At 37.4% G+C, this 288,358-nt stretch overlaps 6 protein-coding genes and 3 long non-coding RNA genes across 19 annotated transcripts in view; 4 read left to right on the top strand and 5 right to left on the bottom strand.

Annotated features, from left to right (window-relative positions):
• LOC140257139 (uncharacterized) overlaps positions 1–66,405 on the bottom strand; it is a 109,167-nt gene extending 42,762 nt beyond the window's left edge. Inside the window, exon 1 of the long non-coding RNA XR_011904974.1 lies at positions 66,324–66,405. This is a non-coding gene — a long non-coding RNA (uncharacterized lncRNA). The remainder of the gene's footprint in view (positions 1–66,323) is intronic.
• A 78,430-nt stretch (positions 66,406–144,835) lies between these two features.
• On the top strand, positions 144,836–164,056 carry ZNF507 (zinc finger protein 507). 2 transcript variants are annotated; one of them, XM_072346176.1, is made up of 7 exons: positions 144,836–144,894; positions 148,219–150,314; positions 151,517–151,622; positions 155,260–155,374; positions 157,673–157,777; positions 160,119–160,253; positions 160,376–164,056. In XM_072346176.1, the coding sequence occupies exons 2-7, from the start codon at positions 148,224–148,226 to the stop codon at positions 160,737–160,739; spliced, it is 2,916 nt and encodes a 971-aa protein (XP_072202277.1). In that variant the 5' UTR covers positions 144,836–144,894; positions 148,219–148,223; the 3' UTR covers positions 160,740–164,056. The 2 variants fall into 2 exon arrangements, with proteins under 2 accessions (XP_072202277.1, XP_072202276.1); XM_072346175.1 differs by lacking the exon at positions 144,836–144,894 and adding an exon at positions 145,733–145,866.
• Positions 145,863–167,764, bottom strand: LOC140257138 (uncharacterized). 3 transcript variants are annotated; one of them, XR_011904973.1, is made up of 4 exons: positions 166,703–167,764; positions 155,029–155,107; positions 151,777–151,867; positions 145,863–146,875 (listed from the first exon to the last, which is right to left on the bottom strand). It is a non-coding gene; the product is annotated as an uncharacterized lncRNA (long non-coding RNA). The 3 variants fall into 3 exon arrangements; XR_011904971.1 differs by having other exon boundaries at positions 166,708–167,764; XR_011904972.1 differs by having other exon boundaries at positions 166,644–166,710.
• DPY19L3 (dpy-19 like C-mannosyltransferase 3) lies at positions 166,197–195,299 on the top strand. 5 transcript variants are annotated; one of them, XM_072346181.1, is made up of 19 exons: positions 166,198–166,411; positions 167,771–167,908; positions 169,329–169,462; positions 173,243–173,333; positions 174,138–174,259; positions 174,498–174,643; positions 175,147–175,270; positions 175,641–175,775; positions 177,398–177,529; positions 178,451–178,552; positions 179,387–179,460; positions 179,605–179,763; positions 180,122–180,238; positions 180,596–180,707; positions 181,241–181,297; positions 184,756–184,838; positions 190,282–190,414; positions 191,115–191,273; positions 191,896–195,299. In XM_072346181.1, exons 2-19 carry the CDS (start codon positions 167,806–167,808, stop codon positions 192,055–192,057), a joined length of 2,145 nt encoding a protein of 714 aa, XP_072202282.1. In that variant the 5' UTR covers positions 166,198–166,411; positions 167,771–167,805; the 3' UTR covers positions 192,058–195,299. The 5 variants fall into 5 exon arrangements, with proteins under 5 accessions (XP_072202281.1, XP_072202282.1, XP_072202278.1 ...); XM_072346177.1 differs by having other exon boundaries at positions 166,278–166,411; positions 174,549–174,643; XM_072346180.1 differs by lacking the exon at positions 174,138–174,259 and having other exon boundaries at positions 166,197–166,411; positions 173,243–173,497.
• LOC140257140 (uncharacterized) lies at positions 177,560–186,000 on the bottom strand. The gene is made up of 3 exons (XR_011904975.1): positions 185,450–186,000; positions 178,951–179,018; positions 177,560–177,860 (listed from the first exon to the last, which is right to left on the bottom strand). It is a non-coding gene; the product is annotated as an uncharacterized lncRNA (long non-coding RNA).
• A 1,782-nt stretch (positions 195,300–197,081) lies between the features above and the next one.
• On the bottom strand, positions 197,082–240,294 carry LOC140257248 (neural-cadherin-like). Its single transcript, XM_072346422.1, has 33 exons — positions 239,259–240,294; positions 231,407–231,604; positions 230,734–230,959; positions 228,152–228,353; positions 227,091–227,202; positions 226,020–226,269; positions 223,921–224,063; positions 223,211–223,383; positions 222,104–222,272; positions 221,244–221,414; positions 220,364–220,536; positions 219,783–219,950; positions 218,955–219,204; positions 218,722–218,849; positions 217,718–217,904; positions 216,920–217,063; positions 216,081–216,364; positions 213,958–215,572; positions 213,263–213,356; positions 212,058–212,242; positions 211,641–211,870; positions 208,682–208,959; positions 207,711–207,925; positions 207,011–207,138; positions 206,351–206,478; positions 205,753–205,876; positions 205,178–205,358; positions 204,415–204,581; positions 203,439–203,703; positions 202,656–202,836; positions 201,629–201,873; positions 199,297–199,451; positions 197,082–198,233 (listed from the first exon to the last, which is right to left on the bottom strand). The coding sequence occupies exons 1-33, from the start codon at positions 240,292–240,294 to the stop codon at positions 197,823–197,825; spliced, it is 8,616 nt and encodes a 2,871-aa protein (XP_072202523.1). The 3' UTR covers positions 197,082–197,822.
• Positions 240,295–241,238: 944 nt separating this feature from the next.
• On the top strand, positions 241,239–244,675 carry PDCD5 (programmed cell death 5). The gene is made up of 6 exons (XM_072346189.1): positions 241,239–241,359; positions 241,776–241,816; positions 242,475–242,536; positions 242,951–243,042; positions 243,270–243,341; positions 243,704–244,675. The coding sequence occupies exons 1-6, from the start codon at positions 241,258–241,260 to the stop codon at positions 243,749–243,751; spliced, it is 417 nt and encodes a 138-aa protein (XP_072202290.1). The 5' UTR covers positions 241,239–241,257; the 3' UTR covers positions 243,752–244,675.
• A 569-nt stretch (positions 244,676–245,244) lies between these two features.
• Positions 245,245–282,430, bottom strand: ANKRD27 (ankyrin repeat domain 27). 4 transcript variants are annotated; one of them, XM_072346185.1, is made up of 30 exons: positions 282,115–282,211; positions 280,723–280,911; positions 272,865–272,995; positions 271,325–271,435; positions 270,134–270,290; positions 268,485–268,639; positions 268,113–268,172; positions 267,966–268,019; positions 267,816–267,881; positions 267,665–267,741; positions 267,207–267,328; positions 266,594–266,672; positions 265,690–265,822; positions 261,640–261,732; positions 260,758–260,885; positions 260,218–260,300; positions 259,369–259,484; positions 258,492–258,584; positions 257,927–258,124; positions 257,557–257,616; positions 257,324–257,443; positions 255,338–255,382; positions 253,571–253,693; positions 252,844–253,041; positions 252,381–252,500; positions 251,634–251,795; positions 250,683–250,791; positions 249,257–249,338; positions 248,451–248,523; positions 245,245–246,974 (listed from the first exon to the last, which is right to left on the bottom strand). In XM_072346185.1, exons 3-30 carry the CDS (start codon positions 272,964–272,966, stop codon positions 246,699–246,701), a joined length of 3,195 nt encoding a protein of 1,064 aa, XP_072202286.1. In that variant the 5' UTR covers positions 272,967–272,995; positions 280,723–280,911; positions 282,115–282,211; the 3' UTR covers positions 245,245–246,698. The 4 variants fall into 4 exon arrangements, with proteins under 4 accessions (XP_072202286.1, XP_072202284.1, XP_072202287.1 ...); XM_072346183.1 differs by lacking the exon at positions 280,723–280,911 and having other exon boundaries at positions 282,115–282,430; XM_072346186.1 differs by lacking the exons at positions 280,723–280,911; positions 282,115–282,211 and adding an exon at positions 281,672–281,773.
• Positions 282,431–282,539: 109 nt separating this feature from the next.
• RGS9BP (regulator of G protein signaling 9 binding protein) lies at positions 282,540–286,547 on the top strand. Its single transcript, XM_072346188.1, has one exon. The coding sequence runs from the start codon at positions 282,680–282,682 to the stop codon at positions 283,391–283,393; it is 714 nt and encodes a 237-aa protein (XP_072202289.1). The 5' UTR covers positions 282,540–282,679; the 3' UTR covers positions 283,394–286,547.
• The last annotated feature ends 1,811 nt before the right edge of the window (positions 286,548–288,358 follow it).

The following is a 288,358-nucleotide window of genomic DNA, read 5'->3' as shown; positions in this document are numbered from 1 at the left end:
ATCTGAAGATGGTATTATAAAAACAAGAAACAGAGACAAGAATTACATTGCTTGAATATTGGCAATTTTAAAAATCCAATCATTTTGATCAGTAGCTTGAGAAAGCAAATAGTGTTGGTAAGTAGGAGTTTCACTCCAAAACGCAAAACTGAGATGTAGATTTTGAACCCGTATATCCTATCATCCCAGCTACACAGAAGTTACCAGATGTACAGTAAATTAGAACGCTGACATTTTACTTATTTTGTGAATAAAAAAAAAATAAAATAAAAAAAAAATCAAGATCTAATAAGTCCAGTTTACCTTTTAAAAGTAATTTAGGAACTTATATATTATTGCAGCTCGAGTTTAGAATTCTACTTTTTAAAAACGTGTTCAGCCATAAAGATGCCACCATTTCAACCACGAAGAAAAGGTCACATTGGCATTCAGGATTCAGCTTAGCTATTCTTTTGCATGCTTTGACTCTGAATCTTTGCATCTGCACTTACTTGAAGGTAACTGCTAGAATCATAATTGTATATTTAAATTGGACACTAGCAGCAAATTAGAATGCTTTGGAGGAAAATTGGAGCAGAATGTTTCAAGAACTTCTTTTATTTCTTATGTAATATATATATGTAAGATAAACATCTTTCATATATTATTGCTTACATCAATAAAGAATAAACCCTCAGGAAGCTGTCCAGGGTTAGAAATACTTATAAATTCCAGAGGCACGCAGCCGGAAGGCAAATATGGGATGAGTGACCAATTGCACAGACCAGTTACAATATTTTGAATACCAGAGAGCTCCCAACTAACCCACACATTAAAGCACTCATTATGGAACCCAAAAGTGCCAAATGAGTGCAAACAGCATATAAGTTCATTAGCTGCTTGCAAAAAATCCAAAAAGAAAAAGATTGCTCTTAAATATCCCTATATATGTATCTATATCTCTTTCTTGTATGAATGACAGCATACTTTATCATTCTTCAAAGAACTAAAACATTTTTAAAGCAAGGAAATATATGGTAAACAATATAATAAATTGGCCTTAAATCTATACCTCTGCTGCACAGGGACTGAGAGAGAAGTCTTAGCCCACTTTTGTCTTCCCCAGCTCCTGAAGTCACTAACACCTGGATTCTCCGATTTACAGACTGCATGCAATAGCCATTTATAAGTCACCCACCAGCAGTACAATACCACATGTTCACAATGCTGCCTGCACCCACAATCCAATCTACACTAAGACCTGGCAGCAGCAACTTTTTCTGCCCTTGACTAATCCAGAACAGAGCAAGGATCACACAGCAGATGAATGTAATAAGATCCTTTGTAAAAAATAAAAAGTGAAATGCATATGATGCAGTTATATTCTTTTTTTTTTTCCTTACTTCTGGTACCTTTAATGTTTGAAAATCTAAGTGCTATATTTGAAAAGCTAACCATGAATATTGATTTATTTACTTATTTTAAGGGTTACATTTAATCCCCAAAACTAGAAATTATGACACTTATCTATAGACCACAAGAAGTTATGTAACTATCACGTTGTCTTAGAATACTGAAATTATATAAGAACTTATAACTAAAAAAAATCTATATGTTTTGTAGTATATTTCCTTTCAGTGAGTGCTCTAAAGGCAAATACAACTGAAAAAATCAAGTTTAGGGTTTCTTTTATGTTTGAATTTGGATGTTTACATGTACATATTTTTTACGAGGAAAAAATAATCAGCACCTATGTGGATAGTATGTTATTTATTGTGCCTGCTTTTGAAACCTACTTAGATAGGTTCTGATTCCTTGAATGCTGAATTTCTTCTTTCTGAACACAGGAAAAGATTTTATGAATCACCTGAACACGTGAAACGTCTAAAGAAAACAAGGTCTTCAATGCAAAAATGTATGTAATTTTCCCTACATTCACTTTTACTGTTTCTTCACCACATGATCTAAAAATGACTGGAACCTCAATGAATACACTCAATCTTACATCTACAGCATCACTACCCACACCTCATTGATGAACAGCTAGCCTATCTGTACCTCAAAAAATCATGTGATTGTTTTTTATTTATTTATACTCCAGTGCAAACCTAGCCATTTTACACATCTAATTAATTTTCTCAAACTAATTTACTCCACTTAAATTAGTATTCTATATGAGAACACTGGTTATAACTTAAACTGTAGGGGCTATCTTTTCTTCTTACTACTTTTATCCTTAAGTCAGCAGCATGTAGGACAGCACTTCTGGTTAGATCTCATTTGTAAAATACAACATTGTTATGAAAGCCTTTTATCCTCAATCATTCAACCAATCCAAATGTGGAGAACCATCTTCAAGAAACAAGCACTAATAAATCTCTTTCGTTTCCTTTTAATTCTGGGCAGATAAATGTTACACGTCCCGAGCTGAAGGCTCTCTGGACATGAAATCACTTAGTAATGACTCAAATAAAATTTAACCCTGTGATAGCTAACTCATAGACTTTCTTTTGTGTGCATAAGATGACTTTAAAAGCTCATGACCTAAAAAGTAATATACAATACATAATTAATGATGAGAGGAGCTTGTAAAACATAGAATACATTTCATCTTCTTCTACAATACTCTGGAACAGTCTTAATGCCAACAAGATCATCTTCCCAGTCATAATCTGAAAAATAAGTGATGAGCTACACAGAGAGATACTTCCTTATTTTGGGAAGAATCTTGGTCAAGAAGAGACTGTCTTCTGGAAAATAAGATTGTTTTATAGCCTCAGCTATAATATCCTTAAGCAATTTAATCTCTGGCAACGAAAACTTCAAAAGACTCTCAAAACTGCATGCACACGTGGAATGCAAAATGCAAAGATACATGGTGTGCCCTATCCCAGAAGGTAGGAGCCATGCTGCAGCAATCTGTCAGTGATCCCAGAGGGGTAAAATTCCCTATTTCCTTTTTATTTTACCTTGGTGTGCTGATGGACAGTCGGCTGAATATGAGCCAGCAGTGTGCCCAGGTGGCCAAGAAGGCCAATGGCATCCTGGCTTGTATCAGGAATGGTGTGGTGAGCAGGACTAAGGAAGTCATCCTGCCCCTGTACTCAGCATTGGTGAGGCCTCACCTCGAGTACTGTGTCCAGTTTTGGGCACCTCAGCACAAGAAGGACATGGAGGTACTGGAGCAGGTCCAGAGAAGGGCAACGAGGCTTGTTAAGGGCTTGGAGAATCAGCCCTATGAGGAGAGACTAAGGAAGCTGGGGCTGTTTAGTCTGAGGAAGAGGAGGCTGAGGGGAGACCTTATTGCTGTCTTCCAGTACCTGAAAGGTTCTTACAGTGAGAGTGGGGCAGGTCTATTCTCACTACTGACTTGTGACAGGACGAGGAGAAATGGCCTCAAGTTGCGCCAGGGCAAGTTTAGGTTGGATATTAGAAAGAACTTCTTTACAGAAAGGGTGGTTAGGTACTGGAATGGGCTCCCCAAGGAGGTGGTTGAATCGCCATCCCTGGATGTGTTTAAGAGCCGCTTGGATGTGGTACTCAGGGATATGATTTAGCAGAGGTTTGTTGTTGTGGTATTGTTTTGTGGTTGTTTTTTAAGAGATAGGCTACTGGTTAGGCTGCGGTTGGACTTGATGATCTTCAAGGTCTTTTCCAACCTGAGTAATTCTATGATTCTATGATTCTTTCACTTTTAAAAGGAAAAAAATAGAGACTATACTAAGAAAACTAATTAGGGATCCAAAGAAACTACTCAATTTTTATAATTACGTTGCATTTCCTCCCTAGAAGACATCTAACAAGTTAAATGATAGAGAAGTGGGGTATAGAATTTTTTTCTGTTTCTGTTATTCTTTTATTCAATTTACTTTTTTCTAATGTTGAATGGCTGAGGGATACAATTGAAACTGCCATTCTCTCACTTTTCAAACTTAAATATTCCACCATTTTATGTAGATAACAGAAACACCTTTTATTTTTTTTCCTCTGCTGAAGGTGACAAGCTATTGGTGCAGCACTTGATGGTGTCTGTGATAGTAGACTAATCTTTGCCATCGGTTGAAGTGATTGTCATTAAAATCTTTATAAGCAATTAGCATTACTATGTGAGTTCCCATATTCCTTCTACTTACTGCAGAAAGTAGGGAAAGCCAACAGTCTAACGAACGGTACTGGCTTTAAATGGAATATCAATTACAGAAAAAGAGTAAACATTGTAAAGGCAAAACACTGTACATAAGAGCATCCTAATGAATAGGAAACCTGATCTGTAACAAAGAAAAAATTGCCTTTTGTGTCTGAAGGTGGGGTAGATTTTCTTCTTCAGCACTTTTATTCTTTGTACTTCTACTATAGATAGTTTCTCTGCTCTCATTTTTTTTTATATCTTGAAAGTCTGTGTTCAACTCTTAAAGACGTGGGCATCAAATGTATAGAAAATAAAGCTAATCTTAATACAGATGCTGCCTTGGTCTCACAATTTCAAAATCTTGCATACTATAACTGCAATTTTCAAATGCATCTGCAAAGCACTAGATGTTTCTTGTTCTCAGTATGGAAAAGTTAGATCAAATGTGGCTGGTTGGTCCTCCATTATTATAGATCAAAAAACTCCACTCATATCATTGAAAGGTATCATTTAATTATTTTTAAATATTTAAATATTATATTTATTTATAAGCATGTTAATTAAAGCTATCTTTGGTCAATTTTACGTAATTCTCCTTTGTCAAAAATATAAATTTCTTATGAGTTTGCCTTCCTCAAAAGAGTTTCATCTTCCCCATTTTATCCTCTCCAGAAGTCATGAACTAACTCCAAGGATGCACCTTGTTGTTATTACTAATTTTAGATAGAATTCCATATAGGATTATAGCATGGAATATTATAATGAGAGAAATGAAGCATACAATTCTCCATTGATTTTACACAGAGAACCAAGCTACAAAACATGTTTGAGCAATAGAAAATAGGGCTCCAAGGATCTATTGCTTTATTCATATACGCACGCTAAATTCAAGTGCAAATTGAGAACTCCTAAATGCATTGGAGGCCTGGACTCTGTGAGTTTTATGTATGCTAAAGTTCAGGTGACTTAACTGTAAAACTACATTTTAAAAGGGAAATCCATATATCACTTTCTGAAAAATGTTTGGATTTACAAAGGATTGCTGTTTATGTTAAAAAAAGCATTTCACTTATTGCTTAAAGCCACAGTCCATATCAATTCTGAAACAATATATAATTCCACATCGCTGTCCCCCAAATTTCATTCACATTTATGTAGATCTTAACACAGTTATACAATCATCGGGTTAACATCACCCTCTGGATAGTAATGAGGTCCTCTCTCTAACCCTTTAGCTGCAATAAAGTATGCAGAAGTTAAATGCACAGATGAAAAAAATTTGTCTCAATTTTAGACTTCTGCAAAATGGTAATTTTGTACTTAAAATGTACAAGATGGATGTTCAGAAATATAGGCTGAAAGCCTAAATTATATTTGGTCATAATTTATGTAGTACAGTCCCAAAGAGATACAAAAAAGGCAGAGCATAATTTATCTGTTGAAATCAGCAATAGCTTTACTAAAACTCCCATTTATTCTATCCCCTATAGTTTTAAGCAGCCTTTGTCCTTAGGGCGCATTCTATTTAAGCTTTCCATATTGCTGTTTGATCACATATTGCAGCTTATAATTTCTCTATCATATAAAACTAATTCAGTGCACAAAAATAATGATCACCATGATAGCAAACACTTCATTTCTCAGATACAAAATAATAATGAAATTAGCCAGAGTTTCCACCAAACCTGAATTTATGTTCAACTCAAAGTAAAACAGAAGTTTAAAAACAAAAATCGTAATATAAGTTTGATTTGACATTTCCAGTTAAAGTCTGCCATTATTTCACTTAATGACAGCCTTTCCTAAATAAATTTCTGAGTAGCAAATGAACTCAAGACGTATGTCATGAACTGACACACCAGCAGAACAGGTGGAGAACTTAACTTTGTTGAACCTCATATGGTTCCTCACTCCTAAAACTTTGTTTTTCCTATTGCTGTTGGCTTGGGGAACATCAAAAAAACACATGCAGCTTAATTTCAACTGAAATTATGAAATCACTTCCATTTGCTCTAGGTAAACAAAAGAATGAAAGCAAACTAAACTATCTTAAATTTGCAGTTAAACAATATTGCAAAACACCCAGAGAAAATTATTTTACTGTGGAGGTCTTTCAGCCAAGAATTTGAAGTCAATTGTGCTGTATGCATCAGTATCTGGTACTATCCTTGACCAAAGCTGAGAATAACCTCAATCTTCCTGTCACCCTCAATTTGCTGGGAGTTTCCAGCCATCTTGACACAAGATGAATTGGCTTAAGTTCTTCAAAGTCTCCCATGTTTCCAAGCTGAAAACAGAAATGTGCTGCATGCAACATGAACTCTTCAGTGACTACAGAACACCAGCTACTGCAAAAAACTGCAGAAGATATGTGCAAAGAAGTTATAAACAGAATGCTAAATAGGTTGTTTCTTGTCATCAGATCATCCAGTTTTCAAAGAAGGCACAATTAATTATTTTAGCCCAGAATGTTGGAGCAGAGGCCACCTGAGGTCCCTTCCAGCCTGAAATTTGCTATGCTCCCAATATATCAGTAATAGGACCACTGTCCCACATACACTTGGATATGTACCTTGATACCAAAGCATGCCTATCACAAGTTGGCTGCACCTCACAGGGAAGCACTGGGATGTTTTTTCCTAGAAAACACTTCTACTTTTGACATCCTCCTCTTCCCCATTTAAATGAGGCACATTATCATTGTACATCCAGATTAAACTTCTTCACCCAAACTTCTGTCTAAATCAAAAATGTCTTGCTTTCCTGCCACTGGCAGCTAACATCAAGTAGCACTGAAAGAACCCATGATACCACAGAAGGTAAAAATGAAAAACACCCAAAACCTGTAAAACAAGTTCAAATAAAAATATCTGACCATGCAACTTTAGTTTTGACTTCATGCAGATATTAAGAAAGAAATACAAAGGGCATGTACAAAATTCTCCTCTGTCTGGCTTCCCTACCCAGACTCCAGACTGGCAGGGCAAATTTGCCTTCATAGGAATATCAAGAATTACTAAGTCTTACTTCCCCACTCCCACTTTAACATTATTTAGATCAACTCAAAGCTGCCATTCATATAGGAGAACCTCACACTACCTGGCAATAGATTAAGATAGCCATGTTTCCTACATTGTAACTGTTACAACGAAAATTTATGGGAAAGACATTCTCTCAAAGAGTGCTTACCTGCACAACATTGTGTTCCCTTTACGAAATAGGGCTAAGAAACGTAATAGGAAAGTCTCCAGATTACATCATCTAAAACCTAATTTCATTGACTTAAATGCCTTTTTATTTTCAGATTTAAAGCCTATTTTCTAAGCATCCCATGGAATTAGCTTATCTTGCCTCAAGAAACAATACAAATAAATCAACAAGTAAGCTATGTCCACCCTTAAGACCTTCTCCTGCTTATTCACTTTAATCAAATTTCCCATATTCTTTGACTTTCTTTCCTTCATTGCCTTGAGCTATGCATTGCATCTACTGATGACATACAAATGTTAATTTTGTTCAAATTCAAACACAACATGGAAGAGCTCATTTTGAAGACTACTTTGCAAATATCACACTTAAAATGAAAGAACTGAATTAAACAGACAAAAGAAAGTGAAAAAAAAATTAAAACATTCAAGTGGATCCCATCTCAGCTCTTTCAACTAATCTTCAGTCTCTTTAAGGCTAAAATACTGCCTTCTGTCCTTGAAACTAATAGACACATAAGCTATTAAAACATATATACAAAAAATAAAAATAAAAAAACTTCTTAAAAAAAAAAAAACAGCTGTGAAGCATCCAAAGAACCAATGATAGTCAACATCATTGAGGGCAATCCCTGCAATAGCAGACAGACAGACAGCATCTGTGTAGCAGTTAACGATGGGTTTTGTTCTTTTGTCATTTTAAATATTTTATTCAATTGCTGTTCTAAGTTTTTTTAAAAGAAAATTGCTAAGTGTGAAAATAGCCATTCTTTTGTAGGAAAAAAAGTAGCATAGTTATATCCTGCCTTAGTCATAAAAGAAACAGCATTCCACATTGACTTCACAATAAAAGGCTTTTTTTCTTTTTTTTTTTTTTCCTTAAACTTTCATTTGGATGCATGAATGCCAATAGTTCCCAGTTACCAGTCCAAACATAATATCATTTTGTTCATCATTTAACCAGAGACCTCCTGCTGGGTCTTGTTGCTTTTGTCAGATTTGCAGCTACATATCGACTCATCATATGGAAATCATATGGCACATTAACACATTGGTAAATACAACAAGGCTTGGCTTTTAAACAAGATGGCCCTCACCAGCTCACTGCTCAGAATCATATTGACAGACAAAACAAGTTCTAACATGAGCATTACCACCCTGGACAAAATCAAGTTCCTCCAGAGCTCATCTTACAATACGCTGTAGTTTAACTTAATGAAATAAGGTCCTGCATTTAATACCCTCAATTAAATCTGCTGAGGATAGGACACCTCTGCAGATCAACTCTAACACTTTCCATAAATTACTGTGTTATTTGAAGAAGCCTTTTTTCACCTCATCTCCTCTATACTGCCAAATAATTACATCTGTTTGCTTGAAGACAATTTACTGAACTTTCTTACACACTCTTCTTTGACTTTTTCTTAAGATGTTATCTAACAATATGATTCACAGAGAACATATCTATCCTTTCAAAACACATGTGCAGGTACCCCCCAAGTGAGCTTCTAACTACATTAAAAGCGTATTGTCAGAGCAATGAATTCTGCCAAAGTGTGTATTACTTTCATATTTGTGCATTCTTGGTGCCTCAAGGCACAAATTCTTTCGCTTTTTCCTTCAAAACAGCAATGCTATTCCACCAGTGACCACAAAAGTGAATCTATTGTGGCTTACTGTCAATCCACTTTTACAAATAGGTAAAAAAAAAAAAGATTTAAAAAAAAAACAAAACAAACAAACAAACAAAAAAAAAAACCCTCTCTGTTAATTCACTTCATATTCACTTCATACCCACTCTGTAATACTGTCACCGGGAAGCAAGGTATTATCAAGATGAAAAAGCTTTCTTGCAAGTCACAGAGGTACTTGTCATAACTGGAAGTGTGATCATTATAAATTAAGTATCAGTAATCATAGTTTTCTTTTTAATGAGTTTTGACTAACACCAGTTTCAAAAGCAATCTTCGTGTGCACCCAATGTTTGACTGTATTGTTGGGTATGTGAGAAGAAAAATCGGAAGTGTGATTGCAAGGGTGGAGAAAATTCCAAGAATATTTAGAACTGATCCTGAAATAACAACCTTGTTACATACAGCTTATCATATCCTATCTTTTAACCCTGAACATATTAAGTATCAGTTCCTTCCTCCAGAGACTTGAAGATCTAGGGTTAACAGCCTTCTGTTTTAAAAATTCATTGAGGTGCAAACAAATTGTATTGCTTCCAATGCATATGCATCGCAACAAGCCAAGGGAAAAAAAAAACCTTACCCCCTACAGGATACTTGGCAATTAACTCCAGCTATGTCAGCAATTTTTTGAAAAATTTCCTAAACATGAGGAAATCTCATCTTCACCGTATGAAAGACAAAGCTACTGCAGTGACTCTTCCATGCATTACAATGTGTGTGTCTTACTTCTTAACCAAGCCGCTAATCACGCAAATTATTGCAACTAATTACATCTGAAGGTCTAATTAATTCTTTCAGTACCACATCATTTAGTACGCATTCACAACACAGCACCTGTTTTGAAAATCCTTGCAGTTAATTTGTTTATAAACAAACACTATTTGCATAAAATGTTTAATGAATGGTTTAACACTTAGTACAATACTCCAGCTTTGTCTTAGTAGATTCGAGGTCATCAAAGGCCACAATAAATTAATTTTAAACTATACAAATTAATTTAAATAGTATGTGTGAATTTCTCATTAATAAAGAAAACATATCTAACATGTTAATTAATATCTCTATTGCAGGCCAATTACTGTCTGTACAAGTGCATCTTACAGTCAAACCCAAAAGATTTTACAAGGTTCTGGTTTAGTGGAGCAAAATACTCCAAATCAGGACACATGACCAAGTCACAGTGGCAATCAAAGATTACTTTCAGAAGCCAGAAAACTTTTGCTTTCCTAAACATGGCAAGACATTAGCATACTTGATCAATAATTTTTATCAGGTATTTTAAAATCCATAGAATAGAAAGTTCATAGCTAGTATATCACTTCCATATTGAACAAAGCAGTAAAATCAACTGATTTAACTGTACTTTCTCTTTACTGCATATTCCTTTACACTGGGTACTGCTTCTTTCTTACCTTACAAATACGTAATGACGTAAAATATTACTTGTTTCCTAATAATCAGCGTTTTGATTAGGGGATGACAGGTTTTGTTGCATAGGAATCTGACCCAAATGTTAACATTCTCCACATAGAATAATGTCTTCATCTGTTTCTTACAGAAGCAAAGAACATTAATTCTTACTACCAAACATTCTTTGTATGAACTATCACTGAAATACATTTATAGTCCCAAAGTTTGTTTCTGATTTGCAAGCATTTTCACATTTGATAAGCACCTGCTGTAAATTTACATTCATTCATGAACTACTCTTATAGATAGGAAGCTAAGAATTGTAAAATATATTTATATCCTTACCCTTGTGTTGTGTTGCCCCTTAATGCACATTTTGATGAATTCACATCATGGTACTACACAGCACTACGTACTACAGTATCCGTTTCAATAGTGCAAATATGGAACAGGGGAATTAAAACCACTGCTCATTTTCTTTTGAATGTGAAATTTACTGCAGCTGTAACCTCACACACACCTCAACAAAATCACTCAGAGAGACCAATAACCTGCATTTGATTCCAAAAACAGCAAAAAGTATAAATAACCTAAAGTTTTTACAACAGAATATGCTGTTTCTGAAATAGTCATTTGCCAACAAGTTTCAAAATCAAAACTGGAGAAGTGACTGAGGACATCAAAGTGTGAGGAACCTCCATAGGTACATCACAATCAGAAAACACAAAGTTATAGCGTGCATTCCTAGCCTAACATTTGCCATGTTGGAATAATTCTAATTTGTTTGGGTTTTTTTTGTTTGTTTGTTTGTTTTTTTGTTTTTTATTTATTTATTTATTTATTTTTTGTAAAACCGATTTTTTTCACATTTCTCGCTTTTAAAAGTTTTCCTAACCGGCAGTTTTTAAAAGCGAGGTTTTAAAGATGTGACTAAGAGCCAGGATTTCTTCCTGCTTCTAAAGAAATACAAAATATTCTGAATGCTGACACCAACCATTAGTCACCTCCCAAGCCATCTCACTCAGATCAGAACTTAAAGTGACGTAAACTAGTGGTGTCAAAGGAACAAGTTATACCAAAGAGAATCTGGCCTATCTGATCAACGTTCTGCTGAAGAGCTTCTCAGTCCTTCATTCTCACCTCATATCTCAGACAGTGCAATAGCTTCATTCAATACAGCGTGAGTTTCTTTTAAGAACAACATACCAAATATGCCAAGCATAAGATCAGCTTTGATATGAACTCTAAGATAAACAATCTGAAGCTTTTACTTTCATATTATACACTTACCTCCCCGTACAGTACATTGATTATGATTCATAGTAGCATTTTACGTGTCTTTCTGTGAAAACAGATCACGTGAATTTCCCTTAAACATTATCAGAACTTGCTAATATTCCTGCTTCCTCTTTTAACTGCATGCAGACAGGCTTTTTTTGTGTTTCAAACTGCCACCCCATAAAAATAACGACCCATTTTGGTAACACCCGCATAGCAATTAATTACATCTAAAATCGTAATATTCTGTATAACTTTATATTTCACATAACTACATGTGCACGAGCCTGAGATAAGGAAAGAGCCTGCAAACTATATGCAACTGTTGGCAAAATACCGAAGGGAGATAAACTTCTCGTTTTAAATGTAGAGCTGATGGTTTGGTTTTGTTTTTTTTTTGTTTGCTAATTAAGAAATACATTTTTGTTTACACAGCTTGGTTACATTCTGATCCATTCTTGTAAGAGTTAAAGAACCTTGAGGATTTTACATAAACAAGACAGAGCTTTACAGTCAAAGATAAGTTGTTCAGGCAGCTGCTGAAGAAAACAAGGCCGCAGCTAAACTACAAACAGTGTTAGTGCTGTGTCTAACTTAATAAGTTATTTGAAACATCCCATGCACTGATGTCCAAACTATTCCAAACAAGTCCTCCTTTTCTCTCCTCCCTCACCAGTGGTGCCTCTGAGCCCCAGAGACAGCTCTCCTAACATTAAGAATCACCAGCATTTCCCAAATAAAGGAGATCACCATGTGAAAAATTATCTTTTAAAATGGAGTTTAATTTGCATATAAGGAAGAGGAGATTTATGATGAGCAACACAGCGCAGCACTGCATCTGCCTAGTATCAGTCGTAATTTAGATTGTTTGTGACCGATCTTAAATTCTAAAGCATGGAGAAGATGAAGTGCTCTGTTGCCGTGTTATTGTCAGGAGTCTAAGACTTACCAGAGATTTATTAGTAATCTTATCACAAACATGTCTCAAGTTTTTGCTTTTAATATGTGCCAAGCTCCTCTGAGGAATTTTCCTCACTGCAATTATATTTCTCAATGCATGCATTCTGAAGCTTAGTTGATTTCCTTCCCAAAATAAAGCGACCTATCATTACACTACAGTAGCTCCGCTACATTTTTCCTCTGCTACTTAATAATCAATGTATTCATCATTAAAATCTGAGCCCTGAAGCAATGGTTTTTAGCATATTCTAATGACTAGCGACTTGCAAATTACATTGACCTTTCATGTACATTCTGTAAGCACCTTGTTCTAATGTGTACTGTATTTATAGTTTGCCAATACAAACTAGCCAAAGATTGGATAATTACTGTAATCTATTAGCTCGATTGCTTTCCCTGCTCATTTGTAGCATGTGCCATATAGACCATTTTCAAAAGCTGGCCTATCTTTCATCTCTTGCAAGCCCAGGAAGTAAGAAACACTTCATCTTCACAACATATACACTTACTTATATATGAAGAACACCCCATCTCAGCTCAAGGATATTTCAGGAATAAAGAATCTTCTTTACTATTAGTGTCATAACGCTATTTGTGACTGACAAAAAACACGGCTCACAGAGTGTAAACTTTACTTGAAGAATGTCAGGCCAAGTTCCATTTTCTAACCGTTACCCTGACTTCCAAACAGCATTTAATAGGAATTGCTTGCTTCTTTTCTTAGAAAGAAAGATAAAAAGACACCTCTCTTAAAGCATGGAACTTTTTTTTTTTTTTAAAGCTTGCAAGTGACTGTTTCAAGGAAAGCTTTAAACACTTCGTACAAAAGCATAGTGTTGTGACTTTAGAAAGATAAGGAATACTACGTGGAAGTATTAGCTCAAGTCTCTTTCTGTTCTTCCCGTTGACAGTCTATTTCAAGACAGTTATGGATAGATAACATTACAGACACTGGTAATTAAAACAACACTAATTTTGTCTCAGTGGCTGCGCTTTGTTGTTTGAAATCATCTATCATGGCCTTCATGCTTCACACAATGAGAAGACATTTGTCTAGTCACATTCTGCTTGGTCAACACTTTTGCTAATATCCCAGAATACCTGGATGCTACTGCATAGTTAAAGAGGTAGCACCTTTTGTTTAAGAAAACAAACAAAAACAAATTTTTTTCCAGAAAAATCCATTATTTGTCACTCTTTTGAAAAAGTTACATGCATGTCTTTTCTTAAAGTGCTTAAAGGAGAAACTTCTATCAGAAACAAAGGAAAAAAATAAAGATAAATTGATACATCAGCAAACATTCCAAAAGAAATGCTTGATATGTCTGGCCACACGTACTACCTAATATTTTGTGTGCATTAGTTAAATTGATTTATGGACACTAAACTTTTCTTCAAAGTACTTTTTAGTATTATTAAACAACTTACACTTTAGTATTAAGAATTACAGCTAACAGATGTATCAATTCTGACAATTAAAAAAAAAAAAGAAAGAAAGAAAACAGAAAAAGCTCGTATTTCATCAGGGAGGATGAAAGAATCAGAAGTTACTTGCAGATGAATTGGAAAGATGTAACAAAGTAAACAGAAGATTTGAGTGAGATTTCAAAGAGATACAACTGCATGGCACAAACAAGACAACAGGCAAGATCTTTTAAAAACAAAACTGAATTCAGCAAGGCCACAAAAAGAAGGAACTGCTATCTTACCAAACAGAACTGGTATTAGAGGATTACCAAATGCACAAGTGAGCCCAAGCCTGCAAAGGAATCAGCACACAGGCTGAGTAATTCCTCCTCAGCAATTAGCGCAGCCTGGTGTAAAGCTGCCACCATTGCCTAATTGCATAGAATGACCTCAAAACTTTCTTCATAAATGAAAAATAGATAGAAAAACACCGAGTTTACATAGAAGTAATTTCAAAGTGTATAGATGTAGTTTTAAACATGAGGTGAAAACACACCAGCCCTATTATTCCTTTTCTTCTCTCTCTCCAGGATGGTGACATAAGTAGAAACAAACAGATGGAACTTCAACTTTACACAGATAGGAAACCTCCTCCAACCATTTCTTGGAAATTGATAAAAATCATCATTTCAGTGTATTGATATATATATATACATATATATGTATATGTATTAATGTTTTAAAACTGAAATTAAATCATTTATTTGCGGTTCATATACTTTGCAAATAAGTCTAAAATGGAAGAAAAAAAATGAAAAACTCGCATATTTTTACATCAACTCTAAACAAGGAAAATTACTGCAGCCTAAGACACAGAATCAAAGAATCATTTGGGTTCAAAGGGTCCCTTAAATGCCATCTAGTCCAACTCCCCTTGACACTTACAGCTCAATCAGATGTTCATAGCCAGGCCTGGTCTTGGGTGCCACCAAAGATGAGGCACCCACCACCAATCTGGGTAATCTGCCAGTGCCTCACCATCCCTATTGCAAATGATAAAGAAATTGTTTACAGTCTGAAAATTCTGGTCAGAAAGTTACATGAGCACTGAGTGCACTAACGTTAAGAGAAAAAAAAAAAAAAAAAAAAATCACAAACACTTGAAAGTGAAAAGCAATACACCAGAGAACACCTGCAAAATACGGACTTATTCTCATGAGCTAATAATGAGTATCCCCCAAACTCAGAAGAACTCAAACTATCAGCACCCACAGGGAAAGATCAGAAACCTCTCTGGATTCATATTTCTATAACTTCATTATGAAAAGCTGTTGCTGGCAACAAGTGGGTTCCTAACCCAGGCAAAGACCTGTCAGCTTGTGAGCAAACAGTAAAAACTGGGAGATTCTTTATTATCTGACTGAGGACAGGCAAAACCCTCTTCTTTCAGCTTCACAAGGTCCAGTGATTTTGCTGGCTCTAACTTTGTTTTTCTTTAGTACATTGGGAATTCTTCAAAAGGATCAGTATTATACTTTTATTGAATGTTACTGGATTTTAATATCGGTGTTCGATAGGAAGGCCCTAGCAAGTCAATGGCATAAAAAGTACTATAAAACTAGACGTGTACCACTAACTCAGTAATATGAAGTTCATCATTTATTCTAATTTTTAGATGCTTGCAAAGCAATGTGAATTAGTTGTATCAACAATATTTTAAGGACAAGTTAAATGCAGCAAATAATTTAAATCAACCTACATAAGCCACGTCATCCTCTTCAGATCCTTTAATAATACATTTTGAGAATAGTATAGAAATTATCAGTGGAAGAATTGCTCAACATACAGTAAGTACACAAAGTCCACATGAGGAAAATGCCTATTATATCCCAATAACATTTTCTGCAATGAGTGAAGAAGCAGAAATCTTTTTGCTTTCCATAACTCATTTGCATGAATTTACTTTCTTGCCTTAAGAGGTTGCTGTAATGTCTGTTAAAACACACAGTACAATTTTAACTCCATACTATCACAAAAGAAATATTGTGTTAGTATAAAGTGCAAAAATATAAACGCTGTTAAATTCTTAGAACAGAAACAACAGCACAGCACTGCTCAAAAGCACCACCCAAAGGTAGAAGAGATGTAAAGACATTTGGAGAACTGCCTTGTTAATTTTAGCAAAACCTGAACGTAAAAAATGACAGCGCTGTGCAACGTGACAGAGGCTTTTGATAGAAGTGACTGATTTCCACAGCTGCACCTTTAGGATATTGATGATAATGCTGTCTAAACCATTCATTATGATTTGGAACTTTACTCCGATGAACACTAGATTTATAAATTTGCTAGATACATGTTGGAGAAAACATGACAAACTACTGTTTTCAATCGAAAATTCCTTTGACCTAAATGTATAAAAATCACGTAAAACCAGGGGAAATAAATTTCTAAAGCCTTCTAAAATAGCTCAGGTTGGTTTTTTGGAACAGCATGCAGGTAAGTGAAATATATTTATTGGCCATATTCAGTCTTCAATTGTATTCATAACTTAGCTTTATTAGAATTATAAAGGCAAAGACTTTCTCATATTACAAACAATATGTTCCTTCTTAGACAAAGAATATTTATCTTCCTGTTTATCACACTCACAGCTTTTCTGAGTCTGAAATAAGCAACTATTTAGCATAATAAAAATGAAAAACATAAGTATATACTTTGAGTATAAGCCACGAACTGCTAACTGGAAACATGTATGGATAGAATAATCATTTTTAACATATTAGCCAAATACTTTAAATGAGAGGAATTTGATACGTTAGTGTTCAAAACACTGCATTACAATAACATAAAGCAAATTAATATATTATTCCTTTAACTTTTGCAAAAGGACTTCAGATCTGAGAAACTATAGTGTTGCCATATATCTTCTGGATTTAAGTAGGTTAATTTGCTGGGGGATGGTTTTGCCCTTTTTACTGACATTCACTGCTCACAAAGAAAAGTTGAGAAATTGTGGAGAAGCACTGAAACACCAATTCACTGCAAGCACAGATCGAGCACCAGAAATATTATGAAAAGATAGCACTTCGTACAGAATAGAGAACTCTCACCTGTGGTCAGTTACAAAAATGCCTTCAACAAGAACATTTTCCTTACTAGAGGCTCCAGTGTCTGCGTAAGTCACTGAAACCAAAACCTTGCAGAACAGATGTTTATTAATGCAGAAGAGACGCAGTATGATTTGCTCTGCATGCTTCTGCTTTAGGAGTGCAAAAAATAAGCTAATCTACAGAAAGATTCTTCCCTCAAAGAAGCAAGACTTGTAGTGATTCTATTCTTATAAGTATGCCTACTCTGTGATTTTACCAACAACTGGTTAATTTCTTTTCATCTCTTATTCCTCTTTGTTGAGGAAACCAGGGAAATACCTATTTACAAGGGTACACCTAATGCTGAATACCAGAACTGAGTTTTCAGAAACTTACTATAGCATAAAATTCACATTTCAGCCAGGAGAATGTATTGAATCGTATTAAATCCACAAGCAACTCTCTGGCATAGCTTTCTTGTGTTGTTTTCGAGTTTTTTTTGGTTGTTGTTTTTTGTATTGATTTTTTTTTTAAGCCTGAATACATTTCTACAAAGCAAACTTACAGTGGGTTTTTAAAGAATATTTACAGTACAGTGAAATAGAACCCCAGTACTTCCAGATTTCACAAGTGCTAGAAAATACGAAGACTTGTTTTTGTTCAAGGAGCTTATCAGTGAAAAGCATCCTGTTAGGCAAGGCATCACCTGCAGGCTAAGAGGAATGCAAGGCTGCAGCACAGCCTCTATTCCAGCACTACACACACACTGGCAGACAAGCAGCTAGTGTGGCTTACTGCACCCACACCAAAGGTCCCTCCTTCTTTCCACTAGAAAAAAAACAAACAAACAAACAAAAAAAAAACAATCACACCACAACACAGAGAAGGTTGCAGAGAGGAATGCTTACCTCCCTACATCCTCACAAGAATTAAATGCTAAGGAAGAGATGTACACAGTCTGAATTATAACCATTTCTAACTCCTAATAAAGTACTGAAACAAGGTTTGAAACAACTGTGTATGCATACGTACCAATAGATCCCAATATTATCCCAGCACAGGATCCCATTGATTTTACATGTCAAATGCTGTTAACAAAAACTGCCACCCAGGCATCTCTTGTTGATGACACACCAACAACACAACCTCCCAGGGAGAGTGAGAAGAGCTGAAAATATTCTGTTCCTGGCATTTTCCTTCTTAAAAATATACACACTTCCTGTATTGTCTCTAGTAATTCTCACCAAGCACCTTAACCAGTTCACATGTAGCTGTAAGTAGTATGGATGTTCCTGCCTTCAGTATCCTCATTTCCTCAAACTTAAGAACAAAAGATGGACTTAAAGGAGACAGAGCAATAATCACTGATCCCCAAGAACACAGTAAGACCTGAACTGGTGTCAAGTGTCAACAACAATGTATTTGAAAAAGCAAAGACTTAGATGCCATATCAGACACTTCTGTACTGAGACACCAGATACCTGTACATTCTCCCTGCTGTCTAAGGTCCATCACAAAGGAAATCATGAGGGAGCACAGATAATCTTTCCAACTCATCTGCTCATACATTCTAGTATTATGATCTCCTGTCTCAATTATTTCTGCCAGACATGCATGAGTGTTTCTTTCAGAGATAAAGACAAGGGTGTTACATTCAGCTCCTGCTCTTGTGTTGGTGTAGATAATGAACTCCCAGTTGCTGAATCTTTGAGTTTGTTCGAAGTTGTTAGTCAAATCCTATAGGAGTACTGAAAGCATTCCTCATGGAAGTCTGGAATCAAAGTAGGTTTTAATCATCATCATCAAGTTGGATGCATGGTTCCTGTTTTCTAATGAAAAGCTTATGAATTACACTCAGGCAGGCAGGAAGTTAAAGTAAAAAGAACATGTCTCAGAAACATGGAAAAAATAAGAAGCAAAAAAAAAAAAATTAAAGCTCATTTTTTATCACATTTAATGCAGTGGAACTCACATTATTTAGTCTGATATTGAACAATTCTGTTAATAATAGCAAAGATTTTTCCAAATGATACACTGCAGATGAACAAAGTGAACTGAAGGAAATGTCTCCTTGAAGCTCTGTGAGATTTCACTTTTTGGGTAATTCTAACAGGGAATTTGAGTTTGCGTACGTGACTCTTACTGCACTTCTTAGCACGCTTGAGGTTTGGCTGAAACCTGTGTATGAACAGTTTCTTTATGTAACTGCATATTGTGCTTGTAGCGGTGAGAAAGCTGAAAATCACAGGTTACTTCATTACTGACTTTGTAGTTGGTTTAACTCACAGTTGAAATTGGTACATATTATATAGGATGTTTGTAGTCCTGGGAATTTCCTTAATGATACAAGAATATTCTCATAGAGCACAAAGTTTGTAACAATTCAGGAAAAGAACACATTCTATGTAACAAGGCAGTCTGTCCAATGTTAGTGAGCAAATACACAAACCTCCAACAAACCGCCAAGATAAAGCAGATTAATATGGTGTGCAGATTCATTCCATGCAGACCTTGTGAGAGTCTGTCCACAAGATACAGCCATACTAGTTACAGGTACACACAAACAGTCCAGGAGATGCTTTGCGAGAATTGCTGAATACAGGAAATGAGTATATTTTTAAGAAAGAAAATGCTAAGAAAAGAGCATTTTCAGCAAATAATGCAAGCTTCTAGCTCCAGTGTCTGGCAAGGACATCACATTGTTGTTGTTATTGTGTCACTGTTAAACAAGATGAGTGGGCAGCAGCATGATCAGATTCTTGTAATCAACATTCAACACGTAAAACCAATGGGACACTGTTGAGAGAAATTTAGATCACAAGCCTTCCACTGGTGAGGAAAGTAGGAACTGAGATGAAGATATAGTTGTGTCATAATTCATGTCTTCAACATTATCGGCAAGGACACAGATGGAAAAAGGAGATTTCCAAAATATCTATTAAAGAAATAAAATAAAAATCACAAAATTCCAAAGGGAGGTGTCTCACAAGATGCACTGAACACTGTTCTGTCTTCCAGGGTGATGTTACTCATAGAAGATACTACTGGCTACATTTCTATGAGGACTGAATAAGACAAAATATTACCTAACACCTTCTATGTTGATTTCTGGTGGAATAAGTGTATGGGGTGAGAATTTCATAATATGGATTAGGTGTCTTTTTTTTTCCATTTTATAACTTCAAATCCCAACTTGATAAACATATTATGCTGTTACTACTGAGTAATTTGGTTCTGATGGGCACGAAGCCCATTCTCTACACACGTGCACATAGACATGTCAGAGCTTCCCTGACAAACTAAGCAGGCTAAGCTTGAACTTTAGTCACAGTTAGAACATGTAAAAATGCACATATTTCAGAGGCTATGTAAGCAAATAGATAACATCACAGTAGTTTTTTTCATCTTATGTACTTTATGCTACCAAAGTTTAACATACTCACAATACTTTTCCCCACTTATTAATATTAGATTACTTTAAAAGGGTTCTTATTGGGACATTTTAGGGGCCATGAAGAGGATTACTGCTACCATGTATACATTAGGAGACAATCATATACAGTCTCCAGTCATTTAAGATGACCCACAGTTAATGTCTTCACTCAAATTACTAGCAATAAGTACCCTGAAGTTAAAAGGGGGGGGGGGGGGGCGAGGGGGGGGGAAGGGGAAAGCAAGATATATTTCTATAGCATGGATTAAAGAATCAAGATTTTTATTTTTCTTTAAATCTATAATGTATAATCCATTGGATCTCCTTGAACTAAAAGCTACAGATCTGCCCTTTTCTCCTCTATACTTTCAACATAATAGGTATTATTACCCATAACTTTTTATTTAAAAGAATTGTGCAGCCAGGAAAATGAATGAATTTAATTATCAATGCAGTGTGAAAAAAATCATTAGAGCAAGAGCCTGGAACACTACGTATTAAAAACAAACAAAGGCTATTAAAAACAGTTTTTAAAGTGTCATTCTTTCTTCTACTCTTAAAATGTAAATAATACAACAGAGAAACAAAAGGAAGCACATGTAAACATCTGTAGTTATTGGCAAAAAAAAATGACCCTAGGAAAATGCTAAATGACTGACTGGATCATTTAACTTTAAATCTATACTTTATGTGGCAATATGGAGAGGTCATTTGATTGCTATGCATAAAAAATTTAGAATTCTAATATGATCTAAAAGTTTCACCTTCATGAGACCAAATTTTCATTATAAACTTCTATTTAATGGTATCCATACATATCTGCCACCTCCATTTTGTAATATTATATTTCTATAGGCTGTGGAATACACACTATAGAAATGCCTGTTTTACAATGGCACATAACTTTTTCCTTTAACTTTACAAATTGTCTAGTTTCCTCCAGGTTTGTGTTAGAAGGATTGTGTAGCCTCGAATACAGACTACAAGCTGTTGCCCAAAAGAATTTCATATGCTAGAAATTAGCATTTTGCTGCTATATTCCTCCAGGCAAAAGGGTAAACTCAATGCATGCTTTGGGCCCCACTCTCTGCATATGGACATTTAAACTATGTTATGATTCAGACTTTTAGAAGCCTTAGAAAAGAGATTTTTCAACTTTCACCTCATGATTTCACAAATTAATGAATAATGAGGGTCATTGCTCTTCTTCCCAGCAGCAAGAAAAGCCTCCTAAATACTCAAAAAAACCCAACCAACCAATTCAGAACAAGAGTTGTGGCTACTGAGTATTCACCTTAGCAAAACAAAGTACATTTAGTATGCACTGTTGTGAAATAGCAGGTCAAAATCGTAACTTCAGATGGAAGGGAAGATTTTTGACTGATATTTACCAATGTGCTTCCTGAATGAATTTCACCGAGCTGATTAAGTTTTATTTTACTAAAGTCCTGACTGAAAACAGTCTTTCAAAGTACAGTTATTTACTTCACTGTTTGGTATAAAATAAAAAGATAGAACAAATCTGTCATTTGTCTTATATCGAAAATAAATACTATTAGATAGCACAGCTACACACCCACCAGAACAGTTGGTGTTAATTGGGTTGGGAAAGAACTGTCCTAAATGTAGCTGAATGAAGCATTATCAATAGGTAGGGGGAAAACAGCCATAGAATACAATATGTAAAGGTAGAAAACATAGGAATGTATCTAAGGTCAAGCACAAGTAATCTTGAAGCAAGCATCATTACAGAATAGGGATATCTCTGCTGATGCCTCAAGAAAACATATAGATACCATGTAAAACGAACAATAAGAATATCACAATTTATGAAATGAATTGCGGTACTACGTTCATTAGTGGTTATTTTCTATGAGGTTTCTCTTTTGTGATGATGCCCTTCGTAATGAAGTCATGCACCATTCTGTGATTTTTACCAGACTCAGACTTTATTCTTCAAGACATTTCAGGCTGCTTAACTTCACTGTTGGGAATATTCCCTATTGATTTCAAAGGGATTACTTGTAGATGGTAACTACAAGCAGAAGTATTTACAGTAGTGGAGTCTTAGGTATCTTTTCCCACCTATTTTAACCCTGGAGAAATCAGGAGGGAATCCACAGTTTGAGAGAAATTATTCTATAAAGCAGAGTTACAAAGAATAAAAAAAATTAAGTGAATCATACTGTAATGCCACAAGGTTTTCCAAAGAATAGGACTAGAAATTAATCACAGATCTTTGGGGGAGAATAACGACACTGTAAACACGTTGGAAAGATACATATTAATAGAACTACAAATGCAAAACATTCACCTAGATTGTTCAGCAATGAAACTACTGAAGGGTTTAAATTGACACTATTAATGATATTCATGCCAGTCAAAACTTAGAATTCTAATTTAGTAGACTGCACATTCTTCCTCCACAATCAAAGGAGAAATTCTGGTTCCTCCAAAGGGCAATTATAAGGCATATCAGTGCTGAGGACTTGGTGGTGGGGTTACTCCAGAGAGATGCCAATGGAGTCTCCCCACTCAGCCTCCTAGAGGAACCCAGGAGATGGCAATGTTCCAGCCTAGAGAAGAAAGAAGTTTCCCACAGGGAAACTTCTGCTAATTTCCTGCTATTTTGTAGATGCTAAACTCATATACAGAGCCTCTTTGGAACCCAGAGCTGTTATTATGACACTCCATACTCAATTTCTGCATAGATTAAACCGTTGAGGTTGACAGGAGAAAGCTTTTTCCATTTGTCCATTGGAGTTAACCATGCCTTCCACAGCGATAGAAAAATTAAACATGGGAATACAATGGAGATCTGATCAAAGCACACTGACCTCCTCATCTATTCACTGAAGCCATTACCTACAGACCTTCATTATTTTCACACTGAATCATTCATTCAGAGTGGAAACAAAGTATTTTATTCTCATTCAGTTTCAGACATTGAAGACTTATTCCAAATGCTAGTAAGAAAGAAAAACAATCAGATAGCAGAAGTTAGAGGGCAAGGAGAATGGGAGCCAGATTACATAGGTTCTATTTACATTCTCAGCACAGGGCAACTTTCCAGGAGATGAATTCTGCCCACACTCCTCCCAGTTAACAATACGTAGCAACAACATAGCAACAATGCTACAGAACCATCTTACATGTATTTGAGATCCTCAGATGAAGGGTATTTTCCAAAGGGTTTTTTTTTCTTGATAGTAACTGTGAAAAAATTAGTAGAATAAACACAGTCCCTTTTCTTGCTCACAATAGTGAATGATTAAAAAAAAAAAAATGCACTTTATGGCACAGTTTTAATCAATAATGGAACAGTGACAAAGGACTAATATCTAAGAAAATATTTATAGGAACATTATTTTTCATGATTTTATACATAATGCCACAGAATCATAGTTCAATCTTCATATTTGCAAGTGAATAACCTCTATCTGAAAGTACAATTCACATGTGAGCTGAAAATGTCTTTTAGTATTCCCACTATCAGACAAGCAGATGGCTCAATCCAAATGACCACGTGAAAGAAAGAAAAAAGACCAACACAGATCAATATCCTCACCATGATTCCTGCACTCCAGTAAATACCAAACTATCAGGAGTAACAGCAGAGAAAAAAAAAGAGCATCAAAACAGCATTTTAGGAAAAAAAAACAGTGAATAGCTAAAACCTGTCTGAAAACAAGCAGCTAACAATATTTAATAAAAAGAATGTAAACAAAAGCCAAAACAGCTTTAGTCTTACAAGATAACCACAGATGCTGATGTAAGTAGCAAAAAGAACCACCATACACTTCAGTGTATGACACCCATATGCCATAGTGAGAAACACATAAAAAATAGCATTTCCACATAAACGTCACTCTGCACTACTTTTCTGGTTTAAAAAGAAATAAATGTCTGTTTTTTCATTGGTCAAAATGGACATACTCTTTTAGGAACAAAATGGTGATGTCAAATACAAAAGAAATGACAGACACCAACAAGATCAGTGCAAGCTCAACACTGGGGAGAACACAACAGACCATTAGGTTGCAGAAATTAAACAGCAAGCTTCCTGATCTCACTGCTGGCTGCAGCAGCTCCAAACCCACTGCCCCATGCTACACAGCTTCCTCAGCACGTAGAGTCAAGGAACAGACCCACTGATATGAAAAGATTCACTATGCTTTGGCACAACCATCTCCTATGTGTGTGTGTCTTCAAGAATAAATAGACTAATCACAAAACTATTGGTTCTGTCATAGCCTAAACTCAAGCAAAAGAAGGAACCAACTTCCCAAAGACAAGGCTGTAGGTGAGCTTGTACCCATAAGCAATACCAGCAGAATGCAGATTACTCCAGCAGCAGTGCTCTTCACGTACAGCAGCTGATCCAGGTTCACTCACTCTCCCTCTATTCATTCCACTTTGTCAAAAAAAAAAAAAAGTGTGAGCACAAACCAGGGAAGGTATCCATCTCCAATAAATAGCAGAAACATTAGAAATCCAGAAGTATATTTATCCCCGCACCATAAATACGTCTACCATTAACTTGGAGAATTCAGAGTACTTAAAAGTTTCTTTGTGCAAATGCAATCCTGTCTCACAGTAAAAACCAAAATCCCCTATCTTCCTCAGCCTTTGCTCCTGTAAACTAAAGCCATGAGGTTCAACAACCAAGTTCCTACTAGAGCTACTAATGAGAACCAGAAACCCAGGGTATGGATGTATCTGCAACAGGCATCTGCTGTACTGTCTGAACACAGTATAAGATCTCATCCTAAAGAACAGATTAAGCACATAAGTCACCCCGTCATGGAATTCTTAACGGATAAACTTCACCTGACACTGCCAAGGAGAGATAATGTCTGACTCCTTTAAAGGTTCTGAAGACATCTCCTTAACACTGTTGAAGGTCTTATTCAAGAGAGTAAACATCTGGGTAATCAAAACCAACAATTAGGAAGTGTCTTAGCTATCAACTGTGCAAATTCTCAAGTTTCTTGAGCAAGACGTTGGCTGCATATGTGTGGAAAACAAAGGGCATAAACTCCATGCATAGCTGATAGAGCTTTGTTCTGCTTTGTCCATAATCTGAATCTACAGTTTGAGACACATCACTAGACCACTGCAAGGGCCACTCTAATGCTTTAAATCAATGGACTTTGAAATATATCCTTTGTGGACATTTTTTATTTACCAGTGTAAAGTCAGAAAGTTCATATAATATTTTGAAGAAACAAGTTACTTAGCATGGTCTACCTGAACCACCAATTTATATATTCTAGTCTGATCTAAGAATGGCCAGTAATAGTGAGATGCCATTTTTAGCTTTGAGTTGCCTGTGGATGAACGGGTGAGCTGACTGATAATATTTGATTTTTCAATTTGCAAAAATTGAAGGACACTTAGAGTGTGAATTATATTGTATTATGAAGAAATAATAATAATTTAAAAGGCAGGTCAAGTGTTCACTAGTCTTAATTTCAGTCATTTAAACAAAGTTATCCTCTGAACAATATTTATTTTCCTATTAAAAAGTAGACTTTTCTGCATGTATTTCCATATCTCACGCATACTATACTATTCTTAAAAGAAAACAACAAAATCCTCTATTAACAAAGCTAAGAAATAGAATTCCATCATGAATCCCAAACGCAGGAATATATACTCATCACCCCAATGAACGTTTCAATCACAGCTGAACACTTTACTGCTTTCTAGGAGGGCACTTTTCACAGTTACAAACTTGGTATCATATCTAGTTCTTCAGAACAAGGACAGTTTCTAAGACATGGAAGAAACACAGCAGAAAGTATCACTAAACAAATACTTTGAAAAGCTCTTAGCATAAAACATCCTGCAAATCCCACACATTCCCATACAAACAACTGAAAATAGCCTTGGCTCGAGGCCCTTTAAGTCTTTTCTAACCCATCGTTTTATAAGCCTGTAAATTCTGCCTTTTATTTTAGGGCATCAGATAAATACACCTGGTATTTTCATAAAAAACTGGTCCAAAAAGCAAAATGTAACTCATTAATACATCAAAGGTAAATCTGAGCACTACCCAAAAGCAACTGATAATCTTCAATTTACCGAAGTGTAAATGGGATGTGGTGCAAATTAAGGGGGATTAACCTATTTTTAAATTCAGACATCGCAAAGCTTTGGAGTTAATCAAAGCTTACACAGAACATTTCGTGACTGCCTTTAACCTGAAATGCAAAGACATTAAGGACCTCAAAAGCTGACCTAAGTAAACTGTCTTTATAGTCTGAGAAGAATTAAAGGTGAACTATATTTGCAAGAAAAAAAAAATCTCATGTTCCTAACTTTGTGCCAGCAGTTCATACAGTATGCATAATATTTAAACATGCTCTAATTCTTACGTGTCAAAACAATCATGTTCATTAATATTTCCATTGCGCCTGGACTATTTTCAATGTATAATTTTATAAGAGCCATTCCCTTGGTACATCACAGAAACCAAAAGAAATGAGAATCAAAAATTACAAGCACTATATGCAAATTACATATTGATACAAGCAGTGCTTAACTAAACCTGTTCAGAGACATGAAGTAGAAAAAAAAAAAAAAACAAACCCAAAAACTAAGAGCCTTGTGAAATACTGCTTATCTTGGAAATCATTTTCTACCACATACAGAACCCATTTGCCTTCAGGGAGTTAAGCCTTTTTTCCCCTCAGAAATAAAATCCCCACCCCACCACACGAGGATGAAACGCAGTTTCTAATATTTCAATGGAGAAAGAAAAAAAATTGGCAGCTTTTTGGTCACTAAGTAAATCTCTCTCCATTCCCTCTGGTTTGATAAAATGAGATGTTCAAATAGGAAAGCCGGCAGAACATCTGAGAAACGAAAAAAAGGCAAAGCATTTTGAGGAATATTAGACAGCTATTTACTACAGAACTTCTCAGGCTTGCTTATAGTTTTCAAAAACTCACCAACAATGCTTCAAACTGGCTGCGTTAATCTGAGAAATCTTAAGTGCCATTCATCTTTCTATCCATTGGCAGTAAATATTAACATTAGGAAATGATGCTAAATTGAAGAAAAATCTGCATCATTTAAGCTAGACCTGTAAGCTGCCATCAGAACAAACCCATCAGCACAGGATACAAAGGAAAGGAGTTAAAGTCAAAGGACCGAGGATGCTCTAGATAGCTGGGCTGTATTTCTTGCACACCCTGTGAAAAAGAACTTAAGACAATATACAAAGTCCCTTGGCACTCCTAGTGCAAAATCCCAGGAGCTCTGTTATGTATTATTGCAGAAAGCTGCTTTTCAGTGAAGAAGCGTGCGATTCCTCAGTTCTGGATAACAGTGCATGAACAGCAAAGTGCAATAGATTGCAAGCTGGAGAGCCACAGAGCAGCAGATTTGGGGACTTTTAGGGGGAACTTCTTAAATAATTGTAAACCCCTACAGCAGACACCCTCACAGACTGGAAAAACTCCACCAAAATAATGGATTATTTGGGACTTTATTTTCCCCTCCTTTATCCCTGAGCTTCTAGATGTTGGCCATCGAGATCTGTGGCATAAAGCACAAAGTATTTTCTGTCTTCTGCCTTTCACGTTCAAATAGCTGAGCCAAAAACCTTTAAAGTAGAGATAGACAAGACTGTGGATAAATGGTTTATTGCTGCAAACCATAACACACACTTCTCAGTCCAAGTCCAACTGCCAGCTGCCCAAAAGAACTGAGGCAGGGTGGCACACACTGAACTGATTCTTTGCGCCTCTGCTGTGTTCTCTGGTCAGAAGCACTGGCTGCCTGCACATAGGGCTGAGACAGCTTAAGATGCTTTCTGTTTCTAGGAACTTTTATATTTGCTCCTTCTCTCTGGGGGTTTTCAATTGTTCTTTGTTTAATCTACAATGAAAATCGTCTAAATTGAGAGCTTTTTTTTTTTTTCCCAGATAAAAAGAAAACACAACAGAGGCATGACCTTCACTTGCGGGGTTTGCTGCACACATTCCAGGCAGCTCTGATCATATTTCACAACCCTGGAAGTGATTGTGATGTCCAGAACACTGAATTATGTCATTAATTAAGGAATCGGGCAGGAGGTAGCTGATTATAAGAGAGAGAGAATCTGTACTTACACAAAACTATTTTCATAATCAGTGATGATAGAGAGGGAAATAAAGAAAAATTACCTCGTGCTTAATACAAGTGTTCTGGTATATTGTTTTTAGATATTGCTATGTATATAGAAGATGCTATTTAGCTTCAGCGGTCAGCCAAAAGCAAAGCACAGGTTTTAATAATCTTGTTTTCCATGGGAAAAAATAAAAAGGGGGGGGGGAAGGGGTGGCATGAAAATATTTTCGTTTGAACAGCAAACTTTCATAGCTTTGATTTCTCTCAAAGTACACGAGGAAAAAGTAGGATAAGAGCCATCATCCAGTTAAATGTTCTTTTTTAATGTTGATTTTACCTGAAATTCGATGTGCAGCATATGCAAGAGCAAGAATACCGTTTACTGGAGTATCCAAGATTAGTTCATTAATGGGTTCAAGCAACTGGCCATGCATCAGCATAACATTAGAGGCTAACTGATTTCCCTCTGTAAGCCACTTATACAACTGAGCATTTGCAAATCATCTCAAGATGCATGTCAGAGAGAGAGATGACAGTGTTAAAGAAATACATTTTTCATTTATTCTATTAGTAATACACACTACTGAATATGTTATAGTGCAGACAATAAAAGAGATACATTTTTAAAGCAGTTTGGCAAGCCAGGACACACATTACTTACATGTGTTGTTTTTTTTTTTCATCCCCCTCCCCCCCTTTTTGTCCCTCCCCATAAGACACTACTCAAATATCACATAGAACAACAACGTAAGATTTGGAGACACTTGGTTTTGCCAAATTCTCTGCAGAATTCTACAGGGATTCTCAAAGAGACATCTGACTTTTTTCTTAGCCATATAAAAAAATACTCTCGTGGATATTAAGAAAAACAGTCAAAGGTAGACACGTACTTAAATACCTGACTGAATCAGAGCTGCACAACAAGGAAATTACAGAGGTTATACAAACCAGACACTGCTGTGCCTTCTTAACCCAAAGGGCAGAAAGGGTCACTGTGTAATATGCACTGATGCCAGGTAGGATTTGTAAGTGGTCACTGGGTAAACCTCACAAGCCCACAAAACATTCATGACTTTAAAAGCAGAAGTGGTTTGGCTACAGACAGTTTCCTGTCTCAGTCAGTACTTTTGCTTAAATTAAAGGCAAGAGAAATACATAAGATTGCTGCAGCAATCCTTCATTCCCAAACGAATGAAAATATTGCATGCCAGCCCATCCTTCAGGAGACTGTCTTGCAAAGTGATCTGAAAACAATACTGAGCAGCATTTTATCACAGAAGAAGCCTGTGAGAGAAGCCTTCAGAAAGTAAAAGAAAGCAACTTCAAAACCCATCAGGAAACAAGAGTCTAAACATTTCAGATACTTGATTATTCCAGTAGCAAGAACCAAGCCAACAAAACTGGTACATTAACTGAGACAATAACCTGAGACTACACCAAGTCCTGTAATAAGAACATGGAAAAGCTCTGAATGTTAAATTTTAAATCAGTTCCAGCTGTTCTTACACCAAAAATACAATAATTAACTGATATACTTGCTAGTTATAACCAATAGCACTGTCTTCAAGGACTATATTCAGATGTACACGTTGCTACAAAGGGTGCCCAAATAACCCATGAAAAAGGATTGATGGGAAGTCAAAATATATACTTCCAAGGAAACTTCTGCCAGGCAAAGGCTAGTAATTTGCATTTTAAAAATGAAAGTCCAAATTATCTTTTACAGGCATTTCAAATTCTAAGCCCTATTCTGAGAAGAAAAAAGAAACATTGCATTGCTAGATTATTAATATTAAACTATTTCTTCCACTGCATTTCAACATGTATCTTTTGGGGTCTTTTGCTTTAGTCCACCTGAGAAACTTTCACTGTTTTTTTGCTTGAAAGATGTGGAGCTCCGGAGAGGGAGTCTGAAGCAAAGGTCTTTGATATCTTTGTGCTATCACCTGCAGTGTGCAGCAGCAGGGAGTGAGCGCACACAGCAGCGCCAAGCCAGCTTCTAGCACTGAAAATCCTCTGCCAAAACTCCACAGCAAGAGAGAGGCAGTGATTTGGCTGGCAGAGTAGTTCAAGTACTACTGCGACAAAGCAGACCTGAGGTGGAAAAGCTCCCAGCTGACAGGCTCCCCATACAAGAGAGTCTCATTCACTCTGTATACTGACTTCCTTCTGTCTGTATTTACATTTACATTTTTAAAGTTACTCTCTAACCATATTGCTTTAAGTGAGACAAAACTGCACTGAACCATAAAGCATCTTCCCAGCTTTGTTTTCATTCAAGCTTGTTTTCTCTTTTCATTCCAAGACCATTTTGCCTGAGGAAATATTCTTCTTCTATCTACATTCTCAAGCAACTAAGCCTATTTTTGTAAGGCTAAAAAAGTAACATTCATCCATTTTTAAATACTAACTTATTGAGTATGGATTTTGGCTATTTTCATTCCTTCTATCACCCCACTACCACAAATACAACCTGAGCAGCTGCAGATGAATTAAAAAATAATTAAATTGGTTTACAGAGAAAGAATAATGTAGGATAGTAAAGTGAACTTTGTATTTCTCCCTTCAGCATCACTAGTTATCAATATACAGCTGCTCTCTCATGTAAAAAAAAAAAAAGTTAAAACATAATTGATGAGAGTTAAAAGTACACCCTGAAGAAATCTAGTACTGAACACATTTAAAGCATTTTTCCATATATATCCATAATAAGGCATTTGATCATATTTACTAATTTAGGAATAAATATGCACATTAGCCAGAAACAACTAATTGCAAGATTACTAAATTCTACATAGTAGTATACATAAGCATTCTTTCACCAGACAAACATGCAGTTCCTCTTCACATTATAGCAAGCTATTCAAGGACTTCACTGGAATCACAATACACTTCTGGCATTTATTTCTTAATGAGATTGCACTAATCATGCTTAAATTAACACTCATCCTGCATATACGTGCAGAATTAGCGTGCATATACACGTATGCAGGCTGGTGAAAATAACACAGATCCCAGGAACAACGTGTGTGTGGAATGCTTCTACCATTAAGAAAAGTGGTATCAAGAATTCTGCAAACATGCCAGCAGATAAAAGTCACCATATTACTGCGGTCTGTTTCAGGGACAAATAAAGTATGCTATTATCTCATATATTACGGAATGCACAGAACTACAAACAGAAGTGTTTCAATTCGATACAATATGAAATAATTCAAAATAAAATGAAAAGTGTCTGAAAACAAACCAACAAAATTACACAGAGGAGTTGTTAATTATGATTATTTATGATCATTCAGAACTGGCATCATTTGATTAGTTTCCTTTCCAAATTTCTCTAAGATACATCCCTCCACAGCAACTCAAGGATCTACAGGAATGACTTCACAGCAGTTCATGACTGCTAGAGGTGTCTAACGTAAATCTGATGCTACCGTTGCTATGACCAAGAGTGCAATGCTTAATTTATTAAAAAATTTAAAGTAGGCAGTTGATGATAGACGTCTCTCAAGGAGCATCACAAAATATTTGCCACCACTGACCAGCTCAACTCTGCAAGCAATCAGCTCTCTGCCATTCTTAAAAAGCAACAATTGCCAAACAAACTCATGAGTGCAATCCATTCAGTCCATTGCTACCTGCTACACTGAATATTTCATCAGAAATGACAAGACTTTTTTTCTTCCTCCCTCCCTCAGAACCCTGCTTTTTATATTTGCTCACTTGACAAGTTGTCACTGCCACATCACTGCCACGCTGGCTGTCCTTGAAACCTGACCTCTGCAGCTTTTTGCGCCCAGTGGTCATGCCGTCCCTGTCTCACTCCAACCATTTCTGACAGGAGACATGCTGATCTCAACAGTGAGTCCTGGCACCTGAGACACACTGGGATTACACAGGTAAATCAGGGTATTCCATGTTGTCTCCTAGCTAACAACAGAGGGAAAAACATGACATCTTGAACAACAGATCTTACATTCGCATATTCAAAAGATTCATCATGCTTTTACAAGCAGATGGGCAAGATTGTCTCTCCTTGCTCTGAGAGGGCACATCATACAAATAAAACTAAAAAAACAAAAATAAAGGAAAAAGAGAATACTTTATTTTAGTTTTAATTTCAGCAGAATCAAAGGGTCAGTTGTTGACAAAGATGTTAGATAAAACGATTGGTTAAAAATAAGGTAAAAAGAACTTGTAACTGAAATTGCTTTAGATTTGTAAACATCTCTTATTAGATGATCTAGGTTTATTTATCTCTCACGTGAATCATGTGTGCCTAATAACAGGTACAATTTGATTGCACGATGCAGTACAAGCTACTTGAAAGTAGGTATATTTCTAAAGAAAGGAAAGGTTTCCCTGTAAAATGGCATGTTTTTAACTTCTTTTGAAATGTCTGTGTAGAGAAGAACGTGAAGTATTTTGACTGAAATAAATGCTTTCATGGAAAACAGTGAACCCTGGAGATTATGCCGATTCTTGAAGAACTTCATACTGTTTTAAGCAGGTGACAGTAATGTCATCGCCTGAGCTTTTTGCCTTCCACACTTGCACAACAAAAAAAAAGAAGTTTTACATTGGATAGAAAAGCTCAGAGCTATCCATGCAGACAGCACCTTAGCAGAGGCTACAATTAATGTACATCAAAGATCAGGTCCACTACCGTTACCTTAAGGCCAATACTGCCTTTTGCTGTGAAAAAGCCACAGTCAAGGCCATATCTAAGATAAACAGTTTGCATTTAATATATGTCCCTTGCAAGTATTTTAAACATCTACACCACTATCAATATCACAGCCAAACTGGACCAGGCAGTTTGGATATTCCCTACACATTGGCACTGTTATGTATTCCAGAAGATATCATAAAGACCCTGTGAAACAATAAGAGTACATTTTAAGAGAAAGAAGATGCACATGACAGCATTTAAGTACATTTTTTTTCCTCTGAATTTACTGTATACCATTTCTCAGTTATCTCCTATCATTTCTAAACACTTATGGAAGGACCCTGGATTCCTTTGAATCGTTTATTCCTAAAATAATTCATGCTGTAAGAATACAACATTGTCTGGTGATGCTCAAGGGCTAGTAGTGCTTGCTGCTGACATCTGAGATTCAAGATTATTTTTTAAATGTTCAACTCCAGAACAAACATACTAATAAATGTACAGTTTGTCACAGATCTTTTATATTAATTATGACAGATCAAAATCACAGCCTCATGCTTGAACAAGAACATTAGTGCACATGGGCTAGATACCATTACTTCTCTATGTCCCACAATAACCTCACTACATATTGATAAATATAACAGCCATTCAAATTAAAATATCCAACATTACCTCCTCTGGGAGCTGTGCACATTCAAGAGGGAATACCCCCTTTTAGGCACTGTTCACACAAGAGAATTATGAAAAAAAAAAAAAAAAAAAAAGGAAAAAAAAACCACATTATTTCATCCTTTCCCTTTTAATCTGTAAGTGCTTCAGATAACTGAAAGTAAAATACATGCATTTTCACTTGTCACAGATCTGCTACCCGGACATAGACACTTGTTTTAGGTAGGCAGTTCTCTATCATCATCATCATCAAACCAACTTTAAAAAACAGACAAATCCTTCCTCATCAGATGTAGAAAATTGTTTTCCTTTTTTCCCAGAAATTTAATACAGCCCTGAGCAGGAAAATTCATCACAGCAATCACAAGTCCACAAGCTCAGGTCTGAAAAAACATCCAGATATTTCAAGCCATAAATCAGATTATGAAAGTATGCAACAGCTCCACAATCCCAAATCTACATTCAGAGATACCATAGCCAACAGAAGTCTCAAGTAAGTTTGTCCATGCAGAGACTCTAAGTTTCAGCCTCTCATCTTTCATGAAAAAAAAACTTTCATTTTATGACAATTCATGCTTCCTGCCCTGCTTAGCTGCAGAGGACAACAGTTTTTGAGGTGGTTTAGAAACTCAAGAGAAATTCAACTGTTAGCATTTCAGATTATGAAACCAGAGAAGACAGTAGAACTGGTGCTCATTTGTTTTTAACTTGTAATAAAACCCTAATAAAAGAGGGGCTTCCTTTGTTTGCATCCCCTCCCTTACACAGAGTTAACACAAATCGGTAGGCACAGTTCTATTTGCATATCTTATGTTGCTCTCACAGAGTGCACACAATTAACTTCCTGAGCTAGAAAGGGTTCGTAGCAGGTGATGACATACTAGAAGGTCCTAGCCATGCTTTTGTTCAGAGATGCTTTTTGCAATCTGCTCCAATGATGAACTAGAAGAAAAACATGAAAACTTGTATTCTTCCTAAGTGTAATTATGTGTCCAGTAATGAACACAGCTTTAACAATCTTGCTATAGCTATATATACTGTCAGTGAATCAACAGTGATTTCAGAGTTAACAGAGAATTCCCAGAGAATTTAACCCTTTCTGTGAGCACCTCAAGATAAAACGGGATAATCAGTATAGTACAACTGGCAACGCTTAACACAGTTGTGCCTAACAGCATATGTAAGCAAGCAGCAGAAGTGATGGTGCTTGTCTTTCAAAGTAATTTATGACATTTGTCACTTCTGTTCTGAAAGCCCATCTGTCTATCAGTGTGCTCGCTGAGCAAATGCAATTGAATGCTGTCTGCAGCATGCCTGGGGAAGCACTGCTGTCCCAGGCACAAAGGTTGCCACCAGTGCAGTATTCATATTGCACTAATGCTGAAGCTTTCGAGTGGGCTCCTTTGCAGCCCACACTTCTCCAAAATCACATCCTTTCTCTACAGATTTAAGAAAATGTGTTTTTAAAGTCCTTGTGCTTACAGGTCCTCAAAGTAGAATCTGCAGCCACTCGGGTCATATGCCAATTCTGTTATGTGGATGAAGACATTAATTCTAAGCTTCTCTGTCCAGCACAGAGAGCATACTTGTTACCCCTTAATTCAGTACATTACAGGAGGAAAACATGCAAAAATACACAAGTAAGTAAATAAATCACCAGCAACCTGTCATGTTAATCTATCTACTTTTAACTGATTTAGCAATCACAAAGCCAGCTATACTACTAACCCAGGTCGTTAGCCAAGAACGTAGCATCAATCATTACAGCTAAGATCTAAAAGAAGCATCATTAGGCTTCATAGTTTCAGATCCTTTTACACCTCAGGAATATGAAACATCAAATTTAAAGGAAAGGGGGATCTGGCTATTTCCAAGCAGAAATTTCAAAATATAGGAAGAATATTCAGAGAACTCTTAGCAAATGTGTTTCAGAAGTCGATAAGATTCTCAAAGAAAAAATCCTGAATATTTCAGGGACTTGGCTTGCAGCACACTCTGCTCTGTGTTTCTCTTTGTTTCCATAATAAACTTACACTTCTTAAGCTTTAATTAATGTTTGACATATTGAGCACTGATCCCAGATCATAACCTTTCCATACCTTTACAAATGTTCATGTCTTTTGCAGCAGATCATAAAGTTCAAGGGCATAAGTAGATGTACTGTGATTCAGCCATATGATTCATATGAATTCTGCTTTGCTTAACACAGTCAGGAAGCCCTCCCTTCCCCAAGAGAAAAAGAGTTCAATTCATAAAATACTAATAGCTTCATTATGCATGCTCAGAGGCTGAGCTATGCTGGGGAGTGGAGAATGGCAGAGCGGGATCTGAAGAACAACAGTCACATGTTTATAAGTCCAGCTTCAAGAATACTGCAACGGCAGAGTAACAGCCTCAGTTCAGAAAATGTGTGCAACTTGTTAGGCTTTCACATTTCAACTGCAGACACAACATAGGTGCACCACAACACACTCACTAACCTTCATGCTTGAAGCCTTAAAAAACAAAACAAAAAAAAAGAGATTGATAGCTTTGAAGTGATTCATTCATCTCAACTTCAAAACCCACTGCTCTGGAGGTCCCAACAACAGCAGACTGAGTAAGCTAATCTTAATAGCCTCATTCAAGCTGAACTATCTGCAGAAAGAGAACCCATCTGAGCTCATGACCTTTATTTGGAGGTGCTGTGTTGGCTTAGCTATAGAAAGCCCAGCTACAAAACCTACATCACGCTTTGCAGTGAAGAAAAAAGTTAAATCATTTAGGTCGTTCTGACTGTCCTGCCATTTTCTACCTCACTCTCCGGTTTCTATTTCCTCACTATTCTAGCAACAAGTTTCTGGCAGGTGTCACATATTAGTTTATAGAGTCCCACATCTCAAATTATCCACATACAATAATTTTGCATTTCTCTATAATAAATAAATAAATAAAAGTAGTTAATGAAGAGCTAATTAGTTTACCAAGATGAAGACAGTTGCTGTAGGTCGAACTGAATCACATTATAGCCCAGGAACGCCTACTTGCAAAATGGGGGGAAAATGCTTCCAACAAAGGAAAATTGATGGACCTCCAACTTCTTTCAGCATTCTCAAGCATATTAATGAGAGAAAGTAGAAAGAAACTGCTTGCCACCACAAAGTAAGGGTGTCGTTCAGCCTCACACTTAAGGTCACATCTCATCAGTGTTATCAATGTGTACTTCAACTGATTTACACCCTCATAGCCCAAGTTTATTCCACATGTTTAGAAAGCAAGGTATCAGCCCAGAAGGAAGAAAATTCATTTTAGATCATTGTTATCTCTATAAAATTTTTACAATGCACTAAATGCAAAGAATCTAACAAAAATGCATGCAGCAATTTATTCTCTATTTTTATCCACAAATGAATTATTATTTTTAATAGAAAAAACCACCATGACAGGATGTTAATAATACTAAATTTCATTTGTCTATTTTAACTTATTGCCACCTTTTATTAGAACCTATTAAAAAAAAAATCCATGCCAATCCACATTAACAGCTGCACTAAAAGCGTATATCCATAATGCAACTCTGAATATTCAAATTCTAAACTAAAAAAATGTGTAGCTATGTCTTTGTGCTTATTCTCACCATTCCACACCAAACTTAAAATTATCCAGAGAATGCATCCGCACTGACTTTAATCTATTTCATTTTATGCTGATCAGTAGCTAAGAATACTCCACTATAGAGATTTATCACATTAATTAGCTCTGAAATTACTCATAGTAATTAAGTATATTGTTCTCAAACTCTTTAGAGATTATTGGAATACTTTTGCTGCTTCTTAAAGGAAACAAATATTATGGGAAAGCCCTCTTCAGAAGAAAACCTTGTTTACTAATGATCTTTTATTTCTTCTAAGCTTTCCTACCCTTCCCTTTGTCCTGACTTGGACAGACTTGATGCTGTCTTCCAGAACCGTAATGCAAATAAAAGAATTTCTAAAACCTTCGTGCATTTTTGAACTGTGACTTACAGCATGTCATGTTACCACAGTGATCTTTGAACGATTCTTGTTTACGCGTGTAGCAATCCCAAACGTCATACAATGTACTTCTGTACCTCCCACTGCCGTGTCACAAGTGCTGCAAGTACATAGGATTTCTACAAAGCTTTGCCAAATATTGTGGAGGAACTCAAAAGCGTGTGGTCCCACAGGATAAAACATACAAAAGAAGATAGATATTTGCATGGTTTATCATCAAATACAAGAGGGGGGCCTGACTGAACCAAGAAAACCTTTTAGAAAGTATAAAATCCAGCAGTGCTGGATATCGCTATGGTGTGTGCTCCTCCACCTCTCCCTGCTGCCTCATTTTTTTTTCTCCTTTTGTGAACAGCACTGGCTTGACATCCCATTGGGCTGGTGCGTCATGTCCCTTTTTGTCAGGCTGTCACGTCACACAGTGTAATGTGGCATTTCTGTGTAACGGACTGAGACACGTCATGCCAATGACATGTCAAGCTTGTGAATTTCAAAAAGACACAGTTCAATGAAAAACATGGTTTTCTAACTGCCCTGGAGGTTTTAAACCTTAAGCAAAATAAAAAAAGACTTTCTTCTCCAGTGATTTTGTCACTGAAAAGCACATGTTTTTTGGTGTTACCCATGTGTAGATGCAGGTAGCAGCTATCTGAATATTTGGACATCTTTATTAACTGAATCTTAAATTGCTGATTCAGTTGGATAATTAGGAATGGTCCAGAGGACACATGTATTCACTAAGCTGTTTATTTCCGGTAAAATACATACACAGTGATAAAACTTTTGCCATTTAATGCTAAGTCTAAACATGCCACTGCAGTGTTCTCAGTGACTACAATGGCATGCTATAGCTCTTCTTGGAGACTATACAATATAAGGGCACTGAGAGCATTAGCCCTGCCTAACCTCTATGCAAAACAAAGCCAGAATATGTGCAACATTAAACACTTTTTTTTTTTTTCCCCAAAACATGCACTTTCCCAGAGGAAAACAACAACTACTGTTGTAACTTTTTAGAAAGGACTGTCAAGTAGTTGCTTATGATAGCCAATTAGTTACAGACTAACACCAGCTCTCACGCAAAACCAGTTTTATTTCAGAATACACAACTGTTCTTAGCAAAAATTACCTAGAAACTGGATTTCTTACACAACTTCCTCTGCAAGTCTTTCAGAGTTTAGCATAGAAAACCTAAGTGAAAGACATGACACTAAGATGCCTGACTTTGGAGCAGCTATCTTTACTAAGGACTTTATTTTTAATAATTAACAAGGTTAGTTGAAAATGCAGTAAAACACAAAAGCACAGTGCTTTTCAATATAAAGCAGCTTAACATGATAAAGTGCTCCTCTGTTAATAACAAAAACCTTTTTGAGGATCGTTATTTTATTTGTATCACAACATCTATCTAAAATTAGCACACTACAGGGCTAGTAACAGTGACCTAGGAACACACAATCCATGCTCAGTGACATTTGCTTAATACTCATTAGAACAAAACAGTCACAGTTGATTGGCACCAGGCCTGGGCTTCACTCCCCATGTGGAGCTGCCCCTTTTCAGAGAACTCTTAGCAGAACAGAGGTCTTCCCTCCTCTCACCTGTCTACCTACAAGCAGCAGGAGTCATGGGAGTTTCCTTGCTGGCACTCCCATTTCTCTTCCATCAGAAAGAATGGAAGTAACTAAAAAGTTACTAGTCTCAGATAGCACCAAGTTTATTCTCCTTCCTTCCAACAGGCTACTATATTTGCTATTATATTCTCAATTTCACAAATGCAATTTAAGACCTACTAGAAATCTAATCATCCTTTAAAAGCTTTCTTTACAATACATAACACTGCTGCAGTTGCAGCTCCTTTATGGCACACCTACTTTAACTTTCTTCCCTTGCACAGGGAAAGAGAAGACCTCTCTCCTTCCCCAAGACCCATTTCCTAAACGATTACAGTCACAAAATGCAAAACCTCTGCTCAAGCATCATGGAATTTCCCAAGACATGTACTTGCTTTTACAAGCCTCAGCCCAATTCAATTCATGTACCATGGTTAATGAAACCTGCAGCCTTTCTTTGGTCCTAAGACTACTTGATAGCGGCCTTTTATCCTTCTGTATTGAGATGGATGAAGTTATTTTAGTATGGAAGACATGCAAATACAAATCTAAAACAGAAAATCCTCAATCTTGTAACTACCACTGATAAACCATTAACCTTTCCTCCTCTTCTCCCCAAAATGCCAATCTGTATATAAAAACAACCTCCAGGACTTAGACCTTGGGTGGCAGTTTTAAGTCTAAAATCAATTTTTGAGTTATAAACCCTCTGAAAATAGGGGGTTTATAATGGAACCACTGACAGACCCTTAGCTATAGTGGCGCTAGCGGGCACCACTATAATATACGAATAAAACTAAATTACATCACTTGTCATCATTAAGAAAAATTTTCATCTCAGTTCTTCATTTGAAAAGCACTATAGTTAATGAATGATTACTGAGCCATGACATCTAAATGACTAAAATATAGGAATTATACTGAGGTCAACTCAAGTATTTTTTAAACCATGAAATTAAGAGATCTATTCGCTTTGGTATAGGATACCAGTCCTGGCTATTATGCTCCCTTGCAACACTGACTTTGAGCATAAGGGAATGGTATGTATTTCTATATTGGAGATTAAGGTCCCATGCAAATTTAAGAGGTGAACACAAGATTGCCCAAGAGTGATGAAGCATGGAATTCTTTCTTATGTTCACAGATGCTTCCTTCAAGCACCTCTGTTTTCTTTGTACTCTTCTACATGAAAACAAATAATATTTTATGGTAATAGATTGCAGAAGTCTTGTTTTTCAAAGAACAAGATATCAGTCAACAGAAGATCCAATAACTTAAGTACAGTAACCCACATTTAAGTATATCAGATCCCTTTAGCTAAGTCACTCAAAAAGACTTCGAGGAGAGCAGCAAGTCCTGTACTGTTCTGCAGTGCTCTGACAATGCCCTAACTATACCCTTTATATTTTGTATGATCTTGAATTAAGAATGGAAAAAGGTTTGTTTTCTACATTTGTAGACTTCCCAAATGAAAATACAAAGAGCAAACTGTAAAATTAAAAAAAAAAAAAAAAAAAAAAATTGCTTGCATGTGCATTGTTTTCTTAATTTGAAGCCATTTTGTATTTTCTTTTAACTATGAAACTGAGATACCCTCATGAGAGGCAGAGTGATTTCAATTGTTCAGACAACACAAAGAAGTTTAAAAATGCATGGTAAAGATATGTAACAATAAGAAAGAAGGCAAATTTTGTCACTAACATGCAAGGATTCCAACTCTGTAATCCTTCCCCAGTGCTCCAACTCTGCTCATGTTCTCACAGCACCAAGTCTGAGCGCTAGTGATCATGAGATTTGTCTAACACTTGAAAACATGCCAAAACTAGGAAGAAGGTATGCAGGATCTATGATTAGAACAAGCATCTGAGAGTTGAGCCTCATGGATATATAAAGTAGTATCATTCTACTTACTTAGTTGCTCCCATATTTACCTTCTTGCATTTTACTGAGATTACATCAGGTTAGTAAAGATGACTAAGTAACATTAGGATCTCAAAAGATCACTGCACAAACATTATTAATGATTTTAACCTCAAATGTCAAATACACACATTTTCCAGTACATAATTTCCAAATGCTACTTTAAGACTATGTTCTTCCCAATGTGCAAAACTGTTACTATGTTTTGGAGACAAAAGCAATCATAAAAGTGAAGGTCACCAAATTGAAAACTAAACCTGTAGACTTCACATTGTCATCTACCTACTTTGCTTGTATTGGTCACATAGCTCGTGACAGCCATAGATGCTGATAGAGTCTGACCCATTCTAAATAGATGGCATTCTGGATGGAAAAAAAGGCATAAAAGCTCTCTCTGCAGTCTGTGGAGAAAGAAAAGGAGAGAGAGGGACTTCTGACAGCACAAGCAGAGGAGGAAAATTAGAAAGGAAAGCCAGTATCACTACCATATGTGCTCATAGCTCGTCAGGACAGCTGGCAAGAAACATTGCTCTTCTCTTCTTTAGTTCCAGGGCTATGATACATTTCTTTGTATGGCTATCAATAATAGTGAATGATTAATGCTAATGATTTATGTTAATTTCATTATAAGCTTTATTTGTTGCCCAGTGTTGAATTAAGCCTGTCAAATCATCCTTTTCTACGTTGCTAATAATTCTTAAAATGCAAAGCTAAACATAACATCTGATCATTAATATGTTAATGCACCTGTTTCATATATAAATGAGGTAAACAAGAAAGTGACTATTTGAAGATGATTCTGAGAGCAGCAGTTCAGGGATCTCATACTTACTTCCTTTCAGTTACTTAAACACTGCCAGGAAATTGAGGAAAGAGATTGTCTTCTGATACTATATTGCTTAACATCATTCCTTAAACAGTAAATAATATCTATGCATTCTTTGGTAAGTGACCAAGCTCCCTGTTGATGCACCCACTTTTCATCATCCTGTATTAAGCTAGCTCTGAATGCTCAAAACAGGTGGGAAGTTGACGAGATGCACTGGATAACATGTAAGTATATTAACCAGAAATACCTCCTCCAGCTCAGACTCTTTTTTGTTCCTTCCCATTTGTATGGGGGAGAACTGTCAGTCCCTAACTCCTTACTGTTAGATCAGGTTCCTTGTTATCACCAATCTTGGGTTAAAAGAAAAAAAATAAAGTTGTTAGGTTTCAGGAATTCTAACTCTATTCCCTGACAACCTTAAAACCCATTTCTGTTAAACACAGCTCATATTAACCTAGCCAAAAATCCAGCCGCAGATGCCATACTGAGTACCCACCAGATGATAAGTTAGAAAAGGACCATTTCCCACCCTATCATGTCCTTATATTGGCCAACTTGTAGTTGCAAACCCCAAAGGAGACAGCAATAGTCTCCTAACAGGAGGGCCCATCACACCTAGCAAGGAGCAGAGAAGCAAGGTTTATACACCCTTCACCACACATTCAACACACAGTGACATAGCTGAACCCCTAGGAGACCTGAATCTTTACACATACACTATCCTTTTCTTCAACACATGAAGTCAGATAAGTTACAAAACAGGGAGAGAAATGTTATTTTCCTGTTTTCTTATAAGGATCTGGAATCTATTTTGAAGTTTGTCAGGTGCCATTTTTCACTGCACTGTTCCTGTCATTTCTATTACAGTTACTACCCTTCACCTGTATGTAGAAGCCTCAAACAAGGACTGCAAATCACTCCTGAGATTATGAATTTTAGTCTCTTAACCGAGCAGTGAGAAACTGACTAGTCTTCTTACTTCAATTTGCTTATAAATTTACTAATAATTCACTACTTATGATTTCTAGGAGGCAAAATACCTATTCATTTTTTAACATGCAAACAAAGTTAACTTCAGAACAGTTTGCAAAAGGCATGTGAGAGAAAACCAAGTGCACATTTTTTGGAAGTTTTGCAGAATTTTGACCTGAGCGTTACAAACTGAATTCTGAGCTTATGTAAATTTCTAGATGCTTGCCCAAGGTGTCATTAATTTTGAGTCTACTTGGGTTATTCTTATCACCGCACATCTTTCATTAAGCTTTCCTGTTGTTTTGGTTTTTGGTAGATGATGAGCTGTTGTGGAAGACAGAAGTGACTTCCCTCAGGCTTCTGTTTGATTCTGCATAGGAAGACTAAGATAAAAGAATATAACTAGGATTACAACTTTATGGGACCTGAATCCTGTAAACAACAAAGCCATAAAATACAAATAATATATACTGTATTAATAGCACATAATTACAAACTTAAGAAAAAATATATATGAACCATAAATTAAAAACATGAAGTTCCTGTTTTTCTCTCTTGCTATCTATTATATGCAGCCTTAGAACTACAGTATACAGGTTTTGTGAAAAAGAAAAAAAAAAAAAAAAAGGAAATAGAATATTTGCTGCTCCTGCTTTTTATGATAGAACTACAGTTCTACCAGTTGGTCTGGGCTATACAGCTAACAAATGTCAAAACATATGGACCAAACCATTTATCAAATAATCTACTCTCTGAATAGATAGGCACTATCAGCAATCTGGTATTGATCTTTACAGGCTACTGCTATTGTTCATCTGAGCATCCAGAATGCCAGCAAGAATTAATGAAAGAAACAAAACAATGCATACCAAGCACACAGCGCACACATTTTCCCCCCTTATTTATTTTTAAAGTTGGTTAAAATTTATGTAGTTATCAGAAATCTGTTGCTAGAAACAAAGCACTCAGACAGGATAGGAGACATGATGAAAAAATCACTTCCCAAACATTAACTTCTGCACAGTTCCAGTATATTTACTTCTAGATCTCAACTGCAAGTAAGTTACGCTAATCCTGCATGATAAATTCCTTGCAGTGTGTAATGCTGGCATTCGCAATAGCTGAGACTGAGATGGCACTTTCATTAAAAGCTCCATTTCAGGGCATGTTTAATGTCTTGGACATTTCAAATTGCATCTGGCTGAATCTTGGCATACAGCTTGTCAGTCCAGATGCGCAGTGTTTGTGTTTTTTTGTTGTTTTGGTTTTTGTTTGTTTTTTGAAGAAGAAAATTGTATAAATTGCTCGCGACGTTCATGAGTTCCACTGTGACAAGAAATATTAAATGTTAGTATTTGGAGAAGTTTTTTTTGTTGTTATTTTTTTGTTTTGTTTTTTAAGTAAAATACACACATTTAGTTGTTGCTTTTTCAAATCTGTCTGCATGCATCTCCTTCCAAAAGCTCCAAAAAGGTCCACAAATCCACCACACTGTTCTCCTTCAAATTACTCTTTGAGATGCTCTCTGGAAGATGCACAATTTGATGTGCAGTATTTTGACTTGAATGACTATGATTTGAGAACATCAACCCACAATTCAAAATCTTAAATATATACATTACCATCATTTTCTCTGCACTTGCTCTGTGCAAGCTATACTGCGAAGGACATACAATGGGAAAGTCACTATGAATCCAGTCATAGCTAACAATTTTATCTAACAGACCACCTTCTTAGGTAGTACAACAAAACACAACCACTCAAAGCACCTACAGCATACAAGAAAATCTAGTCTTTCTTTTAGGATTCAGAAATTAAAGTCTATCACCCAAACCTCAGCCCAATTCATCTTTCATCTCTAAAACCAGCAATTCCAACACTCCTCACTGCCCCATCTCTCTCATTCCAGAACTATTTCCTTGATATCTCTTACAGTAACTTTACCACCAAGAAATATGATAGAAATGCATAAAGGAGACACAGTGAAGCAGACAGAGCAAACAATCCTGTATTCAAAAATCATTGCTGCAGCCACTGTCAATACTACTTCTAGACTGGCCGATGCTCTTTTCTATTTCCTACAATCTCGCTCAAGTAACCATGAACATAAAAGCACTTTTACTATAAAAAAAATTCACCACGCTGTTATTGTGTACAAACATTCCAAGAATCCATCACATCCTTATTGTATACAAGCATTCCTCACCATCAGCTTTTCTAAGTTCAACAACCTCAATTCCACTATACATACATAAGTTCAGGAAACAGCTAGATGTATAGAGGTACTCTCCTATGTATAGAGAATAATATCGAGTATAAAGGAATAAAACAAAATCTGATATTGCTATTGATGTGGACACTAACATAGTGTTCTGAATATTGCATGTTTCTGAGATGTTTCCTATTAATTAACTACATGAAGACACTCATAAGTTGCAGATTTTGCCCAACTTTTGTTTTAAGATCTTACTAATTTTCAGTGATTAGCATTAAATTTAAGTATGTCAGCATTTCCATTATAAGACATATTCACAAGGGTTTATTAAATTATTGGAAAAAAAATTATTCTGAGGTAAAACTCAATACTTAGGGGTAAATTTTCAAAGTGCAGCATGCAGTTTTAGCTCCTGATCTCTGAGCAAAGTCAATAAGGAGCTGCAGAGCAGTACCCCTAGTCAATGCTTTGAAATTTTACTTCAAAGTCTCACCCCAGGAACAAATTCTGTCACACACACACACACAATCAATTTGACCTCTTTACATCTGAAGAATACATGCACTGTAGCTACTTTCCATAAAGATTCTCACTGTTTCCTAAATCTGCCTGGCCAATCATAAGCGACAGCTTTTGGGAGAGGGAGGAAGGATTAGGGAGTATATATTCTATTTGTAAAGGTAAAAGATTTATTGTTGATTTAAGCAAAAGCAAAAGTAGCATGCAGCCATGTTTCTGGCCTGTTCTACATACAAAAAAAAAAAAAATTGAGTTTGTTCAAGTGCCAACATGACTGTAGTAAATCATACTTATTAAATGCAACATCAATAATCAATAAAGATGACCCTTTCCATTATCAAGAATCAGGTAAATGATTCAAAACCAGTAAAATGGTAGACATTTTATACTGAACAATTTGCATGGGAATACACTGAACATAAAGATAACAAGTGTTGTGGCATTGAAGGAAAAACAATTTTTCATTGATATAAAGCAGCGGAGCTGGAAAGAACACAAATACAACAGCAGATCCATTAACTGCATGACAAGAAGCAGCGTTCACATCCACTTGCTAAACTGTTTTTGATTCCTTAGCACCAACACACAGAACAATCCCTACATTATGTTGCCACACAAAACCTAAAATGCATTTTTTCTATAATGTAGCTTTCTTCCATTATCATAATAGAGCCATCACAGTTTCTGCATGGCCTCAAACACCTGAGTACAACCATTATATTGGAATTTTTTTTTCTTTTCTTTCAAAAACAGGAGGACATTTTAAGTCTCCCAAGAGATTTGTGTTGCCTGGCAAACTCCCAGAAGGAGCCATCTATTACTGCAAAGCCTTGCTTACATATGAGGGAGGAGGAAATGATCTCAGCTAACAAAGAGGACATATTTGGAACCATGACCAGAGAATGGCTTCTACAAGGCCATAAAAGTTAACACTGTATACTGACATAGCACTGAGTGGAATTTAGGAACTGATGAAGCTTAGAGAATTTGTGTTCATTCATTGCAAGTATTTTTCCCCCCCCTCTCTTCTATGACATCAAATTACAGCTTAAACTGTTTGAACATCTTCCCACTTGCTTCCAACTCCTGAACTTAATGCAGAGTCCCAGTTTGCTTCTCAGAAGGGAAATACAAGATGGTAGGGCAAACAAGACTCAAAAGCTTTGTGAAATATTCCCTTCTTTAAATAGTAAGAGTGGAATTGACAGACATTTTTAATTACTGCCTGACTTATCAAACACATCAACAAGTCAAAGACAGACAGGTACTTTCTTATTTGCTTTAAAAAGTGAAAAATCAAGAACAAAATCTTTGCAATCAATATTGTAACAGTCATGCTAAATAGGCATTTTCTTTATATTGTTTCATTAATACCACCAATACACTGGCTATTTCACTGAAACACCACATGGTGCAATCCTGTCATTTACTTGTTTTGAAAAACCACAGAATGACTAAGCAAGAGTTAAAATATCAATTTAATTTAAAGTATACTTAATATCATGAGGATTTATTGATATATGTAATCAAACTAAGAAGCAGACACACCTTTAGTTTCACTTGTCTCTTCATATCAAAAGAGCTTTTAGAGAATCAAAAATATTGCGGTGGATTAAAATATGGCATTTGAATTGATCAATGTTCCAACTTCTCAGCGAGTGCTGATGTTTTCCTCTTGGCTACAGTTTAGGATACATAAAACTTGATAATCAATTCTCATCTGAACGAGCAATAAGTCTTACTCCTAATTTCTTATCAACAGTATTTGTACTGAACTTGCATAACCAATATTACAATATTTCTTAGTATTTTTTTGCATGAATAATTAAATGAGAATGTCATGCCTTGGCAAATTACATTATCATATGCAGATCACAAATAACTATATTAACGTTAACTGGTCAACAGTCCAACATTTTGACGTTTGCAAGGGGAAGTGGTAAATTAGTTACCAGCAACATTAATTATGGCTGAAAAAGCAGGATTATCTGTGGATGAGAAACAGGCTTTATTTTGGTAAGTCTTGAATATTACTTTAGAATTTCTTTGAAGTTGTTTTTCTTACTGTCAACATCTCAGTCCCAAGGGATGGTGGTTTGATATACACATTATAGATTCTTTTGCAACCTTGTAACCTGATCAAATAAAAAGACCTTTTCATTTGTGACTGCATAGGTTTTATGTCACCTCCTACCAGTTGCTTCCTCATAACTCAGAGGTATGCTCTGGATCAGCACCCTCCCTCTTCATCGGTGCAATTCTAACAGGAAGACAGACACCCTCACAGGCCTTGGAGCTACACAGCCCCATACCTTTTAAGACAACAGTGTCTTGTTGGCTATTAATATAAATATGCCCAAAAGCAGTGCATAAAGTTATACACACATTCCCTCAGCGTCCATACACAGTACCTATCTAGGAAAACACTAATATAATTACTCCAAAAATAGTACCAGTGTCATAAGGTATATATTTAGAACTGTGTGTATATATTTTTAGATTGATGTGACTGGCTATGGCAACATCTGAAGCACAACTCTCATTTGTAAAACTACCTAGTCCCATTTTAAATATATATACATTTATGATATTAATCTGACAACTTGGGGTAAGGGACAAAGATGGCAGAGTGTGGCTAAGTGTCTACTACAGTAGACTTGGCAGTTTACTGAAAGAAAAAATAAATACTGCTCTGATATTATACATTCAATCTTAGGAATGTAATTCAAACATCAAACCTAAACTACAGCTGAAGGAGAGAGCAGCTGCTCACAACAGCCCTTTTCCAGCAGTAACGGGATGGGTTCAACTGTGTTAGCGATTACAAAAAGAGTACAGGGTGCAGTGAAAAGAAGTTGGACAGATTTTGTGGACATGATATAATAATAGACAAAGAAGAAACAAGAAACTCTTAGAGAAGCACTGTAACACTCACATTGCATGAAGCATCTGCACAAGTTTCTCATCCTCAGAGAGCACAAACAGAAATTTCCAATTGTTTTCCAAGCTCCTGTTTATGAGAGCTGCTGCACATTTCACATATTTTGTCATTCTTGTGAACACTTTGATTATTATTCCTCATAATTCTCTCCAAGCCATGGTAAACCTTACTGTAGCAATACATGACCATTCTATTAGGTTTTCTAATCTGAAGACAGAGCCATTACTTTAGTGCTTTTCTGGAACAGCTAGAATGCCAATCAGTAGTTCCTTAATAAAGGAATACTTTGGTGGCACGATAACCTAAACATTTGTTCTAAAAAACAAATTCACAAAGGTAACAGACACATAGCTCACTCTGAATTTAAGGACTTCTATACTCTCTTCCATGTCAGCTGCCAAATTGTCAGACTGCCCCTCTGCTGCCATCTGTCACACAGCATCAACACATAATGAAATACTGGTGACAAGGATCAACCTCTACTGCCATACCACCAACATCTACCTCTGACGTCATGAATCAACATAATAAAATAGGTGGTATTGCTTTCAGAGCAGCCCCCGTACATGAAGCAGAAATAATTCTTTACTGGTGTTTTCAGATAGTTTACCTGCAGACTCACACAGAACACGGAAAGAAAAATGTCACCTCAAAACAAATTTCTGCTCATTGACAACAATTCTGTCTTGCAGAAAGATTAATAGAAATGGAGGAGACAACAACATATGGGTTTGTGGGGATAAAAAACACAGACATTGACTCTGAAGAAAACATCAGCACACATCCTGTTGTAGGTAAGAAAGGTTCAGGGGTGTTTTCCAAACTGATAAATAGGTCTGTATCTTCACGATCTATCTTCTTAGAATAAGTGCAAGAAGCATGGATCTTACATTCAATCTTCTTTGACTATAAATAAGAATAGATCAAAGAGGTGATCTAAATTTCAGACAAACTGAAAAAAAGGTAGCACAAATCTCCCTAGCTGGGATTCTATTAACCACAACCTGGCTTCAAACGTATGGAAGAACCTAATATCTGAAAATTTATGAGGCCTGTATCGGCTCCACTAGCAAACACACTTTTAAGCAAACTCTTATTATAGGCAGTATAAACATTTTATAAACCTAAACACTATTTAGAAAATTCTTATTCATTCCTTTCTATTTTCAGTTATCACTCATCATTATATGCCTGCCACCCCATCCAACCAAAAATCAACTTGATTATGGATTATTTCATTATCACCTTGCCAACATTTCCAGTCATGATTGTAATCACGTTCAACAGTCTGTTAATGAACCAGTTCTAAACTTGAAGTAAGCTGACACAAAGCAATATGGGAAATATTCTTTAACACATAGTAAGGCTCTGTTTTGGAACAATGGGAAGAACTTATCAAATAAAACCCTTATTAACTTTTCATAAGAAAAGAGAAGAAATCACTATCACAATGTAAGGACACTCTTCTTAGTTCTTTAACAATAAGGATGAAGGACAGAGTACCAAAATGAATGAGGTGTTTCACTTGCACATTCCTAGGCTGACACGTGTCAGGAGAGAACAGTGCATTCTGAGTTATGAAACACTATTACTCATCTCTATATGCTCCATTTCCACATGGATCTTCCACAAAGCCAACTGCGATGATGTAAATACAAACCAAATCTTTTACATATGTTGAAGTGACGTGGAGATATGTTCAGAGGTTCACATGGGGATAATGAATATACTTCTGGGGACTATGCACACACTACATCATTTCCTCCTCTTTGCGTTCTTCATGTCACCAGTCACCTCTTTTTTGTCATTTAATGAAGTCTTGCACATTCCATTTCAACAAAACAGGGCCTTGATTCTGATATCCACATCATACTGTTAACAGCTCTTAATTGTGTCTGAGTGATCAAAACTCATCCCACTGATTAGAAGTCACCTGTACTACATCAGCTCATTCTCCATTTTTTGCAAGCAGCCCTCACTGTAACAGCTCCTCTTTCACTGTTTCAATTCCCAGTGCTCGATTCTCCCTCATGAGCCTCTTAAAGGTTCTCCTCCTTCTAATCAACCCCCTGGAGGCACTTTAGCAGCTAACCTGGGTGATTACAGCCACTGCTGTTGTAATTTTCTAAATTATAAATGCTTTTCTTAGTCATCAGTTTCAATTGTGCAAAGTTGCCCAACTGTAATGGAAGTTGCATGCAGAAATATTGTTGAAAATTTAATTTGCATGCAAATCTACCTACTTGCCATCCTTTATTGTGAAGTGTTAATGTAGTCACACAGCACTGCACTCATGGATTACCAGGATTTTAAACCAAGCACTGTGACTACAACCACTTGAATCCCACACATCCTACAGCGCCCACAGAAAAATCTGCACTTCAACTCATCCTTTACAGACAAGATGCGTGCTTGCACGTACACTCAGAGGTACCCACTGCTGTGTACATGCCCCTTTATCTGGTACTCACCACAGTAATTTTATATATACTTAAAATTGAACTATTTTTATGTTGTAGATGTTCAAGAAGTAGGATGTGTTTAAAATAGCAACAACTCAAATATATATTTATTTTACCTCTTTGAACACCTTCCCTTTACGTCTTTAATTGAAATAAACAAATGTATCTGGCTAAGTTTTTCAGAGATGTATACTCTGAGGTTTTACTTTTTTTTTTTTAATCAGGGGTCTTTCTTTTCTTGTAGTCCTCCTCCTTCATCCACACAAACACCCACATATAAAGAAAGGCAGCTGACACACTGCACAACACATTACTTCAGGCTGTACCAGCAAGTGCCTGTCATTATCACCTACCACGTTTTCTGTCTGATTTGTTGTATTTAAGAAGTCGTAGCTGTAGGTAATTAAAAAGTACTGCTCTAGTGTGACGAATAATCACTACACTTTTCCAATGAAACACAAATTGTGGAAGTCTTTTTCCTCCTCGCTTCTTAGTCTTTAGAAAACAGCTGACACCCTGGTTCTTTTTATTCCAGATGTTATACTTGCAACATTCTGGATCCAATTAGTTTTATTCATATTTATAATGTGGCACTTGCAAACAGTACAACTACTTTCCAAGAAAACAGTGAAAACATGTAAATGCTTATTCAAGGGTAAAGAAAATCCTCTGTTAGACAACTTCGTATTTGCTTTTGAAAGCATCTCTCTTTCATTTTTTACTAACACAAATACACACAAGTGCATTCTAAACCTACATACTCTGATTTGCTGGTGAAGGACCTTCGCAACAGTAACTTTTTTCAACACCTAACTGAGAAAAAGTGGAAGCTCCAAAGAATCACATACTTCAAATGTTTAGTATCCGATTGTATGTTTTTGAATCTTAGTACTCCCAATCCACTGCAACTTCCCTCCAGAGCACTGAAGCAGATGGGCAGAATACTCTTCACAGACAAAATTATTTTTAGGGAAAATTACCATTAACAAGAACTGCATAGCAAGATAAAGGATAACCCAGACTCATGATTCAGAGAGGACACAAATCTAAGCACTATTAATTTAATGAAAAGAAAACCATTTGCTTTAATGAACCAACAATTATTTTGCAAGCATTTCATATCTTGCTACTCAGCCTTCAAAGAAAGAAGACAAGATCCTTGCTAACAAAATACAGGCACTAATTCTTGAACTGTAAGGTAGAGCCAGATAATCACATTTCCATCTACAGTTAGACAAACAAGGAATTTGTAGTATCTGAGCTGCATGTAAAAAGAACTTTTCAGAAATAACTCGGGCATTCCAGGTCTTCTTGGAATTAGAAAGATGTAACAAGCACTCAACTGTGTTTTGGGTTCTTGGGTTGTTCTCTAGGTGGTTATTTTTGTTTTGTGGGGTCGTCTGCCTATTTTGTTTGGGTTTTTTTGTATACAAATAAAATTCTAAGGCCTGTTACTTAATCATGGAATACAGTACAGAGCCTGCAAATGGAATGGGTCACAATAGGTCAAGCATTAGGTATTTTTTATGCATAATTCAGCCTGGCTATCTGCATTAAACGAAACAAACACTTCCAGCATACCTCAAGGTCTGTATTAGTGGGAACTCAACATACAAAGCAAAAATCCACATGCCTTACAGAGTTCTCAAAATGCTTCTGCTGTGCTGTTATGACACAGTAGAGACTGCCAAGCTCCTCCAGCCCAGGGTTCAAGCACGATGACTCTGGGCAGCTTCACATCCCTTCTCAGAGCCTCAGCATCTGCCAGCCTCTTCCATTTCCTTCCTGTACATTTTATCTGTGCTTTTATCTTTTCCTCCCTTTATTTTGCTTTATCTATTTTCGACAATAGTGACTAGCACAGTATAACAGCATTATATAAGCTTTTTACAGTGCCATGTTTTGCTTTACAGAGTGAACATAAATGAGGAAACACTAACTTAAACTCTGACAGCCAATGCTGGATGTATCAGCTCGGCCTATAAATAAGCACTGATCACCTCCATTTTATTGAACTCATTTTCCAGGCAAGCAAAGACCACAAGATTCCTCTGCAAATTTTCCCTTTACACTCTCCAGCAGTGCTGCTAGTGTCAGCTACGACAGATTTATAGCCTATTCATTCATGGGAACAAAAACCCTGCCAGGGCTGGTCATGCAACACGCAGTAGCAGTTAGTTCAGAAGATAACAGCTGCAATACCTCACTTCCTTATTCAGCACTCCACAGCATACACTACTTCAGAGATAATAAATGCTTCTTGTTTGTATTTCTTGAGTAATATCAGAGGAAAGGGTCCACATTACAACAGTATGAAGTGGCACTGCAACACAGGAGGATTAATCAGTGTTTTCCTTGTATTTATTCCTTCTCCAGCTTTATGGTTTTATAACTGACATTAGAAAGTTACTCTTGACTGTTTTTATATACTGTCACTTCCAGGGACAGTCAAATATTTAAATTTTGAATTTAGTGCCCATTTAATCTAAAAGGTTATTTTGAATTATTTTGAGTACCGAGGACTTACAATATGTAGTGCTTTAATAGCGAGAGAGCTTCACCATTTGTCAGCATTAACCAGTTCTTTTCCTCCACACTCAGAGTTAAAAAATGAGCTTAATCTGAAGCAACTGAACTATAAATCATAAAATTACTAGATCCCTTTCGCTACTTTGAAAAGAAAATTAAAGTCTGCAATCAGTCTGTAAATATCCCTTAATTGCAATACAATGCAGCAGAAAGGAGATACCAGACCTATAAGCAACAGTCCTGTTTTTGAAGGTGGTGCTCAGAGCCACCGATTTTGGAAGTGCTGCTCTTGCATAAAACATCTATTTGGGGCACAGGTTGGCTTCTTAAGGAATGCACTGCAGACTCTTTGCGGATGATGTAAACCTTTGCTCTTTACATTGATGTTTAAACAGGTCTGCAGCAACTACACCTTGGTATCTTCCACAGTAAGCCGCACTTCTCCCGTTGAATATGCACATTAACATTACACAAAGCTCTAGCCACAGACAGCATGGACTAGGGCCAAGGCCCATCTATGTGCAACAAATGAGTATTTTAACAGTCCTTCTGAATGACACACTGCACTGACATGGAAAGGGAAGTGAATTTCTAGAAACTTGCAATTTCCATCTTTTTTCACCTCTCAATTGCAAGATAGGATTGTCCAAATGAAGCTCTAAAGTGATCCTAGAAAATTACAGTATAATCAAGATTTTTCTAAGTATTTCTTTTAGGTTTAGAGTTGAAGGCCGAACAAATTTTGCCCTCACAGATCTTTAGTAAACCAGAATTTTTAATCTTAGAATTCCACAACCTTGATCTTCTTTAAAAAAAGAAAAACTATTGTTCCTTCACCAGAGGAAAATGCAAAGCAGTTTGTAAAATAGCAGTTCAAACCACGATCATTTAGCATCTTTAATTTCTTATAAGCTTTAATTAAAAAGTCATGATCCACTGTCTCAACTATTTTTTTATTTGAAAATATGCACCTATATATTGAAATGTAGGTGTCCGTAGAGGGGGAAAATATGGGAATAATCAGGAAAAAAGAGACTCTGAAGTAAGCAAACTACAAGCTATGCTAATTCAAAAAATTAATTTATCCTTTATAAATCTCATCTCACTTTGCATACCACAACATACAGCCATCTTACTAGATCAGACCTAAGGTCTACAGCATTGAAGATTCCAACACAAATGGCTGCTTGGACCACAACAACAATACAACCCACTAAAGACATTTCTGCATTAAATTCAAACACATGCTCTAAGACCATGCAGAGAGTCTCCCAGATTTAACCCCAAATCTCCCCATTTTAGTCACTTTTATTCCATGAAATGCATAGAAAATATGAGATCAGACAGCAGTTGCTGCAACTTCACTCTTTGCTAATCAATCAGGTTTTATTGTGTGGACTCTAGCTCAGCTCATAATGCTGGAAGGAATCTAACACAGCAGTTTAAGATTCCACCAGTTTTATAACCCTTGCTAATTGAGGGCAGGGGGAACCCACACAATGTACTGAGGTTTTTAGTACCAAACCTTTTCCTACGGGGGAGAAGGAAAGGAGAAAAGATGTGAATTTGAAAGAGGGAGGGAGAGGACTGAAAGTAAGTAACCACCCCAATCATTCATCTGCTTAATAAACTTAAACATATCTATATGTAGTAAATTGTACAATATATACACAGAAGCATTCGTGTAGGAGCCCATTTTATTCATGAAAACTAGCCACCTCCTGATATTAAAAAAAAAAAAAAAAAAAGGGGGGTTTCCCAGTCAGCATAGAAATACCTTCATAGTATGTGTAATTCTCTTTTAAATCACCTAACATAACAAATGCTAGAAGACATTATAGTTTATCTGCTAAGCAGTCTCTTTATGAGTTGAGGCTTCAATGCTTTAATGGGCAAATTGCCTGATTTAAGTAAATCATGTCACCTCCATCCAAGTAATCATATTTGTTGCAGACTTGCTGACCTCATCTCTACACTAAAAACAAAAACACATTTACATTTTCGGCTTGAGATATTTAGTTCAAATGATGTACAAATAGGTTGCAAAGAAAGCTAATTTAAGTCTACTCTAAAGATACTATTTAAGTTCTTCGTTGACAGAGTTTACAGATATATAATTATAGGTTACTGTCATTTAAATAGAGATGAGATTTTTGCACAAAGAAAACAACTTGTGAGATAATTCCCCTAAGGTTACTACTGCATTTAGAAGAAGGTTAGTCTTAGGGAAATGGTTAAAAAGACAAAATTATATATTTGCTGTGATAACAGGTTTCAGTGTGAAGTGGGTTGGGTTTTTTTGGTAAACATTATTTCCCCCTCTGTTTCACACAAGAAATGTCTTACAAGAAACTTTCCACAGCATTATTTATGTCGTAACTTTCAATGTGGAATGTTTTTTAAATCGCTCCAGTTAACCAGTTCTCCGAAATCTCAAGCAAATTTTGAGCAATCAAACACAGAGATGCTAATGACACTTTTTAAAAAAACAAGGCATGATTTAGATACAAAATACATTTGTAATTTCATTTCAAATTTGAGGTACAAAGGTGAGATGTGAAGAAATTGGGCAAGAATTCACAAGCCTATTGGGGCTCATTGAAACATTGGATTTTGTTCACTCCACAAGGGAAAACTTTTTTGTGTCACCATCCAAGCTTTCCTCCAAAATGAAGTAAGCTTTTTTTTCCCCACAGCTCGTACAACTCATAATCCTTCTTAACAAGCACCTTCAATTGTTTATACTGTTTCACAGCAATACTAACATACCCTTTTTCACTGTTAAAAAGACAAAAAAATAAAAATGAAAATACCCTGCTTTTAAAAACATAGGATGCAAAACTTACACATTACATCCCATAAATCTGAGGTGAAAGGATAATACATAACCTTCCATTTATTTATATTGACATCTTAAACTGCCTAACTAGTAGCACAGAATCCTCCAGAATGCTTTTCTTTAATTAGCCATTCCTCAGCTAAAAGAATGCCTTTTTCTAGTGGATACTATTTACTCTGATTAAGAATATTTAGATTGGAAGAGAGAAACTGAATATGTTAAAGAAAAAACAAACACCAGCAACAAATAAGGAAAGCTCAACATTTCTTTTCCTTCAAGTCCTGTATGCAAGGTTCTCTCCACAACATTTCCCTTTCATCTGTTTACTAAGATTGTTCCAGAAGAATCAAAAAAGGGTGAAAAAGCTCTCCAGGCAGAAGAAATAAAGGTGGTAATAAAGGAAATATAAAGGTGATAATTGACCTCGATGTTCAATTCAGCCTTAAATTCTTTGACACTTGCCTGTAGGGTTGATTTAATGCTTTAAAAAAGTTTCTAGCTGGTCACAATGTATCATCTCAGTAAAATCTGTTTGCTAAATGCCTCATGTCTCATACTGAAGTAAGATCTCAAATAACTCCTTTGAAATTTACAGTAACAATCATCAATCTTATTACCCAGTGTACCAAAACAGTACTCCACCATGACTTCTGGCTAAGGGTTCCAATACTGCTAAGTATATAAGGAGTAAAAAAAAAAAAATTTCTTTTTTACTGCTCTCTTACATTCCTCCTCACTCTAAAATTCAGTGAAGATTTCCATGTGCCAAAACTCAGAACATTAGTGTCTCATTTACTATGTACATAGAAGAAGCTTAAGCTTTTCAAATCTATACGATGTGCAACATCTTCATTGGTAGTACAGAAGTTGTACCCTTTAAAAATGGTATCACAGTTGTCATCTTTAAACAAGAGTCTCAATTAACAGGTTCATAGAAGAACAAACCTTGTAAGTAATGTACACAGCATGCCTATATGATATTTTTCATTATTACTCATTAAAATCAACTTTAAAAACTAAATATGAAACTGAAGAATGTCAGATATTGCTATTATCTCTTTCTAAAAGATGTTATGGTTTATTCCTCTTATTTTCCCCCAGTGCCTCCAGTTTAAAAAGACAGTTCTCACAGGAAGCGGTCAGCTGCTCCCACTTGAAGTGGGGTTTATCCATCTCAGAAACCACAGAGAAAGCTGGAACAAGCAGATCACAAGTAGAGAGAATCTCTCTCAGTTTTCTCTGTTGTCATAACTCTTTCCACAGTGGCACTGTTTCATCTTCAGCTACTCGGTACACAAGTCTTCATAGAACTGCAGAATGTTCTGCAATCATCTCATTTTGGTGAAAAAAATAATAATAAAATGACCTGGCCAGAGACTTCATGAATCTGTAACTGCTGACATAAGATCTCTTTACCTCAACAGTAATATTTATTTTTCTTTTTAAAGTCAGTTACATTTCTCATTGTAAAAAATTACCCTTACCACACAGATGTATTGATCATTTGTTTCAGGGTAGCATTCTAAAGGAGCATTCATGAAACTTCAATAATGATTCATTACATCTGATTGATATGTAACGGAGTCACTATTCAACATTTAAAGCACACCATAAAGGAAGTCCACAAGCAATAAAAGCATTTGTAATGGACAATATGTTTGAGGCCTTAAATGTCCCAGATGAAAAAGCAGATCAAACACTGCTCAGATAACTTAAGCTGTATCAGACATATAAAGCCATTCCAGGTATATAAAATACAGCCAAAACTTGGTTTCAGTTTCAAGTTCTTTGATTAATTTTCAGAATAATAAAATAATCTCTTCATCCACAGTTTTCCCTGAAATTAAGTTATGGCATCTTCATGTGGGAAAATTTTCCTTCCTTTTTATATCTAGAGTGTATTCATTCAGTTTGAAGGTCTGATTTTTTTTTATACACTGATGTCAGAAAAATGACTGGTTAAATTTATCTAACCCACATTACTTCTGACCAACATTATTGTTAGTTTAATATATATATTTAACTATATGTGCTAATCAACATCGTGTTTCTTCTGTTAAGAATTTGCTTTTATATCAAATCCCTTTCCTCCCCAATTTAAAGATCAGAAGATATTCTTCAAAATCTTAAGAGACTGCAGCATACAATTTTCTCATTTAAAAACATTCAGGCAAGAATCATCACAGAAACCTTATTTTATATGACCCTCTGCTCTGTGGAATAAATGGAAACATCCACTAAAACTTGATTTTGTAGAGTTCTCATGACTAAAGCCCCATTAGACCTTTCTTGTAATTGATATCTGCCATGTACAAGTAATAAGGTGCACTCTGTAACAGGTCTTCTAACAATCATCCTCCCTGATGCAAGGGATAATAGTATCATGAGTTGAGGTTAAATAAACTGTAAGTGTGTAACTTTACGGGATGCTAATTAGGAAGCAAGTGAATACAAATAAGCAGCAGAGAGGGTATGTGATAAGACAGAAACAGAGGGAGGAAGAGTGTGAGCCCTAACTGCCAGATAAAAAAGTCTCCTTTCTCTGAGTACTTTGAAGCTACATAATAGCCCTGACTAAATGAAGCTTCGTATTAAAGAGTGAAAAGTACTTAAAATTCTATTTTAAATTTTGTAAGGTGTCAAAAGGAAACAGATGCTCTTTTCAGTATTATTTCGGCCCTTTTGAAAAGAAGGCTCTTAATTTTAGTTATGTTACTTCTTTTACCTGAAATCCTCTTCTCTGAGGCTCACTTGCTGTCTACCTCAGCACTTTTTCCTCTCTCCTTTCTTCTACTTCTCTTTATAGAGTTGTCTATGTCGTCCCTTTCACAATACATTCATGTAAAGATGACAGTGAAACTCTTCTGCTCACCACAGGATGCTGTTACTGACAATTATAATTAGCGTGCTATCACGATCACTGAAGGAAAGAACATGTTACAGCCCCACTATGGGTTGTTGCCTCTTCAATTGCTTATACCATTGTTCTTGAGATCTTGTTAAAATTATATTTAATGACTGCTGTTTAGATTCGTTTATCATGAAACCTTATACACACAGGTTACTCACCCATTTAGTTTGCCATCTCCCTTCTATCATCTTCCTTTTTCATTAACTGCCCGTTAACAGGAATTTTGCCTGCTAATATAATTCATTCTCTAGACTAGTATGTCTTTATTTCTTAAATGCATATAGCATTTTTTTTACTTCACTGATTTATCGCTGAAGATTACTGTTCATGTCTTCCTTCTCAATGTTTTGGGGATACTGGCTGAACAACTGTATTCTAATCAATACTGAGATTATATACTGGAGAAACGTGCAATTCCATTTGTTTATTCTTGTGCTAAAAAGACCAACCATTCACTTTTACATATTTTCAGTTATGCTGATTAGAATTAAAGCAAATGTTTGCTGCTTGTTGTGTATTACTTTTTTTCTAATGCACATGCTTTAAAGAGGATTGCACAGTATTACTTATCAGTTGCCCCATCCACAGTCATTCCACTACCCAAGAAGTAATTTTTCAGACACTGACTGCATTTACGTTAGCTCTGCTAAGAGCAAGGAAACAAAGTAGATGGAACCACAACTCAGCACACAGACACAAACATACACATGTGCAGCCATACACTTAGCTGCAATAAATATTAAAGCTGAATAAGTATCCATATATATATATTCATAATCCTGTGAACAGTACAGTGTCAATTCAGGTACTCATAATTGGCATTCAATAATTTTGTTCAAGAAAATCATATGAATTATTCCAGATCCATAGAAATACAACAGGCAAGTTCAAAATGCTGTTAATTTTCATTGGACATATGGATGATGCAACACTCTCTTAACTCTACACATAAACACTACTGAAGTATTCGAGTTTCTGTTGCACATACACATTCAGAAGTTCACTACTTGCTTTTCTTCATGCAAGGAAAAAGGATTTACTGAACTGATGAAAGACAAGGTCAGGGAAAATGACAATACAACATAGCAGAAAGGAAGGAAAAGAAGAGTTGTAAACATGCAGATTTGAGTGAATTCCTCCTGTGGGTTTGAATCATTTCCTTTTCATAGAAAGACTCCTTTCTGCATGCTGTCCTAAAAGACACAGTAACCTGGATCTTATTTGACTTCTGCCTCAACAATCGAATTCCTTCTTCCACTCAAAAACACTCTCAGAATGTGCTGTTGCTATTTTTTTATTTTATTTTTTTAAATCTCTGCTTATTTAGAGACCTTCATACGATGCTTCAGTCTGACTACCATGATCTACCACTACTGATCCAACAAAATCATCAACCCAACAAAATGGGGACAAAGACTGAAGTACTTATGTTGCAGTTTCAGGCACAACAATCGAGCTACATAATTATTTCAATTCTCATTTTTCTTTGTAGGTTTCTGTAGCAATTCTTTCTGTCAAAACTGTCTAAATTAACATATTAAAATCACTTGAAAAAAATCCATTAAATGAAGGACAAATATTTTCATCTTCTAAACTATCAGACTTTTGCTATCCTCTCTCTTCACCTTTCATATATGCAAAAGGCAAACCTCCAACAAGGCATGCTGGTGTACTCTCTTATAATATTTTATCTAATTCAGTAAATTCTCAGCACTTTTGACAGCTACAAGTATAAGTGATTATTTTATCAATGCATTGTTTCATTTCTTCTTCAAAAATACCAAAAGCTACACTCCTATAATCAGAATTTCTAAGCACTAAAACTTTCCAGGCACGCATCTTGTTTTGAGCATGCATGCTCTAGAACTCCAGATACTGAAGAAACATTGTGAATGGTTGACACCAGTTGCCTAACCAGGGGATGGTCACTGTCAGGCTACATGGCTGCCATCCATGCAGACACCCTCACAGTAGTTAACTCCTCAAGCGTTTCAAACATACCTGAATGCAATGGCATCATAAAGGGACTGCATGTATCCAACCAAAGACAACGTATTTAGCCTGGTGTTAAAGACTAGATGTATAGATAAACACACACACCAGCACTGTAGTGGTCAGAGATCCCATTTGGTGCTTTCTCCCTTGGCGGCGCATGCTGCCTTTGAACTTAATAGTTAAAATGTGTTCCACTATTACTCATATCCTCAAGCACCCGTAAAACAATCCAACAGAACGTAAACTACAGTAAACAGTGTTTCTTAACTAAATGATATTCCTGTGCAGAGGGAAACTACCTAAAAACATTCTCTGTTTCCTGATACAGCTCCAATGAGGACCTGTAAGCAGCAGCATTCACATTATTTGTTTCAGATGCCACCATATGCTCATGGGAGATCCAGGGCAAGGGGCACACTTTGATTCTTCACATGCCAAGAGGAAGAAAATCAATTTCAGTACCCAGGGGGAGAAATTACTACAAGAGAAGGTCACTCACCACTACAAGCTGCTCCATTATCACACAGTCTTGGAAGGAATCCTACAAAAATAAGGTAGCTGTGGAGTCTTAGCTGCTAAATTATAATAAGTAAACTGGATTAACGTAAAAGTTAGACAGGGGAGCTAAACTGCAAGCTAGGTAAGATTTGCTTATGTATGTTTGTTTTGTTGAAGAGTTTAGGGTAAGATGCTGTTTGATACTGAAGAACAATAATTTGCATACTGCACATAGTAAAAAATTGTTCTCACAATGGAAAAAGAAAAGATTCAAGCCAAGTAGGGATGGCTGCTAATGGATGGTGGGATGTCTCTGGTGCAAATCAGTCTAATAATCACTCTTGATATTCAAGAATCTGCTTTACTTCAGAAATCAGCATGTTCACTCAAAGGAAGATTAACTTCAAGGACGCGCGTACAATTTTTAGTGGCCAAAGCTAAAGCTTTACTGACGAAATGTACAGTATGTCCCAAATTCAACCATGTGTAAATGGCTTTGCAAACAGAAAATAAACTGGCAGAGAAACAACAGCTCTAAGAACAGTTGATCATTTTAGTCACATTGTCTTTAACCAGCAAGCATTCAAAGGAGCAAAGGAAAGCACAATCCAGAACATAGATACTGTCACAGAAAAGCTAAATATGCAAAATAAATATCAAAATAAAAGTGCTGCTAGACATCCAAGTAACCTTAACATGGATTTACAGAAGCTCATTTTGTACAAAAATCAGGATCAAATGTAGAAAACAAAATAGCAAAGCGAGACTATAATTAGCTAGTAAAATGTTAACTCATCCATACACAATGAAATGCTCACTATTGACAAGTGCCTCAAACATATTATTAATTTCACAATATTTCTTTTTTGTTGTTCTTTAGAGCCTTTCTCATTGGATAATTTGATTCCAGAAAAAACACCATTCATCTTAATAGTCATGTTTTTAGAAACAAGTTACTGGGCACATAGCAGCATAGAAAACAAGACTTCAATTTCACCTTAACACATGTAAGAAAATGCAACAGAAATGAGTATTAAGACCTTACTCATAAGTGACACATGAATGCTTGGTCAAACTCAACATACTAAGTGAGGATTAGAATTTAAGTAAAACTAGTCTAAAAGAACCATTATTTTGTAAGCTGGGATTGCAAACTAAGGGTATACACCCAAAAACTTCCCCTCTTGGGTTATATTATTTTCACTGAAATACTCGCGTGTCTGTTATTCTTGTGTAGATGCCAGCTCCTCTTAAAAAGGTTTCTTATCATTGCTTTTTCATTTTTCCTGACATCACAGGCTACATACACAGAAACTGACTCACAATGCCATGCTCAAGGGCAACAAAAGAATGGAAGCAAAAGGACACCAGGTGCTCTCGCTACTCTTACAAATAGGGCTAGAGAACAGCTGTGTGAGATATCTGGGAGGAGTTAGAACATTCAAGAACAGGAACAAGTCAGAGGGGAATACTGGATCAGAATCAGAAGCAGGTGAAGAAAAACAGGCAAGTCAGCTGTAGATTAGGCTGCGTTGGAAGACTGAGCAGCATTACAAGGCAGCAAAATGAACTTTGATTAAAACTTCTGCTTTGAGTTTCATTGTTTGTGTGCAATTTAATAATGGCAACACACACTGCATGATAAATGCTCTGCAAACACTAATAAAAAGACTAACTCAGCTGCAAAAAAAAGACTGACCAATTGACAGCATGGAATAGCCCTGAAGTTTGTATGCTACAGATGCTGAAAGTCTAACGAAGTCTAACCTCACTCACTCTCCCTTTGCAACATCTAATATTATTTAGTTATAACTCAGAAACAAAGTCCGTTCTGTAAGGGGGAAAGGCAAACTACAGATGTCAGCAGTATTTTTTTTTAACAAAGCACAAATGATAAACAAACAAAATTAACCCAAAATCTAGTAGTGCCTTAGCAGATTTCACCTTCACATTTAAAAGCACTGCATGTAAATGAAGTGCAGAATGGAAACTCCAGGAGTCTCAGTCTGACTTTTAACATGCTGTAAATAGTGCTGAAGGCATGAAGATTTTATGTACACATCTTTATTCTCATGGAAACATTAACACGCTTTTTGCTTCCATACCTGGCATGAGATGGAAAACATTTAAATCCTGTCCCCCTACCAATACAACTGGTATTGGAACTGATTTAGAAACACAAAGCCAAGACAGAACATTGTATTTATATAAACTTCTCAACAGTCAATTAAAAAAATAGAATTAAAAAAATATACATTTATTTCCAACATATATATTTAAAAAAAACAAACATGATTTTATTTATAGTACAAAAGTAAATGGAATTTTAATGACATATTCTGGACATTGCATTACACCAAGTGTAACGCCAAGTTCAGTCAAGACTGTAACATAAAATTGGTAACACCATGTTATTTTGCTTTTTGTATTTAGTTTTTTAGTCACTGAGTGTGCACACTATGCCTTCTCTTGGGAAATTAACTATTTTTTCCCTAGTTGCTACCACCAAATGGAGCACACAAGACACATAAGAATTTGTGTGTTAGGCAGTCAACATCTCTTTGCAGTTCTACTTTTTCCACTATATAATACATTAAATGAGTGTCCCTATAGTCCAGTGAGTGTCAAAGCACAACAGGAAAACACAATACCTGCCACTAATAGAAGGTTTTGCCAATAGCTGTTCATAGCCAGCTATGATTTTTATATTCCACCCCAGATTAAAATGCAAGCAAAACAGAGCTCACTTGGCTTCTGCACTGTAGTCTGCAACCAGTACAGCAATGATTATCTACTCCAGGTGTTAAGATCAAGAAACCAAATTGCCTTTCCTAAAAGGTCCTTGGACTGCTTTGTTCATTATATTTGCTATGTTGTTACTAATGCAACAATCATTTACATCAAAATTGATTTCATTTTTGAGAATGCTTTGACTTCAGAGCATTAAAATACAGAGGAAAAAGAGAAAAACTTAAGCTTCTTGTGAAACTCTTAAATACTAACAAGTTAAAAACCAATCATCTATACTACTCCCTCAAAGATTAATTCATGCATAGAGGACAGAATTATCTATTCATTCACTCTCATGAAGCAAACTAATATATCTAGCAGCAACAGGCATCTGTACCTTTCTAGGACTAGCAGTTTATTTGGCCCAAAGGATATATTCCTCTTGAGAAATTAACAAGATCAAAGGTACATGATACGAAATCCTGTGGGACCTTATACTATTGCCTAGTATTTCCTAATATTTCTCTGCTTATACATCAGCATGCAACTGATAAAGTATATTTTTCTGGCTTAGCTACCACCTTACAATGCTATTACCTCACCTCAGTACACTTCACAAAACAAAGAAAGATCAAGTCATGGACAGCAATAGCTTTAAACTTTCCTCTTCATATTCCTCCCCCACAGTATGGAAACTCACAGTTAGCTTTTTCCATTAGGTTTCAGCCTGTCTTCCTAGTAACTGTTCTGTTAGCAGAGGAAAACTAATCTCAAGGCAAGATACAGAAAACACATGATACTTCCAATGTATTGTAAGCACCTTTCTAGTATCAGTTCTCTTGCAAACAACTTGGCTCTCATATTAGCTAGTTAAAGACCATCTAGAGAACATTTATTTAGCCCATCTTAATCCCACAAGGCTTCCATACAAGAAATACTACCAAAACAAGCAACCCAAAAAACTTTCTGAACTGCACGTGTATCTGGCTCAAATGAAAGCAAAGAAATTGTATCCTGGTGCCACTAGATATTATTTAGGACACTATAATATGCTTTTACAGTACTTAAAAGAGTACATTTTAAGATTATATTTTACATTCTTATAGCGATTTCACATATTTAAATGCACACCTTGGCAGTCTTCAGGTTGGGTTTTGTGAATTGACTCTCAGTACAGCGCTGTTTTTCCTAGGAAGCAGCAAAACCACTTCTGACAAGTTCTTTACAATACCAGGCAAAGTACTGTTAGAAATACCAATAATCATATAGAGGAAAAAGTTGACTTACCTAGCTGGTGAGAAGTATCACATGGCTGTAAAACATTCCTTCTCAGGAAGCAGTCTTCATCCACAAATCATTCTCCCTTCAGAGGCTAGCCCTTAAATGAGCCCAGGAGGGGTGAACCACCCTTCCCAATAAGGTGGGAAGCAAGGGTGAATTGCTTGCACCTGTGCTTCTGGAGCCAGCCATCCCCTTCACCAGGTGCTCAATCATCAGTTCAGGCCCTGACAAAACAGTTCTCCTACAGGTGCAAATTATCATCTTTGGCACTGCTCTCGTTTGTTGCACTTGGTATGCTGGCCTTCTGCATTCACAAAACTTATTACCTGCTCACCTTAGATACACCAAGCAAAAACTTACTGATCTCAACTGAAACTATTATGTTCTATTCCATTGGCTCCTGAAGCTGACGCTTTTTTCCCCAAGACATAACACTACAATGTTTTGCATTTACTCACGGTGACCCCAATAACTCTGTCTTCAGAAACAGAGCGGATGTAGGAAAAGCAGCAGACATAGCACAAAAGCTGTAACTTCACCAGCTTTGAGGTAGTCATACACTACAATCTGATATTCTGGTAATGTTTGCCAAAGTCCAAGTAACAATATTTTTTCTGTTAATCCAATGCTTATTTTAGTATTATTCACACTCTGACACACCAGCTGACACAGTGTGACCCCTGTAGTCTTTAAGCAACAAACTGCAAAGGAAACATGACTGCTGTAACACTGGAATGTAGAAAAACCAGATGCAGTTTGTGTCATGTAATGCCCTTTTAATGCAGTCAAGCCAAATTCAACTAACTTGAGATCCATAAACCCTCTAGAGGCTGATGACATTCTTCAACAAGAACTCCTGGCTGACAACAGCAAGCCAAATTCTACTCTTATCTCTGTTATATGAAAACAGCATATATTTGCTTCTTTGGTCACTGAAGCTTTTCATTGCATCTCTGGCAAAACCTAAGCAAAATATTTTATCTGAAAAACAACAGTTACTATTCTCACGTATAAAAAGCAGAGATTAAATACTGCTTTTGAAGCAATGCCTAAGGGAGCCAGAAATCTTGGGATAGCACCATGCCATACTTTTATTGTTTAGCCATGTATTGTTCCAGTGAAGCAGCACACCTCTACACTCAGAACTGTACTTAAGGAATACTATTAAAAAATAAGTTTCACCTTTAATCATCGCTAGCATAGTGGTACTTTGCCTCAGAAGGTACTGCTTGAAATCAGCTATGTGACTAGGAAAAGAAACAAAGTCCTGTCTTAAAACAGTTCCTGTATTCCCAGAGCTTATAGGACAGCTCAGACTACACTGCATATATGCTTCTGGGCATCAGAAAATTAAACCTATATGCAAGCATTGTGAAATGCATCGCTAGAACTTTACTGCCTGTAAAAGCAAGCCACATATTCCACTTTTCCTTTCGAAGTTGGAATAGTGTTGATCATTCTTCCTCCAGTATATTCGTATGAACAAGATATTTCATCTCACGCATTTTACCCCAGTTCTGTCTATGCACATTTTAAATAAATTAAGACAAAATAAATCTATTTTATTGTATTACTTTGTGCCACCTCTATGAAATAACGCTCATCTTTGTATTTTGTAAGGGATGTTGACATGCCTAAAAATGGTGCATGAAGTATAATCTTCAAGAATTGCACTGCTAGAAAAATAAATCTAAGACTATGTTTCAAGCCCAGAATGGCACCACTTTTGATTGAAATGCCTCTGAAATATCCATTTTGATACAGCTATGCTGTAAAATTTATACAATTGATCACCAGTGTAGCTGTAACAAAACTAGTGACTAGTTGCTTTGTTTTCTAAACATCTGTTCATCTCTTGCAAGCATAAAGCATTCCCGTGAAATAAATTACATGCAATCCTTCAGTTTTGGAAAAGAGAACTGCAAACTCACAGCAGGAAAAACCAAGCTACAAAGAAGTGCCAGTCAGATCTCACATACCATAAAAAGAAAGAAAGAAAAAAATCTCTTCCCATGACAGTTTTATTCATCACAGGTCTCGGTCTCAGTCAAATAACCTTATTCTAATAAAATACTTCTCCTCTTAGTTTCTCAGTTGCATTCCAAGATCCAGCAATCTCCCAAGCTGATGGAGTACTAGCAGGACAGAGAAATGGGAGTGAGGGGCTTTAACATAATAAAACAACTTCTTGCAATATCAATACCAAATGATTAATGAGGAAAAAGTAAAAATGATCCTCTCAGAAAGCAAAGGTCAACTTTAAAATATTATCTAAAACTGAACTTAACTGATGTTATCTTTATTCATCTTTTTACTAACAGAACAGCAGAGCTTTCCACAAAACCTCAACATGCGTGGTAGAATGAGCAAGAAAAACCCATTCTGATAAAGAAATTAAGTTGTATTTTGGAACAGGAAGTTGTAGTAGAAACTGAAGTTCTCAGTTTCGATTTTGGCAGCACTTTGGTTATACCAGAAATCATCAGAGGAAAGAGAGGTAAAAATAACCAGCGGGACGAGAATGTTGAGTGGTTGAGAAAAACTCTTGGCTTCTGGCATTAGTTTCATTTTCACTTTGAGTTCTAACATGAAAAAAAAAAAAAGTTTTATGAATCAAGAATCAGCAAGCTTTTCCTGAAGAAAGCATTCTACAGCAGCCATTCAGAAAGATATCAGAAGCCATTTTTTCATCTACTATGATCAATGCCATTTAGATTTTCATGTATAATGAAAGTGCATACATTCAAATAGGAGGGTAAGTGGGCATGACCATCATATTAATCAAATACTGGCTTTGGAAGAGTTATCTGCTAGAGCAGGCTTATAGCAAAGTTCAACTTTAACCTTTCCCTCTTAGTGTAAAACAACATCAGCTTCTTTCATGTTGCCAGAACAAAACAGGAACACAATTAGAGCGCCCAAATTGAGATCTTGGTCATCATTTTGAAGCTCAATATAGGACAGTAAGGACCACAATTTGCACTGAGTGATCTCATTCAAGATGACACAAAGATATAATATCAAAATTTGCAAAACAACTCATAAGCCATTACAAATCTAAACAAAAAGACCTTCTTCAGCATCCTTTCCAACCACATAACTTACTTGTGATCTAAATCAGTGACATATATTGAAATTTTCACACTTCAGTTTCCTTACTATACTCATTTTTAATTCACTCTCAGCCTATGTAAAGAAATACTTTCAAGTTTGATTTCTGACCAGTGCTGCATGAAGTCACACACTGCTGGTCATTTTAAGAAAGAAAACATTTGTGAAAAATACTCACAAAATGCAAGGTTCAGAGTTTTTGTTTTTTTTTCTAACTCACTCAACTTCTCCACAAAAAGGCTCCTAATGAAGGCATTAGAAATTTAAGAATATACCTGTCTGGCTAACATTACAGATAAAATCAGTTATCCAAGTCTCTCATCCCACATCATTTTTTATCCACCATATTTTGGATTTCAGGAAGAAATCAGCACTTATTTGTACAAAATCTTATTAACACTTGGTTCAGAATGCAGGTGTACCAAACCACAAGGGAGATAGCAGAATTATCAAAGAGCACACAGCTCAGTTATAAAGACTCTGCCACTTCAAAAGCAGTGGTCATTTTCACATAGCTCATGTAGGTGTATTTAAGCCATACTTCTACGGTGTTCAAGTAAGGATATATAGCTGATTAATCATAGAATGGCCTAGGTTGAAAAGGACCACAATGATCGTCTCATTTCAAACCCCCTGCTACGTACAGGGTCGCCAACCACCAGCACAGTCCACCCAGAGCCACATCCAGCCTGGTCTTGAATGCCTCCAGGGATGGGGCATCCACAACCTCCTTGGGCAACCTGTGCCAGCGTGTCACCACCCTCTTAGTGAAAAACTTCCTCCTAATATCTAACTTAAACTGAGACGGTAGAGGTTTAAGACATCCACCCTCGTAATAATTCATCATAATTCATTATGAAAAACCTTCACCTCATCACAGAACTGTTTTTACTGAACATATTCCAAAATCTGATGAAACAGTATCTTTTGCCTAGAAGTATTCCCATGCAGTGGGTCCAATAACTACATCCAGAGATAGAGATTTAGTTCAAAATAAAAGTGCATTTTCATGTCTTTCATCTGCAAATCCAGGTCTACAGGAAAAGCTCTAGTAACAGAACATGGCTAAATCATTGCTAGAATTTTATGCCAGGACACTTGGTGGTACAGAGACAAAAGCTACTTTATGAATAAGTAAATACATGAAAAGAGAGAGAGATTGGAGAGGAAACAATGATATCTCACCTGAAATGGTGAGACAAAAAATGTAACAGGAAGTCGCTCAGAAATCATCTGAACTGGAACAGTATTTACAGAGAGTACATGAACTGGAAGAGATGTATAAGCAGCTGCAGGAAGCAGGCTAACTGATATCTGCAAACTTAGCACAATCAAAGATAAGCGCTTAAAGCTGTGATTTTTTTATTATTATTATTATTTTATTTTAACTAAGAATTTCCCTCAAGCTCACATAGAACAGCTGGCAGTACTTCAAATCCTAAAGCAAATCTTTCTGTTAAGCATAGAGTGAGTACTCACATACTTCCCCAAAGTGAGGAAGGATAGCAGCCTATATGCCCAAGTCTTTGCAGTAACATACAAGACCACAGAGCACCAGAGCCACTCTAAGCATTGACTTCCAGTCAGTTCCTTACTGCAGTCACTGTGCAAGATGCATGACAGCGTACATCTGCTAGTTTGGGTTTTGCTTTTCAAATACATTCACGTATTGGCTTTGACACCAACTGTTCCACTTTAAAGCACGGTTCAAGTTGGCACCTTGACTGAAGTCAGAAATTTGTCAGTTTTACCATTAACTTTTTCAAGCTCACAATTACAACTTTTCACCCTCTAAAGCAGCTATACAAAGAATTATCAGATACTTACGGTAACCAAGGACAGGTTTTTTTTAAGCACCTAATTAACTGAGACAAAAACGCGCTTTTGTCAGTAGCACACATACTTGTAAGTACTTACACCCAAATTCCATCAAGTCTCAATACTCTAGGTCAAGAATTCAATAACACATAGTTTCATAAGGCAGTTGGACACCTTTCAAAAACTTTCAGCATGAACACCTGATTTTACTTAGTGTTTATAATACATATTGGGAACAAAACATATTATTTGAGGTGATTGAATTTACTTCTTTACATTTATATAGCAAATTTGAACTCTAACTACCTTGCAAATATATTATTTTTTATTATCTAGCACATAAGCAAGTGCGTCTTATGAAGAATATTCTGCTACTATAATTAGTTCTGAATGTCTGGTATAAAATTAGCAACATTATAAAATAATGTAAAATTAGCTGTACAGTCAAATGTCTACTACAAAGAACTGAAGCTTAACAATCACATTTCACTTTGCTGTCATTGAGAACTTAATATGTTTCTACAAAAGAAAACCTGTATTTCCATTATCTCATCAGTCTTTATTAATGAGATAATTTAAAAGAAAAGTTGCAACTCAACCAACCCAGTGATGCAGATGTGCTCCAATGAAACTTTTGTATTTGAACAGTGGATCCCACACTTAAAATTTGGGAACTACAGAATTACTATAATGTAGACATTTTACTTGTCCTAAGTTAGCATTAAATATTTGTTTTCATTCTGCTTTTTTTTTTTAGACATTAAAGTTACATACAACAGCAAACAGACTATTTAAATATTGACCCAATGTTAAATGCTCAGAGTTATGCAATGTTTATGCAAAACTTCTGTTGCAAGGCAGAAATGCAGATTATAAAAATCTGGTATTACACAAGTAATTCACAAGGTTAGGGAATACAGATACAGCATCACAGGTTACTGATAAAAACGACTTTCCCACACTGAATTCAAGTGTAAAGTTGCAATTCAGTTTAGAGAATGTTTCCTCACCTTACTTGAAAGACCAAATCTACTCCTTCAGGTCTGTGTCAGAAAACTCCTAATCGTGCTAATCCTTTTACCCATGACACTCAGAATCCCTCAGGACTTCTTTTCACTGACTTCAGCAGGAGGCCATTTGATTTTGTTTCCTTCTACCACCCAGGCTTACCACAACTTGGAGCCCTAACAGCATTTTTGATAAACCCTCTGAATTATTGTGATTTATTTTATTTTTTTACAGTTTTAAAAAACTAAAACCAATTACCGTGCTCCTTGTATTTATCTGTACAAAGTAAATAAATCTGTAGAAGATTGATGTTATGTATTCCTAAAGTAAAGAGAACGCAGCCTCTGTCAGTCTGAGCGATATTCTGCATGTAGGGCAGTTTCACAGTTAGGAGTCAAGTGCAAGATAGGGTCACTAGAAAAGGATAAGAATGACGTGAACAGAACTAATGGGAGAAAGATAAAATTATTTAAGCAAGATGGTGAAAAATATTCACAAGGAATATCTGTACTAAATGAATTGTGAAATAGCATTTCAAACCCACATTTTGTTTGAAAAAAAAAAATTAAAGTGTTTAGTCTGGGGTAATGAATTTCTTGAAAGAGACTATTTTATTAATAATGGATGTTCAGATGGAATCAGATACAGTAGGTGGAAATAACACAGAACCATGTCTTGTCAAATGTGTGATTAATTTTGCACTACAAGTATTGATTTGACAGAAGACTTCTTTTTTTTTTTTTTTTTTAACCTGTTCACAGCCATTTAAGCGTAATGGACTTCTTTATTATCTAAACATTATTCCTTTGTTTAAACCTTTCATTTCAAACCACACTGATGCATTTATAACTAGTTACCAATTCTCTGGATCTTTATATGTGCATTATGTTCTAAGTTTACTCCTCCTCTTTTCAGGTCTATTAGCGTCAATTAGGCTTGCAAAGACGTGTGAATCTGACAGGCAAACTTTGATGAAACACTTGGGCTGATCAACCAAACAAAGATATAATGCTACTGCATTTGTTTCTAATAAATGATTGCATTTAATAAATGTGTATTTGAATATTTTTAACCATACTACCATTCTGTTACTTTTATTAATGTCATAAAACCACTATCTATTGTGATGTACGCACCATTTAAGTATCATTAGTCATTGGTGTACACAGGTAAGTTAAAGAAATGGTTGGACTTAGGGATAAACTACATCCTTTAGTCCATCAAGCTACATTTCAATACACGGCACAGTATTATAAAGTTGTTACTGAATAAGCACCCATATTAGGCAGGTGTAAATGGTTTGGTAGCATTTTATACTCATATAATGCTTTAAGTCATTTAACAGAAATGCAATTTTCACCTCTCAGCTCCCTCTGTTCTTCCCAAAATTAAAAATAAACCAAAAAACATAAGACAGTTTCTCATACTTTTACTAAGGCTGTATAATATCTTACTCCACAATTAAACCCACTAACTTCTCCAGTAAGATCTGGATGGCACATTCCCATCACATCATTTGGTCCTACTGACTCCCAGCTACAATCCTTCTGATGAGCAGAAGTTTGTAAGCATCAAAACATGATACTGTACTTACAGACATGGGTAATTGGTAACTAGATATGTAATAACCAAGAACTGTAGCTGCTATGAGTGTGAAAATATAGCAAATTACACGGGAATTCCAGCTGTGAAATACGGCCATTGATTGATACACACATTCTCTGAAATAGCACTTATTTCCAAATAGAAAATGCAGTTGTCCTTTATATGCAAAACTGTCAAGTGATGTTTTGAAACAGGCTGGCCCTAAAAAATATTTCAGCTTCCTTTTTACATTCATGTTTTCCTCCCATTATTCTAATAACAATAAATAAAAATAAAACATAAATGCTACATCCAGATGCTCTATTGTAAACATCAGCTGTACCTATGTAAAGTTCAAGGTATCTGAAATAAAGAGATAAGAAATCCTAAATATTCATTCAGTGGGCAGTTTTAGCAGAGTGCCAGTCACAGGTTGGCGTTTCTTTGCCAATACTTTCATTTTACATTAATTTAATTTTCTAGCCTAAATATACCTCTTGGTCAATTGCCTATAAATAAAATTCAGAGATCCGAGCAGAGTCAAAAAGAGAAGTTGCAAATCTTAAACATCAAATGCAACAAAGCATTTTTCCAGTTCCATGAAGGAAGCATTTTTGGCAAGTCAGGACAGTGGAAATACAATGGCAAATTGGGCTTCTAAGTACAGGAGGGTATAGCACTTGCCTTTTAGGGTACATCCAGCTATTCTTTATTGATATTAATGAAGAAAAACTCCTAAATCTTGTCTGTGTTGGCAAACAATTCACAAAATTCAATTTTATCCCTACTGTAACCTAGATACAACCTATTGCTGTTCCTTTCAGTTACTCACATTTTAGACTTATTTTAGCTTTAAATAAAAACGTTAATAGCAGCACGTTTATATTAACAGGCTACTGTATCATTTTTCAGTAAGTTAAATTTGGCCTGAAATTCTAGAAATAAATGTAAAACAGTTAAATATGGAGTGAGAATAGAGAGAGAGCAGAGTTTACCACTTTATTAAAATTGTGATTGTTCACATAAAGACTCAACCAGGTCACATATTAATAATTATCACTGACAATCTTTAACATCAGACTAAACCCACAAGTGAAGCAATATTACATCTCTCTCTCTCATTTATCTTTACTGCTTATGGCCCCTCTGTGGTCAGCATGCTGTGAGCATCGTGGACATTTAATTATGAACACATCATAAATGTGGCTGACAAGGCAGAAGCTGGGTTCAGATGCTCCTGGGATGAAGGAAACATTGTTGAAACCACTTAGACTTGCAGTACTTTCATACTGTTACAATAAACAGTGTTCTGAGTTACCATATACATACTGAATATAAAGCTCCCTCCCTTTCTTCATTACAGACTTTCATTTCAACAAACACTACAGTATGCCTGGGTGAAAATATGAGAATGCATTGTTCATGACCCTTTAAAAATAAACTATTTACCTATCACTGTTCAAATGATAATCGTGTAAAATCAGTTGAATAGGGACCATATGCTGAATTTTTCTACCAGCATCATCTAGATTATTGAGAAAAGGAATAGAAACAACACCCAAGTAATAACACTTTGAAGCTCTCTGGATATGCTGGGTAACAAGACAGATGCCTCAGAGATCTTAGCCTAAAGAAAGGAAGTGCTCAACAGTATGCATCATTTCTGCTATGAGCACCTAGATGTATTACCCCCTCTATGCATCCTTGGGTATCAGTATAGAGACCAGCCTGCCCTTATGCCTTTTACAGCAAAGGCCATAACTGTGGGACATTTCATAGATCTTGGCCAACAACAACAAATTAGGAATTTGATAAGACTCCCAGGCACATTGAGTTTGGAATAAAATACTGCTGCAATATGAATATCTTGTTGTATAAACACATATATAGCAAGTAAGACCAAGGCATGCAGGTTTGGTATAAATTACACATAAGGAAATATTGATAAATCCATTAAGCTGCTGTACAGGCACACTAACATAAAACTAGCACAATCAGAATCGGGACAACACTCTTTCAAAATGAAAAAGGGAAAGAAAAAAAAAAAAAAAAAAAAAAAAAAAAAAAGAAATGTTATTTAGAAAAGATTTTGACTCAAATTAGTTTCAAATGTCACAGAAGCTTCTTTCTACTACTCTCTCCCCAACAGCTCTGGTTTGGGATTTTGTGCCTCATGGCAATGAAAATCTCAATAGTAAAAAATAGCACCTCAATTGTACTAAGATTCTCAAAACATCATTTTCATAAAAAGCTCTGAATCCTCAACGTTTAGAAGCATTACAAACAAGAACACTATTTTAATAAAGCAGCCCATATTACATACAAAGCTGTCAAAAATGACACAAAGACGTTACCTCCAAGGTGACTTTTTTGGTGCAATAATATTCATAATGCTAAGAATTAACATTTGAGCAGAGAGTAAATCTTACAAGTTACCCTGATGCTTAAACACCTAGGCAGGAATAAATGTGCATGCAAAGAACTAACCAGCGTCATGTTTCAAAGCAACTGTCCTCTGTAGTGCTGAGGTACATATTTCTATACCTCCCCAACAGACTAGAAATAGAAAAGACAAAGCATATAATAAAGCCAAGCACAATGAAAGAGCTCTGAAGAGAGAGCTGAAAAGTAGCTATCATGTTGGCAGATAAATTCTACACACAATTATTCATTCCTAGCCTCTTGACATGTAGATTAATGAGTTTGATAACCCAGGCTTCTAAGAAGTAGATTCAACTCTGTTTCACTAGCTTTCTTCTCCTCTTCTAACTACAAACAACACTTTGGTCTATTGAGAAAAAAAAACAAATCAATACATTTGCACAGGTCATCAACATTTTTGCAATTGAAGTCCTATGTCAAAAATATTATATCTGCTGTGGGACACAGCTCGTTACTGGCCCTGTCAAGAACTCACAGGGGCTCATGTGATCACTGGAGGGAGGAGTTCTTGCTTCAGCACTGTGTGCTTCCATGCCAAGTTCAAAGTCATACAGTAGCCAAAGAGGGGGGGGGGGGGGGGGAAGAAAAAAAAGGCTATTCTTATAGTTATAATGACCCTATACTCACTGCAATGTGTTGTGTACATAAAATTTTCTGTTCCTTCCCTGAGGCCAAATGACCTTTTGTCAACACTTTGGTTAATGTTCAGTGATCAAAGTGGATTTTTAAGCAAGTGCTGTACCAGATTCCAGCCACGATGACTTTGTAAGGGGTTGTATCTGCCTTACACCGATACACATAGTGATGTGCACCCAGGTTGGGGGGGAAGGAAAATAGGAAAAAACAATAGTTAATCATTTACAGATTTATTCTGTGTTGAGGCAAGCCTTGCACAGGAGGAACGTTTTGTTCTTGAATGGTGAGCAGCTTTGAGTTCTCCCTACCCCCAACCCCCTTCGGAAAAGAAAAAAACAGTTATAAATTCCCATCTTTTCAAGTAATAACAGTCGTACACAACTCTTGAGCATTTATCAGGATGTTCAAGGGATGCAGACTGGGTGGGAAGTGGGGACTGTTTGCTGGAATCCCCCCTCTCCTGATTAACTGCACTGCGGCTCTTGAGAAAGGAAAAAGAGGAACCCTGTGGTTTGTCCTCTTGCAAAGTTATTAAGATATTACTTAGATAATCACAATTTTAGAACCCTATCTAGAGTAATTGTAACATTTTTCTTTTTATCTGCAATTGAAAAAGGAATCAAATTACAGTGGGTACTCAGTACATGTTAACAGGCTTGTCCTGCAGGAAGCCATAAGTTATAACCACCCCAAAACTAGAGACAGGCTCGGGCACTGTGTGTGTTGGGTTTTGCTGTTATTTATTTGTTGTTGTATGGTTCTGTATTTAAAAAAATTAAAAATGCCTTACTGTGGGATGGGATACCTGGTACTCACAGGGATGAATGACATTCTCCAGTAATATCTTGCATTCCATCTACAAGGTTTATGATCCTGTAGCACAATGCACACCCCCTCACACATCCCAACTGTAAATCTACTGTGTGAGAGGTTATTTAAAGATACAAATTACTGTTATGCACAATCCCCTTTGTAATCAAATATATCTTCAGTTTAGTGTTCACTTTAGAGAGGGCTCATTCCTTTGATGCTCTTAAAGCCAATCTACTGAAACACAAGTTCTGGAGAGAAAGTATTATTCTTCAAAGTAAATCATACAGAGGGAAGCTTTTCTGAAAGAGCTTAGAAATAGCTCATACTGCTGCTTCCATGTATTCATTCTCAGAAATATTCACAGCACAGCGATATGTATTTAACGAACTGAGCTATTGTCATGAGGACGTATCCTTCTCATTACAACAACAAAGGATATGTGTGCATTCAGAGTATCTAATCTCCAAGTAACCCAGAGCATCCAGTTTTCCGAATCTTCTAGGAGAGACATTTCAGCAAATGGAGGCAAAAGGAACTAAACAGCCCAAAATAGGTACATTTAAGATTTAACCTAATCATTGACTTAAATTTTGCATTTGGGAGGAAATTTATATGTCTCAAATATCTGCCATATGAATCTTTATTCCACCATCCACTTGGCGCCTTCTCTTAAAGCACTGCTCCAAGTATCTTCATAAGTGTACTACAAACATTGATGTAAAATGCAAAGAGCATAAACTGATTGTTCAACAGCAGTAGGAAAATATCACAAGCTGTAGGTATTCTAAACAGAGGAAGGCATGCAAAAACAGAAACTTTACTACTATTGGAATGTGAACAGCATGGAAATTCCCCAAACCAATAGTTTGTGCATGATACCATCCATCATAGTTCTATCTGTAGAAGCCAAACTACCAACATATATGAACTGCTTACAAGTTTGCTTTTGTATTCTGTATGTCATTAGAAATCATTAAGAATTTTCATGAAAATTAGGAAGAGCAATGACAGCAGTGAAGATGTACACAAAATTGTTAACTGAGAAATAAACTGTGTGGAAGAGCTTCAGGATTTTATTGGGATTTACCGAAACTGATTTCTGCTTAAATACGCTGGGCATCTTTTCCTGTGATGTTGTGAAAATAAATGGAAGCACTCAATGCCAGTGGAACAGAGATTGAAAAATCTCATTTTATAAGGTGTTGGACATGATGGGTCCCATCTTTAAAGGCATCAAGGAAGCCCTATGCCTGCAGAAGCTTCTAATCTTCTATATTCTCCAAATCCAAATACAGGCTAGCTTAAGACTCACTTATATGCAACTGCAGGGAGGTGACTGCACACATATCTATTAATTTGGTCAATGAAAAAAAGAGTATAAAACCCTCGTCTCAAGAGATTCTTTGCCTATGAAGGGGAGACCGTGCTTTTATTTCAACAAAATCTGAGGACCCACTACATCCTCTTTATGTAGGAGCTGTCACTGAGAGACACTGGGAACTGAAAAACAGAAATTATTTTTTGCAGCCAAATTGATAGAGAGCATATTTATCTCTAATTATCTGTTCTCAGCCACAAAGAAAGTAGATATGGCAGAAAATACGCAGGTATTTTTTTATTCTTGCTCTGAATTTTGTTTCATGCTTTCAAAAATAAAGATCAAGTTGTCAGAGAAAGAACAGTTGAGCCCACTGATATCATGCCCCAAAATGACTTGTCCATTTGAATTTTAGAACTTATCCTTTATGAAAGACAGGAAAGGAACAAAAGTGCCTGCCTGCAGGACTCCCAGAAGCACGGGGATTGGCTGCCAAGGAGCATCAGTAGAATTTCAAACTAAGTCACCATTGCCACTCAACTATTATTTTTTTCTTTCTTGGCAAACACACATTTCCTGTATGCTTGCTGTAGCTAAAATGCAGTATCTTGGATATGTACATGTGCTGACAGATGGTACATGCCAATTGTTTTAATGGCAAATATTTCAAACCTTTTGAAATATCTCAGTATGCTAAAGCTGTAAGTTAGAACTGCTGGATGGTGAAATTTAAATCATCTGAGCTGAGGTAGGTAATGTAAGCTGTATGTGGTTTAAGATGTGCATGTCTGCAAATGTGATAATTCTATATTGTTATTACACTGGATGTTTTTTCTAATAGATTTGTCTCACAGCTTCCAATAAAATATTCACCTTTTCTCACCTTATCCATTGAGTTCCAGGGTCAGCTAGCATAGGGACCCTTTACTGTACTAATTTAAAAGGTGTGTATGTTATGTCTAAATTACTTATTGCTATAAAGCAGAGAGATCCTTGAACTAGCTCTAACAAAGGGCATAGAGGAAACTAGCTCCAGTAGAACTCTGTGCTGTCCCTACTAGATTTCTTTCAGAACCTGAAATCTGTACGCTGCTCTGCCAAATGCAGCAGAAACATTTACCAGTGAAACAGGCCAGTAGCAAGAAGCAAAATCCTGATTCCACATCTTCTACTAATAACACACTTCTACTTCTAACACGCTAATTACTGTAAAATACTGACTTTTATGAAGTTCCTTTGATGAGAGATACTATAGCAGGATATAACTGTTGCTTTCTTTCCTTATTTAGAAGTAAAGAATCTTATCCAGACACAAATGAGAGCATTAATTTCACGGCAGCCTTACACAAAGCAAGCAAGGCTCTCTGCCCACCTACTAAGCAACAGATTGAATGCCTGAATACTTTTAGAGTAGGATGGCTTCAATTCACCGTATTTATATACAGCAACAGAGATCCCTGGAATCTGCTCCGTGCAGCAGGCACACAATAGACAAAGTTATTGTAAATCCATGCAAGAGTCTAACAAAGTTTATATTAAAAAATATACCAAAACTTGAACTGCTGGTCTTTACTGTGACAGTCTTTGAAAAACAGTATCAATAGAGAAGAAACATGTTTTACTGAAAGTACCAAGCCTGACGCTTCGAGAGCAAACACTACCTCTCCCCCTCCACACACACACACACACACACACACACACACACACACCTCTCCACAGATTCACAGGATTAATATGAGACTGGCTTGAGGGTTTTACCAGTAACTGCTGCAAAACAAGTTATGATTGGTTGATTCAGAAATTGGGATTCTGGGCAGTGTTTTATAAAAGGATAATGTATCTTTAAGCCTAGGTGCCCTTCAGGGAAATGTATTGGATAAATGTCTTCTGAAAAGCCTGTAAATATTCCATCGCCTCACTGTCATTACTACCATGAAATGATAATGAAGCATGAAAGAAATATAATTCCATATTCAGATGACAGCATTAGCCTTCATAAGCAAACTGAAATATTTATTAGTAAAATGTTCGGTATCTACGCCTGTAATCTAAAAAAAGGACAAAAATGTTTTATAATAAAAAAGAGATTGAATGCCGAGGTAAAATCTGGTTGGCTGATTTTATTGCTTATTATTAAATCCAGGCAAAACAATTATTTTTTTCTTTTCATTAGTAAGGCACCCAAATTAAAACTATGCCCTCAGGCTGTGAGGTTTACAGTAGTGATTAAAAACAAGAAATTGTGATGCATGGGGTTTTTGACAATGGCATAATCAAATTCATTCATATTGTTCAATCTTTCACTGACAAATATTTTTACAGTGAAATATACCAAACAAAGAGGCACATACAAGTACTATCAATACAGAGAAATTAGGGAGACTTGTTATTATTGCGGTACAGAGCAGATACAATGTTTCTATAATCTTGAATACAAACATTATAGTGTAGTTAATTAGGGTAATTATTGTCTAAATTGTGCTTAATTCTTTTGTGCTGAAAAGGATTTCTGAAAGAAGCCTTTTGGATTTTACAAGGCGCAGAAGTGAACACGGCGCAGTTTAAGTATTTAGATGTAATTTCATAAGTTTGATTGTATTTCCTATAAGTCAGGAAATATATCCCGAAGCAGGCTGGGACAGAGATAAACACGAGCCACACGCCTTGACCTCTGTTTCACCTTATTGAAAAAGAGGCGTAAAATAGTCATTTAGTACACTAGCATCAGAGAGCATTCACACACTCTAAGCACATTCTTTTTAAAAGAGGTCTTTGAAGTGAATGAAAAATTAGAAATTCAAGTGACCACGATCAATTCTGAAACACTGCACAAAATTAATTACAGTTTTGCATCAGAAGCAAGAATGTAGATTTCAGACAGTCTGTGTCATTTATCTCACGCTGTACAATATACAGGGCGATTAAAAAGCCAAATCTGTTCCCACCCCCCAAGTCTAAGGCCTATCAGAGGCTGTGAAGTACAAATGATTAACTCCAAATTATTCAAGGGATTGTACCGACGCTTCAACTTGAATGAAATTTGCAGCAAGTCACAGGAGCTACGGAGGGACAGATTTGCTGCTCTTTATCAAAATCTAGTCTGACTATCGCTGACAGAACCCAGATAAATTGCATAGTAATCTGGCGCTGGCTGTGGAAAGCTTGTTCTGCAAAATCCAAATCTCTAATTTCTATCTGTTTTTAATTGCTTGACTGAAATTTGCATTTTTATACAATTGGCTTAAAGGATTTATTCCGTTCTTTAGGCTACTCTAATAAAATCGGGTCCCATTTTGCGTGGCATCTCAGAAACCTACTTACATTAAAAAAGCACGCTGTATTACAAAAATATTTACTGGAGAAGAAAAAGATTCCTTTTCATGTCATGTTCAGAATTAGCTAAAGAATACATGTGTCAGGAAGCTCATTTTAAACTCCCCTAAGAAAACACACCTCAGAATGAACTGTGCAGCAAAACAAAGAAAAATGAGACAAAAAATAACCATTCGGCAGAGGATAGTATGTGGGGGAAAAAAAAGGTGTATCCATATATATTTATCCACACACATACACGTGCCAAAGAGTATATACACATTTAAATACAAGTCAGAAGCCACCAAGTACACAATGTGCTACTAATCGTGTCCTGAATATTGCCACCCATGTAGCTCTCCAGAACCCAATTCTGGACACTGAAACAAGAATTCTGCCCTTGTGATTCCTATGCCCCCAAGCCATTTAAGGTGGTGTCAGCATCAACTGACTACTATACTCACTAACAAGTTAATGTCACCTCCTAGATTATAGCTAACCTTTAACCATTAAGATTACATGCAACCAGCATTGTGTTGTCTGATACTCCTCAGCAACTGTAAAACTGAGTGTCAGAAACAAACTTCAAGTGTGATGAGCATCCGAAAAATGGCATTTCATAGAATAGAATTTCAGCAGGATAATCAAGACAAAACTAAACTCTCTTAACCTGTATTTACCCATCCTGGAACTGACTAAAGCAATAGACGAGGAGAACTATTTCAGACGCACATTTTAGCTTTCTACCCAGGCTTTGCCAAAGCATTTGCATTATTTAAAAGATACATAGCTGTCAAGAGCTATACAAAGGCTACAGGCATCTTTTACTTAATTTGAATATCTATAATCAAAAATATACAAACTTCAGTGTATTTAACATAATTCAATATAAGCAAGAACTTATGTCCTTACAGATTAAGTTCAAATAGCATCTAAAAATCAAACGTGACCTATTTTTACCTACCACTTCCAACAAGGATGTACAGATCCCTTTCCTTCCAAATTTGTATGAAATAAAACAGCATCAAAGAACTCACGAACCACAAAGATTTCCTCACTTCAATCAAAGGTGGGATTTGACTCTACCTGCTGTTATCAGTGCTTAGTAGGAACTTCTGGAACCTAGCTGTGTTCCAGTTCAGAGGGCAGCTACTCCATTACTTTCCTAGTGGATAACGCAGCCCCTACTCATACACAGAAAATCCAAGGGAGAAATCAAGTCAATGAAATGAGAAGGAATGTCAGATAGTAGAGAACACTTGCTCTTCTTAAATTCCTGATGTAACTACCCATCAAGCATGTGGCAATTCTAACTCCGGCTATTGTGCAGTAAATGTATGAAGATATGAGGAAACAATTATCCAAACAGTAATTTTACTCCAATGAGAGAAAACTGCTTTTAACTGTTTTAATCAGACATCTGTAAGCAGTAAGGATAATCAATAGCTCCCCTGCAAAACCCAGTGGAAAACTGTTGCTATTGCTAACACCTTCTGCAAAACTGTGCAGAGAGCAAAGCAGTTTCTTCTTAGCAAGCAGTGCTGCACCAGAAACACTGCACTTGCAGGATGGACAGAGACACTTGTTGAGCAACCACTTCTTGTAGATAGCAGAATAGATAATGACTGTCCATAAACTGTTCTAATCACACTGTGCCAGGCTTCTGTATGTTCAGAAACTTTCCAAGTCATTGTCACAATTATTGTTACCATTTAAACTAATCTTTACTGAATATATTAGATACCCCATATAAGATATGAAAACAAATACATCTTAGCATGTTTTAGAAAAGGTGGCAGATTTTCTCTACCTTCTGTTTATATTACATGCTCATAAACTATTTCATTCTCATTTCTCCTAGCATCAGTGGTTACACAATACACAAAGCTATGTATGTTTGGATTTCTGAGAACACATACAATAATCAAAACTCAGAATGCATCTGGAACGCTGTTCAAGCTTCTTCATATCTTTTGACAATTCTGCTATTACTTTTTTGGTACTATTCCCCCTATTACCATGTTTTTATAAAGTAATTATATAAATCTACTATAAGATTACAGTTAAAAACTATTTAACCAATGAGTGCATGTTGAGTTCCACAACGATACATAATTTCCTAGCCACAAATTTCATATTCACCATTAGATGTTAGAATGAAGCACCATCTCCAATGTTTTAGCAAAACTCTTCATAAAAACACATTTATGTTTCCTTCTTTTTTTCAGTAGCTTTGAATTTTGCTTTTCTAAGAATTAATATCTGGTTTCACTTCCATTGTAAAGAATCCCTTTCTTTTCATATTTCTCATCTTTGATTCCTTTGAATGGCTATACTGTCAAATATTAGAAGTAAAGAGAACTGTTTGGTGAAGCAGAATTCCCTAAAGCTGATTCCTGACAATGTGAGTCAGTGTCCACTTTACTCTATACGTTTTTGTCAGCTAAACAATGCTGCTATTATCTGTGTCAGTTTTATAGGATTTAATTCAACTGCAGTGTCAAAATAACATTCATATCTCACAGTACACAAATAAATACTCCCCTTCAGCCATTATTTGGCTGCTTCTCTCTGCAGAATACATCCCACAAAAGGTGTACAACAACAGTCTTCCAAGCAGACCACTCTAAAAGATCAACTTTTGTTTAAATGCATAACGTCCTTAAGTTCAACAATATGGTCTAGCAAATATAGGCCCAAACTTGCAAAAAGAATTAACACTTACTCACACTATTCCAGCCCTATATCTGTCCTATGCTCTTCCCCCTCCTGACACAAGCTTATGTTAAAGCATACAAAGCTACAAAGCAAGAAAGAGGTAAAATAAGCCTGTATTGTGATCACCTAACCCTCACAAGCAATCACTCTGATTTCAATAGGAATTATACAGAAAACAAACAAGCTGCGTAGTTTAAAAAACATACTTAAAAAAACAGGACATATTTCAATGTACTAATTAGAAAATCTTAATTAAAAGCCTCTATGTGCTCATATATTTTAAAAATAAAGTAACTGTCTACTTATGAATTTGTACATTTATTCACTTAACAATTTAAGTTTTATTGAGGCAGAACCTTCCAGTATTAGTAAACATAAGCATTCTAGGATTCCGATATAAAAAGTTATTTAGTGGTAATAATGAGAAATGTTGAAGTAGAGTGGGCTCACAAACAGCTTTAAACAATGCAGTATCAGTAATATTTAAGCTGGCCTGCTTTAAATGCCTTCCATCATTGCAATAACTGCTAATCCTGGCAGTAATTCTAGCAAAGGCAAGGTCAGAAGGTTAGCTGCAGTCTTCAATTTGTTCCTTACAAGGATTATATCCAGTATATTTTTGTTACTGTTGAAAGCCAAATGTATAATCATGAAAAGCCTGGTGGTTTTTCCAGCATTTTTAGCAACTCTATCCCAGATATGTCAAATCAGATGTTCCAAATTTCTAACAGATATCCACATTTGTTTCTTGTACTCAACAACTTATTCAAAGTCATCTGTACAGTAATATTTAGCATGAATATGAGCCATTTCGAACTAAAAAAAAGATTACCCATATCTGGTTTTTCACAAGTATATCAACAGCAATATCCACATCCACTGCTATAAAAAGTCCAACCTTACCTGTAACCAAAGCCGAAAAGGCTAAATGTAACATCCACCAAGGAAGAAAGAATAGCAGAGCAAGAATCTGCCAAAAACGAAGATTTGAAGGCCTGATATCAGGTGCATGCTTAACTCAGCAATCAGAAAAAATGAGAAGAAAACAAAAGAAAAGAGCATTAAAAAAATATGGAATCCTGAGAAGAGATATACAGAATTTGCTTCACACATACAAAACTTTCTTACATTCCTTTTGAGTTTGCATTAGCAATTGGCTTTACTCAAAGAATGTTTTAAATATATATATATTTTTCCTGAACATCCTTTCCAAGCATGAGCCCCTCTAAGCTTTTGTTTCTAGGATAGATTTGAGTGTAAACCATTGTTTAACACAGAGTTCAATTAAACTGCACAACGTGGATAGCAATTTAAGACTGCACCTTATTTCTGAGCATTTAAGTAATAGTAAGGGAGGTGAGTATTTTCCCATTGAATAAGAAGCCAGAGCTGCAGCACCACCCTATAAGATGTCCCAGATGAACTGTAAGCTATCCTGGTCATGTTTCTTACTTGAAAATGATTCTTTCCATATCCATAGATATACTAATGAGGAGACTTCTCTTCAGCAAATCCTAACTCTACTATACCTAAGGAACAAGCCATAATAAAGTACAAAACAAAACTGTGTGAACTACAGTACTTATTGAACCTGGTTTAGTCATCGACATAAGACATTCTGTATTCTGAACTGCCTTTGCAGTGACCTCCATGAGGGGAGATTTCACAGAAGCAATCCAATTCAAGAGCAATGAAAGCCAGGAAAAAAAAAGGAAAAAAAAAAAGGAAAAAAAACAGTGAAGGCAACAACCAGAAGTTATAGCTCTATCTTCGAGAAGACAAACACTGCTTGTCAATGCCATCTAAGTACTCAATATCACACATGGACCCCACAGAGGCCCTGGATTGCAAACTGATTTGTGTCACTAACTGCAAGCCTCCATATTGCACTGCAGCTTGGAAGAGCTGCACATCCACAACACTTAATATGGGTACAGAAATATCATAGCTGTCCTATTATGAAACACCATCTATACCGATTATCTAAATCGAGATTCAAGATAAACCTCAGGAACATGAGGTGGTGATGCACCCAAACTGCTTCAGCTACTCAAAACATTTTATTCAATGGTAGCACGGGTATTTCTGCATTGCACTGTATCGTTGTGTGTCAATACAAGGTAATGATCAATTGATAAAGCAATTAGCTCTACTAAGAAATATACTACTCTTTCCAATAGTTTCTACTTACTTCAGTTTTAGGTAGGCTGAGTTCCTGCTAACTTTACGTTTGCTCCTGATAATTCTTATTGAAGGCATCTTTACATGACATTTCATTGCAAACAAGTTCAAAAGGAAACTATAACTGATTTAAAAAGCAAACAGTTCCTGCCCCTTCCCCACTTCTCTTGCCCTTCCGTCTCTTTTCTCCACTTCTCTCCCTCCTTCTCACTCAATTATTATATAGCAAGTTTCAGTTGCTTATTATATCCTTCTGAGAAAATAACGACACACCGCATTTCTGAGCAATCAAATTAAGAACACAGCCTATGAGCATTTTTACTTTTCCATTTTTTAGGAAAAAAAAAAAAAGTTCAATATTTAGTTCTAAGGAATCTGTAGCCATTGCAAAAGTTACAAAAGAACCTCTTATCCTTTCCTGATTGGAAACTCCCTGAAAGTTAAAGATAAGTTACCCTAGAGTATAGGATGCAAACATAACAAACCACAAACATTACCCTAATTGGCAAGAAGGACAAATCTTCCTAGGAACTTGATATTAAAAGCATGTGTTGTACAGTATATCTGACGCTGTCAGAAATTACTTATGTAGTGCATACCCTTTGCATTCCATTTTGGTGCATCTCTACAGCATAATACCAAGTATAGGAAAATGCTTTATAAAAAATGAAAATGCAATTGTCTGACCAATAAAAGTATTTCTGTATGTAATCTCAGTAATAGATTTTTAAACCCTTACCATTGCTGCAATATTATGTATTCGTAGTTTTTATCTTGTCCACTTCCAAACCCTGAAAGGTTAGATTGTTTAAAGATTTGTTAGCTGTGAAATACTTAAAATAGCAAAGTATTAAACTCGGAGCTAATTGAAAAATAGCATTTTATCTGATTCTCCTTTGATATTATCTTGTAATGATTGTACTTAAGTTACTCACAATACTTCAATAAATAGAACATCTTTAGGGCTTTTCTGAAAATGTGGCTGTTAACAATTTCTACAGCTTTTTTTTTTTTAACCATTATTTTGTCATATTTCCCACAATGCCTCACATCAGAAGCAAACAGAAACTGAATGATTACCCCAAAGTGTGCTAGATGAACTGGAAAAAGTCTATTCAAACAAAGCTCATTAGTTTTGATACCTCCAGGGCTATGACAAATTAAGCGGCTGGTGAATATGCTTCCAGACAAAAGGATGATGCAAAATCTAGGGCTCGTGCTAGGCACTGTGTCAATAAATTCCACTGAAAAAGGTAAAAATTACAATTGAAGCTAAAATGGAATCCCTTTAAGGAACTTGTAGAAAATAGATCATCTTTCTTCTTAAATACATCTATGAATGATAGCGCTATAAATAATGAAGGGGTTCCTTATTGGCCACTTCGAATGTACATTCTGATGGGTCAGTCTTGGCTTCTGCAGAATTTTACTTCAGAACTAGAAAAAAGAGTGCAGGAAATTCAGAGAACTCCAAATTATTTCGCCATACTGAAAATGTAACTATACCACAACTGCCCTAAATCTGTATAATATCCTCTGCTGAACTCAGAGGAGCTATCATTGCACTTACAATTGTACCTCTGCAACTCAGAAGTGAAAATGTACAAATACCAGATTTGGCCCTGTTCCTTGCAATCATATCTAAACCACATCTACCATCAGAACCAGAAACCTCACTGATCAGCCCAGGAGAGACAGAAAGAACAAGTTCATTCCTCTGTCACAAGGTGACTGTACTGTGTTGTTGTTGAGCCCTGCCGGTGATCTGACATTTGTCTGCTCTTTCTGTTGCTTGTGCTGTACATGTTCAGAGATGAAGCATTTGAATGACAGCACTAAAACCAAGTTTCTACAAAAGCATGACAGCTTCCACTGCTTTTAAAGGGACTAGACTAGAACTATTCTGAATTATAATTCCTAGAATTTGCTATTTAATCACCACAACTCTGATGCAAACCTTGTTCTACTTGTTTGTTACGTTTTGTCATGATCACTGAGCTGGCATTACAGGGGTGGTGTGGCACAAAACTCTATAGCCCTTCTTTACCTAATTTTGCAGATCACATGGTTTGCCAGCTCTTTTACAGCTGCACAGCTTTTGACCTAGATATCAAAGTTGTACATGTTTAACATAGCCAGGATCTGACCTATGATAGAAACCATACTTCTACATACTGCAGTGAGAGCGGCATTTCCTCAGAACAGTCCTTGTCTTGATATTTGCTACAGAATAAGAGCTGTAAGCTGAATTCACCTTCTTCTGTGCCACTAGGAATTCAAAGTTCACAGCCAAACTAATCCAGGTTATCACTGAAAGCAGATTATCAGTTTTGAAGCTCTTTTGCTCTTCTGACAGAGCCTGATCTTGCAAGCATTCAGACAACACTACAGCACTCCCTTTCATTTCTGACGGATAAGCAAGAAGCATATTTGATCAAACAGGCCAATTCTGCTCCCCATAAACTGATTAGACTTGAAAAAGAAAATAATCCCTATATGAAGTACACAATAGAAGTACACACAGCATGAATTCCGAAAATACCTTTAAGAATTCTTTTTGAAAAACCAAAGTTTTAAATAAAAATCTACTGCTGGTATCAGTGATCTAAATCATAAATATTTCTTAAGATACAGTGAAATATACATTAATCATCTGCAAATTCTTAATTCTTCTGATTTCAGTGACATCCCCAAGAATGCATCTATGTTTCCAAATTTAAGGTGATTTCTGTCGAAGTCAGTTTAACAAGATGGGGTTGTCAAAGGAAGGATAAGTCACTTATATATTACACATAGTTACTACCATCAGAAACTAAACAGGAACTTACAGTTGTAGTTTTCCGCACAGATGAGCAAATTCCAGGTGCCAAGACAAACTGATATTTGGAGACAAACACTGCAGGAAAAAACAAAAATCCATGTCAGATTCTCACCGAACAGGAAGAAGGCTCCAGGTATACTAATTACTGGTTTCAAAATTAAAAACAAAACAAAACAAAAGCCGGTACAACTCTAAGTAGAAAGGACAGTTTAAGAGCAGGATATGTAACGCACGGACCTTGTTGATCTTGTGGCTACCAGTGGAGCTGCACACCACTTTAAATAACAAAGCCAAGTAGAAACGTGACCTAGCAGGATCCCTCGAGACAGAAGCTGGACGCATGAGAATTGCCAACGTATCTGGAAGTTTGACTCTGGAAGTCTCCAAAAGAATAAGGTATTGCCACGATAAATTCAGCAGGACAGCAGTAGCCTCCGGAACCCAGACTGCTTCAGTCCTACTCACAACTAGCTAAAAGGAGCACCTTACGACCAGGATTCAATTCGCAAATAAACGTGTTTTTCTCTTCCAAGAATCACCCTTGGCTCCCTTATTTGTGTGCAAGGTAATGAAGCACTTGTCTTCCAAAGTCAGCAGAAGTCATTCTTTTTATAGGCAACAAAAGGAATGCTCGTTAGCAAAGTAACACGTTCAATGACATACTGAGCTCTCTTAATCACAGAACAAGCAGGTGCTCTTTGACCAATTGCTCTCAGTTGGTGTGGCTTTACCAGGGGCTACAACACGAAACTGGAAACGATATTTTAATCCAAACATCTGATTTGGAAGAAACAGCAAAGAATGGTTGCTGGAACCAGCATTATAACTATGCAGTTATGAAACAGAACAGTATTTTTGAGCTGCGCACCAGTCCATCCCTCTCAGACAAGACAAGAGTTGTCGTTCTCTCTTGCTTGTACCACTGAAAGCTTTCTCCTTACAACTTACTGAATATCTGTTTGTGACTCGTGGCAAAACAGAGATTTTGAGACAGCTGAGTAAGAAGGCTGGGCCACCAAACGTAATATATTAAGCAGCAATAGTTAAGGGGGGGGAGGTAGAAAGCCTATCAGTATTCTGCAATCCATTTGAAGAAGTAATTACACAAAATATTCTGTTAATAGTTGCTTGCAGCACCACAGTAGTCCTCAGATGTTGCGAATGATATTGTGGTGTAGTATGTGGTGATGGGGAGACACGTTGTAAGGCTGGTCTACTTTAACAAGGGAAAAGAAACAATGCCAGAATTCGTAGAACGTGACAGACAGCATTAAGAAGTTCCTCTCTGTCTTCCTTATCTGCGTGTGCAGAGACTTCTCCACTGTCCTTGCATTCCACAGCAATCTCTGGGACAAAAGGAGTGCTTAGACGAAGCCAACGATCCCCCCCAAGGACTAACAATGGACCGACAGTGGACCATCAAGGTGCTAGACGACTAGAAGACATTGGAGATCGCCAAATAAGGCTGTGTCTGTTGGGCAATAATGGGGGGTAGATAAGACAGTGATTTGGGAATGTAATGAATATGTAATACATGTGAAAATATAACCTGTTCATTAAGGATCAACGGGCGGAGCGTTCTCGAGTTATCTCGATGCTACCCCAGCTGCCAATAAAGGATAGTTTGCTTAACGGTAACAAAACTTCACTGTTAAGTTTCTACTCATTGATTTCTTTAAATCAATAATAATTGTTCATTAATTATATCATCTGCAAAATAATATATGCATGTACTTATAGCATGGCTGTGGTAAAAGAACACTTGCATTGATTTTGACTTCTTTAGAATTAGAAACCTAAAACATTAGATACCAAAGCTAAAAGCCAGCTGGCTTGTTTTTCATACATACCAAACTGCTCAGGTTCCTCACGAATTTTAAGGCAGAGTTAAAGCCCCCTGGATACACGAGTATCAAACTAAACGAAATGCTCATGCTTAAGCAGAAAGAACTACAGAAAGATTCCCATTCTCATCTCTTCACCCTCAGAGCACACAAACCAACGTGTTGCAAAGTCTTGGAAGCATTTCAAAAAATAAAAAATACAACACAGCACAACTGATCAAAATCACTGCTATTCTCTGCAAAAGTATATGGTAAAAGACAATAACCTACAAGAGGTCTGAATTTTTGATTTCCCATTCTATAAAACACATCATAAGAGAATATGGGTGGTGTTTTTCTTACACTGCAAACAATCTGGAACCTGAAAGTCAAGCTGGATTCTTTATTCCAGTGCATGTTGTCACCAGCATTAGCAGTTTTTCACTCCATGCTCAGATACCACCTTAGCTACACTCAGTGTTAGAATCTTCAAAATACTCTGACATGTCTGCAATCTTAGAACTGCCAACGAATTTAAACAACCCTAATTCACCAGAGCTGCAGTCACCTAACTGCAACATGCTGCCTGCCTATGGCTTGGGGGTTGTTGTACGACTGAAAACTGGAGGAAGAGGAACTGAGCATTTCAGTTTGAAATATTTCCATCTATCCAACATAGCAGGATAACAACTTAAAGTGAATGTTATTTTTTATTCACTCTTAAAAGCAAAAATATTGTTTACCATTTCCTCCACACACATTTTTAATGTTTATATATTCCATAAACAACTTTGATAGCTTCAGCACATATTCATGATGTTGTGGGCTGGCCTACTCAAGTATTTGTTCAATTAATTATATAAAAGCAACTCACATTGTCCAAAAAAACACAAAACACATTGAGCAGAGTCTGTTACCCACCTGTCTTTGCTAGGTAAATATGTGGCACTTCCACAAACAATGTAAATAAAAACTCAGCTGTTAACCTTGTCAACTTCCAGATCACAGAAGTTGGGCAGTTCAATGACTGCAGCTCTTAATTCTGCAATTTCTTACCCAGGAAACTGCACTGCAATAGTTTATTCCCCACATTAAAGATGGGGAAAAAAAGAAAAAAGAAAAAAGAAAAAAAAAAGAAAAAAAGAAAAAAAAGAAAAAAAAGAAAAAAAAAAAAAGAAAGAAAAAAAAAAAGCTGACCTACTGAGATTTAAACCTCATATACAGAAGAAAGTTCTGTCACGGAACTATTAAGAAAGATACCCCAGAACTCCAGAATGCTGAGAAATCATCTGTCTCTTAAATTATTCTTTTGGTTTTCCACATACTACTAAGTTGAGCTACCATTTTTTGGTATCTATTGTACAATTCCTTTCTTATCACATTTCATTCTTCAAAATTCTGTTGTCAGCCACTTCATTATCTTCATTATAATCACTGTCAAGAGTGGAAAGCATGAAAGGCTTCAACTAACATCTTCCTAAACCAAACTCTTTTGTGTTTTATAAATCACTAGTGATCTCACATACCGTATCCAGGCTCAAGCAGTGAAATATCAAGAGCATAATTCTTGCAAATTTTTGAGTATCATAAAGTCTTACTGTGCATATCATCCAGACTGTTACGATGTTACTTCTGGCTTTTGATATGGCAATCAACAAACGTTTATATCCACACGTATAAAAGACATGAATAAAAGATGAAAGACAAACACAACTACACAGATATAAAAGAAGATCTGATACATATAAGCATTTAAACTATAAAGTATATTTTCTCAATATCACTCTGCCTACTCCATCCAATCAAACACAAAATCCAGTTGAAGGAGTGACTTCATCAATTTTCCCAAGACATATTTATCATCAGAACTAAATTAAAATAGGTTCCTTTTTTTAATCTCAAGGTGATTTATGGCAGTACTTCATTTTCCTAATCAAAAAGCACTCACAAACTTTTGGGGAGACAAGACCTTTTCACTGGTAAGGTAGCAGTGCTGTCAGAAGCAAAGTTATACAAGGACACTAGAGTCAAAACAAGGTTCTCCTGAGCCTGCAGCCCCAGCCTTCCCTTTCAGTTCATCTTTGTAAAGTGTTAAGCAATGAATCAAGAAAGATGTTGCAGAGTAAGACATCCATGCACATAGACGTTGCTATGTAAATCTTAACAGAATTAAGGACGGGAGTGGAATGGGTGTTGGGACTGCACAGAACTCTTTCAGTGTGTACATAAAATTGAGTTCATAGAATGTCAACACGACTTCCTAGCAACGTTCTGTGTTCCTTCATTTTCAATCTGCTGTGCTGAAGTTTAACTAGGAGTTGTTCAATAGTCCACATTATTCACTTTAAAAATGTGCACTGAAAGTAACATAGTGCACAGTTGGCTGTGAAGGCATCTCAGTGTTTCCTTAACTAGGAAGAGAACCTAACAGGACTCCTCTTAACAGAAAGACTCTAAGGAAGTTAGATATACAAAATACAGAAATTTCTGAAGCTTAAGTGAAATAAATTAAATAAAGAGCGCTCTTTGCAAAAGGACATTATAGTGTAAAAACTTCAAAAAAAAAACTGTGCTTTAAAGTATGTTGTTTTTAACAAAGAATAAATTTTAAACAGCACTCTGGGACCAAAAGCAAAAAAAATCACCTTTGGAAAAATGAAAGGTGAGGCCTATTCTTATGGCTTCCAAGGTTTTTTTCTGAATAACGCACCCTGCTGAATCTCAGCAGAAAAAAGAAATAATCTCATTTTAGTATAGAAAATAGTCACATCTTTCAGTTGCAGAATAAACTAACAACAAAAAGCAAGAAATAGAATTATGAGATACCCATTTTTTACAATCTCATGCCAGACAGATTTGTCTTCAGACAGTTCTAGCATGATCTAAGTTGCCGAACAAAGATAAAATGGCACAAAAAGTCCTCCTGCAGACATTGCAACTGAAGTTCACCTTCACATTGATGACATTTTTGTTTTCTTTTTTCAAAACCATATAGAGATAATGTCATCTATTCTGATACTGCCAATTCAAAACAGGACTTGCTCGAGAATTGCAGAGAAGAGACCTGCCAGATAACACTGATACTGGTGATTCTTCTCACAGAAATTCTTTACATGAATAAAGATTTGTTTTGGGTTGTTTTTAGAATGGAGATTGGGTATAAGTACTGGAAGCTTTCTGAGAAGAAAATAAAAGAACAAACTCTTACATTTCTTTCATAAAAGGAATGGGTTTTTTTTCCAAGTTCTTCGTTTTCCCTCTTTGCCTCTCCATCATGAAAAGTCAGCAGAAAATACAAGTCTGGCCGGTAGTGACCTCTGACAGCCCTAGCAATTTGGTCAAAGCTGTGACTCACAGCTTGAAATAATACTTTAAAATTTCCTGATTTTGATTCTTCACACCCAAAATGTTGATTCCATTTGAACAGTAATATTTCTAGGTACAAGTTAATAGATTTTGGGCATCAACATTTTGAAAAGTAAACAAAGTACCTCCATAACTTCCACTTCTCTCTCTTCTGCCCCTGCTCACCCTTCCCAGCGCCTTGCTCTGATGTGGCACAATTCATACATCTTTAGGAAGCCTAAAGCACATATAGGGGTGCGGCACTAGGATGTGTTTTTTTAGTTATTATTGTTGTTTTGTATTTATATCATGCCTAATACAAGAGGGATCCTCATTTTTTTGTGTGTGTAAGTAAATATACACACAGAGAGATTTGTGTGCATTTTCAATATACATGCATCTCTTACCTAATTTATTTTCCACACTATTTTCTGCCAAGGATAGATTAAAATCTTGTTTTGAGGTGAAACATTTTGTTGTCATTTCCATTTGTTGGTTAACCTTGAGTGAAATTAACCCTTGGACTCAAATGAGGTAATTACCTGAGGAAAACTTGCTTTCCTAGGACACTGGATAACTTTTTTCCCTCAAGGTTTCATTAAGACACAGAGAGAAAACACATCTAAGGACAGACAAAAGATTTTAAGAGCAATGCAGCCAGCTGCTTTACTCTGTGACTGACCAACAAAAATTAGGTACTTTTTTCAATCTGTCTGTCACTACAATGTTAATGACTATTGGAAACCTACTGATATAACAGGAAAGGTGGATTTTCAAGAAATCCCCTTGGTTCCAAAGGAACTTTTGTCCACCCCAAAACAATTGTATAACTTGTATCGCGTGTCTTTTTTTTGCTACAGTTGACAGCTCATTCTTATATTACAGAAAACTCTACCTCTATTTAATATTAAACTATTAAAGAAACCCTTAAAAAAAGATATTAGAAAAGAATATTACATCTATAGTTAAAAAAAAAAAAAAAAGAAAAGAAAAAAAAAAAGAAAAGAAAATCTTACATCTCATGTTTATGGCATGTCTAACTATACAGATTTATTTAAGATCTTTTGTAAACAGAAGAAAATGGAAAATCACGTACCCATATGATTATAAGCTGTTACTGAAGCCCTCTGTGTGGTACGTTCCAAAAACATACGTTGATTAAAAAAATTATGAAGAATGACAAATTTCTATCAAAATAAGTTCAACTGTTGATGTACAGGGAAGTGATGTCAGTTTTGTCTTTTTACTTACATTTGTCAGTTGTTCTATACTGCAGTCATTACTGTTATGCAGCTTCTGGCCTAAATTATATATATTCCACTGGAAAAAAGCAACGTTTATAACACCAGTACATTTGGAAACTTGTGTTAATAAAAGACATTAAATACATGCATTAAAATAGTTTAAGAGTGGAAATACTACCACAAAATCTGGATTTTATCAAATTCATAGTAATATCTTCAAAGCAGAGAATACATGGACAACAGTTTTTGCATGAATGTTATTCCCAAGAATAGAACACCTAATATTACAAATGCTAGTCTGAAGGGGAAAGAAGAAAAATTCTTATGCCATTCTAACAATCTAAAGCTCTTTTCTACTCTCAGTTCTACTCTACATAACTCACAATTTAAATTATACATACATGAAATATAATAATCCATTTTTCATTTCAATTGTCAATACTCAAAGTTTCTCTCTTCTATAATATAAGGCCTCTCAGTAATTCCACTGAGTATTATCATTGGTTTTATTGTTATATGGACCTAATGGGAACATTAGGTCAAGTTTTATTTTGTTGTTTTTGCTTTTTGGGGTGTTTTGATTTGGTTATGAGTCTTTGCTATCAGGAATTAGAGCTGAAAAAGATGCATCGGGCCATCTTGTTTCAATTCCAACTACATAGTTCCACTGTGTTAATATAAAATTAATCCAGAATTATTTCCTTTCATTGTGTCCAAGTGACATTTAAATACTTCACAGTGCAACCTCTACCACAAGTTATGCATTTTCTCCTCTAAGATCTTCCTTAACATCTCAGCAATGGTGTGTATGCTAGGTAGCAAGCTCAAGCAGCTTTAAGGAGGGCAACAAAATTTGAGCAACAGATTGTGTCACATTCTCTGACAGTGATAGAACAAGATTTCTCTGCGTCAGACATTATGCACACAGTTCTCAGCATCTGTCTGCTACTGACAGTTCATCTCATCATCTCATTTTTCTTCAGTAATTCCATTGGAAATGCTACCTTTGAAACTTGAGAAGCTGTTGCTCCATTGGAAAAAAAAATAATAATAATAATTAATATGGAGCATTGTTCAATCTTTGCATATTTGGAATACAAGGAAGTAGTCCTGGCCTTGTTGCTATATTTGAAATCTATTAGTAAGCTCAGGACCCAACCGCATTGATGCTATTTGTTTTTGAAGAGAGAATAATAATAAATAATAAGGAGTGTTCACACACACACAAAATAAAGGGGGAGGATAATACATTCAATGGAATTTCATTTCATCCAAATTAAAATAAAGTTCCTGGATGAACTCATTCCACAAAAGAAGTTTTATCTATTTCAGGTCAGCATACACTTATTTACACATCCTATTAATGTATATTTTAAAACTGAAACCATTTTGTGTGCAAATATTATACAAAAATATAATTCTTCACTTCAGTGATTTTGATGTTTATTCTCTTGCTTAAATAACCATGATTTACATTCAACACTTTCTTCTCTTTCTATATATATTGTACATGCAGAAGAATAAATGAGGTACAGTATTCCAAAATTGTTTAACATTAAATTTAACAAATTTTAGGTAGGTTTGGTTTAGTTTCTCCACAAAGCATAGTTCAGAAATAAATTTTCCAGACCTATGCAAAATAATTTAATCAGATTTATATTCATGAGCTATAGGATCTATTAAATATTTTCATTATGCGGAAAGATGTAAGAAGCTATTTTGGCTTTTTTATATTTTTGCATTATCTCAGCCAAAGGCTGCATATTTTACTGGCATGAGAGGAATTTTCACTAATATAACTGACTTCTCTTTGGCAATTAGGAGAAGTTATGTTAGAAAAACTACTTCCGTATAGGCACCTGCTCTAGAAAATTTGCTCTCCATTTGGCTATTGATGCTATATTTTGTAACATGGACTACTCACATTCACTCAGACTCCTTACATAGGTGAGAAATAGACGACGGTGCTTCTTCTAACCCAAAAGCATCAGAAAATTCAGAATTCATGAAGGTTTTCAAATAGGTCTCCATAGCATCTAACCATGTTCTTTTAACACCAAGAGATTTCTTCCACAACAATTTAAGATGCTTCTTTTAATACAGTATTTTTTTCAACTACATAAAAGATTTAATACATTTAAAATATATTAAGGTAGATTTTACTCTCTGATACTTCCATTCATTTTATTCCAACAGTTCTAGGTCTTCTAAATTTTGAAACAACGTAACCTGTGTCAAAAAAGAATGAAATCATACAGATGTCTAATCTAAATCAGTATATGCCTTTGTCTCTGTTAATAATAAAATTCAGCTCTTACATGTAAAATGTATTAAAGGCACTATTTTTAACATCAGCTGCAGTGATTTTAGCTGCACGTTTCCTACCTGCTTCTTAAGTGTCACCATAAGAGCCAAAGCTCAGGTTCAAAGTTTTCAATCAGATGATAAAGTACACAAATAATCCCACATTATTCATTAGCTTTAAGTATGCAAGTTTTCCCAAATGTCTATGTAAGTAGTTTACTGAAATACAACCTCATGTTTATTTGAAAGAGGCAGTTCACAAAACTTCAGCAAATTTTTCTATCATCACAAGAGCCAGCATTTGAAGACCCAAGTGCCAAAAATGAGCCTCTCAGTCAACAATTACACATCAAAATAGGGCTGTAAAATCATCAGCTACTTGTGATATGTTCAGACTGCACATTACAACCTCAGAAGATCTTAAGCCTTTATTTAAATTGTTGCAAACATCAAACCAAGACCCTTGCTGTCTGTCCTCTAGGTTTTTAAACCCATTAAGCCAAGAAAGCTCAAGACAGTACACTGGAGCAATTCGATATGAATGGATCCTATAGGCGCACTCCCTTTGCAGGTTACCAGCTTCTTCTGAATTTCACGTTACAACGCCTGCCACACACATTTGTGCCTGGACAACAGGATTCTTTCTAACCTCAAGTGAAAAAGAACAAAGCACTTGAGCAATAAAAAAGCCCAGATTCTCCAGAGCGTTTAATATTAAGTGTTAGCAGTAGCTGAAATTTAGCAGTACTGCAACTATCTTTGGCTATTCAAAAAGACAGAGATTTTAAACTTCCCTGATTGCTCTGGCAGGTTGGTAGTAGCAAAAAGTGATTTTTCAGTAATCATAAAAAAGATATGTAATGCAATACCAAAATTCCCCTCCCTCTCTTAGCAGATGCAATGAAATTTGCTCCCTCCTCCCCCACTACTAGCCACTTAAATATTGCCCTTTGAATCCAGTCAGTCCTCTTAACAGAGCAGTTGGTCGGAGCTGCCAAAGCAGCAGGTGTGGCAAACACCCAGGTTCTTTGTACTCTCATAAGGACAGCATTAATCACATGCAATAACCACAGTGGTTCGCTATAGAGCTCTGACTTCTCAGAGCACTGACTAGACCTAATAATTCTAATTCACATATGAAGATGAATTCATAGAGAATTCACCTCATTTAAATTTCAGTTACTTTAGCATGAGGCAGTTAATCAGATCTCCAGACTAGGTGAGGCTAATAGATCCCAGAAAAGGACTGGTGCATTTCACCAGTACACTGGCTGTAAGCACTTCTGCGCCATAGATCCTACATTCTTTCTCCTCCCAACTGACTTTGCAGAGAACTGACTCGGGCATTGGTGTGCACTCCATAAGTACCTAAACCTAAGTGAGAATAATTCCACTCTAAATAGCAATGCTAATGTCACACCCCACAGTCTGAACTTCTAAGATTTTAACTATTACCCATAGGTAAACACCCAGTAAAAGGAGAAAAATTCCCAGTATGTCATAAGATATTAACAATTTCATTTATGCTATTTTATTAATGCTCATCCAAACAAGTTCTGAACTGTAACACAATAAATTCCCATTTCTCCACATTCTTTCCATCACCATCCAGCCCCTCTGCCTCACAGCTCAGAATAGTTCTCAGCCCCTCCAGATCCCAGTCAGGTGATAACTTCCTTATTCATATATAACTCAGGTGCACTACCTGCTTAGTTTGCATTATATGCTGGGTATTTTACCTGAAGACATACTGTTTGCAGTCATTAAATGAAATGCCACAAATGCTAATATGTAGACTACAATTTATATGGAGAAGAAAACATGCTAAACCAAAGGAAAAAATATTCCAGGCTGTGAAGTGTAACAAAAAAGGCCCATGATGACAGTTTCACCGGGAAATAGCAGACTGAGACATATTAAAATAGGTTTATTGTCTCCCTAATGAGGCAATGTATGTAAAGCCCAAAATACTCTATAATCAAAGTTACCATGTAGTCTAAGCTTGGAAAAATGAGAAGCAAATCTATAGCTGATAATTAACAACTTTCTTCATTGTTGGCTATATGGAGAAAAAAGCAGTCTTTTTTATTACTGCAGTTCAACTCTGCTTTACTGCATGATGCTACCCATATCACACAGATTGAACACAGTCTCAGAGCAAAACAATCACTTGAATTTTTCCAAGAAAGTAAAGGTTTTGGTACGTTAATGACATTTATTTAGCCACATGGAATCACATGGAATTTGAATAGTGTGTAACTGTAATGAATCATATGCTTTCACGCTTCCCCATAATATCATGAATAAAAGCTTTTCTTTTGTGTGTGTTTCCCTGTGCAAACACAAACCTTGAATACTGCTTATCACATCTTAGATAGTGGAAAAAGAGGAAAGAAAGAAAGGAAGAAAGGATGTGGCTATTAGCACAGTTCTTCCCAAATGGTACTACAGTAGAGAGCTCTGTCACCGTGGTTTCCTCCTTTATATTATTATCCTGAATCCCATCTAAGTGGGAATATCTTGTGGATCATTCATAAACCAAGCTGTCTCATATTCACAATCCTGACTCATACCCAAAACCATTTAGGAGCAAGTACATATATTTCCAGTGCTTTATAATTCCATCTGCCCAACCTGAAACTTCTTGAAGTACAGATAAATTCTACTGAGTAACACTTTTCTTGGAAAAGAAAAAAAATCCCCAAGTGCAGCATATGTAGAATGCATGCATTTAGAGCAGCATATGGAAAAGCAATATTAAAATGTATGCCATATGTATTAAAAATACACACAATTTAGAAACAAACAAAAAAAATGAAGGGAGGAGGAAAACAGCCATTAGGCTACAATCTGCCTGCAGACAAACAGATCCATAGTGAAAACTTCAGTTTTAGGTAAAAATGCAGTTAAGTATTCAGCACCAACTTGCTCCTGCAAGGACTTCCTTCCAAGTACATTTATGTTAGTGTACAAGAATGAAATTCTGGGATACATTGAACTCCCCACACACACCCGTCACACTCATCCAGCTGATCACTGAATTTCCCTTTTCCACAGAGAGCTGAAAGCCCTAGCTATTGACACAGTGTCTATAGTTTGGTATCATGTAGTTGATGCACAGAGAACTCACAGGATGACCAGAAGCTTATCTCTGCTGTTTGCTCTGTACTCTTACTGCCTGCAGTACAAGTACATCCAGCATTTCATTCTTGGTGCAGACAAATATTCTTGCAGCACAGTCCATCACAGGTTATTCTGGATGTTTGCACAGCTACCCATATGACCTTCAGGTCAAATCATCCTTTGTTAATTTTTGTCCTCTGTAAATGAGTTTCACTTTGCATTTCCATCCAATATGACAGGAGGAGATCAAGAATCTATTACACTCTTTAGGATTCTTTAAAGAGTCTCTTCTAAGTGTTTTTCCCCAGCAACATACAGCTTTCAGCTATCACGTGAATAGCGCATCTCATCTCATTGATTGTACAGTTTGTGGACAAACTGCACAGGACCCTCTCTCAAATAGTTCTAATAAGGTATGAGATTTCTCTTCATATTATTTTGGTTAAAAGAAGAAAATGTTGTTTTTGTTGCCTTTTTTTTCCCTAAACAGTACACTGAAAAAGCACGATCAATAAATATTCTCTGAAGATAAAAGTTTTTCTGAATTCATACCTTGTACCTTGTTGTCCTCACATCTCTCAAAGTATGTTGCACTTCATATGTAATGGGAAAAATACAAGCTGAGAAACAGAGAAGGTGGAAGATAGAAAAAACAAAACAAAACAAAACCTGACAATTAACTCAATGAATCCAAGTGTAATTACTTCACAAACAAACGTAATGAAGCTCTCACACAAAACATGGATGATTTCATCTGGTCTATCCATTTTCTCATGATTTTTATATTAGAAATAAATTTTAGGGACTATAGCAAAACCTGTTGGTATCTGAAATATAGTAAGAGCAGCTCCCAAGTAAATGTTCTAGTTCTACTTTGCCTTTTTTACCTTAATCCTTATCTTTTCTATCTTAACATTTCATATAAGCTGTGCATTTCATCTATTCAGCTCCATAGTTTTCTTCAGTAGACAATTCCTTTCTGCAGTTGTGTTTTTTGTAGCAATCCAGTCAGAGTTAACACTCCAGGTAGCACTGTCTCCAAAGCTAGATAAACCTTTACTAGCACAAAGAAACTGCAAAGTAGGAAAAAGTTTAAATGATTGTAGAAATAAAACCAGAATGTAAATGATGCTATAAAATCCTACTTGTTTCAGCACTTTTCTTTTATAAGGCACCGTCACTAACACGTGGCAATCATAAGAAATCCTTTCCTCAAAATCTAGCTCTTTGCCACTGTTCAAGATCAAAAAAAACAAGCTTTTGTTCCAGATGGCCTAATGGTAATGGCTTTTTGCAGACTGGATGCAGAATTTGGTTGTTTTGTTCTTGCTTCAGTGAAGTAAAATGCCAGAGATGCCACAGTCAGTAAACCTCAAAGAAAACAGACACAATAAACATAGATGCAGGAGACTTCTCTAAAAAGTGCATTTTGTGAAATTCTGCATTCAATTCTTGGACTACAAGCCCCCATCCTGAGCGGTGGTATACAGCTACAGCTTCCACCTGAGTCCAAACCTCTCTCTGAGAAGAATGGCCAAACTGAACAACATAAGAACTCGCATTGGTAGGATTGTAATTGTTATTAATTGATCTTAAGGTCAGCATCCATTCCAAGTTCTGCCTGGTGAAAGATGTCACTAGGAGCATCATGGGGCTAAATAGAGCTGGGTAATTCTGAGATCAGTGAGTGCTGGGACCTTCTTGTGTTGGAGCTGTGAGGGGATGTACCTACAGAACACCAGTCACCGATGGTAGCCACAAGAGTTTTTACCAATGAAGGACTGACCTCTGGTGTGCTCCCTAAGCCACTTGCATTTCCTCAGCAAAGATTCTGAATGCCTGCACCTTTAAATCTAAATATACTCTGGTAATTACTTTTGCAAAGAGGGATAACAGAACTGAACAGGGCCACAGCAAACAACAAAGATAATCAGAAGTGCAGAAGCATAATTCAAATTGCTGCTTTCCAAAAACAAGGAGAGCAAAGCTGGGAAAAGATAACCCTACTATTCCTTTGCTACTTCTGCTCTTTCCCTCTAAATTCATCATAGGCCAATGTCACAGAGGACAGCATCCAGGAGGCTTTTGTTCTGCTGTAGAACAGCCGCTCCTGTGACCATAAATCTGGCAGTGGGAGCAAGTGCTACAGTACCAATTCCCACGTCAAGAAATGCCAGCGAGCCACACACATCCCAGAACAGACCTTTTCAATTCCCCCACTTCAGAGAATTTAGACCAAGTATTTCTAGTGTTCCACAAGTGTGATGATAACATGAAATACGGGGTCTTTACTACTTCAAAAATAAAACATCTTGGGTCAGTGTTTTAGAACTGAAGCATCAAATTCTGAACAAAAGCCTCTGAAACAATCTCAGAGGATACTGCATATTTTGATGGGCATTCGTACTTACATCTGCATCTATTACAAGTAAGGAATAAGAGAACTCTGACTTTGATGGAAGCAGGGTTAGGGTTGGAACTTTAACAAATCTTGTTCAATGATTGCATAATAATAAATTACATATAGAAAAACTGGTTTTAAAAAACACGGAAGTAACCTCTACGTTGGTAAGCTCAGTGCACCAATATCTCAGTGCATTTAACACAAAAAGCAACAAACTCATTTTGCAAACAAAATGTAAGACGTTTTTTGTTCCATAAGGCAAATAGACAATAAGAGTCTCAGTCCAAAGTTTCCAGCCCTTTCAACATGAAAACAGCGTTTTTACTCCTGTGCTTCTCATTTCATAAAATCACACCAGTTATCATAAATTCAAGGATATTTTTAAACTGACCTGAAACAATTGTAGCACAGATTTTTAATTCAGGCATGCTAGAGTTATTTAAACACTGCAGTGTACTTAGTGTTAACGGTGAGAATAAATGCTTAGATTAATAATAACATAACGTTAAAATACAAAGTTTTCCACTATTAATTCCTTCACGCTGGAGTATTTTTGAGCAATTCTTAGAAAAGAAAAATCTGGTCCAAGTTCCCAATTAAACAAACAATAAAAAAATCACCTGATCTTTTCAAAATGACTGAAATACAGACTAAATATCATTTAATGAGAATCATTTCCACTCAAACTTCATTTTAAAACTAAAGAAAATTTGTGGTGGCAATACATTGCTTTTCTCTATCTGGCCTGTTTGTGTTCATGGCTGTTTGTGTAAGTAAGGAACCCTGATGAAGTCACATCACCTGTTTGTTACAGTTGCAGCAAAATGCCTGGCACAAAGCATGCTCACACAGGACAGACAAGCAAAAGTGGAAATTGATTCCAGCTGAAAGATACCTTCTCCTACAACAGTTTATTTGCATTTTTTGATACAACAAAAATCCAATGAGAAAAACTGAATGAATTTGTGACACATCAATATTTTGTAAAATAAAATGCCAGAACAACGTATCACATCACAGCCTAATCTGACTGATAGAAGCAGTGAAAAAAAAGCTTAGGAGGTGCTGAAAAATAGGATGCTGCTGCTCAGAAGTACCTTGACTGAGGAACTCTGTCCAAAATAAGAGTTTGGAAACATTTCCTCAATCAACCTGTGCAATCTGTGTGACTGCAGCAGTAGCCCTTTGCCAAAGACAAAGCAGAAACCTCCTTTTTAAATGCAGTTTCCTCCTTGCAGTACATCACAAGTCGTCTGGTTTTGCTCTCTCTCCTCTCAGAAATGTTACTTTAACTTCTCATCATAAAAAGATATGATTCCAATGTTTATACTATGAGCTACATTTATCTTTAAGAGCAAGATGTTGAGTTTAGTTCTGATGATGAAAAAAGCCTTTAAAAAGGAAAACTCATCACAACTCATTATGTACTATAAAGTCCACAATTCTAGGATTCTGTAATTCCAACGATGATCATTTTAAAGTAGATTTATAGCAGAAAATAGTTAGATCCTTTGACTTCAGTTATAATTTTCCATTTTGTAATTTAATACTCCTTTAGTTTATATTTGCGCATTAAAAATATAGCATCTAAAAGTCCATCATTAAATACTTTTAATAAGTGCAATAAATAAGCTTTACAGTATGCGTAAATTTAAAAACAAAACACAGCTTAAATTGTTAATCTTACACTTTTTCTCATTAATTGCAATACATAAACATATGTTTTATACAAAGATATTTGCTACAAAATAAGTATAATAAATACAGTTTACCACGTGTATTAATCTTAATAGTTGCAAGCTGTTAATCTTATATATTAGGTAATAATTTGCAATAAATAATTGTTTATTATCTTGATGCTTGCTTGTCTCGGGTTTTAGCAATATGCAATAAAGAAATGCAATTTTGAATAATTTGATTGTAAGACTGCTGGAAAAATACTGTGAGTTATAATTAGCTGAGGGAGGATTTTGTTCACTAGATGAACTATAGAGATATAGTTCAATAACAAAAACATGCATTATTGCTACCATAAATAATTTAAAAAGTTAACTTCGGTTTCAAGCAATAAGAGATTTTTAAAACTTAAATGCAAATAAAATTAGTAAAATATTTCACATTCTTCACTTCTTTTATCATTTTATGTTCACTGAGCGCAGCAACAAAAACAAGGAAGCATTTCAGCATCTTCTAAATCTCTGCAGATGAATACAACCTGGATATACACGCATACCTGCCTTCCACTGCCATTATTTGTCTGTCCCAAAGTGAGTAGTACCAAACTATCTTCTCTCTAGTTCTAGCACAGGGTATGTTTTATCATGCCTACCAATCCTAATACAAACTGTTTATCTTGTACGTGGAGCATAATAATTCACTGTAAATAATTTCTCATTATCTTGATATTCTCTCATCTTGGAATTTGGCAACAAAAAACACAATTTTGAAGAATTATTTTTTTTTAAAGACTGCTGGGAATATAGGCAAAATTGTACTGAGCAAGAGAGGATTCTGTCTACCTCAAAAGGAAGCTGCTGCCTGCCTCCAGTAATCCTAAGAGTTCGCTTTTAAGCAAATAAATGCTCTCTCAATATAAGCAAACAGATACAGTCAAAGCATTTCAGATGTACCATGCCACCAGAAACAAAACTGTAGCCAGAATAATAAATTAAATGCAGGTCTTGAAGCCACCAAGAACTTGCAATGGGTATTAAAAACAACAGGACAAGACTCAGTTAACATCCCTGTATGTAACACTCAACTGGGTCGGCACAGGATAGGCATTTTTGTGCCGTGTTATCATTTTGTCCGTGTTTGTTATTGCTTTAAACCCTAAAAACGATAAATAGAAAAGTACAGCCTGCCTATAGGAAACAGACAAGAAACAAAGTAAAGCTCTCTGAGAACTCTGCTGTCCTCTGGCAGGTTCAGCAGGACTGCAGCACCCTTTAATCACCATCATGCCAAAGAGAATAGGTCTGTACTTAGTGTGCACCGGGTGCACAGTATTCAAACAGCAGATATTCCTGCCGCTCACACAAAGCAATGTCTGCTTTCCAAAATGAAAATCTACTATTTGCGGAATGCAGTTTTAAAGTAATTTGAGGATTTTACTCAACTCTGCTTTCAATGTGGTTTCATGCTTTTTCCTATTTGATTTCTCTGTAACATGGCTCTGCTTCCAAACTGCAAAAGATGCAGGCTAAATAAAGAGAAACCACGTTAGAAATGTACGCAGTACATTATAAAATAAAGAAATAAAGAAATTCCACCAGCAGATCACAGTATGTCACAATTTGCTTATTACTAAAGTTATAAGTATACCTATAGGAACTCTGGAATTTATCAGCAGATAAACATTGCAATACGTTCCTATGCTCATAATGCATTACAGCTTATTATTAATGCATTATAAAAGGAATATATTCATGCACTTATGATTTTTACAGCAATACGTCAATTCCAAATAGTACCCTATAATGCTTATTTGTCCCATCTACTCACTCTGTGCCATTATTTAAAGAAATGGCTTTGCATTTTATTTAAACTCCACCTAAAAATGCTCACTGTGCTGAGGTAATGGACAGCGATGCTCACAATACATAAACCATCCGAATTTGCTCATAGATGGGAGGTAATGAAAGAGAAACTTCTTATATTGTGATTAGAACAAGATGTATGTACATATATGTATACACTAAGATATACTTGAATCTGCGAGGCTGAAATAATTTGCTTTCTTTATCTAATTAAATGATTTCAAAACTGTAATGCAGTTCAATAAAACTTGCATACTGTAAAACAGAAAGAACTCCGTATTTCTAGGTGGATTTAAACAAAAGCCACGATGTGTACAAATTTTCAACTAATACAAATCTTAACAAAGGTGCTCACAGCAGAGAAATACAGGCTCCAACATTTCAACTCTAACTTTCAATACCTGGTCAAAACAATGTCACTGCTTAATAAAAACAACAAAACAAACCACATCCAAATTAAAGCCCGGCTCCCACTTGCCTTACTCACATGAATAATCCCATCGATTTTAATGGGACTATTTGAATAAGTAAAGCATAGAAGAGAACAGCTGGAGCACAGTGTCAAGCTTATGGTGGCAGCGAATTCACAAGCGCTTCGCACAATGTCCAGGAACGCTTCTCCCTACAAGTCAGGAGCCAGAGTAAGGCCAGCTCAGGTCCTGGCATGGATTGGGACCTGATGTGTAACAGCGAGATCAGCAATCAGTCTGCCGTTCACTAAAAGGGAAAACATCCTTAAAACAAAAATGTTTTCTGCATCGGGAGAAAGGTGTTCGTTAGGCTAACAGCTAAGAAAGTCTGCTATTCAAATGAAACTCGGTACTACAGAAACACGGTGAGACAACATTACTAGAGGCTTTGCGGCAGACAGAAAAGCTACTTTGTTGTAGCCTAAAGATGTAAAATGCAATACCAGTCCCTAAGTGGCACTGGTACAACCGTGGAAATCACACAGCCAGATGAAGCACATAAATTTCCCATATGAACAATTGTTTTCATTTTCCTCCCATGCCACTAGATATTATAAGTGGAAAGTAAAACACAAGTAAATATGTTCATTCCACTCCTGTGATCAGTGATAAATGAAAGGCTATTGAGCCCGACAAAGGTCAGCCCGGCCTCACGGCAGCGCGCTGCTGCCCGGCGTGCCGCGGCTGCGTGGGACTCTGCTGCCGCCCGCAGGCCGCGCCCGGTACTGCGCCGCCGCTGCGCTGAGCCGCGAGGCCGGGCTCGGGCGGAACGGTCGCTGCGGGGCCCTGTGTTAACATCGTACTTAGAACGGAGGAGAGACCTCAACTAAAATCCTTAAGAGCTCATCCAGTATTTTTCTCCATATTCCAAAAGGCCTTGAGGAGTCAGTCGGGAAATTTTAGAAACGTTCTCGAAGTTTTTTTGATGTAATTAACACCAGTACTGCTGTAAAGGTAGAGCAAAAGAGCCACGAGAAGTGGCGTAAAATACAACAGGCAGAACCAAATCAATGTCTTATAACTTGGACAAGTAATTTCACGTTGTGGATCTGACCGTATTCACTTTACAGTAACACACTGCTGTGACATCACAATATACAATAGATCCAGCAAAACAGGTTGTTTTAACTATAAAACTTTATAGTTAAAAATGGAGGGTGAGGAAGAGGCAGAATTTTAAGATCTGATATAATGTATTGAAAAGCTCTCAGAGCTGTTTCCTCTTTTTAAATTGCAAGCTCGTGCAATATATTTGGCAGCTGCCAATTGAAGATGTAAGCAATCTTATGCATTCAAAATTAGAATGGGAGAACAAGACAAGGGAGGAAAAGAAAGACCTCTGTAAAGAAAAGAAAACAAACAAACAGGAATTCTTGCATTAAGGTTGATATTCTATTAAAAACAAACAAACAAAAAAAAGCAAAACTTTAAAGAAAGGCCACAAAAAACTCACTTCCTATTACAGCCAAAAAATGAGAGCACCTGTGTGCTCCTGCTGCTCCTCCTGGGTGTGATGAATTCAAACAAAGAAAAGGTCTGCAGAACAGCTGTCAGAGCTCTTTCTTGACCACTACATCACGACAGGGCAGGGCAGAAAAAGAATCACACTACAACAGCTCCAAGAGGTCTGTTCGTTAATACAGAGGATCCACTGGAGGGCAAGACTGAACCTTTATAGCCTTCCTGCCAGGCCTTGTTTCCAGATGTGCTGCCTTTAGATTAGCTCCATGGCAGACTGAAGATGAGCTAGAGAAGACAATTACTAGAAAGCCTTGAACAACTGTGTAGAAATCGGACTTTTCTGACCATTCATATAGCTCGAAAGACCCAGTAACGTGCACTTTCTGCAGCCTTGCCCTTGTTATAAAACCTCTGCTCCACTCTCACCAGCCACTCCCTCAAGGCAGGGTGAATAGCTTTACAGCTTTTAGGTAAATCAAGCAAATAGGAAGGTAACCGAGTGTTGTTCCCCCACAGACACAGCCTGTTAGTAAGCTACAGGGCACAGATTAGCTGAGATTTATTAAGAGAGAGGTTACATTTTGCCCTGCTTACATACAAGGCAAAAGAGTTAACAGCAAAAATAAATGAATAGGACATATGCACAGCAAAGATGAGAAGACCAATTCTAGATGTAAAAGGCCCCAGAGTTCAACTTCAAGACAGTAACTCTTAGAGGTGAGAAGCAACTCATCCAAGGTCTCAAACTGCACGTTGAATGAAACAAATCACTGGCCTCAAGAATTCTTTTTGGATTGAATTCCACCATCACTTTCCTCTCTCCCTCATGACCTGCCTCCTTTTCAGCCACCACCTTCCCTTTCCTCTCTTCCAGCTCACCACACTGCTTCTTCTCTCTCCCTGCTGCCATGTCTTCCTTTGTTCCTGACCCCCACAGCTGCCTCCTTCCTAGCCCAGCTGCCCGCTTTGGCAGTGGCAGCTCAGGGCTCAGCCTAACAAGCCTGACGGTGCTTATTAATTTAGGCTTTGTGCCATGCATCAACGCTACTGGGTTATCCCTGATTGCTGAGATCCATAGCATGCAGAGTTTCTACTATCTAATGCAGAATTCAAATTTTGAGAATTAAAAATGGAACTGACAGTTAAGATTGGTACTCAAACTTATCTACTGAAGAGTAAAAATATCCATACAAGACACCTAAAGGTACAATAGTTGTTATTCACCCAAGTCATAGGAATTCCGTGCTTTATACAGTACCTGTGTTCAAGATATCTGGTCTTCACACTGTGAGTTTTGTTCAGCCTAACTGATTTCAACACCACACTCGTTACTATGAAGCGTACCTACAAAAGACTTCTATGCACGTGGAGAGCGTCGCAACTTCGCTGCACAGAACCATTCAGGGAAGTTTTGTGATGCTCAAACAAGGCCTCCTCACTTCCTCCCAAAAGAAAAAAGGTACTGTTTACGTGTTTTATATACCTTATTTTAACAATATCATTTGCAGTTCATTAATACATGATTAATCCTTAAGATCAAACTCCATAATGGAAAAATCGCCATTACTGCTTTTGCCAAAAAGAAATACTAAATGCGGTGCTAATATGATACAATGTAAAATTGCTAAACAATAAGATGGATCTCTAAGAAAATTTGATATAGATTTCCTGTAGTTTCCCTGCACTATTTTCAACCCTTCTCACAAGGGATACAGCAAAATGGCAATGAAAAGTGAATTTCCTGCTGTTACAGCTACTTTGGATGCTCATGCTTCTGTTCCTGTGGAGCCAGCTTGGATCAATTTCAAGAAAATAGCCTTTATCTACACTTTTGCACAGAAAACACATTTTTATTTTGAGGAGATGCGGTATTGGTCTGTGGTCTGTATTTTAATCTGTGATATAACGGTGTTGTAACTTGCATACAATTAAAGAATATTACCAGAAAAAGGTTTACAAAGCAGTCAAAAACAGTGATTTCTGAATTTTCTAAAGCAGTATTTAATTGAAAGTTCTTAGTATCATTTACGTGCTATGCATACAATTTTACATGCACCTAGCACGGTTTTCTTATCTGATGAAGTAGAAAGAGATAATTGAAAATGGTATCACAATATTGGGTCTGAAGATGCCTGCATTGTCATTCATAGATCATTCATGTCTTCTGAGTTGATCAGAAACAAGTCTGTGTAGAAATCAGTTGTAATCCAGGTAACAGGTGTGACAGCATTCAGTCACGAGTGTTATATGGAATTTTATGGCCTGCTCTCGTCATCAGGAAAACGGTGAAAAAAAAAAAAATAGACTTGTTTTCAGATAGACATTCAAGCAAGTTAATGCATAAAGAAGCAGAGTGTGAGTTTAGTTACTGCTGTCATTGCTAAATTAATAATAACCAATGGGCTGTAATATCACAGTGAAGAGTAAGGGTACATGCCATAACTATTCTCAAAGCTCATCCTTATATGCGTTTAAAAATCTCAGACTTCAGGAGTGCAAGACCAGACGCTGAGTCCATCTAAAGGAAAACCAAGTGATACATTTAACCAAACTTGAGACATTCAGTCAGCCAGAGAGGTAACGGGGGCATTACCTGTGTTGTTTTTTTTTTCCCCCTACTTAGAATCTGTCAGCTATCACGGAAAAGCAATTTACAAGCTGCACACTCAGAACAGACAAGTCTGTTCTATAATTAAACAAATCAAGCATCTCTGCAAGCTAAAAGCACAAGACACCATAAGAATTATCAGCTCTGTGAGTGAAAGCTCTTATGTGACCCAGGGAGACTTAAGAGTCACTAAACAGTAGCTAGGCTGTACCAACAACTTGAAGGCATTACTTTCAGAGCGACCTATTATGATACACAGAAACGCATTGACTACATTAATAAACTCGTATTTCTTTATCTGTTGTACATGAATTCACCCTACTAAAAACATCACTTCCATTATGAATGCCAGCAGTCTGGAAGAGCAGAGGTGACTACATGGATGTCAGGACTAGCCCATATTTCTGGAGGACGCAGCAAGAGTGTAACACAGCAAAAGGACACTTCTTCAGCTTTCTTTGTCTAATTTCGCACTAACTTACAGATATTTACAAGGCAAAAATGATATAAAATTAATTACTAAATTGCTGTTAAAACTGTTAAATGTGTCTTCAAATAAAGAGTTCAAGTACAAAGTCCAATAGGTAGAGTTCTTTCTCTATACACTCCATAAATCTGCTTCTTCAGTATACAATTCCAGAAAGCCCCAATTGCTATTGCTATCATGATAAACATTGGAAAGTTCTGCTTGACCTTTTATTAACATTTTTCTATACCAATATGGTTCTTTTGCTACAAGCACCCTAAGGAATTATGAAAAATACTTTTTTCTGTAGTTTAGCCCATGTGCACTTAATAGGCTCACAAATATAATACCATTATAAAAAAGAAAAACTGCCAACACTGCTAAAAAAAATTGTCATAACACTAAATTATTATATAAATATAAAAGGAGTATGTCTGTAAAATATTCACTCAATGAACATCCCAAGGTGATGATTTTGCTATGTTGTTTTTATTCCTGGGAGATCCATAACACATTTGGATATGCCACATGTCACCACATGAATCAGGCAGTTAATGCATGTGCTTTTTAGAAGCTGAGATGTCTTCCCAATAGAACGTGCAATAAAAAAAAATGTTGAGATTCTGCTGCTTTGTCTGATAGGCATAATTTAATGTCTTGCTTATAATGCTGCATCTTAAGGAAAAATGTGCACTGCCCTATGTAGTTATTTACAATATATTACTAAATCTATGCAAATATATTTCCCCGAGCTTGGTATTATATAACAAAGGTCAACAATGTTTGAAATATTTTGAAACACATTCCCAATATATTTTGTATATAGCACTAATGTTCAATATACATACATATATCTTAATATATCTCCAGATTTTTCTATTCATTTCATGTTACTGTAGATTATTAAATAAATGTAGGGTTTTTGTTGTTCAGTTGTTTTTCTGGCTTGTTGTTTTTGGTGTTTTTATTGGCTTTTTGTTTTGTTTTGAAGACTACATAAATTGGCCTATCTAACTATGGCTTTTCAGTAAGATTTGGCCTATCTAACTGGCTTTTCAGTAAGATTGTTAATCATACATTCTTAATAATGCATCAGCTAAATTACTAGGAATGCCATTAAGGTTAAAGAAAGAAAATAATTACTAATATTTCTCAATAATAAATAGATACTTATTTGGAAAAAAAGAATAAGAGGGAAAAAAAGCACTAGTGTTCTTTCCATATGATTGTTCCATAATTTTTACCATTCATATTTGTTTCCATTCACCATTAAACAAAAGATTTCCAAATACTTCCCATGTTTCATTTTCTCAGTATTTTGCTGCTTTTGGGGAAAATTCTAGACATCTGATTACACTCATATAAGCCTCTTCTCATTTCTACCTTTGCACATGCATTACATGGCATTTTTTTCCTGCAAATGAAATTGTACCAGTGATTACTATATTGTGTAAATTTGTGCATCTCTCAAAGCAGAAATGGTTTTGAAGGGACTATAATTCTATTTTACATTTTAAATATGCAGGTTCAGGATAGCACGCATTTTCTCTGTAGGAACTTAGGTATTATTTTTCAACTCAGGACTTAAAAGTTAAACGCTTCCTATGTAGCTAGGATACATTAGATTCACTGAAATGCATCAGCGATGTAACAGAACTGCATGCACACAGAAGATCCACAAATTTTGAAGGCCAAAAGAAAGCCTGACTTTTACCACAACATGCCACATTTCAGTGCGTGCTTCCCAGATCAAAACCAACAGGCTAAATTAGTACAGTGAATAAAATTGGGTTAACAATAGCCCAAACCACTGCAGAACTGGAACAGCAAAGGTTTTCCTAATGTTTCTTTTGCAAAGCGATTTCTGACAGCCATTTCTCTGGGAGAGATGATATCCTTGGAAGCACACTGTTGACTGCAAAGAATATCCTGAGTCAGCATTTACTACTTACTAGCAGCATTTACTTATCATGCTACCTAATTTACAGACTGTTGTGCCATTAAACATTACATATTATCCTGTGCTTAACAAGTACCAAGCAAGAGTAAGCTGGCAGTGGCTACATTAAATTGAGGTACCTAGAAGAATTTTAGTGCTAGTGAAATTGCAAACCACGGTCATACCCTGATTTCGTGTCTGAAACACCAAATAAGGGCCAGGATATTGGGGAGTGTCATAGCATGCTCTTGCACGTGTGTTTAGACTATGCAGGCAGCTATAGCAGGACCACTCCTTTCTATCACCTAACTAACTGCTGGCACCAAAGTAGTAAGGATCCTGTATTTTTTCCCACCATTCAGGCTGTACATTTGACCTCTGGAGCTCAATTCACAGGGTCAGAACAACTCAACACATACCTTGTCTCCAGCCACATAAAGGAGACATTAAGAAACCAGGGCTAGGAGGAAGTACTTCCCCAGATGTTCTCACTGTTTTCATTTATTCTCAGATCAGATTTTCCTATTTTGTTCATCTACATTTATAACTGAAACCCTCTATTGCCACTCTGTTTTCTTTCAAAGTAACGCTCAGCACCTTATCAAACATTTTAGACATGAACTATTATTCTGTTGATGTTTTCATTCGTTGTATTGTGTTGGTTATTATTGGAGTAAATGCTTTTATTTCCAGTGGAAATATTTCTCTGACAGGTTTTACTCTTTACTAGTTCACATCAGTTCCTAGAGAAGTTGCTACCTTAGTATTCCTTTCAGAGACCACTTGAATATTGTCTATTATTTTTACACTAGTCATAGATTTGTTTTAAAAATAAAAGATGGTTATGGAGTTGAATTGTAATTCTAATTCCATCCAACCGGAAGAACTGTAGTTCTGGAATTCCATTCTGGAAAATATTTTCCAAAGAATAGTCCTCTATTTGTGCATGCAATACAGTTCGTATTCGCAAGGCAAATAGTATTGTATGCACATAATTACTTCATCAAAACCACATACAAAACCAGCGTGTTTGGCAACATAACGGAACTTCATTCTATTGTCACCACACATATTCCTCACATGGACTGGAAGACTTTCTACTTTCTCAATAAAATTCACATCAGTACTTTCTCTACTTCTCTTTCCTAGCTTAGCATGGTCTACATTGCCTGTGAAATCTCCTGCACTTTATTTATCTGAATGACAAAGTAACTTCATAATTTGAAACTGATAGCATACACATGAAGCTGTGTTTAGATCTAAGATAGTTCTGGCCAGTCAGATATTTTAGCTTCCAGTGAGGTCTTACATACACCAAAGCTGTACAGAACGCTGAGAAAGAACATTTTTTAGCACCATGGTCATAACTAAGCAGCAGCAATTAAATATTCTATCAAAAGAAAGATCTCAGATCTTAGTACAGGTTTTACTTAAATAGAAGTAAGACTATGGAAGTAACAAGATGCAAATAAAGGTTATGACTGGCAGAAGTTTACAGTAAATTGTTTCTGGGAAAACATCTTGAACTGTGCCCATGATATTTGCCCAGAAGAACTAACACTCTTCTACATCAGTAAGGTCCTTATCCAACATGGGAAGTGAGTTTCTTAGTGGTATCCTTCACATGTGCACATCACTGCAATATTTTACTAGGTTCATTGTCTCTGCTTAACAAAAGGCCAACGTTTATTTTGAAGTCAAAGAGATCTCCTAACAAAACGATTTGCAACTCATTGTGTTGTTCATACAGTTTTAGAAATACTAGTAGCTTTCCTACTATACTTCACATATCTCCCCCCTTTGAGGCTCAAGTCTCAAAGAGAAGTCATGGAAGAAAAACTGGCATTGTTTGATGCATTAACAACCCCTTTCAGAAAACACCTGTACCCCAAAGGTCTATATCCCACAACAAAGCTGCTTCACTTTGAGTTTCTCTTTGATGCATACTATTGTAAAGGAAGTAAAGAGGCAGTCATATCTTTGAGGTTTGGGACAACCACTTTCTTTCTTTTATACTAAATCTACCATACCTATTTTGACACCTGCATACCTGTTTATCTTACAGGAAGTGGTACAAAGATGTGCAAAAATTCCAGAAGTCATTTTAAAGAAAGACATGCAGCAACACTAAATCTTAGAAGGTTTTGTAGAGATCCTTAACCAACATCACCACAAGTATTAGATTGCCATATGATAAGAAGGTATCGTTTTCAGACTCCTTAAGAATTAACCTGCCAAATACGAACTTTATATTATAATAAATAGTTGGACATTTTATCATGTAAATTTGCAACTGAAGGTGTCGTGACTAGAATCTATTGGTTTATTTCAATACTGAGTCACTTTAATATCATACTTCAATAGTAAACTAATTTAGCCTACTAATCCTGTTTATTTCCTAAATATTGTTAGTTTCTATTCGTCAAATGATTTTTTCCCAGACACTTACATAACAAGCATTAAAAAGATACATTCAGCAGCTACAATTGTTAACATAACAAAGGCTATATAGAATCCAGAGGTTATTGCATTCTCCCAAAAGTGCTTAAATAATAGCCTAAAATCTGAAGAATTACTTTAATACTTCAATAAAAATAACCCAATTCAAAACATTTTCAAGGAAACAGAGCTCCTTGCTCTAGGCTACCGAATAATGGCTGAAAGAAAGTATATAGCTTGTCACTTCTGATTAGAGAACTGTGCCTCTGTGCTTTGAATGAGAGGCATGTCTGGTAATAGGAAGTGCAGATATTAAATTTAATAAAATAATGTGGAATACGATATATATGAAACTTGACCAAGTATAGCACAAAATGTAACATACATTACCCTGCTCAGTCAACTACTGTGGCCTAGCATCTAATGACAGACTTAATTTCTATTTTCCAAGGAGACTACTACAAAAATACAATTTTCAGATTATACAAATATTTCACGGACTATACAAAAAATGTAAGCAAAATTGCCTTACATATCTACATGAATACATAACAATAGCAGACAATTGCTAGACTACAAACTGCTCGGCCTTTTAAGTCCACAGAAAGACATTAGGTCTTGTAAATAATTAGTTACAAAGACCCTGATGCTAATACATCACAGCATCATATTACCCACAGCGTATTTCTTTCTTTCCAGATTTAAGGATGCATCAGTTCTTAGGTTGGTTTTGTTTTTTCAGTGGTTTTTTTAAACACCATCAGGATATAACATTTACATATTACCTATGAATAAGGATGTTATCTGTTATTTCTGTTTATGTCTTAACCTTGGCATTCTAGGACAAGGCAGCTTTGTCTTCTAAAACATTAACAAACCCTTGCATGTATTTTCACATCTAAATAACAAGCTCCACACAGAAGCTTCTACTTACTTTCTAAGATAGAACTACGCTACCTGGATATGATACATAAGGGATTTTAAAACAATTCCAAGAGCTAATCCCAGTAAACCTAGAATTAAAGTTCTTGTTTCTATATTTCACTTTCAAAATATTTAGAACTTTGACAGATATGACATTATGTTTTCATTAAAACAGCTGATTTCAAAATGCTGCACTGTGCAAAAACACCATAAACAGTTTATGATGAACTGCCACACTCTTAATTAAAACAATAAATCCAGTGCACAATATTTGTGCAGCCTCTGGTTTGACCTTTGCCTCTTGCTATCCACTACCAAAGCTGCTGCTTCATTCTGTGCACCAGATGTAGAAGGTTTTAAACCATGATCTGAAAGGCAGTAAAGATAAAATAAGAGAAAATGTGCCATTACTCTTTGCAGTTATGATTAATTCAGTTCATATTTTACAATCTGGTTATGGAGTAAAACTGCAGACTTTACATCAAGTATTTGCCATTCAATATACCACATGTATAAAAATGCCTGATATTTTAGCAAATGACACAATGCTAATTCACAACCATCATATGAAGGATAGAAATAGGAATAATATATATATATATTTTTAAGACATTAATTAGCTATCAGTTTAAAATAACAAAGCCCCTTGCTGGTCAGTCTTGGCAAGAAACATATCTGTAACAACACAAACAAATGTTCTCCCATCTTTCTACCACTTGATTTTAGATTAAAATATTCTTTAAAGTTATCATGTATGCTCAAGAAACAGAAAACAAAGATTATTAATTACTGTGCCACACGAATGATATCAGATTTATTTTAACGGGAAGTTGAATGCAGAAACAACTCAGTGTTCTCACTTCAAGAAATGGGACAGGACAGTACAAGCTGGTCTAAGTGGACATCTTTTAGAAAATAAGATAAAAGAATTATCTAGGTTAGAAAAGATCTTCAGCATCACCAAGTTGAACCATCAACCTGGCCTATCAAGACCTACATCCCCTAGTGTCACATCTGCACATCTCTTAGATGACTCCAGGAGTGGCAACTCTACGACTTACCAGGGCAGCCTGTACCAATGCTGACCACCCTCTCCAAGAGGCAATTTGTTCTGATTCCCAATCTAAATCTAAACTTCCACCAGCACAATCTCAGTCTATTTCCTCACATTCTATCACTTAAAAGAAAAATATATTTCAGTTCTTCAAAAATAGCTTCCAAACATTACTTAGGAAGGAAAATGGGAAACATGGTTATTGGAGACTTCAGTATTTACAACTTTCTTTGACTGTCCTCACCTACATCCAGTAAAAAATCTACTTTAAAAAGTCCACAATGAATAAGATTTTTAAAACTAATAACTGATTAAACTTCTGAAGAGGTGTCTAAAGCATTTAAAAAAAAAAAAAAAAAGACAAACAAACAAAACAAACAAACAAAAAAAAAAAAACCTTAAAATTTATTCAGAAGAGTCAAGAATCTCTGATTTCTGAGCCAAACTAAGGCAAATGATTCTTCCAGCAAGCTTTTTAAAATTAGGGATTTTCCTGCTTCCATTTACATATTTCTAAGATCTACCATGCTTGCCTAACCACTGAAGCTGACAGCTGATTTCTGTAAAGCATGAAGTAGTCTTACACAATACATAAACAGGATAAGTGTGCAAAAGAAGAAATTTCACAGAAGCTCCTCTGTGACATACACAAAGCTGTACTTCTCAAAAACAGAAAACACAGTGTTAGGTATTTACACACATTTAAATTTACTTGAATTCTACTGCATAAATACCTATTTTAAGTGCTGTGAATTCCTCTTCATTTTCTCAGGTTTCTTTGTATGAATATACACTACGTTTTAGTCATGCATTCAAAAAGGACTATTTGAACATTAGGCAAGAGTATATTTCCTCTGATCTACTTCTCAGTAACACCTAAAACATCTTAGTAGAAACAATGAAAAATTTCATGAACTTACAAACTTTGGCCCATAAAAATGGGTGACAACATCTCAAAACACTGAAAAATCAGTGTTTTTAATGGGAAACATTGGGCAAATTTAATTTAAGGGTGATGCACAGGCTGCTATAACAATACTTGCATGCCTACAGCAGAAAAGTTCATCCTTTTAGAATAAAACATTGTTCCATAGCAAACATCATAGGGTATAAAATCTACATAAGCTTTAAGTAGGAATTTCGCCTGAAGATCCATTCTACAGCAGTCTCTGGTAGATGCTTTTTTGAAGAATATTTTTTTATTCCATGCAATGATTAATTTCCCTTCCTTTTCCTTCCTGGAGGAAGCAGTTGGTCAATTTCGATAATGTTTCTGGTGTAGGCATTCTCACAAGAAATGGCTTCGCATAGCCAATTAAAGTAGGGGAGCTCTGAGAAAAAAATGCTGAACACATAACAGAAATTACTACTGGCACATCTATATGCGGCATGCAGATCAAAATAAGAATATAGAAAAGCAGGCAGTGAACCTTCCCCATGCCTATTTTCAACCACAAAACATCTGCATAGTTATCTCCAGCTGAATCACATTAACAGTACATACGTGTGCAAGAAGAGTTATGCCCAGAAGGATAAAACAACCACAACCAACCATCAGCAGCTGCCACGCGACAAAGCCAGAATCAACCACGATTACTCCAAACTTCAAACCACAACTACCTGAAGAGCCAAACAAAGCCTGACAGTGGCTATAAAGTCACTACAGGGAATTGCCATGGGATCAACTCTCAGTCAACCAGCTGGAAATGATCATTACAAATTCAGCATGATGTAGAACCACAAGACCACGTTCTTCTAACAGTTTCTATAATCCTTTAAAAGGAAGAATGAAACACATATAAAAATACAAATTCACTTTCCCCAATCAAAACATTCTCCTCAGTTTTCTCTTTAGTGTTATCTTTCCTGTCCCACATTATCTTCAACATTTCAGTGAAGAGATTGATGTAATTTTATGGATATTTTTTTTAATTAAAAAAAGAAATAGTAGAATTCACATCTTTTGTTTTGTTTTGTTTACCAATATAGAAATCAGTGAACACTGCAGTATTCATTTCAGTTTTTATAATCTGCTAATCTTTTCAGGATTTCAATTCACTTCAGTAGAAACCTGCACATGCCTACAGCCCTAAAAAGCTCATTTCCCCACATTGTGTTACCTTCAGAGCTCTAGTTTGGACTGCATAGTACCTGATGTTGACTCCGAACTGAGACATTACTCACATTACAAAACTTAAAATCAGTCCAAATACCAACAGGCTGAAATAAAATAAAATAAAATGTTATTTCTGTCCATATATTCAGAACGACAACACCTGTTTGTCTTCAGCAGAGATACTCTGTGTTTGAAAAGTGTGTACAATATCCTAATAACACTGTCAGAAACAGATCTGTAACAACAAGAGGCCGATGTTTGTAAAGTTCTCCTCATAGTAGAAAGGTCAGGAATTTTACTTTAAAATAAAAAATAATTTCGGCTAGAGAGTGTTAACAATCATATAAAACTCACAGACAGACATTAAATGTGCCCAATTATCGTAACACTTCTGAATTATTAATCTCCAGTTCCTCTAAGAGCTGAGCTTTCATGCTTTCCTCTTTCTCCTGACTTTGAATAGCAAAGATCTGAAGAACTGGAGAAGAGTAGATTAAGAAAAATAAAATATATGCTTGACTCATGCTATTCTTTAACCTTCTAACATGGACCCCAGAAGAAAAAAAACTAAGCATGAAGATCAGCATGTGAAAGATAGAATCCATTAAGGTTTATGCTGCAATGGCTTTAGGTTTCATGAATAACAAAGATGAGGTCAGTCAAGAAAAGTGGCTGAATAAAACTGAAATGAACTACAGTAATCACAAAAGGCCTAAAAAGTCCAGTTTCCTTTGAATTCCATAAATGCTATTCTCCTATTATTGGGAGGTAAGAAATGTACTTAATGACTATTTGTTTAATTTCAAAGCATTTAAGAGAGGGAAAAAATAATTAGTAAAAAGGCAGCCTGAAGAAAATCTAAATTTTCTAGACTATTATATTCAAATAATGTCTCTTTCTGGAACTAACTAGAACTTAACTAATATCTGCAATGACTTCTAGCTCAGTAAATGAAAATTTGTCTGAAGAGGTAAGAAACTTGTACTGTAACAAAGGACAAGGCACAAATAAAATTGATTTTTTTTTATGACCTTCATATCAGAGCATTTCTTTTACATTCAATAGATGAGCCTCAACATCTAATCTAAACAGCACTGTCCCTTTAAGAGCTGTCAAGTGTTTCCAGTGATGAATTTATCTTTCCTAACAACAGTAATTCAAAGTAACATGTCTCCTGTACAGTCATTGAGTAGTACAGCCATATTCTCCTCCCTGCTTAATTGTCAGTATTAGCAACAATCCTGAATGAACTGGGATAAATGCTGAGTGTCAGCATACCTGTGCAAAGTCTGAGTCTTCAGTTGTCCAAAACATCGTATTTACTCCTGATTTCACAGTAGCTGGTAGGCAATTAGTTGGCAGATGTTAGTTTCCAATTAAAACACCCACATCTGAGAAGACTATCTGAATGACAATCACAAGACTTTGTAAGTGAAAAAGATATACCTTTCCAATAACTGAACATCTATCATATTTATTTGACTGCAAAGAACCTTCCCTTTTAAGACTAAAGAAAATGAGTTCTCTTTACTAAGCTGACTTAACAAATATTGCCTGATCATTTCCCAGTGATTTCATAATTTGGACTATTTTTGTTATGCACTGAAGCTACAGCAGCTCTAAATAAGAATACAAGAACCTTGCCCCAAAGTTGTCAGTAAAATTCTCCCAAAACAATCAGTCAGTACCTTCAGGATGCAGACTCAAGAAAGCCCAGATAGCATGTTTGATTATAATTAATAAACATATTATCTTTGTAGCTAAAAGACTTTTTGTACCTCATATGAATGGGACCAGGGTACCAGGGTATTATGTTACTATAATTATAATTATATATATATATATATATATATACACACACTAATAATATATATATATACTAATTGTAATTATTATTATGTTATATTATGTACCAGGGTAAGTATGAACATATCAATACAAGGCATGCTAAACACTGAAGTTTTTGAATTTTTTTTCTGTGGGCATTATTGAAGGAAAAAATTCCAGATTCCATAATGAATTGTTCTTGAGTTATATCTGAAACTAAATTGTCATTTTTGGTGAATTAACAGAGGCTTGAGGATATTATTCCTAGATTAAAGCAACCGAAAAATCTGCACCAGCTCATAAGAAAAAACATTGCTTAAAAGAAATCCCACAAAATAAAATGTATTGCATCTTTATAAGTGCGTCTTACTAAGTTCCATCACAAGGATAGTGGCAGAAGGAATAAGGATACATCCCCATCCAATTCTTATGTCTTTCCCAGTGTCATTGTGGGACTAAAATATTCTCTCTCACACATTTTTTTTTTAATTTTTCTTTTTTAATTGTGGTAGTGCCACTGGGAGCAGGTGCCTTGAAGTGGGGGCACATACCAAGCCTGACCTCACTATGAACAGCTCTGAATTCCCTGATCTTGTTATGAATATTTTTTCTTCAAATGCAAAGCTGCAAAATGCATGAAAACTGAAGTAATTCAATTAAGTATCTATTCTGAGCTGGAAAAGACCATTTTGTTAGAACCAGTGGAGCGCTAGTTTAACCCTGGTGCTCAGAATTCCCAAGCAAGTCAGCACATTAAGCCAGCTCTTCAACTTAAGAACAATTACTGTCATTTATCAGCCTGAATAGCAATAATGCACAAATCGACAGCTTTCAAGAGGCAAAGAGCGAGCTAGGTGTAATGATATGCAAAGCCACAGCACTCTACATTTTGAACTGTCTTCAGACCATCAATACATCTCCAAGTACCTACAATTTATCAATACAAATGTGGTACCCGATGAAGGCAGGACCAAAAAGATAAATATGAACAGGGTGGAATAAAAGGTTCAAGAATGTTTGAATTTTATAATGATGAAGTACAGATCACATTCTTAAAGCATTTTACATGCAGTGACCTGATCACATCACATTTTATTCAGCAAGAGGAAACCACGATAAGAGATAATCTTTCTTTCAGGCAGTTGTAAGTAGCTGCTTTGATTTTTGTTGCTGCTGTTTCTACTTTCTTTTCTCCTCTTTTTTTTCCCCCCATTTCTATTTCAATCAGGCACCTATGCAGTAGTTACACAGATATGATTACTTTAATTGAAATATGTAATTAAAAATACCATTTATTTTATCTAAGGAAGCACAATACATACAGAAGGCATCATTTAAACCTCTTTACCTTACAAAGCCATTTTAGTAGCAACTGAAGGATTAAAACAACATATTGAAAACATTTAAGAGCATATATACCAAATGGTATTCTGCCAACGACAAACTCAAGAATATAGAACTGATTCCATCTTTACCTGAGCTGACTGCATTATCATTAGGCTATATATATGTGTATATTTTTTTTTAATTATTATTATTATTTTTAATCTAAATAGCTTCTTTCTGAATGGAGATTTTCTGCAACTGGAAATGTTGCAACAGTCAGAGGCATTCAGGTTCCCTTCTCGTATATGAGCTCTGTGGCAGGTACAGCCATATGGATGTACGTACTGGTTGACATGCACAGAAAATAAGGGCTTCACTATGTTTTAATATGAGAACATAAATATATATATATATATATTGGATTGTCATTATTTCACCTGAAAGTCTGGCAGTGCTAACTGAAACTGCTCATTTTATAATACCTTTTAATTTTCTACTCCTTACTTTCTGATTCTTACAGCAGATGAACAGTTAGAAGTAGCCCTGTCCTGAGTCAGGATTTCAAGGTGTTCACTTGAGTTAAACCACAGGTGATCTCATTACACAAGCTATTTTCCTGAACTACGCCCATTTTAAAAAACTATGTTACAGAAGGTAGAAAGCTGTTCAAATGCATAAAATTAGATATGAACAGACCTGAAAGACGACTTTACCAAACAGAAAACAGATTTGTACATAAAGAATAGAGATCACGAAGTCTGGGGTTTGTTCCTAGCTTTGCTATGTATACTTCTCATATAATTTTGAACACATCACTAAAACCTGCGTTTCCTCAGTTCCCCCAGAGACAGCTCTTTTTCTAAACACAGAAAATAGCTTCTTTAAGGGACAGATGACAGTTATTGATCAAGGGAAAATAGAACATCATGATCCATGAACATCTGTGTGGTATTCCTCAATAGAGGTTCAGAAAAATATTGTCTTCAGCCTTCAGAATACAGAATTTGCACAGAGACGCAATTCATCAAATGATACAGCTCACAGATGAACAGGTTTAGCAGGAGCTTTCTTATTATTTAAACTATGACTTAAAAAAGAAACACAATTTCATCCAGTTCTACCATCTTTCTGGAATTCATTTGCCTACCTCTAACTCTTGGGAACTGGTGAGATTATGAAAGTATATTCAAGAGCTCTGAGTTTGTTTTCCACATCTCTTTTCATTCTCTATTACAATTTATTTCACCAATTTTTACCATCTTATTATGTGGGCTCATTATAGGTTTTTAACAATAGGTGTCAAGTATTTTAAATACTCTTAAGTTGCCAGCTTCTGAAAAGAGTGCAAGTTTTCTGAAGACTGGGATATCAACTCACTGACAATGCCATAGAGACCAGAAATATGTCTCAAACAGCAGAATATGTCAAAGCTTGGGATGAATAAGACTAATACATCCTTTTCCTGCAGGCTTTTCTTATTCTCCTGATGACACTGGATTACCCGATGGTAACATGAATATTCAGTCAGATAAAATAACTATCAAGAAACCCAATGAGCAGGTTACTAAAGAAGTAACATGTATCGTCATCTCAAGGGAAAAACAGAAAACTACCACTGATAAAGACAGTGCAGTTCTGTGAATTTAAGAACCACACCTCTGTACCAAGTGATTTCTGCATTTAGTCCAGTAACCTAATTTCATCTCTTTAGCAATGTATGCTTATCTATACACAGCTGTGCCCATAAGACAGTTGTAACTTTCATAGTTCCTTTCATAAAGGCAGTCTTCAGACAAAGGTATCCTTAAAATCTGGTAGCAACTGATACCCATAACCCACAGGAGCAGCTAGAGTACAACCAACTCACAGTTACTATGCTTAGTACATATCTACCTTCTTAAAATAATTCCCCATCCTCTTAAATTCTTATATAGTCTCAGTAAACATATGGAGAACAATAAGCATATGCTAAAGGGTAGCCTGAAAGTTGTCATATAGAGATTAGCCCATACAGACTGTCCATAACAACATTTTTCACCTACACGGAGACATGATTCACCACTACATGGTCCATAGCTATTAGAAAATGGTTAAAAATTACTACAAAGCTACCAAACGTAACTTGTCACAAATATTAGCAACAATATATACATCTACTTTATCTGCAGATATAGCAAAGTAATGACAGGTAAGCAGCCATTAGCTTCCTCTTTGTCATAAAAAAAGCAACATACTATAAGAATTACATAAGATTAGTAGGAATTAGGTATGTTCATGTTTTAGAAGTTCCTTATCCACACCTTACTACAGAAACACTTTATTACCAGTCTGGCTATGGCTGTGATTTAATACCCATCAACTTAACTAAAATGTGAATTATGGGGGACAACCTCTATCAATTTTCATAAAAATGAATGAAGTAACAAACAATTGGCTATTTATTGCATTTCTGCAGAGAAATGTATTCATACTTCCTGCATAACAAAGATAGTAAAGAAAGATCTGGACATTTTGGTTGCCCAGTAGGCAGCACAGAGCAATCTTGAACATCAGAATAGCTTGAGTTCTGAAAGATGGTTTAACCTGACAACTAATTCCATCAGCATCATAGAAAGAACATATGTCATATGTCAGTAGCGTGGCAGTAATGAGGAATTTTGGCAGCTGCAGTCCAGCCAATCCCCTCCTGAATAATGGCCACAAAGGACACAATCATATTGGCACAGTTGGATCACACATGGAGTTATCTTAATTTATGCTAAAACAAAACTGATGCCAACCTATTGCAGAATTTTTTAAAAGGGGATAGCAGCATCAACTGTTACAAAGGGCTATAAGGACTGATCTTATTTAACAAAAAAGAGCTGAGCTTACCATTATTGTTTCTAAGGGATCTACTAGCACAAAGCTCTTCCTTGGAAATGAAGGCAGTTTTTTAAAAGAAAGTATTCCTAAATGTGGAAACTTAATATAAAATTTCATACTGACATGTGGATTTTAAATGGCAGGAAAGATGCTACAGCCATTTTATCCTTGTTTCTATTAGATGCAAAACAAGCATGAAGTATACACAGAAGTTGACATGGAAGAAAAGTGAACAATAAAATGGAGACATTCTTATACTGAAGCAAACTTCTTGACTCTAATTATTCTTCTCTTTAGAGGATTCATGCAATAACTTAGAAGAGAGTGCAGACTCAAACTGGGAAGAACAGAGGGCAAACGGGCTATTTCAGGGATTCAGATCAAGTGTTGATAGATTTTATCAATACATTACAACCCAAAAAGGAGGGGCTTTTTCAATGTCATCTTATTACACAGCAAGGGAGGAAAACAGACAGTTCAATCACAAAATCATAATGCTTAAGCAGCATGAAATCATAAAGTTAGCAACAAAACAGGTGAAGCATGCTACATTTATGATTCATATGCTTCCTTTCACCCTAGCACAGTATTGGTTTACTGATAGCCCTAAATGGCCAGTCCCTGTTGGTCTCTCCAGCACAAGAGGAGTGAGCAGTATTATCCTTTAGGGTGTACTTATGGTACTGCACTCCATCATATAAAAATAATGCACATGAATAGTTAAACTGTTTATCCAACTGTACACATAGGTTACAAGCTACCATAAATTGAGTTGTTGTTTAGACATTTACATAAAGCTCAATGCATACAAATAATCTTTACTGTCACATTCTAGATTCACTGAAAATGGCCTACTGCTACCATATAACTTGGTAATTTTATTTTGTCACAGACATCCCGATTCTCTTAAAAAATTTCATGAGAACTAAAATAACAAAATATCTTTGAATTCATGTCTCTAAAAGAAAGCCTGAATGTGTAATTTCTTTGAACATTTAGTTTGCTGGGTATATTCTCAAGCACTTGGGAGGCAAGTATGCTCTAAAAGCGGTATCTCCATAAGTTTCAATTCAGTATAAACCTGGAGTGAAAACAACCCAGAGAAAACACCCAGATTTATCTTGTGCCCCCACATGGTGGAACAGGCATTTCCAGATACTAAATTGAAATTGCAACACCACCAAGTCAAGAAACATGGTTGTTTCCTCTCTGCACAAAGGCTGAACTCAATACAAAGATAAAGAGCGAATGGAAAGGTCAGCCTGCATCTCTTGGCTTCCTTTACCTCAGGTACATTGAAGGTTTCTTCAGTTACTGCAGGAATTCATACTGTACAAGTAACAAAGTGATCTGCAAAATTCAGCCCATCTTTCATTATTGTGCAACTTCCTGATGTAAGTCACTTCCTAACAAAGGGATATACTGATGTGTTCATTACCACATAAATACACCCAACTATACTGTCATCTGCTGCTGGTCAATAACGTATAGAACCAATGAAATTTCTAAATTAATTTCTCCACTTTCAAAATTTTTTTTGAAAAAACCTTCGTTTTTTAAAATTATTGTAATAAAGAGCTTTTTTTTTTTTTCCAGCTTACAAAGGCTGCTCTGAATGTAATGCCTCTTATTTTATTGTACTAGCCCACGATAGCAGCAGCAGATATTGGTGGTATGGCAATAGAGATTGAACCTTTTTTACCACTATTCCATTACATTTTATTGCTGTGCAACAGATGGCAGCAGAGCAGCAGTCTGACAAAATGGCATCTGACATGGAAGTGCACATAAAGCAGAAGTGTGTCACTGAATTCCTCCATGTGGAAAAAATGGCACCCACTCACATTCATCAACGTTTGCTCAATGCATTCAAAGAGTAGATGTGAGCACAGTGAGATGGTGAGTGGTGCATTTCAGCAGCAGCAACAGCAACTTTTACTCAAAAAGACAATCTACAATGCAGACAGATTTTTACAAGGGTGGCATGCAGGGACTTGTTCATTGCTGATTAAAATGTATAGTTAGTGGTGGTGACTATGTTGAAAAATAACATTTTGCAGCCAAGAATTTGCTCTCTCAAATAATGTTATTGTGCTTTTCATACCCTTTGTCATTTCCGGGGAAATAAATAGGAGGCATTAATTTCAGAATAACCTACGTAATTAAAATATACTTTGTCCTATCATATAAAATTTGTCACAGCAGTAAAAAAAAAAACAAAAACACACAGTAAAATTAATAAGGGATCAACTTGAAGACTTGAGAAACCCCAAAACCCAAGAAAAATCAGGATTACCCCTGTCTTCTGGATTAACAACATGTCAGTGACCACTCAGGCTCAGGAATATATCACTACAGGTACTCCCTGTCTTCTATGAGAAAAATGTTCTAATTGTTCTGTGAAGTTAATCTTATCAATTGTAAGTTCCAAAACAATAGACGTAATAAATGATCATTATTTTTCATTTAAATCAGAGTAAATTCTGACATGCCTGCAGAACATTATGCATCATAAGACACAGGTTTCTATAACTGAATACATTAAATTAACTCTTTCTTTTTTCTTAGAAGCACAGTAATATCTCATAGACAAAGGTGTTTGCTCAGCTATCAGATATTTGTTTATATAGATTTCAGTTACCAAACAGGTTCAACTTTAATTCACAGAAGACTAATAATTCAGCTTCTGAAACTTTGTGTTATTTCCCATAAAAGACATTTCCCCACATCTACAGTTCAAAAGGTTTGGCCTTTTCTTGCAGCATTACCAGAGGTCACAATGGTAACTTCAGCCAAGTTAGGAAAACAGAGCAGTTATTAATTATTATTATTATTTACAGTACAGAGTAAATTAATTGGGCAATAAAAAGGTATTGCTATGATTTATCATAGTATTAAAAACTCATTCACTGGACTTTTTTTTTCACTGAACTACTGAATTTAATATCATAAAGCAAACTCTTTACATTTTTATTTTAATTAGGTGACCTGGCTTTGGAAGAAGTAAAGTGGAATAATTGTGACCACGAATAAGAAGAAAATAGAAGTTAAGAAAATAGAAGTAGGACAAGTAAAATTGAGGACTGATACTTTATGATTTCTTTCATCTTACAACTATGTGATGGCAATAAATCCACCAGAAAGGCTGTTCAGGAAGTCCAGTGCCTGTGTAACTTCAAGAAAATCTAAACAAGAGGTTAAGAAACAGAGGGCTAACAAAAAGAAATGATTAGTGACCAGATAGGTTTTTTGGTTTTGTTTTGTAATTTCTGAAAAAGTACTGACTGGCAATACCATTGCATTTGACTGCCAAAAATAAAGTTTATTACTGCTTCAGCACCACCATTTTACACAATTTTTCAGATATAAATCATCTCCACTGAAATGGAAAGAAACAATATCTGGCAAATATTTATAAAGTAACACGTTTCTTATAGTACAAAGAAAATGATGAACTATTTTTATTTCTTATCACTAACACTGTTTTTGGAACCGCTACCTTTGTGCTAAAGCAGCCAATATGGTGCAGAGATGTAAAGAATTACTGAGCTAAGCACTTCTGCGTGCATGTATGATGCTCACAAATACATTTCATGTAAGAATGCATTATTGCATAACGTTCTTAATCGCATCTCTCCCTGCAGGACTCCTCTGGAAACACTGCATGTTGCACCTTTATACAACATATTATGTAGAAATAACTTAGAAAAGCAAGGAGCTGCTAAATAACCATAGCACATGCAGTTAGTGCATTATGCATTTAATAACCTAAACTTTTCAGTGGTGAAGATTTTCAGTTAACCAAAATGGACACTGGCTCTACATGCTTATAATACGGCACAATCTTTACCACTTCTTTCCAAGAAGATAAGCTATTAGCCCTAATTACAGATACTGCTTCCATGCTCACAAACACTACCAGAACATTACTTCAGCTACAGCCATGTTAGACTTCATTCTTTCCACACATGAAGTTATTTAGAAGTTGTTGGAGAGGAAGTTTTATAAACCAGGCTGCCAGACAACAGGGCGTTGCATGCACGGCTGGGTCAGCCAGCAATGTTTTGGGGCCAAAGTGGAATATGGCTGAGAGGAGCAGTGCTGCCTGTGAGGAATAAGGGGGGAAAGCACAGGAAGCAGCGTGTGAGCACCTGGCTCAGAGAAGCTCCCAGAGACTGTGGTGCTTTAATAAGTGGTGATTTTTTTAGTTAATTGCGTATTATCAACTCCCTGCTGCTGATTCCATCTTCAAGCCCAGACCTGCCATCTTTGACATTTTGAAAAGTCATCCCTCCCCCCCCCACACACAGACAGCTTCCCCTCTTCCCCACTGATTTCATACTTCTGTGTCTCCTTTTTCCCTAAGGAACCATACAATTCTACAAAAACGACTTAGCAGAATTCATGTCATCCCTCAGTAAAGAGGCTCCTCATTGGCTACCAAACAGTATCGGTCTTGCTCTTGCACACTCGACTTGTGTAGCAATTGTGATATAGATCTAGCAGTCCCCCAAACACAGCTTTCAGTGGTTACAATAATTGAGAAAAACATATCCATTCTGAAATTATTAATATTATCACAAGGAGATTAATTTCCTTTTGATGTTCTTCTATCAGGAACTCTACTTTGATTCATCGATGTCACAGAACAAATTAGCACAGTACATAGCCAAGCAGTGCAATATTAAAATTGGACATTATTCTGTCTCTGATATCAAACAATAAAGTAGCAGGTGGATTTTATTTTATTTTTTAAATGGCTTTTATGTATGAGTAAAAGGCTGCGCAAACGACAATTATCTTTCTTTCTGAAAGTTGCTCTTGTTTCATTGTATATCTGGATCAAAACCTTCTGTGCCTGAAAAGACTGTGCAATAAAAGGCCAAACACTCAATGGCGTACAGAAGATATGAGATTCCATAACCTCACACGTTTTGGGTCTTTAGCTTTGAAATGGCTACAAAACATAATACGTAAGTTAAACAAAACAAAACAAATCACCACAACACAAACCAACTCATGCACTTTTTTTTTTTTTTTTGGAAAAATTATTTAGCAAACATTCCATTCTACTAAAATTGTCATATTCAGTGTATGCTACACTTTGCTCTAATAGATAATCCTAAGCAATGATATTTACACTGTCACAAAACTGGATTTGTCCTAGTGTTCTCCATTTCAATACCCATCAGAACTTGCTTCTCCACTAACAAAGAGAAATGCTCCAAATTTATCATTTGTTTCAGTGGGAGGTTATTGAGTCTCAATGTTGTCCTTCATATGTGTCTTCCCATGATATTATAATACAGTGCAGTTTTACACAGCTATTCCTGCCCACCAGCAGATGATTGGAACATCAGATACAGCAGAATCTTTGAAGTCCAACCGCACAGACAAGGACAGTATGCAAAACACATTCCTGTATGCCAATGGTCATTCCATAGCTATATACATACAGAAAGGTGTCCAACAGCATAGGTAAATTAAGAAAATAGAGCCTGTTACTTTGATCGGAACCCCTGAGAATGGAGAAATACTAGCAGACAAACTTATTTACATATTTAGGAAAAACAGAACAGTCAAAATACGGAAATTAAAGAAATCCATACAATCTCTAGAAAGAGATAATGTCTCACTGCTTCTAAAAAAAATAAAATCTCAACAGATAAACATGAGATGCTAAATGGATTAGCTGCAATACAAATCCTATTGAACAGAACAGACCTAACAACTTGCAATTTACATCTGTCCATGGAGAGCTGATGATTAGTTTTGCATTAATTGCAGAAACCTGTTAATACAACCCATGCCAACTTCTCCTGGCAATCAGAGTCTGTATTTTTGTTATGAATTCTTATTTGTTGTATATTTTGAAGGCTAACATATCAGCTCAAACAAGTTTCACTTCTATTCTTAATAACAGAGGATCTTTTGAAGGCTGGGCAACTTACTGAAAGAGGTTGACAGGATGGAGAGGCTGGAAGGTTAGCCATAATTTGCAGTACAAGTCTTTGAGAAAGTATCTGTGCTTTCTCTTTTCCTCCTGTCTTGTGAACTCAGTGCCATGTTGCATCTTTGCAATGACTTCCACTTGTCAAAAAGTAGACATTAGCACTTACAGATTTATTTAGAAAAGTGAAAACAAGATAATATTTAAAAAAAAAAAAAACAAAACAAAAAACTGATATTTTTAGAAAGTTCAATATATCCAAGGAATTTTATGCAAAATGTGTTTACCAGATATTATTTTTCTTACATTCATCCCCTTTGAAAAAACAAGCATCCAGACATTCACATAGGATACATTTTCAAGTTATTTTTCCTGAGCTGCAGTGTTCCCCTCCACCCCCAAAAGTACTCTGAACATTATATTCAATATCTTCTTAAAATAATAACTGATGTTTAGCATATATCATGTTTAATATAGTGAAAGGCTTTTATAACACTAAGATAACAATGAGATCTGCAATTGCCAGAATTAAATGATCGGTTTCTTTTCTACCCAATGGGATGAATGACAAGTAAAATTTTAGTCACAGATGTATTGTCAAGATGTATTTTATATTCACTGTGAAATATTTGGCTTGGCTATCAACAGACCTAGTACTCTTTTATGTAGATAAGTACGTGCTTCGCTTAGCTTGGAAATAAAGTCAGCAAAAAAAGAGTTGAAGCTTTCAAAACACAGAAGTACAACTTACTGCTGTTTCCCCATAAAGCTGCAGAATGCAGGTCCCTTTCAGCTGTTAAAAGATTGAAGAATGACTTGGAGTAGAACAATAATGTCAGAAGAATGGGGAAGTGCACACCAGACAGCCATAAGAACTTCATTTGACTTGTATTGGCAATTGATTTAAATGGAATTGCAACTACTCGTCAAGGTCAAGAGTGCTTTCTTGACATTAGGGACCTCTGTGTCAATGGCAAATGTACAGTGGTCATCTATTTTTCACAAACATGTTCCAATCATTATAAATCATATTTTAGAGTGATTGTTTTAATGTTCTAGGTAATGTGATTTTACTCAACAGTGGCGTTGCTAACTGAACAACTTGCAATATATTCTTTGCTTTACAAATTACTCCACAACATAATAAAATAAATTTTACAAGACACTACGCAGCTTAAGCAAACGATTGCATCAGTGACCTTCCATCTAAGAACAGCAAGAGATTTTCAAGACATTTCAAGACTTTTCAAGACATGAGTGTTGTGATTTCAGGACAAGAAGGTCTAATCATTGGTGCACAAACATCAGACAAATGCTAAACTAACACTTAAGCAAGTCCTAAATAACTGCCCTACAGGTCAAAATCTCTGGGATATTCTACAGCTTCTGTAAGAGATTCATCTCTCAATGAACTTGAGGACAGTCCATTTATTTGGATTTTGTATACACACAAAGTGTCCACATTGCAACAGTTTTTTTTTTTTATTTTTTTTCCTCCAACATGGGTGTTCCTGTGCTCTAAAGACAAAGGGCACATCTCTGCTTTTGAGGTGCTGATAATTTAGGATCCTGACCTTTAGAGATTAGAGCTGCCCTGTGAACCTCACTTCTATGTACTACTAAGACATTACTGGTGTTAGTTCCCGTGCTAACTGTGTTCAGCTCATATGTATTCTTGCCTTACTGTTACTTCTGAGTTAAATACATTTTGACAATAAAGAGCCAGGAGGTTAAAATTAGAAAGAAGGCAGCAGGCTCACATTGAATTATATTTCTCACCAGAATACTATTATTACTCTGTCTCTTTTGTCAATCACTGCATTCATATCTTTGGAAATTTTGTAAAGAAGTTATTTTAAGAAACTTCAAAGTGAGACAAAAAGAATAGTCCTGTACATATCAGAAGAGACCAGGTCTATATCTTAGTGAAGTAATAGTCAATATTTGTACAGGTTTTAGTAACTGCTGGCACAGCCCAAACAGCATCCACATTTTCCTCCAATTGGCTTGTGCTCTGTGATTCTATAGCTATATTTTTAATTTGCTGAATTATTTTACCTGTTACATGGCCTATCTTTCATCTGACTTCAGGACTCCTTTAGCAGCAGTTACACATTTTCCTTCAAAATAGTTCTATGTATTTGTATGGGTAACCACTTTTGAATGTTGTTCCCTCAACACTGTTGATACAAGATTTGAATTCTAGACCAAACTTGTTAGTTTTGCTGAACCGTATGCAGTGATACAACCCAAACAGCATGACTGCAGCATAACATCACACTAACCGGCTTGCCAGCTAGAAGTTCCTTTCAAAGTTTGTAAAAACAAATGCTTTTAATCTTTTCTTCTAGTGTCTCCTATCTTGAATAATTAGCTAATAATAATTTAGTAACCTAATAGTAATTGACAACATAGAAACGCATAATAACCATGTCCAAAAAACTGACATGAGCAATATTATATCACCCAATATACTGGCTTTCATACAACTATTTCATTACCTGCAAGCTACTTGGTAATGAATATGCTATTAAAAGGTTTTTTTTAATTTCCATGTTTCTCATGTTGTAATTCTCCAATAAATTTCTCTGACTTCCAACATAAATAAGTTTCATTATTCCTCATTATTAAAAGAAACAAACACATTCCCCTCCACTGAAAGGGTGTCATATAATTAGATGACCTTCCTACATAAAATCATGAATGAAAAAGGACCTGACAACTTGCAGGAAAATATTTAATCAGGCATTAGGACATTAAATATAGTTAGTCAAGTCGCAAGACATTATTCTACTAACAAATGCTTTCAGAAACAGTCTAATAATACAAGAGATCAAAATAGACTTTAGTTTTACTACACCATTAGACAAGTCTCAGCTTTTGAACAATTTATCACTGATTTCTTCATTTGGTTGTTTTAAACATGCTTTTAAAACATACTTGATAACTAGTTAAAAATGTATACAATGCAAATGACATTTCAGATAAGTTTTATTGACTTAATGCTCTGGTAATAAAATTATAACAATCAGTATTATTTTGATTTATCGCAAATTTTACTTTCACCTTTAATGGACTCAGTGTACAGCAGAATTGAATGTAATGCTGCTGCCACCTCAAGGTCACTACTGAAAAGTGTGATGGTTCGTTTTGGTCTGCTCACATCTAATAAACAGTGTCGGGGTTCAGTAACTGAGAATGAACAGACTGTTGTTTTCATGCAGTTTCTAAGTGCTTGTTGCATGCAGGTTCCACATGCCAACTTCTGATGAAAACGTGGTTCTGTATACATGCTAGCACACATGTCCTGCGTGCATACAGCGTTAAGGACTGAAAAAAAACTTGGGTATTCAGGAACACCCATAAAGTGAGCCAAACCCTGAGATCCTAATTGTATGCAGCAACTCACAAGCAAAGACTATGACTAAGTTAAGTTGCAAAGGGATTTAAAATTTGATCCAGTATCTTCCCAATGTTTATATTTTTAATGTTCAGATGAAAATTGCAGTAGGAAGTAGAACTCGAGTTTTTCATTTTTATATTATTAGTTTAATACATATTTTGAGGGAGCAATTTTGTGAATGTACAGTAAGTTCTGTAGCACAGATTGAAAAGCTGCGCAAGTTTTCTCATTTAAGGCTTTGAAGGAAAAATAAATAGTTTAATAAAGAAAATAGGAATTATGTATTTATACGGTACTATGAAACAACTGTAATGTGTTGTATGTCTATATGGGTGCTCATGGATTATCCTGAACCTGCACTCCTACAAGTTCTAAAGGAGCATAAAAGTCTCACACCATTTTGCAGATGAGAAATAGGTGGTCAGCTGTATAAAATCTGCACAAATTTCTCAGTGGTAACACGACTGCTATACTGAATTGCAATTCAAGTTTAGAAGTATGCAGAACTTACTGAAAGTAGAGATGTCAACAATAGCCTCAGTAGATCAAATGCACTTTAAGAGCTATGAGAGGACAATTATGCATGTAATTGCCAGCCACCTTATATGGAACTTAGATTGCAAGTCTGGCACCTTTCAGATGAGTGGATAATTACTGGAGGTTGATCAATATGTATACCTACTACTGCAGTTTCTTCTTTTGTTTTTCCTTTTGTTTTTTTCCTCTCCATCTTCTCACCACATAAAACATTATTAGCTACAAGTCTGCATAGAACATGAGAGCCGCTGTAAGCAACCTTAAAGCAATTATTCAGTTTTAACGCAGTCCTTATTTATGAAAACTGCATGACCATTTTGCTATTAGATTTACTAACAAATAGTAATAATAAAAACCTTGGTCTAAAAGCAGCCCTAACCATGAAGGACACCAGCTATTTCTTCATAGAAATTGTATTATCAGCTGAGGGAAATATTTTATTTCTCAAATTATCTCTGAAACTGACTCACAAAAAGAAGAGTCACACTTAATTACCTACAAAAAAAGGTAAATCCTTGGTACCTTACATTCAGTTCTAACTCTACAAGAGACCTAGACACACAGATCTTGGAGCTTTTACCCTGAATCACCTATAATAGGATTTTTTGTACTCTCCCAAAATGTTTTTCAACAGACACGCAGCCAAAAATTAGGCCTGGGGGTGCCACAGTACCCTCAGTACCTCATAGTTGGCTGCAGATGCTGCTCAAGGACTACGCAGATTCTAAATACCATTTTATTTATTTTTCAAATAAAAATACAGCATTTTGTAATATTTTTTTAAATAGCAAAAAAAACTTCTTACTTCGTGTTTAAATTATACAGTTTCCACACTAACCCAGAAATTGCAATGCATTTATCCTGGCCTATACTGATAATAGATACAGAAACCAAGTCACAAGTAGATCAGAGTTATGAAGGGATGTACAAAATCTTTGTTAGCTCCTTTGGGAGCTAACATGTAACATATACTCTAGGAACTATTTCTTGCATCAGGAAATTAGTGTATTTTAGTCTATGACAACAGATTTAACAAGGAGGAAAAATAATGCCTTTTAACTGCAGCTGTAAAATAAATAAATTTCAGGAATATTGGTTATATTCAGAACTTCAGGGAGTCCAGTTTCTTTTAGACCTCCTTTTACATGTGAAATAATAAGTTCTGTACTGCAGAATCTGATTCCAGGCCTACCACAGCTTATCATTCACAAATGAATTCCCTCGAATGTGTAAAACACACTGAAGACAGTCACGAGGGCAAGTATGAATGGTAAATGTAGCAACTGGGATCACTATGTACCTGCTGTAATGCAACACTTCCCATACAGCTAATTTCTCTTAAGAATGCAAAGGACACTTCCGTATTTTCACTAACAAGAAAGAAGAGTGGTAGTTTGCTGTCATTGTTGTAGGAGGCTTTTGTGCCTATGACTCCCCTTGCTACAACTGCTAGCAATAAATCACATTCTACACTCCCTTAATTGGATTACATACCTAAGAAAGCACAGTTCTCAGTAAGAGCTGGAAAAAATATCAGTATCTATGCAAAGCAGTAGAAGGGAATATAATCGTAGACATTTAAATATTGTACGCCGTAAGGCAAGTCCAGTTAAAGTCCCTCTGAATTGTCTTAGTCTTTTTCAGGTAATTTCTTTGTCCCTGTTCTAAGCACAGCTTTCTCATGGCTAATCCAGCAATAAAAACCATTCCAAACTTTCCTCGTGGCTTTTAACTAGATTAAAAACTATTAGTCCTCGGTCCATGTACACACATCACACTTTGTGTTATACATATGGGAACCTGCAGATTCCAAATGTTTAGTAGGCTAAAATCCTACTAAGAATTATACGAATTATAAGAATTATATGAGGAGAGGCTAAGGAAGCTGGGGCTGTTTAGCCTGAGGAAGAGGAGACTGAGGGGAGACCTTATTGCTGTCTTCCAGTACCTGAAAGGTTCTTACAGTGAGAGTGGGGCAGGTCTATTCTCACTAGTGACAAGTGACAGGACGAGGGGAAATGGCCTCAAGTTGCGCCAGGGCAAGTTTAAGTTGGATATTAGGAAGAACTTCTTTACAGAAAGGGTGGTTAGGTACTGGAATGGGCTCTCCAGGGAGGTGGTTGAATCGCCATCCCTGGATGTGTTTAAGAGCCGTTTGGATGTGGTACTCAGGGATATGATTTAGCAGAGGTTGGTTTTTTTTTGTTTTTTTGTTTTTTGTTTTTTTGTTTTTTTTCTTAGAGATGGGGTACTGGTTAGGCTGCGGTTGGACTTGATGATCTTCAAGGTCTTTTCAAACCTGGATAATTCTATGATTCTATGATTCTATGATTCTATACCTACTAAACAATCACTTCCAGAAAAAGATGGCAGTGAAGTCCAGCTAGCAGTATCTTTCCCTCAGCATTACAGGACTTTAGACTAGCAACGGAGCAGGCTAACCAGGAAGCAGAGAACTGCTAGTTCTCACAGGCTATTGCTACCTTTGCTCACAGTAAAACTGGGTCTGAAGAATCAAGTTGCAGCTTTACACGTTACCTCTTTATTTTCAGCTCACCTAGTTGTAGCTTTGGTCTCACATATTAGTAAAGCTCTGAAGTAGTTTGTTGGCTCTGGCTTCTACTTTAGAACATCAGCAGTTCTCACATCAAGTGATTTTTTTCAACATTCTATTGAAATGTGATTCTTCTAACAACTAATGGGTAGATTGTATGGAAATTACATAGCTGTAGTCTTTACATTTTAGAGCACCTAACATTTAGGGTTTCATTTTGTTTTCTCAAAATATAAAATAAACTGAATGACTCGAAATTCTCCACTCAAGTCAGTATCACTCTCCTAAAGCCACAAGGCATGACAACAAAATTTTATGGAAGTAGCTAAAGACAAAAAAAATGAGCCTTTCTGTCTATCTCACACATTACACTCAAGATTTCTTGCTTAGGTCTCTTCTTAATACCAATGAAAAGTCAGCATGTTAAAGATTGCTCAGTGTACTCCACAGAACAGCAGAAGGAGAAATTTGGAAGTTATAGATATATATTCTCTTATTCCTGAGAAAAACTGTAAACATGAGTGAAGAAGACAATGAGAAAGACCTATAGACATCTTTCTATGTAAGAACCAATTCCAAATAAGTGACTAACGGTCAAATAACTAAGATTCAAGGGAAAGAAGGTAGTTTTGCAAATAATAGGACAGATTCTGTTAAATCACCTGTAAATTGCAATTACATATTTTACATACACACTCGTATGCATAAAACAGGATTTACATATAGCTTAGAGGTGGCTCTGAATCACAGGGTTTAACTCTGGAGTCAAACCTCTGTCTATATCACCATAAACATGGAAGAAGCAGAGTATTGAATACAAGGATTTTTAGTCTCATTTCCTGAACAAAGTAAAGTAGGTGTGATTTTAAGAGAAATAATGTCATATGAGAAAGCCAAGTTGAAGAGATTTGCATTTAATTCACAAAAAAAGTATACTTAAATTACAGGGAAAAAAATAATCTCACCATCTGATAACATGTCATGAAAACAGTACAAGGTGAAAAAGAATGAGAGAGATTCACTGATTTCAGTGTTAGCAGTACTAAAATAATTAAAACGCAAGAAGAAAGTAAAAAAAATAAAAATAAATTTAAAATATTATGGATATTCTCTGAATAAAAATGTATGAGATTTACAAATTTTTAGCAAGTGCTAATAATTTAGATTTAGTAAACATATTAGTAACAATTCCAAAAAAAAAGGTATACACATAAATTAAATTAATATAAATCAGCCCCTAGATGTCATTGTTGCAGCTGAAATATCATTCCTATGGAATTAAGAGAGTACTGTACTAAGAAAAGGCTTAAAGCTAAATAAACTATCCAGGTAATATAAATGCTGCTCAGTTTTAATGCCTCAGTGCCAAAGCACAAAAATCTGAGACTATAAAAAAATAAAATACAGCAAACAATACAAAATGATACATCAGATTCTGGTTCTGACAGCAGGTAAGCACAGTGACCACAAAAATCACTGCAATCTAAAAGTCATAGCATGAAAGCCCATAACATCCCTTCCATGGGGGAAGATTCTATCAATCCTATCAATGTTTACCTCAACACTGAAAATATTGATATTTCTCATCATTAACACATCTCCAACTGTATCCAAAATAGCTCTGCATGTTCTCTCGCTATATAAGTTCAATTATATTTCAAAATCCAACAAAGCTTTTGTTTTCTACAATATCTTAAAGCAATGAGTTCCAGAGCTTAGTTACATATATATAAGAAAAGACATCTAAAAGTTCCTTTCCCCATTGCAACCATTCAACTTCACTGATTACCTAATTAGTCTAATGGTATGAGAAGCGAAATTAAAGTGCAATTTATTTTCTTTATGCCACTTATTATCTCCCTGTGTCTATCATGTTCTATTCATTGGCTAAATGATGCAATGCAGTCTTCATTCTTCTCCTTACAATTTTTGGTTCTTTTAATAATTCTGAATTCCTATCTGCAATGATGTCTCAGAGCATAATGTAGTCCTATTTCATAAGCCAATAACACAGTATCATTTTTTCCCCCATATAGTTTTCTTACTATTCTTCTCTTATTCTTCATTATTATCTGTTACACTGCAGGTTTGAAAAGGTGTAGATTTCATAGGAAAGACACCCAAACTGCCAGCACGATAAATCAAAGTAGCCAAAACACATACATCTATGTAAGTATATGTAAATTCTCCTGCCACTTTCTAAACAAGAAACTCTCAAAACTTTATCTTTCATGAAAGTACTTTATGCACTGTACTATACAGTTCTGCAGATTTTACTTTTTTAATTGTGGATCTTCCACATGGTAGATAAAGGCTGTCTTCAGGCTTCTGAGACCTAAAACTTAAGTGAAATGCAAAAGGAAAAATATACATTTCTTCATCTGCTGCTCACAGTGGTCAGACAGTACTGCCTGACATCCCAGTAGGACGTGCACAAGGCAAGGCCTCCGTAATTCAGTAAGCAAGATCAAGTAACCCATGCAAGATTCACTTTCACTGTACACCAAGCCACAAATAGCTTTATTTAATCTTCACTCAGGTGTCTCAGAGACCCCAGATATATAATACATTCTAATAATGTGAAAATTATAAACCTTTTGGAATTATTTTGGAACAGCCAGGCGCCAAAGTGCAGAAAACTGAAGGGCTAAATTGAATTTTCTATTGACAACTGTATTACTCACAGCTGTACAACTCATTAATGAAAATAAGCCTAATAATTAATCTTGATGACTGAAAAGAGTGTGAGACTGAGGCCACGAAACAAACAGACACCTCATAGGCAAGTCACTGTATGTACATTTCTGTTATTTAAAATGCTTATACAAGGAAGCATGTATATTTTGCTTGTATTTACTTCAAGTTAACATCTTTGCTGATGTAGCTCTAAATTTGCTTTGTGTTTCTAGACGATGCATTACTCTTTTAAATTAAGCCTATAATGCTTACCATAAAACTCAAGCCACTGACATTCTGCACATATCTACAGTAATTACGAAGCAATTTTGTATAAACTTTTTACAAAAATATCAACATTCTGAATATATTAAGTTCAATACAACTGTCTCATCTCTACTACTCAGGAGTAGCTGCCTTAGCCAAATTTCATTTGGTTTCATTCTTCCTTCAACTTGAAAGCAATGAAAATAAAAAATATGAGATGTATTTTGTGAATTACTAAGCTTTTCAAATTAGTATAGAAGTGCAAAACTTACATCTGTTTTTGTGGTACAGTTGTACAAGGAGAATGAAATCTTTAACTGTGTCTAGTTTTAATTACAACAAGGAAGAATAACTAGGTATATGGAGACTGCTGCTCACTACTAACCCAGTATTTTAAGTCCAGACATCAGTTCCTAGCATGTTTCAATTGGATAAAGGAGGGTGAGAGTTCTGTATCTACAAGAGTGATTCAGTTCAGAAAACTGGCTAATTAAACTATGAGAAATGGCCATATACTTGAAAACTAAGTTTTTAAAGAAACTGTGTCCACAAATGACAATCACATTTCTACACAGCAGGTTTCAATTAATACAGCAGAAAAAATACTGCAACGAGCTGCTACTATTATTATTATTACTCTCATGTTTTGCATCATGCTTCAACTTGTTAAAAATATTAACAGATAACAAGTTATATATATGAGTGAATTAATACTAGTGTATTTCCCCCACAGCAACTTCTTAAGAAGGAGTTATCAAAATATTTGAGCTATTACAAAATAGTGAAACAAAAGCCCTAAGCACAAAGTAGTAGACAAGTTAGAATACATCTTGTGCTGTCCTACAAGCAGAGGTCCAATCATCATCTGGACTACTTCACATACTCAAAGATGAGCAGACAAATCCATCTTCATTAGAGCTCCTCTACTGAAAAGTCAGAACCAGCTCTAATCCTCCAGTATTCCCTCATAAGCTGGGTTTTGTTTGCTTTGGTTTGTTTTTTTTCCCCAAAAAAAATCACTTATCTTTAGACTCCACATGGTGCACTTGCTGGGCACAGCCTCAAGCCCAGCTGGGCCTGCACACAACACCAATTTCTATGCGGCTCCCTTAGCCCAGCTGTCTGTACTGTAAGCTTTTAAGCACAGCTTGGTGTTTAAACTCCAAATCATTCACTGCATCTATTACAAATAAAGAAGACTACTTAAGCAAGACTTGTCCAAAGATCCATTATTTCAGCATATCACTGGTTGGGCAGAAAGAGACTAGATTCCTTTGAATCTCTGTAAGGAGATCTGTACTACTGGATTTGGGGGCTCTAAGTCAGGCTAAAGTCAGAGACTGTGGGACAGGCTTTGAGGTTTTCTAAAGCTTCATACAATCAAAAGGATCTTCAAGAGCTTTCCTATGTATCAAGACACAGTAACAAAATAGAGAAGAATTAATAGTGAAATTGGGGCAAACTCTTGAACAACACCCAATCTGTCAACACTGCAAATGCATCCCCTACAAAACAATACATAATCATTAACATAACTCCAATCTGAGGAAGGAAGTAAACTTGCAAAGAAATGTCTCTGATTTTACAAGATCCCACCAAAGTGGAACTGCATCCACATCAACACACATCAAGTCCCCTTCTGGAAACAAATGTTAGATCTCACTTGTCATCACCTAGCCCTGAGCCACTGCTGAAACTCATTATTCATATGAAACATCTCAGATTCACAGCATGTAACATTTCTGGTGCGCAGCTTCCAAGGCTGACCCTGACACACAGTGTATGTTTTTAACTCCGTTTTCCTGTTGGCTTCAATTGAAACACCCCCTCACTCATCCATTCCCTTTAAGTTATGCGCAATATCACTTGCATTTGTGTATCATTTTAGACCCCCCCCCCAAAAAAATCTGTGGACTTTTATGTAGTGGCTTCTGCAGCGATCAGCCCCGCTGTACTGCCATAAATAACGATATCGCCACCCGGCGAGGCCCCGTCCCCATGGTAACGGCGGAGAGGCGGCGGCACAGCCACGGCACCACCACAGCACCACAGCACCCCACCACCCCCCCCCGCCGCTGGTCACCTGATCCGCGTCCGCCGATCACGTGATACGGTCTCCATCGTCGCCATCTTGAAGCGGTGTCCAAGGGGGTGAGGAATTTCTTTTGAAACCGTTTAAAATAGCAGCGTTCCCCCAGCCGCCCCTCCGAGCCGCAGCCGCGAGCGGGGAGCGGCCCGGCAGAGGCCGGCGGGCGGGAAGGTAGGGCGGGAAAAACGGTCGAGGGCAGGCAGGCCCCGGGTGGTGCTCGTTGCAGAGCCCATGTGCGGAGCGCGGGAGGCGGCGGCAGCTCCCGGCGAGTCTCCCCCACCGGCTCCGCGCAGCCCGGCCGCCTCCCGCCCGTCGCGGATCCGCTGCTCTGGGGCCGCGCCGCCGGCACGTGTGCGCTATAAAGGGGGCAGCGCTCGGGGATTGGCGGCAGCGCTGGGGGCAGCTACGGGGCAGAGGGCAGCGCGGGGCGGGAAAGGGGCATCCTGCAAAGGGAGGTGGGAGATCCGCGGCCGGCCGGCACCCAGCCGCAGCTCCCGCGCTGTCCCGTGAGGCCGTCCCGGCGCGGTGCCGCCGCTGGCGGAGCTCCGCTGGCAGCAGTTTCCCTGCCCTGCGGGGTGCAGCCTCGGCGAGAGGCGGCCGGGCCCACAGGTGGGATGATGCGTGCTGAGATCAGCCATCCCTGTGCTGCGCTGCTGTCCCTCTGCTTAACAAAGCACTTGTCAGTGTTATGCGTACTCTAAACGAAGAACTGCTTAACTTTATTATCCATATCTATTATAATTACACAGCTGATATCATACAAGCTGCTACAAATATCCCAAGTTCAAACATCTGGAGGCCTTCACTGTTCTGTTTTTAGCAATATTATGTGGCAGCGTCTGAATTCTGCGGCCTTTCAGCAGGCTTGCCTCTGAATTTCTATTCTGCTTTCAGGTGAAACAAGTAGGGGCCAATATTTGCTTGTTCAGAGTTATTACTTCGAGGAAATGTTCCAAACACAAACTCTGCAGCGTGAGTCTGAGTTTCCCAACAGTTACTGAACTTTTCAATTATAAGGAACTCAAGTCCAAACAGTAAGTTGAATGGCAAAGAAAAATAACTTTAAAGTTAGTTCTGCATGGTATTCTTCTGTAGACCAGCATCATTTTAAAGAACTTATAGTGGCCTTAAGGCTGACAAATTTGTAAGACGTGCTTTGCAAATGTAAGCAGCACTCTGCTTATTTCCAGCTTGTTGGTGCAATTTTAGTAGTTTTATTACTGATGTTGTTTAGTAATTTTGGTGATTGTACTTATCATATTAAATTTCAGTACAAAGCATCCAAAGGTCTTGATCCTGCACATATCGTCTGTACGTAAATTCAGCACCCAGTAGCTCTCCCAGAGCCTCATGGATAATAAATTTGAGTTATCCTGAATGAGTAACTTGGACGATTTATCTCCACTTCAGATATATTCTTAAATGTAGATTCTATTTAAGTACAGAAATAGGATAGCAACCTGCTTTTTATTAGTAGACGTACTTAAATCCTATTGTGAAATAATTACAGGTTGTTACATATATTTCTTGATGGATTAAAAAAATCTGTGTGTTTAGACAAAAGTATTAAGGGAAACAGTATATTACGCTCACTATCCAAAAGATGAGGAACAAAAGTACCACATTGCTGTAGTTCATACCTTCCCTAATAGTGTTTTTTAAATAAAAATCTGATAATAGTGAGAAAGGCATGTCTTGAGATAACTCCACTAGCTGCAATAATTAAATAGATGAAAATCCTTTATGTTGTTGTATTAGATTAAAACAGAAATTGCATGTTCTTGTGTTGAGTAGTAAGATTAGATTTGTTTTAAAATCAAAGCACTTGTGCTGCTTTCCTGTACAATAAAGGAATTTCTTGCAGTTTTTATTTAAGCTCCTTTGAATGCAAATTCTTTGTGATATACAGTAACAGGAAGGTCCTTCATTCGTACCCACGGTGTTGCCTCAGCAAATAAGTCTGCAGGTCTTCTGTCTGCACTGGGCAATCTCATGAAGCCTTCCACCATAATAACAAAAGTTTCCCCAGCGTTGTTGCATCTCCTGCAATGTGAAAATACAAATGCATTGTTTACATTAGTAAAAACAGTTTTCTGACACGCACAGCGCTGCCTTTGGTAACAGATCCCTGCTGCAGCTGCCTCTGGCACGTCTTTGGGGCAGACCCTTTGCCCATATGCAATGTAAAGAAAGGCTTTTATTCCTGTTTATGTGCCGAAGTAAACAATGTTCTCTAGAAATCATTATCAGTTTTAAATTCCAGCTAAATACTAGACCAAGAAGTAGAAAAGAGAGGATTCAGTGGGTCTTCGGACTAGTTGTAGAAGTTCTAATTTGGCCTGTGTGTCTTTCTTGTAAAAATAGAAAAAAAATCATCATGAAAGTATGGAGGATAAAGTTTCAAGGATAGCTAGTGAAAGAAACAACTGGCAGCTTTATGCTCTTATGTTTTATGCACAGTATATAAGGTATAAATTGTGTATTAAGTAACTATTTATATATAAAGCAAACTTGTATTGATTATTTTCAAACACTTTTTCAGAAGTAAATTCCACTGGGAGATTTTCTGTCCAGCAGTGCCATCCCTACCCTGCAGTTTTGACCACATCACAAAGTATCTTTTCATGTAAATTTTTACATATTGGCTTCTAATTTAACCGCCACCACTACCACATTACTGCCTGTGGTTCATAGTTTAAAGGAAGTGTAAGTGGAAATAGCTACTGCCTTTAGCTTTCACTCAAAACAGAAAAATAAAATCCTAACTTTAGTACAAATTGGTTTTCCTTACAATTAAGGAATTGTAGGAAAAGCTACAGTAGCTTTTCTAGAAAATAACATTTATAATAAGTATAATTTGACATGGAATAGCCAAGGTGAAATGACTGATATAACAGCAGAATTAACTATAATGTCAATACCAGAATTACTCTTTTACCTGCTTAGGAAACACAAGTGTATCAGAGTGAAAATGTTAGTAATACAGTTCCATATCATATCATATAGCTTAAAAATACAAATCTACCAGTACCTGTTGATTAGTATATTTAAGTGCCCAGCACTCAGATGTAATCCTTGTAAAGAAAAATATAATGACTCTAACAATGCTAATGAGCTTATGCTGGAAAAATGTTTATCTTGCTGTTATACAACTTGAAGACACACAGAGGCTGTTTTGGAAATACTGCGTGCAACTGTTTTGAATAGCATCTGTATCATCTACTTAACGTGTCCTCAAAATATTTGGGTATTTTTATCACCATTCTGGAAGTTTTCATAAAGTTAGTGAGTTTTGTCTTCTACATTTAGTAAAGAAATGTAAATAGTACTGGATTGTATTTTTATTATTGTGTATAATTTTTAACATTAAAATATTTTTCTCCTAGGTATTATGGAAGAAGGAAGTAGTGTTGCAGTACTGATGCCAAATATTGGAGAACAGGAAGCTGTACTGATCTCTGAAACAGTCATTGGCCCAACACTGCAAAATAGTGAAGATCAGAGAAAATGTAAAACAGATCCATTAATCCATGTTATCCAGAAGCTAAGCAAAATAGTTGAAAGTGAGAAATCACAAAGATGCCTTTTAATAGGGAAAAAACGTTCCCATCCTGACGCTTCTGCACAGTCCTTTGATACAGATAATCTTTGTGAAATCCCAGCTAAAGCAATTGAGCTATCTGTTATTGCTGCTAAAAAGACTGAAGAGTTACAAGCTGACTATTTTGTGACTGAATGTCTTCCACAAAGCAAAAAGAAGGTGACATGCTACCAGTGCAGTCTATGTAAATTTCTATCACCTTCCCTCTTAATGCTACAAGAACATATAAAACAGCATGGGCAGAAAAACGAAGTGATACTGATGTGCTCAGAATGTCGTTTTATGTCTAAAAACCAAGAAGAACTTGAATCTCACTTCCAAAATTACCATGAGAGTGAAGGTAAAAATAGCATCCAGAGAAACGTGCAGCAATGTGTGAATGCATCAAGTTCATTTTTGCAAGGGACAGTGGAAGGAAATGTCAAATCAGGGGCTGGAAATACAGACTGTAAAGATACCACTCAGTCTAGTCACATATCTGAAATGGGTAGGAGGAAATGGTATACTTACGAGCAGTACGGCATGTACCGATGTTTAATTTGTCGGTATACCTGTGGTCAGCAACGAATGTTGAAAACGCACGCTTGGAAACATGCGGGTGAAGTTAATTGTTCCTATCCTATCTTTGAGGAAGAAAATGAAACTGCCAGCTTGTCAGAGACAGCAGTAACTCATACACCTCATAGCATGGATACAGTTGTTCTTTCTTTGGAAAACAACGGACTAGATATCCATAGTGAACCTACTCTTCAGCTTCAGATTTGCAATTCTGAGCAGCTGTCATGCAAATCACCAGTAGGAACAAACGTAAAAGAAGATGAGATGATAAGTCAGTCTGTAGTGCATTCTCCTACTACAGAGGAGACTGTTTCAGATACAGAACAAGATAATTTGATAACTGATAGCCTGCTTTCATCAGCACAGAAAATCATTAATTGTAGCCCAAATAAAGAGGGTCACGTTAACGTAATAGTTGAGCGTTTGCCAGGTGCTGAAGAAAGTGTCTTACAAAAGCCTTTCTTGATGAACACTGACATTGAAACAGAGGGATCCCATGTTACCTCTGAAGAACCCAATGGAGTTTATGATTCAGATGAAATCCAAGAAGTAATAATAGGATGGAATAATACTGAGAAAAAAGATAATGAATTAAGCTCTATAAAAAATGTAACGACTGATGAAAATGCACCTCCTGTACGAAGAAGGACAAATTCAGAGTCTTTACGACTACACTCACTAGCTGCAGAAGCTCTTGTTACAATGCCTATCAGAGCTGCAGAGCTAACAAAGTCTAGCTTGAGGACTTTGACTGGGGAAGACACTGTGAATGCAGATACAGGGCAGGGAGAGGCTAATGGCACAGGCACAGCTCATTCTAGAGTGGTATCTTCGCTTAAGAATCCATCAGAGGAGTTTACTGGTTTAAACCAAAGTGAATGTGCAATAGTTGAGATACAGAAAGAAAGGCCAGAGTTATCAGAAGCACCAATTAAAATGGGCATCAGCATGTCTCTACTCACCGTCATTGAGAAACTGAAGGAGAGGACAGATCAAAATGCTTCTGATGATGACATTTTGAAAGAATTACAAGACAACGCACAATGCCACAATGCAAATGATGCAAATGTTCCAGGAAGTAACCTAGTAGAATATATACCTAATGTAGACCGACCCTACCGCTGCCGCCTCTGCCACTACAGCAGTGGTAATAAAGGCTACATAAAACAACATTTGAGAGTCCATCGTCAGAGGCAGCCCTATCAGTGTCCTATCTGTGAACATATTGCTGACAATAGTAAGGATTTAGAGAGCCACATGATCAACCACTGCAAAACAAGAATGTATCAGTGCAAGCAATGTGAAGAATCGTTTCATTATAAGGTAAAGTTATTTCCTGAGTTTGTCTATAATAGCTAAATAACGTGTTTTCCTGCTTTTTTATAACTGTTGATCCTGCTTTCTATCTACATTCATTCTGACATCCTGGCTTCATTTTCATTACAATTGGAGATTATTGCCAGTAGTACTTTCCAGATATACCATTCAGCTATAATTACTATGCCTTACCCACTGAAATGAACTATCTTCTTAACATAAGTTATTTTCATGAGAACCATCTAATGGACATCTTAATAATCCTGTTGTTTTGCTAACCAATACCAGCTAAAGAAGTGGAAGCTTCAGAGAACTTAATAGCTGAAACTTTAAAAGAATGCTCAAACATTCCGACTAGTTGGAAGAGTGAGCAAAAGTAATAGTAATTGGTGATAATGAGAGAAACTGTGAAACAAACTATTTTCTTTCTTCCTCTGGTGTTGTCTTGGGCTTGATGTTCTGTAGAACTGAGATCTGAAGTACGACAAGCCAGAGCAGAATATCATGTTGTGTCAGTATTAAGCATTAGTGCTGGTGTATGTGTTCCTATATACTCAGTTCAGTAATTAGGAACACAGAATAAATTGCAACAGAATATAGTCTTAAAACTGAAACTGTTGTAGGCAATGGTAGTGCAAATTTTCCTCTATTTCCTGTAGAGATTGGGTAGAAAAAGGCTGCCCTTCCTTCTCCCCAGGCAAGTAGAAACTACAGGAAAGTATTCTTAAGTCAATAGGCAATAAAAAAATGGAGCCTATTTTTACACAAGCCATCCTCTAGCCTCTAATCTCATATTGCTTTTGGAGTATAATAATTATGGAGGAATGACTGTTTGCCACTTGTATATGAGAATGGAGGAAGAAGGACAGAAGGGAAAAGAAAAACCTTGAAAGAAAAAAGTCAACACATTGTGGTATATCTGCATATGAAATGAACAGCTTCTCTAATGAACAGATTTTATACAAAAATAACACAAATCACATAGTGATTTCAGTTACTTTCATCAATCCTTTATATTATTAATTGATATATGTATTTTGGTTTTGTTTCTAGTAAACTAACTGAGGGTTAATCTGTGTATACATTAATGTACATATTATAACAGTCATCATTAAAACTTGAGTAACAATGTGTAAATCACTGCAGTGTCTGAAGTAACCAGTGAACGTTTGTAGTGTATATTTAAAAATGGGAAACTGTGTTTTCAGAGCCAACTGCGAAATCATGAGAGAGAGCAACACGGTCTTCCAGATATCTTTTCAACATCCACGTCTAACAAACTAATAGTTTCCACTGAAGCAGATGAAAGAGAAGGTACTGTTTCTGTTGTCACTTGAAATTACAAAAAGTTGTTTGTAAAGTTGCTTGTTTGCCGTACTTGTAGGCTTACTGTTTTGAAGATCTCTTTTGGGCCAAAATGTTTTCATGTCTATTCCTAACCTATATGCACGTAAATGTGCAAACTTACCATAAATGATCCATTTTGAGATCTCTTATGAACGTCTGTCAGTGGTCAGGACATTTTTTGCAAGTGCAATTAGATCCCATATTTCTTCTTTCTGCAAAAGCAATATAAAACTTAACAGATAACTCGTATGGATTATTACTCTGGTATTTTAAGGAAAAAAAATATATACCTTTTCTTCAACAGCTTCAATATTTGTCAGATAGCCTGAAGTAAACAAAGGCAGCCCTTTTTAAAACTCAATATGATAACATAGTTTGACATAAGCATATATATACAGTGCTGTCCATTCTGCGATTAGAAATTTCTCTTTAAATTATGAAATGTCCAAAGTTTATTTTAGCTCTAGAGAAGCAAATGTAAGGCATTTGAAAAATTATCTGTAGTCGTTACCAGGGTAACAATAGGACATTTTCTAAATGGTTGGTTAACTTTAATCATGGTTTCTTTCTGAAGAAAAAACAAACACACTTGATGTGTAAAGACAGAGAAATAGGGCAAAAACAGCCAATATCTGAAGTTTAGGGAAGATTTAGTTTTAAAATCCTTTGAGTATCCTGTGATCTTAAAATCCTTTGAGTATCTAGGAGGACCAATATTTAATATTGTATTTTCAATGCATCCTCTTCTCTGGTGAGTTAAAGTTCCTGAAAATATTTATAACACTTCTTTAGGCAACACTGTAATTTTTAGTGCTTGCAATTTTAGAGTGCTGTGGGGAAACACCAGTAATTATATCACCTCTCAACAACTGTGAGCCAAAATATTTCACATTTTATGTACGTAGCTCTTTTCTGTCCCACCTATGGTCTCTATTTAGATAGCAAAATGTGTACTATAATAGTACACAGATTGCAGATGGAAACTCTGGCTTCTATTCTTGCCTTGCACAGACACTTGAGCAAAAAGATACTAACCAGCATGAGTCATGTTGGATGGCTTGAACCACTAACAGTTTGACCAAAGCAATATGGTACGCGTCAGAACAAAGTGAGATCCATAACTCTTGACTTGCACTCTGTTAGCTCACGCTGCATCTTTTATCTGGCTTTCAGTGTACAAGTTAGAAAATGAAGATGGCTAGCTGCTTTTGAAGATACTACTTTTAAAAAGGTGTTGTTAGATTTTATATCCTGATCTTGTAACTTAAAGTCCATGAAACAGGAGCCTCTGTTCATGAAAACTTCCTGCTTTTAATTACTTGAAATAATTTAAAAACATGTATTTTTTTTCTCATTACTGTCTTATAAAAGTGCTACATCCAGGCACTTTAACTGATTGTTTACCCCACATGAAATTTAGTACTGTGATTTGAATGAAAACAGTTCTCCTTTTAAAGTTGTATTAGCTCATACTTTGGAATGCTTAAATTATTTCAGAACCAATTTATAATCAAATTGCAACACGACTGCAGTACAGCAATCTCTTGTCAAACAGATGTCATCCCTATAAAGCGACACAAAACAAAGAAGTTTATGGCATAGCATCTGTTTATGTGAAAGATGCCCGAGATGGAACAGTTTCATTTCTTGTTTGTGAAATAGGTAGTCCTGGAAGTCTTTTTATTCATCATGGTTGTGCAATAAATTAAAAGGGAGCATGGTGACTCTGGATATGATTGGATTGTAAATGTCTAATAATGAAGGAATAGGGTAATAAGCAGAATTACAGGAACACCTGTTACTGTTGCAGGAATAAAGACCTGTGGTTTCCTTGCTCATTTTGAGAGGCCCAATGTACTCAACCCAGAAAGGAAAAATTCCTTACAACCTCAAGAAATAAGCCATCAGAGGAGACAGGGGACAGCACTGCTGCTTCATTTCAGCTAGAGATTATATGGTGTATTATAATTTATGGGCATTTTGTTAAAGGGATAAAACTAAAATACTGATTGAAATAAATAATTGCTCCTAAGTATGTGCTACTGGGTGGTTAGCCCCTTATAACTATGCACTAGATAATATGTTTGCTTAACACTTTAAAAATCTCATTAGATACAGTTTGCTTTAAGCTTACTGCCCAATAAAATACCACATTCATAACAGAAAATACATTTAGAAGTTGTTTTTCTAAAGTTTCAGCATTAAGGAGAGAAAATTATTCAAGTAGAGCATGCAGTAGCCCAACCTTCATAAAACAACCTTCTCTATAGTAGATCTGCAGCCCACTATCTTTGTGTTCATCAGAGTTCTACATAAATGTGCATTAATAAAAGAATACTGCTGTCTCCAAGGGTAAAATTGTTTTGATAATTTGCGTTAAATATTTTTTAAACAGCAATAAAATTTAAAAAGCTACATGAGAATATACTAGGAAAAATATAGATGTATTTTGCTTTAAGAACATTAATGTTGAACTGCAAGAAGCGCATGCTAAGTCTTACTTCCATATTATTTTTTTATTTAAATGCCAGGTGAGTGAGCGATTTGGCACATTAAATTTGAAGAAGTATTTTTCTTTACCTTTGTACACGGAGGATTATTAAATTTTGTTTCAGCCTATCTGTGCATTCTGATCGCTATTTTATTTTATATGACATACTGTATATTCTTCAGAATAACTCTCTGGTGTACATGCCCTACATAATTATTTCAAATGTTGAACCAAAAAATGTTAATTTTTGGAGTAGCTCTTCACAGTACAAAGCAATGGTTTGTACTGGAGATATTCTTTGTAGGACCATGAAGAGTTATGGAAGTTCTTGCAAGATAAGAGCTTTACTTTGCCTCCCATATATTACACGATGAACTGTAGATTTAGTTTGGTCTTGGGATGAACTTTAAAGTATCCATCAGAGAAATTCTCCAGGGATCTGTATCAATTCCTTCAAAGCTCCTGTACATAACTGAGATTAATGGCTTAACTGTTCATTCAGCTAATAGGAATTTGTATAAAGATGAAGTGAACTTGAACACCCTACTTGCAACTGGAAAAGCAGAATTCTACAACTTAGGCTACTGAACAGGTTAGATGCAGAAAGGAAGCCTTAATTTGATGCTTCTTTTGACAGTAGTGCTAATCTAAACAGCTCCAACCTGTTGCTTCTTTGTACTTCTGCTGTTATCTCATTTGAGGAGTGTGTGAATGCTGCATGATTGGCTGGAGTGGGAAGAAGATCCATATAAAAATACCATCCCTCCTCCTAAATGTTAATATTTCAACCCAGATAAGTTACATTATTCAGTGAGGGAGCAGGAATAGGATGGGTGAAGTCTACAAAGTCATGTCCCAAAAATATTCAAACTGTGCACTTACTGGCATACATTTTCCTGCGTTAAATTAGTCCTTAGCCTTTGTCTCTGCAACCATTAATTCTTCAAGAGTTTCTTTCATTCTGAAAGACAAAATGATTTTTATTGCAATTGCTTTTCAGTAATTCGGAGAAGCTCCAAATTATTTTTTTTCAGCTGTGCTGAGATGATCATCTGACAACTTTGTGTAATGCTAGACACAAATCTTTAACATTTTCTATTTTTTTTTATGTAGGAAGTAAGTCTTCAGTTCAGAAACTGTATAGATGTGATGTATGTGACTACACTAGCACAACTTATGTTGGCGTACGAAATCACAGACGAATTCATAACTCCGATAAACCATACAGGTAAGTATTTGCTAGGCTCATAGACTGCTTGTTTTAACTAAAAAGATTACTGTATTGCTCATAGAATTTTGAAGATATTGTGAAAGCATGTCAATGCAGTAATTTTACTGCAGCTTTGAAGGAGTCACACTTACTGTTTGACCCAAACTACGTAACTAAGATTTGCTAACATTTCCAGGATGTTATGTGAAAACAGCTTGTATTCACTTTGAAGCATCCAGATGTGCAAAGGGAAGCAAATACCTTATAATATTGAACTTTGCCCACTAGTAATAATATATTTAGCAAACTCCTTTAACACTTTAGTTTGGATTTGCCTTCTTGCAAAATGTACTCCATTGGCATTAAGCTTTGTTTTAAAGCAGTAAGGCAAACAGCAAGATACACATTCCTTTTTGAAGGGGATAGGAGTCAAGGAGTGTTCATAATGTATTGGCTTATTCAGTTTGGCAGAGTTCTTCCTGTTATCACATTCCCAGCCCCCTTACCTTTTTTACAGGTTTCAAACAGTATTAATGCATTTAAGATCAGATACAGCTTTTCTATAAAGGATATATGTAGGAACTTTAATATCTAAAATTGGCTGTAATACTGTAGAGTTCAGTTCCACAGCAGAAAAAATAAACCATATTGCATAAACTCCTGCAATTTAAATCTGCTTATTTGCTGTGGATCTCTGTCCCTCTCTAGTGGCTAGAAAATAGATGGGAGTTAATACAATTTTTTATCTTTTTAGCACAAATTCTGGAAATTCATTTGAACACCTGAAAATGCTGAGCTCAGTCAGGGCATTTCTTATTTGGCTAAATTATAAAACAGAGGATGTTTCATTTTGATTTATGCATTATAATGATATCCAGCATCACTGGCAAAAACTTGCACGATGTTTGCTCAGAGAATAAGTGTAGAATACAAACAGAACTTTCTTTTTCTCAGAATCTACCCCACTGCCATTATCTGTTACTCGGTGGGGGTGGAACAGCAGATCTGTAGTGTCCTGCTAACTTTGAGTTAGTGCTAGCTAGCCTGTTTGATCTAGGAACAACTGACGTTTTTCCACTGGTGATACAGACTGCTGCATACTAAATTTAAGCCCACTGATCCAGCTTGCTTTTCTTATTTTTGCACAAGCCCTTTAGATCCATTTGCAGACCTGGTGGAATACTGAAGCCACAGCCTAAAAACTATAAAGGTCCATTAGTTGTGCTGTTTCTCATTTTGAAACATGTACTCCTCAATGCTTTCATAATGTCAGACAGCAACCTAGCTACATCGCCAGCTATTTTCGTACCCACACAAATACTTTATTATTTAACAAAAATTGCTGGAAATTAAACTGTATATGTAGCCTCTGATGGTGTGTTTTCCTAGATTTGATACCTCCTGCATTTTACTACTACAAAATTAAATCCTTTCAATAATAAAGTGACTGATTTCAAGTTATATGTCCTGCAGTCTCAATCTTTTTCACCCTGTAAACTAAATTTAGTAACAATTGGACATTTTACCATTTGAAAATAAACTGAAATCCTGATAAACGTGCAAAATTTAAGCTGATCCTGATGACTCCCATTAGATCTATTTTAATGTTATATATAGAAAGCTTATGTAGTAACAGATTGAGATTTTTGCATAGCTTAGTACTTTGTGAAGGACTCCGGGATCCAAATCCAGGGATCCAGATCAGAACTGTTTTATGTATTATTTTTCTGTAGAGATGCCATGACAACAGTCAAAAAAATAAAATCTGAGTGTGATGAGACACATTTGTATTAGGGCACTTGAATCTAATCGTGTTGATCTGGTCCATGACTTTTACTTCAGTTATAACGCTCTGAAACTTACATGTTTTATTACTTAATGGGCAGTTTGGCTTTGTCTCTTATTTCATAAAGTAGAACACTTGTACTTAAGGAACAATACTCACTTCTAATTACAATGTCTCCCTATAGTTTTTATGGTCATATTCTGCTTTTGCATAACATAGCCAAGCAACTTACATCACAACTGCTTCAAGAGCGTCCCTTACAGGTCATAATGCTTATCAGCTTCAGGAGATGCCCACAGGGGACAGAACACAATCTGCATGCACAGTGATTCTAGCTCAAAGCTGGAGACTTTTTGGGATTGCAAAAGGTTCTCATGGTCCAAAAATTAAAAGTTAAATGTCATCACTTAGACTTCTGTAAATGTTGTTAGCCTTTAATTGCAGTCTTTCTGGATACCTTTGCTTTCTTGTAGATTTTATTTCTGGAATAATGCTGGCTGTTAATTGTCAGATTGTTGTTGTCTCTTTAGATGTCGAGTATGCGACTTCGCCACCACAAATATGAATAGCTTGAAATGCCATATGAGGCGTCACCCCCAGGAGCATCAGGCAGTGCAGCTAATGGAACAGTACAAGTATGTAACAGTTTGGATTTAGCATCAAGCTGTGGTAGTAGTGATTTTGTATTCAAGGTATAAGGCAGACTTCCGATTATATTCTTTTCATTCCTAAATGCATCCTTTGTTCCAGTGATTTTTTATTTTTAAAAGAGGGAAGAAAAGAGATCAGATGGGGGATATGGCTCTTTCTTTCCAAAATGGCGTAGTTGCATATACACTGCTTATTGCAGGAGGTTTCTTGACTGCGTTAGTTAGCAAAGCATGCTCAGAATTGTTTGGGATAATGCATGTGCCAAAACCACTTCTAATAGTTATACATTGTTACATTCCTGTGCCCAGGAATATTTTCTGGCTTTGTTTAATATCCTACTCTAGGCACAACCCTGGTAAGAATCCAGATTTGAATCACACTGCCTTAAAGAAAAGTTACTATGTTACCCATAATATCATTTCATTTAATATATGTCATGTTCTAGATGATGATCATGAAGTACAGAACATCAGACTAAGAGTTTCTGTCTTTGATGGTGTGTGCTAAAGCAGTCAACAGCATTTAGCTCACGGTCTCAGCAAAGTCAATCTGGTAGTAAATTAGCTGTTTAAATTAATGCATTAAAAAAAAATAGAATAATTAAATGAGGTTAAAAACACTGAACTGTTGTTTCATTCACCATGTATCAACCCTCTGAAGCCCAGTTACGCGGGTTGTGCAGAAAATATTACAGAACATCACATAATAAAAGACACCAGTGGAATACATATGCGTATAGAATGGATTCAACATTATTTTTTTCAGTTTGAATTTTGCAAAATCTCATTTTGACCTAATTTTATCTGTAAGTGAACAACGAGGTCTGCCTTTTATCTTACTTTTAATGGTGGCATTGTTTTGAAAAAGCATTATCAGAAATACTAAGATTTTAGATCTGAGGGGGAAGTTGTCTGTTTTTGAAAGCATCTGTTTTATTTACAAGGCTTCAAATTAGAAGGAAAAGGGAAAAACTGAATGTGCATTCTCAATCAGGAAATAGAGACAAGTTGGGCTTGGACATGCCTGTTGTTCTGCAGCAGGACAGAATTATCTCCCTACATCAAGGCAGCAGTAGAGTGATGTCATCTAGTACCATTCCTCTCCTTCACACTGAAAGCTCTAGTTTATTGTCTCAGACACACTTGCAAAAAATACTTCCTCTGTTGTATGTTCATGTATGGAAAAAGTCCTGTGGGATTTATTAGCTAGTTTTCTTGTGTGTTTTTGTAAGTATGCTGTTCTGCACAGGAGGAGGAAACATTTTTTTGTTCCGTCCTGAATACCTGCTATGTGTTTATTTGAGTGTCATTAATAGTCTGAATAGGCAGCTGCTTTTAGAGAGACTGGATTATTAGGAAAAAGATAGAAAGATGTACCAAATTATTACCTGTATTAAGCATTCGTAGTTCTGTTTAATTTACTGAAGTATGTGCTGAAATCTTGTTCCTATATGAACTAACTGCAGTCATATACATAAAGGCCTTGCATCCTAAAAGTGCAGGTTAAATATAAGAGGACCAAAAAATACAGCTAAAATTTGAAAAGTATTTCTCAAACTGTTGTTGCTCAGAGGACAAATACTATTTAGTAACCAGGGTTTTTTAGGATGTTACTTTTCCTAAATTTTATGTATAAAATTCAAGCTGAGTTGAAGAACAAGAGAGCATACTTTATAGGACATTGTTTTATAGGGAGATAGAAAATTTGTGGTACCTCGACCTGATGGGCCACTTTATGGACAAAACTGTCATGGGGATGAGTTTCAGGCTGCGAATATTTTCCAAAACCTGACTGGATGCAGCCTTGGGAACCTGCTCTCGCTTATCCTGCTTGAACAGCTGGATGGAGCTGCATATTCTCAAGGGGTGCCTCCCAACTTCTGCAATTCTGTGATCCTCAAATAAACTAACACATGCTGCACCAAGAAAGGCTTTATCTGTTTAATTAGCAGTGCTAATTATGACAACTTTTGCTTGGTTCCAAACGGTGGCAGAGAAAGCTCACTATCTGCCTGCCAGCTGCCATGCACATATACTCCATTTTTCTGCAGTCATTAGAACTATTTCATTTTTGCAGTATTTAAACAGATTTAACGGGCCAAATAGATAAGATTTCATTGAAGTTATTTAAGTCTAAAGAGCCAATCTTAAATTCTCAGGCTCTATAAATTACATTGTAGAATAAAAGGTTGCAAACTTATTTCACCTAGTTATGAGGATTGATGTGTATCTTGCTGTTTACTCATCATTCGGGAGAAAAAAAGAGGAATCACTGTTATAGTAAAACAACTTTTAAATGCATCTATTCTCCACTTCTTTTCCCTAGGTGTTCTCTCTGTGGATATGTATGTAGCCATCCTCCTTCCCTAAAGTCCCACATGTGGAAACATGCAAGTGACCAAAATTATAACTATGAACAAGTCAACAAGGCTATTAATGATGCAATTTCACAGAGCAGCAGGTATGTCAGGTCTACTTTCAAACCTATTATCTAGAATTTTCAAATGAGCCAAAGTAAAATTCCCATCAAAAAGCAACCACTGTATATTTTGATCATTGTTCCGGTTTTTATTACTTTTTCAGGTTTCAAGGACAGCTTCCTGACAAAACCTTATTAGAAGGCACAGAAGAAAGTACTGTATCTATTCTAGGAAGTTCAGACAATCTGGTATCTTTTACAGAGTCTGTTAACCAGATTAATAATGAAATTTTAGGTTCTGATGAAAATGAAAAGCCCAATTTGATGAATACCTCATGCAGTTTAGAAAAAAACTCCACTCTACCCCATCTAGGTGCAGAGTACTGTGTTCTTCTCTTCTGCTGCTGCATTTGTGGTTTTGAGTCTACCAACAAAGAAAATCTGCTGGATCATATGAAAGAACACGAGGGTGAAATAATAAATATTATCCTAAATAAGGACCACAGCACAAATCAGAACACAAACTAGCTGAAGCAGTAAGTTGAAGAGAGGGTTGCCTAGAGTGAATATTTTCTTTCTTTGCTAATTTTGCCTGAGAAACTAAAGAGAAGAACTGCAAACAAAACTTGATGATTTCCTAAGTCCTTGTTTCAGTAAGAATATAAAATTTTAACCAGGGATTGATGAATCATTTTAGAGATAAATACTGGGAGCAGGGAAGAGAACAATCCACATTAACCTGATATATCTCTATATGGTGCCAAGAATGCGGGATTGTTGCTTTTTTTCCTTTCGTTGACAGGTACTAGTCAGTAATAATACATTAGGACCGTGTGTTAAAACCCAAAGGTATGAAAGCTTTATATCAACTGAAAAGCTTTGGTGTTGTCCAAATATTTAGGCAAATAACTCTGTTACTCTCTTTATTTTGGAACTAGCAACATACCAGATACAAATTTACAACATGATCTCATTTAACTCAGCCTGGATTTGGAAGGTAGAGAGAAGGGAGGTGGGTGAGGACATGTGTGTGCTTGCACATACGCCTAGGCATTTCTTTTTCCCAATCTACTTTCAAGGCTTTACAAACTCCTAGCTGTGTTTCACAAAAGAGTAGTACCCTGTCTGTTGATTTAGAGCACCGGGAGCTGAGTAGCCTAGAAGCATTTTGCTAGTAACTGTTTCTCCAATTGGATCCTAACTAATAGCTAATCTTTTTAATTGATTGTGTGTAAAAGATTCTTTATAACAATGACCTGCTGTATCTTAAGGGCTTTATTAACACATTCAGCAGAACTATTCAGAAAACAAAAGCTTCTAACAAACAAACAAAAAGCAACACCAAGCATCTCACGTGTCACTTGTAACTTGCAGTGATTACTTTGAAGTACCTATGAGGACTGTTCTTGAATGAGATCAAGGTGTTACCAATAATTGCCACAAAGAGATTTTTAAACCTATGGGGATCCCAAGGATGTAGATGAGCATGAGGTGGGATTTTGAGGAATGCCCACATGCTTTGGAGTTCTTTCAAAATCTCGCTGGCTCTCTGAATTTCCCATTTGTGTGGCAGTTGTCACTATAGAAATAGTTCCTACAGAAAGTTATATTGCAAAAAATAAAACGTGGCAAAATCATCAAAACCAATCAGTTGTAGAATAAGTTCTGCTAGTTTCTAGATAGGAATTTATAAAGGCAATTGAGGATTACTTTGTTTTCTAAGGAACACATGGAAGTCCCTCCCTTTAATTTTCCTGCTAACAACAGTCTGAAGTAGCAGCTGTTCATCTACATGTCAGCTGGGATGTGGCCAATTACCAGGCAACTTTTTGAGGTTATGTATAAAGTTGGCCACCTAAATTGTTTGGGATACACATTTCAATTGAATGAAATAGTAGTACTTCTGACTAAGCCTTTTCATAACATGATCTAAACTGTCTAGCGTGGCTATTTATTTCTGCTTTTAAAGAATGGCAGTAGCACAGAAGCATGCCTAGTTCCTGACTGGAATGCAGTTACCTGATTTTTTATTAGCTTATTACTTAAAAATGACTTGCTCTTAGAAAAACAGCATTTCATTTCTCATGTATGCATTTCTGCTAGCATAAAATAAGCTACAACAGTAAATCCAAGAAGGTACCATATGTACATACGTATGTAGCATACAGTCTGCTGTGCACTGCGGACTGAAGGTGGCAAAGAAGAACAGAAAAAAACAAGTCTGGTTACAACTTTATGATATAGCATGAAAGCTAAATGCTCGGGCAAAAGACGTGAAGATTCCAGCTACATTTATTTTGTGGTTTTATTTGTAAGTGATTTCCTTACCTTGTTCTTGGGATTAAATATCTATTAATTCATTTATAAATTAGGTATCAGAAAGTATACAAATGTGAAGCAAGTTCTATTTTCTGTTAGAAGTTATTTTTCATATTTCTACACAAGGATTTTACATTTGAAAAACATGATTCATTCACATCATGTCAAAATGAATTAGAGATGGTTAAACTCTACCAGTCAGTATGCACAGAAACCATAGTTTGCCACATTCTTATTTTTGCATAAAGGGATAGTTATGTAAGGTTGTTCTGCCAGTGAGAGAGAAAAGGTAAAAAACTTGTATTCACAAACTAAGAAGATAAGCGAGTAGCTCTGAACCGAAATTAACAGTTTGGGTCTATGTTCAGGCCACATAATGTACCAGGACTCCTTGTAATGGGATTGGGAACCAGGATGTATATTTACAATTGCTCTTTGCAATCTTGTTGCTTTTTTTTCCTGCTAAACCAGGGGTTACTACACAATAGCATCAAGCTAGTTGCCTCTTAAAACTGCTATCAACCTACCAAGTGCCAACAAATTATTCTTTCCTGGAGGCACAGAAGCGTTTTTAACTGTCTCTGTGCTGCTTGCTGTTAGTTACCCACTCATAATTCCCATGGCCTTTATCAGAAGTTCTGCATGTGAAGTAATTATAGGCTTAGTTTCTGAAAGCAAAGTATTTCTCAGGTTATCTGCTTTAGAAAGCATATGGTTGGCTTGGCCGCATGTTATATAAGGGTTGTTCAAGCACATTTCAAAGTCACTAACACTGCAGTCTTCCCCTTTTTTTAAGCTTCTAAAATATTTTTTGGATTTTCTGTCACAGCACTATCAGCTGATCAGCTTTTCTCTTCCTGTTTGTTTTAATTAGAGTTTAGTCAGTGAAATGAACTGTAACTTATAGCTTTGATTTTAAATGCCTGTACTTCTACTAATGAGAAACCTTCATTCATACTAGGCTATAATGATAAATAGGTGCGTATTTCATCTTTCTGATTTATGCTTGGCCTGGAGAAATGGGATTCAGCCGGAGTTATTGTATTTTCCTCCTTCAGAAGCACTTATTTAATCATTTTTTTAAATGTACAGTTGGTGCTCAAAGTAACGTTTGTTAAGATATATTTAATAGAAATTTACATTTGCATTTGATATTCATGGACATGGGTACATGTATTTTTTTAAGAAAAGGTATTGTAACACTATGGCACTGCTTTTATAGCCAAAGTATAAAAAAATTAGAGAACTGACATGTAAAGACTGCAGTTAATGCTGATACTGTATCTTATTAAATAGGATGACTTTCGTTTTATGAAATTATCCAGCACATTAAGCTGCATGCCTTAAGCTCTCTCTAGGATTGTGTTCCTGATAGATGACTGTTTGGAACTACGAAGCAAAGTCTGTAGTACTACTTTAACTACCTTCTGAAATACTGTACAATGTTAGAATAATTTATTTTGCTTTACAGGAGTTTGTCACGTATTGACTTTAATATTGTATTTTGGTAATAAACTTTTTTGGTTAAACACTTTAGTCACTTTTATTAGACCTGCATGAAATACTGTTATAATATTGAAAAATGATCACTCGACTGGTGTTCAGAGAGATGGGAATCTGTTTAAATCAAAAAGTGTTTGAAATCCTTTTATTGCCATTTCACACTATTGAGTCAAGATATTGGAGTTAACACTATTGAAAGAGTTTATAATACTGACAATACTGTTAACAAGCGATGAAACATGAGACTACTGAAACAAGATAGAATGTGAGGGAGCCTGCATGAAGTTATGGAGCAACACTGAACAACAATCTTTGCCTTCAAGTTTTGTAATGCATCTAGTGGGAATTCTGTCCCCAGTTTAAAAGCCTTATATTGTGTTTTCTTCAGGTAAGTGATGGACTTGTGCTTATCCATCACGTAAGCTAAGTTTGGCAACTTAATTTTAATTATACAGTACATTTCTTGGCCTTGCAGATTTTTCTCCTATCTCAAAAAAACAAACAAACCAAACCAAGTCTGCTGCTGCTGGTCAAGGAGAGAAAGTCTCACTGGAGTCCCCACTACTGGCATTGTCATGGCTTACACTGACATAAGCAGGGTATTTTACTTCTTTTTTTGCTACTCTTTTGGCTCTGCACCAATTACAATAAAACAAACAAACAAACCTGGGACCACAAACAAGTTCAGATGCTGCACTGCAGAGCACTGTTGTGCAGCTTTTTCACATTTTCTTTAATGTAAAACCCAGAGAAAAAAAGTCACTGAATCTAGGTACTGCCCATTCACTGGGCTGATATACCGTATTCCCTTCAGCTTAATAGAACAGCCTCAGCAGAACATATTCTACCCCTGCAAATATCCTGGTCTTATGATTCTTCTCTGCTGTGCATACATGCTCCCCCACACCTTCCCTCCACCTGTGCCAGCCCAAGGGGGGGACTGTGGCTGCTCACAGAGATAGATCAGGGCATGCAGCTTGCATGGACAGAGCTGTGCTGGAACCTAGTGACAGCAGCACTGCTGGGAATTGGGAGAAAATGATTTAGAAGCCCTGCCGCTCCACTGGGAAGGGAATCACAACAACGCAACAATGTCCCATAGCTTTGGAAAGTACTTTTAGTGAGAGTTAACCACTTAAAAGGTAATGCAATATGGTGCTCTTTACAATAAAACATACTCAGGATTTTATTTATACCATGGAAATAACTTGTTTGATTCATATACAATATGTTAACTTTAGCAAACACCTGACCTGTGTGACATGGCCGTAGTGCTGATGCTAGTAGTAATACAGTAAACCTAATGCCCATAATTCTTCCGTTTCAGTGTATGTCTAATAAGTTGTAAACTGACTTGTAGTGGAAATCTTTAACTAACTGGGGATCATCATCTGAAGAATTACGAGAAAACAGGTATTCTAGTTCTTCTAAAAACCTAATTATAAAACATAGGAAGCATACAAAGATTGACCCTTAAAATCTTCCTGACTTTGTGTGTTCTAAGACATTGGTCCAACAGCTCCGAATGACCGGGATGCTTACAGTTTGCTGTGCCTCTCCAAGGAAGTGCTCCCTAAATTTCCACCTGTTTGAAACACTGATGCTGAACTAATTGTGGAACCAAAACTTCAGCCCAAACCACAGTAATTGTAAGGATCTGGGGGGAAACCTACTTTGTGCATTGGGGAAACCTACTTTGTCAGCATTTGGATAAGGTTTTAGAGGGAAACTTTCTGCTACGACAAAAAGCTTTAAAGGCACTGCAATAAAGAAGCGTGGGTTGCACTTCTTAAGTTGGAAAAAGAAGTCTGGTGTTGCAGGGAGGTCTTTGCTACACTGATAACGATTTTTTAGCACCTCAGTGTTTGTGTCGCGGTTAAACACAACAGAGCTTACAAAGCACAGAACACAACACACCTTCGTTTTGGGATTCTAATCTAAAAGACCACAAATCTCGGACTGTGCTCCCCGAGGAACGCACACAGACAGCCGCCTTCCCGCTGCGTGAGCCGCAGCCCCGCAGCCCGGTTCTGAGGCCGTAGCAAGCGCGATGCTTTGATAAGCATTCAAACCATTAACAAAAAACACACAAAATACAACCAAACCACACCACTTATTTTGGGGGCGGGCTTGTAGCCGGGCCCTACCACCGCCATCGCGCTCTTCCCTCGCAACCCGAAAGCAGAAGAGGAGGGCGCGGCCCGCCCCGCAGCGCTGCCCGCAGCCCCTCCGCTCCGCCTGGCAGGGGCGAGCAGCGGCCCCGCGTCCGCCCCCACCCCCGCCCCTTCCCCTCCTCTCGGCGGGGCCCGGCACATCCGCGCAGACAGCGTCGCCGCCGACCAGAAGCCACCGCCCCGCGGCCCTGGAAACGCCGGCAGGTACCGGGGGGCGGTGGGGAAGGGGACGAGGCGGGTTGGCGGTGCAGGCCGCGGCGAGCGGAAAGACGGCGCCGCGCGTCGTTGCCCGCCGGGCCCGGCCCGGCCTCCGGAGCAGCGCGGAAGGGAGCGGTGGCCCAGGCCCGGCCTCCCGCCTCTCTTCCCGCCCCCGCCCGGCCCCCGGGGCCGCTCCGCTCCAGGCTGCGGCTCTGGCGCGGGCCCTCAGCCCCCTCACCTGCCCGCCGCCTCCCCGCGCGATCCCGTGCCGCGGGGCCTGCCCCGACCCGGCCTCACCTCACCTCGGAGGCGGAACCGCGGCTTCCCCTGCCTGCACCTGGTGAAAGCGATCCCTCCGGCATGAAGGCGGGAATGGAAGCTGGCTGAGCCAGCTTAAGAAAGCACGGTTGCGATGGCCATGTTGCCCTAATTACGTTGTTATTGTGCTTTCTACAAACCAGCTGCTTACAAATCTACGCCGTAAATATAGGCTCACTTCCCTCCAGGTGTTTTTGTCTCGGGGAAAGGAGGTGAAGCTAATTCAGTGCCAAAACGCCGTGCAGCTGAGGCATGTTTCTCAGACCATAAGCGCTGTTACTCACTCACCCCCGTGCTAACAAAACAGCGGTGTTTACAATTCGTGCATGCAGACAGGAAACCATCGGTTCCCAAATACAGAATGGCAGCTTGAAACAGTTTCACTGGTGGACCATTCACAGAGCAGCGAGCAGTCAATGGGCAAAGGAATGACTAGCTGCTCTCTTTTTTTTCCTTTTTCCTTTTTTTTTTTTTTTTTAATATATATATATTTTTGTATTTTATGAGGCTTTGATAGTACAAAACATCAAAGATGTCTGTTGTCTTTTTTAGCACACGTTCTTTGGCAACGTTTTTGCATCTTACAGCCCACTTTTTTCTGGGATTTCTTGAAAGCCAAGACTTAAACAAATGGCTCTCTATTTTTGGTACCCACAAAAATACCCTGAAAGAACCACTGATTTTTCTTTCTGTGAAAGATCACTCTTCATGATTTTCAAAGCAGTGGAACCTGATGTTTGTTTTGAGTCAGGAACCCAAAAGCAGAGAGCAGCCAAAACTATGAACCATTCTGAAAGCCTTGTCTAGAACATCCAAGATTGGGAACTTGAATCTTTGCAATAGGGTAATACTTCATTTCATTCAATGTCCCAGTTGTTAAAAAGAAAAAGAAACAACATAGAAGTACTATTTTCTGGTAATATACACTTAAGTTTTGTAACTTAAATTCTCTTATGGCATAAGATACAGTTTTGCCTTCAGGCATTTCATACAGTAGTAGGTGAATGTTTGGGTAGGAAGATGCATTCTGTTTATGCGTCCACCTAGGAGTCAGAGTGAAGAATAATAAAGTGACAGTCATCATGACAACCATAAGACAGAGAAAGGGTGGAAAAGTCCCAGAAGCAGATGAAGATCAACCTTCAGAGGAGAAGAACGTGAAGTCTGAGGGGAAAATTCCGTCTGGTGGGTAAATGAACTGGCTTGTAACGTTATGGCTTTCTAGAAGCATTTAGCTTCAGGTTTCTGTTCTAGATACATAGGTTAGAACTAGGTACATACCAAATAAATTTTCATACTTGAAAATCTGTTACCAAAATGAATTGGATGAGACTAAGGGTATGTAGACTACTGCACAACACTCTCACCTGCATTTAAAGATCCTAATCTAAATGTAAAGTCAAAACTATTCTGTCTTTTTAGTAATAGTGACACACAATCAGACGTCATGTAGCTGTCATAGGTTCTCAAAGTTATAAAGGTCACCAGTAACAAAAGAATTAGAGACCTCTGATAAATTGTACTTAAGTATAAGCAAATTGCGCATAAAATATTAATTTAACTGCAAACTCTCACTTGTTGTAAAGAACAGACTATCTAGATGAGTTTAAAGAGAGACGTTAAGTGTCTTCATTTGAGGATCTGTTTAAATAATGAAGTACTAACAGTGTTCTTTGGAACTGTAACTTCAGAGTTATCGGAGTTTTGGTTTCGGTTTTGTTTGTTTGGGTTTTATTAGTTTAAGGAAGTTTTTGATTTAAATTCTCAGTGTTCCTGTACACATATTTTTGGTAGATGAAAGTTACCTCAGTTGCTTACACACAAGAACACTTAGGCTTCAACTCCATTGAATTGTGTATTTTCTACTGTTTATGTAAGACCTTGCACACAGTATGAAAGCCATTTAAGGGACAGAATTCCAGATCACTAAAATCCATATTAAGTCTTTTATCAACATAAAATAATAATGATAGCAATAATGAATCTAAGTATACAGTGCTTACAGTGCAACACTAATACCACATTTGAGCTGCCTGGAGATGCAACCTTTCCTTCCCTTTGTTCTGACTGTAATCTCATTCTGATTTGAAAAGGAGATTATCTGCATTTCAAAGCTTGACGCTGTCATCAAAGGCTGCTTTGGCCACTGTTCAGTCTCCTTGTGAGTGCTTACTGAGACTTCTTGAGCCCCCCAAAACAAACAGAACAAACTGGCAGCTATACTAAGAAGTTTGAAGATCTCAACGTCTTTGTGATGTAACAGTCATTTTGTCTAGCCTTAGTCAGAAATGCTGCCTGAAGGGCATTTCTATTTAGATTCACAAATTGGATATGTTCTTTCTCTATTTGTATAGAGTTCTTGTGTTCTTAAAATCTAACTATGTATTTCCAGTTAAGGCACGCCATATTTCACTTTGCATGTATTCTTAGTTCCTGCATGAAATAGGAAAGACACATCTCCATAAAGAGCTCTAAAAATCCAGTGTCCTCCTGCCTACGAAATGTAAACTATACTAGCACAGACATTGTATAGATGAGTTTCCAAAATTCATTGACATCAAATTATGTTCTTTGCAGTTACACAGTCAAATATTTCTTTTCCAAGATCATACAGGTGGAAAGCTGTGGAATATACTTTCACTAACTGTTGGTGGAATTGTTGCCATCTTTCTTGGACTTCTTACTTCCATTTATGTTGCTACACTGCATGAAAATGACCTGTGGTTTTCCAATATTAAGGTAACATTTATTTTCATAGAGCATTAATAAGAGTGTTAGTTGAAATTTCATTTATTGATCTTGCAATTGCTCAGAGGCATGGAACATTTCAATGTTTGGGGTTTTTGTTTTTTTTTAATTTGGTATGTAAAATCAGGAGCTGTACCTCCCTCCTCACAGATTTTTATATCCGCAATCATTTCTGTTAATAACATTCAACTGCTTTTCTTCTAAATACATTGCTAGACAACTGTCATTACTTTCCTACCTCAGGAATAGCAATGGTTCTTCTAGCAACTGATCATTATCTAGAGTTTAACAGTTTACTATATGTTGTTTTATAATCATCTCATATATCCAAAGCAATTCAAAACTACCACCACCACAAAGAGATAAAACAGTATGCAAAATCTTGGCACACAATTATTTAATTGTAATTACACTGTGATCTTGTAATGGAATTTAAGCAGTCCCTTACTAGTCAATACTAATTTTATGGAAGAATATCCTAAATGTGCAAAACTCAGAACATATTTCAAACATTAACCAATGTCAAACTAACATCTAAGTGTAGGGGAATTTTCATTGCCAGGATCCAGCTCTGGCTGGTTTTCTCCCTAGAATCATTTTATGGGAAAATAATACAGCTGTACACATCTAAATTTAACCAGTGAAAAGAATTAGGTGAGTCATTTTCCTTTGAAGATTCCTAAAATAAGTAGACTTTCTTTTTAGGTCCATATGTATAATGATATTCAAGGAACAACTATATTTAACTGGAATACTTGTATTGCAATATGAGTATTTTTTATCCTAGGCACTTTTCCTGTCCTAGACACACATACACACTGAAAATAAAAATAGCTGGTACTTACTGAAACAATTGCTCCTGTATTGTACATATAATACTGTTCTGTACCCCCTGACACCTTTTTTTGAATATAGAATCACAGAATTGTTTGAGTTGGAAGGGACCTTTAAAGGTCATCTAGTCCAACTCCCCTGAGACGCCTACAGCTAGATTACTGGATATACGTATTGAAGGTGCACCTCAAGTACAATGTCTTTTGGAAACATGTTCTACTATGAAAATAACAGAATGGGGAGGAATTTTATCATCTTCTTTGTCAGCTAGCATATTGTTTGTTCAAATGCAGACTCTGAAGAAGCCTTAAACAGGAATGAGCCAAGGCCACACTGAAAATGAGTACTATAACACAAACCATTTCATGGTTTTCATTTGTTCTTCTTCCCTTCTGAGTAAGCACTTAGTCTTTTGATACTCAATTTTCTTTAAATAACGTGGCTACTTAAAAGATCCCAGGAATAAAAGTAACAAATCTCAAGTCTTTCAGACATGCGGGATAAGAAGACTGGGATTCCTTCTCTGAGTGCTTGTATTTTCCCTCTTTACATTCTGAGTATAAAAGAAAGATGAGAAAAAGTGGAGAAACTGGTAGCCAGCTAATTAGAACTTCACAAAGTAAACATGTGAGCCATAAGCAGAAAAGAAATGGCAGTCCAAAACTTTTGTAATATCTTTCCAAAGGAGTACACACTGAGTGGTTGTTGGGTACGTTTACTCTCAATTGAAAGTATGATCCAAGTGGAACCATGCCATCCTAACAGATGGATGCGAGGTTAACCGGCCAAGAGACCATGTATGTGGATTAAATATGTTTGCTGAAGGCATGATTTGCAACCAGAAACACTGCTAGCAGCTGTCTGCATTGGGTTGTAAAGTCGAGGAAATTTTCAAATCTTTCTGATCCTAAATTGAACAGCTAAAAATATTTTCAGTAACACAGACTGTGCTTCGGCTTTGTCAAAAAAAGAAAATAAATTAGAGCTTTGCTTGTACTCTTAATTTGTAGAAAACCTCAACTAAAACTTTGGCCGCTTGCTCAGTGTTCTGAATAACTTGGCTAAGGAGCCTGAGGAAACCTGAGTTCTAGAATTTTGCACTGCCCTTGAGACGAAGAGTCCTTTGTATTTTGTTTTGAATGCTTAATATTATTAGAATACAGTTGCATACATTAGAATTATATGCAACTCCATATGTATCCCAGAAAATTTCTTTTTTCCTCCTAATTAAGTGTAAGTAACTTCTTTTTTGAGCACCTAGAAATGGAACATACATTAAGGCACACATGCTCTTACAGTGCTTACCCATAAGTCTGCGTGTTTTTCATTGACATAGAATACTAGGAAAAGTATAAATTGCTGTAAAACTGGAAAAGTCTTGTGAGTGAATAAAACAGATGTTATCTTAGCATGAAACAGATGTAATACTCACTAGTGTTTGTCTCATAAAGTATAGCATTTGGGTGAATGCAGCTGGTGCCAGGATTACAAATTAATCATGTTTGAATGCATTTTTGCTAATTAGATTCCCCTCTGTGACTACACTCTCCCCCCCAATAAATTCCAAATGTTAACATTTTTATTTATTTATTTATTTTAAGACTTAAAATCAGACACTTTTTTGGTATTAGAAAACTTTTCAGTAGTGATGAATTTGAAATCATCATTCAAAATCCAGCACTCTTATTTTGCTAAGTATGTCACTTTTACTATTTAGTGCCAATGTTGGTTTCTTCTGCTGATATCATAAAAATTTTGTATGCTGCAGAGCAGCTGGAAACTTTAATTGTGGACTTGTTTTGAATCAGACGCATTTTTATCTGTTGATTTTTCTCAGACCAGAACTAATACTGATTTATTTTGTGAAGTTAACTTCAATAAAACATGCATTTTGGGATAAGATTCTGTACTGGGCAGTAGTGGAAGTAGTGGATTTTCTGTCTAGCTTTATTTTAACTATGAAATACTATGAATTCTGTGCCAGCAGAAGAGATGGGACCATGTAGGAAAGGTAAAGGTCTTAGGATTCTATTCAAGGTTGTTTTAACCAGAACGGCATTCATAAAAATACTAGAAAACAGTATCATTCTATTATCATTATAAAGAAAGCTGAATTAATGAGATTACCTTCTGAAATCTCAACCAAAGCTCTTAATATATGTCTTTCTTACACCACATATGGGAATCTCATTGGATTTTCAAATCTGGATATCAACCATTTCTAATCGACTGCTTATCAGAGATAACTGGAGGAATTCTTTTCAATAAACTACTAAAATGATACCTGCTAATAATTTTCTAAAAGATGCCTATTATTTCTCATCAAATTAGCTGCTCATGCAGTCTTATCTTGGTTAAACGTGGTCACCCAAGCTTCTGAATTTGTTAAATTTCATCAGGTCTTCATAACTGATAAATTAACAAGAGAAAACAAAAAAGAGATCTTGTTCTGTTTTATCTAGGAGAGCTTTCATGCCTCACTTGACCCCACCTGCTGCAATGTCAGCCAATTAAGTCAGAGTTTGAGGTGCACATAACTTGGATGATTTAAACATTTTAGATTTAAAAATTAGTCCACCAATGCATAAAAACAAGTAATTAGTCAGTTTTCCTTTTACCCAAAATTTCAGTATAAAAATATGAGAGTAACAAACAGCTGGCTTCCAACAAGAAACAGAATTTAGCAAGTGGGCAGCCGCATACCCTGCCAGCTGAGATCCCAGAGTTGGGATTATGTTGTAGTCCCAAGCATAGCACGCTGACTCCATCAAGCCTTATGGTGGCAAAGCCATAGAACACTACAGAATATCCACATCTGGAAAAAAAAACCAAACATTAAATTGCATGGAGCACACACATGCAGTTTTAAACTGGATGCTTCATGCAAATGTGAAAAGCAAATAGAGATTGAATTTACTATTGAACTTTTACTTACAGGAAGTTGAAAGAGAAATTTCATTCCGAACAGAATGTGGACTTTATTATTCCTACTACAAACAGATGATTCAGGCTGCTTCCATCCAGCAAGGTATTGTAAACTGTGAAGTAAGTTTTACTTCATGTTGCCAGCAGACTGTTCTTAACATTTTTTCAAATATGGTTGAGGACAAGGAATGCCTTAGGTTTGAGAGATGGTGTAATGACTGTACTGGAAACAGATTTGTTCTGTTTATCTACCAGGGAGCCACTAAGGTATGGAAATGATCTATTTCACAGTGGTCCATTGGTTTCTGTGCCACACCTTCACCTTGAGAGACAACTTTCATATCTGTTCAGCTTTTGGCCTTGCTGCTTTATTCAGTACATTACTCTCATTATTTTTTGTGTGCTGTTATTTAATTTACATTATGGGGTATTTGTGGGAAGGGGTAATTTTACACTGTACACCAATACACAGTAAGTGACACAATGAGCAACTTTTAAAAGCAAACCAAATGCAATATAGTGGGGCTTACTGTGACTGCCATATTTTCTAGATACTTAACTGTTGCTCCCTCACAATTTTGCTTAACATTGCATGTGTTCAATGTAGTGACAAGAATGGTTTTGTACAAACCAGTACAAATCAGAATCTAAGTGCAGAAATCAATGTTTTAAACATTACTAAATACATAGTACTTGAATTAACACTGAGTCATATTCTAAGCAGGGAAATCCAAGACCTCAGATGGTCATAGTGATTTAGAGGCAGTGTGATCTGAATCCTTGGCTCAACATTTACAGGTTTTGGTGCAAGATCCTAAAATACCTTTGAAAAAATTATTCACTGTTCAAATGAAGATGGAGGGGGAAAAATGACAATCTCCTATTTCAATTTCTCTTTATCATTAAGGTTTACATGGTTTAGTATATGACAATAAAACTGAATCTGTGAGGACAATTAACATACTTGAAAGAATGAATGTTTACCAGGAGGTGTTTCTCAGCATTCTGTATAGGATTCTTCCAATTCAGGTAGGCATTTATTTATGGCTTTAGACTGTAAGTGCATTATGAAGATTGTCCAGTGAATCATAGCTCTCCTTTTCAGTTGTTTCTTTTTCTTTTTTTCTTTTTCTTTTTTTTTTTTTTTCCTCCAATTAGAAACATTTCTAATGACTTTTTGATTTATTAAAGCAAAATCTAATTCATATTAAGTATAATCCCCTCCCCAAGTGTTTGATGTCAACATCAGTGTTCTTGTGTTTTACAGCAATACCTAGAGCCTGTTTATTTTTATATCTACACTTTGTTTGGACTTCAGGCAGTTTATGTCATTGCTCTGTATGTAACAAGCTGGCTTCTTAGTGGAACGTGGCTTTCAGGGTTGTTGGCAGCTTGCTGGTATATTACCAACAGGTAGGTGAGAGTCAACATTCAGATTTCTAAAATTTCACCTCATGTCAACGATAGGGCATTAAACCTTTAGACGCATTATCAATTAGAGGAAAAGTGAAACTAGAAAGTTTCTCTCCAGATTAGCCAAAAAATGGAAAAAGTGGATGATACTTGCTTTTACAGAAACCAAAAGGCAAAGTAGAATTACTTGTGACTTAAACTCCACATGCTGCAATTTGGGGCTGCTTTGTTTATTTCTAAGTTAACCAGGCAGCACTTTATCTGTAAGATTTAATACATACTATAAATTATTTAACAATAAGTTTAAGTACAACACTTGAGTCACAGAAACAATCTGTGGATCTGCAGAGTCTTCATAATTTTTCAGAGCCAAGAATGTCTAAGGAACTAGAGCAACTAGCCTGCATATCTAAAACACCACAAAACATGCCCATCATTGCAACTTCTCTGTCACCAAAGTTGGTGCTACGTTTGCTTTAAATTTATGAAACTGTTTTTTACAGAATAGACACTACAAGAGTAGAATTCACCATTCCCTTGAGAGAAAACTGGGCCCTGCCATTCTTTGCAGTTCAGATAGCAGCCATCACATACCTGTTCAGAAGTCATCTGCAGCCAGCTCAAGAAGTGAGTATTTCTTATAAGTACGACACAGTAAAACTAATCAACAGAAATGCTCCTGTAAAACTTGGGAAAAATCACTTTAAAAGCATTTCTAGCACTGGAGTTAAATATATATGTCTGTGTTAATATATATGTATATACACACACACACTATATATATATATATACACACACATATATAAGTTATGCTTTTGTATATATTATGTACACATACTTTGCATAAATACAAGTAGTTGAAATTCTAAAGATAGTCATGCAAGTAGTTACTGCAGTTAGAGAGCATGTATTCACGTTTTAAAAGTGGATTTAAAACCAAATTAAATAATTTGATAAAGAAATTAAATGTTACATAAACTTCTTTCCACCCTCCTAGAGATTGACGCTTCTGGCTGTATTTGTAGCAACCTTCCTATTTAGCTTGACTTGGCAATTTAATCAGTTTATGATGCTGATACAAGCACTGGCATTATTCATACTGGACTGCTTTGACATACTTCCAACAGCAAAGGTAAGATCATGTTTGGAAATAAGCAGACTTTTCTCTTTTCTACAATAAAGCTAACAGTTCTGAAGTATTACAGTAACTGGTGTAAGGCCTGCATGCCCTTCTGCTTTTGAATAATCATAGCTCGTATATTTTAGGTGAAAAAGTGAATAATCAAAATATACATCATTCCTGTATGCTTGTTTTTTCCCAGCTGATTTTCACTTCATGTAGTTAACTTATGTTGCTAAACTTTCATCTAATTTTATTAAGATGTTGCTATAGTTTGGCAGTACTAAGGGAACTGCTTTTAAACACCATCTTAACATTTATTTAATACCACAGCTTGAGTATGTCTTATGGAAATGGCCAGGAAAAAAATAAATAAAAATCTTTGAGATAAAGTTATAAGAGTTTATGAATTTTACTTCTGTACATCGATGTTTGAAAGCCAGGTAGAGGCACTGCACCACTAAAACAAAGTCAGACAGGACTGCCCAGGAGAAGCAGAATTCATCTATCATACACTATTGTCCAGCAGAAAATAACACTGAAATCCACCAGAAACAGAATGAGCCAAAAGTAAAGCAAATATCACTAGGAAGATGTTAGGAAACAAGTACACTATAGAAGATGAAACCATTGTCTTCGAATTCAGTGCCAGTATACAATTCTGCTGAGATTTTAGCCTTTGCAATTAGTACACAATTTGAAAAAGCTTCCCACTTAAATTTAACAAAATTATGATAGAATGAAGAGTAATTCAGGTTAATTTCATTTAAGACGTGATGCTGATTTGAATATTAGTGATTGTATTAACATAACCAAATGTTAGTATGGTGACTACATATCACAATAATGTGGTTTATTTAAGAGATAATGAAAATAGTTCAATAAATTTGTACATGTAAGCTGAAGTTAACAATTAGTTCGACTAATTAGCTACTAATTATACGTTGGCAAATTAACAGCTTAATCCTGGTCTATAACGGATATACCACACCACTGTTATTTCATATTAATTTTCCAAAAGTGCTGCTTAATTGACATTTTACAATTAATTTGATGACCACAGTAACACAAGACTGAAGTTCACTGTCTGTAAAGTAAAATTTATGTTTTGGTCCCAATTTATCAGAAATTCAGCTGTTTTTTTAGTGTTTGCATCCAAGTGAATGGACATAATGGTTTGAAAAGACAAAAGGAAGTCACACAGATTAGATAATATTTTAATATTAATATTTAAATTTAATTTAATTAAAATATTTAATAATAATATTTTAATGTTGTACTCCACTAAGCTTTAAATCTTTAGTCATAAAAATACATTAGAGGCTACAGGTATACTTTTGTGACTAAGGAAAATAGAGAACATTTCCCAAATCCGAACTAATTAATATTTCTCTCACTTTGCAAGTATTTAACTTGTCCAATTTATTATAACACCAGGTATCCCAGGAAAAGTATAAAATATTAACTACTTCAGGATATAAATATAGAAGAAAATCTAGTGATGGCTGTGTGATGATTTTGTGCAAGAAAATTGTTTTGTAAAAATAACTAATGTTGAAGTAAATTATAAAACACATTAAAAGAAAAGCAGCTTCCTGTAAAGTTTTGCAGTCATAGAAGTCTCATTTTTACAGGTTACATGGCTCTATATCATCCAAATTTCTGGATTACTGCTAGTCTGCGCCCTACAGTTCTTTAACTCAATGATACTTGGATCATTACTTGTAAGCTTTAATGCTTCTATCTTGATAGCAAAAACAATCCAGGTATGTATTGAAATATGTTTGAAATAACATATAAACAGTGTGACATATATATATATGAGTAATTTATATTCATTATAATCTTAGATTTCTAGTACTAATTTGAAAAATTACTTTAGAATAAAAGAACAAAAACATTGCATGATCAAATAATGAATTCAATTACACTAACTGCAACTGAGCACACCAAATACCATAATTCTCTGATTGCTATTAACACTTAAAATTGTGCAAGCTGCCATTTGAATCCCACAAAAAATCTGCATCAATGGACTTCACACCTGTTTCAGCAGTTTTTGTCTTGGATGTAGAGATCTGCCTCAAGCAAAATATTCTATGAGAAATAGATACATGTTAAATTCAGTTTACTGAAATGTGTTTTTTCCTTCAAAGATTAGGATTTTTCCTCTGTTTTTTCCTCTTCCCCCCATACCCCGATAGTGGAACAGCTGACAGCCTATAACCAGAATATATAAACCTACAGAGCTTTCCCTGCTGTCTCTCACTTATGCAACCTTCTAAAATCAGAACTGTGATTTTATTTCTTAAGATGAGTCTGCACCTACTCCAAATTGTCTATGAGTAGAACAGTTCTCATATCTGGAGATCTGAATTGGTCAAAATCGTATCAACTGACATTTGTTGTCACTTTGCCACATTTAGGTGGAAAGCCTAATGAATAGATACTTGAAAAGATATGCATTTGGCTAGTTACAGAACTGTGCAATGATATGCTGAAGAGTTTTTATGATACTGTCCCTTCAGTTTTAGGAAATAAGTATATATTTATTTTAGATATTTGTATGTCTGAACTTTTGCTTCTGTGGGCCTAATGCAAATCTCATCCTGACTTAAGGCCTAAACACATAACTGATTTCAGATAGTCTTTGTTGGTTTTGTACTTCAATATTTTCTTCTTTCTAGAAAAACCTAAAAAAGGGCAGCTTGCTTAACAGGCTTGGAAAACTTATCCTCCATGCACTATTAGTGTCAAGCTTGACTCTTCTAGTAAATAAATTTATCAAGGTAAGCAAATTATTTTTTAATATAGAAGTGTTAAAAAATGTAATACGTTGAAAGGTACGTGTTAAGAGGTCACATACAATAATATCTTTAAATAAAAGTTTCCATGAGATTTCACTGCATTTCAGAATAGGATTCAGAAATTAAAGACTGTTTTGCTAATTTTTTTTGTATGATTTTAAAACATAGTCTTAAAATCGTTAATGTAAATTAACACCACATATTCAAATACATATTTATAAGTAGAAGCTCAACTTATTGGTGGCTTCAAGTTATGAATAAACTAGTTTTACACTACATTATGATACTGCTCAGCATTTGCAAAGTTTCAATGACTGACTCTTCAGTTAATGCAGCTGAATTGAATACATGCGATAAAAATGATGCAGACAATACAATACCTTTACTTGCTTCTTGTGCATAGAGATCTACACAATAGTGAAGACAGTAACTCCATTTCTTCAAGAAACTGTATAACGCAAAGGTTAAAACTTAGTACACAAGGTGTATAAAAATATCACAATAAGATGTAATAAGTCACTGAAGTAAAAAAAAAAAAAAAAAAAAAAAAAAGTATAGCTAAAGCCAACTCATCATTGGTAATTTTTATCTGTAAACAAGAAAAAAATAGTACACTTTAAAATGTAAATAATTTGCTCTTGGGGCCACAGCACTGCATTACAAAATGAGTACATATTTGATTGCAAAACATCCTATCTTTGTAAGCCTGTGTTTATTCATAGTTTAATTTAAAAGGTTAAGAAAACTTACTTACTTTGGTTTTTTTTTTGATACTTACAATATAATTGCTCTTTTATTTTTTCCCCCCCTCCATAGAAAATTCTTAACCTTGAGTCAGATGAACATATATTCAAATTCCTCAAAGCAAAATTTGGGTTTGGAGCAACAAGGTATGATTTAACTGCAATTCTACTTTTTGTTGTTCAACAGCTGCACCATTGTGGCTTTATGATTGCTTGAGAAAAAAAACAAAACTGATTATTTATTTCAAATTATGACATACTTGATGATGAGTATTATTCTTTTTTCTTTAGAGATTTCGATGCTAGCCTCTATCTTTGTGAAGAAGCTTTTGGTTTATTGCCATTAAATACTTTTTCAAGACTCTCTGATACATTACTTTTTTATGTCTACATATTCGTTCTCTTCCCTATGACCGTAACAGCTGTCATTGTTGCTCTTCGGAACCTCAGGTAAAATACATTTCAAAAATAATTCAGTTTGTTATGTTTTGTCACTTTTGCTTTAGCTTTTAGTCATTGTTGTTTTGTTTTTTTTAATCAGTTTTATCTTCAGCAGACATGGGAAGTGACTGCATTAGACCAACAAGTTCAAGCATGATTTTCTGTAAACAATTACAGTTTAGAAATAATCACTTCTAGAACAGCATATGTGAAAATAAATACTTAATGCTGTATCAAGCTGGTGCTAGAAGGCTTACTTATATCAACTGTAATATAAGGCTATGGACTCATAAAAGCAGTCTTGCCCTTTAACTTCAGAAGGATTAGATGCTTTTATTAACACTTACTGCTTGTTGTGCTTAATCAGCTGTTCAAATCAAGCCCTCGAAAAAATGGAAGAATGCACAATATCACTGAAGCCTGATGCTGCTTACAACTTAATTCACACCATTCTTTTCGGATGTCTGGCTTTAAGCACAATGAGGTACCTTCTAATTATTAATCTACTAAATGTTTTTGTAGACAACACATCTTAATGAAAGTGTAAAAAATGTTGACCACAAACTGATAGGGCCATGAACCTTCTTTCTCTCCCAGATCTGTAATTCCTTCTTGGCTAAAGCCCAATTTCCCCAAGCCCTGACAAAAATATTGTTTGGAATTTTGGGAGCAGATACGTTCTCAAGAGCACACAGCAAAGAGTGATGTTTATTTTTCATTCAATTATTGTAGAGTCGTGAAAGTGCAAGAAAACTGTTCAGAATTTCTCTGACATAAATTCCCTCATCAATACAGCTTGGCAAAAAAGTGAAAAGGCAAAAACTTGTCTGTATTATTTCAGAATGAAGTACCTCTGGACATCCCACATGTGCGTATTTGCATCTTTTGGCCTGTGTAGTACCGAAGTGTGGCGACTTATCTTGAAATGTGTTCGTCTCTACACATCACGGCGGGTTAGCACTACGCTTACTGCATTTCATAAAGCTAGGTTTTTTTTTGCTACACCAGACAAGACTCAGAACTTTAAAAATGAAATGAATTTTGTTTGTCCTTTCAAACAAATTTTTTCAGAAGCATGTTCGTATTAATTTAAGTATATTTGTTTTTATATATTGAACAATTCCATTTTAATACTCTAGATGGCAATATTGATATAGCTATGAAAAATAATGACAGCGTTACATCTTAGCCACCATAGTAAGAAATCATCAGCAGTCCAAAAAGAACTTTACAATCTATTAAAGTGAAAAACATGGTATTTTTGTAGAAAGCAGATTAAATTTATAGTTAAAAATCCATCATTTTATCATGGGTGTTCAAGAAGGGTTTCACTTTAAAACAAAATCAAAATAGGATTGTGACCTTAAAATTCAAAATGTGTAAATTCCAGCTCATTATAAGTGTGTCAGATCAATATGTTAATTATTAAGTAATTGCATAAACATATTGTAAGAATAACCTTTTTTGTGTGTGTGTTTTTTCTTAGACACAAGTGATTAAATATTTGATACCAATAATTACATTACTATACATTTTATACAAGGTAAGTATTTTTCACTCAATGTTTTGGCATTTTTTTTTAGCTGAATGGAGTTTTCTAGAAAGATATTTATGCATAACTGCATAGAAATTTATTGCTAACTTTTCAAAATCATGATAGACCTACTTAACATGTAAATACAATTTCATATGCACAAAAATATGGGAAGGGTAACTTGGACTCATTTGATCTAAAGTAGTTGTTCATAGAAAAAAATGGGTTTGTCTAATTATACATTTAAGTTACCAAATATTATTTATATGCATAGCGTTATGGAAATGTGAGCTGTCTGTTCTGATTTTACCTAAGTTCTATAAAAAATGCAGATTACATGCAGATTGTTCAATTGCGCACTGATTTACTATAAGAGCAGAAATAATCAAAACATTCACAGCAAAATATACTGCACTGCCTCATCATTTTAAAATGCAGAATACAAAAAGCATAAATAATGGGCTAAAATTATAATGTGTACAAGTTTATTAGTCTGTCGCAGTAGGGAGAGCTATATCATTAAACTAAGGGGCATACATTCCTTTTTCCCCTGCATTTACAAAGAAAAAATAAATACAAAAATCAGAAGGTACTTTGTTGGAGAACTAAACTGTGCAACAGTTTGTTTTGTGAAGTTACACTGATATATTCTACAAGTGATCAACTTAGACATTTTTTTTCCATTTGGAAGCTACTTGGGGAAGTCATTTACCTTTACTACCATCTAAGAAAATGATTGAAATAATGCCATTTGTTTTGATACAGATGATGCTACGAGCATAACATTCTAATTGATGGTCTAATATGACAGATCAGATAAAGAATGAGAAGAAATGCATTCCTATGAGTAGATACAAAGTTCCTGAATCCCATCAGATTCAATTCTGAAGTCAACAGAAATCACTGATTTTCATATGCTTTAGATCAGTCTTATTTTTATGTTTGTTTTTTTTCCTAGATATAGGACATAAATTTTACTGACATTAAAAATACCACCATTCAAAGTGCTCAGTGGGAATAATGAAATTCGTCAGCCTGGTACTTTTTCTTGGGCTTTCAGAAGTCAGTTCTTACCAATACAGCTACAAGAGCAGTGGATCTCTATGTATGTTTACTTTGCAAAGCAGTAGGAGTTGGTGAGCTTTCAGGAAGTCTACCTGACAGACAGATAAAACCTGTCACCAGATTCCCCCTCAATGACTGGAATAAAAATTTCTTTCAGAGGAAGTTCCAGAAACTACCAATCAGTTCTTTGAGACACCTTTTACATATTCTCCCTCTAGAAGCCTTACAACAAAACTGGCAGAGCAAGCAGCTTTAGACAAGGGACTTATTTCTTTCTACTTTCCAGATAAGAATTCACCCATTTTTACAAAAATGACTGCTCAGATTGCATGAACATCTTGCATATGTTTAACTAACAATCAAAATTAGCTATTTTGAACTAGTAGTGAATACAAATTTGCATTCTATAACCTGTTTTGGATACATTTGTCAGAAGAACCATGCTTTAGTGCTGTTCCTCAAAATAGGAGCATTATGGGATTATTAGCCTAATCCTAAATAAGCTAATGAAAGCCTCTTTTGAGGCTTGTGGTTACTAGGGTCCCAAATACATCACTTGATCATTACTTTATTCAGATACAGATGCAGCTAAAATGCTAGCTGTTCAGATTTCATGAAGTCTTGAGACCTACAAAACATCTGTATTTCTATTTAAATGGGTTTTCTTCATTACTATGGTACGAACAACTTCTTTCAGATAAACTGAAAGTGTTATTTCTGTGAATTCTTTAGCTGTCCCAGCATTCAGTAGATCACGCAGGGACACCAGATTTTCACAGAGCAGGTTTGCAAGATAATCCATAGAACTGAAACAGAGTCAATATCCTTCAGCCTCCAGTCAGAAAGGACTCCAGGCAAGTGATATTCCAAGCTCCCCAAAATGTTTGGCTTCCTGGGCTTGCTCAGCAGTGAAGAGAAGAATTTGTCTTCCCTCATTTCACAACTGCTTAATTGACCTATTAATCCCATGGGAGATCTTCTGAAGAGCAGAAATACACTGTTACAATACTACAATATACACAAGGAAAGCCATGATTTCTGCCTCGACCATCTATTAGATGTTTCTCAGTCTACCAGTCAGTATTTAACAAATGTATCAAGTAAAGAGTTATGCTACTAAGTGTCTCAATTGGGCCAATTATATCTCCTGCATCCCAGTCCTTCTACATAATTACACTTCTAGTCAAAGAATGCATTTTTGCCAAGTAGCTCAGCAGCTTCAGTTCCAGATTTGTCCTGAGTTCCAGGATGAAAATGGTATAAATTGGATGATTTGTGGCTTTTTAAGTCATTGGGAGGTTTTTTTTATACTTTTTCTGGTGACATTTCGCTTTGCAATCCAGCAATTCTTATTATCTAAAGAAAGCAGGTTTGGGATGTGTATCACCTGTTAAAGCTTCTATTGTAAAGATAGATAAAAAAAAAAAAAAAAACCACAACAACAAAATCAGTCATTAGCATCATCATCTTTCTTAATTGATCCCTTTTGCCCTTGAATATCTTCTATCTTAAGCAACAAGAAATCTTTTAAATATAAATTCATTCTATTAGTGTGGTGTTATTTTTGGTCAGCTTTTGAAAATCACTTTCAGTGATTCTTGTGTCCTTCCTCCAACTTTGATTTACATACACCTTTAAATTTTGAAATGTTTTCCCCAGACAATCTATTCACTATTCACTCATACTTTTCCTTTTTTCCTCCAGTGGTCTCTTAGTTCATACTGCTGAAATGCCATTACAGGCACCCACAACACACCTACTGATTTTGATTTCTCATAATGTCCTGGCTGGTTTTGTTCATTTAGTTTTAAGTTGCCTTTCTAAACTAAGTATTAAATTCTGATGCCTTTCATTCTCCTGTAGTTACTGGTGTTATTTGATGGCTTGGCTGTTACACATTGAGCTATTTTTATCTTATTGCTTTTCTTAAAGCTTGCTCTGGCTGGGAAAAACTTAAAATATTACCATTCATCCAGAGAACTGAAGTGGCTTCTTTATTAAGCAGATACCATGCACAACAATCACATTTGGTGGCAACTTTTAGTTTCCCACAGGTATTAAGAAATAAACTGATCTTAAACTAGTAGAGTACTGCAAACCTTCAGTGAGATCAGAATCTGTAAAACAAAGTTACTTTTCTCCTCAAGGTCACCACAACAAGCCATTACAATCCTTTTGGTCATCTAGCAGGAGCTGCAGATCTGTAACTCCCAAATTTGATATTATAATGACAGTCACATATCTTTCCTAAGAAGAGTAGACCTTGAGTCTTGTAATCAATGAGCTGGACAAGACTGATTACCATCTGAGAGGAATTAATATCTATTTCAGAGCATCCAGAATTTGTTTTTTTGTTTGTTTGTTTTTTCATTCTGTCTTCAGTTTGTTTCTTTTAATTGCAGTTCTGGCCAGGAATAATGGATGAACTGTTAGAGCTCAGAGAATTCTATGACCCAGACACCGTGGAGCTGATGAACTGGATTAAGTAAGAGGATTTTTTCTCTATTTAAGTTAAATGCTATTTATGTAAATCTAATGTTCTTAGTTATAGTCCTCTGTTCTGTTTATCACAGGTTATCAGTGAACTCTGGTGACCCATGGAGATAGTTACGGATGAAAGGGGTATCTAGAGGTTACCATATTAATGGCTGTGGAGAAGAGCTTTACGCAGAGTCCCTCACAGCCTGTTCTCCTCTGGTTCAGTATCATGCTATTGCATTGCATGCATGGCTGGGAACCAGTTGACTCCATTTGCTCCCATAAACACACAGTTTTCCCAGCTGAAGGAGGTCAGTTTGGAAGCGTCAAGTTTCTTCCATCATATAATGTCTACCTCTTTACATTAGTAGTTCTTTGCATTCAAAAGATTTTCTTTTAGATTTTACCCCCTGCTTTATAATTTTAAAAAGCTGGGATTGAAGTTGTACAGCTGGAAAATCTGTACCCACAGTCTGCTTCTTGAACTTGGAAATATTTATGCTTACTAGAATTAGTCCCAGCATATGCTCCAAACTGTAAACAAATTATTTGTATTTGACAAGGCTAAAAATAGGTGGAACATCTCTTGCAGGAGTGTGAGAGTTATTTCATACCCACCTCATCACGTCCGCTTTCTCACAGAGCACAGGAAAGTGGGTGTTTTATTCATGGGAACAGTTTGGAGCACAGCATATAGAAGATCCTGAGAAGAAATGCCAAAAAGGATGTTCTCTGGAGTACTGTGAATTTAAGAGATGCATTCTATTAACATACAGCTCATCACTAAGATCTTTCAGGTTAAGCTTTGAAGACAGATATTCCTAGAGTTTGTATTTCTTTGGAACATTTAATCATATACATATATTTTTAACCTTTAGCAAAGATGTTTTTCAAAGCCAGTTTTTTTTTTGTTTTGTTTTAAACAGCAGAGAATATTCTGGAAAGTACATTTGAGTTTATTACATAGAATACTGACCTATTTGAAGTATTTCCTTGGAGCCTTCTGTTGTGTTTTCATATGCAGTGAACTGGAGTGAAACCATTCACCCAGTCCATTTTGCCATAGTAGCATATTTATTGCACTCCATAACATTGTATTTCTTTATCTATAACACGGAAGGAGTAACTTAGAAGTGGAATGTATTACAAACTTTCACTGACTTATTTTGAAAGCAGGCCATGCTTTTTCCATCATTTAGAATCTTCAGGCATTCAGTTAATACAAGACAAATATTTATGGTAAGTTTCTTAAAGTAGGAGTTATTTTCTTAAGTTTTGTTGTGTTAAAAAAAAGAAGTATTTTATGATCTAGAGCTTGATAATTCTGCTACAGTTAATGATCTGTCAAGATTGGTGTCAGAAACTCATCATTCATTACTAAAATTCAGCATAAGGAGCTCTAATTTGTTACGTGTAGCAATGAATTAACTCTGTTGCAGACTCCACACAATAAGAAAGTCCTTCTATCTGCTTAGATCAAAATGCACATTAACTTGTCCAAAGATACAGCCTGAATCATTGCAAACTATTAGTCTGTCCACAACAAAGTATCTGCAGATGAATCATTAACTCTCCCCCCTACTAACACTACCATAGCATTTTCAAGAGATAAACAATATTTTAAATATATAAACCATAGACTGTATCAGATTGCATCCACTCTACAGCACAATTTTTGACATAAGCTTGTATATCCCAGGTTCTCCTTTATTTTCCTACCAATAACTCAGGGATAGTACACAGCTTTGTTCCCAGATGGGAGGTGTATATTAAAATTATTAGTTTTGGACTTGAGCCCTAAGACAACAGGAACAACAGGAATATCAGCATTGGGGGTTCTCTTTCATAAAGAATCTCAAACAGCCAAACACTGGAAAAGTAAACGGAGACTGAGATTTGCCAGAGCTTAAGTACATCAAATGGGTTTGACTCAAGTGTGGGGAAGAAGCAGGTGAATTTTATTTCACTGGAGACCCCACAGGTTTCCAAAATGCAGCTAAAGCTACAAAAAATGTAATACGTTACTTTTAGCCATTAATACAAATTACTGAATAAATTTTAATTTCAAGCCAGCTATCAATTTTATCTTTTCAGTCTTACTTACATACGTGCCTGATTCTCAAGGGTATTCATGATGAAATCAATACACGTTCTAGACTATAAAAGCAATATTACGCTTCTTTCCTGAAATTCTTGGGTTATCCTTTGTCTCTGATTTGCCCATAAAACTCAGGCATGAACTTGGTAGTGCCTGAGAGCAATGTTTATCGCACCATTGTATGTGCACTCCTTTCTGTGAGCAAAACAGACATGCATGAGATGAAGGCAGGAACTAACATGGTTGGCATTTGCTATTATTGCTATTTTCAGTCCTTCCAAAACAGAGGAGGAAAAGAAAAGCATGATAGCTACACTGAGTGTGCCTTAATGCCTACCATTTCCAGCTGAACATGTAATATTTCAGTAGACCATTCTGCAATTTAAAAGAGGAAAAACAAAAGAATAAAAATAATCTGCAGTGCCATTCTTAAGGAGACTTCTTCAGAATCTTCTTTTCAAGTCTTTTGTTTTGTTGATTCACATACCCAAGTGTTAGCAAAGGAAATAATCTCAGTTTTATCAGATTTTCTAGCTTTGAAAGCTGACTACAGAGTCAACTCCAGAGGACATTTGACAGAAATAACTATTTTCTTTCTAATAATAAAACCTCTAATTGCAACATTTGCCATTTCAGCAGGACTTCCCTAAAACAAAGCTGCAATAATTCCTTGGCAGCTTAGTAAGAGAAAGAATTACTACCACTTTTAGAATCTGCGCAAGTTAAGCACAGACCCTGTAATTCCTGTAAAGAAGCTTCATTTTTTATGTTTAGTATTTACATAATTCTCTAAATTCTCAAACTTAGGCAAAGGAAAGCTTCACACGTTTTCCTATAGTGCTTAGTTTACCCATCAGTTCAGCTGTAATTAACTTGTTGAAAGCTTAGAGCTTCAAAAATAAATTAGATTATTTGTTCAAAATGCCATCGGGTCTGCTTGGAATGACATTTAAATTATATAATGTAAATCAGTTTGACCTGTAAGTCCTTGTCATTATTTAGTGACATTTCGTACAGAATAAATTGTTTGCAGGTTGGGCAGTGTGGTATGGAGCTTGGCAGAAAGCTATAAAAACAAATTATCCTTTCATTTTATACATCATTTGCTCAGACATTTGTAAAAATTGCTTCATTTTTCTATAATAGAGAAGTGTCATTCTGTGCTTTGACGCACATTAGCTGCCTTGGATACAGACCACAGCAGTTAGTGTCTGATTCAGGTAGTGTTAAGGAAGGATGCTCGCATGAAATGTAGAAATTATCCTGTACCTGACGAATATTAGTTAATTGTCACATCTCCCTCTAGTGGTTGTTCCAGAACATTAAAGCTCAGTAGCAGCTATGATCTAAAGTTCTACAAGAACAGGGAAGGCAGACATTGCAGGAAGGTCACACTGGTAGAAGCACCTGCTGGCTTAAATAATGCTTGGTAAATAAAGTAGTTTTTCACCCCATCTAAGTAAAAGCAATTACGCTTTCAGAAAAGAGAGGGCTAATTGAAACCTGCACCTTCTACATTTTAGATAAGCAGTGTTATTAGTATATTATAGAAAAAGGACATTTGCCATTTGTTCTACATTTCTTTTGTAAGAAAAGGCTGCCGGCTGTATCTTGGAAGTGGTGTTTTGGTTTGCTCCTCAGTTGTTGTTGCTTGCTTGTTTTTTTTTAAACCAAGTTTGACTGCAAAGTTTGCTCTTGTGCCCTTTGGGAATCAGAGTTGCAGAATTGCCCTGGTGAGGCCAAGTTATAGATAAAGTAGTGCTGAGCATTTTAACACTTGATCAAATCCTGAACAGAAATAGACTTCTCACACTAAAACTCTCGTTACACAAACATGAACGCTGACATGAAGTTACTTTGAGAGAGTGGTTTTCCACTTAGGGTCTAAGCTTCATGAAGCCCCTATTTGAACCTTGTCCATGTTGTCTTCAGCTTAGTCTAAAGAACTTTGCTGTCCTGCAGATGCAAGGATGAACCCTCACTGACAGCCTGTCATGACCATTATGTTGACATTATATTCAATTCTAAGACTGATTTATTTCTCATAGTGAAACATTTATTTATAGTGAGAAAGGCTGCGAATGTTTTAAGTAAAATGAGTTTTTAAAAGAAATGTTTTCAGAATTTAAAATGAAACTGGTTTTTAAAAATTGCTGAAAAATGTGTATGTTGAGAAAGTTAAAGTGGCATATTAAATACTACCGCTGTCCTTCCCAGATGAGATTAGCAGTGCAATATTTTCTTAGGGAGGTTTTATAATTCTTAATTCATTTCTAAGCATCATCTCTAGAAAGGAAATAGTAAAAGTTAACACTTGTCTCTTAGCATTTTCAAGCCTGTCATGGAGCTTAAATATGACTGAATTTGTAGATTCAACTTCAAAAGGTTCCCTAAAGTGCACCCTAAAGCACCACATTTGTTTGAGTATCACAGGTGCCATGTGTGCATGTATATGAATTTTAGGCATCTGTTTACATTTCCTCAATTTAATTTTACTTGGTTTAACGTATACTTCTTTCTGCTGATTTAATTTTTGGTAGAAAATCCCTTAGTTATTTGCCCACTGAGTGATGGAAGCCAGCTAAGCACTTGGCATACTACAACCACTTATCAGCCTCTACTTACAGTAGCCTCTCCTGTCTGGCACGTTTATACCGTCTTTTTTTGTCTGTTGTCTCTTTTCATATATTTTAAATTCTGAACATGTTGGGGGAAGCACAGAAAAGAAATCTTTGGGGATTGTGTGCAGGGCACTTAAACAATCCTGAAATGCCAGGGATTTATTTAGTTAAAAATTCCAGACATTGGCTATGGTTTTCAGATGAGATCACAAAATCAATAATAGTATTTCAGCCTGTTGCATAACCCCAGCAATGCCCATGCTTTTTGCAACTAGAGAGACTTCCTAATTCGTCTCCCACAGCTGCTCAAATAGGAAGATTAGTACATCTGACAGAATAAAATTTCCATTCCAAGTAAATACCAAGACAGTAATGAATTTATGCATTCAAATAAGCCATTTTATATAGAATAACTTACATCAGACACAAAATGTAAGTCACAGTAAGTTTCCTGAACTATTTAAATAGTTATGATAAGGAAATTTGCAGATATTGAATGTTTATATGAACCCAAGAAATCTATGAAATATGAAGTGCACTTTCAGGAGTACATCATTAAAGGGAATATTGGAATTTAAGGCCTCATATTTGAGAACACAGTTACTTGACCAGTTTGCTCCCTGAATAGTGGAAATATTTTTTCAGTCTTTTTTTCTGTCTGACCTGTACCATGCGATGCAAAACTGCCCCCACAGTCTGAGACATCCTCAGACTTATCAACATTTCTTTAGGTCAAATACTCCAAACACAGCAGTGTTTGCTGGAAGCATGCAGCTATTAGCTGGAGTCAAACTGTGCACTGGACGGACATTAACTAACCATCCCCATTATGAGGATAAGCATCTGAGAGAGAGAACAAAACAGGTAAGAGTATTTCAACTGCTTGAGCTAATGTTTATCCATATCACTGGCTTTATTCAGGAAAACTCTTCCTCTCTCTAATGGCATACTGCAAGCGTCATTGTGTGCTGTACTTATTGCTCTAACTTACTGTGAGGTACAGTTCCTGGGTTTTATCTCTTTTGCAAAACTCAGTGCTTGGAGTACCTGACATATGTCTGAATAACTGAACTAGATGCCCAAGCTCATTCTGAGTGAACTGCGTTGGGTGATGTTGGTATTAATTGATCCGGCTGCTCAGTTGGGCTGTTAAGCTCACACAGAGCACTTCCTGATTTGCTCAGTAATCCCATAAGTTCCAGACATAATATTTTATACAAAAACTACCATGAGAAGCTCCAGAAAGATGGAAAAATTGTGCTGAAAGTTTTACAGGCATCTACCAGAACCTTTCTGAAAACAGTTGAAATATGTTTCAGTTTTTCAGTCAGCAGCAGTACTATTATCACAGCATCCATGATGTAAGTATGAATATAAGAAACTAAGTGGCAAATGAGTAAGAGTGGGGTTATAGTCTCTTGTGGGTATGTTGGGTTGTTTGGTTTTGTTTTTTTAATTCCTAATTCAGATCACATGGATCTCATTTCTTCCTCTGGTTCAAGATAACAGAATCCTACATATGCATACAGTGCACATATCTTACAAATTAATTTTCTTCTTTTAGATCTATCAGATCTATGCCAAGAGGTCTCCTGAAGATGTTTACAGAATATTGCGCTCCTTCAGCACAGACTATGTGATCCTAGAAGACAGCATTTGTTATGAAAGGCGACACAGTAGAGGCTGTCGGTTGCGTGACCTTCTAGATATAGCGAATGGTCATGTAAGTATCACATAGATTTATAAAGAGAATATGTCTTGCTTAGCATCTTCTTCTGTCATGATCTGGAGTAGCTTCAACCATTTCCACTTCATAAGTGTGGGAAGTAAAACCTGATGGAGCTTTTGGACATGCTCAGAATTGCCATATTGAACCCTCCTTGCAAGTATTTACAACAAGAAATACAAACCCTCCTTGCAATAAGTATTTGATGAAATTCAGCCTGCACAAAATAAGCAATAGCTTCCTACTGAGCTTCAGGTTAGCAATACACAAACAGTGCTCTCTTTCACAGAGTAAATCAGTTCACAGCTTTGGTTCCCTTGGGGAAAGTAGACAATCGTATTACTCCATTACATTAGGGGAATTTTTAGGCTTTTCTAGAACTGACCTGGAGTCACAGCAGATGATGTTGCCCAAAGCAGATATTTACCACTGACAAGTAAACCTTTATGCATGGTAGAGGCAATGGTACAGCAAATCTTACTTGTTCATTAGTTTGTTAACAACTCTGTCTAGTCCGACCATCTGAATGTGTTGTCACATCGTTGTTTTTAGTTTCTTGTTATTTCTTGTAACCGAACTGGCTAAAACTATTTCACAAATGTGTTCAATTTCATTACAGATCATGGATGGTTTGGGAGAAAACGAACCTGATTTGAAGCCTTCGTTGTATCCTCGCTTCTGTGAGGAAATTAAGAAAAATCTGCCTTCTTATACTGCACACTTCACCAGAGTGTTTCAGAACAAAACGTTCCATGTTTACAAACTTGCTAAGCATAAATAACATTTCCAACAACGGCTTCAAGTTCAGTATTTTGATGCTAGGACCCACGTAAGAAAATGCAGAAATTTACAAACATTTTCCGTTTGTAAGACATTTTACACGGATGGTTTCTTGCTTAATTACTGCAATTCTTTTTTTTATTTGTTTGGGTTTTTTTTAAAGACAGTTTTAGTTTTGATAATCTTTTTGACGTTGCCAAGATTTTCATAGATTCATAAATAAATGCTGGCTGGGACCATTTTGATTATAAAATCTGACCTGCTGAATACGTAGGATGTAACTGTTTTCCAGCTGTAACCAGTTTAAAGACACAAAACAAGCAGCATGCAAAACCACTGCAGCCTATGCAGGTCTGCTCAGTGCTGTGCATTTTTACTACAAAATGATAAAAATCCAACAAAAGCAGGTCATGCTATTCTGTACGGAACATGTATTATCTGTGTGAATCTTTCAATAGGTAAAAGAAAAAAAGGGTTTAATCTTACAAATCTGATCTATTCTGACAGGTCTTGTATGCTCTTTCAGTGCCTCTCTTTCGAATTCATTGGGAATGTATGTGGGTATGAGTTTGGAAGTTTGTGAGTGTGATTGCAGAAATCATTGTCCTGCATTTTTAGCGAGACAGAAACACACAGTTTTATAATGTTAGGCATTTAATGATGGAGTGTCGTATTTCTGATGATTAAGGTCAGAGCATGCTTGGTACACGTTGCATGTATCCCTGTAAAATATCCCTGAGCTCAGGACAAACAAAGAACAAATTCCTCAGCATGGACTCTTGTGTTATTTTCTCTACTTGCTCCCTGAACTACAGGGGATCTATTTCCCTCCACATGAATTCCAGAAGTAGGGTACCGAAATTAAACAGTGCCAACTTTACATAAAAATAAAGACAAACCTAAAACTGACAGGAACTTTCAGCATTAGAGCTTTGCTTTACTTTACTCCAGATGCAAAGCTGTTAATTTTGTCACAGAAGTCACCGTCTCTGTGCCCTCTATGCTGAGACAGACTACAGTTACTTAAAATATATCTGGCAGATGAAGTGAAGGCAGTCCTCAGTCCTGAGATTTTGCCATTTGTTTGTAGCCTTTGTTGTTTGTTCTTTTTTTACCAGGCTAGAACTTTGCAGATTGTACTGACTTTTTAAATGCTGTGTAGATGACGTATCACTTTGACTGTGTCTTAGCACTGCTTTTGGTTTTATATTGAAATTAGAGATTAAATCTAATTGGAAGTCTAACAGTACTCTCCAACTTTAATTAGATATCCACTAGGATCATTTATTTCTTACGAAAAACTGAATTGTAATAATCAAGTGCCTCTAGGCCAACGTTGAATTAACATTTGAACACCTATAAGAGTGTCTGTGGCCTGTGCAAATAACTCTGTTATAATAATTACCACTGCAATTAATTTCTAATGATGGGAAACTTAAAGTGCTACTGATAGCAAACTCCATACTTAATTTAATCAAGATGTGTAATGAGATTAGCTTTCACAACTGAGTTGTGTTCCAATTCCAAATGATTTAAATGTTTTCCCTTTTCAGTTGTACGAAGGTAAATTACTGCAGAGACGGAGAGAGTTCTGTCACATGCTCAAACAATTTTATATTCAGTAAATACTCATTAAACAATGTTGAACATCTCTCTGTACTTCCATGCTAACACAAAAAGAAAGCGTACTTTAATCAGACTGTATTTAAATCAAACATTGACAGTGGCTAGGCTGTTAAACCGAGCAACTGAAACTCCTGAATAATTTCTGTTCTGTATCCCTTAATGAGGTTGGAGACCACTGCAGTTTAACATAATACAATAATAAAACATTTTAATCAGTATTAAAACTTTAATTAGGCCTGTAATGATGCATGCCTGTTCTTGCTGAAAGCATGGGTCACTGAATTCCTCAGTGAGTGCCTTACAGTAATTGAAAACAAGCACATGTAAGGTAAAGTATATCCGGACTGAACCGTCTTACTTTACAAACGTGGCTGTATCTTTCTTTAAAGGTGCAGTAACTTTCTTCTGATTGAAATGAGAGATTTGAAGCTCCTGTGGCACCCCAAGATTCCCACCATTTATTTGTCGGTAACATCTAAAACTATTGCAGACCATAATTATTTTGAAATAGACTCTTTCTCTTCAAAAGCTCAGCCTCTCATTTGGCCAAAGGAGAAATTTCACCTTTCTGTACGAGCTACCAAGTGGTTTTGGTTTTTAAGAAATACAAAAAGCAAAAGCCAGGCATGCAAACCATGGCTCTCCTGATGCAGAACTACCACAGTAACAACTTCTGCTCCTAATCCAGACGTCCCCCTAAATTAGGGCACAGAAATTTGAAGCATTAGATAGACACAAACATTTTTCAACATTCTACATTGAGCAGAATTTGTGGTACTTTCCAGTAATGCCAACAGTTTCTGTACTTGAAACATGTAAGATGGAAGCGCACGCTTAAACAACTACATAGTAAAACAGCTCTAAGACCATTCTTATAACAGCAACAGAAAATGCCAAGGAACAAAAGGACTTACCAGCTCCAAGGAAAGGCCTTCAGAAGCAGCAAGCAGCTGTTCTCCTGGTTGACTTTAAAAGCTTGCCAGCACTGAGGCATGCTGGGGAGGCTGTTGGCCAAGGCTGGGGCACAGGTGGTACAAAGGGCTACATTCTGTGTTCCTGGAGGCTGGGTGTAAGCACTGAAGACCTCCAGGAGGTGTTTGTCAGGCTGATTTCCTCTGCTTCCTGAGTCTTATGTTGAAAAGCTGCTTTTAAATATGCATTTTTATTTTATTCTATTCTATAATAACTTTATCTGTTCCTGAACCACATTATTCTGATGCACCTTATTTCCATGTGGCTGTTGTGGCATCACTGTTTCATCGTATTAAATACGATGCACACCCAAGAATGCAACGCACTCACAAAAATCTTACAAATAAGTGACCATGTGAATGACACCATCGTGATTTCTTGTCTGTGTTAGCTATTGTTAGGAAGGACCACTAAGCTGTGCACTGTAAGTGGAATGGTAGGCATCGAATGACCTATTTGAGATCAGAGAGACAAAACATTACACGTAGCCAAGATGGTTTTAGGGGAGAAAAGCCTTTGAGGTCTGTAAGTAAGTAATTTTCATTTTGCGTTTCAAAGTTCTGTTGGTGCGATCTAATATATAGTTATTTTATACGTTGTTGTAAAGGGATGTGTGTACTAAATAAACTGTGTAATTGGAAAATCAGATATTTTGGTTTTTGTGGTGGGATGGACTAAGAAAGTTGCTGTCAGGAAATCTGTTTTGTTTCAGGCTGTATTAAGGGAAGGAAAGAATTTTTCAGTAGTTTCTACTTTCCTCAGGTGTCTTTACAAATAATGATCTTAGAATGAGTGAGTTTTTTGGGTGTTTTATCACCAATGGTAATTAAGCACAATTAATTTAATTAATGGGATATAATCGTAACATGTTGTGCTTGTGTAGGTAAGATTCTGTGTTTCGGAGAAGCAGGCTTCTCAGAACATCTTTATTTGCCAACAGCACTCAAGAGGAAGGTGCACACTATTTAAGTCCCCAGGAAATGGTCATGGCTTTGTAGGGCTTTTTTTGGGCATTTCTGTAAGGAAGAAGCTCAGCTTGCTCCTCCTCTCCTAACCCTGCTTCTTTTACAGCTGTGGCTTGTCTTCTAAGTGTGCTAGCCAGTAGGTCAGACCTAAGGACAATCAGCTTTCGTATGGCTTGTCTCCATGTTACATACTTGGAATGTTATGTTAAAAGGGGAAAAACACGAAGATTAATACAGTTGGCAGGCAGACAGATTAAATACTAATATCCACACGATTATTTAAATTTCAGACCTTTACAAATATTTTATACTAAATAAAACGTTCTTAGTACATGTTAAATTCTGTAAAGAATGTGGAAGAAGATTAATAGAAGTACCAGATTACTGAAAATCCAACTACCCAGGGACATAGTGATGTTTATTTACATTTTTTCACCACCCCCCCATTCATTGCAAAGCTTCCTGTTGGCAGCCCAGCTGTCCCTTGTTCTGGAAAGATGTTTGTGCTGCACTGTGATAAGGGCTTTTGTACAGGAACTGAAATTCTTGCATCTTGTATATGCGGAACAAGTGCTCTCACAAACTGCACGGTAATTAGAAGAGCAAATGCAAATTAAGACATATATTAATTGAACTAATTAGTAATCTCTAGAAACAAGGAAAGTGTGTCTTTAATAGAGCGTGACAGCTGCAAATGTGTATGTGATGAGATTCTATATACATAAGTTCATGTAGCATTTGAAATGTTTTTTTCTGACCTTTTTGTTTTATTCTGTAAAAGCCTTTGTCAAACTGCAGTTCCAAACACATCAACTGAGTGTTTATTTATTATTTGTTTGCTTACAAACCAGTACTATAGCTGGAATTGGGATAGCAGTAGTAGAGCAGCAACTTCAGTTTCAACTTCAGTTTGGCTTCCAAAACTGCCTCTTTGCAAATGGAAATGAGAGACTTCTCAACCTGAGCAAATCTACAGCTGTGACTGAGCAACCCAGCTGCTCATGTGGCTCACAGTGACCAAGCTACAAAGTTCTGGTCTGGTTTGCTTTTACTCCCACCCAGTAACTATTTAAGTACCTTACAGATGTCTAAGAGCTTCTCCGGGACTGAGCTCTCCTTATCACTATATCCTGTAGTCAGATTATTTGGGCGCTTTCTTGGGAAGGCGAGCTGCTTCCCTCAGCTCCTTCTCAGCCAGAACCGGGTCCATGAACGTGTCTGTGGAAGTGGGTGATCAAAGCTGAGTGAGGAACAACTAACAGGAGTCCAAACTTAAGTCAATCTTAAACGTATGCAAGGAAGAGACATCACATTCAGAAGGGTTATTTATCATTTATATGGTGCTTTAGATATGCACGACACTTCACAGGCAAATAAAAAGACATTGCTTGCCCCAGAGAGCTTACAAGCTAAATTAAATTGAAAGCAACCAAAATGGCAGTATATCCATAGCTGTGGCAAGAACACAAGATGTGCAAACACAATTAATGATGTTTGAGGAAGGGATCTTTTTTTGGGTTTTTTTCTTATTCTTTTTTTTGCATGTTTTCTATTTGCTCCATTTTTCATTCACTGTTTATGTCTGCTCTGGCAATGAACTATAGAATCTGACATACCCGCCTTGTGACCATTACAAGATATAATAGGCAATGTTTCTTTACAGGTATCAGGGAAACAATAATAATATAATTTATGTGCCATCTGTGAATCAAAATTAGCAGGGATGGGCAAAAATAGCCTTTACTTTTGCCAGAAAAAATGGCGTGTTACATGAAATGTGTAACCGTTAGTTGAAATTGTGTCACAAACACGTGCAAGAATAAGATTCTGCATGAACATTTATCATTTGAGAATGTGCAAATTAATCTAGCCTACAGAATAAAAACAAAAGCCAGACCTCCCCAGACAAGCTACTGATGCAACTGTAAGCAAAACTGAAGAAATTCAATGGTTAAACACCTCATTGATTTATGCTTTCTTTAGTTTTTATACCCAAAAGTAAATGTTCTGAATGTCCCAGGATAAACTCCTACTATTAAATATTTTATTCAAGTGCAAATTGTTGCCCATTAATGGGAAAGTTGTTTTAAAGATAAAAGGAGGAAGGGCAATGGTACATGATAATTGAAAGTAAGTAGCAAGAGCATGAGAAGCTGTCCTTCACACTCCTTTCCAAACACTCTGATAACAGTACAGCTGGGATCTACCGATCTTCTGCATCCGTATGTGAGTAGAGTTCACTTAATTTCTCAAACTTTGGTCCCCACTCTTTAATGTCATCATACACCATAGCCTCATCTGCTTCAGAGGAGCTCAAGGTACTGAGACCGCTAGCGACTGAGCCTTCTCCTTCAGTGCAAAACACCTGCAGAGAGTCATGGGGAACAGCCTGGGGACCGTGGTCAGCATCTCGAACAACATCTGACAAGTACTGACCAAAGGCTTTGCTTGTAAAAGGTGTTCGTACAGTCACAGATGTTCCAGTCTGCTCCTGCATGCTTGGAGATGCAGCACTAAAGAAGCTGTTCCGTTTTGTTGTTTTTACTTTCTTGTAGAGGGAATAGGCTGGGCTGGTTTGAACAGACACCTGCAGTTCTGCCATGTTGTATGCGTCCTGGAGTGAGAAACCATTCACATTACATTAACATTCTCTAGCAGTTCCAACTGTTAGTGTTTTAGTGGACAGAAAGAAGAAACATTCCTGAGGCAGTTTGTTTTGTGTGAACAATGCATGAAGGAGTGGCTTGTTCAGTTAACCACCACCTACAATAAGCGTAAGAAAGCCAAAAACCACTGAGCAGCTGAGAATGGCTGAGGAACGCCTGTGCATCCTGCACTGCTACAGTTAATCAAGTCTGATTTTCTACTAGGAGCCAAATAAGAATGATGGTAATGCCCCTGTTTTCAGACTCAGATCTGAGGAAGTTTTCATCACTAAACACACTGAGGATAACAACCAAGTTCAGAAAGAATAGTTCACAAGTAGCTATTTCAAGTTCAAATATCTAATGTGATTTCTATTACAGATTTATCCATGTGGAGTAAGTGCTAGTTTTCTTACAAGGAAATAGCATTACTATAAAGCCAAATGACTACCTATGACCAAAAAGTTTCCCTTCTCCTAATGAAGGAGCAGTTAATGCCATCTGATGGTTTTTCTGCAGATCCTGAAACAAATGTAGTACCTTAATTTCTTAACAAGTAAAGTCTGCACTGAGATCTTTGAGAAAACAAGTAGAGCATCTAGAATAACAGACAAAATGCTATCTGCAGACTCCAAGAAGAAATAGTCTATAAAGAAGTCCACATTAGGCTCAAGAAAGCCTGTGGTGTTACAGCAGTACTCAGCAGAGAAACACCGCACCTCCTGAGCCATGAAAGCAGGTATCAGCTGTTGGCTCTTTACTACTAAACTCATGCTACCAAAACGTTAAAGGTGCATGTAGGATCACTTGCTTCAAGACAAAAACTGATAGGCACTTATCTATCCACTTACAAAACATGAACCCTTTATATACAAACCCTTGCAAATAACTGATCTATCAATTGCATTAACGAAACAGCAGAAAAAAGGTTAAGGTCCTCAGCTGTAAAGGTTTTCCTTAATAATACACATTTTCATTATCATGGTGAGCTTCAGTCCCCTTTTAACAGTAATGTAACACAGCAATCCTTACTTGGTCTTGTTCCCCACCCCCTTCTTCATTGTAGTTGAGGATATTTTCTCTGATGTCCTCCAAATCATCATGATGTGCAGCTGTGCTGTGAACTCCTCTGTCCAGACCTTTGTGACGCTTCCAGAGAGCCCACAAGAAGACAGCGCTGAACAGAACTGTGTAAATGCACAGGAGCAAAAAACAGAATTCAGAACATATACAGAAGTGCTGCAGTGTGACTAAGACATCCGCCACTCCACACAAGGACTACAGAACAATCAGAAGCAGTAGGGCTGTAGATTCGCATTTCTCAACAACTGTTTGATTTCTGCACTCTTCAGTGTAGTTACAAGTGAATATGAAAGACAGAAGAAAAAGCCTTTAGAGAGTATTTCCAAACAAAACCAAGCCTGTAAAGTACAGCTTTGAAGTTAAGAGCATAAGTAACTGAAGAACTGAATGCCACAGATGGTGCTCGGAGACCTATTTACCACAGAGTTAAACATTTCAAGAGAAAACGTACAAAGGGGCAGCGCATAAGGATGAGCTGAAAGTCACAATTAGGCAGAAATGAAGCACAAGACAACAGACAGAAAAGGAAATTATTTGTACACATCGTAATAGGAAAAAAAGTCGTGTTTTGCCTTAATGCCTGTCAGTTTAAACATTTCTCACACTGATAGCTGGAAAACTTCAGTATAAGATACTGAACATAGTATAAATAGAAACCTGTGTGTTACTGTGCTACCAACTCTGTAAAAATAGATGAAAACTCGTAGTAAGACCTTAAACCATTGGTACCACTAATGAACACAGCAGGGAACTAAACCAGAATATCCTTCATAGTGCAGTTCTGTTTACACCATCTACATGAGCCCTGAACTAGGGGCACGCTGGGACCCATTCCCTGCACTGCTGTCTGCCTGTACTCTTCAAGCTGAATCAATGTGTTCAGGATGTTTTCTCCCCACTCCCATAAATGCAACACGTGTTTTTTTACACACGGTAACATTTTGGCAGCTGCTATTTAGCTGAGCTGATGTTGAGATCCTCAGGTAAGTCTTTTCATGTTCTGCACTTCTTCTGTTTGTGATACTGAACCAAGGTGAAGCCACCCCAGTTTTGCTTTACTTGCAAAATGGTTCCAAATCTGAATTTCAGAGATGCATTCAGATGTCAGAGCAGCTTTTCTAATCTACTGGAAATTTACAAACGTAACAGAATTGCATGTATCACTTTATAACACATTACCACTTCCTGGAAGGTATGTAAGAGAAAGGGCACTTGAAATCTTGACAACAGTGACTTTATTAAGATTCCTCCTAACAAAAGCTGCAGGTATGTGATAGTACCACAGTGAACCACAACAACGCACATGACTTGGTTAAAAACAACTGTTTCTGCTGTGTAACTCAGACCTGAAAGACCAGCAGGATTATCACGTACAAGTTGTCACTGATTTCTCAGTGAGGTTCAGTCAAGTCCAGGTAACAAAGCACAGTCACAACAAAACTGTGTCATGGGAAAGAAAAAATAAAATGAGTCCTTTAGCATAATGGTCTCAATGACAAGTAACTGAGATTCTAAAAGCTGTGTATGTGCAGCTCATATTTGCATGGCAAACATAGCAGGCTCGAGAAAAGAGATGTTATTTCCTGTAGCTACAGATAAATTCAAAATAGCCCTCAATAAACTTTCATACTCTTACTGCAACTTCTGAATAAGAGTTGTAAAAGCTATGAGCAAAATCCTGTGTTCTTTCTCAGGCAAACTTTCATAAAACATGAATAAGAAGGGCCAGCATGCGTGATCCTCAGCAATGAGATCCTCCTTTGTCTTTTCTTTCTGAGACCAAATATCAAAGCACAGAAATGGTTCTAAAAGCAACAAGCGGCTGAGAGTTGTGTCAAAACTGGCTAAGATGCAGGAGTGCTGCTCTTTCCAACCAAGTTCATTCCTATCACACGGTATATTTCTCCTGGACTGAAAAATGTTTAATGATCAGCAGTATTTCAAACGACATGCGTTTGGTAGCATTTCTTCCTCATTCTGTTCAATTGCACCTGCTTCCACTTACTATCTGAACATTTCCTTAGGAATGAAGTGAAAATGTGCAAAAAATAGAACAAGCAAAGATTTTCCACAGCTATCAAATGTTATTCAATTAGCAATATATTCACATGAGGATGAGAAATGAGTTTGCTGATGGAGCTGAGACCATGGCAAAGAAATGAAGGCAGAGTCAAGTTCTCTTTAGAAAACTTCAGTTCAGCATGAAGATGAGATGATGACTAGGACAAGATGGATAAATGAGATCACCAGAGGTAGTACAGTAAGTAGTTGCCATAACTACCTAAGAGTGCCAAAAAGCAAATGCAGATAGCAAACATGGAACTAAAGGTCAGGCCTGTATCCTTGTGAAAGATCGCCAATGTGATTTCACAGTTCCGTCCAGTATAGCCATCAGGGCAGTGGCATTGGAACTTGGTTGGTGATTGCGAGATGCAGGTACCATAGTTACAGGGCCTTTGTGCGCATGCAGTGGGGACACACTGTCTACCAGTGGTGTTCTCCACGATCATGTGTCCCGGAGGGCAACTGAAAAGATGAAGGCAAAACAAAACCATTAAACTCTGAGAAAAGTAGACATGAAAGAAATGATTTAATACTTAAGAAGAGTCTCTGAGGACTCCGTATATAATTGCTGGAGCTGCTGCATGAAGTTACTTGTATTAGATTAACAACAGGACTGTGGTCTTTTCTAGAGCAGTCATACAATAGCAAGCTCCACAACTTTAAGCTCTTATATACGGGACTTTCAGAACTCAGTAAGTTGCACTGCCTTCTGCAATATCACCCATCTTACAAAAACCTGAACTCAGACCCAGCTACACACAACTCTTAGCTGAGTTATGTGGTGCTTTAATTCAACTTGAAAGGCCTGTAGGGGAACAAAGGTCACAGCTTAAGTGGCATAAGTGTCAGGTACTAGCAAAAGAAAGCACATCTACGATTGCAAGGCACAAGCCTCAAGAGAAAGCCAAGCTAGAACTGCACTCCTCTCTATCTAATAGACCCTATTTCATGTTTTTGGGGGGTTTTGGAACATTCTGCACTTTCTGCTATTCTCTAAACACTTCCCAGTTAAGACAGGCAGCCAAAATCATTGCAGAATCAGTGATGATTTTTCCATCACCTAAGGGCAGCACCTAAAAGGAGGGTGTTCCCTGAGTAACCTTATGTCTATGCAGCATTCAGCTGTTCAGTGTTTCCCCATAGTTCAGCCACTCTGATGAGTGGCAGTCTTCAAGCTGCATGTTTCTCCAGCAACCACCCTCTCCTACCTGAATGTGGAGAGTGCTTTCATTTCCATTAATTACCTGCATTCATGCATCATCCACAAATCAATACAAATAAATTCCTGGTTACAAGGGTTATTCCTACAAGCCTCTGAAGAACAGCCTTCTGTGACACCTTGGGCACTTAATACTGACACCAGCTCCTTTGTGTGAATGTCCAGTGGGATCCTGTAGTTATTAAATCTGACATCCTTCATACATCCTGAGGCAAGACACAAAGAAACTGTTTTAAAGGCCATTCAGAGAATGATTTGAAGCAGCTGTAAGCTTAGGCATAATTTATGTTTAACAAAGGACCCAGGCTACTAAAGCTTAAATCTAGGACTGAGTTTATCTAAACTTTTTTATTACTCTCCTCTATTATCTAACAGAATTTGTTAAAGTTTTGATCAAGACTCCAAATGTTTTCTACAAAACCCAAGTGCTGCTGCAGATCTGTATCTGTGTTTTCAAATGAGAATTCCAAATACTGTGGCAATTTTGCGACATCTTTCAATGTGTACCGGTATACCTTGTGTTTGGATCTCAGTTACAGATGCTCAACATACAGTCAAATAGGAAGAAGTTACCATCTTCGACTGAAATCTTGCAGCTAACAGTATGTCCACATACTTCTCTGCTGTATCCTCTCCTAGTCAGAACAGTTTGTTTGTCCCTCTTGCAAAGAGTAACACAAAAAAAAATCCACTTTCTATGGGCTCTACATAAATGGGGAAAACTTCTCTAAGCTTGCCAATGCAGTATCAATAAACCTTCGTTTTCGCAGGTTCATGTTCTGAACATCATAGATCATTAATTCCTTACCTTGAAAACTCTTGTTGAGATCAAACGGGTAGGTGTTTCCTAGGACCAAGCTGCTGGGGTCAATCACAATCTCTTTGTATATTCCCGCTGCTTTCAGAATTTCTCTCTTCCCACCTCCCTCATGAAGGCGAAGAGTAAATTCATTTTCATTTCTGTCCAGTGTGATGTGATGCCACTCACCATTATCAATGTTGTAGGATGGAAGGCTTACAGAATAATCTCCATCACCCAGATTATACGAGACTGCTAAGAATCCCCGAACAACCTTGTGGATAATTAACAAAGCAGTAGGACAGAAGTCATCACCTTACAGTTTATATTGATCTGTAACTATCACATTACTTGAACTAAAATGTGTACATAGTCATCAATCTTAATTATATATTTCTTTAAATGTAGGGAACATTTACACTGCACACACTGAAATGACTGCATTACAATGTAAAGTTACTTCAGGTGCTTCTGAACTAGACAGCTTAAATACTGGCAACTCTGTATCCACAGTAGCACATAATTAATTCTGAGCAATTTTACCCCGCCTCTCTCAGGCAAACCGATGGGGTTCTTCAACAGCTTGAGAATCTGGTGCATCACTTCTACTTTGACAACTTAGCTCAAAGACAACTCATTCAGTGATATGTATAAATGGAGCAGGATGTAATTTTCAGAGGCCCATACTCCTGGTCATGGCTGAATAAGACACCAGAGCAGACAGAGCTTTTCTGTATAGCTAACTTCACTTTACCAGGCATGATATTCCTTTGAAATCTAGTGAGATTCCTAAGTGGATTGTAGGGTCAATGTCTAAACCAAAGGCTCAGATCCTTAAGTATCCATAAAAAGAACTCCAAAGGTTTTTGTCCTTAGCTTAAGCACTTGAGTTCTATTTCCAACTCTTAGATTAGTTTATCTGGGTTAAGTATAGGCTGGCATCGATTTAACTTTATGCTATTACTGTCTTGGATGACATGCTCACCTGCAGGGTTATGTGTTCATCCTTATTTCGAGACAACATGCTTGTGATGACACTGTCAGGCTGCCGTGTCCTAATCATAGCTTCAAACAGTGTCCTGCGGGCAGGCACACTGATGGGAAGCTGATAGCGAATGTGGCTTCCTGGCCCAAATGTATACTCTTTGGCAACTAAAAAGACAGGGATAAAGACCTTTAGACCATTCTGTAGTGAGGATGATTATTATTATTTTATTATTTTTATTTTCATAATAATAGTTGAAAGTAAAATAAATTATTGTAGTGCAGAGCATGGGATTCATAAGACATAACTTGGCTACATCCTTTCATCTATTTCCACAGCTTCCCAGTCACTCTCCTACTTCATCTTCCCCCATAAAGAGCTGACCTCCCTCCTGACTTAATCCTCCTAACGTTCCTCTTTACAATGCATAGGATGACAGCAGGAAAGCAGAAGCTCTGACCAAGACAAAAGAAGATACTGCAGACAAAACGCAACAACCAATTTACACAACCTATTCTATAGCTGTCTTTTTGCTGTAGACTTTGGCTCCATGAGGACTAAAGCCATTAAAGAAGGATCCTGTATCAAAAGCACAGATCCCTTAACCCAGCACAATCTATTTCAGACTTCTACAGAAACAAACCTCAGTCCAGTTGTGTAGTTCTAATTCTCAGCAATCACTACTTGCAAACATTTTAAGTCTGTATTATGTTTGTATTGTAAAATGAGCCTATTGATAATGTAACAGAGAAGCAGACCTCACCTTTATCGCATCGATAGCCATAGTAGCCAGGCAAGCAATGACAAGCAAAGGAGCCCCAGTCTCCAAGACACCTCCCATGAATACCACAGGAAGAAGAGCCCATGGCCTCGCAGCTCCCATCAGTAAGCGTGCAGCCTGGAAAGCTGTTCAGGGACTCTGCAGGAGACTGAAGGTCATATACCTTCAAAAGAAAATGTAAGTAGTATTTACACCTCATTCTTAAATAGAGTTAGCTGTACCATGTCAGTCTGTTCTTTAGTTGTGCTGTTTAAGACACAGTTTGCTTTTTGACATTGAAATTTTAACATATTTTAAGTGACGTCCAATATTTCCTAACAAACAAACAACACATCTGGCACAAACAAACCATCTGTTTGTATTACAAAACTCTTATTTCAGGGTAGCTATTCTAATTACAACAGAAAAGTCCAGAATTTTCTTCTATTCTGCACTGATGCAGAAGGATATGTGAATAGATTACTGGAAGCAGTAATTTCAGATGTAACAGAAATTTACTAAAAATTTAATATTGACATTTTCTCATTTGCTAAAGCAAGGCGTTACTCTTCTCTTACCTGGCTATCCAAGACAAAATTTCGCACACAACCAGAAAAGTGTTTGTGTAGTAGCTGTGGGTAGGAATATGGCAACGATTCTTTTACACCGCCCAGCTGAAGAACGTGGTTCCCATTCAAATACCTTTTGACATGATATGCGTAACAAAAACAAATGTGAATGTATCTTCAAAGACATTACACGGTAAGACAGACAAGCACCTATACTGTATTTCTGAGGAACACAGGCTTTCTAAAATATCAGAACCCAGTTATCTCCTTCTGTCTCTGAAATGCAGCTGACCAGTGAGCAGAAACTCTGGCCCTTTAAAGTTAAGGGTAACTTATATTTTCTTAAACATGACAAAGTCTATTGGAGTTTATCTGTGGAATACTTTATTGCAATTCAAATGTCCGTGATCAGGTCAGTAGAAGCAGTAACACCCCAGACAGAAAGTTGTCCTTCATCTTTTTTTCTCCTCCCATACTGCAGGAACAAAGACAGTTTTGCATTGATAGAGGCGAGAAACTTAGAAGTTGGCTCAATGCAGTCTTAAAGGTACAGCACCCACGTCTATGCAGTTTCTTCCCATCACTCCTCTGAGTCAAGGAAACATACCTGGCCCTTCGGGGAACAGACCCCAAGACTTCACAGTTTGTACGATCATCAGTAGACAGCCATTTGCCCACTCCTTCCATCTCTGAAACAACAGCTGTGCTGCAGCGATCCAAAGTGAATCGAACGTCCTACGGCAAAACATAGGATTACTGAATTAAGAATTACTGTAAGAATCGGGAAGCAGAATAATAGCAATTCTTCATTTTTTTTTATTTATTTTTTTAATCATAAAGCAAAAAATGTTGGTTTATCTTTGTTGTCATTGTGTGTGTGTGTGTGTGTGTGTGTTTTCGACCTTGCAATAAAAACAATAAGGCCAAAACAGAATCATCTAACAAAAAAGCATTTAATTTTTACCTCTGAGTAGTTCGACCATTGCTACAAAATCTGTAACTGCGTTTGCAAGTAAGCAATTATCTGCTTTTTGCACGTAGGTAATTGATTTCAGTGTTGCACTGATCCTCTGATCCATAAATATAGAAGATTACAACATAAGAAGATTTGAAATTGACAATGCTTCCTTCCCAAAATCCATATTACTCATAAAATCTACAAGGACGGTTAGAATAATACATAGAATTATCCAGTCTCTTTTCTCTACCATCAGATATCTGCATAGGTAAATGCCAATATTCTGAAGCAGAAAATCAAATAACTGACCTGCCCACTGGTTCTCACTTCCAGTTGATGCCATTTTTTGTCTGTGACATTCAGGTGACTTGGAAACTGCAGCATCACAGAACCTGAGCCATGGCTCATCTTCAGCACAGGAACGCCACTGGAGAGTTCTTACACAGCACAGAAAAAATAAATCATCACATCCAACTACAGGTGTCCTGTTTTGGATATTTTGGCACAGCTGCTGGATGTACTGATTTTATGGCTATTGCTAGTCGGAAGGTTCAGTATAGAAATAAACTATATTCTCCGACCACCGCTATGTAGAAATACTCATTTAATACAGCCTTTTTCTACTTTAGATTGTGCCACTTCTTTTTCAAGAGTCAAACACTACAGCTAACTCCTGATAAGCAATCCGTGGTTTTATAATGCTCTACAACAATTAGCACGTGCAGATTTTACTCCCTCCTAACTTCTCCCCAGATGTGCAAGTAATTGTAAAATAGAGCAGAAGAGATTAATGATTAATGACATCCAACATTACCTTTCAAAAATAATTAAGAAAGCACCAATTAAGCCACGCATCTTGTATATTAATTAATTCACAATAAAGAAGCAGTTTGTTACTGCTTTTAGATACGTGTCAACTTCAGGCAACGAGTGCTACTTGTGTGTGAATTTCCCTGTGATAACAATGATATGCAAGTAGGTTTATTTCTCCACACAGTTGCTGCAGTACCTATTGCAATGAAGTTTTCTGTATTCCCGGGTTCTGGATTCGATAAAGGACCGCTGTATAATAGAAGTCCATCTGGAACTGTGGTAATGAACTCTAGAGAAAGTAAGCTTTCAAAACAAGGCCTGATGGGACGAAACCATGCATAACCATTTCCATGGAAACTGTGCTTAGTCTGCTGGCAGTCTGGTCCATGAAACGAAGCAGGACAAAGACATCTGAAACGGCACAAACAAAATAAATGTCAAAATCTCCCAATGTTCAACTGTTTCTTTGGTTCTATACGCAATAAATGTAGAGCTGAAGTCACACTCTGAAGTGAAATACTGGTGTTTGCCACCTCAGGCATACAGAGGTGCTCAACAAAGTATTAAAATGCCTTAAGAATATAAAAGAATAGTTGGCCACCACACAATCTGCATGCAAGAAATATTTCTGAGACCACAATGCTGGCAACAACAAACAATTTCACTTGGTAAGCAAAATGAAACATCAAAGATTGGTTTGTCAATTTATTGCAGTACTCAGCTCACATAAAACATGTCATTTCATCAAAGGAATGCTGCTGTACGCAAGTTGACGTGGCAGAAAAAGAAATTTTCCCACATAGTGTTTTCTGAAGTCCTTACTGCTTGCTGTTTTCACTACATTCTATGCCCCATTGCTACTTAATTCCTATTGAATGAAATTGTCTTAAAAGTCAGGTGTTGATAATGCCACCATTTTTTCCCAGGGTTTCTGTTCTTGCAGTATTTCCATCGATATCAGGACTAAAACAACCGTTCTTGGGCCACTGGTAAAGACACAGTGCTGTCATTAAGTTTGCACTCCAGTACACTTGCATGTTTTCTGTTTCTCCTTCAGCTAGCATTGCACTCACCATTTTACAAGAGCTGCATCTTGTTAGCTACACTTGGCACTCCTAAAACAAAAGGAAAAAAGTAAGAAAAGGGGTGCAGTAGAAGTTTCCTCACCTGTAACCATTCAAAGTGTCGATACACATCCCACCATTGAGACAAGGGCTGCGGGCATAGGAGGAACAAGGCTGATGGACTCGGTTCCTGGCAGCACAGGTGCAGACAGCGCTGATGGTGGTTGTCACAGAGACCAAAGACATACTCCCTACATCCACCACTGTTGGGATGTTGCTAACGGAGAGGTGGTTCATACAATCACTGCCCTTGCTACAGTTTGCGCTCCTACATTCATCCACGTTAATCTGTGAGATGCTCACTTGTAAAGCTGACTGGATCTAAGGGGAAACAGAGTTCAACATGTTAACCAGTCTTTTCTTTATTCGTTGTATTATTCCCTCCTTCCTTTTGGGGGTGAAAAAAAAAAAAAAAAAAACATAACAAAAAAACAAATCAAAACAAAAAAGCAATTAAGCTATCATAAAATTAATGGAACACTTTAGTTTCCTATTAGTAACACCTCTGTCCATAAAGGCAAGCAAAAGGATTTAACAAATGCCACGAAAACTTTATAGTAGGAGTATTTCCTGAAATCTTAAATCACTGACACGGTGGATATTGCAGGTGTTAAATCAGTGCTGCATATCACCGATGCTATTGCTCAGGATGAAAGCTCTGACAACAGCGATACTCCACCTTCACAGCTGTGTGGTCTACCTCACACTTCCCACACTCTGACAGCAAACATAACTCGTGCTTAAGTTCTCAAGTTCTGCATCCACAAGGATGTAGACTGGAAAATGGCAGCATTTAGCTGCGTTCAATAGGAATGTTTGCAGACAGTGACTGGACAAGTATGCAGCAATTAGGATTCAGACCACTGATTTACACCCTAAGTTTTGTTTCATCTCAAACTGTCTCAAACAAAATGCAATCAACTCAGCACCTGCATGATTATATTTTACTCTATATTGATCTCTACTATTTCCTTTGTTTCTTATCACTAATTAAAATTAGCTTTGGAAGGCCCAAATAAAGAGGTCTTGTAATATAGTAAAAGCATTTCCACAAACAGACATTAAAAATGTGCCCAAAACTTCGTAATCTGATCGGTATTTGAGGATTTGAACACACTGAATGACATGCATTTATTGGCTAAACCTGAAAACAACAGGCCTCACTATGGATAGTTGCAGAGAGAAGAGATATATAAATGTAATGCTAACAATGTGCAATGAGATTCCTCTTTGTACACTAAATACATATTTTTTCAAGGGATAAAGTGAATGACAAATATTTTACAAATAGCTGCAAAAAGACCAGAACGAATACACAAATACTGAAGCTTTTGTTTTGTTTTACTTTGCAGTCACCTGAATTCACAGCCCTGAGAAAACTGACCTTTATAATCATTTGTCAAATACCCTCCAATATCATAACACGTATTGAAATCACATCCCCCAAAGGCAAAAAATGTACATTATGTTGACAAGATGCATCCTGTCAGGGCACTCTGTTGCCTGTTGCTCACATCAATCACCATTAGCAGGGAGTCAATAATGCACTCTTAGACACCCATGTAGTACCGTTACAGCAAAGCAGAGTGTATATAAACAATCTCAGCTCCTTTATAGGATTAGAATGGATTATTTTTACTGCTAAATAAAAACAGTTGTTGTAAAGCTACATCCCAAGGAAGTAATGCAAACATATTAATTATTTAGCAATTCAATGAATAATTCCAGCACTAATTACTTATTTTCTTTATTTATAGCTAAACATTACAAAAATCTGCAAAAATTCTTCAGATATGATCAGTTTTGTGTGAATTGTTGGTGATTAGTCTCTAGAATTATTAATTAAATATTGAAAGGTTATATATAATTAATACTAACAACTTTTTCACTACAACATGTGAAGCAATCCCTTGTTACCACTTTGATGAATTCACCTGCCATATATTATGGCACAGAATATCTCAATCTGTGCAATCTTCCACACTATTGTTGCAATAATTCTACATGTAAGTGAAAGAAACAAATGTTATGCTTTATGAATAGCACCTGTATTTCCAACTTGCTCTCTGAGTAGGTTCACACAGTCCACTGTTTAACATTATACAAGATGCAAGGCAGGTGGCAAGAAAGATACCTTTGTTTCCAAGAATCATAGAGACACTACTGTAGTGACACACATCAAAAGTGGTGTTCCTTCTTGAAGCTTCCACAATATGTACCATGTATTAAATTCAACTAGAGTGGGGCAAGATAGATTACATCTGGGTAACTCAGTTAGTGGGCGTGCAGAAGGTGGTAAGACAGGAAGAAAGTTAGGTATCACCCAGAAGGGAAAGAAAACATATTTTACACCTATTTCCCTCTCTAATAAAAATTTGAGAGAAGGCATCCCATTGTCCTTGATAGTTATCCCTTCATGAGTTAAATAAAATAATTAGTTGTCTCCATCTATCTAATCTAATCTAACTGTTCTTCATATTCCTTCCAGCATGATTGTTTCTACAGACTGCCCCATCTTTATATAGCAGAACTTCGATCAGGCCTCAACTGTAAGGTCTAACCACAAGCAGAAGATTTGGTATTTCCATCAGCATCTAGAACATTCAAAAAGCTGTCACTTTCAAGACATTCTCTGTATTACAGCACTACTTTATCCTCTAGGGATTAATCTGATTAATATCAGAGCATGAAATAATTTCTGATAGATTATACAATGAAACTGACTGGAGCAAACACAGGGAATTGTACCATGATTGGGAATGCAGGGCCACCTATCCACAACTAGAAGTTGTATTTCCTGAAACTGAGTTCACTCATTGTATTCATGGGATCATGGGGAAGGAAGACAACTTGAATTTAGCTGCTTTGTCTCAACTGAGGCAAAAACATATCTGCAGATCCTACATATTCTTCCAGTAATGTTTGTTTGAAGTTTGGAAAACATACCTTGAATGGGTGTCTTCACTCAAACACTGAGTCCATGGGACAACCCTAGAACGTACCTCATTTTTAAATGCTGCCATCTCAGCGTGCAGTTTCTCAGGTCTGTAATATGCTGAGCCATCATGAACTGCAAATCTTACATCTGCCTGTTTTCCATCAGTGTTCATCAAACCGAAGACAATGATATCACTAAACTTAACTGATAGCATTTTTGCCAGTAATTCCTTGAACACGTTGTATCTGTTTTTGCCACGTTCACCACTCTGTATAAACTCCTCTGCAGTGATATCTGAGTTTGGGATTCAAAAACAGATAAACATGAAATGGAGGTTAATCTCTTAGCTTATTTAGCAACACGGAAACATACAAAAAAGTGCATCTGCCCTATAGTTGTTTCTAAATCAAAATCATAAAATAAAACATTCATCCAATAGAGAAGCAGCTGATCTAAACTCTCAACAGACACTAAAACAAACCTGAGAGACGCACAGTGGCTGAGTTTTGTATGGCTTCATTTTCCAGCTCTTTGACATGGATTTGTACTGTAGATATAACATCAGGACAAACTCCATCAGAAACTCTGACTTTTAAGTTGTACGTTCCTTGAGGGGCATTATCAACCATCATCAACGAACCAGTTCTCTGATTTATTCTGAAAGACCTAGACATAAACCTTCAGTCAGGAAAACATAATAAACCAAAACTGAGAGCTTATATTAATGATTAATTTAATTCACAAGGCCTTAAATATTGTTACAAAGGTTACAGATCAAAACCTAGGGGAATACACAAACAACATCAACTAACAACCAGAAAGAGCTCAGCAAAGGAAAACAATTTGCAGAGCTTACACAAAGATGTTCCTTCCACTTCCAAAGCCCTAAACCTTCACTGTTCTGAATCAAAGCAAGCAGTCGATAGGAGTGGAGTTCAATATAGCCATAATGTATAGGACTACATGAAAACAGAAACTGACAGAAAATGACACACACAGTCATTCAAGTTTCTCATTAATCCATACAGAATAGGAAAAAGTCAGTATGAAATCTCTGACATAGTTTTCATGTGCCACCTCAAAGGGACAGTAATCAGTAACTACAGATATACAGATATATTCTATGAATGTTACTATGACACTGTCGCCTCCTACAATGGAAACAGTCCTAATGGCTACTGATAAATACACTAACTCCAATAAGTTAAGAGTTATGGCTTTCCAATGCAATCATGAATTGTCATCACAGAGACCATGGAATTTGCTTCCTCTTTTAATGAAATGATTATATTATGCACCTTGGAATTTGTGATTCGTATTCCACCAGCTCTAATGGTCAGTGGCAGGCAGTAAAAGCTTTGCTGATTTTTAAATTGGGTCTTACAAAATGTGTATGTTTTTTAAAAAATGAAGGATTAAAAACAAACATCACGGTGTGAGCCTGCATTCCCTACAGTACAAAAAAGAAAGAAAAGAAAATCATTTCATGCAATGAGCTCTTGGTAACTAGTTACCAGGGCTTTGTTTGTTTTTGTTCTGTTCTCGTTAAGTACATTCAAAAGCATGTTCCTTAAGACACAATAATCCCAGTTTTTGTCTACACCCTCAACATAAAGAAATACACGGTGAGTAAAATAACTACAGAAGCGTAAGCATTACTGATTTTGACACAAATACAATCCTCACTTGAACAGTTTTCCTTCAGAGAGGAATGTTTTATTGTCCCACTCATCCTGATCTGGTGCAAACACTTCCCCAAGCACTGTTGTTGACCATTTTCCTGTTGAGATAAATTATAATAAATCTGCATTTAATTTTTGCTTTTGGGCGCACTTAATATTCCACAGCATTCATTACTGTGATAATTATTTTCAGATTCCTGTTTAATTTGGTGATGGCTATGATCCAAGATTCTTAAAACACTGCATAGCCTGTCACTGATTTCTGACACTTCTGGAGGGGTGAGTATACTATGAATGTCACAGGAAGGCATGAAGGCCAAGCACAACCCAATACAATATGAGATACACAAATATAACTCTATATGAAATTCTCAGAATTTAAAAAATTAAAGTTTTTAAAAAATAATAATCACAATATCAGGAGTGAAAACCACAAACTGCCATTGCTACTCTGCTTTTTCAGCCAGCACAAACTGGAACCCAGAAAAAGAGGGAAAGCACCTTGTAGGGTACAATTGGAAGAAAAGGATGTGACCAAGAATAGGAAATGAGCAAGAAGCCACTAAGCTGTTCCAGATCTTGGCCATTTCAGGCTCCTGTGGTCTGTCACAGAAGTGGAAGATCCATTAAAAATAGAAAAACTGTTCTGAAATAATAAAATTTGCAGCCCAATACAGAACTACACCAGATAACGCTTACCTTTGTTACTGTAAACATAGACATCCTTATGGCCAGATTCATGGCAGTTGTCATTTTCATCACCAATTGTTATTGTTAAGGTGTTTGTAGAGCTCATAACTGGAATCCCACTATCTGTTATTACTATTGGCAGATGAAACACCTTCTGCTTTTCTCTGTCAAAGGACCTCAAAGCAGTTATGGTTGCAGTGTCATCTCTGTTGTCAGTAAGAGAAAAATCCAAAGAATTCCAATAGTCTGGTGGCAATGAAAATGTAAATGGCGGCCCATTTTCCTCGCTGTCTGGATCATAAGCATGAAGTAGTTTTGATGAATGATTCATATGCACTATTTCAGGGCTCAACATGTTTTCCCAAACCACTGGCATGTACGGTGCCTCAAACCTTGGTCCATTGTCGTTAACATCAAGCAAGTTAATTAAAATGGTAACACTTCCAGTTTCAGCAGGTGTCCCTTGATCTGAAGCTTGCACAATCAAACTGTATTTCTGAATGACTTCACGATCTAGTTTATTCGCCACAATCACATGACCATGCTGGTCAATGACAAATTGCCTCATAGGATCTGAATCTGACTTTATAGAATATATAATATTCCCATTCAAACCTGAATCCTTGTCTGTAGCTCTCACTGTGGTTACTGTAGTACCTACAGGCATGTTTTCAAGAATAGGGCTTGTCTGAATGAGCTGAGAATGGAAAGCTGGACTGTGGTCATTAGAGTCTTCAACTTCAATCAGGCACACAGCAGTACTAGAAAAATCAACATCTTCCACTTTAATAGTAAGATTAAACTGTCTTTCATTTGCTTTTTCAAAATCCAACTTTCTTTTCAGTCGGATAGTGGCACATTGCCATTCTTTGTCATTCTCGATATAAAACTTCTCATCTGGGTCTCCCCTGATGATACTGAATGTTAAGCGAGCATTTTCCCCACCATCTGCATCTGTTGCAGACACTTGCAGAACTTCTGAGTCAATGGCACTGTTTTCAGGAATTGCCACCTGCCACATCTCTTTTGTGAAATTAGGTACATGATCGTTGACATCTGCAATCCAGATGGTGGCAGTACCAGTTCCTGTTAGCCCTCCCCCATCTCTTGCTTCAACGGTAAGGAAGTAAATTGCAGTCCTTTCTCTGTCTAAAACTCCTCCTGCCACATGGATGGTACCGGTATTGGGATCGATATCAAACATGTCATTACCAAACTCATTTTTTACATTCTCTGTTATCCTGTAAGTCAAAACAGCATTGAGACCTACACTTGGATCATCGTGATCAACTGCACGCATCTCCATGATGAATGTACCTGCAGGAGAATTTTCAAAGACACTCCCATTGCAATCATCAGGCATGCATGTGAACGTGGGTGCGTTGTCATTTATATCCCACACATTAATAATTACATCAGCAAATCCTGTAAGTCCTTCTCCACCTTCATCAGTAGCTAATACAACAAATCTCCAAAGTGCTCTTTCTTCCCGATCCAGCATCTTGTGTGCATAAATGCTTCCTGTGTTCTCATCTATTGTGAAAATATCAGCAGCACCATGCCCGTGCAATGAGTAACTCAAAGCTCCTTCGTCCACGTTATTATCAGGATCATTTGCCATAACCTGAAAAAGTATTGAAAACAGGTACATTATAAAATGATTACATTACATCCTGTGTGCCTCTATAATTGAACAGAGTCCAGGCAAAAGCATATGACATACTATTAATAAGTACATGTTAGATGGCAATTGAGAGGTGGGACAATTAAGAGTGATAAACGTCTTTCACACTACAGTAACAACGTAGTATATTACACTACTACAATCACCTTTTATTTTTTCATATTTATAGAGGTAATTTAACTATATTATTCTGATAGCTACTTTAAAGTGTTAATTATCTGTTTTTTTAGGATAGCAAACGATCCATTCTGCTTTTCTTGCTTACTATATCTTTGTAATTATTTTTCCATAGAAGTCCGTTTCCCTTCTTCAACTGACAAAAAAATTCAGTAGAACTACAGTACATTAATATATATGTGCTGGATCATTATTCACACAATTGTACCAGAGTAACCTGTGCTCTTTCGCTGAAACGTTACAATCTCTGAAAGCACATGAAGCACGCTACCTGAAGCACAAAGACTGGTAACCCATCCAGTTCTTCAATTATACTTCCATAGTACTCATTGATAGAGAAAACTGGAGACTCGTCATTTTTATTCATGACATTGATGATGGCAACTGCATAATCTTCCCATTTCCCATCAGAAGCCAACAAGTGGATCTCATACACTTTTGTTTCTTCATAATCCAGTGGCTGGGCAATAAAAATAGCTCCCATTTCTGGTTGTATACCAAGCACTCCTCCTGTGTTTCCAGCAGTGATCTGATAACGCAACTTAGCATTTGTTCCTGGCAATTAACAATAGTGTCAGAAAACAAACCACCACAATTTCTTGAAGTACACTGAAGCATGGGATGTTGAGATGAAGCACAACTCATAACTGATGATTTTTGGTATTATACTTCAGTGACTTTTAAAATCTGCAGCTGTGCCACACTACTTACCCAGAAGTTCAGTTTCAGCTATGACAACAGGTACCAAAAAAATAACATTTCACTGTCCGCGAACAAAGTAGTTGAACTTTACTAGGACATAAAAATGTACCCATTTGTTAGCAAACAAACAAAACAAAACAACAACAAAAAAAAACACTAATAAATTTGTACTGGCACAGAAATCATAGAAATCCTTCCCCATTATCCCACATCAGTGCATTGCTTCATAAAATAGGAGTCACTTGATTTGTGACTCCATTATGAACTAACATTCACACGTGATCAGTTCACACTCAAAGAAGTTTTAAAATCTAAGACTTCTTCCTAACACCATGAAATATCTCTTGGTGCACTGAGATTAACTCATTAATATTTTAAAAACAGCTATAGGGAATTCCAATGCTTCACCTTCATCTTCATCATTAGCACTGACTGTAATGATAGTTGAGCCCACATCCTGATCTTCATCCACATTTACTTCATAGACACTTTGAGTGAAGACAGGCTTGTTATCATTCACATCAGTGATAAAAACACGCACATAGGCTGTGTCTAGAGAGACAAAAAACAAGAGATTAAAATACTCAGCTGTGCCACTTCTGTCAGCTACAATTCCTTAAACTGTCTAGCTGTACATTAAATGAAGACTAATATGTAGACAACACAGAAACAAACCCTTAGGGTTGAGGACAATATACATACCAATATTACTCAAAAGCACTTGGATATCAAATGAACTTCACATCCAATTTGCTTAAAGTGATAATATATGAATAATTGATGCCTAATATGGCAGTTGTATAGTTTTAAGTCATAACTTTTTGTCCTTAAGCCACAAAAGTCAAACTAAGTCTTTATTTTGGCACAGCTGTCAATTGAGAATAAGAATTTCTGTCTCATACTTTCTTATAATTAGTGTTGAATGAATACAGTGCTATAAGAAGCTTCTTCATGACCCAAACAAGGTTTGTATCTTATGGATGGATGCACCCCCACTAGGCAGAAAATACTCTCTGAACTCTATCTATGAATCCCTATTCCTCTCTTAGTTTCAGAGAACAAAAAACTTGCTTGACCATCACAATCATCATTTTAAAAATTCCTTTCCGAAGACAAAACAGACAAAAAAGGGAAAGGAAAATTAAATGTTAATCTTGCACTTCAGAGCAGGCAAAATCACACTTGTCACAGCTAACTGTTTCTTACCAGAATTTGGCCTCCCATGTTTTCCAGGTCGAGCTGATTCAGAGCCATCAACCGACTCAACTTCTAAAAGATAGGATCCCTTCTTCTCTCTGTCAAACACTGAGGCAGTGTATATTGAGCCTGTCTGTGAGTCCAAGCGAAAGCATGCATAGTCTCCACTATGGTCATGTAACAGAGAGTAAGTTATCTAAAGGATTAAAAACAAGCTGTTAATCTATACTTTCACTGGATAGATCACAACTAAAGAAGTACTTAAAGAGAGGAAGACCAATGGCAGAGAACTTGACTCGATTCAAGAAAACAAAGTAGAAATGCAAGTTTGAGAAATCTCTAGGTTAAAGTCAATTAATCTGAAATAAATTTGTCTTGTCTAATCGGTTCATGAGTTCACCAGTCCATGCACACAGTACTTGTGCAACAGCATTCAAACTTAGCTCAACATTCCAGGAACTAACATGTTGAGAGCTAACATGTTGTCAGCCATGTGAGAGCTGAATGTGCTCACTGCTATGGACTATGTTCTCATTTCTGTATTTATATGTTTCGATGCACAGCTTCAGCTTTCATTTTTGCTCCCCAGAGAGAAAAGTTTGCTTTCAAGGCTGTGCCAACTTTAGGTTCCTAATATCAGTAGCAAATGCCTCCCATAGCTTACTAATCACAAAAGCATTTAATAACCTTATTTTTTTCATTTATTTGTCCAACAACATTTTAGGTCTGTGTAGACCTTTCAAAACCAGAGCATCCTATAGCAAGGAGTTTTTCACCTGAACTATGTATTGTATAAAGAAATATTAGTAAGTATGAAAGAAAAAACAATAAATATACTTGCATTATTGACATGACAGGAAACACGTAATTAACTAATTTATTCCACCTTAAGTTTCTTTAGTAGCCATCCCTTTCCTAGGCTGAGGACTCCTACTCTACTTAGTCGTTGTTTAATACCAAAGCTATGTGCCTGTACATTTCATTACATAAAACACAGATCCCCATTTGCTTACCTCACCATTCTGACCAAGGTCAAGGTCGGTGGCAGAGACCTGAATGACAAATGTCCCAATACCAGCTCCCTCTGCTACTGAGGCTTCATAAATAGATGAGGTGAAGAATGGGACATTGTCATTAACATCTAAAGCATCAGAAAGAGCACATAAAGAGGAAAGCATAAAACAGAGTAAAAAAAAAAAACAAAAAACAAGCATAAGATTATGTGATCACTGAAGAACTTACACACCTGTTACATTAATATAGATCACAGTGAATGCTGCCAGAGGAACTGCAGCAACACTCTGTGCTCGAACTCTCAGCAGAAAGTTCTTTGTTGTTTCATAATCCAGTAGCTCAGCTACCAGGATTGAAGCGGAGCCATCAGTTCTGTTTGGAGTCAAGTAGAAGCGAACTGGCATGTTGGTTTCTGGAACAAGTCCCTCTTCTAGGTTGTAAGTCACACGAGGATCACCAAGGGGAGAAGTTGCTTTGATTCTCTGCACAGTTTAAAAAAAAAATTGCATAATCAACAGGTTTATAAGTACAGTAACATTTCTAAAGGATTCACCAACTCTTCCAGATCCTCAGCTCCCAACTGGAAACACTAAGTCTTGCTGTTTATCAAATCCTAACCCTACCTGACACATCTCCAGGCACAAAGAGCTGCAGCCAAAGGTTACCAGCCACTACAAGTTTGGTTCTTCAGGATATTAGCCTAAAAGCACGTATTTTGGAATTGCTTTGTAAAACTGATCTGATTACCTGCTCTGAGAAATCAAACTGAGCAAGTCGAAGTATTTTTTGTCCAATAATCTCAGGTAAGACAGTAGCATTCAGAACAGTGAAATTCATTTACCTATAGGGTTGTCCAAATGGGAAGGAAATCAAATAGCAATTACCCTCACATAAATTAAAGAAAAATTCTGGTTATTGATAGCATTTTTGAATGAAAAGGGATAGCAGATGACCAGCCACCATAATTTACAAAACCAATATTAAAGCTCACTAGTGAGGTAAACAAGCACATTCAGATACTCTAAAGTCTTACAAACAAACAAGTATGTCCCAAACTTACCAAAACTGATGCATCTCGTGTAGTATTCTCTGGAATGACAACTTCATAGCTGTCTCTTTCCCACTGTGGAGGCTGGTTTTTTGCACTCATAACAGTTACAACAAGTTCAACTTTACTGCTCCTATTGCCTCCATCTGTAGCAATAATATCTCGAATTATAGATGACCTCTGAACAGTAAAAAGGGGTTAATTACAGAAGGTTTTGATCACGGCTCAGGTGAGCTTTTTTAGCAAAGTTTTAGCAAAGAATATGTGAAGTTAAAGGCATACTTAAGAAAATCTGTGCAAAAGGAAAACATCCACAAATGGAGAGACTTCAGAATATGAAATAGGTACAAAGTTGCTAATAAAATCTATTTTCTTCATTCAATACTGTTGGTAAATACTACTATTTATCTCAATAAACCTTAGCGAATTTCAGCACACTAAGTTTAAAGCAAAAAGCCTTAGGTTTAATTTTAAAATGATATATTGACCCTTTAAAGTAAAGGGATAGCATGGCAGTAAGGAAAAAGCAATGACCTCAGTCCCTCCAATGGCATATTGAGAAGGGCACTTGAAAAGGAAAATAAACACCATACCTGAGATATGGGTTGGTTAACAAATATCCAGCCACTAGTGGGATTAATTTGTAAATAATCTGTTTCCTCATTTGCTATGGAGTATGTGATGACAGCATTTGAGCTGTAGTCATCATCATGGGCTGTAACACGGAGAAAGCTGGTCCCAACTCTTGTGTCCTCTCTTAAGAAATCTAATGTAAGGAAAGGATTTTTCAGACTAATATTTCAAACTGATCATTATTTCACTAAAGTACCATGAACACTGAACATCTTACCATGAGACATGGTGAAGTACTGAAGTAAAAATGTATAGAAGATACAATGGACCTCAATGTCAGAACCTACTTTCTAGGATTTGTATATTTTAACTAACAGAATATCAATCATTGGTGTTTTTTTATGAATACAATCCATGCCTCTGGGTGTTTATCCAAAAATAAACAGGACCTTCTGAGCAACCAGGAAGGAAAGGTAGAACAACAAACAATACGGAATGATAGATATCAAATGGGAAAACGTATGACCAAAAAAATGTATACATATATATATATAGAATTAATCAAAAAACAAAGGATTCAGTTACTGCTCAGCGGTGCTGGTCTTACACATCTGTGCAGTGGCACAGATTCTCAGTGCACTCAGCGAAGCACAGATACTGAGAAAGCAATCATTTCAAGGAATATTCCCACAGCACTCACAAAGACCTGTCAGCCAAAGTTGTACTTGTTACATCGCACATCATGAAGAACAACAATTCTGCAATTAAACTAAGTGCATCTCTGGCTACAGCCACTTGGTCACAAGGCTTATTGTCAACACAGGCAAAATCCAAAAACCTTAGACATCAGGTAAGCTCACAGTCAAGGCACTGAAACGCTATCCAATGACTCTCAATTACATTCATAGTGGGTGTTTTCAAATCTGGGATCATTGTCATTTTGGTCCAGAATGACAACATTTATCTGACATATTCCAATGAGCGGTTCTGCTGCCTGGTCTGTTGCTGTCACAGTGACAGGATATTCCCTCTGTTTTTCTCGATCAAATACCTGGACAGTTGTCAGAACTCCTGAGAACAAATAAAATATGAGTGTTAGAATACTATGCATCTGAGAATACAATATTTAGATGTTTATTGGACCATCAGTAAATACACTGAGATACAACCCAATAGGTTAAATACATCTGTAATGTGAATTTTAGGTTTGAAGCTTCAGTCATGAGACTTAACAACCTCAAGAACTTTAATTGCTCATGCAGACACAAACTTCCATACACTTACATCTTTGGTTCAGAAGAAAGTTAAATACCAACTAGCTTAAAGTGATGAAGTTTATAAAAATAGTTTATTTCAAAGCAAGTAAGGGACATAAGACATGTCCCGTGATCTACCCTCTGAAACTTCCACCTGAATTTAGTATCGCCCTTCTGAGTGTTTTAGTCTCTTGGTCATTTGTAAGCCTATTCTGTCTTTGGACATGTCATTGCAAGATAATGTGCACTAAAAATAGGTATTTCTTACTAATTTGTTTACAAAGGCATACAGGTTATTTTACACAGCAGAACTACCACATTTTAGGGAAAATATCAAATACTGAAATAGAAACAGTAAGAAACTACATATTTCATGGAATTAAAACAGCTTGCATCTTGTCTACTGTCAAAAAATTCAGTGAACAGCACAAAGTCTGTTCTTATTTCAGCTAGTTTTCCACCAGTGTTTCCACATGCCAGTATCAGTTCTGCCATTCACTTTACCTGTGTCAGGATGAATACTAAATGCTGGTAGGACACCATCTCTGTGCATCAAGCCATATCTCACTATACCGTTGGCTCCTTCATCAGCATCAGTGGCTTCAACTTGCAGTACGACCGTCCCTGAGGGCTGGTTTTCCAACACAGAAGCATGTTCCCTATAATAATGACACTAAGGAAAACCAAAAAATCAAAACAAAACAAAACATACCTTGCTGTTTGACCTACAGATATTAAAGGGAAAACGACAACATAACAATAATCACTGTTTAGCCACATCTCTTAATTTACACGCTTCACTTTGTGGTTTCGTTGTTACATGAACACTGAACAACTACCAGCTGGTTAAAATATTAGGATGAGAAGTGCAGCTGCATGTACTTCCAAATGCAAATATATTTCTATGTTAGCAAAAGCCTTATGAAAAAGAGCATACATTTGCCCAAACCACCCAGCTGCTCTGGTCAAAAAAGGGCCTTCCAAACCAAGTAAGACTGCAAAGAACTGATTAATGATAATCTATAAAATCAATACAAACAGTCACATTTTCCACTACCATATCAGCCATCAGCATCAAACTTTAAATTTGTAGACAACAGAATGTTAATAACAGCAAATATTCTGAAAACACATTCAAGCATTTATTTTTCACAGTAATTAACCATTTAAGCTCAGACACCAACTTCTTTCACTTCTTTCATCAATTCCAGATGCAAATTGACCAAAAGAAGCCCAATAAATTTAGAGAGGTGCTCTGGAATGTTTTGTCACAAGTCCACTGGATAGATAAACCTAACCCATCCCTCCTCACATGTCACACTGAAGCTCCAAAAGGTATTCAATAGGCCCTAACTTCTAAAATGCCAGAGATGAGGTGGGGTTCAGCAAAAGAGTCCTCACAGGGGCTGCTCAGCCATGAGAGAAGAACAAAGTATGTGAGGCTCAGAAGAGAAATGCGAGAGTTGGAGAAGATCAGGGCATCAAGAAGAGAGGGAAAAAAAAGTGGATAACCTCTTGAATTACTTATCTGCTGTGTCACTTGCAGTGACAACAGCCTTAAACATTTACTACCCAATCCAATGTATATCATCTAGTCTTATACATTTGTACCTTCTGGAAGACTGGTTTGTTGTTGTTGACATCATCAATTTTCACAATAACCTGGGCAGTGCTTGTAAGAGAACGGGGCCCTCCCGAAGCATTATCATCAGTAGCTGTGACATTAAGTACATACTCTGACCCCTGCAGCTTTGGAAATGGGCTTGAACGAAGTCTAACAAGCCCTGTAAATACAATAGGTTGCATTTTTTTATTTTGATGCATTAACCAATTACTGTTACTCTTCTCAGTAGTAAGCAAGACAACACCCATTCAGATTTACCTACTTAGAAACAAACCTCAAGGCTGCTACAGTTCAATTTTCATGGTATTTTCACTGCAGTCTGATATTAAAACAAAAATTAAGACGGTACAACAAGAAATTTGTCTGAAGGAGACAACAGCTACAGCTCAGCTGACTCTTCTGTTTCCACCAAAATATACCCAGAAACATTGTGGCAGACTTCTGTTACCTGCGACCATATTTTCAGGAATCTGAATCTAATATTAAAACTGCAAAATAAGGTTTGCAATGAAATCAAAATTTCATGCTAAGTGAACTCTAAAAGATAAAGAGTTGAGGCAGCTCTCTCCTTCATATATATTCAACGTCTTTCAGCGTATGCTTTGAAAAATATACAAGATTTTGACTTCAGTTCATAACACAGGAATAATACACAGTTTTTGTTTGCTGTAGCAGCAAGGAGCTTATACATTATTACCTTTCTTAGGGTCAACAATAAAGTTTCCTTTTTGATTCCCAGAGGGAATATCATAAGTCACGCCATCTCCATCAGGGTCAACAGCACTGACTGCAGCTACCAATGTATTTGGGCCTGCATCTTCAGAAAGGAAGCTCCTGTAGCTGTTAAACAGAATTACGATCATCTATGAAATTTAGATAGAAAAAAAACCACAAAAAAAAACTATAGGACTTCTACTTACTACATGTATAAATGGAACTGCAGAGATCTCTAATTTATTACCGTAATTACACTACTAATATGCTAATTTGTAACAAAATTAAACGATAGCACTGATGATTTATCCAACTTCCTATTTCTCATGTCTTTCTATGGTTACCGCCTGCAGATTTCCATTGTAAACTTCCAGCACTGTTGACGTTTTCAAGCTTAGCTCTACAAGGTTTGAGCTAAACGCAGAACTTGTTGATTTATTTTGTCCATCAAAGTTATACAATTCACAGAATCAAAGCAAATATTTACTAAATTTAGAAACACTGTCTGTTATAGCATTTTGCACACATTGCCAAAGTAGTTTCAGTGCAGACTTTGCAGCAGGACAAAGATCAGATCTGGGGGGTATGCGCATAATGTCACTTTTACAAAAATCTCTCCTCAGGACCAGGCACATCACTGACACTGTAAGCTCTTAAGAGGCATTATCAGCCTAAGCTTAATGCTCTCGGTAGTAGAAAAGCCCCCTGCTTTAGCAAAGTCCCAAATACTTATTATTTTCTCTGACTGGATTTGGCATAGGCTGAGCTAAGTGTACAACAGACCAGCCTATGGTGGACATCCCAAACCTCAGCCACAACGATGAGTTACAGCTGGCTCTGCCCAACAGCACAGATAAAATACATGGGTATTGCTGCACTCAGAAAACTCAGGTCTGCTTACAGGCCCGCTCTTCACATTTCATAGCAAATATAATCCTCAAGACCTCAGCTGTTACAGAAAATAATTTAATCTTGACACCTACATATCACTATGCAGAGATCAGCATAAAACTCAAAGGAAAAGGAGACAGATGCACAGAAAACCTCTCTCTTGTATTTGCTGTCCCAGTAAGAGTTTTCACCACAACATTTTCAGCAACAGCTTTTTATCCTTCCCCAGTTTAATATGTGATGAATTAAAAGAAGTAAATTATTCTGGTTTAGCTCAGTCACAACCCTAGTGTGCTACCTTAAATCCTTATCTGGAATGCAAATGAGCAGCAATTCTGATAACTGTGAAAATGAAATGTAGGGACAGAAGAGTTCAAGTCATCAGAAAAGATCACTTAAAAAGCAGAAAGTAGAAACTGGCAAAATGAGAGAGTAGGTGCTTTAAGAAGAGCTGAAGAAAAAAGGTTCCTGGCAAGCAGTCATGAATTTAGCCTGGATTGTAAATCTATTTAAACAAAGGGCAGGAAGGACAACATCATCATCTTGGTTTGTATTAGCCTTGCAGAGGTTCTCAACACGAGCCAATTTGTGGGTGTTCACAACGAATTTCTCTCACAGAAAACTTCAGCTATGTTCAGTTACTTCCCAAGTTGCCACAATTCACGTAGTTGATAAAAGCTATTCATTGTGTATCCAGGAAAAAGTTACTTAAAATGCTACTAAATTATTAATTAGCAAATTAACTTATTAAGAAACCAACAAAGAGATCAGCTGAAGACCACAGAACTGCAGGGGTTGGGAGGGGCCTCAAGAGATCATGGAGTCCAAACCCCTGCTACACAGGTTCTGCACAGCAGGTCGCCCAGGCAAACATCCAGGTGGTTCTGACATTTCATGAATGGAAAACAATTAATTGTTAGGATACTACTGTAATTTCATTTTCAACTGATCTAAAACTAACTAGGAGAAATGCAAGATCTGTCAAAAGAGACTGTCTAGATACCATCCCTATCTAAATACATACACAAGTCTTTTTTCTTCAGCTCTACGAGGGTCTCTGCTGTCAGTCTAACTCGCAAACTCGGTTGAACCTAAGCCAGTTACCATCCTATCATAATCAGTCTTCTGACTAAAACAACAACAAAAAAACAGTAACAGTCAAATAAGAGAGATTTCGGAATATATATTTACATTGCCTGGGAAAACTCAGGAGCTTCATCGTTTATATTTGAAATATGGATCCTAACAGTTGCTGTCCCAGTCTTTGGATCTTCCCCTTTATCCACAGCCATAATTATGAACTCATAAAGATGGTCAGGTCGTTCATAGTCCAGTTCTCTTGCTGGGAATATAGTACCATGAGAAGTAATACTGAAGTCTGGACTCAAAGTGTAATACAATATTTCAGCATTTTCTTTTGAATCACAGTCGGTGGCTGTCACTGTCAGAAGAGAAAGACACTGTGTAGATCAGAGTCCATGAACTGGAATGCGAGTACTTTAACAAGAGAATTAGTGCGTAATATAAAACTGTAATAGCATTGCCTTGGCATGTAGTGCTCAAAATGATTCATAAAACCGTGCTGTACCCTGTGCTTTTATTCAACCAGCCTCTCAAGGTAAGTTATAGGGGGATGAAAAAAACATGTTAAGGACCCTGATTGAATTAAGCCACTAGATTTTGCTATTGATAGGCTTAAAATGCCCAGTATTACCAAGAACATATTCCTACACAGAGCTATATATACTCACGTCCATCTGATATATACTGTTGACTTAAGATCATTTGGACAGATTAGACTGTGTGATTAAAGATGAAACGTTTACATATAGTACTTAATTGATGCAAATGAAAATAATGAGCTTGTCAGATCCCACTCAAAACCCACAAAAATCTAAAAACTCAGTCACCAGAAGAGTACTGACAGGCTACCATCAGCACAGGATAAATCACTGTGTAGAACAATAGCAGGTTATAAAATCCTATTTACCAGGAAACAGTAATTTTTCTGTGGTTTAATTTCCTTCTTACCCTCAAGATTTATAAAAGCTTTGTCTATGGGTGAAAGACCTGTTTCCTTCATGTCTTGTCCTCCAAAATTGTTTGGGCTGTGGTAGTAGTAAATAATTATGACCAATTCAATTTCAGATGCCAAAGAGTTGTGCCTACCTCATCCTGAGGCTTCCTAAAGTGAAATCTAATTAGTGGAGGGGAAAAAAAACATTCGTACTAAATGTAACAAATGGTTTTGAAGGTACTAACCTTGTAGAAGTGCAGTAGTCATAGTAACTGATTCAGGAACACTGACTTTGCTGTAAATGGACTGCTGGAATTCTGGAGCACAATCGTTCACATCAGTGATTACAACCACAACCTCAGTGGAAAGAGAGTGAGTTAAATGGCATCCAAGTGGAACAAGGTAACAACTCCATTGCTCTAGAAATACTGGATGGAAGAATTAGCTGAGACCTCCAGAAGCCACAGAACATAGGAAAATTCATTTTGCTCTTATTGCTCTTTTCCTGCTGAGAATTGCTTAGATATTACATCACATACTTGGAATTGTCAAGTCCTCATCCCCCACAGCAACATTTCCATTCATATTTTACCTCCATGGGTAATTTCCTACCATTAGCTCAAATGGAAATGCACTGTCTGCTTCCAAAGCATCCTATTGCCATTACCTCCTAACACTTCCATTATTTGTAACACCAAAAATTCTACAGGTGCACATAAAACTGACTTCAGCCCAAATAAATGTGTAAAATCATCATAGAATCTTCTTTCAAGTTAAATTCTATCATTCTTCATCTTCTAGTACCTGAAAGGGTCAATGGAAACTATTGGTCTCCAGTGTGCCAAAGCCACAGTTTGTTACGCTTAAATACTTTGTGTCCTCACACTTGTTCCTAGAAATTCTACCTCCTGTTCTTTTGGTGACGTACACCTTATTGGCTGCAGCAGGAGCAAGTGCGATATGACACGGATTTCTGAAATCAGAGAATCTTGAATTCAAACTGTGATAACTGTATTTAGAAATACTTTTGCTGCCAAACAGCTTTCTGATACACCATGAACTACCACCTTTCGCCATGAGTTTATTACCTCCTCTCTTTACTACTATGATGGAATGGCATGACTGGTCCCTAAGAAACAGCCTTCTCAGGATCAGCAAGAATAACAGGAGCTAAACCAGTCCTCCCCACCTACCCAGAGATAAGAATCCTTGTTAATGTCCATAGCAAATCTGTACAGAGATGGGGAAGGACTCAAAGGAACACAAAACCATACAGACATATAGAACACCAGAGGTGAACACCTACCTCAGCTGCACTACTGAACTGCTCATTTTCCTCTGCTCTGACCAAAAGAAGGTACTGGTGTTGGTCACTCTCGTAATCCACGCTCCGCGTTAAGCTGATATCCCCTGTTGCCTGATCAATGTTGAACAGACCACTTGGGTTGGTTAGCAAAGCATAGCTCAGGGATTTGTTTTGATACGATACAGCACTGACCCTAAGAAAGCTGCAATAAAAAAAATATAAAAGTCTCTTAAGCATATAATAATTCAACAGTGAAAAATACAGCAAAAAATACTACATATCAGCTGCAATCCCATAGATCTGATTAGAGCAACACATGATGACTGCTCTACCTGAACTCCAAATTCACATATTTAATAACACAGTATTTCTATCATCTTGAGATTAAATGGAGAAAGATTCTTGCAAGCTGAGCACAGGAAGGATTAAAACCAGAGAAACAGAGGACTTTATTTTGTAGCAACTGAATTTTGCTCTATCTTTCTTATCAGGCAGTGATGATTCTAAGGCAGGAAACATAAGATGCAAAACATTCCCTTTAATAATGACAACATAGTTAATTTGCTGCTTCAGTTATACTGGTCTAAAGTTTCAGATACCTGCAAACAGGGAAAAGGCATCCACTGGCCATGTGACACTGTACATAGAACTATAGGATTTTAGCTTATCTGGCAGCCTTTTTTCCCCTAGAAGTGCTTGAAGCCTTCAAGTGGGAAATGTATTTGCAGCATGAGGTAAAAGAAATACATGATAAAATAGTAATTGTTAAGGGGTTTAAAGCAGAATATTAATTCCTCAAATGGTTGTTGCCTTATTGTGATTATTTCATAAGAGAAAGGATTTCATCCCCTCGAAGAGCCCCACAATATGTAGGATCACTGACAATTGCATTCAGAAAGACAAAGCTCTGTTTGTCTGAATACTTCTGTCCTTTCCTTATTTCCATGCTGCTGCCTTCTAAATTCCCTCAGGTGCAATGCTGAAACACTGCAAAAGGTTGCTGTAGGTCACTTTCTTGCTTTATTCTTCTTTCTTATCATTCTGTAGTCTCAGTCAGTTTAAGCCAGCACAAGACCATGTTCCTGCCAATAGGAATTACTTTGCTCTCCTTTTCTCTCTCCACCCCAGCTGCATGTCCATGCCACATCTCCTATCCTGTCAGCACAATCACAAGGCTCAGCTGCGAGCACATCTAACAACCCAGCTGAAAACTCTTTCCTTTTTCACTCTTTTGTGTCTTTCCTCGGATCAGCCTGCCAGCTCAGCTAGCAAATTAAAGCTAATGCTGGACCAAAGGAAAGGTTTGGTAATGCTTCTTGTCAGCAGCAGTCTTAAATCAACATACACTTGAGAAACTCCAGCCCCACAGATGCAGTGCATAACAGCAGCTCTATTTTCCTGCAGTTGGTCTAATTTAGATATTAGAACTTCAGTATTCCACAGTGATTTTCAGGACTGCTTCTGGTTCGCACACAACAGTAAAGCACTTTCAATGGGCACCCTGTCCATATTAAAACCCCTTATGGCATAGTAATAACCATATCAAATATTGAATTCTTTTTGGATGTTACACAAATTGACAAACCAGCTGATCTCCTATCATTATAACAGGTGTGCAAGCCTATTTTTTTTAGCAGTAACAAAAAAAGAGCTGCAAAGAATTCCCTTATTATACATGCTCATTGAACAGCAGATACCTGTGAGGTAATCTAGCATTACACAGTTCTTTAATTTCTTTTATGCCTGTGCTAAATAACTTTGTTGAAGTTCTAAAGAAAAACATTATTATTTGTTATTAACAGCTGCTGATTTTATTTAGTTTTTTATCTTGTCAAACTTCAGACACTGTAAAACTGTTGTAGACTGAACAGGAAAATACAATGCTGCAGATAGTAACAGAGCTGATTAGCAGCTGAAAGGCCACACAAGGGAGATGTTTACTGGGGGAAAAAAAATAAAGATATTTTCAATTCAACTGAAGAAAGAAAATGTTTCCCCTGATACCAAAAGAATTTGTGAAAGACGGAACAGAGTACTCAGGTGGGCCTCCATTACTAACACTTTCTGTGCTATTTGGATGCACATGGTTAGCCAAAGGATGGAGGAGTAAAGTGACAAGTTTTGTGGCATCTTCATTTTCACTTGGTTTGTCACCAAGATTGATGAAGACAGCAAAGACAGCCTCTTGTTTTTTCCAACTTTCATTTGGAAGAGAATGTACTTTTCCAAATGCTGACACATACAACTCATACACCTTCATGCCAAGACATCTTCCTTTGTGATGTACCGGTTTTAACTTGAATTCTGCATTTTGTTTGAAAATTAAGAGACAATTCTGCTAATACTTTTCTTATTGTTTAAAGAAATAAAAATTTAAAAAATCACACTTATTCACCACCACTTTTCTGTATAAAAGTGTGACTAAAATACATCAAATGAACCTAATCACTTCAATTAAAATATCTGAATTAATATTCACAGTATCTACGATTCATAGTCAATAATACTGAGGCTTTGGGGAGATCAAGCAGAAGTTAAACTAAGACATAAAATCACCAGACTACTTTCTTCCTGTTACTTACGATTTTCCTTCTGCTATGTTTTCAGGAACATAAACCAAGTATGATGTCTCGGTGAACTGTGGTGGTCGAAAGCCAGCAATTACAGAAACAGAGGCTGGAGACCCTTTGCTTCCAAGTTTATCTGCTGCTAGCACAGTCAGTAAATACTCCTTGTTCCTCACCAATGGCAAGCCTGTTGTTTTAATCCAGCCCGTGTCCTTCTCAACCTCAAATCTGCCTTCTCCACCTAGGAAGAACAATCATGAACTGCTGTCAGCAAGAACATCTTTGTTTGATTAATACTGAGAATAGGGAATCAATTCCCAAGTTGGTTTTGTCTTAGAATTAATATTAATGGAAAAACATATAAAAGGTTTGTTTTGAACTCATTAATTACAGTGCTGACTGCATTTCTAAACTGCATTTTACTTTGTTGGACAACTGTCAGCCTTCTTTAGTCTACAATATTTTGCTGTTATTTGATGCTGAAATATCACTCCGAAGAAAATACCCTGCTTCCAAACTGACCAGTCTGTCCATATACTCATTACAAGTTTGTCTTTCTCACCCACAACACCAAAGGCTTGTAAAGCTTTCCTAAATAGGATAGGAAGGTTTTCCACTAAAAGTGAAAAGACAAAAACATCACAATACTGAAGCTCAATACAAACACCAAAATGAGATTTACATTTACCTTCCAGGAGAAAATATTCTACGGTTCCATTGATCCCTTCATCCGCATCCACAGCCAGCAGCTTATATACTTCAGTTCCTTCTGTAGCTTGGGGAGAAACCACGGCCAAGAACGGGAAGGGCTCCATGGCCCATTCAGGTACGTTGTCATTCACATCCATCACAGTAAGTGTTAAGTGCAACAAATACCATTCTTTCCCTAGCAGTCAAATTAAAATGAAGAAATACTTAGGTACATAACAGCATGCAGAGTAACAAACTCATATCCTGAGGATACAATGTCTGCAATACTCTTGGCATGCCATCCAGAAAAACCTTTTGGCTCTTCTCCTACTGTCATCCACATACAGACTTAATGGGAAAAAAAAGTTATCACAACTACTGCCAAACTGCAAGACTGGAGTGACTCATATTACTTCCTGCTGAACTTCTTAACCTGCATGTATTTATTCACCAAAAAGTACATCGTGGTTGAAGAATAGCTGTTTCAACTGAGGAAGTACAAATACATCCAGATACAAACTCCTCTTGTCACTTATTGTTAGTTCACTGAACATTAATATGATGGTTCTTAACACACAATCATAGATGAGGTACACCACTTGTAAGGAAACTATGGACAACAGCGTCAAGAGTGAGATTCATCCTCAAATGACCCAATAAGCTTTAGTAATCAAAAATTAAAAGGACTTAGAAACGTTCCCCCCCAGTACCTGCCATTTAATAGTTAAGAGACCTTAATGTTATTTGACATCTGGGCAAGATCAAAGCTCTCAGCAATATGTTGGGTACCTCTGAAACATCTGAATACTTCAGAATTTCATTCGGATAGTCGGCAGGAACTGTACTTCATATAATCAAAGAGACAGGCATAAGTGCCTCTCTTGACCTGCCTATGTATCCACTGCTCATGGCCTTGCAGGTCTTACCAGTATGTTATCTTCTTCCATCAATCACAGCCAATCTGATCCTCAAGCAGTACTACATAAATCATCAAGGTTAGAGATTATTTCCCTTTCAGATGAAGGCAATCTGGAGGAAAATTCCTGTAAGTAAGTTTCCCCTTGACTGCGTACCATATATCAAAGCAAGACCTACAACAGAACTGCACAGGACTATACTTGCCTGCACTGAGACCTACAAATGTAACCTGACAACTTGTAGAAACAACATCAGGGTGTCCAACGAAGCATGACCAGACAAGGACTTGCCAGAGGACAAAGAATGTGATGAAGAGACTGGCGTGGACAATAATGTGTAATGTATGTATTTATAGCAGGACACGACATTAACAAGTTTCAAGAACATGAATCTGTTTAAAATATAATTCCCTATTCCAACAACTGCTGCAAATAGTTAACAGCTTCTCATTTGTTTTAATTGCCATGAGATACATCCTACACAAGGTGGTCTCTTTCTTACAACTGGCATCTTTTGTAACCAACATGGTTGCTTTCCTACAGAAGGAGTGGAGCTAAAACCAGATCTCCAACTGGTCTTTAATAAGGTATGTGAAAATCATTTTTTCCACAGGAGAGAATTAAACACTGTCATTTATGAAAATGATTTCTGATTCAACAGCAGAGGAAGGAGGGGAATTTTAGAGCAATATCTCTCTTTAGTAGTTTAAGGTGTCTCGCTGCTACCCTCCAACAGCACACACACCACCATCCCCAGCAGGTACCAATAGCTATATTAACTACATGTATACACTAGTATGTCAGTATCAGTACTAGATCTTTCCATGTCTGCTGTAGTACATTATGATTAATAGTGGTTTATTAGTAGTATATAAGTACTACATCATGGAAGAAATAATACACTAAAATTCCACTCAAAATCTTAGCAAAAACAGCTTAAAACTGATAATCCTCTGGGTATTTGGGTTAAGTCCTACAAACACACAAACGGGTTCTACTTAAATTATCAGTTCAAAACATGGAGTGGTGACAGCAAGGCAACATGCCTGCAACTGCATTCAGCAGCACAAGGCCAAGGAGATCCTACATAAGGAAGCTGTCACAGGTCCAATCACCCTGGAATGAACTGCCATACAGTGTTGGAACACACTGCCAATAGGAATTTCTCAATATTACACACAGGATACTTGACTTTCAAGTCAGGCACGCTGTAGATATCTTACACAATTTTTGTTCCTTAAAAAACTCCTCCTAGAAGAATAGTACGCTGCTAGTTATCTTGTAGGCACATATGCAGATTTTGCATCTAACATATTTCCCTCCATAACCTGAGATAACAGAAAAATGTAAATAACTGCTTTCTTGCAAACACAGCAACAAGACAAAGTTCAAGGCGGTTCTTGTTGCATAGGATGACAGTAACGTAACAGTGGAACACCTCACATTAAAAATTAGCGTTCTTTAGAAGCTATACAGTATTCAAATGGATCCAACCAACTTCATTTGATCACTAAGTGTGTTCCCCTCTCCATTTGTCTTCAGTACAATGAAAACAGGTTACGTGAGCAGACTGCTCTTTACGCACATTTGCAAACACCACTTACCAGTCCCTTTGCAACATCAAAACTCCCCACATCTCTAGAGTTTATAGAGAAAAATAAAACTAATGTTATGAACTCCAAACCAGAGGCTTTCCCTGCTTTAGCTGCTTAATTCCCTATTAGAGTCAATTCATCTCTCACCAAAAATCCTTCTTAGGGGAGCTCATTCTGACATTCCCTCCCATAGGAATGACTTCCTTTTTATCTCAATATTACTGACAAACACCACAGAGCTGAAATTCATTCCCTAACACCAAATCAATCTTACTAATCTGCTGCTGAACCCTCATCACAGGTACCCATCTACAATTGCTTATTTTTCACAGGTGGCTGAAAAACGACGGGCACAGAAAGGATCTCATACACCACCTTGAACACTCTGAACTCAGACTGCACTGTGTAACAAAACATGCTAGCTGGTAGAAGTTTCTGCTTGTGGGAAACATGTTGATATGCAACGACCCACTTTTTAACCTGCAGAGAAAAGGAATACATGTTCTGCCACCAACCTAAACTGTGAGAGGGGCGGGAAGGACAGGAAGGCATTAGCTCTTAGCAGCTCAGTTAACCACAACTTCTGATGCTCAGCACTGCTTGAACCCAACCTCAAAATCATATGAGCTGAAATAGTCTGATTGCAATTCCAAACAGCATCGGTTGGATTTGCCTCCAAACCCATCTCCCTTCACCATGTCAAATTACAAAAGATGCTGTCAATCTGCGAGATGCGGCGTACTTTCAGACTTCCGATTTCATTAGGATTATGACGGCCTTTTCTCTCAAGAATCCAATGGAGGCATCTGTAAGACGAGATTTGAAAATAAAATTATCGTATTCATTAAAAATGTGGGTTTCCCTGCCACGGTATAACTGATAAAACTGACAACACCAGACATTCTGATTTCTACATCTGTCAATACAGAGCATTTACTTGAGTGAACATGTCTCTGCAATTGCAGACAAATACGCTACATGCCTTGAATTTACCGAGGGGAAAGGTATTGTATTATCATGATTAAACAACACTGGGTGAGAAGCCGGGTTGCTCTGGCATTTTTAGGTCATTCCAGTTTACTCTTAAAACTTTATAAGGGAGTTAAAAGTCTTGCAAGCCTTTAAGTCAATATCACCATGACATTCTCATCTATATGGGTCACCAAACTATCTACTCAAGCCAGTATTTTTCCCTTTGCTTTTAAAGTTTTTCCAACTCCTACACGTTTACCATAGATACACAAATGATTCTGAAACAAAGGACTTGTTCTTTGTTTGGGTTAAGACAAAGGAAATATAGTTTGCAATAGGATGCTTTGAAGTACAGTAGTTTGCTCATAACTAAAAAGCAACCCTTGTAATGAGATTAAGGGGCTCAAGTTGCGGACAGCCTCCATTCTCTCCTAATTAGACCTATCTATTTCATAGATAGAGTTTGCCATGTCCTTACCCTCATCTGGCTTTTAAAATAGAAGTTAAAACATGAAAAATGAACTAAAAATAAAAGTAAAGAGTCAGAGGAGTTGCATGATCATGTCAGGGTGCATCTATTAATTACCAATTAAAAGAGAGTAAAGTGAAAACCATTTTACCGGGGATTCCCAGCGCAGCATGCATCTACCAACAGCAACAGACTAAAATCCAAGTATGCCCCAAAGTGAGATAAAGGACTGCATGTTAATAAACACAGCAAACATCCCGAGATAACAGATAACAGGTCTTAAATGGTGACTACCATAAAGCTTTGTAACAAGAGAACTGAGATATACAGGGAGCAGCTACTGTGCATGTGCGAAGCAAGAAGACCTCTTGAAACTTTGCTTAGGACTTTTTGGGGGAAAAAAGTCCCCATTTAAAGGAGTGGAATTTCTTTATATGAGTAAGATTAACCTTCTCAAACAATCAGATTTCCTTATTTAAGGAATTACAACACCTCACCAGAATAAGGAATGTCTGAATGCTGTACATTATTAGGTGAACCAAAAGGAAACAGCTTTCTAACTGCTGGACTTGGTTTACAGCACAACAGTTTGAAGCAAAAATAAAAACTAAAATAAAACTATTTCAGAATCAAAGGAAGTTTAACTTAATTGCTACGTCAGTCATGGGATCAATATCCAATTTGTTATGTTATAAATCAGCTTTAAGACAGATCCTATCCATATGTTCTACAATTCCATAGTTCACTGCTTCCATCAGATTAACGGATATGCACTGGAATTCAGTTAGATCTTTTAAAATAAAAGGAAAGAAAAAAGCCTATTACTCTTGTAGAAACTAAATGTTTGAGATGACAGACAGTGCATCTAACAGCTTTGCTGCTCAAGTCCCAGAAGACTTACAAAGGTATCTTTAATCAGACTGCCTGGCATAGACTGTGTGTAATGTTCGGACTGAATGAACACCAAGATGGTGCTTCAAAGCTTCCTGAAATATTCCTTTCTAACACAAGATCCTCAAATTGTCAGCACCCACAGCTGCCCCAAACACACACACAGTGTTCACTTTCTTTCAGTTTCCTAATGTGAAATCCACTGCAGCTTAAAGAAGTACATCTGTCTGAAATGGATGGCTTCAACTGAAGCTCAGGGTGATGTGTAACTGTCAAAGATCATAAAAGAGCTAATAGGAACCACACAAGACCAAATATCAGCCAGTGATGGTCCACAGCAAATCAGTACAGCTCTTAAGGGACTAAGGTCTCAGATAGAATAAGAACAGATGAGCCAAGGATGCAAACCTCTAAGATTTAAAATATAGGCATCACTGATGTTTGTACCTCCACTCTATACATTGACTCAGACACGACAAGTTGTGTTAATTTAAAGAGGACAAACACACCTGACTGCTGCTAACTATCTGGAAGGCATGCCCAGCATCACCCCCAGGAAATCCTCTGATAAGAAAAAATGAAAGACGGGATTACCCAGCTAATGCCCATGGATGAAGTAAGGTCAAAGGAGCTCGTGATGGAGGAGGATTAGTGTGATGGGATCTTTCATGCACTTCCCCCAAGCATTAACAGAATAATATTGGCTCTGTCTCAAATGAAATGTTAGCTCTATGAGTGTAAGAGTCTGTGAGCGTAAGATATTTTTCCTTCTGTTCACTGGACAAAAACCTGAAACAGCACTATGCTCCTGGGAGGTCTAAATAAATTAATTGTGCCCTAATAAATGAAATAAGAAACAAAATGCTACAGAAAATGTAAGCCTAACCAACACTTCTTCCAGGAATGGGTAAGTGAAGAATAGAGCTCAGAGCTGGATGGCCATAGAGGTCAACCAGAGGAATGCGCTTGTCAAGGACCAGGAGACAGCAAACATCTTCAAGAAGCCAAGCCTGAAATTTAGGAATTCAGTTTAGAATCTGGTGTACAAGACTAATGTATGAGTCTTTCGTGGTGTTTCCCATTGATTTTGGTTTTAATACCAACTTTTGCAAAATGTAAATACACTTGGGGCCTGTCTTAAGAGTTTCAAATTCGTGACTTCAGATCTTTTAAGATTACATCTATGTCCATTGTAAGATTACATCTTTGTCCATTGGCTAGGAAAGCAATTTAAGTTCTTGTGGTATTAAGGACAGAGAGAGTATTTAATATAAATGCACATGTGCTTGCCAAGGGGAAGGAAGGATGTGCTGCTCCGCCTGTCAAAGATGAATGTGGAGTCCAGAGTGACTGCAAGGCAGGCAGGGACCTCAATGTCAGTGAGCAGGAAGAGCAGAGCAGGGCCTGTGATGTACTCTGGGTCACCCAGCAGTGCAGCCATCACCAGACAGGTCTGTGGTAATGAGGTATGACTGAGGTCAAGCCAGGGAGCCGGCTAGGAAGGCAGCACAGGGTCAGAAAGGCACAAGCCAAGCATAGAATTCCATACCCTAGTGGAGATTGGGTCAGGCTGGAGTTGCAGCACAGCCCCCCCCCCAAGGCATGGGGCAGAGGCTGCAGGCAGGGCTGCCCATCACTGAACACCCTACAGGGGCTGCCCTCCCAGAACACCCGGCTCTGCCAGCCAGCCTTCAGGAATCCAGCACGGCTTCCCAAGCCTGTCTCAAACACTTTAACCATTACATTAGACAACGAGTATTCAGCAACTTGAAGAGTTCTGAAGGTACTAAGTCACCATCAACCTGATTAAAACAACAGTACTAACAAAGCCATCTTTTAAAATGCCCGCTCCTTGAAACAAATAGCTACCAACATGCAAAGAACATTACTCTGCACACTGTTACTTGCCCTCCACCTGGTCTCTGAGAGCCCGAATCAAGCTAAATAAAGATGATTATCTACTTGATCCTACTGGTGGTAACATATCAAGCTAGTGGAAAACACTACAAAGCTATTTTCTATAACTACACGACAGAGAATTAAAAGAAGACCTAAAAATAATATAAAGCTGGCTGTGTTTTTTTAACTGGGTTATCCGGCCTTGCTTCAGGAAAGCAATCTGCAACATGGCAGTGTGACAAGCTCAGTTGAGAGCAATCTCAGGCTTTCCCACTCAGACCAGATAAGAGTGAAAGCCATCACAAAGGTGAGAGTTGTAGTAACCCGGGGCAAGGCAGGCTTCCACTGCTGCGATGTCATCCCAACCCTGATAGAGGCAGCTGCAACATCGACAAAGGGCTGAAACTCGAGCTACATGACAGAGCGGCTGAAAATCCCAGAAGCACCATCAGATTGACCCGATAGATCCTGTCACTGCCGACGAGCAACGACAGCCCCGTCACACGGCCTCACTTGGGGCTGAGCACACAGACAGGGCACAGAAAGCATCTGCCCCGCAAAGGGGACTGTCGGCTCCTGGTTGGCAGCCAGAGCCAGGGGTTGGCATCCAGCTGCTGCAGCGGCACTCTGTCAGGCCAGGCCCAGTTCTGCCGCTCTCCGGGACACAGGAGTAGAGACCGGCTCCACAGGGAGACTCCGCATCTTCACATCGCCACAAGCACAGGCAGCACAAACAAGAGATGCCAACAAATGCTCGCCGTCCGCTGACTTACAAATATAGCGGAGTTAAACGGCGCTCGGGTAGGTGAAAAAATATCACCCAAGGCAATGGAAAAATCTGAACAAACCAACCAAACGAAAACCCAACAGCTGTCAAGTAGCCAGAGATAAGCGATGTAGGCCGTCCTACGGACGCCGCGTTGAGGTCCCGTGCAGTTTTCTGTGCCGCTCGTTAATGACTCCGAGTTTCAGCAGCCGCAGCACGGGCACCGCGCCGTCCCCATCCCGCGGCACCGGCGGCGTTCCGACCACCGACAAAGCAGGAAGCCCGCAGCCCCCAGCCCCGCCGCGGAGCCCACCCGCCCCGTCCGAACCCCACGGACGCACCTGCTCGCTGCCGGACGCGGACGAGGACGTCCCACGCGGCCGCCTCCTCCCGGTCCAGGGGCGCTGCGACCGTCACCGCGCCGCCGTCCCGCTCCACGCGCAGCGGCGACCGCTCGGCGGGCGGGGACACGAGCTCGAACCGGGCGGCGGCGAAGGGCGCGGGAGGCAGCGCGGCCACGAAGGTGCCGGGCCGGGCGTCTTCGGGCACCGCCAGCGCCAGGGGAGCGGCCGAGGGCGGCGACGGCGGAGGAGCCCGGCGGCGGGCGCGGGGCGGCGGCAGGCGGCGGGGCTGCGGCAGCACCTCCAGCTCCAGCGGCTCGCTGAGGAGCGGCGGCCGGCCGCGGTCCCGCGCGTAGAGGCGCAGCGGGATGGGCGCGCGCAGGTGCAGCAGGGAGCGCACCAACAGCACGCGCCCGCTGCGCGGCACCACGAAGAAGTGCGCGCTGCTCGGCCGGGCGAAGTAGCGCAGCTCCGCGTTGCGCCCCGAGTCCGCGTCCTCGGCCCGCGCGTGCCACACGGCGGAGCGCAGCGCCAGAGTCTCCTCCACGCGGAGCCGCGTGACGCCGCGGGGCGGCCCCCCCACGAAGCGCGGCGCGTTGTCGTTGTCGTCCAGCACGCGGACGGTGAGCGCGGCCAGCTCGGCGGGGGCGGCTCCGCGCGGCGCGCAGCTCCGGCAGCACAAGGCCAGGCGGAGCGAGTAGAGCGGCCGCGCCTCGCGGTCCAGCGGGCGGCGGGTGCGCAGCCAGACGCGGCCCGAGCGGGCGTGCAGCGCCGCCTGGAAGTGCGCGTGGCCCTCGCCCAGCAGCTGCAGGCGCCAGCGGCGGCCCCGCACCTCGGCGCACCACGGCTCGCGCCCCAGCCGGCTCAGCGGGATGCTCAGCCCCTGCACGCGCGTGCCCGCCGGCCGGTTCTCCGCCACCTGCCCGCCGAACGACGGCCGCCTCCTCCGCGGGGCGACGCGGGACGCGGCCAGCGCGCAGCACAGCAGGCAGCACAGCAGGCAGCCCGCAGCCCGCACGGCACCGCGCGGCCCCATGCCGGCTCCGGACCGCACCGCCACTGCGCCGAGCGGCGCGGGGAATGGCAGGGCGGGGTGGGGCCGACCGAGGGACAGGGGCGCGCCCGGCCAATCCCCGCGGGCGGCGCCGATGGGAGGGCGCTGAGGGCGCTGAGCCGCGCGGTGCCGCCGCTCGTCCCGCCAGCATCACCCGGCAGCGCCGCCCCGCCGCGCTCCGAGCCCCTCCGCGACCCGCGGTGCCGTCCGGCTGCCTCACCGCACGCACGGAGCGGGCTCCGCTGACAGCCGCGGGTCTGCGGGGCGTCGCGCTGAGCTCTGCGTGACTTTGCAGCACGTCACAGTTCTGAGTTGTGGAAAGGTTTGTGTCCAGCTGCTGCTCCGTGAGCGCCCAGCTCCGCGGGAGCGACCCAAAGGTCCGGGGCTGTCCCGGTGCGAATGGAGCTGTTCTGTTCTTTGCCGTCTAATTCTGCAAAGCGAAGCAGTTACTCAGAAGCACAGCCGCTGTTGTCTAAACTGCGCAGCCTGCGGTGCTGCCGTGCCTGCAGGAGTGCGACTGGAATTGCTGGAGGAAGGGGAATGTTTTGTTTGTGAGCTTATCGGTGGGTGCCGTTCTGTTTCTGCACGATGTTACGGATAACTGCAAAGTTAGCGCGAGCATCAAAACAGCGACGTCCCGGCTCGATCCGCGCGGCTGTTCCGTGCGACTCGGGCTCCCTCTGCTGGCAGCTCGGGGTAACGCCGCAGGAGCGAAGCGCTCCCGTTACGGAGCCCCGTTACAAACAGCATCGCCGACAGCTCCGCCGGCTGTGAGGGACCTTGTGGCTGCTGAATGAACGTCCGGTTACTTTCATGTAGTGAACGGATTTGGGCCGACTTCACACAACTCCCGATGCGGAACAACCCGGCCTCACGCTCCCCCCGCCGCCGGCCGCGCCGCCCCGATGACGCGCTGAGTCCCCGCCCCGCGAGCAGCGCCGGCGCATGCGCATGCGGCTGTTCCGCGACCGCCCCTCAGCCATGGCGGACGAGGAGCTGGCGGCGCTGAGGCAGCAGCGGCTGGCCGAGCTGCAGGCCAAGCACGGGGTAAGGCGCGGGGCGCTGCGTGGCGCCGCGCCGGGCGGGCGGGGGAGCGAGCCGGGCCGGGCCGGGCCAGGGCGGGGCGGCCTCCCCGTGAGTGGGGCGGCGGCGGCCCGGGATTGCGGTAGCGTTGAATTGAATTGCTCATAAGGGCTCTTCGGTGCATGTAACGCCTTTGTTATTGCCTCCGCTGCAGCGGGGAGGCCTGGCGGTGCCCGAGCGATCTGCGGGCAGGCCTAGGCTGGCGTCGCTGCTTGACGCAGGCAGCACGGCCCAGCTGCTGCGAGGGCAGCAGACGCGTGTGCTCAGGATGGAGGCGCGCAGCCGGTTTGGCTCGCATCGATCCCTGCTAAAATATTTAACATTCTCGTCCTGTGACGTTTTAGGATCGTGACGGTTTTTATTCTCGTCTCGTTCTTTAGGATACTGCTGCTGATCCGTCACAACAGGAGGCAAAACAGAGGTACCAGGGAAACTGCTGGCTTTCACCTGTGTCTCTTCTAAGCATTCTAACCCCCCCCCCCCCTCTTTTTTAATACTAAGTTTCTCAGTTGAGTTTGAGATGTAGGAAGAAACCATCAGCAAAGAAACTGAAGCATGAAAGATTGAAGTATAAGGGGGAAAAAAACCAAAGCAATTCTGCACTTTCCAAAGTAGAAAGTGAAAAAAAATATTTAAATAGAGACTTTTGAAGCTTGAATGAACTGAAACACACAAACTAAAACTCCCGGGATGTGAAGGCTTACTGGAAACCACTGGATAAGTAATGAGGTTTAGTTCTGTCCTGCAGCTGCGTGGACTTCATGATGCCTCACCAAACAAGTGCTGCTCTCGGAGCCGAAAGGAACTGATCCCAGCAGTTGGTTTGGTCTTTTCTGGCAAGATGTAATGAAGAAATCAATGTAGTGAGGGGAATTCTATCCTCATTTCTTGAATGATGCTGTCAGCTAACGTGGCAGCTTTGCTGTGGTGTGTACAGCTGCCTGTGACAGAAAAGCAATGTATAAACGTGGGGTTCTTTTTAGTTATATGAATGGAAACCCTTCTGTGATCTTGTTTTGTGCGTGTTGTTTCACATGTTTGAAATCTCCCTTTTAAGGCGTATCTAATTCTCATTGCAGGGAAGCAGAGATAAGAAATACAATTCTAGCTCAAGTTCTTGATCAAGCAGCACGTGCCAGATGTAAGTACCCGAGGGGCTTTTAAATAAAGAATTCTCACCTCCTGTGCTCTGCAAGTTGAGTCCATATGTGTCTGTATAGAGGCCATGCTGAAAAAAGTGGCTGGGGGGGAAACCAGTTCAGCTTTTCAGCTGGTGATATGAGTGAGTGGTCAACTGACATCTGAATGATATTAAGCCAGTTCTTCCATAATTAACAGTAGGAACTGCTGTGACTCAAAGTTAGTTAATCTCACAGGGTACTGATATTTAAAAATAAGAAATGCAGCTTTTGCTCTTTGTCAAAGTCCCTTCTTCAGTGTATTTCATCATCCTGGCACAAAGGGGACAGTTTCCCACTTTCGTGTCTAAAAAGTGACAGTGAAGATACTCAAGGTGTGTTCTAAAACAAACTGAACAGAGCCCTTGTTGTTGCAGTAAGCAATTTGGCACTTGTGAAACCAGACAAAGCAAAAGCAGTAGAGAATTACCTTATACAGATGGCAAGATTCGGACAGCTACCTGGAAAGGTGAGTTTTGTCTTGCTTTTTCCCCCCCTAAATTGTCTTTGTATATGTTCATTTTCAAACCCAATTCTCTCAAAAACGTTCAATGTTTTTAATATCTGTATAATTAAACAATTGAAAAGGGCACTTGGGAACACTTCTAACCACTGTGATATAATTCATCAGTCAAACACCTTTTACAAGGGAAAATGCGTTTCATTTGTTCGATGCTAAGCTGCTACTTCCTCTAGGTATCAGAACAAGGTTTGATAGAAATACTTGAAAAAGTGAGTCAACAAACAGAAAAGAAAACAACAGTAAAGGTAAGTTTTGTTTCCTAAAGATGGTTTATTAAATATAACATATATTCTAAAAATAATATATATGCAATATAGTCTAGTTACAAACTCAAGCAGGAAAAATGAATGTAGTGCACCATTTCAGTCCAGCATAGAAATTCCCTTTGTGTTTACCATCACTTCTCTTACCTGTGCTGATAAATAAGTAGTGGGTTATATCCTTAGGAATGGTCTAATCTGCAGATATTGTCACTGGGTTTTGTTCTGTCCCATTATGTCGGGCTGTGATGGGGTGAAACTTCTGCTTCCCAGCAATAGGTTGTCAGATGGGTGGAGCTGGAGAGACTTTGTGTTGGATTTACTGTGACCCTTGTATTTCATTTTAGTTCAACAGGAGGAAAGTATTGGATTCTGATGAAGAGGACGATTATTAAATACTACTGTAAGACTGCCAAATAAATGGCCCGGACAAAGGCAACAGTTATCAGGCAGAATGCAAGATCTGAAAATGTTTACGTTTCTTTACTTTTTTTTTAAAATATATATAAATATGTATAAAGGCCAATAAATGAACTTGTCTTGTAAAATGACACCTGAGAAGGGCATTTTATAACTTACATTTTTGTAGTATAAGTGACCTGAGCAGTGTGGAGTTCTCCACTGCTTGAGTAGCATGAACATATTGTTGCCCCTTACTCAGTGTGTAAGCTATGCTTTCAGCACCCGTACACCCTTAACTTGCTGCTACTGGAGATACGGTAACATGAGAACTTCAGTGTAAAGCTGGGAGCAGCCACTCCCTGCAGGAGTTTAATGGACTTGCCTCCAGAGTCTAAGCCATGGACGTGTTGGAAGCAAGGTTTCCTGAGCCCCTCAAGGAAGCCCCTCCAGCAGCTCACAGACTCTCAGCTCTTTACTGGAAATGTATAAATCGAAGTTAAAGCATCAAAGTAGGCACTGTTTGTGTTTGGATTGGGCCCAGTCTCTATTATAATTGTTGCCATCGTACAATTGAAGTGTTCTCCTACAAAAGGATCAGGCTGTCTAAAAAGAAATAAAGCAAGTTAAAATTAACCGTGTAATTGTAATACAGCACTGTTCAGACATCTGGTGTCGTACGTTCTTAAAGCTACCTCCATTTCTATCAAATGGCTGGAGTGTTTCTTAAAAAAGAAATAGTTTTTCCTAAATTTCTGCAACTCCTGCATGAAGTAAAACCTGTGCTGTGCATTTCTTCAAAAACATTGTGCTGATAAACACTCTGCAACCACAAAGCCCTTTTCTGACATCATTTAACAGAAACATGTATGATCCCAAATGCAGTGTTTTTTGGAACAGAATAAAACTGTTTGAAGCGAGCGCTAGTAAGTGTGTTGTTCTTGTGCAAAAAGCGTGACTTCAGTATTCTAGGAATACTCCCTTCAAATCTTACCTAAGTTTAGACTTGGATCTTCATGTCATAGAGTATTGATATATTTCTTTAATGATAAGCTTGCTTGCATAAGCAAGCCAGAGGAATCTTTCTCTTACGTAAATCATTTGTCGGGCATTATTTGGAGCTGGTTGGGATTGAAGTGCTTTCATACATACACTACAAATCCAGAATGCCTGCAGGGATAAGCGATGTACTCTATGACAACTTCGTAGCATCACAGGAAGGAAAGAGACCACCGAGTTCATCTGCTCATTTCTCCACTTGCTCTTTTGGCTTGCAGAGTTAACATCAATCCCACTTTTTTTTAAATGAAGAAGGAACTTAAAAGTGAAGATGTTCAGGTTCAGTTTACTCTTATACTTAACACCTGTATGCCTGAAATCCCAAACCACACAGCACAGACACAAGGTGAACTCTTCAAATGCCTACGAAAAGAAGAGGAAGTAAATCCACGAAAAGACGCAATGCTTTAAAGAAGCACTCAGAGAAAACAGCGTTTTCAAGAATTACCTTTACTCGCTTTTTCTTTCCATCTTTTGGCACGAATCCAAGGCACATTAGAAAAATCAGATAAACTCATAAATTATTAGAAAAATAAACACAAGATCCTCAACTCCAAATGTCCACATGTGCACTTGCTGCAAATTTTACCGCTTAGATTAAAAAGTTACTTGAAAAAAAAAAAAATCACCAGTATGTCCTCCAGCCTTCTACTTTGCCAGGCAGTTTCCTAATATTGCAATTAAAAGAAACAGAATCATTCATACAAATATTTTATGAAATAAAATGAAAGCTGGATGTGGAGAGCCACGAATAAAAAAATACTGAACTTAGGAACCTGGCCTGTGCTGTGTACATGTTTTACTACTGTAGCCAAAACAGCAGAAAACAAAGTCCAAATCTAAGCAGCCACCTCAGTTGTGAGCTTTTGAGTCTTCAGTGATAACCTCTGGGAACGATCTATTCCAACAAAAGCCAGCTGATGCGAGAGGTACCTTTCAGAAATGGAAGGTCACTTCTTTAAATAACAGTCTGGGTTTGGGCTCTTAAGCAGCGGTTTTGTCTGCAGATGTTGCCCAGGTTCAGAATCATGAATATCTGCATTTTAGGAATGGCTGATTTAGAGGAAGGAAAACAAACAAACAAACAAACAAACCTTATGCACTCTTGCTTCTGCATATTTTTTAGCCAGGCTGAACACTGAGCTGACAGTTTAGCCTTGCAAGGGTTCTCTACTTCTCCCCACTGTCTTGGCTCCTAAAAAAACCTTGATGTTGCAGATCCGATACAGGGGAGCATTACAAAGAAATTAGCAAAGATTAGTTCCCTTTACATTATTAGCATGGATATATGTCTAACAAGGTGTCACAGATGTTATGGACTACTGTTTTCTCAGCTACTGAAACATAGAGAAATATATGCTATAACGGTTTGTAATATTTCAATAAAAATAGACATTTTGATTACCTCTGTCAATAAATAGCTTGTTATCCAATATATCTTCTTATATAAATATATATATGTTTATATATATTTATCCATTGTACTGGTAAAAACTGAAAATGCAAAAACTATTCAAAGACTTTAAAAACAAGGTGGATGGCTGAAAAAATACAATACAGGGTTTGGTCTGGTTTACTGTTACATATAATTTTAAGTAAGTGCTCAGTAGAACAGGAAGGTAGCTTTACTGCCTACATATGTCAGTACTTCCCTGTTTGTTGAGATCAGTAACGATCCGGCTCCGTAGTTACCTCCAACACAGATGGAGGATTCAGTCTTCAAAGTTTCAGGAACATTCTGTTTCTGCTGAAGAGTCATCCCTGTGTTCTCTTCTGAAGGCATCGCTTGCAAGTCTCACTGAGTTCTTTGATATGCAGCAAAAGAATACTGAAATCAACACCACCTAGTTCCTCAGCTTTTGACATCACATTTGCGCTTCTTTGTCAATGTTTGGAAAGCAAGTCATCACAACAGTCTCTTGTTTGTGAAATACTTGGACTTTCGGGGCTGGATAAACTATTACTGCTGACACTCTCTGCTGAAAGCGGTACATTAACTGTGTGTCTCCGGTGCATTAATTGACTCCTACAAGGAGTTTCCGTCATGTCATCGTGTTTCATAAACTCGCCACTGCATTCTGCATCAGTAATCTTAGCTTTGTTCTGGTCCAGTGTTTCAACAGATTTTAACTTGGTTTTATCAAAGCTTTTAATAGCTAACTGTGGGGAGAGAGAAAAATGGTGTGTCAGAAGCATTGTCTGGATTCTTCACCACAAAAATGGACAATTAAAATAGTACCGTGAATATAATTCTCACATTAATGTGATGATATTCTTGACACTGAGAACACAGTCAAGAATTAGAAATAGTGCACTCTGAAGGACAGTTATCTTCAGTCTAAATATGTGAAAACAAGAAGAGGCCAACTTGCCACAGCATACACATCCATCAGTACCAATATGATCTTATCTCTTACAGACTTCTTTTGTAACGCAGGTCTTAAGTTACTGTAACAGTTGTTTCTCATACCACTAAGAAATGTGCAAGCAGTTACAGAGACAGGCTCAACTAGACACCAAAAAACCAAGCATGCTAATGACAGATTTTCTGAGAAAATAATTAAGGGCAGAAAACAATTATCATACCCCTTTGGCTGAAATAATGGCCAAAAAATTGATAAAGTTTCAGAAAGAGGTTATGGCCTGCAAATTTACAGAGCCATGACAGTCAAACTTGGTAAGTGTGCCATATATCACTGTCACATATTAGATTTTTTGTCAGCTGGTTTACTTCCATTATATACTGCCTTTGGTGATCCACAACTATAAAATCCAAATCCCACATTTAATTAGTGGGATATTATCACTAATGCTAATAAGAATTAATAAAATATTACAGTCTTACTGTATTGATTTGGCGTTCTCAATTTGCAAATATTAAATCTAACGAGATCCATGGAAACAGAGGAGCATTTCATTTTATAGATGAAGATTCTCTTCTCAGCAGAGACCGCATTTCAGGGGCTACATCAATCTAATTATCTAATTATCAGCTACTGAACTAACCTGGTAGAAAACTGCTTTCTTTTCAATAGGTTTGTTTTCCTCCTGACTTAGTATGCCACAAAGGCTCAGCAAGATTTCCAGTAAGAGTCACAGTCAGTGCAAAGAAGGAAGAGGGAATGCATGCTCTGGGGGTAAGGCAGCATCCAGCAGCTACAATGACTTATGGTGCCACAGTACGCCCAACCACTGATGAACTGACCACACCATATAGTTGTGACACAGCTGACAATGCAACATCCATTTTGCTATCTCCCTTGGGAAAAGTCTCCACCTAGAAGCAGATTTACCAATTTACTGACAAAATTCCCTCTTGTGAATAGCACCTCTGCTTGGCAACATCTGTTCTCGCAATATGCACTTTTTCAAGCATATCCTAGGCTGGACAAGCAACAGAAAAGACAAAGAAATCAAAACTGCAAGAAGAGGTTTAAGAAATTTAAAAGGAAGTTTGAGACATTTAAGAGATGTATAGTAGTACAATTAAGTCTGAACAAGGATGGAACATTAGCAATTTAACAAGCACATCAGAACCTCAGGAATTCATTGACCACCACTAGTAAAGAGATTTCCCCGTTAAATGTATCTACGTTAATAGCAGATATATTATACAAGTAATGTGTTTCATCTTACCTGGTGCAAGAACTGATAGTCAAAATTTGGGACACTTTTATCTCTTGTTATTGTTCTCCGTAAATGTTTCGCTCTAAAATATAGTTTAAAGAAATTAAATTTAACTTAATAAAGAGACACTTTCATTCAGTCTTTCCACGAGTCTTCATGATGGAAACGCCACTAGGTGGCACTATCTCTGCACACAAAGGCAACTATCTGACAATCACTATTTCCACAAAGGGACAGCCTACTACTATCTCCTGTGTTTTAGAATCATAGAATCCTTAGAGTTGGAAGGGACCTCTGAATGCCATCTGGTCCAACTCCCCTGCAGTGAACAGGAACACCATAGCAAGACCAGGTTGCCCAGGGCCTTTATCCAGCCTCCCCTTGACCGTGGTGGGGCATCATTTTATCACAGAATATAAACTGAAATTTGGAAGTCTATAGCCAAAACCCAACATCTCAGTGAAACATTCAGATGTTTTTAAAACAGCCTGGCTCAGAAATTGCTGATTTATGACATAGCAAGTATCAGTGCAAAAACTATTGTAAATATGTTTGCCAGTACTCCTTTCAGAGGCCAGCTTTTCCCCTTCCTGCATCACATCACATCACTGCTGTTCACCACCCCTGAGTATGCCCAGAACATCTGTCTGGTGATATTAATGTTTATGCCTCTGTGGATTAATGTCTACTGTCAAATTAGTCGTGTCTGATATGCAACAATGCTCGGCCCACTTTTGGGCATTATTAAATAGTGACATGTTGTGTTTACTAATGGGAAACAATAAATGTACTTCCAGGAAAGCTTCTATGCTTACTTGTTAAATCTGTTAATTGATTGGACGAGTTGATGTTGTCTGCTTATGGGATCATCAGCTTTCTCACATGGCTCAGAATTCACTAGGAGTTCAAAAGAACAGGCAGCTGTAAGTACAGCTGAGTCACAGTGAAGAATTAAAAAAATAAAGTCCTGACTGAAAAGTGATATTTACTGACAGACAAGTTAAATTTTGTTGTAAGAACACAACAGTAATAACTTGAATCAGTCACCATTTCCCTTTGGAAAGTTTAAGCCATTTTAAGTTGCAGGAGTAAGCGTTCTTGATCAGATTAACATGACAGGCCAAGATTCTGGAGAGACCATTTAATTCTGGACTTTGAGGTTCCCAAATCCAATTTTTACAAATGTGTGTAACTAATGCTATTCTACCTCTTCATCAGTGCTTCTCAGTTATGTCTTTTGCTGGTCCTTTAAAAACTATTTCCATGATATCTGAAAGGATTGTATCAGTCTCTGGCATCAGCACATGGTGATAAATTTTAACAAAATATTTACACTCTTTCCTGAGGAAGCAGATGAGATATTCTGAAAAGCCTAACTAAAACTCATGGATGCTGAAACAGGCATTTCTGCCTCTCCTTTTCCCTCTGTTCTGGCCATGCAGCCTCAAATGTCTTCTTTCCACAAGTGGGATGGCAGCAGGCCCTTTGCTATGCTGAACTGTGCAGCTCAGCACAAAATTTGTTATACCCCTTCTCCTCTGTTTGTGAATTGCATCAGCTGGGAAACCAACTGAGAAACTTCAAAGCCAGCATAAGGAAGCAGTGGATAAGGACAACCAGAAGCAGAGGGAAGGAGAGATGAGATGATGACAGGCCAGGAGTAACACCCTTTCTTTTTAAGTAGCAATAAGCTGCATCAGCTCAGCTGTACCATCAAACTCTATGATGTCTCTCAACATATTTGCTTAGACTGTACTAAATGCTGACATTTACAAAAAGGCATTCTTTTGCAAATCTTGCTTGCTGGCCTAGAAAATTGTTTCTGTAGAAAAGATTTCTGTCCCATAATCTGTGAGACAGTAACACACTGAAGTACCACTGCCTAATCTGTTTTAGGGCAATGTGAAGGACAACCAGATGTGATTTAATCCCTTCTTTGCACTGAAATGGGCAAGTATTGCATGGTTAATTATATCATCTCAAATGTACTATTTTTTTTCTAACATGAAATGATTTAGTATGTAAAATTCCCTGCTATGCACCAAAAAAGTGAAAACTGAGTTTATGGAAGATGTCATACATGTAATTAAAAGTCTGCTGAATTTAGTTATATAATTCTAAGTGTTTCTTGTAATAAATATGAAAAACATTTGGCTATTCTTCAATTACATGTAAATCATATTGTTACACATTAATTCCTAAATCTCCTTTTATTCATAACAGTGGAAATAGCACATTTACCTTTTTTCCTTATCTTGATAGTAGCATGCTGCTCACATTCCTTTTCTCCCTCTGCTGATGTAGGTACACAGCTTGCTGCTGTTTCCAGCAACTTAATGATATTTGAATTCTTAATTTTAGAAGTTTCCATTTTTATCAGTGTTGAAATAAAAATAGGGAAAGAAAAGTACAAATTGAGAATTCCAGTTCATGCAGGTGTGTTAGCTGCCAAAACAAATGTACACAAGAATACCTTCTTATAAATAAAGACTTCATATCAGCTTGACTTGGGACAAAGCCTGTGTTCCGTAGGGTGCAATGTACCAGAATGTTTTTGCCATCTTTGTATGTTTCAAATTATACCAATGATGGGTAAGCTCATTTATGATCGATAATATGCATACTGAAATTGATGCAGGACAGAATTTTGTGGCTGTTATGCTACACATCAGGAGCTACTTAAGTACCATAAGATAGAAACCAGAAACCGTGCATCAAATCATCTAGAGAATAATTCCTTATAACCTAGTATTAATGAAATGAATGAGCTGATGACAAGATAAACAGCATCAAAAGGGCAAAGCATGGTGGGTGAAACAAGATTGCCAGCAGGCCAAGTGATTAGAACAGGGTGTTTGTTTTCCTACAGCCTGCATTTCTTTTGCTCTCTCTGCCACTACTAGCATTTTCTTTAGTGTCATTTTCATACATGTATGTGCTTTCGCTCTTCCTAGGCTCATCCTTTTTGTCTGGGATTTTTATTTTAGAAGCACTGCAGTTTTCACATATCACAAGTCATTGTGCAATAATCAGGCATCTTAGTCTTTATACCACATATAACTTTTGAATAGAGATGCCTTTGGCCAGTGAAGGGCCAAAAATGCTGCTGTGACAAACAGTTAACATTTGTTTTACATTACATCTATGGAACTCTGGAAAATCAAATGTTGGAAGCAAACTTTCTGCACTCACTGGCTCAGCACAGTCTGCAGGGGTACAGTTCCTTTCATTCCGTATGTGTGTCATCGCACCTTTCTGAAGCAGCAACTCTACCAGGGCTTCATTCTTCCTTATCACAGCCTCATGCAGTGCTGTATTTCCTTTGGCATTACAAAGGTTAACAGAAGCTCCACGCTGGACAGCAAAATAAAATCAGAGTTATAAAGAAAAAGCAGCATAAAATTGAGATAGCACGTTGTTATTGTGCTTCTCTCCCCTTTCATTTTCTATGTAGCAACGAGAACAAAGCAACAGCAGCCTTGTAGCTATATACAAAAACAGAAAGCATATGCTAGCAATCACCAGTTCAACAATAAGCCACCTGGTCATATTATTATTTCCTACCCTCTCTTATCCACAATTTCATGAAGAAACTCATTTCATTTTTTGTGTGTATCTTCTATATGGGCCAAGTCTAAAGGAGACTTAAAAATAAACAACACACAAAATGCTAAAAAAAACCCACCCATTTGATACAATCACAAGCAAGAAAACCTGCCATCTGCCAGAGAGAAGTTCTACAAAAGCAGTTAGCTGTACAATCACAGAGTAACATTTATCTCATCAAAAACTGTGAAAGGAAGAAGAGGAACAAATGCTCGTTTTTTTTTCTGAGAAACTTTAACAGAGAAAAGCTTAAATAGTAATACTAATGAGTCCTAAACAAGCACGGGTACCACATAAAAATAGTATTCTGAACACTGTATTCAATGATCTTACCTGTAACAACAAGGCAGTAGTCTCATAGTGACCATTCAAACATGCATAAATTAAAGGAGTATTTCCATATGCGTCCTTTTTATTTTGTTTAGCATTATAATCCATTAGACATTCTACCACCTGTTGGAAGAAGTAACTTTTAAATTTAAGATAGTACCCAACCACAATCATGCACATTTTTTTACACGTATAAATCTGGAAATACAGAATGAAAAGGGGATGGAAAAGATTGAAGAAAACAAGTCTCAGTTTTGCCAAACAGATGACAATCAAAAGCACTAATTCTTATCATACTAGTTGCCATAATTCAGGTTGTACATGCCAACCAACCATCACCTCAGTCTTAAGCATCATTAAATTAATTTTAACTGTAACTGATTTATCTTGTTACTAATTTCACAGAAGAGCTTTTTGCTGGTGGCTCTTTGTTAAATAGCTTGCATTTATGAAGAGGCTCCATTACCTGGGAGTGACCTTTCTGGCAGGCTAAATGAAGAGGCACTGCATGTTCTGCATTCTTGGCACTGATACTGGCTCCATGTTTCAACAAGAGAGAGACAAGGTCAGAGTGCCCATGCAGAGCAGCCATATGTAATGGTGTAAAACCATCTTGATTTGAAACATTTACACCAAGGCCATTAGCGGGGACCCTTGCAAATATCTGTTGAGCAATTCACAAAACAAAATACATAATTAATTCTTTTACTTTCCACTGACCAAAAAACAATCAAATACCTACTAAGTAAGACACCAAGCAGATGGACAGACATTGCAAGAACTTCAACTACAGAACCTCACTGAGGACTTTCGGGAAGAGAGCTGGTGAACCAGAGCAGTTTGGCAGTACTTTTCAAGTTTTTTTCTCTTTTTCTTCCAGTATACTGGAAGATACAGCTCCTGATATAGGAATTCCTGGCAAAGTATCCATGCTATTAAAAAGGGATTAAAGCTGTGCATGTTGAGAGGGAAGCAAGCCCCAGAGTTTTTATATAGCTGTTAGGATGCTGTTACATACACAGTGCGTGTTAATACTTTATGGAGCTAGATTTCACAAATAGCCACTCATGCTCTTGCAGACACTATGTACATATTTTACTGTGTACTTGGTAATACATAATGTTTGTTACATACATTATTTTTATTCACGTGCAAGTATCATGAACACAAATTATTCTATTTAGAGAACGAACCTTTTGTGCTGGCCCACATTTTGAGCACTGGCATAAAGGATGGCAGAATTCTGGTTTTGATGTACTGACTGTGTCATCTTCATCTTCTAAGTCTTCTTCTGTCCATTCCAAGAGATAACGTACCTGGTAGAAAAAGCAAGTCCTCCTTTATAGATCCCAGAGGTTCCACATCTTAATAAATCCACATAACTGCATCTTATGCAAGTACAGTTTTACAAACCCATACTTGTGAATATCACAGGAAGACTATATAGCTACTCCTGGCACCACTTCCCCTAAGGCAAATTAAAACATCAAATATTATTGTTGACAAAGCAGCTAGAACATTCACCAAGTACAGCAGTGAAGTAAATTATAAATGACTTCCTGCTGCCTAATCAAGACTTTAGTGTTCACCTCTGCTCAAACCTTCCAAATCCCTTTATCTCAGATGATGATTAGACCAAGATTTGTGCCAGCTTGTGTCAACGTGAATTTTGTTTCATCTTTTTCTTTAACAAACATAAGAAGTGACAAGGATAACAACATTTAATCAATACCCAAACTTTGCAGGGACAGACTTTTCTTAGGTTGATTACTTCCTTGACAATTTCATTTTTCCACAATGTATAATGCCTTCTTTTTAAGAGAGAGCTCTTCAGTGAAGCTAGTCTTAGGATTCAGAGCACTCCTGTAGGCTCCACAAGCAGCAACACTTACTGCAAGTTAATTTTAAACTAAATTCTATGCAACAAAGCCATTTAAGAAATACACTTTTGCACTGGAATCCATTAATCCAGTGCAAACTAAAGATATCTTAGAATTAGTTAAGGCTCCATTACTGAAGTAAATTACAGTGTTATACCTGTAGAAAGTATAGCTTGAGAACCTCCTTCCAAAAAGCTGCTACATAACTGAAATGTATTTGGGGAATAATGTTTAATCCTTTCTAGACAGACCTTCCATACTGTCCTCAAATACTTCTTTCTCACTAAAGACACAGAGATTTACCAAAGTGAGCTGAATATTAGTTTCAGAATGCAGAACTGTCATTGGGCCAGTTAATTAAAATAACTCTCAATGATTAACATCTTTATCTCTAATTTAAAGTATAATTGCTTTTGAAGTTTGCAGGTGCTATGATAATGACAAATGTTGTGGGTTTTGGCTTCTTGAAGAATCAGAGTATAACTATCATTTTTCTTACAACTTCCAGTTTTGTATCACTTTGTATAATGCCTCCTCTTGCAAAGCTGAACTGGCTATCAGACGAGAAATCTACAACAGCACCAATGACCCTTCTGATGCTTCTGTTTCTATGGAGACCGAACTCAGGCAGTCAGAACAAGATAAGGATTTTCAAATAACCCTTTTTTAAGTAGATCTGCAAGCCGAAAATGATATGCTGATATGCAAGCATGTATGTATGAATGCCATCTAGTTGAACAGTTCTGAAATGAACAATTCTACATTCTAACTTGAGCAATGTGGAAAGTAAGGCCACAAAAAATAAGGTGACTGTCATCTGAATGCATAAATTACACTTTTAAATGCTTCTCACTATGTCTCTTGATCAGTGCTAGATATTATAAATACAAAACAAACAGTAGATAACATTCAAACCATTAGATAACGCAGAAACGTAGGAATTAAAAAGCATTTCTGGATTTGTTTCTGAAGGAAGATACTAAGTGAAGCATTCTTACCTTATTATTTACAAATAACTTCCTCAATTTGAATGAGGTTAATTGGAATTCAGTAATATTCAACAGTCATTTTAGGACTCACCATTTCCAGATCTCCATCAGCAACTGCTCTTAAGAGTTTTTCCACCTATGCATGAAGAAAATTTATTTGCTTTGTTAGTATTAAGCTGTGCGTGGAAAATACTGTCATATTTCACTGGTCTGATCTCCTTAGGGTTTTAACAGAATGGGACAAATCTTGTACAGGCAAAAGACCAGAGGCTAGATTAAATCTCTCAAACCCTTTTTATTTCTTTTTAGGAAAGCTACTAAATTTTGTTTTTTCCACATTACTACAGCTCTAGTATAAGGTGAAGTTCCTTGAAGTCATGCACTGGGCCCTCAGGGCAGCATTCTTCTTACCCAGCTTGCAATGTCTAAAAGCCATCTGTCTAAATCCAAACCCCCCCCCCCCCCCCTTGGTACCTGCAAAATAGAATGCAGACAACAAACAACACCTGTGTACAGCACAGCTCAAATTAAGCATCTAAGATGTCTGAAATGAATGGTGCTTTGGAGGTACTAAGTTCTCTCCATCAATTAAGGAGAAAAACAGGTGACTAAACTTAAGTCAATTGTCTTTCACACATGTGAAGGCAGGTAAGCTGTATCCTCTGTACATGCACATCTAAAATGGACTAAAAATATTAAGAAGATCTGTACCTCCCTTAAATTTCCCTTAACATGGTTCCCTAATCATACAGAATAACGTCACCATAGAAGCTCTTAATGATTTTCAGGGATCAGTCTTATCACATAGAAGATACCTAACAGTAATAGCAAGCGACCCACAAGCTCTGATAATTTCTTTCCAAAAACAACTTCCTTAGAGTTCTAAAAATTGCCCCAGGACTTAACAGTGGAGAAATGTATAAATCTATTATGCAGCTTATGGATTATTTATTAAGAGTACTTGGGCTAAAATGCCTGCTCCATGTGTTCCTCCATCTTTCCAGCTTGCTTTCTCATTCCTCTGTGGAAGGTAACTACACTCCTTTAAGTGTAAAAATAAAAGAAACAAAGCCACTTGAAGACACCTACTGTAGCTCACTCACATATTCAGCTTATCTGCTGCTGAACAGAAATTCTGCTAAGAGTTATTAGTTCTAACAAATGACACTCCAAATTTACGTGCCTGGCTCCTTTTCTTTTCTAAGTTTTAAATGAGACACATTCTAAACTATATGCCATAACTAGCTGTAATAAAGACTCCACTGCATTCCTTTAATCCGTGATCTAAGCCTTGAAGTCTGGAAAATTGACCTTATCAGTTTCCCATTACTTCCAGTGGCATTCTGTTTATGAGGATCTCTCAGGATTAGGCCCTTGTCTCTTTGCTTAGTAAGAATAACAGCAGTGAGCCCCCATTTGAAACCTGGCAAACAGAACTGACCTAAAGCTGGATTACAGGAAGAGGTCATTAACCCCAAGAATATAAGGTGTAAGCTGCTTGTAATCTTTTCCCCTGGTTTGAACTACAGTCTTAGCTCTCCTGAGTGATAAATTTGTTCCCTCAAGAAAAAGCAAATCCTCAATCTATCAGGTAAAGTTTTACATACATTAGACCTCATTTACAGAGTCTGTGTGCACAGAGAAGTACAATCTGACATCCAGGCTCCCACAGAGCAAATAGATACCAAAGTGTGCGTTAATACTGTCCTTTTGACAAACTTTACATCTGTAAGTTTCCTGATGATTTTTAGAAAACAGGAAAGTTTGGAAAGAGGAGAACATGATAGCAGAAGGAATGGAAAGAATTAAAATGCAGAGGGAAGCAAAGATATTGTGGTGATCAATTTGGAAAAAACAGAACAGGAAGATAAAAGAAATACAAACAGAAGCATCAGGAGCAGGAGTGATGATATGACTGTCCTGGGAGGTTATAAATCAAAAGTATGGATTTAAGGTTCCAAAGGAAGTTAAAAAAAAAAAAAAAAAAAGGATATTTTTGCAGAAGAAGCAAATTAAAGCAGTCCTACACAATATTACTCTTCTAGGTTCACTCACTTTGCTTTTGCTTCAGTCTTACCTCTTTATAACTGTTCTTCACTTCATCTTGCCTTATATCAATTGATGCTGATGACAAACTCGAGACGGATGATCCTCTGCTGAAAGTTTCTGTTGAGTGCTGAGGAGACCTAAGTGGTGACTTCATGTTGGGGAAAAAAAAAACCAACAAAAAAGCAGAAAAACTTGCATCATCAGATTAAGCAGGTTAAATGTAAGGAAAAAAAATGTTTAGTGATTTCCATTGGTTGTTACCTCAGAAGCACTCTGTCCGCGCTCAAAGGTTAGGTAGTTTAATTCCATCAATGACAAAATCTGTGTAAAAATATCAATAAGGAAAACCAATGTAACTCCACTGACTGAAACATAAATTAGCTGACAATCTTATATTAGTAATAGATTACAACTGAGAAGATTAAAAGTAGCAGTCACAAATTTATGTTCTGTACTGCTGAGACATTGCATTCATACTACTAGATTTAAAACATAACTGTTTTACCTCAAAAACAAACATACACTTTAACTTAAACAGTACTAAAGTACAAAATCTTATTAACACGTAAGCAGCCACACTTCTCTGGAACTGCATCAAAGAGAAATCAACCTGGAAGATAAACAACAGTACCTTGGAATTTAATGCACACTGCAGTGAAGTCTCTTTCATCCGGTTTTGAGTATTTGGATTTGCCCCATTTTGCAAAAGCACTTCAATGATCCCTTGATAACCCCAACGAGCAGCTATATGGAGAGGGGTATCTCCCTTTTCATTTCCAATATCTAGTCTGCAGGAATGCACATCATAGTAGACTAATGCTTTGATGCACTGGAAAGAAAAGGAAAGCCATCAATAAATTATTATATAGTCTTCAATTCATATAATATGTGCAAGCTTAAATGGGTTGTTTTCATTCCTACTCATATAATCCATTGCCTAAAAGGCAGGCTTTTATAGTTGAGCATTGTTAAACAAAGAGTTAAAATCAAATAACTAAATTAGCACAATATTATATTTAACATGAATGTTTAATTAAAATTGTTATGAACTACTGAATAAAGTCTTAATTTACAGTATTAAACAGCCCCCAATTTATTTTCTTTTTAAAGCATGAAAGTCTAGTGCAAACTGGCATCATGGTTTAATTCTTTTCCATTTAGATGTCCGCTTAGTTTGTTACAAAATAATTACTTACATCCTCATGGCCATAAGTGCAGGCTAAATGAAGTGGAGTATTTCCATTATTGTCCTGAACGTCAGTACTTGCCTTATAGTGCAACAAGAGAAGCTTAGAAAAAAAATAAAAGCAGACATCTATGTAACTAAAAAATTAATACAGAAGCAATTGTTACTCTGTATATTCCTTTAGGTTTCTAGTATGATGAAATACTTCATGAAAACCTGTCTTTGTCTCTCCTGCTTCAAATACAAACAGTCCCTTTTGGCATTACAGTACTTCTTTTTTTCCCTAACCCAAGAAACAAATAAAGCTACTGGTTACATATTCAGATTTGTCATTGAAAAAAATGAATCACCTACTGCAGCAAACACTGCAATATATACAATGCACAATAATTTATCCCACATATTAGCAGTCTACAGTGGTAAAGACATAGAATTCTTTAAGTCATGATAACTCAGAGACCTCACATATACAAAATTCAAGTACATAACATAGGCGGTCTATCCTAAACACAATTTGAAGAAATTTAATTAGTCCCAATGACTGCAATGGCTCTTTTGTCCCAACCCAGAGCAAAAAGTTAACAGGCTTTCCACTGATACTACATATCAGAGATCAGTATTAATAAAAAGGATTAATTCTCAGGCATTCACAGCTGTCAATTACTTGCTTATTATGAATGGCAGAAAACCTTCCAGTAAAGTAAAACATACATTATGCAAATAAAAATGCTGAAAGATTCTCAATTCTGACAGCACATACACGTCTAGTAAAACCTTCTCAAAAGACCAAGATGACAGTAACAGCAGAGCAGCTTAATAAGAGTCAGATATCTATTATTTAGGTTAAGTACTTGCTTTTATTTCCAATTAAGCCTTTTAGTGCTTACTGTAACGTTCTGATATCCCTTCTGACAGGCAAGGTGAAGTGGAGTTGAACCGTGGTAATCTGTAGCGTTGACAATGGCTCCTTTGGCTACTAGTAAATCCACTAATGATGTTTGCCCTTGGAAAATACACAGTCGTTAGAAGAGACCAAGTTTTCTACAGAATATTGCTACTTTTCATATTCAAACATGATAGTATGCAGAAATGGAGGTTATCTTTCTACACACTGTATGTTTAATTCCCACTGGGTATTTTCTGTTCCAAGTTGCACATGGTCAAAAACTGCCAAAGAACCGCCAGCTACAAGCAAGCTAAGTTTGTATTTTGAGTAAGAAAATGAAGTCATGTCACACAAAGCTTTCCCATATTAGGATTCAAGATAATAATTAAAGAATGAAGGTGGCTAAAAAAGGAACCACAAAAAATTAATTCATTTTCTGAAAAATAAAAGATTAACGGTACAGTGAATGTTACAGGACAGGAGATGGTACAGATCTACCATGCACAGCCAGTCACAGGAGAAAGAAATTATTAATTCCTCAATTTGCAAGTTCTTTAAAAACATGACTGGTTTCTGATGAAATCTGAACTTTTTTCACAAGTGAAGAACAAGCCACAGTAAGCAAAAGTAAGCCGCTGGCAAATGTACAATAACCTGCCTGTAAGAAACTGAGCTTAAAAGAAAATGCAGCGACTTGAGCATGGGCCAAGATATCAGCTCTCATAGCTAATAAGCTAAAAACACTTCAAGGTAAAATTCACTATATTGTGAAAGCTGGGAAAGATCTTAACAGGAAAAAGTAGAACATAAGAAGGTAAAAACATTAGCTAAGAAAACCATGGAGACTCACCACAAATAGCAGCTATATGAAGTGGTGTATATCCCCGGTCATCTCGGGAAAATGGAGTGATAATTGAAGGATCATTCAGTTTCCTGCAAAACACAGTGGTTTAAAAGCAACTTAATTACGTATGCAGCAGGGTTAATGAGGAGATGAAGAGAGACACTGCCAAGGCTTACAAGAAACTGATGCTGGAACTCCTTATCCTTTAACTTTCACACTATCAAATTATTCTATCCAGAGTTTTATGTTTTTTGATAGAGTTTTTGCTCACAATGTGTAAGTCGCTCAAGAGAACAAACATTCCACACCATACTTACCTAAAGATATACAGTCTCCATCACAAAATTTGCCTGGATCCAAGGCACTTGGTACCCTCCTAATATATTTCTTCTGCTGTTTCAAACTATATGAACATAAGCTCTGTATTATATTCTGAAGTGCTACCAACATCTGCCATAACTGAAAGCAGCACACTTTCTAAAGTAAATCTTAGACTAACACTTCTACAGAGCTTTTCCTGCATTTGCAGAGATAAAAAGTGCTTACCCAGAAACTAGCTTCTCACATTTGTCACAGTAACAGAGGGGATGACACATTTTTTGTACAGTGTCCTTATCGCTGTCACCTTGACTTAGCAATCGCTCCACTTCCTCCTGATTACCTGAAGCAATGTGCTACAAAAAGCCAACAGAAAATAGAGAATGAGGAACTGATATAAAAAGCCATCCTCACAAACACTTGGAAAAAAAGAAAAACCATTTACCAAAGCACGAAAACAAAGAAACTGATCATAAAAGACAAATACTCAACCATTAGAAAGCAGCAATGAACAATATCACAGAACAAAACCCTTTAATGGGCATTCAGCATTAAAAATATTCTGTTCTTGGCTTACCTCACTTTCTATTTAAAAAAAAAAAGCACAACAATTAGACTCGGTCACAAAATTGAGCTCCCTCTGTGCAAAAACGTTTCTATAAAATTACAACATCTCTAGCCATAAGCAGCAAACACATATAATTAGAAGCTCTACTTTGTTTCCTTGTACAGGGAAAATTCTTTTAGAACAACAATTAGAGATAAACGTATAACATGAAGTAGCTATCAGGTGACTACACAACTTATTTCAGCAACCTCTTTAATTTTAAGGACTGAAGGTAGTGAGACACAAGTAATTACTAGCATTACATACGTGCTATTTCATTGTCATGAGTCCATATTTCTTAGGCACCAGAATTCATACAGTCATATTAACTTAGTATTGTTTTGGCACAGAAACACAAACATACTTTTAACAACTACTAAAATATATTTTGCAGTACTAATATAATGAATGCTGTGTTACGTTCCAGAAAAATCACACAAAGGGCAGCATGTAAATATAAAATAATTAAGTATGCATATACTTTTGCCAATAAAGTTATTCACCTTAAATAAGCAATCTATTGGAGTAGTAGACATCTGGGACAAAAAGTTCATCCTTTGTCTTAAAAGCAGCTTGTCATACAGCCTGTCAGATTCCTGAAGGTAATATACATAAATAAATTAACATTTACAACTAAAAATTAAAAATTACAGTCAGTGAAAATTCAGATTTTCTACAATTTTCATCAAGTTACAGCCTATAAGGTTGTTAGAAACATCTGAGAGGTCTATGGAGACAAAAGTTCAGATCTCTACTTCACAGCATATTATCTATAAATTGAACTTCTTTCAATACTTCAAATGTTGAAATTTTGGAATGGATAAATAATCCAAAACTGCAAGAGAAAACAAGCAGCTTCAAGCTGGATGCAGTTCTGTCCTCTATCGCAATATTAAAATCTCCTTCATAAACAACGTGGTATCTTTGTAAACTCAGCAGTCAGTCTGTACAATCTTAACACGTCTACATGGTCGTTTGGTTGTATGTTTATGAGATCACCCTTCCTAGCCATGTAGCTAATCTAACTGACAGCTTTTAAAACCTGAACTATTTGGGTAGGCATGCTGTGTTCAGCTATTTATGCTATTTGTTTTGCTTTTTCTATAATAACAGAAATCTGTTAGCTCAGATTTCACCTTATTATGAACAAAAGGTTGTTGGCAGATATGAAATTATTATTGGTTTTGAATTTAGAGACATGAAGGTGACATTCACCAGTTTTTCAAACCTGGGCTCTTCAGCTAAAGATACCAACATTTATCTCTTCAGAATAACTAAGTATGTGGCCATGGATCTCCTTGGATAGAAAATCAAAATGCTTATTAGCTATGAAAGATGTTAAAGCTTTAATACTGAAATTACTCAATTTAATTAGCCACTCTTGTGCTTTTTATTTTATAGAGAATCTCAAAAAGCAGCAAAACTTTGCATAGCATTAATACTGTCCCTTTCATGGTGTGTTTTACATGAAAAGCATTTCAAATGTGGAAAAACACAAGGAGCCATTTAAGACAGTAATGCTCATGTGGAGAGATAAGGCTGTCATTTTATTACATGAGTCAAGAAGTCATCCATTACAGGTGAAACTACATATCTTACAAATAAGAACGTGAAAAAATGAACAGCATAAGAATCAGGAATTTGCTGAAATACCAAAATAAGTCCCTCAAAGACAAAACTGCTTGTAACAACTTCACTTCCACTCCAGGAATTAAAATGAAGTTTTGCTTAGAGTGGGACTTTAACAGGTATGACAGCTATATCTAAGCTTTATTTAATCTACAACCAAACATGAATATTTTTAGCTGATGTGATTCTCTGTACATATAGATATTTGTACCTAAAAAGGAGTCTCCATACAGCAACCTACCCAGAATAATTTCACCACTAACAATTTAAAGCTTGTGAAGACTCTCTTCCCCCCCTCTTAACACCACTCCGTGAACCTTATTAATCTCAACTTGTTCTAGAGACTTCCTTTCTAGCCCTCCTCCATGCACTTCTTCAGTTCCAACTCCATGGCCACCTACAGCTCCTTCCATACAAGAATCTAAATGCTACCTCTTTTCTTGTGCATGGCTTCAACCAAGTCCCTGTTTCATATCCACCTTCAACTCTGTAAATGAGGTCTTACTATGTATTAGCTGTGCACAGGAACTTAAACAAGGGTCCAGTACTTATTGGAAATCACATTAAGAAAGCTTGACAGAAAATGTAGTCTTCTACATTTGCAGAAGCATGAATGCATGCTTCTCTCCTCATTTTGACCCACACTGAAAATGTCTCTCCAAGAGTTGTATCATCTTTAATGAAGGACTGGTTAAATCTTTAAGTGTAATTTTCTTACTGACATGAAGAAGACATACCATTTTCCCACAGGGTACATTAGCTCCCTGTGGAGTTCTCCTTCTGTAGTTGGTTTCATTAGGAATTGGACAAGAGCATTAGTCAGCCATCAGAAACGCCATCTGAAGCCAACTATAAAATTAAACATAGCCACATGAGGAGCCGTAACGAAGGCCCAGGGCACAGCAATGTTCCTGCTCAGAGCCTGGAAACCTTCGAGCACAGTCTGTAAATGGAAGCTGTGGGACATCAATCTGACAACTGCTGCTTTTAAGCAGAAAGCAGATCTCCCTTTATCACAGAATAAAGGAAATACCTAAACTGCTAGGTTTCTGAAGGGAGTGCAATTCCATCAGAAGTTCTGCTATGTTCATCCATCTCCTTACTCCCTTTTTTCAGTTCCCATAGTGGGGCTATCTGCTACAACAAAGAGGCAGAAACTAGGTGTGCCACCTTTCCTTTTACCTGCAGTAGGGACAATGGTTCTTTCCTTTTAACCGGTACTAGAGACGATGGGGTGACTCATTTCCTTTTCAAGTCTCTCCTTTTATTTCCTCCCCATCTAGTCTTCAAGTCATGCTGACTACTGTGAGAGGAAGTGTGCGAGTTCCTGCTGCTTGCTCATATACAAGTGGAAAGGCAGAAAGCAGGGAACTAGCAGTACAGGCCTGGAGCTGATTCAGCTGAGGTATAGAAGAAAGCTCACTCCTCTGAACACTGTATACTGGTGCAGACACTTATGTAAGGAACATGGGACAGCCCTCACACAGACTGAGATATAGCAATATAGCTCATCTTTCAAGACAAGCACCTCCCAGATAAATAAATACAGTATTCTATTGTCAGTGATAATTACCAAGAAGTTATAATCACTGAGGGCAATTCCAGTCCATAAAAAAGAAACAAGCAAACAAAAAAACCCAAACAAACAGCTAGCTTTAGCTGTGTAAGAAGAGATAGGAGCGGGCACTTCATCAGAAACAGTTTATTTTCTTTAATTTGCTGACATTTTTGTGGAAGATAATTCTACTTTGGCTCCAGTTCTACTTCCAGACCATTAGCACTGCTATTTGTGTATTAATTATTAATGTTAGCCAAGTGACTGCAGGAAGCAAAATTGACTGGCAAGCTGTTTTCCTTTTAAACTAACATGTTTATTCTTTTTTTTCCTTCAACAATTTGAAACAACACTGCAAACAAGAAGTACCATCATTTCTTTACACATAAAGAGTGCTTTTTTGTTTGTGTACAAAACAAACACATGCATGACTAATTAATGGAAAGAATAACAAAAAAAACCAACACAAACAGCAAAAAGACTAAAATGACAGTTAAGTGTTTAAGATTGTGCCCCAGGTATATGGGCATGCTGGTTCTGAGTTAATTACTTTTGATTTCTACAACGGAGAATGAAAAAACAGTATTGCAACAGTAGACTTTTAATTTTCTTTTAAGCAGAAGATACAAGATTGGATACCTCTAATAAGCTAGAAAGTTTTCAGAGCACATAAGTTTCTAAAGTCACATCAATATCATTCTGGATCAGCCCAAAGGGATTGGACCTGACTGACAGAAGGTCTAGCTGCAGTGAATCCACAAACTTCTAGTCCCTGCTGTGTTAGAAAACCTGAGAAACAAATTCAACCTTCAAGCACCATTTAACATGATACAGACCTGCACTCCCACTAAATTATCAACTTTGTTTAAAGGAGTTACGTGCACTGCAAACACTTATTTTTAAAGAACTTCAGCTTCAGTGTAATGTAAAGTTATCCAGTAAATCTTCATCATTCTGCTAGCTACACTTTTTAAAATTCCAAGAAAAATGGTTTAAGTTCAAGCTATGCCTACTATGATGTACTGCACTGCTTTCACAACCACAACAGTATGAAGACAAAGTGTTAAATTTTTTCTTAAAATTCAGCTCTTGAAAAAGAGATGTCATTTTTTCTAGTCATAATGGAGAGACATCTATTTCAGATTTATTTACTTCTTAGTCTGTACAGTGAGCAAGTGTTGCTACAGGACTGGCACTTCATTAGAACATTTAAGCTTCTGCTTCAGGTATAGCTGCCTCCAAACCTTTTAAGGTATGAAAAATGAACTTGTTAGCTGTTTGCTTCTTCTGATTTGATTTACCCCCACAGTGGTACATAATCGTACAACCTTACCAAAATCACATTTGACAGACTTGAAGATTAGCTTACTGTTGATCTGTCAGAGAGGTTGCCTTGTCGTATGTATTCTATTGCAGCCTCAATTGAGGTTAGACAGTATCCCAATTCATCCTTCACTGAACTGCAAAGCCTGAAGTTCTTGATGTAACTCAAGTTGGCCATCCTGAAATAAAGTTTAAACAGTGAACCATTAAAGTTGATACTAGCATGACATATGTTAATATCACAGCTCATTTCAGACAATCCAGGTAGATATTAAATGTGAGTTAAGAAAAAACTTTTAGAAAGACTGTTAGGCTGGCAATATCATAGCTGTTCTGAGCTTTGTGGAAGGATCATAACACTTCAGTTCATCATTATGTAATACAAAGTTAAAAACTAGATATAACAAATATGAAGGACAATATAAGAACAACAGTAAGAAATCATATGTTACAAGTTTCAAGCATCATAAGCACCAGGGTAAATTAATAACATCTGAGATTTGGGATACACTAACAATACAGTTCAGATGTAGCTTAAAGGTTTATACGTACATTTCCCAACAAATGAAATAAGCGTAAGAGCATATTCTAACAAGTAATTAAACATTTATCCATACACCATATCTCAAGCATCTAGAAGCTACATAAAGTTTCACAGTTCCAATGTAGATGTGCATGAACCAGTACCAAGTCCACACTGGACATGCAGATCCAGTAAATGGAAGACTTCTCCATTACAACAGTCTTCCAGACTTGGAATCAAAACAATACAAATTCCCAGTAGTCCTGAATTCCATCACAACTTTGCTGTTTATCTGACTAGTCTTCTGCATCACATTACCCCTCTTACATTTTGGGTAGGCTATAACTAGAGGTCCAGAAACATCTGACCCCACTATACCATTAAATGCAATATGATGGAGCTTTGTACAACCAAAGAAGTTACATACCAGTTTGGGATTTCTGTTTTTACAAGTAGATACAGCAAGACAGAGAGAAGATCATCTGCACACATGATTTCCATGTTAACTAGAAGAAAGAATTTACATCTGATATTAGTAATCTCACAGTTTAAACCAAAACTGATGCCTATAAATGCAGCTCTGCCTCCTAAGACTAATGGTCAGCTCTCCCAGTTGACTAGTAACCAATGCAATCTTTCCGAAGTATGTTCTCAATCTCTCTCTAAAAATAGACTGCAAGGGGCCAAATCATACAGCTGCAATATTTAATTAGCATTCCCTCCTTCTTCACTGGAGAAGTCAGAACACTGCCCATTGACATGTTTTTTCATATCCCAAGGGCCTTCCTGAAGAAAGTAAGTCCTAGATCACATAAGCTTGCCACATGCTCCAGCTAAAACATACAGTTAATCAAGTACTTCAGCTCACTCATAAAGTGTTGACAAGCTTGTGTTGCAATGATTTTATTTTTAGATATCTGCAGACCTCAATGTAATTGTTTAACACAAGACTAATTCAAACAGGTGTTTATACACCACAGTGCATAGATGTTAAGAGAAAACTAATCGCAGAGCTTTATGTTAATTCACTATTTACTGACCTCTTTGGCTAGGTGACTGCATAATAATTTGTACCACTTTTCGTAGACAAAGTAGCTTCTGTTGAGGGGAAGTACATTTGTTCAGCTGACTCAGTTCTCGCTTCGCACGTGGTATATTAAAACTATGAGATAATTTGAAAGAAATTGTCAACATACATCATAGCTCCTGTGCAAAATGTCCAAAATCCAAGTCTGAACTTATTCAGAGCTGAAATGAAGATTGGTATTGACACATCTCTACCCTACACTTGCATTTCTGCACCTTGTAGATTGAAAAGGAGGCATAAAACTCCATAAGCAAAGAAGTAACAATGAAACAGCTGCCTTAAAAGAATACAATTGCTCTATCTCAAAGGAATGAAGCATAATAAAAATTTGCTGTTGTCTGAAGGATAACTTTTTAGCCTGCCAGAAAGCTATTTGAGACAGGATCTCAGTGACGGCTCAGAAACACTCACCTAAACTCAGGCTTTACTCCAATGTCTTTTTGCTGGAGGTCTTGAAGGCTTCTTGTGATTTTGTTAAAAGCAGCATCCTAATCAACAGAAAGGCAATAAGTTTTTAAAATGCATTGGATTAATGTAGTTAATCTTCAGCAATCAAACTTACCTCACTTGCCTCAATAGTCCCCACATATTTGAAGACTAGATCATAAATAGCATGGTGGATATACATCTGTTGGAAAAGAACAGTAGCTTAGACATGAAAGGAACAGCTAAAATTGCTTGCCAATTGTTTTCCTTCATTTCAGATGCTTACTTCAACTGCTTGTTTAATCAGATTCATCTGCTCTTCTTGCTTTGCAAGCATCTTCTAAAAAAGGAAAAGCCACATAAACAGCGAGAGAGTTAAATGATCTATTGCTTAAGTAATGCTACATACTATTGTATTTAGTGATGTGTTTACCAAGTGTGAATCTCTCAGAAGATGCTGGAGACATTTGGTATAAAGTGCACTGACAGAATCCTAGGAAGGAAAAAAAGAAAAAAAAAAAAAAGTAGATTTGGGTTAATAATGGGAAGCAACAAAGCATAAAAGAGTAAAGAAAGGAGAGCTTCCCTGACTTAGAAGCATACAGTATCAACAAAAGCAAAGTAAGATCTTAAGCAAGAACTGCATTTACATAACAGTCAAGATGAGTAATTCACAGTTATAAATCCTTTCTTCCCTCCCTATGTTCTTCCCTAGACAATTCCGACATAACAAATCTTAACAGGAAAAGATACCCAAAGCAGTGAAGGGAATTATATTTAGTAAACTAAGCAGCAAGATACTGACAATGTAGTGGCGGAGGCTCTTCCGTTCGTGTTCTTTAAATGTTCGGTAGAAAGATCCTATGTATTTATCAAATCTCTCACAGTGCCTTCCCAAGAATTCTCTAACATCTTCAATATTTTTGAGAGAATAAATGTTTGATGAAGCTGTAGATTCACCTAAAAATGAAACCCAAGAATTAACATATTGAACACACATGCACAGTAAAGCTCTTCCTGGTACTAGATATCAAGCCAGCTTGTGTGTATTGAAACATTATTTCAGCTTACTAAGCTTTTAAATGAAGGTGTTGCTTTCAATTATGAAAACTTATTGCAGTTAAATAACCACACTTGGAGCCAGCTTTTTTGCCTTTTATGTCAAAATCTGCTTGGAATAGCTAAAAACTGATTCTGCATGCTCTTTTACTCTGGGGTAATTTATTGCTGCTCATAACTGAAGCATGAGACAGGCATGAAATTTAAGAAAAGCGTATTACAGTACTGACTGAGTGCCCATGCAGGAAGATAGTGTGCTCTAAATAAGCTGTAAAAAATAAAAGCACCCACATCCTGAACTTTTACATAGCCTATTTAATAGCCTATTATTATAGGCACCTTTTTTTTCCTGAATGAGAGGGCAAAGTTGCTCCACGTACATGTTGAACCAAATCCACTTTTCTTCTAAATAATACAGTTTGATCCCTCATTTTGAAGTCATTTATATATAGACTTTCCAAGAAAATTTCTCTAGGCAAGCCCTTCATCTGCACTCAATGGGCAACTAATAACAGGCTTACATCTCATTCATTTGAAATTACTCAGAAATTACAAGTCACCTCAGCCTTCAGAAAGGCTGCTGTACAACTACACTGATAATAGCCAAAAAAAACTGAAGAACAGATTTTATGTATATATTTTTATTTACAGTTTGAGCCTCTATGTATTTCAGCTATTTTACTTTCAGCATAACATCCACACTTCACACAGCACTATTTTCACACTTGCCCAGTACCGCTTTGTCATCTGTTTACATTATTACTTATTTAGAAAGATGAGATGCTTTTAATTCAGAAAAAGCATACATTTCAAGTAGCTTCAGTTACATATTTGGTACAATTCCATAAGGAAATCCTGTTACATTCACGGCTTGAACAGCAGCCTTGGAAAGAGCATTCTAGCCTCACCAAGCAGCTTTTTTAATATTAGGGGAAAAAAAAAAAAGAATACATTAAATGAAATGAGACAGATGACCTCCAAATGAGCTGCTACATAGCAATGCTACACAGCCTCTAAACACTAATGAAGTGACTACAAATTTACCACAATCCAATTTTGTGCATCCACTTTCATCCAAAGACAGGTGTCAAAGGCTTTAAATTCTACCTTTAAACAGCCAACACTAAACTGAGTACTGTTAAAACAAACAAACAAAAGCCGTATCAAGTACTCCATAATTCTTTACCATGGAGACTGGGACACAAGCCCTATAAAAATAAAGTTTGGCTGGCACCAACTTAATGCTTTTACAACAACATACTAACACCCACACCAGCATATCAGTAAGTGCTGTAAGCTTTCAGTCAACTCCACACTTCTCAGAATGAAGTACATCAAAGATACTGATTTGATCACTGTGCAAACAAGACCAACAGTTATCACTACAACACCTACTTGAGTTTTCTGTTTTTTCCAGTGGATGAGCTATGCACAAAATACTAAAGCTCTCTTCTTTTTCATTGTAAAATGTTTCCTCAAAAAGAACAGGTACTGAGAGATGATAGTTAAAACCAGTTCCTAAGATGACAAGATTTCCTTGTATGAAGATCTCCTGGAAAAAAAGTGGAAAAATTCAAAAAAAACCCACAATTACTCTAACTTGTGCATTGCACAGCTAAACCCCCAGGGAAATAAGAATCTTGCAACATGGAAAAGTCACAGACTCCAGATTTTTCATATTCTCATGCTGTGTAGGCTGAAATGGGGATTCCTGCAGTTTACAACAGCCAGCTAAATCTTGCTTGTACTCATTTTCCTTACAATCCCTCTGCTAAAGTTAGTTTAGAAAATATCTGAAACCAAGTAACTATTTGCAGATTTTCAAGCACTTTTAGCAGAAAAGGAACTGAAAAAAAAAAAGCAATTTATATTTGTTGTCTACGGTTCACCTTAGTAAGACACCATCTATCTTGTCTATGTTTCCTCATGCTCAGCTTTATATCCCCAAGAACTCCAGTGTGAACATCTTCAGTAGGAATACCTAAATAACTGCCTGCAAATAGGTGCAAAATCTCAGACTGTATTGCAAAAATGGCAAGTGGAAAAAAAAACATCTTAAATCTATGCAGTGTTAGCATTGGTTACAATGGCTTTGCATTAGTTTCTAAATCAGGCCTCAGATACTACTCAGTATTACCTTAGTTGTCTTAAACTTAGGTGAACTTGCATCTGCATACAGTACAGGCAGCATGAAAGCTAAAGATGCAGTTAATTAAGTGAAAATGGCCCTTACGCCAGGCAACAAGATTCCTAACAGCCAATAATAGAGAGAACCCATTTATACAGTCAAAAATTCCATAACAAAAACACATAGATAAGCTTGACAAAGTTTCTTCACTGATGTAGTAAACCAAAAAACAGAGTCAGAACCATCTAAATAGGACAATCATTCCTGTGTGCATATTAAAACACATATCACTGGAAAGCAACATATCCCAGTGAACACTGTTTTAGATGGCTGACATATTTATTTGGCCAGTTAGCACTAGCTCTTGGCTGGCTCCTGTAACCACCATTAATTCAGTTAGTTACCAGCTGCAGTGAATCATTTACCAGAGTGTCCCCAAGATACCAAAACGGAAATACCTTTCCATTTAAGGTCTGAAAACTTTCTTCTAGTGGCTTCAGTACATAAGATTCAAACTGGCAGTTGGAAAGACTGTTGCTTGAAAGGCTTCCTTTGCATGGAACTAATACCTAAAATAGAGTTAGATCACAATTTGGAGATAAATACAATAAATCACCATTCTGATTGCTTTTGCCTTTTATACTATAATAGATTGGCAGATAAAGACAAATTCTTGACTAGTAAGCAAGACTCATTTTAACATCCATATACACAATGCTAATCTAATTTTCAATTTGTTCTGATGTCAAGAAGCTCAAACTCCTACTACCAATCCAAAAGGAATCTTGAGTTTCTTCTTTTAACTAAGTTACTCTCCATTCAGACAATACTTTCTTGGAGTAATTTCAGTCATTTGGAGTAAATCAGTGCGTGAGCACTTTCAAGTTACAGGAAAATACTATTCAATGAGGAAAAATTATGTATTGTGAGATCTCATTCCTTTCAATACCAGGAACTCTATACAAACTGAAAGAAAATATATTTCATTGTCAAGAAATGCATCTTCAGATTGCTTCTGTTCTTAAAATGACAGCCTTCCTTCTCCAGAAACAGCAGTGTAACTCACAATACAAATACTTTTATGCTGGAAATGTAGAGTCATTCCATTATCAGCTCTAGAACCACCAGTATAAGAAGACACACTCAAGAACAGAAAGGACAGCTTTGCATGTCAATGGAACACCTGGGTTCTGCAAATATTTGACAGATTTTTGTCTTTAGGAGTAAAGTGTTTAACTGCTCATTGTTCAGGTTCTCCAGTAATCCTGAGACTATACAAATAATTACTAAACTTGAATATACAGATAATTTCCTTAAAGATACACTTCTCATTCCACATAAAATCACTGAGATAACCATACATACTAGAAGTCAGCCAGTTCATGCAAGCCTGCAGAACAGTTAACGATAAGGATAAGATTAAGGTAAGGATGTCAACGATATTAGGTGTTAGAATACAGATAAGACTGAAAGAAATACAAAAAACTATTCGCTAATCATATTACTATCTTAAATAATAAGTAATAGAGCCCTGTCCAATTAAAGCTTAATTTTATAATCTGATAGGAATAAGCTGAGTTCAGTGGAATCTCCACACAATTTTAGATCAACACAAACAACAGGATACTCAGAAGTTTTAAAGGATTGCAGTTTTTTTATTCCAACTCAGTTTAATGGCTTTGCTTTGCTATATAAAATGCTGTCAGAAATAAGTGATCATCTGCTCACCAGGGATTTCAAGAGGTCAATTGTAATTTAAATCACAAGTGCAGTGCACAAGTACAACTGGTTCATATAAAAGAAAGCAAGTTTCCTGTGAAGGTTAGAAGCTTTCACTTCCATCTGTTACTACTTGGCAGTTACCAAGAGGTCCACATTTGCAGATAAAATGTTTTGCAGGCTTGTGCTGAACTTCATAAGTCTTAGGAAGCATGGAATTTAAATAAAAATTTGCTGCTATTTAATAAGTTAATTTAGAATACACTTATTTATACTTACAATACCATGGAGTTCTGCAACTTTGCTGCAGAGATCAGGACGCCGCTTCTGAATGGCCAAATAAAAGGGATTTTTCAAGAGGTCTTCATCATACATAGCCATATGGACTTCAGATACCTCAAGGAGATTTTCTAGAAAACATATGGAGAATGGTTAGTGCGTACTGTGTGGTATCTGTGAACGTGTAATATTGCAAAATACCAAAGGGGCAGTGTCTAAAAAGAAAAAGGTCTCCCATGTGAGCAGTGAAAGTCATGCCTAACTAACAAGAAATTAAGCACAGTCACTCAAAAGTTATTCAGAAAGAACTATGTCCACATATACCAAAGAAAACATTTCCTGTTACACATGTATCCTCATGTCTCCTTTGCCCTTTCAAGTGCATGATCTGCTGGGAAAAACCTTAATGGAGGAAGAGAGATATTAAGAACTACATGATAACCACTCTGATACACAATCTAAGGTCTAACACAAACCAGAAGACAGGAATTAAAAGCTTCTTCACAGCAGATTCTACAACACTGGGACACTGATGCTTTCACAGTAAGCTCAGGTAAGCGACAACTACTGACAGACATCAGTGAGACACCCAGACAGTGTAACAGGAATCCTTGTGTAATGTAATCCCCAACTTTCCAGGGAAAGTTTTAGGAAAGGCACGAGAAGCAGGTATGTATAACCAAGTCGTAATTAAAAAGACACCAATGAAATCCAATATTTGTGGTAACCTCTACTTCCACAGAAAAGGTCTCAAACATCCAAAGCCAGACAGACACAACATCTGGCAAAACAGTGAGCAGAAAAGCTACTAGAGACAGAAATCCAACTGCTAGACACTGGACAGCTATCACAAGGTACGTCACAAGGAAAAGAGGATTTCCAGAGGCACTAAACCCTCTGTTTACTTTTAATTCTCTAGTTACAAGGACATGAAAAATCCTAGTAGAACCCTTCTAGAATAACTTCAGCATTATTTTATTCAAAAGAACAAAGGTTAACAAATTTACAAGGGGTTAATTAAGTAGACTGTCTTTTCCCTTTGTCCAGATTGTCCAAGGAAACAATAAACATAAGTCACATGATTTCCTCCTGCAATTTCAGCTATATATACCAGGAAAAGGTAAGTATGGCAACAGAACTTTAATTTGAGCAAGCCATCCTTATACAGTTAGCATTTCCAGGTTGAAAAAGGCTGTGCCACACAGGGCCCGGGGCAGCTTGGTCTAGTATTACATATGGAGATTGGAGTTTGATCATCCCTGAGGTCCCCCTTCCAACCCAGGCCATTCTGTGATTCTGATTCCCTTGCTTTCTCAAGTCTGGACTTTTACTTAGCACAATACCTGCTCAGTGTGAGATTCTGATGCTTATCATGTAGTACTCGAAATACCGAGCTACAGTAATGCTGTACTGGTACCACAAACACGTCCTTCTCCACAGGCTGGTGAAGAGACATGAAACCACTGTGTTACAGTATAATTGAATGGAAAAATACATTCCCAATTCACACAGATTTTTAAACAGTCCTTCAGTTTCAGCTATGCTGTTAACTGATCTATTGTCTGTTACCTGATCTACATACAGTCTCGTCCTTCCTTATAATTAGGCACAAGGAGAACTCAACACAAACCTAATCAGTTAAGCCTGCAAGTCATTCCCACTATAAAGTTATCAGCAGTTACCTGCAGCCAGGATCACCTCAGCATGAGCCACTAAAGACAACTAAGGCAGCAGCAGGTAACTGTCTCCAGCAGTTGTTTTTTCCCCCCTCATGAAGCTCCAGATGAAACAGTCCATCTGCTTTCCAAAAGTGGAAAAATATCTTCCATAAAAGGATATCAATTTGGCTATCACAGCACTAAGATAGGCCTTATCAAGCAGGACTAATTATCTAGTAACTGCCTTTTAACAATTAGCTAAGCAATAATTCCAGTAAGACCATAAATGACTTAGAGCTCACAGTTCAAACAAGATTCAACACCAGCCTGTTATACACAAGGCAAATGTCACAGAGGGCTGTATGAACACATGCAGCTAGCAAAATCATCAGCCACGGCAAAGCTTATTTTGGAGTCCTACATTCCTTTTTGGGTGCACTTCAGGGAAGATGAAATCGACTGAAGAATCTTAAGTGAGAAAGGCAGAAAAGGAGGATGTAGAACACAGTGTGATGATACTAGCTAAGGCAAAGAAACTGCATGAGGTAAGTAAGAAAATCCCCCAGATGTACCAAGGTCTCAGCAAGGGCATTTTGTTCCACATCTGTAAAAGAAGTAATAGGCCTCAGCTTAGGTAAAGAGAGTCAGGTAACAGATCAGGACCAACTTTTTAAAATAAACACATGTTTTAGATCACCTGTCAAAGCTATCAGGTCTCCAATATTGTAAATCTTTAAGAACCTGTTAAACAAACCTCTACTGTAAGTGATACAGATCCAGCCTTCTAGCCACACTAGATTATATGATCTCCCAAGATGCTTTCCAAAACAAACTTTTACTGAAGCAGATGGCCCACCAAAACATCTTCACCTGCCTTTTTATTTGTGAATTCATGTTTACTATCCAGTCAACAGGTAGATGAGAACGCTGTGACCCTCTGTGCAGCGTGCATGAAGGCATTAGGATGCCAGGTGCTGGGCAGTGGGGAGGTGAGATGAGCATAATGACACAAGAAGGCAACTAAGCATCAGACTGCAGGGACAAAACTGCAGTGCACATGTGTTTCCAATTGCTATATTGCCCATTTTTTCAGTTTAATGAATTTAAGTCCAAAGAATTCTTTCCCACAGTAGAAAAGGGAAGGAAGAACACAGCCCACGAACCTCCCTTCTCCAGAAAACTGCATCTCATCAAAGAAGAGAGAAGATTAGTCTAATAAGAACTCAGGAACAATATTTAATACTCTAGCAAAACAGATAGAAAGGATGTATTGGAGGGGAGAATCTCCCATACAAAGCCTTAGAGTATGAAACTCACTGTTTGACTGATGAAGCTCTTAAGTTACTGCCTATACATAAAAAAATCAGGGTACTGTAAAAACTGTTTCAGTTGACAGATCGACACAAGTTTGAAACAACGACCTTCAGATCCACAGAGAGCCAGGCATTCTGTTTACGACAGAACTAACTGCAGCAATAATTCATGCCTGAGAGCTCAAAGAAATAGTGACAAGAATCTGCATTAATTCTAGCATTTCAGCTACTACAGTACAACTAAGATACTGCCAACATGCTAAAAACCTAATAGGGAAGCTTTAACTTTTAGTTCACAGAAGTGTTTGCAAGTCACCCTGAGCAGAAGCAGACTGAAGTCTGCTAGCAGGGCACATAAAGCTGCAACCAAGTCCCTGCACAGCAGGAAGTAACAACCAGTAGTCAAATGAGTACTGTTTTGAGAATGGATTCTCCATTTTATTCTCTTTTCTCACATCTTTCCCTCAGCCCTGCATCTGTGCACTGCTCCATTAGTGGATGGCTACCGTATCTGATTAATGTATGGGTATGCAAAAGAAAGAATGAAATGTTCATTAAATTAACTGAAGCAGTTAATCAGCTACATTTGCCCAGACAGAAATAGGGATCTATAGGCCATGTAGTAATAGTAATTACAACAAAGCCAAGTCCTTCACACTACACTTCTACAGATCAAGTCTACAGAAACTGAAGAATACATTAAAGACCCCCCAAATTTTGGCTCGAGCATTTTTGAGATAAGTCGATTTCTTTCCATCTCAAAAGTTAAGTGCATCTGAGCATAACAGCTAATGCACTGCGGTAATTCTAAGAACGCATTAGAATATCCCATTGAGAATTTGCTGGCAGAACACAGCATCCAACTTTAATCTAATGGAACTGAAGGGGCAAGTGGTGGAATTATTCCTCTAGTTGCACCTCGAGCAGCTTTAGATTTACTAACATTAAGCAAGCAGGAAAAAGCACAAAGTCATAAGCAATGAAGAGTTCTAGTAACACAACTGAAAGCCCATTAAAAATTTCCTTAAGCCATATTCCCTAAGTTTATTAAATTCTATCATGCTAAGCTGTAAAGCAATACATAAGTACTACTTTCAAAATGTTTAAATAGAACCACTTCACTGTGTGGCTTCATGCCTGTAAACACAGGAATAGCTCTGACTGCTGGAAGAACAGAAGCCAGCTCATCAGAGAATCCAATAAGCATTATGTTACTCCTCACAACAAAAAAGAAAACAACAACATAATCATACCCTTAGAACAGCCAAGTCCTTTGTAGGCAAAGAACAGAGTGATAGTTCTAATGACACATCTTGCACCAGGAACAGCTGAAGCGAAAAGCCACGCAATGAATCCAAGCACGTCACTTCTTTCCAAAAGAGTGGAAACCAAGTCCTATGACCTTTGGTACTGAAAGCAATAAGGAGGACTTAGCTATGAAAGTTTTTGTCATCAGGTTTTCTGTTAGAGATACTGAAATCAAGTGCTTTTCACAAACCTATTCATTTCCAGCTCTTTTTAAGAAACATTTTGAAATAGTCATTGAAGTAGATGCCACTGCTTTTACTTGACAGCTACATTATGTCCCCACTCTAGAAATTCTTATTCAGTTCTGAAGTACACCTCCTGAATATCCTGCATTAACATTGCAGACCTAATGAGACATACTACAGAGAAAATGCCTTTCATAACAGCACAAAGGATTCTGTATGGAAACACTTCATGTTCAGTGGTGAACAGCATAAGACTGACTTGCTCATTTCACACACTGACATCAATTTCATCTTTGCTTGCCGACTCTTGTACAACAGCAACAACTTCAGCTTAGTAAACCAATAACTAGCATATCACTTGCTGAAAAGCTCAAAAGAATGACAAATCAGACCAAGCAGTAACTTATTACTCAGCTACAAGTTGTTTATCTCAGAACAGCTAAACATTATACTAAGACATTCCTGGTAAAGTTTGTAAGTGTATTTACCACATTAGCAAACTGTAAAGCTCTCCAGAAAGAAACCTGGATGAAACAATTGTTCCGTAGCTCCAAATGACTTCTCAAACACAGTGGGATCATTCCCTCACCCCACGCACACACAAATATCTCACAAAACACCACCTGTTAGTATTACAGCTGAATCTAAGCATACCTTAAAGCACTCTGCAAACAGAAATTTAAGAGTGGGACTTAACTAGTCTCAGTCCAAATAAAACTAGTTACCACTTTAACTACGGCTTTATTTGTAGTATTACTCCTTATATTTACACAACTTGAGGCTAAAAGTCACAGTTTGGACTTGAGACCTCAAATCATCATGTAGCAAAAACACCTGCTGTTTCTGAGCACACCAAAAAACTCCCACCCCTAACGAATGAGCACTGAGCATCTGATTCACTATGGCTGTGAGACACATTCCAGTGCACCCTGCTCACCACAAGGGACAGATAAAGAGGAAACTATTTCTACCTCTTACAATCAGCTGCAGATCATAGTGACTTCTACTGAAGTGAAGTATATCAGAGTATCACCTCTGAATTGTCAAGAGTATCAAGTAGTAAGTCTGCATCAGTCAGCTCAAGGCTTCCTAGAAACCTGGGGAAAACTAAGTTATATCATCCCAGAATGTGAGCCTGACATGATGCAGCAGGTTCTGGGAAAGAGAGGTCAATGCCATTCCAGGAACATGCTCCTTTTTCAACTCTATCTCCCCCGCAGTCGCATTTCTTCAGATGAAGAGTACAGCTCAGATTTTTGTGTGCAGTGTCTGGTTTTCTCCCAGCACCATGCTGCACCCTAAGACCTAGCACTGCACCCTAGGGCATAGCACTGCACCCCAGGGCACAGCACTGCACCTGGCAGCAGTAGGTACATTCTGCCCATCTGCTTTCCACTATGAGCCCCCCAAAAACTCTAAACCAGAGCTCATTCTTAAAAAGAATGTTCGACCTTCCTAATTTAGTGCATTCATGCTATAGCTTGGTGCTAAAACATTTGCATTTCTCTCAGGCTTGAGGCTAAAGTACACACTGGCCTGACTCCCACCAGCCACCTATTGCATCCCTCTGATAGCATTCCATGTGCAGCTCACCCTCCCACAGGATGCTGTCTGCTCTTACCCAGTCACATCCCCTGATTTCAGAGATCACCTCTCTTGGCATTATTCAGGTGCTTAGAACCAGCTGCATTTCTGACAACCCAAGAGAGACTGGAGTCCCAACTCCTGCAGGTTTAAAAATATTCCGAGTAGCTGCAAATTCCTCACTGGTGTTTGTTCTGTAGCTTATCATTACTAAGGCTGCACTCAAGACTCAAATTGGGAATCCTGAGCAAGTCACGAGCAAATTGTGAAGGAAGAGAGCAGAAAAGGCTGATCAGTAGAACTACAAAGATTAAAAAGAACAAGTTTAGGGAACAAACATTAACAGAAGGGACAAAGTTCTCACCATCAGCTCAATGCATTTACACAATGTCACCCCTGCAGGCTTGCAGAGGTACCAGCATACAAATTCACAGGGGACTGACCACACTAAAACACACAAAAACTAAGGTGCTACAGTACAAAGATAAATGGTGTTTTCTTAAGCCAATTATGGTGATCCTTCACTCACAGAAGCAAAGAAGTTGCAGAACTCCTCAGCTTATGCACTGGATGCACAAATTAAAATGGAGACAGACACTGACTACAGAGTCACAGACCACTGAGGAAGGAAGGTGGGAACAGTTGCACAGATTAAGTTCTTCCAACTAGCACAGCAAACAATTCCAAGCACTACTGGCCTTTAATACCACACCAGGCACCATACACTGGCCCAAGCCACCTGACAGCAAGCCCACAATAGACTTATCAGACTGATGATCCTCCATGATAGACATGAAAATTCTCACTTTGGATCAACATTGCAAGACCCTTTATGACAAAACACAAGCCAGGAGTTACATGAACAAAGCTGCACTGTGTTATCAGACACTCAACCAGTTTTGTTCGCACTGCATCTAATCCTTACATTCCATCCTCATCTCAGCGGCTTCCAACCATCTCAGGTCACAGCATTTGGATGCCTGAACTCAGTGTGTGAGCTCATCCCAGAAGCAAAGCCATGAGGCAAGACTTAGCAACCATTCAAACAAAACAGATTTGTATTTACCTAAAATACCACTTAAGTCTATTAAAATGATACAGGATTTAACAAGCACTAATGCTCAAGAAGCAGCAGAGTATTTTGCAGCTTTTAAGAGTACTGCAATACAAGAACACTACCATAAACACCTGTTGGAAGGAAGCCCTTCTACAGAGCCAGCAAACATTTCTGCTTGCACTCATTGTGCTGCTTCCTAACTCCCCTGTAATTCTGGCATGTTTGTTTGTTGTCAAAAATTCTGGACAAAGTTTCAGCTAGTCAGCATCTTCTTTGAAAGGGTTATCAGGACTTGGATTTCAAAGCAGCATGTCTGATAAGCTACAAATAAATTGTAAGAGTTTTCAGAATCCACCTGAATAAGTTAATTGCATACAACTGAACTTCATTAGAGCTCACCTGCAGAACAACCTTTCTTCACACATGACATACCTAAAGATGTTATTAGGCATTACCTGACACAGACTGTTATTGCTGCTGCCTTTGGACTCATACAATCACACGTTCCTAAAACAACATCCCTTCCCCTCCTCAGCTACGTCTGGATTTGAGAGAGACCAAGTTCCAAGACTCTGGCATGCCACAAGAAATAGCAGCCTCAGTAAGGTGCAGCAGTGCAGTTCCTGTCCACATACACACGGACATGTAATGTGGTTAGGATTAAGCTTAAGTCACACAGGACTCCAGATTGAAATGTAGAGCTAATCCTTCTACCACATGACGATAATTAAGCAGTTACAAAACTTCACTCACAAGGTCAAAAGCATCTTGTGCTTCTTCATTCCGGCAAGGAACAGACATTGATTCACCACACCTGGCCTACCACTGGTAGGGAGCTACCCAGTGGCTCCACAGTGACCCCACAGCCTGCTGCAGGACTTGGCAGCTGGTTTCTTCCACAGGTGCACATGGGTACAGCAGAAGCCACACACGACTTGTGGCCTGGTCCAACACAAAAGCAGAACAAAAAGCAGTCAGGAAAGCAAAGAACTAAACTCCCCATGCAACTGAATTGTAAAAAAAGGAACACAGCCTCAACGTACCCCCAGGCCTGGCACAACCCCAGGAACCCAGCCTGCCCAGCACAGCACCATATCTTGCCTGTGGCTCACACTGTGTTGCCACGATAAGGGACAGGATCACGATCAACCTCTTGGAGGATATTTTCACTTCTCATTAGTTACCATAGCAACATCAAACCATACAGTTGTCCAGGAGTATTAAGGCATAAGTAGCTGTGCATGTCATAACAAGCAAGTTCCCCAGAAGTCTGCTATGATGAAACACGTGTTAAGAGACAGAGCCCAGTCCGCTACGTAGTGCTCAGCATCAGTGTTACCTATTCTGGAAGACACAGGTGTGTGTACAAACATAGCCTACAGCTCCTCACTGCCCACATCGTATTTCAGAACACACACAAGGGCAGCCACTAATGTACCATTTTTGATAGTAAGAAGCTTGTGTTTGCTGTACCTTCTGATGTCTGATTTCTTGATTTTAATTACCCTTAGATATTCCGGGCCCCATATTCACACTTCCTAGGGGCCTCCATAAATAATCCACAGAAAAGGAGCAAAAAACCACAAATTCTTGCCCCCGAGAAACAAGCTGAAGTATTTGTGACGCCGATATACAGAAAGCATGCATCACAGAGCCCGGTAGGAACCCGAGTGCACTCCTCCGGTATAAATAATGCACGTACCGGGGTGAGAGAAAGTTCAGCACTGCATTAAACGCTCTCGACGCTGCGCAGCGCGGGCAGCGGGTCTACCCGCAGGTGGCAGCGGGACCACGGGCACCAGGAGCCGCCGCGCCGCGGGCCGGACGCCGCCAGAGCCGCAGCTGCCAACGCGGCGGGAACCACAGCGCCGCGCCCCGAGCAGAGCCGCCCCAGGCCCCACCGGCTCCGTGGCAGTCCCAGCCCGGGAGCAGGCCGCGGCCAAGGCCGGCACCTCCCCTGTCGCAGCACAGCTCACAGGCCGCGACACAGCCGTTCTGGCCGAGGAGGGGACGGGAGGGCAGAGCCGGGACCGGCCCCACGGAAAGCGACCGGCGGGCTGCGGGAGGAAGAGGAGGAGTGAAAGAGCACCCTCGCCCCGCCAACACCGCCCCCCCTAACCGCCCCGCGCCTCAGCCGAGCCCTACCGGGATCCAGGGCGGGCCGGTGCGGCGCCGCACGAAGCCAATGGCCGGGCAGCGGCGGGAAGCGAACGAGGAAGCGGGCGGCCGCCGGGGGTCGGAGCCTACAGGGGCGGAGCCTGCGAGGGCTTATAGGGCCGGCCCGGGCCGCGCCCGGAGGCCGCGGGCGCTCCCTGCTCGGCGCCATGTGACCGCGCGGCGCCCAGCTGCGCCGGATCGGGTTCGTGCTGACAGCGGGCGGCGAGAGCCGCCGTTCTCCAGAACCTGAGCTTTAGTTTTTGGGTTTGCCTTTGTCCCGTGTTTGGCGCTTGTCAAAGTACGGCGCCCGATCGGCGGACGCCCGGCGCTCCGCGGGATGACGCGCCTCGGTCGTGCCGCCCGCCGGCGGTAGCGGGGGAAACGATGCTGCCCGCGCCCCGAGCGCCCGGAGCGGTCGGCGCCGCCTGAGGGACCGCGGGGCGGGCGCGACCCGGGGCTGCCTCGCGCCATGCGTGCTGGTAGCGGCTGCGCTGGGCAGCTCCTCGCTCCCGGGGCCGGGTAACCGCGGCGGAGGCGCCCGGACGGCGGGACCATGGTGAAGGAGGAGTGCAAGGCGCTGCTGGACGCGCTCAGCAGGGTGACCGCCTGCTACCGGCACATGGTGCTGACCATCGGAGGCACCTCGGACTCGCAGAACCTGCGCGAGGAGTTGAAGAAGACCCGGCAGAAAGCCCAGGAGCTGGCGGTGGCCAACAGGAACAAGCTGACCACGGTGCTGAGGGACAAAACCGTGAGTAAGGAGGACAAAGCCGAGTTTGAGAGACTATGGGTGATTTTCTCCACGTGCCTAGAGATCCTGGAGATCGACATGAGGAGAGCCCTGGAGCTGGGGCACGAGTTCCCGCTGAACGTCCCCAAAAAACACCTGATCCAGACGGGCATGAGCGGGGGCACCTCCGGCGTGGCCGCCCGGGCCATGAGCGTCCAGAACATGAAGTACGAGGCTGAGCACAACATAGATGTGGTGGATCTGAAGGACCTAGAGAACGAAATCAACCAGGTAGGAGAAATGATGTACGAGATGGAAATGAAGGTCAATGTCCCCCAGTGGACAGTAGAGGCTAAGCAAGACCCTGGGGCTGAACTCAAATCCACCATCAGCGTGGGCGCTTCTTCCATTGGCATGATCTCTGTGGAGGAAAACAAATCCTTCTGCGATATCAGCAAAGTTCTGGCTGGGATTGTTTTCTCCGCTGTTCTCATTATTGCTATTGTGCTGGCAGTGTGTGTGGTAAAACTCTCGTAGACGGTGCTGGCACTGGAGAGCTCTCACAGGGCCGCCCAAAAGTGCTTCGTGCCACACGTCTCTTGTCACTTGGGTGCGCTGAGTATCTCATCCTAGCACTTGGAAATGTAACTAAAAACTTCTGCCTCTCAAAATCCTGAAATGCACAGTTCCTTTCATGCTTCTTGAAGAAAGAGATGCAAATCAGCCTGCAAACTAGGATGTGTTTGTTAGCTGGACTTGTAAGGGTTAACTGTGAAGTACTGAAGGTATTATCACTACTGGCTATAACAGCGATTTGTCTGCTATTAATAGATCGTCACTCTGAGAAGCCTGTATTTTTTGTTCTTGAATAGGCTCTGCAGTTTGCTGCTGCTCACTGTTTACAGTATTTCTGACTGACACAAATTTGGAGGCCAACACAGGTGTTTTTGTGTGACAGTAAACAGAATGGATTGAGATTTTTTTCAGCAATACACAAGATATTATTTCAGTAGAGGAAAAAGGGAAGAACGGACACACCAATAAGAGCATGTAAATGTCTATTTTAATAAAGGTTAATGATCAGGGAGGTGTGGAGGAGGGCAGAGAAAACTAGCAGTACTCAGCAAGTACAGTCTGTAGCTTTAGACAGGGCTGCACAGAACCCAGCTACTGAGGTTGGCACTGCACAAACTCATGGCTTTCCACACCCTGAGAGAGAAAAGGGAGAGCTGCGTAGTCAGAAAAGTACTAGCAAGCCCTGTGGTTTTCTTCCACATTTACCATGATTGTGTCTCCCCCTGCAGAAAGGCTGATTCTTGCCACTGGTCAGATTCTTTCTGTCGATGCAATCTGTCTGAACTTCAGAGTTGACTATGAGATGAGAAGCAGTGAATCCACCAATAAAAGATGACATAATTTTTGGAAGTAGATTGGCAAACAGCAGCAGTGTAGGGTGAAAGCAGACCTTTCTAGTCATCCTGAAAGAGATCGTCTTTCATGTCGATGGGCGGAGATTTTGGCCTCTTGACGGACAGTCAGTCACATTTCTGCAAACTCCTGAGGTCTTTGCAGAAATCCAGATAAAGCTTAAAAAAAAATCTGTTTCATGTCTCATTCATTTCTGAGAAATCATTTGGGAAAGAGGAAGTCTGTAGCACTGGACACATAACTGGTCCAATTGGATACCCTGCAGTTTGGGAGGATAAAAGCAAGAGCAGCAGAAAACTCCCAGTGTTTACCTAAAAACTGCCTGTTGAAATGTAGAACTGGGGGGACATTAACTTTGCAGAGAAGCTCTGTTATGTCTCATAAAAGGACCCGTGTGTTAATGTTCTTTATTATGTAGTTTATGGAGATTTGTTCTGTACATGTAAATACACGCCATTCATTCAGGAATGTTTAGTTACATTATAGTGCATATGAGACACTCTGCAGGGCAATTATAGAGACCCATTCACATGGGGGTTTTAATACCTAATTAGTCCACCACCCCAATTATTACGGACACATATCTAAAGGTAATAATCAGATATGTCTGGTGAAGTTACTAGAAAACAATCTATCTTTGTTAATGAATGTTACCAACATATATGAACAGGTGATAAGTTTTTGAGTTGAGGACAAAACTTTTAAGAACAGCAGCAGGTGACTAATAAATGTGTAATAAAAGTGGAATTGGGTAGAAAAAGCATGTAACAAATTTGAATCTAGTGAGGAAAAAGAGGAGTCTTGAGCTGTGAGTTATGCACATTGATCCAGTCTAGACACGATTCACATAGGAATTAATGTATAAGACTCTTCCTTTCTACTGTGTTTCACTCATTCCATAGGATGTGTTTTGTACATAGCGAACTTAGTTTGTATAGATCCCCAGCAGCACTCTTAAACAGTCAAGCCTGTTTTAACTGGTGCTACTGCTTCAGTCTGTCTAGACATATATGAGGTGTAATAGCTGTGTTTTGATTTAAATGCAGAGAACTCTTTCACAATAATACTGAGTAAACACATTTATGGAAAATACAGCAAAAGCTGCAAGAGAATGTACTGTTAAGGATGGCCACCACTAGTCACTAAGGGTTTGTTATTGCGGTCTCCTGTTACTTAGTTCACATGAAGATGCATCAGAAGTTGGACTTTTTTCTTTGCTTCTTGAAAACGTCATATTCCTTTTGAAATCAGGGAATCTGAACTCATGTTCTGAAAACCCCAGTCATTCAAGTTGGGTTTCTGGGAGATAAAAAAACATGGTAACATAACATCTACTGCATTCATTATTTTGTACTTTGGTATCCTAAGTGGATATAACATTTAGCAACAGTTATTTGTATAGAGGGATTTTTAAGACTCGTCTTCAAAAGCAAGCCACGTGAGTTCATGAGCTGAACATTTTCAGTCCATTACTTTTTTGCTTTGATTTTCAATAACGCAGGACCTGAAGACTTGGTAATTATGTTAAGTCTTACTTCATTTGAGTGTGCATGCAGTTAGTAAAGGATTGAACCTTGTACAAATAATGTCTTTTCAAATCTAAAGACAAAGGTGGCTGCAGATTTATCCACTGTTAATTTGTTCATTAAAGTCTGTATTTTTTTTTAATATATGAAATCAAAAGATGAAATAGAATTCTAAGAGGATCGTTACAGTCTCTTCTAAATGGATAGTGTTATTAATTCCTGTTATTAATCTCCTGTGTAAAAAAACACACTTGAAACAAGTGTATGCACAATGTGACAGAGCTGGGAGCATGAGTATGCAAATCAAAACGGTATGAAACCACCACTGTCCAAAAGCGTTGATATTTCTCTTAAATTAAGAAATAAATAAGTGTGCTAAATTCGTAGATTTTTTCCCAGTGGAGTGGAAGTGGAACGAGAATGGAAATGGAAGGTCAAATTTCAAATACTCTGAATTTAGCATGATGAGAATACAAATACTCTGCTGCTGACCAGTGAATGAGAATGTCACTGTGTTTTCACTACAAATGAAGATGCTCACTGCTTAATTTGAATCTTGTTCTACTTCAGTTTTTTGTCCTTATTCATAGGACACACACTAAATTTGCTGAATACTGAAATCTTATTGCTGACTTGAATTATATTGTTTTTTTGCCTGTGCATGAGTGGTATTTTCTACACTTGAATGAAACTTGTTATTGTCACTATTTATTTAACTTAAAATAAAGTATGTTCTTATAACTAAATGGTTGGCTTGCAGCAGTGATTAAAAGCAAACGAAAACTGGAATATTGATGTGCCTTTTCAATAAGCACTTCTAAAGAAACAGTTCCTATTTCAACTACAGAAATTAAGCTAACATAATAAGCCTTCACATTATGTTGTCCTTCAATAAACACACCCCTCTCACGTACCCGAAATTGAATACAGTGATATATCTAAATTTATAAAGCAGGGAAATCAGGCATTTGAAAAGTCAAAAAACCTCTGCCTTAAAAACAGCTCCCTTCAGGATGGCAGGCATGATGTTGCTTGCTCAAGAGCATTGAGTAAATTCTCAACCACTGGCTTCAGAAGTTGAAATCTAGAGATTTTAGGTCAGAATAACAGATCCTCTTGTGTTAGGATCCAAATGCTGTCCTCATTTTTCTAGTATTTATTTTAACACAAGATATACACAGTTGAAGAAGTATAAAGTCTAGTCCTGTGGTATTGATAGCAACAACGATGAGCAGTTGTATCAAACTGTCTGAACTGAGATCTGCTAAATGCCGCAATGTGTAATTTTGTTTCAGGACTCCTAGTCCATAAATGTAAGAAAATGTTAGTTTTTTAATTTGCTAACGAAATGAATGCAGAACCACAGTTAAGCGGCTCTCCTCATCTTGCAGACCAAATGACACTAAACTTAACAGCATTATGAGCATGAAATAAAATTGGTTTCAAAATTCTGTAAACATTGAAGCTCTGTTACGGGAATGCAGTTATTTAACAACCAAGGAAACTGGCTGCTACCATTTAGCTTCTGGACTAAGAATTAAATACATGCTTACTGTTTACAGTCCGAAAGGATTGGTTATGTGCTTTCTTTTCCATCTTATAATACAAGGTTTGTGTTATTTATATATATTTTCCAGAAATCTATTATATTTAAGTGCTAATGGAACTCCTACTCAACATATTTACCCTTCACAGATTTTCATTATGTAAAAAGTCATTCAGGAAGACCAGTGGATTATAGATCTCTAAGTGCTCTCTCTCAATACGATTATGTAAGTCTTTTAATGCGGGAAGAGATCTGGACAAAATAGTAGTCTACACGTGAGCAGCATTTGCTATGGTAAGCATACAGCAAAAGGAGGATTAGAAAAGTCTGTCTTTCTCATAAAATTATTAGTTATGTGCTGAGGGAAGGACAAGGTACTGAAAGGAGACAGATGTATGCAAATACTGTCTTCATTTTACATAAACAAAGTATGTTTTTTGTTAAATAGCAAAAAACAGCATCAGGGTATTAAGCTATGACTTGTAAGAACGTAATTTCTTACATCCAGAGTGACTGGGAAAATATAGCATATCTGACTGGAGCTGACTACCCATTCTCTGATAAACCGAATACAAAATAAGACTAAAAATATCAGAAACACTTTAATTAGCTACATGTTGGTATCAGTTTTACTTGAAAGAAAACTCCTTTTCTCTGTTTCATGCTACTGAGATGAAGCGGCCCCCAAAGGATGGAATCTGTCATCAGATAGCTGTTGCAGTGTTGTAAAGACAGTGTTGGAAACCCAGCTTAATCAGCTACCACTGAATAAACCTTTAAGAAGGTGAAAAGTCACATGGCACATAACCAACAGCAAGGCTCCTCTGAATCCTCCTATACAGCCAAGCACAAACACTACACGCTGGAAGCTGTGCACCTCGAGGCCATGTAGGCAGAAACAAATAAAATTACAGCTGCTCTGAAATTCTGTGAATTGCGGAGGCCAGCTAGAAAAAGCAATTATGTTGTTCTGCTCTTGTCATTCTGTCAGAAAATCAACAG

Source organism: Excalfactoria chinensis, chromosome 11 (genome assembly GCF_039878825.1).
Source record: "Excalfactoria chinensis isolate bCotChi1 chromosome 11, bCotChi1.hap2, whole genome shotgun sequence".
Classification (NCBI taxonomy): Eukaryota; Metazoa; Chordata; class Aves; order Galliformes; family Phasianidae; genus Excalfactoria; species Excalfactoria chinensis.
This window is presented reverse-complemented; position numbering and strand designations above follow the sequence as displayed.

Coding starts and splice junctions, on each gene's coding strand:
- RGS9BP (XM_072346188.1), top strand. CDS start 282,680: ATGGTGAAGGAGGAGTGCAAGGCGCTGCTGGACGCGCTCAGCAGGGTG.
- LOC140257248 (XM_072346422.1), bottom strand. CDS start 240,294: ATGGGGCCGCGCGGTGCCGTGCGGGCTGCGGGCTGCCTGCTGTGCTGC. Junction 231,605..239,258: donor CCGCGTCCGGCAGCGAGCAG/GTGCGTCCGTGG, acceptor TTTGACTGCTAG/GGAAAGAATGGTATTTGTTG. Junction 222,273..223,210: donor ACAAACCAGTCTTCCAGAAG/GTACAAATGTAT, acceptor GGTTTTCCTTAG/TGTCATTATTATAGGGAACA.
- ZNF507 (XM_072346176.1), top strand. CDS start 148,224: ATGGAAGAAGGAAGTAGTGTTGCAGTACTGATGCCAAATATTGGAGAA. Junction 155,375..157,672: donor AACTCCGATAAACCATACAG/GTAAGTATTTGC, acceptor TTGTCTCTTTAG/ATGTCGAGTATGCGACTTCG. Junction 157,778..160,118: donor CAGCTAATGGAACAGTACAA/GTATGTAACAGT, acceptor TCTTTTCCCTAG/GTGTTCTCTCTGTGGATATG.
- DPY19L3 (XM_072346180.1), top strand. CDS start 167,806: ATGACAACCATAAGACAGAGAAAGGGTGGAAAAGTCCCAGAAGCAGAT. Junction 180,239..180,595: donor CTGGCTTTAAGCACAATGAG/GTACCTTCTAAT, acceptor GTATTATTTCAG/AATGAAGTACCTCTGGACAT. Junction 190,415..191,114: donor TGAGAGAGAGAACAAAACAG/GTAAGAGTATTT, acceptor TTCTTCTTTTAG/ATCTATCAGATCTATGCCAA.
- ANKRD27 (XM_072346183.1), bottom strand. CDS start 282,295: ATGGCGCCGAGCAGGGAGCGCCCGCGGCCTCCGGGCGCGGCCCGGGCC. Junction 267,329..267,664: donor GGAGTAAAGCCTGAGTTTAG/GTGAGTGTTTCT, acceptor ATTATCTCATAG/TTTTAATATACCACGTGCGA. Junction 252,501..252,843: donor GCCAGAAAGGTCACTCCCAG/GTAATGGAGCCT, acceptor TTCTTCCAACAG/GTGGTAGAATGTCTAATGGA.
- PDCD5 (XM_072346189.1), top strand. CDS start 241,258: ATGCGCATGCGGCTGTTCCGCGACCGCCCCTCAGCCATGGCGGACGAG. Junction 241,817..242,474: donor CAACAGGAGGCAAAACAGAG/GTACCAGGGAAA, acceptor TTCTCATTGCAG/GGAAGCAGAGATAAGAAATA. Junction 243,043..243,269: donor TCGGACAGCTACCTGGAAAG/GTGAGTTTTGTC, acceptor TACTTCCTCTAG/GTATCAGAACAAGGTTTGAT.